Below are 236,621 nucleotides of genomic sequence, written 5' to 3' on the forward strand. Positions count from 1 at the left end.
CAATTGGCCATCCTTATTCTTTTTTTATTTATAAAAAATTAAGGATATGATTTTTTTTTTAGGCCAATGTCCCCCTATTGTATAAAACCTCCTACTCCCACCCTCAAATTATTTTTCCCTCAAACCTTGTTGACTCATAATTTAGAGAAATTATAGAATGATATCTTCTACCACGTCAAGCTGTTAGTCTTCCATTCAAAATATGCCATATGTCATTTTTTTTATAATTATAATTTTTTACAGCTGGATTTAATACTTTCTTTTTAACTTTAGAATAAGATTTTTTTATTTTACAAAAGAAAGAACCCAAAGAAGCCGCCGGAAATCACCTCCCACCACAACCCAATCCCCATTCTCACACTTCTTCCACCCAACCCAATAGTCCATGGGACTCAACAGGTTTCTGTAGTGTGCTGGTTATTTCTTTTTGGGTTTGTTGATAATCATTTATATAGAAACCACAAAGGAAATAATTAGTTTTTGTTATTTCCAGTGATTTCTTTATGTGGTTCTTGTTGTAGATTAACTAGGTGGCCAACCAAAATCCTTGGGCGATTGGGTTGGGTGGTTGGTAGTGCAAGGTAGGAAGATTTGGGTTGTCGTGGGAGTTGGTTTCCGGCGTCTTTGGTTTTTTTCGTTTTGTAAATATTATTCTAGAGGGCAAAAGTCCAGCTGTAAAATAAAACATTATAAATTTTTTAAAAATAACACATGACATATTTTGAATGGAAGTAGTATTAGCTGACGTGGTAGTACAGTCTCATTATATAATTTATCCATAATTTGAGTCTACAACTTTATTAAATTGTTTAAGAATTATTAACCCATAATTTTTTTTGAGTGCTGCTATTTCCACCCCCATATCCTATTTTCTCTTATCTTTACACACCATTTAAATTTTAAAAAATACAATCTTATCTTTCACCCACTATTATTCCTAAAATACCCTTGACACCTGGACATTCACTTAACACTTTTAACCCTAACTGAACACCGTTGAGTCCAAAAAATTAAAAAATAAATGGAAACAGAAAATTAGAAAATGAAAAGTTTTAGCAGCCACCTGCCACACAGTTCACCAAACCTAACAAGAACCACGTACCTTCAACTGCTAGCCAAGCCGCCGCCACCTCCTCCTCCCCCTCAGTTCTATATATTAAACAAAAGCTTTGAAACTGCTTCAAACCCTCCGTCAAACCTTTGTTATGACCGACTAAGTCCACCTAAATCCCAATCTAACCTTCTTCTCCTTTCTTTATTTCAATCAACCCACGAATAAATAAACAAGGATTTAAAAGGTTTGTATCTGGGGTTCTCTATGAGTTTTGTTTTAGTAGTTCAACATTTTGGCTAAGCCTCAATGACAAATCATCCTCCTAGTGTGATGGTTGCTTATGTACTGACTAGACACACAAGGCTGGAAGAACACAACATGCGTGCATCAAATGGTAAAAGAATGGACTGTCTTATTTGTTAGAAATATAGTCATCTAATACACAATTGGCCCTCAAGTTGCCCAGTTGGGAGAGAGATGTGGCTGGCGGTGAGGTGAGGAGGGGAGGTTGGTTGTCGTGGGGTCGAGTGGGTAGTCTTGTGGTTGTTTGCTGGGTTTTTTTTTTTCTTTCTAATTTTATTAAAACTTTTATTTTGAATTAATAGTGTTAACTTAGAGTAAATTAGTGTCCAAGTGTCAACAAATTAGCTAAGGAATTGAAGTCTAGAATAAGTGGGTTGTGTGACCTTAGAAGTCATTTTACACATGGGTAAATTTGTCTTTAAAATTTTAAAGATAAGGTGGATGGGAAAATAAGACAGGTGGGTGGAAATAACAACACTTTTTTTTTTTCGTTAATTTTTCTCGACATTATTTTTGTTTCAACATTCCTGATTTAATTTTGTGAACATTTTAACTTTAAAAAATTAAAATTCCAAAGCATAATAGAATTTCACTTAAAAATAAAAACAAGTACAACCCAGCTTTTGCAATAAAAAAAATCACCTAGCTTTTTTTCAACCGTTGGATTCCAACATCTTTCTCTCTTGAAGTTGCCATGTGTTGTGCAAAAGGGCTGCTAGCCAGACAGCTTTGTAGTCACGCAGGGCCTACCCACCTCTTTTTCCTCTTCATATGAGCTGCAAAACAGAGCTTTGGGCTATACACAAATTACCAATCCAAGCAAAACTTGGACTAAAATTCTACCATAAATTTCACATTTCTCAAATTTCCACCCCCCAAAATACATGGGTTGGAGAAGAATTTTGGGCTCAAAACTGAAAATTTGGGTTTGCACCCCAATGGTTGGAGATGGTCTTAGAACCCCTAACCCAACCCATAACTCATCCCACCTACATGCATAACCCAACCCTCATTCCCTTTTCGTCTCCCTCATCATCCTCTTCCCCTCCTTCCCCTTCCATCTCCCCCACATTGCCCTCTCTCTCTCTCTCTCTCTCTCTCTCTCTCTCTCTCTACTCTACCTGCAGACCTCCCCAAGCCAAATGCCACCATACAACCACCCCATCCCCACCCAAGATCCATCCCCCTAGCCCTTCCCCTTCCGATTACTTCTCCTTATTCCCTCCCTCCTTGGCGACAACAGACCCCTACTTGTCATGCCTAGGACCCGGGGGTCGATGAAAACCCCTCGCCCGGTGCGTGAGAAAATAAATCCAAAATCTTACAAGTTTACAATTAATAAATAAAGCTCTATCACTCTCATTTAATTCAGCCTCAACTAGTTTATTCCTTTTCTTGCCCACTAATTCATCTGAAAAATTAAACAGGGTGATGGGTGAGCAACTACAGCTCAGTAGGGACATGAGACCTTACCACAGTAGATTGATATAACTAAATTAAGTGACATGCAATCACACAGCCAAATATCATATGATTAATAATAATGCACGAATGCTCTTCATCTAATCCCTTTAATTCATATAACTGGACAAATAGACTTGCACGTCCTATACCATGCTTATACCACTTGGTCCCGAATGCCCATTTATATGAACTAACACCCATTTCAACCATCTCATAATTTCCCTTTTGTTAGTCATCTTGTCTAACTCCCCTTCGTCAGTCCCGAATCACCCAATAAAAACCAAGTGCACTGTGGGATTCCTGAGACCTGGTACCTGCCAAGAGTTAGACTCAACTACATAAAAGACTATTTCCATTACCCTATTTTCCATCATTATTTTCTGAAGCCAACAACTCCAACCAATTACCATGACATGATATAATTATGCCAACATTATTCAAATAGTTTACAATACATAAATATCTTATATCAAGAACATTATACAATATCACACATAATATAGAGCTCATGAAATTTAATTAGATCAATCTCCGTAAAGGCCCCCTAGAAACCCTACATCATTTCCAAAGCTAGTTCCAAATTAAGAAAATACACAAGTTGGGACCTCTACTCTAGAAACTATATCACCACTAGCTTTCTCTCTCTCTCTCTCTCTCTCTCTCTCTCTCTCTCTCCCAAGAACTCTTACTTTGCATGTGACGCATGCAGTGTGCAACCTTAATTAATACAAAAGGTTTGTGTGTTTTTCACAAGATGCAACGGATAGGCCTATTTATACTAGAAGAAGTCGGTTGCTACTAGCATCATATTGGTCACATAACTGAAGCAACTATTAAACAATTAAAAGAGATCCTGCATACTTATTCTCCAAGGAATAGAACCTACTTATTCTCCAAGGAAATACAAATATCTACTATTTTTAAAGACTAAGTATGTACATGTATGTGCATGTGTCAATAGGATGAATTTGGACTAGCCACCTCAAGTTAAAATGGGTTCCTACATGTTAACTGCTCTACCAAAATTCTATTACTAAGAATGCATGTAAAACCTCCACGTGCTAACTCCAAGTCATTGGTTGTTGATAAGGAAAAAGTAACTTGATAAAACACAAACTACACGTACCAAGATAATTATGTATATAAGTTATAAACTAAATATGTAACAAAATATTTAATTTTCTAAATACATATACATATACATATATATATATATATTAAAAATACAGGATTTCACACCACTCCCATCCCTCACTCGTAGAACCCATAACCGAGCCCTTAACCTACCCTACAAAGAGAGAGAGAGAGAGAGAGAGAGAGAGAGAGTTATTTCCATTTTTCAATATTTATTTATTTATAACATACAAAATGACCATTTTGCCCTAATATTTAATGGCAAATTGGATGAAATGTTGAGGATTTAGACGGAAGGGGGACATAAGCGAGAAAAAAAAATATTGTATCCATAATTTTCTATGGAAAAAAGGATGGAGGGTCAATTGAAAGTTAGGTACAAGTTCAAGGGGTATTTCACCAGTTTACCTTTTTTCAAAACCCAAGGAAACTAGCTATGTTGGGTAACAAGTTAAAATAAGGAAAAACAAACCGTTCAACTTGGCTCTAAACGCTCCCTCATCTCGATAGTGCAAGCCAGTGGTAGTGGACAAGTCGGACCGCTTGCCTTGTCTCGGAGTTGCGTCAGCCTTTCGAACATGCGATCGTCTTGTCATCACGGGAAGATGCATCAGTTAGAGTTGTTGGGTGGTGCTGCATCCATGACGGTGGTGGTGGCAACGACGCTGATATTGTTGGGAAACATCGTTGTTGCGGAAGCTTCAACTTCGCCTTCACCTTTTACTAATATGAATTAGAACTCAATTCATGCCTCTGTGTGTGTGAATTTAAGTGATGTTGGAATGAAGGATTTTGTGGATTCTTTTTGAGGATCTCTTGCTTGGTAAGAATTGTAGTGAGAGGGAAATGGGGAGTGGGTAGACAGAATCAACCTATCAACCTAGAAGCAGCTCCTCATCACTTTCATGTGGTACAACAAAATCTCAGGCCAAGGCAAGAGACAAAGACAATACCTCTTCAGCATCCAAATTCAACTTTAATTCACATTAACTGAAAAATCATAAGGGTACTAGGACAATCCAATCCTACAATTCAATGACTTTCCGTTTGGATGAAGGAATTGAAAATTGCATAGAATTCTTAAATAATGAAATTTAGATATCCATCATTTAAATTTCTGGCAATTAATAATTCCAGTGTTTAGGTTTAGATATGTCGAATTTTGTTAATGACAAAAATTACACTAAAAATGAATTCATAATCAATAGAAATTGTGAAATGACGCCTTGTTTTGGTGGAAAATAAACTCGGGAATCTTGATCCCAAATTTCCATGATTTTTCCCGCCGTCATTTAATAAGTTCCATGCTTAAGTTTCCAAACAATGTAAATATCAATTTACCTTATTTAATTCCCGAATTTTAGCTAATTCCCGAGTCATTTACCTCAATCCAAATGGAGGGAAATTTGACTGGGAGATTTTAGTTCCATGCATTTGGCTTCTCTTGGTTGCTATTTCTTTGTTTCTTATTTTTATTTTATTTATCTTATTTATTTAGAGCAACAAGTTTGGGTTCTGTGAATTTTTCTTCCTTCAAATTTTCCCTTGTTCTTTGTTTAAATAAAAATAAAAATTAGGGCTAACCACATAAAAGTACCCAAAAGTCAATGTTTTAAATGGGGGTCTGTTTCAAATTAGTGCCTCCGTTAGTGAAGTCGTTAAATGATGACATACGGCTATATTGCGGTTTTTAAAAAAAATAAATAGTATAGCCACGCGGCTATACTGCGGATATACTTTTTTAAATAATGTTTTAAAATTAGTATATAGCCAGATAGCTATAATATTTTTTAAAAATGGCTGCCCAAGCACGAGGCAGGTCCTTTATTGTTTTATTTTTTTTAAAAACAGTTTAACGACTTGGCTATACTGTTTAAATATAATTTAAAGCGTTTAGCCGCTCGGTTATACTAGGGGTCCTTTTTTTTGTATTTTTTAATAAGTTGTGGTCCTTTTTATTTTATTTTATTTTATTTTATTTATAATTAATTTTTTTTAAAATAAATCGGCCATACTCTTTAAATACATACTGGGGTCATTTTCTTAATTTTTTTTAAATTTTTTTTTTTTAACAGCAAGCATTATCACATAATCTCAGGCAACCTCAACATTGAAATCCTTATTGAGCTTCTTCTAAGGAGGTGAAGAGATTTCATGGCATCGAGCCAACCATTGGACTGAACTTTATTAAGCTTTCCTTGCTTTTTCTTGAGGATGTATCTGTACTTGCGAGAGGAGAATGATGCTCATTGCTGTAAGTATGGCAACAAACCAGAATGGAGGCCTGGTCTTGATTTAGTTCTCAGTGGAGGCGGCATGAGAGAAGTACATAGAGGTTGTTGAGTTTCTTTTTATATATAATGTTATATAATTTTGTTATTTGTGTTCATATTTTTTATTTATTTGTAAACTGAACTTTTTAAATTTTATTAATTTTTAAAGCTTTAATGAATTTTTTAAGTTAATTTAATGGAATTGACAACAATGGCTAACAGAATAGAATATAGGGACTCAATTGGCCAAATTAAAAACACAGGAATTAAATTGGCCAAATGAGTAAAACATAGGGACCATTTTAGCATTTAAGCCTTTAAACGTACTTATGGCTATACTTAATATTTAAAAATGGGGTTTTTAATTGTAAATGTCCCTCAACTTTACCTCTAGTTTCAATTGAGTCCCGCAATTTTTTTTTAGGCAATTACATCTGTGAACTCCACAAGTAGTTCAAATTGGGTCCTACCGTGATGGTATGTCAATTTGGCCTTCAAAATGAGGGCTAAAAACGTCATTTCGAGTTCCTCAACCCCTTTCCATCTTCTACCTCCTCAACTCCTCACAACCATAGCCATCACCACCATCACAAGGGCTTTTCTCAACCCCTCAACACCACAGCCACCCCTCACCACCACAAGGGCTTTTCAGAGAAACTCTCTAGTGAAGAATCTATTTGCCAAGGTTTTGAAGCTTTGCGTTCGTCAAAGCATTTGATGAGAAGTGTTAGCCATAAGTTGGGGAGGAAGAGTCAGATACCTAAAGGAGAAGATGAGGATGATGCGAAGGGAATATCTTTGAGTGTCTTACTCTATATGGTAGGGGTGGGGGTTGCAAAGTAGGTGCTGACACATGAGATGATTTTAGGAATCCGAGTGAAGGAGGTCAAGTGACAGCGATGAAGGCAAGGGATACTGACGGATACATAGTACCAAGGAATCTGGAATGGACTGCTTCTCATATGAGGTGAGGGAGAAAATCTGAAATAGCTGAATGTTTCTTCCATATAACATATACAAATTTATAAATAAACCCAATCCACATGTATTTATAAAAAAACCCAAGCACTATTTAAACATAGAAACACACCCAAAATCAACCCCAAAGTCAACTTTTTGGGTGTGATATAATTTCAACCTCCATTTTGGGTGTTTTAGTGGAACTGTGCTTGGCGTCTGAGGTTGGCTTTGGACGGTTGTGGGAGGAAGATTTTTTTTCAATTTTTTTCAATTTTTCATTTAATATTATTGTACTTTATTAATATTTTAGTTCATATGGATGATTTTGACCCTCAAATTGACAGCCATATTGATAGAAGGTAATAGAATGACTTAATTGGAATAGATGAGAGAGTCGGATGACCTATTTGCCTAAAAAAAAAAATTCGGGACTCAATTGAAACTCATGTTAAACTTTAGGACCTCTTGATAGATTCATATTTTGCATATATAATCTATCTCTATTTGCATTATTTTCGTGGGAAATTGGTTAGTTTAATGTGCTTAATGAGGATTTTGTAGGCAATTATTCATAGCATGGGTTTGGAGCTAAAATTATGATTTTGGAAGCTTAAGGGATCAAAATGGGTGGAATTATTAACTTAACGAAATCTCAAGAACTCACTGTATCATTTCATCGAACACCTGGAGTGCATTTATGCAAGTGTCAATTTATACCCATAACTGGTCTTAGTGACTAGCGCAAAAAATATAGAGTTAGAGAAATTTACAATTATTTTAGAGCCGAAATCGTGCGAAAACCCATTTTGCGCTTGTTGAGGAGTTGTCGCCAAATGAAGCGTTGACATTTGTTGAAGCATGGACTGGGCTTTATTAATCATGTTGAGATTCAATATTACCATGGCTAATCAGAATATATTTAATACAACATGACTTCTTGAACGCGCCTCACACACGCACCAAAATTTTCACAGATCCCCGTCTTCTCTGGTTTCATCGGCTGAGAGCTATCATAATTGATGGTTCCTCAACCATTTTGTCTGCTCTTTGTGCTCATCTGAGCCATGGCTGAAGGATAGCCTGGGATTTTTATGGAACTTCCTCGCTTTTCTAAGCGGATACAATCGTCGGAGGAACTCAGTTTAGTATGCGAAGTCGAGCCTGTTCCGATGGTTGATTCATCATCTGAAATTCTCCCGCTTGCACTTATACCCCTGTTTGTGATATCTAGAAGCTTTCATGATAAGCTCATGAATCAAGTAAATTTGGCCAAGAATGTGGGTATTGCTATTGACTCCTTGGATGCAGATTATAATGAGCTTATTGATAATGACGATGTGGTGACTTCACGTGGGGATTGAGGACCAAGCATCCAATTCTTTGATCGTGCGAGGAATAGGCTTTGCCGACCATGGAAGAACACTCTAATCATCAAACTTTTGGGTAGATCTCATACCTACAATTACCTTCGTGACTGATTGCAACAAAAATGAAGTCTTAAGGGTGATTGGAAATTAATTGATTTGGTGAATGACTATTTTGTGGGCAAATTTGATTTGGAAGATGATCTAAACTTTGTGCTTACTGAGGGCCCTTGGATTATTGCTGGATAGTACTTGACTCTTCAGAAATGGCAACCTGGTTTTGCAACAGCTTATATAACCCGAATGGCGATGTGGATTCGAGTTTCTGCCATCGAACTGGAGTGTTTTGATGTATGGGCTCTTAAAAGAATTGGAAATCTACTAGGTAAGCTTCTTAAGATTGATGCTCTCACTACTAGTCTAACTATGGGTAAATTTGCTAGGTTGTGTGTTGAGCTTGATTTTTTTCTAAGCCTTCGGATGCCTTTGTCCAGATTAATCAAACTTGGTATAATGTTGAATATGAAGGTTTGCCAGATATGAAGAAGCCTAAAAATGGCTCTAAAGATTTGAATGGGCAGAGTAATGGTCTTAAGCATCAAGTATCTCAGTTTAATGCTCTGAGAAAGGTTGGAGATGATTTTGGGCATGACGTTGTGGAAGGTGGTGGTGGTGTTTATTTGCCTCGACCTTAAGTTTGTGCTCATGCCAATTCTGAACTAAATGAGAAGGTATGGACTAAATCGAAGAATCCAAAAGTTGGGGCGAGACTTGTTTTACAAGATATCTCAAATATGAGGGTAGCATTGAGCCCTAAAGGGGCAGCTGTTAATCCAAGCATGATGGGTGATAAGGGTGATAATTTGGTTAGGATTTTGAATAAAGGTAAAGGGCATTTGGTGAAAAGAGGGACTCTCATGGGGGATCTATGAATGACCAACTGGATGATTGGGTAGGGGTCAAATTTTGCCCAAGGATAAATGTGTGTATATATTTGGTCATCAACTACCAAATATTGCAAATGAGAATGATAAGCAAGTAGAGGAGAAGGAGCCTGATATGGATAATCTCTCTCTGGCCTCTGCTATGACAGATGGGTGTTATCTTGTGGAAGGGATGAACCTTTCTGAAGGTTAAGTTCACACAGAGGGTGAGACAGATGCTAATCATACCTCCAAGTCAGTTGGAGTATGACCGTTGGCTCTTGATTTGTGGGATAAGCCCCGGGGTGATCTATTTCTTTTATCTTATTTTATGGATATTTTTTGTTGGAATGTTCGTGATGCAGCTTGCACAAAGTTTAAATTTAATATGATGGAGTTAATTCACCTGCATCATATCTTCTTTTTGTCTGTGAGCCTAGGATTGGTGGGAGCAAGGTTCTTAAAGTAATCAAATCCTTAGGGTTTTCTGGTTTTGAGGTGGTGGATCCTATTGGTTTTTCTGGTGGTATGTGGCTTCTCTAGAGCGAAAATAGAATTCGGGTGGAGGTTATTGGTACTTCTGATCAAATTATTTCTACTTGCGTTTCCTGGCATGGTCAACAACCTTGGTTGTTTTCTGATGTTTATGCTAGCCCTTGTTATGCTAAAAGAGAGAAGCTGAATATTTGGATTTTATGGCTAGCTGTTATAAGATGTCTTGGCTCCTGGCTGGTGATTTTAATGAAATGCTCAATGTAGATGATAAGGTTAGAAGATCTCATTTATGCAGAGTTTAAGAAGTGGTTTGATGACAATAGTATGGTTGATTTAGGCTATTCAGGGCCTAAATTTACTTGGAGTAATAAAAGAATCTTTGAAAGACTGGATATAGTTGTGTGTAATACTCAATGAAGGCAATCTTTTGCTGATGCCTTTGTTTAGCATCTTCCAAGAACCAAGTATGATCATTGCCTCATTAACATTTGTCTCAAATCTCGAATGGTTTCCTGTCATAACAGTAGACTTTTTAGATTTGAGGCCATGTGGTAGAAGCATAAGCAATTTCAAAATTTTGTGATTCCAAAGTGGGAACAAGGGGTTGGGTCGGCTTTGCATAAATCATGAGGGTTGGTGGAACCTTCTTAAGCAGTGGAATTTGACTGTTTTTGGTCATTTAAAGCAAAGAAAAGTGAAGCTTCTAGCTCGACTTAATGGTATTCAGAGGGTGTTGTATCACATGCCTATTAGATCTCTCAATTAGTTGGAGGAATCTCTTGTTGTGGAGTATAATGATGTTTTGGAGCAAAATGCCTTATTTTGGCAACATAAGTCAAGGGTAAAATGGCTTCAAGAAGGTGACCGTAATACTAAGTTCTTTCACCTAACCACCATTGTTAGAAGAAGAAGAAATAGAATTGAAAAGCTAAAAAATGATAATGATATGTGGGTAAGAGGAGGCTGAGGGTTTAAAAGAGCTTGCTGTGAATTATTTTCTTGGCCTCTTCTCTATGACTCCTAGGGATCACAGTGGCCTTTCCATGCCTAATCTGTTTCCCAGTATCAATGATGTTGATTTGAATGGTTTGGTGGCTCGTGTTGAATATCAGTGAAGTCAAGAAAAGTCTCTTCAATATAGGTGGTCTCTAAGCCTCTAGAGTGGATGAGTTTCCTGCCTGTTTCTACCAAAATCAGTGGAATATGTGTGGTAATGATATTTACGATCTAGTTGTCCAAGCTTTCAGGGAGCGTCACATTGTCAAAGGTTTGAATGCTACTTTGATCACTTTGGTTCCTAAATTAGCTAACCCAGTTTCTATGATGCATTTTCGCCCTATTAGCCTATGTTGCACTCTTTATAGAGTTATTTCTAAAGTGATTGTTGCTAGGTTGAGGCCCATTTTGCCTAAGCTAATTAGTCCTTATCATGTGTGTTTTGTTCCTGATAGGCATATTACAGATAATATTCTAATTGCTCAAGAGATTATGTTTAAATTTTGGAGTATTAAGGGGAAAAAAAGGTTTATGGCTTGGAAGATTGATTTATCTAAAGCTTATGATCGATTGAGTTGGAACTTTATCGAGGTTGTTTCTTCATGAAGTAGGTCTGCCTGCTAGCTTGATTCAGTTGATCATGGAAGTGTGTTTCTTCTATCACCTATCAAGTTTGTGTTAATGGGGAGCTCACCTCGACTTTTACTCCTAGCAATGGTATTAGACAGGGTGATCCACTCTAACCTTATCTTTTTGTACTATGCATTGAAAAGCTCTCTCAGCTCATTGTGGAGGATGTGGGGAAGCATATATGGAAACCTGTGAAAGCTTCTCAAGCTGGGCCTGCTGTTTCCCATTTATTTTTTGCCAATGATTTGATTCTTTTTGTTGAAGCTAGTTCTCACCAAGCAAGAATAATGAAGCAGTGCTTAGACCTTTTTTGTAAAGCATCTGGTCAGATTGTCAACTTTGAAAAGTATGCCATATATTAATATTAGCAAAGAGGTGGCTGCTAATATTAGTTGTATCTGTAGTTCACGTCTCACTACGAACCTAGGCAAATACTTAGGGATGCCTCTATTACACTCTAGGGTGACTAAGGTCACTTATAGCAGTCTTGTGGACAAAGTGCATGCTAGGCTGGCTTCTTGGAAAAGTAAGATTCTCTCTGCTGCTGGACAGGCAACTCTTATTCAAGCTGTCATTTTAGCTATAGTGTGTATGCTATGCAAACATCTAAACTTCCTATAAGCATTTGTGAGGATTTGGATAAAATGAATCACAATTTCTTTTGGGGAGGCAGTGAGAAGAAGCATAAGATTCACTTGTGTTAGTGGGATCCTGTGTGTAAAACTAAAAGTAAGGGAGTTTGGGTTTGAAGAAAACTCATGATATGAATCAAGCTGTCCTAGCTAAAGTTGGCTGGAGATTATTGAGGAAGGATGAGGGGTTGTGAGCCCAAATTTTTGAAAAGAAATATATTAAGAGCCATTCCTTTTGTGAGCCTAATATGGTCCCAAAACAAAATTGTTCTTCTACTTGGGAGGGGACTATATTTGGTACTCAGCTGCTTGACAAAGGGTTAATTTGGAGGCTCGGGAAAGGTGATAAGGTTAAGTTTTGGAGAGATAAATGGATCAGTGATGTGCCTCTGATGTAGATAATGGATCTTGCTCCTGATCTCAATTTGAACTCCCTTGTTTCTGATTTTTTTGTGAATGGTTGGTGGGATGTGGAGAAGTTGAGGAGTGTTCTTCCAGAGGAATGGGTCCAAAAAGTTACTGGTTGTTCAGCTGATTTTCAGGGCGTTTTTGGAGGATTGTCATATCTAGAAACCTACTTCTAATGGGTTATTCTCTATCAAGTCTGCTTACAGCTTGCTTTTTCAGGGGGCAAATTGGCTAAATCCTTGGTGGAGAGTTCTATGGAAGCTTCGAATCCCTCCTAAACTCCAAATTTTCTTTTGGTTGGTTTTTCAGGAGAAAATTCTCTCCAATGAGCAGTGAGTTCGAAGGCATCTTATTGGGAATTGTGCCTGCGATTACTGTAAGTGGCCTATTGGATCTACTTTGAATATCTTAAGAGATTGTTCTAGAGCTAGAAAGGTCTGGGATCTCTTTATGAATTCTACGCAAGCTTTGCCTTTTTTCCAAACCGATTTTCTTCTTTGGTTGTTAAGCAATTTGTGTTCTAAGGCTCACTTTGCTTAGATTCCATGGAGAATTATGTTTGTTTTTGTATGTTGTATATTTGGAAATGGAGAAATGACTTTATTTTTAAAGATGAAACTGATTTGCCTTTTAACCCCAGAGATTTGATTTTTACTACTGCAAAGGATTGGTTTCAGGCCATTGTTGGTATTAATAGTGGAACTAATAAGGTGCAAGTGTTGTTGGCTTGGGTCCCTCCTGAAATTGGTGTGGTCAAGTTAAATATAGATAGGTCTCGCAGGGTCAGTACTGGTGCCATTGGTGCTAAAGGGGTCCTAAGAGATCATTTAGGTCAATGGATTGGAGGCTTTGCTGTCAATTTAGGCGAGGGAGAAGTGCTTGAAGCTAAGTTGTGGGGTCTGTTTTTTTAGGTTGAATTTGGCTGTTGAGAAAAAAGTAGTTGATATTGTTATTGAGATGGATTCTGATCTGCTGTGCTTCTTATTGAGTAAGGTTTTGAATGCTTGTCACCTAATCGGGTTGGTATTGTAAAAGGCTTATGAATCTGTTTGAAGGATCAAGCTTCAACATATCTATAGAGAGAGGAATGATGTAGCTGATGGGTTGGCTACTTGGAGTCCCAATCTGGACCTGGACTGTTACTACTTGGTTGTTTATTGCTTAATGATTCTTTGGGAGCTTATTTGTTAAGGCTCGCCTATTTTGTAGATTAGATCATCTCTACAAAAAATCACTAGTATCATTTGTGTGTTATTGTAGTTGATTTTGTTTTGAAACGGGTTTCTAATTTTTATAAAGATGATCCCCATTTTTTCTTCAAATAAAATTATATATATATATATATATATATATATTACTATGGCTAGGCTTTCTTTGCCGCGTCACTTTTTCTCCTGGCCGATAAAAGAAGAGTCGCCTTAGACTTGTAAAAGAATTAAAAGAGTCTCAGCCGCTCATTTTCTCCTTTTCCAATTGGGACTTTCCCATTATTCCTATTATTTCCATTAATTTCCTATTGTCCCTCTATTTCCCAATTATTCTCTACAAATATATTTCCCTTATTTATGGAGGATTCCTTTGGCCTATAAATACAAAGCTTTAACCTAAGAGCCAAACCATCTTGATACCATATACTTTTTCACCATATTTCAAGACACCGACAAAAATATCAAAGAGAGTGCCAAGAGTTTGTTGATGCGGTGCTTTTGAAGCTTACGAAGGTGTTGCTGTGGAGAATCAAGAGATCAAATTCATCGGCCAAATCAGTTTTATGACAATAATTTCCTTGTTTATCTTTTCTTTTTTCATGAACTAATTTTCCTTGTTAGGTCTACGATGTAGCTTAACCATGAATACTTAATTTTTATAGTTATATTAATTTCTTATTACTATTCCATGTTGAGTATTTGTTATTGTTCTTAATGCTTTAAATATCTAGCTAATATTTAATTGATGATCCAAATGGAGACCGAGAGAAGATGTTTGATGTTTGCTTCTCATAACAAATATCATGTCTTGAACAAGTGCCCCGAGAGGGACTAACATGACACATGTAGTTTTCTTTTAGGTTCTCATAGAACTTAATGGGTTCTTAATTTTCTAAATTCGTTGCTCGAGAGAGAATGAATTGTTAATTGAGAATATTTTTTATTGAGCCTTGAGAGGGGATATTGAATGAATTAGGAGAAACCAACTGTCAACATGGGTAGTAATTAGGGTTATTTGGCTACAAGAATTAAGTGGAATTGGTTATGGTGAAATTAGGTGCTCTGGTGTCTTATCAACTTGATTTTTCACCGTTAAATTGCTATTTTTCATATTTGTTTTAATTTAGTTTAATAAATCAATCACTCTCATTAATCAATTGTTCAAATAAACTTATGATGGGATGTTGTTTTAAGGGTTTTGTGGTTGAGGTTTAGGTTGGTTTGTTTCATATAAGTTATTTGACTCTTTTGTTTAGTCAATAGCATGGGTGGTACTCTTTCCTACCCTGGAATTTTATTTCTCTATGACGGTTTTATTTCTCTATAAGTTGTTTAACATGCTAGTTCTTACCATGTAATGTTCCTTTCGGTTTAATGAAATACCATCTTTTCTATAAATAAAAAATAATAATAAACTTCTGAATTAATCATAATTGGTACTTAAAAGGAAATTACAATTTTCGTAAGAACGACACTTTACTTATCTCTATATTATTTGGTGGGTTGTACGTTTACAATAATTTCACGAGTAATGCTACACTTACCACATTTTATCCCACATTTCTATACCATATGATATGGTATATCCATACAATATGTCACATCAATTAAATGAATGAAGTGTATTTTAATAAATAAAATTAGAAAACAGAAACTAGTATTTTATATGATGTGGTATGTATACATCAACTGTCACATCATGTGGTATGAAATTATGGTACGAAAATATGATAAGATTAGTATTATTCTAATTTCACACCACCTCTATAGTAAAAACCTTAAAACTGAGTTAATGAGGGACAAAATGGTCTTTTGATAGAAACATCACTTCCATTTGATGCGCGGCTTCCGACCATCCGAGAGTCAAAAGTTAGCGAGCCGTTCGGCGACCGTAGCGCGGTCGTCACCAAAGCCCATGCATTTCAATTTACAAGATCCATTGTTTATTTTTGCATTATTTTATTTTGTATTTTAATTATTTATTTACAGTCTTTTTACAGCTTCAGCTTGCTTTTTCTTCACGCATTTTTATCACCATCCCGATACAATTATTATTTTATAAAATTAAAAAAAATTATTCATGACAGCACCTACCATGCACATATATAAATGCAAAAAACAGAAATTAAATATTAAAGAAAAGTGCAAGAATGGAGACATACGCACACACCCCTCCTTTGCTTTCACAAGCAAACATCCCTCACACTCTCTCACCCTACGTTTGTTTTCGTAAGCCACTTGTGCTGGATTTCATAATTCTGTATTTTTTTGGTTGGTTAATAAAAAAACAGGTTTTGCCCCCTTCCCTATAAATCAGATCAAAGAGAGAGCTCATGGCAAGTGCCGAGTGAAGTGGATAAACATAAATAGGGGGTGAGTTTCTAGCTCGTACTTACGAGTAGTTCAACGTATAATATGTATTGATTATTACTTAATTAATGGTACCTTGTGTAGAAAACCAAAACGGTGTGGCTGAACACGGAAAGCGTTATATGAAGTGTGACCGTGACATCTCAATGTGGGTGTTACTTTTTCACATAAATTATAATACGTAGTGAAAACTACATATTGAATTTATACCTTTATATGTAATAATATTAATGAATATACACACGTACGCGAAGGTCACTATATTAGCATGTCACACCCATTAACCACTTGTCGTTTTTATTCAATTTTAGACAATGCTAGATAACCGAAACTTTTATTTATTTTGATTATTGTTGAAATTAAGACTTTTATACTCAATCATGGATAATGATTAATTTTGAACTATAAAGTTTGGTTTCATAAGGACCAACAATAAAGATTATATATATATATATATTACCTAAAGGGAGCCCAATTTTCAACTTATGAATTTTATAGGACCTGCCTTGAAAGATAGATCTCGCCTAGCTAATTGCATAGCCAAGTCCACCTAAATTCTAATTTCTCCAACTATTTGATATTCAATAATATGGTTAGTAATAGTAAGTATATAGTACACATATATGTACATCAATTTTATTGATGAAGTATTCACCACGTGCCCTTAAATAGGATACTATTTCAATGTGACAATCACACCGTCATGTAGTGTTATTACTTCATTCACATGTTAACACATGTATTTCTTGTCATCCATCTATTTTTTAACATGTAAATTTACATTACACGATGGGATGACAGTAACACTCAAAAGTTTCTCCATTAAATAGCTTTGAGAAAACAATGGAAAGCACTCTCCAAGTTGAACCCGGTTCCAGACACCTAACAGAATTGATCACTCCCGACATTTGTGCTTCTCACTCCTCTCTCTCTCTCTCTCTCTCTCTCTCTCTCTTCCTAACTCCTCTATTTAACACCCCACACTCCAAGTTTTACACCATCCTCTTTTCAAAACCCACCAAACACCAAGCCCCTTCTCATCAGTTTCCTCAATGAATTCCTTTCTCTCCCTAACAAAATAAATCCCACCAAAAAGACAGAACCCTTTTCACTTCCAAAGCTAGCTAGCTCGCTCTCTCTCTCTCTCTCTCTCTCTCTCAAAAGTATCAAAGTATATTAGAGACACAAAACATAAAATCATTACAGTGTGAAGAGATAGCCTAAAACCATGAATGCTTTTGAACCGCAGAGACAAGACTCCCTGAAAAGGAGGTGGCAGGAGAGGAGGCAGCAACTTGGTGGTGGTGGTGGTGCAATTACTCCACCTTCTTCTCATTTGATCAGAAACCCTAACGGTGCTAGTCTCCACAGCTTCCCGGCACTTCTTGATGATGATCTGGTTTCCACGATGGTCCCTCCGGTTACCGTCGTCCTTGAAGGCCGTTCTATCTGCCAGCGCATTAGTCTCCAGAAGCATGCAAGTTACCAAAGTCTTGCGAAGGACCTACGCCAAATGTTCGTGGATGGTAGCGATGTGGGGGCTGTTAATGACAAGGACCTTGATCTTTCAAATGCTGTTCCTGGTCATGTGATTGCTTATGAAGACATGGAAAATGATCTCCTTCTTGCCGGTGACCTTAATTGGAAGTGAGTTCTAAATACTCTCTCTTTCTTTTGCCTTTAATTTGACAAATTCATAAATGATACAAAGTTTTAAGGTCATGATACGAGAGTAATTTTCTTCTATTTAACATATTATGTAGTTAGACTGTGAATTTAAATCACACATTTCGACAATAATTTACTTTAATCGATGATTCGATTATTAACATCCTATTTGTGTTGCTCTTAATTTGATTCTCTCTGATGATCTATTCATGTGCGCGTGTGGTTGTTATAGGGATTTTGTACGCGTTGCCAAGAGAATTCGGATACTACCATCCAAGGGAAATTCAAGGAGGGGAAGAAGCGGTGCATAGCTAGCGTATGCTGGAATTTGGCATTTTGCAGATGGTGTTGGCAAGAAAGTCAAGGAAGTTATATACAAGTCATAAACGAGAAACTTGTGTCTCTTGGAAACATGGATTTTAATGTCATATATAGCTAGCTGCTTCTTGGAATCATATGTACTTTTCCCAATGAAATGCAAAGCATGCTCACTTATTTCCTTATAATTTTATGAATAAAAAACCTTTTTCTCATATAGATTGTCTCACATCCTTGAATTTTCTACCTTGTTCCATCCGGCTATGTGTTTTGTGTTCACTTTAATTTCCCCAGCATGAAGCTAGGAACACACCGACATAGCTAGTTTGATAGAAAGCTAGCTTCAAGGAGAAGCTAGGTTCGATCTATTCTAGGTACATTACCAGCATGGCACAAAATTGGCTAACTAGTTAGAGATTCATAATACACAAGCATGTTCCTCAATGGGATTTTAATTAAGGCCCGTGCTCGTTTGATAATCATTTCAGTTTTTAATTTTTAATTTTCATTTTTAAGAAATTGAAAACAGAAAACTTGTTTGGTAACCAATTTTAGTTTTTTTCAAAAAATTGAAAACTAAAGTTTTTTGGTAACTCTTTTCAATTTTCAGTTTTGTGTGGAACTTATTAGACAGATTTTTTTTTTTTTTTTGGGGTCAAATTGTGAATTTGATATCATAGAATGAAAGTACATGTTTCAAAGTGTTTGTAGTTTTTTTTTTGTTTTTTTTATTTTTTATTTTTTATAAATGTGATTTGTTTGGAGTTAGGGTGATTTTTTGTGGTGAATTTTGGATCTACAGGTCCCGAGGCTTGGACTAGGTTCGCAGTCAAACTCAACAATCGGGCAGACAGGTCCAAGTTGGAAGGTCCCAAATACCGAGTTTCAATAACTGGAGTGCAGTGCATGTGTAGTGATGTAAAATTAGTGAATCATAAAGGATTGCAAAATAATGAAAATAAAAACTGAAAAGACTTTCAAGTTGTTTAAAAAAATTAAGAGTGATGTTGAAAACTAGATTTCACTTTTTTGAAAACTTCAAACAAAATCTGTTACCAAATATGTTCTTAGTTTTTCAGTTTTCAAAAAAAGTGAAAATGAAAATGAAATGGTTATCAAAGAACCCCTAGGGCCCGTTTGATAACCATTTCAATTATAGTTTTTAGTTTTCATTTTTTGTGCTAGAGTATAGAGAAAATGAGAGTGAGAATGGAAGTGAGGATGAGAGGGAGTAACAAAAGTGAAAACAAAATCTTGAAAGTGAAAATAATTTGAAATAGATTTCAGTTTTTAGTTTTTGTTTTCACTTTTGTTACTCCTCCTTCCCATAGTCTCCTCTCATCTCCCCTCTCAATCCCCTCTCCACTCTCATTCTCACTTGCATTCTCCCTCTTTTTCCTTTATATTCTAGTACAAAAAATGAAAAATGAAAACTAAAAACTAAAATTGAAATATGGTTATGAAACGGCCCTAAGTAATCTCTTTTGCAAAAACCCTTGCCACAAAGAAAAATGTTCTTTCTCTGAGCCCCAAAGGAAAAGACCAAGGAGGAAGAAGAAGCGCCTATGCTTTCCCTTCTCTACCGTCCGCTTCTTTACCTTGTTTTGAGTTGGTGAATAACAAGTCCCCTTATTAAATAGCAAGCCCTTGCGTGGTTATTTAGTGCCATCCATGCTCAGATCTCAATGGCATTGGAGGCATCTAGGGTTTTCAAAATGTAATAACGTAATTTGTTTGTGAGGTTAAATAAAACTTTCTTTGTGGTAGATATATAATTGAATATCAATTTCTTCAGAAACATATATACCTTCTGGATATGTACGTTCATAAGAAGCTAGCTGTATAAAACTTGCATAGCCTTATCCTTAATTTGTCTTAAAATCTAAATTAAACTATAATGAAATAAATTACATCGTTAATTAGTTTTTATTTGTTATTGATTCTGGGAAGACCGGAAAAACTTTAAGCTTACAGTATGATATTTATGCTTAATATAGTCATTGGAAAAAAAAAAAAAGGTAATATAGTTATAAGATATTTAACAAGCAATCTCTCAATGGGTGTCTAGTTTTTTGTCTGAAGATGTCTCAAATTTGAATTCCCTTAAACCCTCAATTCGATTAAAAAAAATTAAAATATGTAGTTAATTGGTGGATTATATTGATTGATATAATTGAAAAATTAAACAGACTTTGTTCTAAATTCCTATGCAAACCAAACATGTGAAATGAAATAAAATAGTATTTCATGGTTATTTTCCAAGCATTACCAAACATGAAAAAAAAATCTTTCATTTCTTATTCTTTAGGAAAGACATGAGAAATCTTTGTCGCGAACCAAACAGAACTTTAGGTGCAGGGTTTGATTATGCCTTAGATTGGACATTTCCTTTTGGGTGGACCCAACACACAGAAAAATTCATGTTGTAATTAGTATCTAGCTAGATTGAACCTCGCTAATTAAATAACGTAACATAAATTGTAGGCAAACAGTAAAGTAGTTAGAAGTAGCCTTTCCACATTGTACTCTATTTAAATTTGTCAGTTGTCTGGTCCTTAATAATACCAATATACAGTATAATTAGCTCTTTATTCTATAAATGATCTTAAATTCTCAATCAAATCCAACAAGTGGCATCATCGACATCAATGGTGTCTTTGGTGGGGAACAAAATTAAACAATTGAAAATGCGAAGGAAGAAAAGTTTGAATCAAATAGGGGCATTGTGTTGTAATAAGAAAAACAAACCAAAAGGGATGGTGGTTTCATATTCTCTATTTAAATTCATTCACAGCACTAACACTCAAAGTAGTGGTGGCAATTTTCGATATTGACCCGATACACGATTCAAAATCCACACATAAAATTAGCGATTTAATCTGCATGATTAAATTTGTAGGTTATTTTTGGGTCAACCAGCCATGACTCGTTTAATAAACGGCTGAATTTCAGGTCAACCCGCTAAAATACATATATAATCCGTTTATTAAACGGGTTGTGTCAACCTGTGAAATACACATAACTCATTTATTTAGTTCTTCTTCATTTTCTTCATTTTTTTTAATTTCTCTTCCTCAATCATCATACATAGAGAGGCAAAATATAATCCCTATTTTTTTATATATAAAAATTAAAAAAATTGCAAAGTGCAATTACTTGATTAAATTATCCAAATTCAAGTTATTGACTCTTTTTTTTTTTATGACCTTGTGAATTTGAGATGTGCGCCTGTTTGTTTGTTTGTTTTTATTCCTTCTTTTTATTTGTTTTTACTTATTCCCAATACTCAATTAACCAAGTGATTCTTGTAAGTCTTTTGGGCCATGCACACATGTGGGAGAATATAAACTAGATGTATGTCATCAATTCAAGTCAATTTATTACAAGGTTTAGAAAAAAATTATTATTTGATTATGATAAGAATTCTTTTTTTGTTAAATTATGATAAGAAATCAAATATAGCAATCCTAATAATTTGTTAAAGATGTTATTAACTAGCTAACATGTTTAAAAACCTGTTTAACATGATTCGAACTAGACACGACACGTTTATTAAATGGGTCGGGTTTGAGTTGAGCATTTTTGACACGACACGATTTATTGCCAACCCTAACTCAGAGCGTGACTTGGCTAACTAAACTAGACAGATTGGTTCACTTGTTTATTTGTTTTGTATTATTATTATTATTTTTATTTTGTAAATTAAAGGGAGGGTTCAAACTTGAGACATCTTTCAAAATTGAGAAGAAAAATACAACCATATTGAAGAAAATCAAATTTTATGACGATTCAATTGTTTGAGAGAATGAGATAGATTAAATTAATGATTAACTATTTAAAACCTCACCAAATTACTTTTCCAGCATTATCAAACATGGAAAAAAATATATTCTATTTTTCATTCTTTGGAAAAGACATGAGAAATTTTTTTACAAATTTATAAATAAACTCAATCATAGACATGTATTTATAAAAAAACACAAGCACTATTTAAACATAGAAACACACCCAAAATCAACCCCAAAGTCAACTTTTTGGGTGTGTTTATAAATAGGTTTTGAGTGTGTGTAATGATGGGTTTTTGGTGTGTTTATAAAGTGTTTTGGGTGTTGGGTTTTTTTATAATTTCAACCTCCATTTTGGGTGTTTTAGTGAAACTCCCAAATTTTTTCTCATCAAATCTTTTTCGCAAATGAAACGGAGCTTTAGGGTGTAGTTTTTTGGGTTTCGCAAAGAATGTGGTACCAACGATCGAACCCTGGACCACTAGGAGTTAGTGCAAGTGCACTTAACCACAAGGGCAGTTAGGGTGTAGGGTTTGCTTATGACTTAGATTGGACATTTCTTTTTTGGTGGCCCCAACACACAGAAAAAATCATGTTGTAATTAGTATATAGCTAGATTGAACCTCGCTAATTAAATAAAGTAACATCAATTGTAGGCAAACAGTAAAGTAGGTAGAAGTAGCCTTTCCATATTGTACTCTATTTAAATTTGTCGGTTGTCTGGTCCTTAATACCATTATACAGTATAATTAGCACTTCATTCTATAAATGATCTTAAATTCTCAATCAAATCCAACAAGTGGCGTCATCGACATCAATGGTGTCTTTGGTTGGGAACAAAATTAAACAATTGAAAACGCGAAGGATGAAACGTTTGTATCAAATAGGGGCATTGTGCTGTAATAAGAAAAACGAACCAAAAGGGCTGCTGGTTTCATATTATGTATTTAAAATCATTCACATGCATTAACACTCATAGTAGTGGTGGCAATTTCCAATATTGATCCGATACATGATTTGAAACTCATACAGAAAATTAGCAATTTAATCCGCATGATTAAAATTTTGGGTTATTTTTGAGTCAACTAGCCAATCTGTTTAATAAACGGCTGAATTTCAGGTCAATCCGCTAAAATACATGCCGTTTATTGAACGGGTCACGTCAACCTATGAAATACACATAACTCATTTATTTAGTTCTTCTTCATTTTCTTCATTTTTTTAATTTCTCTTCCTCAATCATCATACATACTGAGAGGCAAAATATAATCACTATTTTTTTATCTAAAAATTTAAAAAATTGCAAAGTGCAATTACTTGATTAAATTATCCAAATTCAAGTTTTTTTTACTTGTTTTTATTTTTATTTTTATGACCTTGTGAATTTGAGATGTGGGTCTTTGTGGCTCATTTGGTACACCGTATTAGACTATGGATAAAAGTAAATAGTTCATGTTAGGTCTTTTGTGTCAACTTGTATTATTTAATTACCTTACTATTTAAACGGGTTGGGCTTTTAATACTCTCCTTACCTAATTAATTAATACGACCCACACACCCTGGTTTAGATAACATACGCTTAATTATACAGCTAGGGAAAAAGAACACACACGCTCACGTAAAAAATCCTACGATGCTATTTTCATCTTCTTCTCCCTGGGGTTCTTCTCCGCTATTTTCTCCAAGGTTATTCTTTTCACTCTTCTCTAGGTATCCATCTCTCTCTCTCTCTTTTCATCTTCTCTTTCTTTATAGATTTCCTCTTTTATATAATTTTTGTGAAAATTAGGTTATGAGTTTTTCCTTTTTGACATTTTTTCTTGTTGTATTGGAACAATACGTGCTACTGTGTATCCAACTCAATAATTAAATAATCAAATTATCATCATGTAGCTGTGTATCCAACTCAATACATGTTGCTGAGTTTTTCTTGCCTTAAAATATATATATATATATATATATATGAGATACTACAATTATGATAATGGGCTATATGAAAAAAAAAAAAAAATCTTGGCAAAAACAATTGAAAAACAAATCTTGTCATATGAATCTTATCAAAAAAATTTCGCGTAATTTGAATTTCAATTTCCTCTTAAATTATCAAAGAATTTTTGTAAAAAAATAGTATGTTCCAATGTAATTCAGAATAGCACCAAACACAGTATAACTTAATTAGATTATTTATCCAGAACATCACCAAACGCCTTATAATATTATGGATAAATAGTCAGATACTTTCTGATTAATACTATCCGACATAAATTAATCAAGATACAGTTCGACGTACCAAACGAGCCCTTATTGTTTTTTTATTCCTTCTTTTTCTTTATTTATACTTGTTCTCAATACTCAATTATCCAAGTGATTCTTGTAAGTTGTATGGGCCATGATGATGCACACATCTGGGAGAATATAAACTAGATGCATGTCATCAATTCAAGTCAATTTATTGCAAGGCTTTAGAAAAAAAAAAATTATTATTTGATTATGATAAAAAAAAAATTGTTAAATTAAGATAAGAAATCAAATATAGCAATCCTAATAATTTGTTAAACATGTTACTAACCAGCTATCATGTTTAAAATCTTGTTTAACATGACTCGAACTAGACATGACACATTTATTAAATGGGTCGGGTTTGAGTTCAACATTCTTGACACGTTTATGATCCTGACACAACACGATCCATTGCTAGTCCTAACTCAGAGCGTGACTTGGTTGACTAAACTAGAGAGATTGATTCACTTGCTTATTTTGTTTTGTATTATTATTATTATTATTATTATTATTATTATATAAATTGAAGGGAGGATTCAAACTTGAGAAGAAAAATACTACCATATTGAAGAAATTCAAATTTTATGATGGTTCAATTGTTTGAGAGAATGAGATAGATGAAATTAAGGGTTAACTACTTAAAACCCCTCCAAATTTTAGGAGTCATTTCAAATTCATACTAATGGACGTTAGTTTGACTAACGGATGTACATTTGTTATTTTTATTTTTTGGCTCAAAGACTAGCGAATGTACTTGGGTGTAGAGTTTTCGTGAATTTGTGAGTTAGTGGAGTATCCAATTTAAAATGACCTCCAAAGTTTATGTAGTCAACCCTAAAATTAATCACTGGATATCATTTTTGCTAAATCCAAAGGCATTATGTTGTCTACAAATACGGTGCTCATCTAATTCAGCATCAAATCCATTCAAGGATTGTACACCAGTCAGTGACTCAGTGGTAGTAGCAACCACCATGCATGTAGGCATTTAAATGTGTGGCCCATCCTAGGTCCTAAAAGCCTTAATTTTAATCTTGTCAATTTAAATGCTCAACTACCAACTTAATCTAAAATCAGTGAAAAACCATATAAAAGAAATCATGAATCATGGTTGTCAATCTTTTCTGGATTAAAAAAAGAAAAAGAAAAAATGATGCTTGATGGGGGCTGACATGTAAAGCGAACTATTTCAACCAACTTCCACAATGGCAACACTAGCCTCTTCAATGGAGTCCATGTGCAGGGTTCTATTTTTTTAGTACAAACGATTCGGGGAGGGGAGTTTACACAAATATTCTTTCCATAGGGGTTCTATTTTTATCAAGCAAATTTAAGATGAACAAATATCCCACTTAATATACTCCCAAATTTAGCCTATCATTTTCAACAATCCTCTTGATCAATCCTGACCATCTATCATGTTCAATCACGCCTCAACTTAATGATCTTGTTGTTGCAACAACTTCCCCATACACATAATATGTCTAAAGCTAAACATTCACTTCTATGATATAAGAGAAAAGCCCACTTAATCCTCTACCGAAGTTACATTGTTAAGTGACAATTGCATTCACAACCTCTGAATTTCCTTTCAGCGAATTGGCCTTAATTTACAACTTACCTAAAGTAGTACAAAAGGTTTGCAGAATATCAACATTTTATTTCAGCAATTCAACTCCTAACCAAGATGCTGCGAAGCGTTCTACGAAATAATTTCTGACCAAATGCTGTTGATGCAGGTGTACTTATGTATCATCTGTCAAAAGCTCTAACATGTAAAGCTACTCATAAGAAACATCAAGGATTTTTAAACAGAAAATTCAATAATCACTGTTCGAAGTGGCTGACCAGTTTTAGAATAACGTAAGAATGATATTCTGGCAAAAACCATCAAGGTGTGCCTTCAATTCTAATCAATAAAAGTTGCTTGTTTCCCACGTATTGCAGCATAAATATGCCACAAAGCATAGTTTAGCTCCTGGATTTTCAAACGGAGGAAGACCCCAATCATTTGGATTTAAATCCAACAGGGATTTCAGAACTTGGTCTGCAATATCATAAAAAGAGCTGTCCAGCCTTGGATCTGGAACCATGACAACCGACCTGCACAGAGTGTGATTACAATATTAGCAACCCAACTCAAAATGTTCAATTGAATCAAAAAGTCGGTGTTTTGTAGATGTTATAAATATAATCTTGGCATGCAGATACCGTAGACAGTTCAATGTTGCAGCACAAAAGCAGAGAACAAATATTCAAAACAACATAAAGGTCAGACGACCTCTATTGGAGGTCATTAAGTTGGGATGCCACCAAGAACAAGCCATAAAAATCATTAGATTCTAATGAAGAGGTGACTCAAGGTAGGGCACTAGTAGAGAAGGCAAATTACCTATTTGGTGCAGGGGTCTTTCCGGTTCAATTGGGAACAAGCAACAAATGCATATTTTGAATTTTGTTTGCAAGCAGAACTTCTCTATATTAAAGCATTCATTTCAGTACTACAGATTCATTATGTTCTTCCATTTCTGAATGCATATTACCCATCTATTACGGATTCAAATGGTTAAGAATCAAAAACTCATTTCCGTGCCAAAGGAAAGAAGGCCTCATTCAAAGACGTTAGGAAACGTTTCTAGCCCTTCCATTAGTGGTTAAGCCTACAAGACTGCAATCCAATTCTGCCTATGGCTCAAGTTCTCTGGTTTCATGGCAATATGATCAGTGGCTGGGGCACAAGCATGTAGGCTGAACCGCCCTTTGGTTTGAAAGAGTGGCATAATCAGATCTTCAGGCTAAACTCTAGACATGTACTACTATATTTCACATTTAGTTTATAAACTTCATTGTCCTTCTTTAACGATTGTATTCAATCATTCTAATATTGAGGTCAAAATTAACATGACATATAATGTTTAGTTTTCTCCCAAGTAGGCGAGTCCACTTTGCAATACTTCAAAACAAATCCCCCACTGTCTCGCTAAAAAATTCTTTATATATTCAATGTTCTATTCTATAAAAGATAAACATGCATCACATCCTTTAATTTGTGAAATTATTAATGCCTAGATAATTACAGACAGATAAGCATGTCACCGACTGTTTACCAAGCATTTAGCCAATAGGTGTCCTTTTGATGTCTGGCAACCAACCACACCAGCAAATGTACACAGGTCTATAGCAAAAATATCATTGATTTAACAACTTGTTTTTAATTTTTGTACTGACATTATCAATCAACCTTCAACATCTGAATCAAATTTGGAGATTTTTCCAAAATTTGGCAAATATGAGTGAATTATTATGATAGGTAAACTGCCGTTTTGCCCTCTGATTTTACCCAAGTATCAAATTGGGGCATAAAACTTTTCTTTTTCAGCCAATTTGAATTACTAACTTTTTTAAATCACCAATTTGAGGTCAACCGTCAGATTTTGTAAGCTCCATCCAATTTGCTTCAAAAGAGATGTCATGTACTGGGCATGTGAGTCACTTTTTAATGGCAATTTAGTCAGTTTATGGTAAAATAATAATTCCAAATTTGAAAAGGAAAAAGAAAAAAAGAAAAACGGCCCAGCTCCTCCATCACCCATTTTCCCCGCAGCTCATGCTGCAACTCCTTCCTTTTGTACTACTACTCAATAGCCTGGCCAACAACATCTACAAGCCCTCTTCCAGATCCCATTGAATCCAGAAATTTCATAGAGGAATAGCATGAGCTGTGGAAGCCTTTCTTCCCCAAATATCAGCCTTCCCTGACCATAAATTACTCCATCCGATATCTCCTCTGAGTTCTCTCTCATCCCTCTTTGTATCCAAAGATCAAACACATTGCAAGAAACATCAACACTAGCAACAGAAAAAACAGCAGTGCAGCCATCATCTGATTCTCGTTTTGACCACCACCCCATGATCCTAAACACAGTACAATTTCCCTCTTTGATTTTGTTTGTAACTACAAAAGTACTGAATTTTGGGAGAATCCCACCTGAAAATTTCGTTATTTAATCCATATTTTTGTGATTTATACTTTTTGTTTCCCATTTCAGAAAGAACAAACTTAAGAAAGTTTGCCAAGTACCAGCTAAGAATCTGTCTTCAGTCTTCGGACATATGGGCATTGCAAAAAATTATTTTATGTTAGTCAGTGAATTTGGTTTATTGTTTTGTTTTTCCTATTATTTCTTTGTTTCGGGGAGGGAAGAGGGGAGGGGCGAGCTGCATGGTCATGGGAAGAGCGGTGAACTGTGAGGTTGGGGTGGTTTTTCCCCCTTTTATTTGTTTGTTTTCTAAAATTTAAAATTTAAAATATTGTTTTATCTCATAAAATGTCAAAATTGTCCGAAAAAAGTGCATCATGTGCATTTTTGGGGGGAAATTTGGATGGAATCCTAAAAGTCGATGGTAAACCCCACATTCACCTATTTAAAAAGTTTGTAACACAAATTGGCTGAAAAAATAAGAAGTTTAGACCCCGATTTGACACTTGGTAAAATTGACAGTTTACCCTATATGATATGATAACTGAAATTTTACACAAGAAAAAAAATTCAAATTATAGCACTTACATCCCAGCATTTTTAGCTGCAAGAACTCCAGCGGGTGCATCTTCAAACACCATAATTTTCTTTGGATCAATTGGGGCACCCTGTTTACACGAATCTTGTCATCAGTCACTTTTACATAATCACTCCTGATGTTGACTGAAAATACTAATGAGTAAAGGAGCAATAATAGCACAGCCCATGCTGAATAGATATTCCCATAACTATCATAACCTAATGTCATAACCATCTTGTTGCTGTGACAATCAAATCATGCTGAATATTTTGATATCCTAATTTTGTTTGTGTATGAGTTGTGTAAACAAGTGCACATTAATACATTGGTTGTGTGTTTATTCATAGGGGCTATACAATTGATTAACGAAAACCCCATTAGTGACTAGTCATTTTGGGACGCCATGCTATGTGTCGAGCATTTCAGGGGTCAGAAAACTAATATAACAAAGGAACACATCTGAGATGGTTATACCTCAAATCTTTTGGCTGCTGCAAGGAATATATCCGGCGAGGGCTTCCCTTGTTTAACTTCTGGATCATCACCAAGGACAACATGATGCATCAATGAAAAAAGTTCACCATGGCGTTGTGTTTTCAATTCAAAGTGCCGCTTATGAGAACTGCAAGATATATTTATAAACAAGTGATGCTTGTGCCAGTCTTTGTGATTTTCTCAGTATAAATTATGACGACTCAAAAAGGTTGAAAGGCTTGAAGTTAATGAACATGCAACAAACAAACTGCTCTAGATCTGCATTTGGTAAAACTGGTTATAAGTACAAAACGAAAACATAAATAAGGGAACTATACCCTGTTGCTAAGGCAAACGGTATTCCTTTCTCATGAAGATGCCTGATCAAGCGGCTAGCCCCTACAATTTAGCATAGAAAAAGATAAATTAAAACTAGCAGAACCGTGCTGTATACTAATGATATTCGGTATGTGCAAATAGAAAGCTAAACTGGGGACGATTAAGTTTAAAATGGGTATTTGATAGAACATAAGGAGTACAAATAGAAGTCGAATAGAAGCAGGCATGTGCATGCAAATATCTGCGCTTCACAGTACTCAAACAATGGTACCTGGCATAAGCTCGCTTGTCGGAAACATACTCTGCAGCTGTGCCTCTCTTTCAACTAGAAAGTCCTCAGCAGTAAGGGTGTCACTAATTCCAGTCTCTTCAACAAAGACCCGAGCAGCTTCTATTGCTTTCTTCCCCATCATTTTGGCTTTCAGAGACCAATCAAAAGTTTTATTATACCTAGCCAGTATAATTTCCTGGACTTCAGTATAGAACTTCTCTGTGTCTGAATCAGCAAAAATCATATCAGATCAGCAGTTTCATTCCTAGAATCTGGGCATAAACCATAATCCTCCAACTTAACAACCAAGCTATTTGATAACTCATTAATAAAAAAACAACATGAAAAAATGCTGTGTCATTAATTATTAGCAACCACAGAACAAAAATTCCTGAGCTAAAATAGTTGCAAATGTTCGAAGCTCCAGCAACATATTTGTTCAACTTCAACCAATACAGTTTCTATGGCCAAGCTCAGCAGAGTATGCAAGAGCAGAAAGAACAAAAAACTACAACAGTCCGTACTTAAAACAACAACAAAAAGAGATACAATACTAAAATTGGTCCACTGAATTATCAAAAACAAAAACCAAGTGAAAATCTGAAAACCATTAGCAATAACTTGTCATGTGGTAGTGTAACATGCGTGGCAAGAGCCCAACTACAGAGAAACGAAGACGATACACAAACAGACTGTAAAGAGAGACAATGCACGGAAAGTGTTTGACAAAATTACCGAGTAAGAGGCCGTCCATATCGAAGATGACATGAGTGATTGGTCCTCTGATCGAGACAGCTTGAGATGGATTTGCCATTGCAAAACGGAGTCTTGAAATTTCTGGGCTTGTGCGCAAAAATGGATAGTTTTTGGAGGAAGATGAAGAAGAATGCACAAAGGAACGTGGTGGAGGAGCAATAGGACTTGGGAAAGCTAGTCGTTGGCAAAGTCTTAACATACATAGAGTTGGGAAGCGGATCCAACTTCCAAAGCATCCATATGGGCCGGACCGGGTAGTCGTTTTATCCTCTGCCACAAATTCCCCTGGTAAAGGCAGTTAAAAAGTTGATAAGCAATTAGGTATCTCCAAGTTTCAAGCACGTGATATTAATCCACGTGTTATAATGTGAGTAAACAATGAGTTTATATAATCAGTTTGCATTTGAAAATACACGTGTTATACCATGAATGAATGAATATGATCTCACCAAAAAATTACTAGCAAAGTTTTATCAAAATTGTCATTTGCGCCAAATGGAGGTTTTACGTGTTATTCTATTTAGTAATAACACATCAAACACTAACTTGACTCACACATGGAGATGATGTTGACAACATAGTAGAGAACAGAAGAGAGATCTTCTCCTTGAAGACTAGCCTTATAAGAGTAATTCTAGATGGGGTGAATTTTTGTAAAGCTTGAGTGTCAGCTCTAGGAGGGAGCTCTCTATTTATAAGCATCTCTTTAGGAGTATTGCCCATCAAGAAACTCTTAGAGATAACTCTAATGCGATAGACTTAATCCAGTCTCAATCCTTATAGAACTAGAAACCTCTAAGCCTTTGTATTTAACTTAAACACTTAGGCCTCGTTTGTTACACATGACTGTCTTGGCATGAACTATGCTTAGGGATTGTCTTGGTTCGGTCTAAGTTGGATAACATTTATCCTACATTTGGTGTATGCTTGGACTAGGATTAGATTATTTTATTTTCCAATATATATATAAGGAGTTTCAGTTGAGGGATCCCTCAAATAAGCTTATTTGAGGGACATTCTTGTAGAGCCCACTATGTATTGTATTTCAGTAATTCAACACGTCTATTTTGTAGATATTCATTCAAAGATCATCTCCACAAAAAATCATTTGAATTCGATAGCATTTGATCACTCAATTGAAATATTGAAATTTTAGTACTTTCTTGAAGTACTGTGTTCATTGATTTTGTATGACACAATTGGATGTTGAAACGATTTCCTAATTTGTCTAATTTTTTGCAAAGGATGATCTATGAATGTAGACTTAAAAATAGACGGTTTGGATTGTTGAAAAAAAATTCTTATGTGCCGCACATATATATATATATAGAGCTTCCGTTGAGAGACACCCTTATAAGCCCCACTCAGCATTGTATTTCACTAATCCAAATTGTCTATTTTGTAGATATTCATTCAAAGATAATATCTACAAAATCATTTGAATCTAATATCATTTGACCATTCAATGTAATTATTGAAATTTAAGTACTTTCTTGAAGCACCAAGTTTATTGATTTTTTTGGTATCAATTAGAAGCCTTAATGATTTTCAATTTGTCTTATTTTTTGCAAGAATTATCTATGAATGAAGACTTGAAAACTAGACAATTTGGATCATTGAATTTATTTATTTATTTATTTATTTGTAGGTTACTCTAAATGGTGTCCCTTAAATAAAATTATATGAGGGATCCCTTAATGAAATGGGATTGTATACATATATACATTTATTTTGAGAACCTTTCCTATTGAGAGGGGCGAACCCAGGACCTTGCCCATCAAGAAACTCCAAGAGATAACTCTAATACGATAGACTTAATCCAATCTAAATCCTTATAGAACTAGGAACCTCTAAACCCTTGTATTTAATTTAAACACTTAGTAATAGGATGTTATCCGAGATTAGTCTTGAGTTCGTGATAAACAATGAGTCTTAGCAATCCCACATTGATTAGAAGGTCAATTTAGTAGGTTTAAGACAATAAACATCTTACATTGCGTAGTCTATATTTATGTTACCCCTCTAAACTTAGAGCATACTTGAGACAACTTCTAAAAGGGCTAAAAACGCTTTCTAACAGTAAAAAGCATTTATGATAGAATCCAGCAAACAAACTCATAAGTGCTTTTAGGTAACAAAAGCGCTTTTATGGAGAATATCACTTCTTTGATTTTTAATAGAAATTTCGGCATTATTCTAATCGAACCACTTCTTTAAAAAAAAGGTGCTTCATACAAAAGTAATCCCAATCGGGCTCTTAGTAAATTGGATTGTCTTCAATGTGGGCTTGACCTTCCAGCCAAGTATTTGGGCTTATAATGATCTCTATACATCTATAAAGCAAACCGCCAGTATGGATAAGTTTTCGAATAAGCTAAAATTGCCCTCTCATTGAAGAAATTTTTTAAAACACAATTAATTCATTTTAAGGGGACACATACATAAAACAATAGCCAATTAAAATATAAATACTTCAAAAAGATTATGAGAATAAGAAACTATGTCCAACAAAAATTCTCTGTATATAAGACAAAAAAAAAAAAAAAGATGCATTGTGGGTAGGTGCATCTGCTCACTCTTCTATGCAAGAAACTTTAATTTTGAAACACCAAAACTAAGGGTTATTTTATGTTGACTAGAGCCCGATGGATGGACATGGATCTATTTTATGTTGGCTTGGGCCTAATTCAAACCTCATGCATGCATACCTTTTTTCCTTTTTGAATGGTATAAGATACCCCATGATATCATTCAAGATGTTCTCTTAAATAATAATTGTAACCGAGTCATCTTTTATCTGACCATGGTTTTTTTTTCTTTCTAAAATTTAGTAAAGTTCTACTCGTACCATTAGGTTCTTCCAGAAGACTTGAGCGATTGTAGCTCTCATGATTCAATTATCCAACCAATAATAATTATCTAGGCACTGATTGATATTTTAACTTCTTAAAATCTCAATTGATGAGATAGTATTTCATTTGTTTATCTTTCACGCCCGCTGTGAATCTCACACAACAAATAAGAATTGTCATGTATATATGACACGTCAGCTGATATTAAGTTATAAATTTGTGTATTAAGAGGAGACTATTCAACTTTGAGTTAGCATGAATGTTAAACTAAGAATTTCTCCTTTGTTATTGGTTCATTATCATTTCTGTTGTTGACCTACATACAAAACCCTATCAGGGATATTGGATGGGTTATGACCCATTGACTTGATCAAGTAAATTTTTTATAGCAATCTTGATCAAGGAGTTGAAGCCGAAATCTTTATAACTGAATTAGCATTCATATATATAGGTTAATATATGAATAAGTCTCTTTCGAAATACCTGCCCCTTATATTACCATGAATTATTTTCTTCGTTTGGGTGTATAGATTATATTATCGTGCCGGAATTCCTCATTGAACGACATTTTCCACATTATCCACAATACCTCTTACGTCCCTTTTGCTTGAGCCATAATTAAAGAATAATCCAAGTCGTGGTTCCAAATGTTAGTATTTAAAATACCAATCCTTGTCCATCACACAAAAATTCTTTGTTGAGTATCCAGAAACAATGCTAATAAAGCTTATTTCTTTTTTCTTTTTGTTCGGTTGCAGACATGGGCTTAGCCAACTTGGTTAGAGCGGATGTCTTCCCACTCTACACTCGAGTTCGAATCCCTCTCTCCGTGGTTTAGATTAGTTTACAGTATTTTTATATTATAAATTATTTAAAAGATGCACATTCTTAAAGTCTATCACCACCTGCCCCCGACCTCATAAAATAATAAAAGTAGCAAGAAAAGGAGCATGCATGTATCCCCCAGACTTAGCAGCAATAAAGAAAGGATAATATGTATGATCATTTTGAATCTCATTTATTTCTAACAAATAAAAGTAAATAAGGAGTTGAAAATTTTCAAAATGGTAACATGGATTTGCATGTATGATCATGTATAACGCTTCCAATATTTGATTTGGAATGTTTAAATTTAGGTTATGATGGATTCATTCTATTTTGGACTTTGTCTCATATATGCATACAAAATTAGGTAGGTACAGACAGGTGCCTTAGCAAGCATCTCCTCAATCTTGTTTTTTTTGGTTCTGATGACATCTCCCTAACCCTAATTCCATATTCCATCTGTAAAGCTAAAAGACGAACGTTTGAGAGTTATTTTGAAACAAATGAAGGTACAATCTTGAATTAGATAGGGGAGGGGATAGTTACATTTCACCCTACAGGTCATGTTCAAGAGTTGTAGGTGGAGAATGCCCAATGCTTTTAGATATAGGCATATTGATGGCAGTGGCACGAGTGATGACTGAGTCACATTGTGTCCATATATTACCATTTCGTATCCATGTTGAATACTAAATAAACTCTAATTCAACGTAAATATTCAATTAATCATATGATCATATTATTCAACCCTAACCCGATTGTTTACTAATTGTGTCGTGTTAGAGTTAGCTCACAATGTCTTGCCTGCAAACTCGAAAAATTAAGATTAAACTATAGATTTTAACCATATACACTCTTTATAAATAAATAAATAAAAAGGGAAAAGAAAATCGATGTGGTCTTAATATACTAGAAAATAATAACACATGATTCTATAACTCAACGGGAACTCGTAAAATACCATATCAAAAAATGAGAAAAGTTAGTCTTCATTCAATACAAGTTAAATAAGTTTGTTGTGTCAAAATCGTGTTACTTTTATTCTACATTAGTTAACGCGATGTATTATTAATTGTTCATTGTTTTAATTAATTATGTTTGGTTATAAGTTTCAGTTAAGTATGATTAATCTTTATATGTTATACATTTACGTTGAGCCGAGTCCCGTTAGTAGATTGTGTGACAAAATTGTCATCGCAAGCTAATCGGTGATGTTGGTCGTGATGTCCTATAACCTTGTTTGGGGATTTTGTAGCTGCCCAAAAAATGTCATATACAAAAGTGACTTCAACCAATAACCACCACCTATATGACCTAACACAAGTGCGAGGTACCCCAAAACTTCCGCCAACTTTTTTAATGGACGGGAAAGTCAAGTATCTCATTTCCCTTTACTAAGTCTCTCACCATTTGAGGTCTCCCTTCTTTCTTCTGGACTCATCTCTTTTCAGTCACTCTCTCTCACTTTGTTTATTTTATTTATTATTTATAGAGAAATGCCCTTTTCTATCTTTTTTTTTAATCTTTTTATCTTCTCTTCTCTTCTAGAAGACTATAACACTCCAAATATCATGTCGCTTTATAAAAACTTCCAAACAAAAAAAAGTAAAATCTATAATTAATATTCCAAGAAATCATCGACATAACACTCTCTCTCTCTCTCTCTCTCTCTCTCTCTCTCTTAATTGTGCCCTTTTATGTATATATTCCCTTTGGTCTCTTCGAAATATATAGAAGCCATTCTTCAACACACAAACCCATTTTTCTCCAAACGCCTCATACCCTTTTCTTCATTTTCTTCATCAATTCATCAAAAATGGAAGACGACAATTACATTGACCATCCCCATTACCAAGACAAATCAGAAGAAGAAGATGCAGAAGAGGCACTCTCTCTATGCGACCTTCCACTAGACAATACCCATGACCAAGTCCACGAATTCCACGACAGGTCGTCTAACCACCTACAAGCTCGTCGTTCCTCCTCCGATCAGTTATTCGAGTTCTTCAGCGACATCAGCTCCGACAGCTTCATGTGTTCCGCCGAAGACATCATCGTCTGCGGGAAACTCATACCCTTCAAACAACACATGACCGAAGTCCCCAAGGCTCATCCAAACCCTAACGATTCTCACAAGAATAAGCAACCAACTTTTCGAAGGCGGTCTGAGTCGCTTTCCGAGTTACAAAGCTCGGTGACAAGATCGAGCAGCTCAAAAAACCAGATCATGATGAGGAACAGCCGATCATTGGACTATCGAAAGCTTCAACGGCAATCTTCGATGGTGTCGCCGACGCCTGGGGAGATGGAGAGGAATTCCTCGGTGAGGAGCGTTGGAAAATCCGATAAGGTCAAGAGTGGTTATAATAAGCCGAGGTGGTTTTTTCTTATGTTTGGGATTGTGAAGTTTCCGGCGGAGATGGACCTCAGTGACATCAAGAACCGGCAGATTCGGCGAAACCCGTCCACCACAATGTTTCCCCGAGAAGTCGTTGCCGGGAAGTTTCCTGATAATCGGAGCTCCGGCAAGGGCTCTTGGAGACTGCTCAAAGCATTGAGCTGCAAGGACCATGCAAGTGTTGCCGTAACGACGCCGTTTTGTACACAAGTGTGAGTGGCTACTTTTCGTCACGTGCCATGCATGTGCTGTGCTATCATAACTTTGTTCCCTTAACTCATGAATAGGATTATGCGATTGTGAGGTATTATTCTTTTTATCATACAGTGTAACATGTTATATTATCAAATTGTCAATTTAAATTACATCTTTAAACAAAATTTTATCTTATTAACTATTAAAGATTGACAGTTTGATAATATAATATGTTCTATCGGTTGTATGATAATAGAATATTTTCACTACAATCAACATGGGGTTTGGCTTGATCAAGGTTTCAATATGATAATGATTTTGATTTGCATGAGAGGGGCAAAATGGTCTCCGGAGGTTCTGGGTTTGCTTGGACGTGGGGATAAATCACTATAATAATGGTTTATGACGTTCCGTAGAAGCAAGGACTAAGTACAGGAGCAAAGCCACGGTTGACGATGGTGCCCTCTCACTCTAGTAGTAATTGAGGATGAAGAAGGTTTTGTTTGTTAGGTGGCCGGTGCGCCCACAGAAATGAAATGAATGAATGAAAATCACGAGAGCCCCGATTACGACATTAAATTCTCATGTTTATTTATTTATTTTTTTGGTTGTAATATTGTTTTATTTATTTTATTAATTTGGTGTGAATATTTTTATGTGAGGCTCATAAATATCAGTTTGGGAAATTATTTTTATCGATTTGATTGATATTATATTTGTGATTTGTGGAATTTGGTGGGGGGGTGATGTCATGATAAATATACTTTATCATATAAATCCATAGATAAATACAAGAATTTAATTGATTTTGTTTTACTTTGTAATCTCAACCTTATAATCATCATTAATGAATAAATTAAAACGTTTTAGTTAGTGAATCTTGTACCGCCGCCCCACCAACTGCATGAAGCTAAAAGCAAAGCTTTTTAATATATATATATATATATATATTCTAATTATTTGTTTGTTATCTAAATGGTCGGATTCTAGTGCTTAGTGGAATATGTTACCAATGATGTATTGATAAGGACTGGTAACTTAATAAAAAGGGAATTTAAATGTCAGCTAGACAGAATGTTATCCTTTTGGCTACTTCTTGTGAACATTGTTAGGCCGACACCCAACTTATTGTAACAACATCATGGTGTATATATAGAGGGAGCTTCTATTAAGGGATTCTTCAAATAAGTTTATTTGTGAGACATTCTTGTAGGACCTCACTCCACATTGTATTCCACTAATTCAGACCGTTTATTTTTTAGATAATCATTCAAAGATCATCTTTACAAAAAAATCGCTTGAATCCGATATCATTTGACCACTACTCAATTGAGTTTTGGAAATTTTAGTACTTTCTTGAAGCACCGTGTTCATTGGTTTTGTAGGATATAATTGGATGTCGAAACAGTTTTCGATTTGTCTAATTTTTTGCAAGGATGATCTATGAATATAGACTTAAAAAAATAGATTGTTTGGATCGTTGAAAAAAAAAATCATAGGGTATCCTAAAGAGTGTCCTTCAAATAAAATTATTTGAGAGATCCCTCAATAAAAGAGGATTATATATATATATATATATATATATATATTTATAAAACATTGTACCACATGTTTAAAAGGCAAGAGTTGGCAATTGGGTTATGAGAAAATACTGATATGAAGTGAGAAGCACAAGATTTTTATCATTTAGTATGTTTATAGCTTATAATATCAAGAAATATTCTCTCAACAAACATATTTGTAATAATATTATCATTAACATTCTGGAGGAGCATGTTGTTTAAATGGGTGAGATTCCTACGCTTAATCCCATTCATGAACTTCGCTTATATAACAAAACAAAAATTAAGTAGCGTAAATCATTTCCCTGATAACGACATGGTGTGTAACATGTTAAATTCCGTCTAGTAAGATGTTATATTGTAGATTCAAAATTGGAGGAATAATTCGTGTAATTGTGTTCGTTTTGATGCCATCTTTGGACTACGAATTTTAATGACCATCATCGACCAAGTGCCTATATCAAAGAATTGAAGAACATGTATTGTATATCTTCTTCTTTTTTTCAGGTCTAGCATCATTGACAAAATTATTACATGTTTGAATGAAAACAGGTGAAGGTATTGGCCTCCATAGCAAACTTGTTGTAATCCTTTACCCAATGTCAATAATGATGATGTGGATTATTATATTGTTTCGTCTGACTCATCCCTTTCTGCATTTGCAAGCAATGAATCTAAATGGTTATGTAGAATCATCAACAAGTGCTAATTAGTTGTACACGTAGTCTATTAACAATGGAGAATACTAAATCTAAACTATTGAAATATAATGTTGTCGTACCATTTTGGCAAAGTATGTTGAATAATGGGAAAATCCAAGTTATTATTGTTTTAAGCCTTGTTTCATTGCATCCACTTATTTTCAATGAATGCTAAATAATTATATTTTAGCATGCGAAGCAAATAAGCATTAGTAGTGCACTATGCTAAAAATCATTACAACAAATATTATATTGTCACCACTGCCAAACTTATAATTTTTTTTTATACGGGAAGTAATAAATTTTCATTAAATTGTCGATGATTACAGACCCGAACAAATAAACGTAGCTTTATTAAACCTAGCTGAGAAAAACTCAGTGAGATAAAACCTCAGATGGAGGAAAAGAATGCCAAACCTATATAATTACTATGTTAACGGAAATGAACCGAAAATTGAAACCCAATACACTATTTATATGGTCCATATGTTTTATGATCAATTTTGAATTAAAATCCCTGCATGCATATTCGATTAAGCTGATGCCATTTGTGAAGTGTTCCACCTAGAGGTTGGGAATCTTCCATGCAACACATTAATTGATGCATGACTTTACCAATTGATCTAACCCTTGGTTAGTAAGATAATTCAACCTTTATGTGCAGGGACTTACCTAATTCTTTTGGAGGGTATCCTATGTACAGTGGCGGACCCACAGAGATTCAAGGAGGTGCACTTCTTGCCGGAACTGTATAGGTTATGTACTCCTTTTTTATTTCAATAATATCATATCGTTTTTGTTGAAAAAAATATATATATATAAATTTCGAAAGATTGAAAGGATTCATAGTGAAGAACCGACAACATATTTCCAATTTATTGGGTGGGACTTGGAACTAAAGTTCAATTGCAGGCTTAGAATCAACCCTGATTTCTTCTTCGCATTTAAAGCCTGAAAATCTTGTCAACCGCTGTCGAGTTTTGAATTTGAAGCCGGCTGATGATTCTAGATCATATGCTGGATGTTTGACTTATTGCGTTGACTAGCTGTAGCTAGCCATCATTACGAAGACGTAACTTCGTCATGTCTGTTATCACATTGTACAACTACCTTTGTAACAAACTTATTACGGTGAGCATCAAATAATTTGTTCCTTTTATGTATTTAGTTTCAACCTATTTTAGTTTTGTTAAGTAGTATGTGTGAACTGGGTCAAGTCCAGTGGAAAGGGCATTGACTTGCAGATAAGTAGTTTAAGGTCTGAATCTCCATGACATCCGTACAGTTTGTGTGAGAAAACCCCCCCTCCAATATCGCTTATGTAAAATAAAAATATGTGTATGATCATGAACCGAAAAATGATACTAATGGTTGGATTGCTGAGTAAAATGATTGTATTAGCATTTGACAACGCTAGTCTTAAAACTATTATGTATTATTGCAATTTTATCCACACCAAAAAGTATAGATATTCTCAATAAAAGGCAAGATGGACTCCACTAAAACTGTTTATGATGTGTGTAATTTGGCCACACGTATGAGAATATAATTTTAATTGATAACATTTACAACATCATTAGCCAAAAAATAGGTTTACTCTAAGTTACGCAATTTCATCTTTATTATTGTAAAATGAGACAATACATGGAGTAGGTGAAATTTAGAGGAAAGTAACTAAACACTAGAAAAAGTTAATTGGTGTGATGTATGTTGATCCATAATGTTCACAAACATGTGTCTTATGTTTGAAGTTTTGTTGGAATTGGGACCACTCAGATGAGGTCTTGCCACTGATGGGGGGAAACTGGATGAATCAATGAGTTTCTGACACCTGTCCTCCAAGTGCAATATGCAAAGCAACCCCAAACACTTCATTAGTCACCAATTTACAAGTTAGCAACAGATCATTTGTCTCCATACATATAGGAAGCTATTGATCACAAGCTTATTAACTTTGATCAGCATTGAAGGCTACATGCATGTGACTGTCCCTAGAAGATGTAAAATCCACTGTAAGGGGTTTGTAGCTCAAATAATTAAGAGATCAATCCATGCACTCGAGGTCCTAGATTCGATTTTTCCCTATTCTCAATATCGCTAGTATAAAAATAAAAATAAAAATCTTGTGAGCAATGATCCATTTTCTCACCAAGAAAAGGCGGCAATCAAGAAAAAAAAGACTCCTCATGTACTACTCTGTCTGTTGCTAGCTCATACCCTCCCAGGTTGGTAAGTGCAACTGTTGAAGCACGTCGTGGTCCCAGAATTGATTTCAAATGGTTCCACCAAAACCTCAGAGACTTCACTTTACAAGCTTGGAAGATAAGAATCACAACATCATCGTCGAACAAGAAACAAGAAACAAGAAACATGGGAGAAAGGGAGGAATGCTATCACTTTCCACTCGGAATGCCCAAGATTCGCAGATTTGACAAATGCTATAAGTTTTAGAAATTGAAATGCCTACAGAGAGAGTTGCTGAGGGTTTTCTTTTTTAGAGGGAGTTTCTTAGATGGTCACATTGTTATTAAGCTTATTCAACCTCATAACTTGTTCAATATTGATTGATCTTTTATTTTTATTTTTGGAGTCGTGCTTCTACTGTATCTTTTTGTATTTTTCCAGGATCTAGATATTTATAGTACAATAATTTGAGCGACATGAGAGACTTCAAGGACAAACATGGACGAAATGTCCCATAGAGCAAGTACATTTGTAGTTTGACCATGCCCACCCCCTACTCTGAGTTACTAGTCATTCGTCGTCCAACCCACCAAACTCGACCATGCCCACCCCGATTTGAGTTACTAGCCATTAATCTTCTGTTTTTCAGTACAGAAGTTCCCACATGAATCCCAGAATATCATGTGGGTTCTTCCCATGCGGAAGTTGAATTACAAAGTACTTTCATAAGTTGATCACATTTTAAGTCGCTCATCAAAATGTGAGTGGAAATGAATCGCGTGAATCACACAACATTGCATTTGTATTATTTTTTGTGCTCATTCGTTGCACTAAAAGAGGACTTTACAAGCAAGGTGGGCAGAACATCTTCGGCATGGATTTTCGAGTCCATGTCCAGCACTGGCAATCATACCATAATGTCATAATCGAAGTTTCAAGCTTAGTGAGATTGTGGAATGTCTACACTTAAAAATGTTCTTCTTACGTTTTAGAAGCTACCTGAATGCATTTACAATTTAATGGAATCAGGAAATCTAAAAGGACTGCTACCCCCCAATTCCCGTCGTCTTTTCCGCTCCTAGTACTCAAGAGAGGCAGCTTGGCCTATTCCGTAGCCTTGACAACAACCAGGGAGATGTTAGTCGCAAGCATTCACTTTTCAGACTCGTCACCTTAGAAACAGCTTCAACACCTGCAGAAAAACAACATTGAGATGTTTTGTAAATGACTTGAGTTATATCATTCCAGCAAAGCAAAAGGCTCGAGCTATTGTTTTAACGTTTTCAGTTTAGTAACACCATCTGTGGAATTAGGGATGTGAATTACGAGACCTCTTTAGGGTTTAGAGAAGAAATGTGGCTACATTCGCTGGTCAGATCATTTTACATTGTTACTTAATTGCAAAGGCAAAACGGGGTGGAGGTTAAGCATCCACCACATGAATAAGGGTGTTGCTTGACTTGGAGCACACCACACACTGTTGCCTTCAAAGGCAGAAAAACTCTTCATAAATGCACTCAAACTCTCTGCTTTACTCAATTGAGGATGAGCCATACGTTCCCAGGACAAAGATTAGAAATTGTTGTTTGGAAGTTGATTCAGTTGAAAGCATTGTTCCACAAAGCAGAGGCCAAGGGAGGTTTGTTTAAATACTTCCTCCTCTTTGGAACTAATGATGATCAGATGAGAGTTCAACGTGACCATCACTGGATTCATCAGGATTTTAAATCTTAGAATTTGACAATGTGACTGAGAATACATTTCAACTGGGAAAAACACACTACCAAACTAATGAAGCAAATCTCCTACGAATAATACACTTCCACTATCAACTGCAATGGGGCTGTGAGAATAATCATGTGATGTGATTCATATTTCAACATATTGTCCGTCATTCACAATGAAAAAAATCCTCATAGAAGCTCTTAATAGTTAAAATAATAATAACAATAATAAATAAAATAATAATTATAAATAAAATAAACTCATCCCTAGGTCACAACCAATAAATTCATGCTTGTTAAGAGCGTGCCATCTAGAACAATTGTAGGCCATACAACAGGCATGTAGGATATATTACACATTTTGTATAAACTTTCCACCTTATTGTCAAAATTTGGCCAAGATAGGACTTTTGTTAAGAAATAAGGAATCTTTTTTTTAAAATTTTTGACATACAACTGAATTCTGAACCTCATTACACTGTAAGAATTTTCAAAATTTAAAAGATAAAATATGAGAGTGAAAGCAATTAAAAATACCTTTAGTTTTCATCCGGATCAGATGCAGTGTATTTACCACTTTATCTCAGCTTGAATAAAATACAAATGGTGCTGCAAAAAGAGATCCCTCATAAGAATAGTTTTATAGAACTAAAAGTACTAACACTTTTTTCATTTTTTTTAAAAAAAGTACTAACATTTTCAAATAATTACGTCTAAATACTTGTAAACCCGCATCCTCTATTATTCAATAATGTCACTGGAAACAACAGAGATAAGACAGTATACAAGCTGGAAGCAAGTGAAGCAACATGATGGACATGGACACTAGAAGTCATTAAATTTTATCATGTGTCTGCATAAACTAGACCAGAAACAATAATCTAGTGGCTGTTAAAAGGCTTTCCTACTGAATATTGCCAGCAGATACACAAATACCCAAACAGTTCTGCTGCAAGAGTCTTAGTTACAAAGGATGAGATCTGTTTGAAACGTAGGGCTGTATTCTTTTTGGGGAAAGAAATTGCACAAATTTGAAACATGAAATTATCACCTAAGTCTGATATGAAAACTTCTATTCTTGTTTCTATTTATATTACATACATATTAAGAAATACAATCTCTAAAACTGTTTCCTGACAGAGCCTATAGCTAATATCTTCTACAAACTCATTTTAATATGTCATGTTGCCTGAGATGGTTATAAATTAAAGCAATTGATTAAAACAGTTTGGAAAGTATTGACCATTTTCAGTTTAGTATACAGTATATTGACTTCTTGATGATTGAAATGCTTCAAGTTCAAGCAAATTAAGCTTACCAAGCAGGAAAACAGTGAGCATTAAACCAAGGGTAGCTTGAACAGAACAACAATTATGTAAGCGTAGTGGTGTTTGCCATTGTTTCTGTGGACTTTGTAATTGCTTCTGAGATGCACCAACCCGACCAAACAGCTGCATAAGACAATTTATAAGTTTTGCTTGGAATTAACAAAAGATAATAATCTATCAACTGAAAGAAAGCAGAGGGGAGAGAACAAATAGAGGTATAAGAATCCATGATTGTTCTCTTCTTTCTCCTTGCATGTGTAAGATGTATTACCTTCTAATCAAATGTTATAATCAATTCTTCCTTTCAAATATGTAACAAACTGACCTGGTTGAACAAATTAACAGCTGCTGTTGCCTGATGCAATTGTGCACACCTTTGCTTCCAGAAGACAAGTTTGGATCCTTTTTCTTTAGGTGTGTCCTCGCACCCTGGAATTAGTTTTCTTCTGTGTTCAACTTCATCAGCTATTATGATCCTCAAATCACCATAATTTGGTGAACCGCATGCCTTCCTTGTATTAGTTGTTCTATCTGCATCATAAATTATATCATCCCTCATTCCTGCAATTTCTTTCCCCTTTACTTCCATGACAAAATTTGGATCCTTAGATATGGTAATAACATCTTTAACACCCTTTATTTCATCAGAAATGTCTCTGCTGCAGGCAGCATTAGATTTGAGGTCCAGGTCTTTTCTTCTAAAGTCAGTTTCCTCGGAGCTTTTCACAGAAGGTCCAAGTTCTACATATTCATTTTTGGCACATAGCAAACTTTGGGGTGTCCCAGACAGAAATGCAGCAAAATCATCACATTCTTCTTCATCCAGGTGTACCCATCGAAGGGGTTGTTTTCCTTCCACACTAAATGATTCCCTTAATGCTGTTTCAACATGAGAAATTTGGTTTTCAATGGCAGCAATAAATTGTTTATGTCTAGCTGTTGTATGATCATCACCACGTTGTCCATAGCTCAACCTGACAGCTTTCTCGAACTCTTCCAACTAAACCAGCATTCACAATTCAACACAACAGAATTACAGTAAGTAAAATTGTAATATTGGCTAAACTGCTTGCAGACAAAACTTTCTCTGAATTCTAATTGGTGATAGTATCAATAATAAGGGAAACCAAATCAGGAAATTGAGTGCGAACGGATAGTGCCACTAAAGAAAGCATATATCTCCATCTTAGGAAACTTTGAAACAAAAGACTGAACAATGGTTAAAGCTGAGAAGAGTCTTTGACTTTCCAGAAATCAAACTGATGGAAACCTTATCTAGATCGGGTAGGCTCACAAATTCTCATTAATATTTTTATACAGTGAATAAACAGGAGGGAAAGAGTAGTCAGCTTATCAGAGACAGGAGACCTACCTGCCATTTGGCAGTACCTAAAGCGGTTTGCAGCTCCCTACAAAGTTCATCCAAATTGTCTGGTGCTAACCTTTCTCTCTTCTGTCGAACCCATGCCCTGTACGTGGATTCCATTCTGAAAAACCACAACAACAAAAAAATAATAATAAGGGCCGGCAAAAGGAAAAATTATTTCAAGTTCCGAATTAGTTGAACATTCTAGACAGAGATAAATACCAACGAATTATACTTTTCAAGTGAGTGGAAAATGTGAACTAAGCTCCCTTCAATCTTTGCAAAACCTTAAAGAATAGTAGTACAGTACGACCTAATCCCTATGATCATTGATTGCTGAACATAAGGAGCTGGCAACCTGTCCAGCAACAACTCAAATTTTTCTGAAGTGGAAGAAAGTGGCTTTTCATCTTCCATTCGCCTACTCCTGGGATATAGGGTGGTCTATCATCATCTTAACAGTGCAACTAGAGAAGCCTTACCATTACCGAATATGACTGGCTCACGAACGTCATCCAACACTATATGTTCATGTCCCTTCCATCTTTTGAGCCAAATGATTAGGATAAAAAATTTAATCTTTCCCCATTCCCAGACAGTGCGGAATTTTTTCTTATCATCCAGAACGAAGGATAAAATCATACTAACCCACTAAATTATACCACACATAAGCTATACTGAAAACCCACATAATTCTAAATATATGGTAGAAAAAGGCAAAACCTTGTATATTTATAAACAAATTATCTTTTACACAGCATCATGAGAGCATATTTATCATAAATGTATCCAGAAGTTGAAAATGAGCCCAATATAAGCATCACCCACATCATCAAAACTTTAAGAAGAAGGAAAAGGGGAAGAGAAAAAAAGATATAACCTAAAATACCAGAACCCAAAATCCCCCATTGAATTGAAACTCAAAACCAGCAGCACAACCACATAATTGAAAAATATCCAACAAATTACACATCTTAAAAGCACTATGAAAGATATAACCCAAGACAATCCATTCGCACTTCAGAAAATCTCATAAAATCCCATAAAAAACACAATTCAACACACCCATCTCCAAATTCCAAAAACAAAGTCCACATATGCGCAGAAACCAATTAAAGCAACTGAAACCCACATGATCAAAACCAACGAAAAGCAAAAGGAAACGTACATATCAGCTGATTCTTGCACCTCCTCAGCTGCAGGAAAGAAGACATCTTTTTTCCAAAGATCAAAACTGCTTGCCACCATCATCTTGACCAACACCGAAAACCCACAATCAATCAAAAGCAACCAAACCTAATTCCAGCCCAACCCTTAAAGCCAGCGGTAAAGCTCTAAAAATAATTTTCCGGTACAAAGCTTCAAAAAAATTTAAAATAAAACGTGTTTCTTGCTGGGGCAGGTGGGTTTCTGTTTCTCAGTTGTCTCCTCTCGTCTCTTCTCTTCTTTGCTTCTCCCAAGCAAAGAAGGAAGAGAAAGAAAGAAGAGAGAGGGCTAACTCAGACAGAGATAGAGAAGGAGACGTAAAAGCAAATCCTATGATCTCTCTATTTTCACACTACATTCTTTCCCTCTGTATCTGTGTGTGTTTCTTTCTTTCTTTTTTCCTTTTTTTTGACAATTAAAAATATTAAATAAGTTTTATGAGATAAAGCCGTGATCAGGTGCGGCACCCTAGAAAACATATGAAGTGCGGATCCACTGAGGTTTCGGCACGTTGACAGATTGGCATTAGGTCAACGACTAGGAAGTGTCAATTCGTCAACATAAAGAAGAAGTTGTTTTTATTGGACTCAGAGGAGAAAGGTTGAGAAGAGAGTAAAAGATGGCGTTGGCGGTTGGGGACAAAGGAGAAAAGAAGGGGTGGTGGGCTGCCCACTTGGCTACAGCCAATGTATGTTTTCTTATTGGGATGGGACCTTTTGCCAGCTTAGACATCAACAACAAAATGGGTAATGAGTCACATTGTGCCACATCATCCATATCAATTATGCATGTTTTGATTTTTTTTTTATAGCCATATACTCCTTTGAAAAACACTACTACTTTTTGAAAAACACTACAAGTTCAAGTGATTAAGCAGTTAATCATGCACTGCAGGTTCTATATTTGAATATCTGAAAATGCATTTAAGGAGTATGTTTAACACAATCCATGAAATTAATATCATTTACATGAATTGTTTTGTTCACTACTTATCTCTCCGTTGAAGTTCCTACAAGTGATCACCTCCACAATTGGATTGTAATTAGTGCTGAGTTGAACCATAACCTTTTCGCTATATCCAAAAGCCCAAGTTCGTCTCACTCCTATTATTTTTGTTTTGTTGACATTCTTTTTGTTAAAAATTCCAACAAGAGATTAAATCAAGTGCTGTTTTACCCTATACCAAAAAAAAAAGTTTAGAATTATATAATGAGGGCCTTCCTTTTTTTTCTTTTTCTTTTTATAACGAGGGCCTCCTTCTTAAAAGTCAAATAGAACAACTACAAAATAAGTATTTATAATATTCGCATTTGAAATATCTTTCAATTAAGTGAAGAAAAAATCAGTTGATTAATAGCTCGTTTGAGAGTAATTTTGGATAAGCCAATAATTAATTCTACGGAGAATCACTTCAAGTGGTTTTGGGTGACTTTAAGGAGAAGCACATGGAAGATGCTTCTCCCCCAGAATCACTTTAAGTGATTATATGGAGAAGCACGTGGGAGGTGCTTCTCCCCATAAGTGATTTTGGCATTCCTACAATCACTCTCAAACGAGCCCAAGGATGATGGCTAGAAAAATCATTTTTATGAGAAAAATCATAATGATGTAATGAATTGATCATTGGGAAGGAAACACGTAAAAATCATAATCATATCCTTCTTATTCAACTCACAAATCACAACCTCCTTAACCACCACTTTAACTACCATTTCCTTCAAACTTCTCTTTTCTTTCGTTTGGACAAAAAATCTGCCTTAATTATATTTATAATTAATATTACTTAGTAACAAAACTAACGTTAATGCGAAACGAGTTGCATGTGGAATATATAATCTTGAATGGCTTGAGTGGGCCCTTCTGTTGGCACAAGCGAATTAGTCATAATATGAAGGAATATTTGAACATGTCCCATTTATATTTAAAAGAAAAACAAAAAGCCTCAAGTTCGATTCCCTTTTCTCAATTAATCGAAATTAAGTCCCTCAAATTTGTGGAGGCTAATAAGAGCCATTAAAACTCATTGCATCGTATGCATAATTTGGTGGGTGACTATGAGCATATCAGAACTTGGGGGATTCTACAATAACAAAAAAAATTATATCCCTTTAGTCATAGGGGTCAGTACTACACGAGCTCGCTCGTAGTAAAATAGGGGATTCTTGGGAGCCTTTACGAAAATTAATTTAATTAAATTTCGTGTATATTATGAAAATATATAATTCTTTGGCTACAATCAATCAAAACCTTATAAAAAAAACAAAGTTGTAAATTAATGGAAGGCTCTGAGTCAAACGTTGGCATCCTTATCTCATTCCAAAAAGTATACTTTTGACCTCCTACAATAATCTAAAATTGACAAGAATACACTGACTACATTAAAAAGGCAATGTCCATGCCATTGTTTTCTTTCATTTTTGACCTTTCATGATTCTTCTTCTCAACCCACCTCTTCCCCACCAGAAAGAAAAATCACAAAATATAGATTTAGTTGAGGTAGGGATATTATACAAAAAACAGCACAATGACAAGCATAATTGCTTTACCAAAGTAATATTCTATGCTCAAGCAGCTCATGTCATACAATGAGGACAAACAAAATTCTGTCGATTTGTCAGCTCATATTGACAGATCATTGACCTTGTGGCCTAAATTTGATCACTAGTTTGGTTGGTATATTCTCTACTAAAACAGAATTGTGCCCTATCAAACTTGTACACTAAAAAGCTTTCTTATTTGTAAACTTATATCTGCTTTGAGCCAGGAGTGTCCTCAGCCAGGCATTTAGACAATTCATCTTTCACCAGTTTCAGGCCACAATAACATGAGGTTAAAACTGAAGAGACAATACTTCTTTGTATATCTTTGAACTTGATTGCCAGCTTTACATCCCAATTAGTGTTTTTTCTGCAACAACCAAAAAAAAAAAAAAAGAAGATGCACATTCTCATTTCAACAAAGGAAAGTTTCTGCTGCTTCAATCAATCACAGATTCACAGATTATGTGATGAAGTGTTAGGAGACTTTACCTGTCATCAAGGTCTGCATCACCAAGATTATCCATCATGTCATCACAGATGTGGCGAAGATCTTCAAGAATTTCAATTTCATTCTTCAAATTTTCCGGTAGCTGTGAAATAAAGAATTGGAAGTTCATATATGAGAATATTGAATCGACATAAAAACCGAATCAAGAAAGAAATTTCAAACTAAAGCTAAACAATATTGGAAAGAAAACGCAAATCTGACAAATATTTTCTTGTTCTTAACACACAAGAGTAATGTGAAAGTAATAATAGCATTTCATTAGAATAGATCATACAAAATAATAAATGCCATTTCCTAATGAAAAATATTCAAAAGAAAATGAAGATGATGTCAACCACTATAACATAAATAAGCATAGAAAATTACTAAGTCCTTAGTATGAGGCATGGGGCTCCGAGCTCTCCTTAGGCAGTCCAAGAATGGTGAAGGCAGGCCGTAATAGAAAATATTGCAGTTATGTGATAACCAAGTAGCCCGCACCATGTGAGTGGTCCAGTTCGATATGGAGCTCCCTTCAGTAAAATCATCTTGGGCAGCATCAATATCTGCATGGGAAATGTTACTAGTTAATATTATAGAGCACAAGTCCGCGACAATTTTTCAACAACAATACATTGGCATGTGAAGATATATCAGAACTATGTCACGTTTGGTACTGCTTGATCAATTGTAAAAAATATCCATGAGTGAGATAGAGCAATAAAACTCACCTAGAGGAATGACATCATATAGGTTGTCACCTTGAGGTACAAAGCCATAGAAGGTAATTAGATGAGAACTAGAGAAGTTCCCGTAACTAAGGCAGCATTCTTGCCCTGCATTGCATGGTCTTGATAGACGGAATTTCAAGGTATTTGTTGCAGAATCTACTCTGCCATAGTGCACTACATGGGGGTCTAGCTGTGATAAGGAATAAAGCAAAAACATGACCACGGGATATCACATTGATATGAACAACTCAAAGTTTTTTTTTTTTTCAATGACATGAACCATTACAAACACATCTTAATTAAACCCAAAACTGACTGTCCAGAAAGTAGATAACAAAGGTCATTCTTGTCCTTGTAACCTCTTAGTTTCTACAATATAAAGAAACCGTTTTGGAATCTGGCAACCAATTCACAAAAGTACACTTGGAAGATGGTTATGATAAGTTGTTGGAAGAAATTCTCAGTATATTTTAAATTTTTAGTTTATCTCAACAATCAGGGCATAAAATGTTGGGGCATAAAAAAAGGGTGACATACCGAATGGTTCAAGAAGCCAGCAATGGGAATCAAGCATGTCCTCAGCTTTCCATCAGGGAACTTGATTTTCATGCTATTTGAGTACCACAGTTCACATGCCCACAAGAACTGCTCCCATGTGTAAAGCTCTGGTGGAAAGATATCAGGATGATCTTCGCACAGTGCAGGGAAGAGATCATCATATTGAGCACGCAAATGCTGTGACAAGAAAAGGACTTAGATGCTTAATTTTTAATTACTAGTAACCTTTTCCTTTAAATAAAGTGTGTTATATATATATATATATAGGTATGAGAAAGTTCTACGATGAAATCCTATCAGAAAATTTAAAAAAAGGAAAGAAATGGGATGCAAATACAACATTCCATTCTTAGTTTATACGAAAGTGAGAGATCAAATATTTCAATGGCAATTAGAAAGTGATTGGCTGGAGGCTCCATAATTGATTTGGGCATCTCCATGTTCTTCCTGTATTTACTAACTCATTCAGGTTGGGTCAGACCCTGGTCTCATAGTAGATTTGTTATTGGGCAGCATTCTCTATTAAAGATAACTTGAAAAGGCAACATATAGAATAACTCAAGACCAGGTACAAATAATCAAATCCTACTTTTATAAATGGGAAAGACAGCAAACAAGCAACATTATCAGACAAGAATGTGAACTTCAATATTCCCCAAGATGCAAACAATCTTAGAGAAGAAGAGTAGAGTAGGAGTGTGATCACTGCAGAATGTAGGACCTTTGAGGGAACTCAGATAGATTGTGAAGGAGGACTACTAAAACTGTATACTAAATGAGGTGATTTTTGTTGGACAGAGCTGAATGGAGCACCCATAATTCCTCACCCTGAGCTTGCCTTGGTACTTTTGTTGTAATCTCTTCCCTATTTCTCCCTCAAGCCTACTTAGGAATGCCTAAACCCATTCTTATAGGGGCAGGATGACACAAACCAAATTGCCACCTCTGTATGGATGAATCATCTAACAATGTTGATATAATCTTTATAACTGAAAGAAAGAGAGCATAAATGCCAAACAAATTAATCTAATAACACTATTGGAAAGGCTAATAACCTCTTTGGCTGCCATAATCTCATCCAACAGCAAGGTTCCATCCAAAACCATCATCGCATCAATTCCAAAACTCAACCCTGCAACATATTGGGGAAGGAATATTAAGAAAGAAAGGAAGAGATAAATTAAAACAAATAAATCAGTGTAATCATATCAGACTTGACAAATCCAGTCCAAATACACATGCTTATTTTATATAATCTAACACGAAATAACTTCATCGACTTCTTGATTTCTACAAATAACTTCATCCCTCCCACCAAATTTTCCAATGTATACTTATCATGGTTGTTTTAAACCCATAGCAGGGAAAAGTCGGTTACACATGAGTTGCTTTGGACTTGACATTATTAACGTTCTAGGTACCATTATTTCCTACTTCCTAAGAGATGTTCAAACTTCCTAGAAACCAACACTGTTCCCTATACACCTTTATAGCAAGTCCATCTTAGTTCATAGCTTTTAAGATGCAAATGTGAGAATGAGAATTTTGGAGTTCTATGAAACACTATCCATAAACGTACAATCATTCTTTGTAGCGTCTTTTTTTTCATCATCTACAAAAAATGTTTAGTAATAACCCACGGCAAAAGGAATGATTGTCACCTTAGGTTAGTGTAACTAACTTGCAGACAGCAAAGGTTTTTCGTATATTTTACAATTGGCAGCAACAACTGGAGAAGAGGTACGTCTTCACATTTAAATTAGCAGAAAAAAACTGACATATAACAAAGCACAACCATAAACTTCCCTGGGGTCTAGAGTAAGTTTGATATCCCCAGATGTTTCTTGTACTTGATAAAATCATTTGCCTAATTCTTCCAGCATATCTAAATAGTTTTACTCCCCATGAAGAAAAACTATAACAAAAGTGCCCACAGAGAAAATCACAGTTATGTATTCAGAAAAAGTAAACCAATACCAATTATACAACTTGCATTTATTAAACATTAAAAATTAAAATCTTGCACAAAAATTAGATGTGTGTTACTATCTTGCCTCACACTTAAATTTCTGAAAGTATTAAATAAAAAAGGTAATGAATATAATATTTTCTCATTCCCGTAGGTAATTATTTTTTTGAGTTACATATAATTTTATCTGAATTTTGTTTTCATATCTTGATTTTATCATTACCTGATATACTAAACCTTGAGCAGCTTAAAAATAAACTTTACACAAATGTATAAATTCTATATTTGACTTACATCAAACTATTACTATCTACTCAAAGAAAGATTAAATCCTTAAAAAAGAAAACTAAAATCCAAAATGTAATTTCACATAAAATGAACTTTGCAGTTGCACAAAATTAAAATAGAAATTTCATAGGCAAAGCATGTACCAGTACGAAATTCTTCTGGCAGTGTATCAAAGTAGATCTTGAATTGTGAATCACCATTGTGCCTCTCCTTCATGCTCCACAACAACAACATCGTCTCAGAGGAAATGCCTTCAAACTTCTGTAATGCATGATACTGCAGTAAAGAAAAAAAAAAGTAATATATTGGCCCACTTTTCTTGTTCATAGACTATGCATTTTAATCCACGCAGTATTTATTTGAGCCAACAGACTATATGCATATGAAAGATACAGACCTAAAACCTACTTTAGCTGTTGCTTATACCACCTCAGAAGAACAAGAAAAAAAAGCACAGATGCATCACTAACAGAGAGATCCAATATGATTATTCATCAAGACATAGTGGAGAGAAGTTTATTTATGATTACATCATGTGGAACACACTAGAATAAAGTCTGGTTTTTGCTTGTGGTTCAATTGGTAACTCTATGTAGCTAGGTAAATTACCATTGACATTCGGTAGAATGACACCTCAAACTCCACATATAGCAGATAAACAGATGTTCATAAAAATTGATCATCATTCATCAATCGTTTCTAAATCCAACAAAATCTGGAGCCAACTTTGTGAACATGAAGAAAGACAAGTTCATGAAATTCTTTCACTTTCATCTTGGAGCAACTCAGCCCCTCGCTAGATGTGGAGTCTATGTAGGTTCACTTTGATTTTCTGTTTCTGCCCATATATTTTTAGAAACTTCTTGAATAAACACAGAGGTAATACTTATAGGAAAGTTAAAAGTATTGTTCACGTGATAAACATACCATATCAGCTTGCACAAGCTCCTCAACAATTATTAAAGATGTCGGGATCTCCAAAGCAGTATCTCCAACTTTCAGATCCTCTGTAGCTATGGCTCCTCTGCCAGCCCCTTCGACATCTATTATGATGAATGAAGCACAAAAGACATGATATAGTACACACTACACACTAGTTTCCTTCTATAGTACATGGTTAGGTTTTTTCTTTTCTTTTCTCAGGAAACCCCATCAAAAGAGGGAAAGAATAAACAAGTTACAACAGCAGTAATCATAGCAGTGAAGAGCTAAGACTTACAAGCTATCTCCAACCTTGTCTTAACACCATTGTTTTCACCCCATTGTAACAATTTCCTTTCTTTATCAGAGTTGTAGCCTTCTACAATTTTAGTCTCCAAAATGTTCTTGTTCCCAGACTGACTCATCATATCAACAATAGCATCGCGGAATTCTTGCAGGACATTCTTTTGCATTAGACAAGCACTAGAGAGTGAGCTTTCAACAAGCTGAAGGATTGAATTGAGAGCCTCTAGCTCATTTCTGGGGCCATACATATCCATTGGTTCATCTCCAGCAAAATAAAGCTCTGTCTGCACCGATTGAACCCATTATTTCATCATTAGTCTGCTAATTATACAGTGCAATCAAGGTACTATCAGGCAACTCTAAAGCCATTTGTCTCCCCTTTTGTGCCTAAACAGTCCAAGAAGTTCTCAGAATTATGAGTTTTGAAGTATCTAAAGAGGGATTTAGGTAGGAAAGGCCTCATTTTTCAGAATATTGTGAATTTGGCATTGTTCTAGTTCTACAATAAATCCTTAACATGAACTTACCTCATCTGAGTTTATGATTCTTTCGATCTGAAGCATTACTTTCAAGGAGGTACTGATCCAATTAGGATCTGAAGACCTTTTAACAAGTATTTCTTCCTTGGTACTAAATCCCATATCTTGTAGCAATTTCTGCCAGAAGATGAGAAGAAAAAATAAAATAAAAGAATGATGGTAGAAACAACTCAACTAATTCTTCTACAAGAAATAGAAAAACTAGCAGCATGTACAAATCTTGTACACATAGTAAATGGAAGTATTGACAGTTGTTCCCCAGGTAGTTTTCACCTTATTTTAGTTAAACTGCCTAATTAACAAGAATCTAACATAAAATTCATACAGTAATTAGTTTGGCCTTTCTTACTTTAGTTAACAGCACGCGTCCAACAGCTCACATATAAGTCATTGAATCTAAGAGTATCAGAAGCTCATTGACAAAAAAGGGTGATTGCTCAATTTCTCCACTGTACATACTGCATACAATTCCACTCTCACATTTCCTTTACTACTATCATTTAGACTTCATATGAAATCCTATAAACAATATATTTCATATATAAAACAAACAAAAAATCTCATATTTATTTCTTTTTCACCTTCTTTTTATCAAAAAGGAGGTCACTTCCAGATAGTTCAAGCACAATTGAGCAGTCCTTATCCAACTCCATGGCATCATGAGATGATAATTGCTGCGATTTACAAATAAAGCATAAAAAACAATTTATCCACAGATAATGAAGGAAAAAAAGCTCCACAACAAAGCGCACACAGGCACACTAATATTAGTTGAGTAACACGGGAGGGGATTCAAATACCACTTAATAATGTTTCTCTGTCCCACAAATAATTAGGTTCCATTTGTTTACACATTATGCATACAAGCAGTTCAATCATGAGACGGGATTTATAGGAATCTTGTAGAAATGACTAAAAAAAGAACTGATTAAAGAAATTTAAGAAACCAGAAGAGTCAGAGTTATTTTAATCCTAACTAGAAAGCAATGCACAAATTTCACGACTTTTACATATAATGTGGTCAAGCACATGCCAATAAAAAACAGTAAGGAGAAACCCACCAATAAAAGACAGTCAAGAACACAAAGATCATTTGTCTCTTGAGCATATATAGCGTTGTATATAGCTGTGTGTCTATATCAAAACTTACCCTACACAGATATGAGATATGAAGCTTATTGAGGAAAAGTGCTTCAAAGAAGATATATGAGGGGCAAATTAGGTTCAAAATCAAAGCTTGTAAATAATGGAGGCAATAAACCGTCTGCTTGGAAATCGTCAGAGATGAAATAAATTCAAGAATCTTGCAGAAAGGGAGTTGAAATTGAATACAAGATCGAAAGTTTTTACGTATTCTTACAATTTCTAAGCACGTAAAGAGAAGACAAAAGAAGCAACAAAGTTGGAATTCAGAATGCAATCTATGGAAATGAAATTTCAAGAACATAGAAGAGAGCAACAAAGTCGCAGGAAGTTAAATAAAGAAAGAGAAGTTGAATAGTAAGGGGGTTTACTCTATTGACAGCCATTGAAGCGCAGCTCAAAGAAGAACCGTAACGAGAGAGAGAGAGAGAGAGAGAGAGAGAGAGAGAGAGAGAGAGTGAGTGAGTTTGGGCGGCAAGAGTGAGTTGTTATAACTTGGAAAAGCCAGGGAGGAAACGTTTCTTCTGTTTAGTTTCTGTTTTGATGGAAACGCTTCCTTTTTTTTATTTTCCCTTTTTCTATTTGGTATTTTTCTTGGCCGCACAGCATACGTGTATTAATTGGTAAAATTTTTATAAAAAAATACTTTGAAAAATTTGCCATTATATAAAATTTTCATATTATTTTTTAAATTTTTTTAATTTTTTTAATTCAATAATATGTGAAAAATATGTGTATACTGTGTGTATTTTGGCTGTATTATTAAAAATTTTGTATAAAAAAATACGTGTATTAAATATGAAAACTACATGCATAAGTGTATATTACATGTATTATACGAAGAAAAAAAACTTGTACTTTGTCATGTCTTCGAGATGAGTATGGAAATTAGAAATATTTGTTTAAAAAAAAAATCGCAGTATAGCCGGCCGGCTATACTATTTGATTAAAAAATTAATAATAGAAAAGGACCCTCCTAGTTGCATTAGTTTGTACCTTATAGATATTAATTTGCAACATATCCAAAGTAGATATTAATCTTCCACTATATCATATTTTAATATAATTTTTTCTAACATATGTTACTCTTATTCAATAATATGTGAGAATTATTTGTATAATACATGAATTTTGTGTGTCTTAATAAAACTTTTGTAGAAAATACGTGTATAAAACATTAGAAATATGTATGTACATGTACAATACGACTATTGTATGTTTGTTTTGTAAAGAAAACGTGAGACGTGAATAGAATACGAATGTATTGTTGAAAAATACGTACCTATATATATATATATATGTAAAAGACTATAGCCGCTTGTCTATACTACTTATTAAGGACAATGAAAAAAAAAAAAAAACCCCTGGCCTGCAATACTATTATTTTACAAAAATTTGAAAAAAAAAAATAACATATAGCTGACCGGCGATACTATTTTCTAGGAGAAAAACAGATCAGCCAATAGTATAGCCGTTCGGCTATACTATTTCTAAAAAATTTAAAAATTGAGTAAAGCCGAACGGCTGTACTAGACTATCGGCCATTAGTCGCCACGTGTCACACGTGCCTTTTTAAAAAAATTAAAAATTGGTGTATAGCCGTTTGGCTGTACGGTTTTTAAAAAATAAAAATAAAAATAAAAATAAACAAGAAGCTCCGTCTTTTAAAGCCACGTGTCAAAAAATAGGTATAGCCACCCGGCTATACTATATATGATATTATAATATAATTTTTATAACATATATTATTCTTATTCAATAATATGTGAGAATTATTTGTATAATACATGAATTTTATGTGTCTTACTGAAAATTTTGTAGAAAATACGTGTATAAAAATAGAAATATGTACGTACATATACAATAGTATTGTTGAAAATGTGAGACGTGAATAGAATATGGATGTATTGTTGAAAAATACGTACCTATATATATATATATATATATCTATCTAAAAGACTATAGCTGCTTCTCTATACTACTTATTAAAGACAATAAAAAAACAAAAAAAACCTGGCCTGCAATACTATTATGTTACAAAAATTTGAAAAAAAATCACGTATAGCCGAACGGCTATAGTATTTTCTAGGAGAAAAACAGAACGGCCAATCGTATAGCCGTACGGCTATACTTTTCTGAAAAAATTTACCGCACGGCTATACTATTTTAATATAAAAAAGAGGACCCCCAACCATTAGTCGCCACGTGTCAACACGTGCATTTTAAAAAATTAAAAATTGGAGTATAGCCGTGCAGCTGTACTTTTCAAAAATAATAATAAAAATAAAATTAAACAAGAAGCTCTGTCTTTTAAAGCCACGTGTCAAAAAATAAGTATAGCCGCCAAGTATAGCCGCCCGGCTATACTATTTGATTAAAAAATTAATAATTAAAAAGGGCCGTCCTAGTTGCATTAGTTTGTACCTTATAGATATTAATTTGCAACATATCCAAAGTAGATATTAATCTTCTACTATATCATATTTTAATATAATTTTTATAACATATGTTATTCTTATTCAATAATATGTGGGAATTATTTGTATAATACATGAATTTTGTGTGTCTTACTGAAAATTTTGTAGAAAATATGTGTATAAAATATTAGAAATATGTACGTACATGTACAATACGACTATTGTATGTTTGCTTTTTAAAGAAAACGTGAGACGTGAATAGAACACGAATGTATTGTTGAAAAATACGTACCTATATATATTTTGGCCAAAAAACAAAAGTAAAGAAACTTATTTTATATCTTTAAAATGTAAAAATTAAAAAATGAAAACTCAAAAACAACCTCTCTCAACGAAATTTCCCTAGATCCCAAGAGCCCCAAGGCCCAAATCTTTGATTAATATAATCATTATGAATGAAAGCCAAATTCAAATCCGAGCCTATAGCCAAGCCCATGAGCCCAACTCTCCATTGTTAACCACACTCACGAAATTATCGTAGTGTTATGTTTATAAACACCTTTATAGGAGTGTGGATTTTCGATGTGAGATTTTCACAAAGGGCACCTCAAAAGATAACATATTATGGTCAAAGTTAAAACCTTAGAAGTTTCACATTATGCTGTCACTTTTAATATAGTAGCTGGGAAACTTGTATCTCTTTGATGGGTTTGGCCTCCAGAGTAATTGTAATATGGGATCCCTGACATCTTTACCTAAGGATTATCAACATACACCAACTGTGAATCGGCCAAGCAGAAATCCAGGGGAAGACGATGGCATAGGGGGACCAGATGCTAGGCTTGTCAGGATCCGCAACACATTTACACTCTGGAAAAACTATAGAGAGCTCAAAGATGCAAGCCTTGCTGACCTGCGAAAGTTGATTGAAATTTATCTTGGTGCAGACAATCAAGCGTTCATTTTTCTGATGCTTGGGGGATGTCATTTCTAAATTCTCTAGCTTGTTGATCTCGTCTTAAAAAATGGAAAACTTTATTAAGACAATCATGCTAACATGGTTGTTTTTATTCACAAAAAAGTTCTTATAAATCAAGAAATATAGTGCATCTTGCTAAGTATTTAGGAAAATAGAAGCGAGAGGAAATCTGTAATTGAGGAAGAGAGAGCTTTGAGAATTCTAGAATGGTGGGAATCAAATCTGTTTTTCTCATTACCACTGTACACGTACGTGCCTTCACATGTTTAACATAACTAATTACAGACACGTGGCACACTAATTCTAATCATTATTAGCTAAACACATCTCTGTGATTAAGAAACACCTGATTCAAACACGTGGCCCACTGAAGCTTCAGTACCAAAGGAGAAGGAAGCAACAATTCAGACCACTAAGCTTCCTCTATGCAACAATAAATCAAATGGCTACCTTGCTAGCTTGAGAACACTGAAGGGAATGCAAAGCCCAATCAGCTCCCTTTAAGTCCTCTCCCATTGAAATCATTGGAAAATAGACTACCACTAATTAAAGTAATTAAAAAAGATAAGATTTGACTTAATAACATAAATTAAGTTAAAGAAGGTTGTCAAAAAACAAAAGTAAAGAAACCTCAACCACCTCAGCCACTCACGACGCCGTTGCGAGCTCGGAAAGGTATGTGGATTTTGAGTTTTCCAATGCCATTTTCAGCAACTCCGGCTGTTGTTTCCTTCGATCGAGGTATGAAACTTCATCTGCTCTTCGTGCTCTAGTTGTTTATGTATGTGGTTAGGATCGATTTCGGAGTTTTGGAAATTAATCAATACACCCAAGTTTGACCCGCGACTTTGGTAGTGTTCCGAGTTGCTCCGACCACATTTTGACAAGGGTCTGAGACCAAAAATTACTCCCCTTGTTAGTCTGAACATGTTGGTATAGGTATTGTAGGAAGTTTTGAGATGTGAGAATGTGGTGGCTGACCATTTGAGTAGAATTGTGGTTGAAGAACAAGGAGAAGATGTGCTACCCTTGAATGAGACTTTCCCGGATGAACAACTATATGTTGCCCAAGTCAAAAAGCCATGGTATGCTAATTTTGTTAATTATCTTGCTTATGGTGTTCTTAGAAATGATCTAACTTCTCATGACTCAGGTCTTAAATATCGAGGGATTTAGAAATATAGATGGTTCAAAAACACGGAAATATAGGGAAAATATCGATATTGATAAAAATTGGATAAAAACCACAAAAATTGTGATAAATACATGGAAATTTTTAATGAAACTTTATAAAAAGTTTATTTAGTCAGTCATCTATTATTTTAAGACAAAAGATTGGAAGGAAATGCATTGCATAGTAGGTTTGAGTGATTTAAGTTGATTATATTGCAAGCTGACAAACTCTATGACTTAGAAAATTTGGAGTAATTAATGAAAAAAATTAAACACCCTCTAGTAATGTATTTATCATTTTTACTACAATATTTTACACTTTATAAATTTCATGGTAAGATACATGAATAACTTTATTTCACATTATTAATTGGACATCATGACATGGTACACGGTCTTATATTTATTATTTATCAAAAATTGAAAAATAATTAAAGATGTAAACCAACTTGATTTGTCATGAAAATTAAGCACTGCACCATGCTTAAAAAATAATAGTGAAGATTGAAAATTAACTAAGAACATAAATAAAGTTATCCAAGGAAGAATTAACTAGGAAATAAAGTAAAAGATTATAGAGATTTAAGTAATTAAGCAAAATTTAAAGGGGAATTTAGTAATGTAAGTACTTATAATGAATAATAAAATAATCAATAACATTAAATGGATTCAAGGAAATAAATAAATTATATTAAGTAATTAAATATTTGATCAACAATATAGAACAATAAGTAATTATTTTCTATTTTGAGAAACAGCTCGGAAGAGTTATAAATACGATATTCCATTGGTACTAATCACAAAGTGATGATTAGTGTGGTGGTTTAAGTGGCTCAGACCTTGGAAGTGGGGAGGGGTTCGAACCCCTGTGTGCGTGCGTTCAAGTGAATTATAATATCGCGATATATTGACCATTTGCAGCTCCCACTTGAAGCCATTGAACAACATACTCTTTGTGGAGCTCTTCGATGTGTGGGGTAATGTTTGGAATTCCAAGGGCCGTCATTAGACATGAGAATGCAAAACTTTATAAAGAATAAACCAAGAGTTACCATGACAAAAACATTCAACGGAGAGAGTTCACCAAAGGTATGACAGTTCTTTTGTTTAACTCACGTTTGCATATCTTTCTAGGAAAATTGAAGTTTGGGTGGCTTGGCCCATTCACCGTGGTCAATGTTTCTCTCTATGGAGCAGTGAAGATTCAAAACCCTAAAGATGGCTTGACTTTCAAAGTAAATGGACAATGTTCAAAGCCATTCTATGAGGGAGTTTCAGCTGGCATTCGAACTAGCCATGTGGTGGATCAACTTCCCTCCATACCATCAACTTAGCTGATTGCATAATGTCTTGCCAATACATTAACTAAGGCGCTTCTTGGGAGGCAACTCATGTGTTCAATAAGAAGGTACTTGGTAGCGGTCAACCTAATCGCATCAAGGAGGAGTTTTTCTAAACCTTTTCTTAACTTTTCCCTTTATCATTTACATGTTCTCAATCATCTTTACTGTGCTTTAACAATGAGGACACTGTTCAATTCAAGTATGGGGGAAGGTTTTCAATTTTCGTTCGTTTGTCACTAATTTTTTATATAATGTTATACAATCGATGCTATGGAGCTACCATTGAGGTTTTCATATCAAAATTTAGCACTTCACAAAGCTTTTGCTTTAGAATTCTAGTGGCTAAAGTACCATGTTCAAATTATTGAAGGAGAATAGTGGAGACTACCCTAGTGAGCTATATAAAGCCTAATTGCTTTCTTGAGAGGGTCTAAAGTGTTTCTATTTCTCATCCCTACTTATTTTCTTCAATTCACTCTAAATGATCTCATTGTTCCATTTTGATTTAATACTAAGGATGATTCTCTTCTTCAGATATCATGTGCTTGCTCTCACTTATGAATGAACTCATTGAAGTGATGCTAGGCTATGTGTGCATAACCATTCTATGTGCTTTCTTTTCATCCTACCCATATGTGTGTTCCATCAACCCTTTTGAAGCCAACACTTCAAGCCATTTTCTTCTATCATCATCATTTCCTCACCTTTGTATCTCAATATGAGATATTTAACCTATTGTAGCTATACCCTATAGCTTAGAAATATACCAAGGTGTGCCAAGATAAAGTTTGAAGCAAGGAAGTTGCTGCCATGTACCTAAATGAAAATTGGTGTGAATCTGTGCAATGAAGTTAAAGAAGATGCAGATCAAATCAACAAAGAAGAAAGATAAAAGAGAAAGTGTTTTGATATGATCTAAGTGCGAAAAATAAGGTATATTCCAGGTGATACCATGAAGTTTGCAGCCATAATCAATGATACCTTGCAGATCAATGAAGAATGCGACCTTGGTATAGCCGCACGGCTACTCTATTTTTTAAAAACTAAAAACAAAATCGAGTATAGTAAAACAAAAACCAGAGCAGCCACACAGCGCCTAGGTGCCCAAGTGTAAAATAGTATAGCTTAAAAAAAGAGAAAATCAAAACTCATAGCACAGTTGCATAACATTCTCAACTCAAACTGTTACCAAATCAGAAAGTAGGTATATAATTAGATGGGTGTCCAATACAAGAACGTGACAGAATACTGATAATCTAAAAATTGAGTGTGAAATATATTGAAAGCATATATGAAGAAGAAACAAAACTTTACGCCTGAAAATGATTTTAGAAACAAAACTTAAACATCCAAAAAAAAAAACTCAAATGGGCTTTTACAGTAAGCCCAAACGGTGGGAACTGGGAACCGAATCGGACTGTAACCAATCTGGTTGGGTTTGGTTCTAATATAAGTTTTGTATAAAACAAACCAAATTGGACCATATGAAAAGTACCAATTCCGATTCCTGTTTGGATATTAAAATGAATAAGATTATTTGTGTTGTTCAACATGGTCTTGGTCAAATTTGTTTTGTTTTGAGAAGTTGTCTTCCTTAAGTGACGTTGAAGTAAAGTAAGAAAATGACAGATTGGAATTCAAATATCATCATGTGTCAAAAGAAAACTGATATGTTGTGAGAACACATAAATGGTGGAAAGATTTAATTTCATTCATGCATCCACTGTCAGTTGAGATCAACATACATGAGGTACATGATCTGCCCTCTAAGAATACATACTCTTAAAATTTTCAAAGTCTTAGGCATCCGAAACTCTTCGGGTAGGGTAAATCACATCAATGTACGAAGAACTTAGATTTTTTTTATATAAAGTCGTCATTGCATTTAGCTCGTAGAAATGTGTTCCCACCTTAGTAAATAATGTTATTTTGCTCACATGGACCTTCCTAGGAAAGCATATTTGGTTTCCTCTTCTTTGATACTCTTGTTTAATTTTCCACTTCAATTTTGGATCTTTTTATCTTTTCATTTTCAAGTGATTGGACAGAAATCGATCCAAGATAAGTTCAGCATAAGAAACGCAAACATTTAGCTGGTCAATTCACCAAATTGCTTTTATTGGTATGAGAATCCATGCCCTTCTTTCAACAGTTTGAAAGAATTATGAGAAATCGTTCGTACTCCTGTTTGGTCTAAATTTGTAATGTACTATACAAACAATTGTCACCACTCCTTTTTCACCAAATCAGAATTTGATTCTCCCCATAGCTTTTCCTCTATTTTTCTTGCCCTGAAACTGTTGGGGTGTTGAAGAAAAGGCATTAGACTGTAGACATACCATTGGGGACCTAAAAAATTGAAATCAAACTAACCACAAAAGGGATAAATTGGATGACCTCAAATTTTTTGAAAAGTACTTATTGTCATGTAATCAAATTAGCTTATAATATCGTGACTTGTGAGCGTTGTAATTATAGTGGTAGAGTACTTCTTCTGACACTTCCGAGTTTCTCTCTTCTCCATATTATTTTTTTGTTGAGAAATTGTGGAATTGCATTCATAATTCAGCCAAAAAGCCACTAGCCACAAAGAGTCAATACAAACTAGTCACAAAGAGCCATTACAATAACGGAGCGATCTAACATTAAAATTAAGACACTCTGAGGCTCCTCCACTAACGATCACGCATAATCGAAGAAACTCTAACATAGGCATCCTAACTAAGAGTGCAAACTCAAAACAACAAAAAATAGATGAAGCTTGAAAAAACCAAGCCATAACAATACAAATAAGACTCTTACAAAGGATAGGTGGAAAGCTCTCACAAAGGAGAGATGAAAACTACACATAAAACTAAAAAAAGTCTCTGCGACTTATTCCAAACATGAAGAAACCGCAAAAAGAATAGTGGTAGAGATCCAACATAGAATTGCTTGTGAAGATTTGACGCTGAGACGCATCCGCATGTGATGAGTGGATGAAAATTATTATAAAACAAAGACAAATAGGGGAAGCCTTTTGTCTATGAAAATTGAGGAAAAGAGGAGAAGGGAGGAAGGGAGAAGGGGAGAGGGGCATAAGAGAGGAAGGGAGAGGGAAGGAAGAAGAGTGGCTTCCTCCCCTCAAAGTAAAAACGGTTATAGAGTGTTTTTTAAGAGAGAGGGAACTAGGGTTTTGAGAGAGGTAGACCTCCCGCTCTTCTCCTTATCTAAAATTAGGAAAGAAAAAAGAGTTAGCAAATTAATGTCATGTTCTAATGCTAGAATCCCAATCATTTTCATTTACATAAATTCACCATTGCCAACCAACAATATAAAACAAAGTACAGAGAACATACAAACCTCCTCACCCACCCGTCCACCTCCTCTACTAGGAAATGCCACTATTTCTCTCCACCAAGAATGAAAAATCAGCATAATATTTACAAATCTTTACTACAATACAAAAATGCCTATGTCTCCATCCACCATACCTATATTGGAAATCTATAATTCTATACTGTTCTTGGGTCAACTTACTTATAATTTTTTTTTATTTTAAAAAAAAAATATTTTGGAAATTTTATTGTAGGGCCTTCCCGAGACTTCATGGTTATATTCTTGGTGAAGAATTTGTTTACCAATGGCCACATTGACCAGCAGGGCCTGGATTTGCACATTTTTCCAGTGGTTCACAGATGCATGGAATGGAAGCGATGTAGATTCTTCTTTTGACAAATTGCTGGCTGCATTTGTGACAATTATATTTTATTTTATTCGGATTTTAATCCATATCCATGTAATCTTATTTTAGTCCAGTCAACAAATTGGTCTAAGATCCTCATACTGGAAAGTAGGTTTGTTTTTTTTTTTCCTTAACTTTTCAGTAAGCCGCACACCATTGAATTTATTCTCATTTTTGGATATGCCAATGGAAAATGTACTTCCTTTATTATTTATTTATTTATTTATTTGGTGGGACAAGTAACATGGCTCAATGGGGAACAAAAAGAATAAAAATCTTTCTATTGATTGATTTCCATGGGAGAGAAATACTGAAAAATAGGACTATGTTGTTTAAGAGTGGAGTTCCCTGCTGGCTGGGTCAAAACATGTTGCATGCTTCACCTCCGACGTCTCATACGCAGTGAGGGGTCATGCGCGCATGCTCATCTTTATTTTAGATGTAATGCTCTCGTGCTAAGTATCTGTATATTTATGATCAAATTTGAATCACACATTCAAACGACTTAATTTAAACCACACATTCAAACAACATACTGAATAACATGTAATGTTTCACATTGATAATTTGGGAAGCTACGTTTGACTGAAAATTATTGTGTGCTTGTAGGCCATTTTTTATGAGTTGGAGATTGCTTGCAAGAGTGGTTATTTGGTCATCATCATTGAACCATTCTAATTGTGTTGTGGACTTGGTGGCTGCACCCTTTTTTTCAGCTCGATTTCAAGCTGCAAGCTCTTGATGACCAATGGGTCTTGTCGGATTCATCATTCTTATAGGGAGCCTCATTTTGTTGCAATGAAGCTAGCATTTCGTGGGTTTTGCTGGGGGAAGGGAAGGCCGACACAAGACTTCTAGTGTAGGACAAGTACATGGTTAGGTGAAAGGAAATTACTTTTAGCTATTCGAGCTACAAGTTCTTTGAAGATAGATGGCTATTGCATTATGATCATGAGATGCTTACATTCTACTTGCACTAAATTCTTGTTGGAAAATTTGGTTGATGGACGTTACTTCTCCTGCAATACATCACATAAAATAAATGTTTGAAAAATTATAATTTACATTGACTTATCAAGTAAAATAAAATTACTGTCAAATACTTATCTTTTAGAATGTAGAAACTAGGTCTTCATATATATAAGCTTGATGGGACTAAGAGCTTTAGGTTGAGGTGTGTAATTATTGTCTTTAAGAATAGATTTTGCCCTTCGAAAACAATGTCTCGATGTAACAAATATCCTTTAGAATACAACAATCTATGACCCATCTATGACCCTTGTAAACGTATACTCACATTACTTGAGTCAGGTGAACTACTTTAATCTTTCCCATGAACCCAAACTTAGAAAAGTTTACAAATAAATAAGAAGAGTTTAGAGGAGAGAATAGGAGAAAGAGATGTTTTGCAATAAAAGATTCTATTGATAAGAGTATTATATTGTTGCATCTTTGGCAAAATAAAAGACTTAAAATTTCGCTAACAGGGCCTAGCCCAATAGGAAAGTGTGTGTCAACATTCCTCCCCCCTTCTGGCAAAAACATGAATATTCCTCCTCCTTATAGTTTAGATTGTTATTTATATTAAAAAAAAGTTTAAAATTCCAATAATGAAATTGATAAGAATTGAATAAATTAAAATATAACTATAGACATAAATGGACGCACTAAAGTTTCTTTAAATAAAAATTTCACCTTCGCAATAGTTTCAGTTAATTAGCCCAATTCAATTAGTAGTGCACAACTTCTACCAATAAAGTTAGAGCATCTTCAAGGTAAGAGGCAAAAGAGTATGTAAATAAATTTGTCTTGCCATATCAGCATTTTCATGCTTCAAAGAAAGAGGCAAATGGGTATGTAGAATATACATACTTTCCCCAACAAGGCAATATCGCCTACTTCAAAGTGAAGATGTATATTGGGCCCCACTTGCTTTTTATAATAAAATATCATCTCCACTTTCTCACACACTTGTTATAAAATATAATAGTAAATGTAAAATATAAAAATAAATAATATAATAATAATTTGTACACTTGCATTGCCTAGTCCCTTGGAGTGACCAACTTTTTTCATGAGGCAAATGGGTAAGCAATGTGCTACCTGGGTTGTTATAGTACAATTTTGTCTATTTTATTTTTATACTCCCTTGAGAATGTTAATGACAAAAAACTAAAAACAATCAGCTAACGTACAAAATATTCAAAATCAATATGAAACCAGTTTTGCAATTTAAAATATAATAGACATGTCAATAGGATCTAGCCAAGTAGAAAATGTCATTGACTTGCAAATTAGTGGTCTTAGGTTCAAACCCCAATGGCATCGTGGTACTTTATGTGAAAAACCCCCCTCCCCATATAATTTAGACTACCACTTGAACTAAATTATATATATAGATATATATATATATATATATAATAGACATAGAACAACCATTTATACTACATTTAAAATTTAGATAATAAATTTTTACATCTTATAAGTGGTGGATCCGGTGTTACGGGTGAAATATGGAAGTGCGAAGCATTTAGTTTGAAGAGAAAGATTTTAAATATTAATTAACAAAATGTTCATTCATAATGGAGCAAAAAATTGTACAATTCACAATTGCCTATGACGTATTTTCATTTTCTAACTTGACACAAAATAATACACTTCACAATTGCCTACGACACATTTTCATTTGAAAATGCTCCATGATAACAACTTCTTTACCTTGACATATAAGTTATATAGTGTTAGCCAAATCTTCTAGTCGTAGTTTTTGTTGCTGTTTGTTTAGCCAAATCTTCTCTGCAACCAGGGGCGGCCTTGGGGTGGTGCAACCGCACAAGGCCCCTAATTTTTGAGGGCCTCTAAAACAAAATTCTTTATATTATATATATATATATTAATATTATAGGAATGGTATATATACTTTAGCATGCTGCATATTATCATAAAAGTGTGTGTGGCGGAACTGACTTTGTAGCGCATATATGTTAATAGAAGGGGGTCGAAGTCATTCTATCCTTTTTTTTTTTTACATTATAACAACAAATTTGAAGTCATCCTCCCTATCGTTCTTCATAAAGAAAACAAAAAACGCTTTCTCCTCCAAAAAAAAAGTACTTTCTTCCACTGAAAAAAAAAAACTTCCTGGCTTCTTTATCTTAAACTCTAATTTTCTGGTAAGTAATTATCATCATTCATCAATCTCTCTTTGGTTCATTTTTTTCAATCATTTGACAATTTTTGTCACAAGAAAGATCAAACAGACTAGCTTTGATTTCAATTGGAAGTGAACTTCTAGAAAAACTTGATTATGAACATTTGATTGATGATCTCTCTTCTAAAAATTCAAGAAAATCAATTTTCAGACATTAAGTTTGTACTTGTGTTTTTTTTTCTTTTGGGAAAAAAACTCTTGTAATAGTTTTAATTCTTTAAATAAAGATAACAAATACAATGTGAATGATTTTTGAATAGTAATGCATGTTTTTGTTATTAGATGTTTATTGATGATGATTTTTAGTTATAAGTATTTTTATATTAATTATGTGAGGCTCCTATTTAAGTTCAACACAGAACCCTCAAAATCTTAAAATCTTAAGTACTGCAACTTGTTGTTTATTTGTATTAGGCGCCAGGGAGGGAGGATATTCCATGTTGGCCTCGGTTAAAGAATGAGGAAAAAAGTCAAAATTATTTGCATTTTATAATGCGTGCAAATAAAGCAGCAAAAGAAGGTGCGCCTCTCATTCATGGTGTGATGCCTACTCACAAGGCATGTTTTTCATGAAACAAAAAACTTCACATGTCGCCACGTAGGCCAAGATCTACTCTAGGCTTGACAACCCAGTGCCTTTCCAACTCAAAGATCGAAATCAACAACAACAACAACAAAATGTCAACTTTTTACTCATTAGAAACCAAAACTTTCTTGCTGCTTTTTGCAAACTCAATCCTCCTTTAACAAACACAAAATCTGGGCCTTGTTTACCTGTTTCACCTTTTCATGCCTCTTTTTCCCAAACTACCCCCTCCTCTCTTCCTATCCATTGACACAGTCTTTTTTTTTTTTTTTTTTTTTCAACAATATCATAATTATCATTACTACAAACTTAAGTACAAATCGACAACCCAAACTCAAAAATGTTCTAAGAAAAACTCAATTGGGCCACCAAACCCTTTTTCTTGTTTTCAAAAACAGCCTGTGATCAGCAATGAAATACTTTTTTTGCCCTTAATCAACGGCCCTCAATAATTTTTTGTCACGGGTTGAAATGACACCGGTTATATTTATAGTCAACTAACCTAGTAGAAAATGATCTTAACTTATAGACTTGAATCTCAAGTTTGAACAACATCTGTACGAGAAGTAATATTCTTTTCTTAAGCTATGCACCTCACATTTTCACCTAATTACTAACAAAAACCATGCAAAACTGAACCAAACCGAACCATGCCCCTTTTATCACAACAATGTCTTCGAGTTTCATCACTTGGTCACCGCTAAAGTAGTTCTTTTTTTAACTAATGCTAACCATGGGATTTTGATCCAAATATATATGACCAGAAATGTTCATGTTCAAATAGTGTGACTAGTTTAATTCCAACATCTCCATCGAGAAGCAAATCTGGCCATGTGGTCTCAGAAGCAGCAGCCGCTGAGCCAGCTAGCAAAGCGCAAGCAGCATATGCATAGAGGATAACAACTGATCAAAGATATGAACAGAAGCATTTGCACCAATTTTTTAACACATAAAGCAACGTAGACAAGAAATCATATCATATGGCCAACCAAACCACATGCAAATAAACAAGCCTTATCTATGGATCATATAATGCAATAATATTGATATGATTATTCCTTTGGCTGCAAGTGTGCAAGTAAATGGATTTTGATTTCATTATTGGAAACTACAAAGACAGATTTTTATAACATGTTAGAATTTGGATAATATTAGAACTAGAAAGCTTCTAACTTTTCTCATCCCAACAAAACAAAATTTGAAGATCCAATACCCCAAATGCAATAATCAATCAGCCTTTGGCCTTTCTCTTTTCCAAATCTCCAACCCCATCTTCTCTCTGCTCTGCACCCAAAAAAAGAAACACAAAAAGGAAAAAGAAAACCTAACCTTGGTGACCTTCATTTTTCTATGATCTCATTATCTTCTTTAGGATCCTTCTCATCACCTTTCTTGTTGTCCTCAACAAAGTCACACCCTTCTTCTTTAGGGCTCTCCAAGGCCCTCTTCTCCTGCTCTTCTTCCTCCTCCTCCTCCTCCAAATCATGGCCTCCATTAACCTTTTCCCTTGAACCACCCCCTGCATTGTTCTTCTCTGCCCTTGCCTTCAATGCCTCCAACAATTCCCTCACGGCGTTGCCCTTATCGCGCCGGTTCTTGATCAACACCTCACTCACATCAGCTGGTGTCATTCCAGCTTTTTCCAAAACCCCTTCAAACTCCTTCCCAATCTCCTCATCCAAATCACCCTCCTCATACCCCAAATAGTTCTTCAGCAGAATCTTCAACGCTGGATATGAACAGTGGCTCATGAATATATGCATATCCATTCTTCCACTTCTCAGCAATGCAGGGTCAAGCTTCTCAATGTGGTTGGTTGTGAACACAAAAATCCTCTCACTCCCACAACAAGACCACAACCCATCAGTGAAATTCAACAACCCAGAAAGTGTAATTGAATTTCCACCACCACCTTCTTCTCCAGGAACTGAAACACCACCTCCACCTCCTCTCATTTCCATTGAATCATAATAAGTCCTAGCAGAAGCTCCTCCACCACCACCACCATTGTTCTTCCTGTTAGTCAAATTAATTGAACAATCTATATCCTCAATCACAATAATAGACTTGGAACTTGTCTTCATCAGCAATTTCCTCAGCTCAGAGTTGGTGTGCACCTCGGTGAGCTCAAGATCATAAATATCATACCCAAGAAAATTAGCCATTGCAGCAATCATACTTGACTTCCCAGTGCCTGGAGGGCCATATAGAAGGTACCCTCTTTTCCAAGCGCGCCCTGTGTTCTGGTAAAAGGCTTGGCCATTGGCAAAGTCCCTGAGATCATCCATAATCTCCTTCTTCACCTTTGGGTCCATAGCCAATGTGTCAAACGTGCTTGGATGCTTGAAGGGCACAGATTCCCAAGGATGGCCTCGAGAATCCAACGACCCACCTCTCGAATTTGTGTACAGAAGCCGATCCTGGTTTTTCCTTCGAATTTCGTTGGCCTTGTCCATTATGAAATCCAAGTAACTGTTGAGAATGACGTACTTGTCTTTCTTCTTGATGCGCAGAGTGAAGCCTCTTTTCTCCTCCGGCAATGGCCGCCATGAGAACGTCTGGGATTGCCTCTGCGTGACCACGTGCTCCCAGAGGACGGTGACGCCATTGAAGGCGTCCACCATGCAGTCATTGTTAGAGAGCCCAAAAGTGATGGCGCTGGAGTTGAGGGCACGTGTCAGGCTGAGGCGGCTGCCGGAGATGGAGACGGTGGAGCTCAGGTAGAGCTGGACGGCGTTGTAGAGCTCGTTGGTGTTGACGCCGTCGATCTCCGTGATGTCGAAGTAGTAGTAGGAGGAGAACCAGTGGAAGATCTTGTTGAAGAGCTTCACGAAGGCGAAGCGAAGCTCTGGTGGGAAGACTGTTTGGAGGAGGCTCTGGCAGAAGGCTAAAACGCCTAGCAAAGAGGCCAAAGAAGTCCAATACTCTTTCATTTCTGGTGTGGTTTGAAAATCTATTTTGAAGAAGATTTATGGGTTTTGTGTAATTGGGTTTTGAGGAGAGGAGGTGAGAGAATTCTTGGGATTTTGAGCAATGGATTTTGCTCAATTTATAGAGGAGAGTGGTAGGATTTTAAGTGTTGCTTGGGTTTTTTTTTTTAAAAAAAATAAAAATATAATAAATATAATAAAATGGTTTTGGCTCAATTTGTAGAGGGAGTGATGGGATTTTAAGAAATGGGTTTTGCTCAATTTATAGAAAAGTGATGGGATTTTGGAACCTCTGAGTGTTTTGGCAAATGGGTTTTGCTCAATTTAGAGAGGGAGTGGTGGAGTTTGGAGCTCTTGGGTTTTGCTCAATTTATAGAGGGGAGTGGAGTGGAGTTCTGGAATTGTTTCTCTGAAATTAGTGGATGAGAGAGGGAGAGAATAAAGCAAGGGTGAAAAAAAAAATGCTTGAAAAGGGGAAAGGGACTAGCTTTTGAAATGGGGAAAATTGGCTGGCCATGGAGGGATATAAGTACAAAGGAGAACAGCAAGAGAAGGGGCTAAAAAACAAAAAGGGTTTCTGGAGTTTGGAGTTGGGAAGAATCAGAGATGGGGCCTATTGGGTTTTTAGGTTGAGAGGTTGAGTGATTTCCAGGGGGTTTTGATGGACTTTTTCCCTGTACAATATTATGGAGGATTTGAAAGAGTTGCTCACTTGCTCTGTCATGAAGGACCTAAGGATTGTGAAATGAGAGGAGATGATATTTCAAGATCTTGGAATGGGACAAAGAATGTGGTTAACCATTGGAGGGTTTTCCTGATAGCTGCAGCCCCTGCTTATAAATCAAGTTTTAAAAAAAATCAGAGGGGCAATACTTGATAGGGATATGTGCATGTGGGGTTTGCAGGCATGATATAATGCAATTCTTCACATTGTTATAATTTAACGAATTTACCAACTTAACAAAATTGTTTGAAATAAGAAAGGAAAACAGAAAGAATATTGGACCCACTAAGCTCTTTGGGGTCGCATGTCAAACATATTTATATGGTGTTTGTGTTTAGAGGATGCAACATGCACATCCTGTGGTTTGTTAGTTACTAATTGCATATATTCTGCCAAAGTGGCTTCATTTGGTGAAGGAAATCTTGAAAGACTCAGAAGATTTTAACTTTGAAATTAACCACATTGGGAACTGAGGCGCCTATTAATGCATGTGTAGGTTTGTTATGATGGGCTTTGTGCACAAAGGTACAGGTTCTTAGCCTGTCTTAGTCAAAAAAAAAAAAAAAAATTTATATCAGGAATATCACTGTTTTGTTATTTTGACTAATAATACAATGACATATATAAAAGTTAGTCCAGTATGTCATTGCATTGTTAGACGATGATAACAAAAAGTTTTATCCCCGTTGCACGAGAGTGTTTCTCTTGTCCTAGAGGTTTAAGAAAGACCCTTTATATTAATTGGATTTTCATAGCTTATGCTATTCCCCAATTAAATGTTTTTTTTCTTTTCAAAAAATGGTTGTTTTTTTTCATATATAAGTTGGTAGGTATCTATAATCTATGTGTGATGATGAATCAAAATTGTGTTTTCACCTAAAATTTATGAAACAAAACAAAAACCTAATCAAATAATTTCAAACCAACCTAATCTTCCAGCTTGGTAAACCCTAGCTTCATCCTCAACAAAAAAAACTCTCTGGCCGCAAAAACCTTGAGGGGGAGGTCACCGTTCCTTCTCCTCTCTTCTTTGACACACAAATCCCTCTCCACTCCCCTACTTTTCCCTCTCTTGTCCTCTCATCTCCTTCTCCCTCCCTTCTTACCCGCCCATCCCTTCACCTTCAATCTACTTTCTCTTCTTTAGCACATCTTGGGTTTGGGCTTTTGATTTGCTTGAGGACGATGTGGCTGCTTTATTGGTTTTGTTGGGTCGTTTTGCAGATCTCGGGTTCCAGCACTTGATTTACTTCATGTGTTTGAGTTTGTTGTGTGTTCGTAGTCTCTATTTGTGTTTTTTTACTCATGAGAGTTTAAAGATTGTAATTTGCAGTTATACTTATGTGCGTTGTGGTCTATACTTGACTTTTGCAAGCTTGTGACTTTTATGTCGGAAGTCTTCCGTATTTGAATTTACCCTTTGTGGTTATTGTGCTTCGTATTTGTAATAACCTTGCATAGTTATCTGTATTTGTACTGGCTCTTGTGGCTGACAGCCTTTGTGCGTGAATTATAAATGCAATTTATCGTTTATATATATATATATATACCATTATTACAAAAGACTAATTTCAAACCACACTTGATAAATGGGTATGGACCACTTTAGTTTTCCCAAGTATAGCTTGCTTTTGTTGTTTGTTTGCATTATTGTTGTATAATTGAAGTGCTTAGATTGTAGATTATGATGCATTGCTCTCAAGGGTGGGGACCTTATCTATCTATTATTAAGGGTCTGAGTGAGGATTGCCAAAAAGAAAAAACTTCGTAGGAAATCATAATTGTTGTGTGAAATTTTGGTTTGTGAGCTTTGGATGTAATGTCTCCTCCAACATGACAAACAGCTTGAGCCAGCTAGTTGACCCAAAAAAAAAAAGCTTGAGCCAGCTAGAAATAAATACATTTTGAGGTGTAAAAAAGATTAACCAAAGTTAAGGAAAAAAAAAAAAAGATACCAAAAAACCAGCTAAAAGATACGAGGGCATGATAATAATCCATCTCTATTTCCTCATCAGTTTTGTTTTGTTTTGTTTTATTTGGTTGTGAGAAGAGAAGTAATAGTGACCTCCATTTTCCTTTTTTTTCTTTCCTTCTTTTATTTAATTTTGCTGGGGAGGTGTGTAAAAACTGTTTGATGTGTGTCTCAGAGAGAGAGAGAGAGGAGGATCTTTATAAATTCTGAAAAGCCTTTTGCTTGCATGAGATGTTAAATCGAAAAATAAAGAGAATCCTTTTGGGCTTCGTTAATTCTGACTCAATTTCCCATCATTTCGTCACCTGCTCATAATCTAAATTAAAAAACAAAAACTCAACCCCACAAAGACAAAGAGAACAGAGGCTGCAGAGAGCACAGCAAGCAGCAGCAGCAGAGAGATAGGATCAACCACACTTGCACGTAAAGCTCGTCCACTACGCAAAGCAACCTGCCATTGATTTTGAGACCGTACAATTTCTTTCACTCACACGTAATCGAAAATAAATGATAGTTACAAAATACACAGAGACTGGCAAAATCAAAAACACAGTACTTACTCATGTCCTTCATTTGATGCTCCTCCATACATGACACGTCTACTGCATTCATTCATACACCATAGGACCATAGGTCCATAGGTCCATAGGTCTTGCTAATAGGAAAATGATCATTTTTCTTTGCTATTTTAACCGCAAAAGTCCTAGATTTATACCCGAGCTTTTTTTGGTCATCACACTCACTTTTGAGTAATTTCGGTAGTCCAACTCTAGCATTATGTGCAACAATTTTCATTTAGTCTACTGCATAGGTCCATAGGTGTTGCTAATAGGAGTATGATCATTTTTCTTTGCTATTTTAACCGCAACAGTCCTCAATTTATACGCGAGTTTCTTTTTATCATCACTCATTTTTGAGTAATTTCGGTAGTCAAACTCTAGCACATGTTATAATTTAGGCATTATGTGCAACATTTTCATTGGTTTTTAGATGATAATTGTATCCAGGTTGACAATTTTATCCCTTAAATTGATGGAATTTGACGACATGATTAAATTAGAACACGCGTGTAAGGACCAAAATGAATAAAAAAGAGTTGGATGACGAAAATAAAACTCGTGTACAAGTTCATGGACCATTTGAGTTAAAAACCCTTTGTTTTATAAAATTCATTATTGGAACCTTACTTCAAGTCACTCCTTACAAGAATAATAAAATGGGAGCAGATCTTCAACACCATATTTTTGACATAAATTTTCACCCATTTGATTAAAGTACCACGAATGAATTTTAGCTTGTCAAATATAAGATAGAGTGAATCATATTGTATGTCTATGTTGATTTTATATGGTATGAACTTTTTTATTTTTTATTTTTTGAGCTAATCGCATAAATCATCTAAGAAAAATGCTAGGGAGATCAACTTTAGATATCAACTTGTGTTACATCTCTCTAATAGAACATGAGACCCATTGTATTGGTGGGCTCCACTCTATTAGAGATATGATACACAAGTTGGTATCTAAAGTTAGTCTCTCTAGCATGACCCATCCTCTAAACTTTATGGGCTTCATCTTTCTTTAAACATCCTCTAAACTCGTACACAATCTCATTGAAAAAAGAAACCCTACACTTATTTTATAATGCATAGAAAGAAAGGAATGATGGAAAAGTTGATTAAGCCCAACTTTAATTAATTAATTTTTGTCGTTAATTTATAGAAGTCCAGTCCAGCCAAATATTTTGACAATGTTGTACTCATCTTTAGTTTGGAATGTGAAAAGAGAAGAGAATTCAGGCTTGAACACATCACATGCCTTTAAAAAAGGAAGTTGATTTTTCCACTCCTCTTTTATTTACTTACACTCTATTTGTTGGAAATTGTATGCTCTCACTACTCTTTTGCTTACACACCTTTTTTCTTATAATAAAAAGTATTTTAAAAAAAAAAAGGAGTGTAAGTAAACAAAAAGGAAATGAGAAAATCATCACCCTAAAAAAAAAAAATCTGAAATAGAAGGTGTGCCTAACGTCAGGATATTGAACTGGTTTTTCAAAGGAATCATGGTTTGCCTTTGATTTGTTTTAAAAGTAGAAGTATAGAGTGAGAGGGCGCCGACGTCCGAGCCTTAAGCTGTCAAGTCTTATCACAATCTAATTCCAAATTCTTAAGGAGGAAATGTGGCAAAAGCTCTTTCTGCCTTTTACTTCATCAGAATCCTAATGGAGGAAGTGTTTGTTTGCTCACCAAACGTTACAACATGTGAGTCAAATGCAAAAGGTGTTGCAATTGCTTTCCCCATTGAGCCTTCACTCAAAATCTTGCACTTCTGACTTGCTTAACATCAAATTCTGGTCAAATATGCATCACAATCTTTATCTACAAATGCGTTTTTCTTTTCTTGGAGGCTGTTTTGGTGGGTGATTCTGATGGGTCAATTTGGGTTAACCAATTAAAATCATTTTATGGTAGTGGTAAATTCCCTTCCAAAAATTAAAAGGGGTTTGCCTTGACTTGATTATTGTACTAGGAAGGATTTTATCACACTAGGGGTTTGCAGTGGTATGGAATCTCACTGACATGATGCTCTGTGGTTGCTGTACTGTTAGATTTTTGGCTTATGACTGCATACACGTTTTAAACCATTGTGGAGTGGGGGTAGATCAGTTGATTCAACTGTATACACATTTTAAACCAATGTGGAGTGGGGTAGATCAAGTGATTCAATAGAGTCAAGTTACGTTAGTGGTCGGGCTGTAAAAGAACTTGTAGCTCAAGTGGTTAAGAGTATTTTTTCACGTACTTCAACTCCTAGCGGGTTTTGTGAGTAGAAAATTCCTAGTGACAAAACAGAAGAACTTCACCGAATAGATTATAAGCATCAATGATTTCAGTTGAGTTCCATTTATGTAACGTTGCATATCTTCCCTTTCCATGTTTTCTAGTCATACTTTTCGCTAAGAATTAAGAATCGACAAACCTATTTTCATTCACCGGAATACAAATACCTAAATACCAACATGGGAGATTCCAAAATTCAATCTATTCATTGTTCAAATTCTCATAATTTTCTTCAACACGCATTGGTTATAAGATATTGGAAGCGGAGAAATTGTTACCACATGAATATGGGCTTTATATACAGTTTGAAAGGAAAATTCTGGAATATAAGTTTGTTACAAGAATTATAAAGATGCTGACAAGTGTTTGTTCTTGGTTACTCTGACTATTAATTGGAGCCCAAATGTTCATTTCCTTTTTCATTTGAGAAATAATGACGCAAAAGCCCAAAACTCATCAAATCCTTGTCCTCCCAGTACAGAGTTCCTTTAGGCCAATCTCATAAGTCGTTTTTTTTTTTTTTTAGTTACAAGGAGGGCCGAAGCCCAAGAGAAAACCAAAAAGAAAACTACACTGGTACAAGCCTAGCAATGGTCATCCTAATAGAGTCATTTGCCAAAAAGCTTACAATAGGAGGGGGAAGATCAACAACATTATAACCCAAATTGGAACTTTGACCCATATGAGCCATATGGTCAGCATCAATGTTTTGTTTGCTATAAATATGAGAGATGGAACACTCCCAGTCACACAAGAGCATGTCTTTGCAACTATGGATGAGGCTAGAGAGAGGGTGACTAGGCCTAGTCTCTCCATTAATTAAGGAGACAGCAGTAAAAGAGTCACACTCTATCGGATACCTTCATTCCACGTAAGGAGTAAACCTCTGAAAACACCCCATAATACAGCTTCAAGGATTTTACCACCCCCCAAATTTGTAACAAAACCCTTGATCGATCCACCCGTAGAGTCTCTTATGATGCCTCCAACACTAATAGATCCCATCTCACCCATACAACTGCCATCCACATTAATTTTAAAACAGCCAGCAAAAGGAGGAGACCAATGTAACTCAAGAATTTGTTTGGAAGTCTTAGAATTCCTGGAGCAGTTAGCCACCAGCCACTCCCTAGTAAATTGAATGATTGGAATGTGGGGCCAATAAGGAGGAGTAAAGTTGACATCAAACACTTTCTTACATCGCCATTTCCAACAAAACCACAGGGAGGCCAAGAACAAAGAGGACCAAGGGATACCTTGCATGCAGCTAAAACTAGCCTTAATATTGATGAAAAGCCAGTCCTTAAAATCCATAGAGAAAGAGTGAGCAATTTGATTAGGAATACCAATGGAATTCTACATTCTAGCAACATGACTACACCTGCGAAAAAGATAGTCCAAGGACTCCATGGAAACGTTGCAACAAGGGCAATTAGGATTGGAAGCTAAGTTCCTTCTTACATGTTGGACAGTGGTTAGGAGCTTAGCTTGAAACAGCAGCCAAACAAAGGTTTTTATCTTTGGAGGAACATGCAGCTTCCAAATAGTATCCCAATTCCAAGTATGATTAGTCTCCTTAGTAAACAAAGAGAGATAAGCCGTTTTCACTGAAAATTCACCATTGGGGGTAAGCTGCCATATACAAGAGTCCACCTCAGTATGATTAAATTAAACCCTGCATGAATACAATGAATTTTCTGCACCATATCCAAGGGGAGACAACTCAGAAGCCAATTGGTGTTCCAACCTTGCTCCGTGAGGAAGTCACTCATAGTCAACTCAAGCAAATCATCAGAAAGGGAAATAGTGGTGAAGTTCTTAAGAGCCCCACAACTTGCCCAATTATCTTTCCAAAACAAGATATTGTCACCATTACCAACTCTCCATTTAAGCCCTTTAGAGACAATTTGAGAACCAAATAGAATACCTCTCCAAGTACTAGAGCAATTAAGGAATTTGAGATTTGGGGTATCAAGCAAACTTTGATCTTTTTGATATTTACCATTAAGAACTTGAGACCCTACCCTGATCCTTTTGGACAATTTTCCAACCAGTCTTGGCAACTAAAGCCTGGTTCATACAATGGGTCTTTTTTTTATGCCTAAACCACCAAAGCTCTTAGGCTGACAAATAGTGTCCCAATTAACAAGGTGAATCTTAGTTTTATCACCAGTATAACCCCACACAAAAATCCCTGTTAAGCTTATCAAGCTGGTTGCAAGTAGACATGGGAAGATCAACAGTTTGCATAGTATAAATTGGAATAGCTGAGGTAACAGCATGCAAGTAAGTTAATCTACCTGCCATAGATAATGTGTGACTCTTCCAGGAAGCCAATCTATGCTGCACTTTGTCAACAATCCTAGAGTAAGTATCCTTAGTAATTCTAGACTGGATCAAGGGAACACCAAGATAATTTCCAAGAAAATCAGTAAGGGGAGACCCATAAATATTAGCAAGAGTAGAAGCAATCCCAGAATCAGTATTAGGAGAGCAACAAATTCTGGATTTATCAAAATTAACTTGTTGACCCGAGGCACCAACAAATAAATCCAAGCAATGCTTCATAAGCTTAGCTTGGAGGATAGAGGCTTCCCCAAATAAAATAAGGTCATCAACAAAGAAGAGGTGGGATATAGTAGGACCATTTCTAGCAACGTTAACAGACTTCCAAGTTCCAGAGAAAACATGATCATTGATAATATGAGAAAGTTTTTCCATGCACATAACAAAGATGTAGGGGGAGAGGGGGTCACCTTGTTTGATTCAGCAGTAGGAGAGAATCGTTCAAGTAAGCTCACCATTGAGGATGGCTTGGTATCTCACAGACTTAATGCACTGCATGATAAGAACAAGTAACTTACCTCTAATCCTAATTTCCCATAGCACATCATAGATGAAATCCCAATGAAGTTTGTCATAGGCTTTGGAGAGGTCAATTTTCCAAGCAATGAAACCCTTCTTTCCTTTTGAGTTTCTAAATTTATGAAAAACCTTTTGTGCAACAATAATGTTGTCAACAATCTGCCTGCCAAGGATGAAGCTAGCTTGAGCAAGGGACTGACAACCTCTGCATGAGAGGCTGAGGCTGAATAATAATCTTAAACAGCACCTTGTACTTTGTATTACATAGGCTAATACACCTTAACTGAGCAACAGAGCTAGGACTAGCCACTTTAGGAACAAGGTTAATCAATGTGTCATTTAAAGCATCGGGAACGCTAGCAGAGCTAAAACAACCAGCAATTAACTCAACAAAGGTACCTTGACAAAGATCCCAGAAATCATGGTAGAATTTAGCAGGGAAACCGTCCGGGCCTGGGGCTTTAAAACTACCAATACTGAACAAACAATCCTTAATGACTTGAGGATTAATATCACAATTGAGATTACCCAACTCAGAAGTCTCTAATCTGGGAAAAAGCTGGGAGAGATCAGCATTAGAGTACCTCATTGTTTGAACTGCAAAAAGAGTCTTGAAATAATCAACAATGATATTTTCCATTTCTTTTTTATCATTAGTTCACGTACCTTGAGCATTAGTAAGGCCTTCCAGTTTGTTCATTCTTCTATGAATAATGGTAGACAGGTGGAAAAACTTGGTATTACGGTCCCCTTCTTTAAGCCAAGTGTTCCTTGATTTCTGCAACCAAAAAAGTTCTTCTTGGTCAAGTAAAGCTTGGTAATCACTGGCAAGCTCTTTTTCTAAGTCAACAAGAAAAGAAGAGTGTCTTCTGCATAAAGCTTTTTGGATACCGCCAATTCTAGTTAACAATTTTTTCTTATTTTGAAACAAACACCCAAACACATCCTTATTCCAAACAGCAAGAGTTTTATAAAGGTCTTGAGTTTTTTTAAGGATATTTCCAGTATAGTTAGCCCATTTATCAACCTCAAAGCTCCGAAAAGTAGGGTGCATGAGCCACATGGCTTGAAATCTAAAAGGCTTGACATTAGCACAAGGGAGATGAGATGAGTGAAGGCTTATCAGCAAGAGACAATGATCAGACTTAACCTAGGTAGATGTCGACAAGGCCGCAGGAAAATTATGTCTCCAGTCAATGTTGGAAAGACCACGATCCAATTTTTCCCAAGTGAGGACGCCATTTTCATTTTTTCTACACCAAGTAAATTGAGCACCAATAAAGCCAAGATCAATCAATTGGTTTCTATCAATCCATTCCACAAGCCCACTCCGATGAGAAATAGGATTACCACCACATTTTTCAGAATTATTGACCAATTCATTGAAATCCCTAGCAATCATCCAAGGAAGGTTCGAAGCTGAAGCAATCCTATTCAAATAAATCCATAATTGGCTTTGAATGCCAGGGCAAGGGTGCACATACACCGCAATAAAAAGCCAATCAATGTGATTCATTTCAATTAGAGCTATAATAGATTGCCTAGAGTGGGCAACTATATCAATGCAGGATACATTCTCATTCCAAAGCATCCAAAGACCCCTTGAAAAACCATTAGCATCGACTACATGATACTTAGAAAACCCAAGTTCCTTAATAACATTGAGGGCAGTGTTGCCACTAATTCTAGGCTCTAAAATGACAAGAATCTCAATATTGTGAATTTTAACTAGATGTTTCATAATTCCAGGGAATTTTTTACTTCCTGCACCTCTTACATTCCAAACCATAATCATGATGATGGGAAAAAAAAAAAAGGTAATAAAAAAGCTTGAGGTAACAACCTCACTGACTGGAAGAGTTCAATACTTCTACCAAAGTAGAAGCAGCACCAACAACTCCATTTTTAACATCTAGCATTGCTTTTTTTAGTCTAGCAGCATCCAAATTAATGGTAATATGAGGGACAGAGTTATCTCCATGGTTATCATCCATCTCATCTCCTAGAATATCCTCCATTTTATCTTCATGGCAGGGCTTGGGTCAGGAGGCTCAACCCTAGGTAAAATAGGAGGAATAAACTTATCGGAGTTAGGAGAGAGCTTCGATTTCAAACTTGCCACAATGTCTCCCAACGTGGCTTCTTGAAAATCAATACTCCTGACTACACAAGTAGTTTTCAACTTGGGCAAATACAACTCAACATTTTAGTTTCCTTCAATATTTCAACTTAAATAATTTTCTTTTCTTTCCACATTCAGAACTTGAGCTTATAATTCATCATCTACAAGGAACTTCTTCCTCTGCATAGGTACGCGTTTGAGCGTTTAGAGACAGCAACATTTCTTAATAAATGGATGTGTTATCACGCCAAATATTCCTTTTTGCATTGCCATCTCGATTCGTGTTGCTCATGCAAACCTTCCCTCTTTGGTCTAGGTTTAGTGGTTTTTTGTTGTTGTTGTTGTTGCCAAAGTTGGCAAAGGGAGAGTTATCTCACACACATTGTCAAAGTATCATGGGGTTGAACATGAAACCAATAATTTGCAAGTCAATGCCCTTTTCAACTATGCTAGACCCAATTTGCCTACATTTAGAGTTTAATCATGCAAATCTTTCTCGTTTTATGGGTCGTTTGGTTCAAAATTTAGGACTTTGGGAATGAGTAGGAAATTGCATTCTCATGTTTGGTAAATGCATCCTTGGGAATGTAATACCTAACTCATGGGGAATTTCATACCATTGGCTTACCTTAGGAAACTCTCCCCCTTTTAAAAACTTGGGAAAACATTTAATGCAGTTTTTTTTGGGACTAATTTGCCCCTATTATAAATTTTAAATACCACTTTTGACCCTTACAAAACTCTTCATATTAATAACTTGTAATAATATAAAATCAGTCGACAATCTCTCTTAATGGGTAATCTGAAAAACCAAAAGGGTTAAGATCCCCTCTGCAAGTCCTTAAAGAGGCCTTGATATGCCCTGACCCTAGGATGGGATAGCCTCCCTTCCCCCTAAACTTTATTCCACCAAAAATAATAATAATACAAAATCAATGTTATTATTGAAAAACTAAACAACTTTTGATTTTTAATACTGCACAAACCAAATATGAGAATGAGAGAAAATGACATTTCATAGTCCTCATTTCCCAATATTCCCAAACATAGGAATGAACATCCTTCATTCCCATCTCATGGGATTAGACATGAGAATTTTGCTCCCATAGAAGTTCAATTTGTGAACCAAAGGAGACCAAAAATGAGAATAAACATCCTTCATTCTCATCTTATGGAATTAGACATGGGAATTTCATTTACAGATTATTGGTATTTTTTCTTATTTATAATTTGTCATATTTTTCTATTAGTTTTAAATTTTTCTGTTTTGTTTTAGTTACCTTTCTGGTTTACAGTGCTGGTGTTATTTCTTATTTATATTTTTAATATTTTTTTGTTTTTCTTTCATTTTTAATATTTTCTGTATCTTTAGCTAATTGTGTGGTTCTAGTTCTTCTGGAATACTGTAGTTAGATACTTTATTTGTGAAAAAAAAGAGTAGCAATCGTGTTTGAACTTTGACTAATTAACACACCAATCTCCCCTAACTCGAATGGTTTTTTAAAATCTGGATGATTTATTTTTGGGATTTTTTAAGAAATGTCACCTGAATTTATACATAAGTTTCAATTTGTTACCTTAAAGAAAAATTTAAGAGAAATGTCATCTTATTTTCAAAATCCATGATTTGTCATCCGACTTTAACACCATTCCATTTTAACTAGAGTATTTTAGACTTCCCATTTTCAAGAAAATAAATATAAAAAAAATAGACCTTTCTCTCCCCTTCTCCCCCACCCTAACCCCACCCGCCTCCAAAAACATATCGACTGTTGACTCTCTCTCTCTCTCTCTCTCTCTCTCTCTCTCTCTCTCTCAACATGGAAATGGGAGAAATGAGAACCAAATAGGAAACCTTTCCAAGACTAGAAAAAGGTGGACTCTATTTGGGTGGGCTGAGAGGACTTTGTGTATGTGTTTACCATGGTAGATAGATTGAGACCAAAAGGTCGTTGTGAGGAGAGAAGAGGGAATGAATTTCCAACCAGTCTTGGGCAAGTAAAGCCTGGTTCAGTACAATGGAGTAACTAATTTAATTATTGCCTAACCAAGATTAGGCTGAAAAAAGTGTCCCAATTAAGAATGAAAATTTCAGTTTTATTATAACCCCACACAAAAATACCCTATTAAAAACTGGTTTGCAAGTAGACTGGGAAATCAACACCCTAGTATAAATGGAATAGGAAAATTGGCATGGTGTTAATCTAGCGAGATGACAAATCATGTGTGACTCTTCCAAAGCCAATTAAGGTGCACATCTTCAACTCCTAGAGTAATTTGTTCTAGACTGGATAAGGTGATAAATTCCAAGAAAACTGATGTTTAAATATTCAAGAGTAGAACAATTTCAGTATTAGGAGACAACAAATTCCCTTTATTTATTTACTTGTCTAAACTTAAATATAAGTGGACAATTTTTTGCAAATATAGCTTGGAGGATTGGCTGCCAATGGTAAATTAGGTCATAACAAAAAAGAGGTCTGGTATTAGGCCTCCCTCTCCTTTGGATTTTAGCAACCTTGAATAGACTTCCAAGTTCCAAGACATACTTCACATAATATGGACTTTGGTATTTTTTTAATCTTTTTCCCCTCTTTTCAAGTCGATCTGCAAGGGGTTCGGAACATTAAGATGTAGGCAAGGGGATGGGGCACAAGTCTTGGATCCACATATAATTAGTGTGGGTTGAGAGCAAGGTCAGTAAAATTATCGATGGCTTGGTATTCGAGACTTAATACTTGGTAAGTCCACAAGTAACTTAGCTATAAAATCCCATAGCACATCATGATGAAAATATCAGGATATTATCGATATCAATAAAAATTGAATAAAAACCACGGAAATTGTAAGAAATACTTGAGAAAATTTCTTGAAACTTTGGAGGATGTTTGTTTAGTCAATTATTTATTACTTTATCACAAAAAATTGGAAGGAAATGCATTACATGATGAGTTTAACGGATTTAAGTTGATTATACAGTGAGCTGGCAAACACTGCGAGTATAGAAAATATGTAGTAATTAATGAAAGAAGATGAAATACACCATAATCATTTATTTATAATGATTTATTACAATATTTTACACTTTACACATTGCATGGTAAGATATATGAATGACTTAGTACCACATAGAGTTCCTATAAGGTTCAAATTTGAATTATTTACACTAACGCCTCCTGAGGTTTTTGGCTTTTAACAAAACTCCTTGAGGTTTTAGAAATTACAATAACAATAACAACCCTAAGGTTTTAAATTGTTTTCACAAAACTCCTTTTCATTGATTTTTCATCCTAAGATTAATGATTTTATACAAAAGTTCTCCAAATGACAAAGTTGGCCTTTGAGATTAGATTGCATATACTTCATTGAGGTTAATTTTGTCATTTGCATAAGTTTTTTTTCTCAATGAAATCATCAATTTTTGGACAAACAATCAATGAAAAGGGGTTTTGTGAAAACAAACTGAAACCTCAAGGGGTGCTCGTGTAATTTTTGAGACCTGAGGGGGTTTTCTGAAAACACAAGAAACCTTAAAGAGTGTTAGTATAAATAACTCTTCAAAATTTTCATTGTCTTCATCATCTCGATATTATCGATATTATAGCGATAGTTTGGCCAAATGTTGCTGAAGTGTGAGAGAAATTATTAACATCGATATTTTCCGATATTATCGATATTTATACGATATGTGTATGGATACGTTCCAAAATATCCTTGACCCAAAAAAAAGAAAGATAATATCCTAAATATTTCGTCGATATTATCGATATTTTAGACAATGGTTTGAAAGAGAGGGACGGCTGAGGTTTTAGGTTAGCCATTTGTACTAAGTGAAGATTCTCAATGATTTTTGATTTTCAATGATATTGCAGCGAGACCAAAAAAAGCAGGGACGGCTTTAAGATGTAGGTTTTTAGGTTAGCCAATTATCTGTTTATTTGAGCGAACTTTGTGCCAAAAAGATATTGGCCTAAATTCTATATGTAATCAATAATCATGATTAATTTTAAGTGGAAAAATTTAATGATTGTCGTTTATCTAAAAATGCTTAGATAATTTAAACACACTTACATAATTCAATGAAGAGTTCGAATTATTCGGAATCGTATAGGTACTTATTTTTATAAGCATGTTTGAAAATTAAATTACAGTGTTGCAAAAATAATGAGACCAAAATTTAAAATTCTTAAACAATTTAATAAAGTTTGCGGACTCAGCTACAAGGTTGGATGGAAAAAAAATTTTAGTCCAACTTTGTTCTTTCAGTTATAATGGAAGAGATCAAACCCTTAACCTACCATAATTCTAATCATAGCTCGATCCTCCGTCTCACTTGGCCTAACCAAAGAGCTTGCATCTTTTATATTGGTTTACTAGAGCGCAAAAGAGTAGCTAATGCTGAATCTAGTGTGTGAAATGAGTGGATTTATCAATAGAATGTCCCTCGGCTGAAGGTAACATGAGATTTCAGCAGAAAAGTCACAACATGCAATTGATTTCTTTTGGGAACTTGGAACTTGGAACTTGGTAGGGCTTAGGATCGATGTGGTAAAAGCAGTGATGATCAAACTTGGAAGTTAGCTTGAATGCTTATAGCATCTGGGGCAAAGCCACAGATTAGTTGATATAGCATATGGGACACCTTTAAGAGCAGCAAAGCCTTCAGCTAATGCTATACCAAATGAAAACTGAAGCCTCCGCTGTCCTCGTGTAAGAACGAGTGGTAGCATGCCCCTAATGCTTGCTCAGCATGAGAAAAATCAGATATACAACCGTTGAATCAACCTTGCATTTACATTCAGCCCTTTGCATGTTATCATGTGAGCAATTTTGTGTAACATGAGTTGTATACAACGGTTATATACAATAAATTTTCCACACAAGAATTGAAAGTTCTGGGTACAGCCCTTGTAGCAAAAATGGCTTTTAGACACTGGCGGTATACATCAGCAATTTTATTAATAAATTGAGAACTTACCGACTATGCAACTAAGTTCTATACCATGCATCACATGTAACAATGAACAAGGATGAACTCGTCTTATCACAGGAGTGGCAAAAAGTATGAGTCGTTATAGCATTAAAATCATGTAAGAAGTTTCATACAACAAATTTGATATAGGCAGACAAACGGAGCTCCAGAATCCCAAACAAGAAGTCAGAATATGGAGCACCCAACAAAAATCCTATTTAACAGCATGCTTAGTTTTGATGTGCTAATCGATGGCAATAATGAGAAAACCAACAGATACATACAGTAGGAAAACAGGGTAAAGTGCGAGGGCTTTTCTCCTGGGGTTGACTGCTGAGCTCATGAAAGGATATGCAGCCCAAGAACTCCAAGCCAATGTTACGCTGACCACAACCACCTTCAATATCACATTGTCCTTTACCATACAGATTAAAGCTCCAATGTCAAGAGGGAATAAGCAATAACCCAGAAGACTGAGGCTCTGGAAGAATATGATGTGTCCACCCTGAAAACGCAACTTTTCTTTGAGTTTCTTATTCTGCAAGAGAATAATCTATATCCAATATATCTAGCATGCTATCTTTCCAGAGTGTGAATCAAGATTGCATATTTGTACACGATTCTCCCTAATCAACCATCATGATTTACAATCTGACAGCATAACATGCTGCACATTAAGTGAGAAAATAACTATAATTTGTACGCAGATAACACATACAAGTATGAAGATATGTAACATGCTATACTTTCTTGCACCGCATGAAAGAAAAAATAACTATTATAGATGGAGCACTGCTACATTCACCAAATTGTTCACTAAAGTGTGTCAGTTTCTCATTACTCAAATCTGGGCTCACTCTACCTCATCCATTTCTAACAGGGTACTAATACATATAGAGAAAAAATAAGTTGGTGACAGCAGCATTATTGATATTAGACAGAGTACACATACAAAGTAAGAAGGGATCTTAGTTTAAACATACAAAGTAAGAACGGATCTTAGTTTAAGGGATCTCCAATTCAGATGCAAACTTGACATCCAAAAACCAACATAAACAAATCAACATTAAGTAGAGCCACACAGAGAGAGAGATATTTACCAGTAGGAGCACATTCAAGGTCAAAATTACAGCACCAGCAGCAAGCACAGCAAAAGCAACAGCAAAAACCTCAGACTGTTCAATAAACAATCCCATTCGTCATTCCATTACGCAAAACCCATAGTGATTAAATCAAATGAGAAAAACCCAGAAACCAAAAACTTGAAAAAGTTAAAGAAGAAGTCACCTTTTTGACAGATGCAGACCAGGAAAGAGTGAGACCCAAGAACACAATGAAGAAGAAAGGTCCCCAGAGATCCCAATCCCTCAGAGCCTTTCCCGGGTCCTCACGATACGGGTTGGGAACACCACAAGCTTCAAATTGCTCACAATTCTCGACAAGTCGCGCTTCACGGTGTCCCAAACGGGCTCCGTCAGCGTGTTGGGCGGGGACCCGAACCCGGAAGGCACGATACCCGGGCCGTTGTTGGCGGAGGGAATGGGCGGTGGGGCCGGGACAGATGGCGGCTTCTGTTTGGAGGAGGCAGAGGGAGCTGGCGGCGGGAGGTTTGATTGGATGAACGGCGAGGATGAGACGGGGATCGAGGCTCGGGTCGGACTTGGGGGTTTGGCGGGAAGCACGGTGGTGGGGCCCGATTGGACGCTGGCGTTGATTAGGTTTTCGATCTCGTCGATGTCCGATTGGGAGGAAGGGTGGAGCGGAACGGTGTCGCGTTCGGAGTGCGACATTTTTTTGAGTGTTTGGGTCGTCGGTGAGTTTGGGATCTACGAGAGGGGAGGAGGGTGAGATCTAGTGATGCAGGTGGAGTGGGGAAGGGAAGAGGAGGGCTGTTTGGGAAATGGGAACTTTTGAGTAAACGTCGTCGTTAAGGGATTGATTTGATGGTGAAACTATAAATCAACTAAACGTGAGTGGGGGGATTGGACCAAAAAAAAATACAAATTTATAAATAAACCCAATTCTAAACATGTATTTATAAAAAAACTCAAACACTATTTAAACATAGAAATACACCCAAAATCAACAATTTTATATTTTTTGGTTGTGTTTATAAATGGGTTTTGAGTGTGTGTAATGATGGGTTTTTGGTGTTGAATTTTTTTATAATTTCAGCCCCCATTTTGGGTATTTTAGTGAAACTCCAAAAAAAAAAAAAACTGAGTGGGGATAATGACCCCTTATTTAAAAAACAGTCTCATGCAACATGGAGCTATTTCCAACTAATAACACAATGATATGTGGGATAATTTTTTCAAATGTCATTGTGTTATTAGTTAGGGATAGCAAAACAATGTTATTCCTGTTACAAGTAAGTTTTTATACCTTTATTGGGCATTGAGTTGATGTTTCCATGTCATCTAGAAATTCCACGTGGACAAGGAGAAATTCTTGAGTGTGGTTCAGTGCACCACGATCAAAAGGGAGCATGAGTCCATGCATTTAGGTCCCCTCCTAATCTCACCACTTTGTGAGCTTGATGCATAATACGGCAGTGTTACATTCTGCGCTAGAGAACTTCTTGTGTATAATATAATGTTGTGCTTGGCCCAAATCGAACAATCTCACCAGCAGAGCCGATCCATTGATTTTGGAGGCTCTGCACAAATATGGATGTCTAGGCCTTATATATACAAGTAGGGAAAAAAAAATCTATATAGAAACAAAAATTTCTGACACGGGAAGAACACATTTGGAAATAGTTTTCTAGAAAAATTTCTTTAGTTACCCTTCCAAATCACAGAGCTTATAAATTAATTTTCCAATTTCAATGCTTGGTGAATTCTCATGTGAATAAGGGAGGGAGAAAAGAATTGTGATTTTGGGGAAAGGGCTAAAGCTTGGGTTTTTACAATCCAAAATTTGATGGAAGAGGGTGGTACACTGGTACTGAAGAGAAATGACTTTATTTTGATGGAGGAGAGTGAGAAAGACTTACTGAAAGAGAAAATAATATTAGAATGGTTTTGCAGCTTGAGAGTTGAGAAAAGGAAAACACAAGTTTCAAACCATAATAAATAAATAAAAAGAAGAGTTGTAGCGTGAGAGTTGAGAAGAGGAAAATGAATTAAATTAGGGCCTCTACTATCTAAGTCGTAGAATTTGTTGATAATTAATATTCAATTCAATTTTGGTTTTGGTGCCTTGCATGTAGTGTTGTGGGGTGATATTTAATATTTCATTTTTATTTTCATGTTTTATTTAATTTAATGGGTTGTCTTGGAAAAATTTGGAGGCCCTTAAATTTTAGGGGCTCTATGCGGTTGCACACCTCGCACACCCCATGGGCTGCCTTTGCTCACCCCATCTATTGGGGATCAGTGTTGAATCATCCTTATATAATGAGAGAGAGAGAGAGAGAGAGAGAGATCAGACCTCCAACCAGATCTAGAGATGGATAAGATGACCGACCGAGAGAGAGAAGTTGAGCAACGGCCAGATAAGAAAAGAGGAGAAGACAGATAAGAGAAGAGGAGAAGAAGAAGATTATAGGCGGGTTAAAAGGGTGAAAATGTGGTGTGATGGACTATGGTAAGTGCTAAACTAATAGGCTAAGAGTTTGGGATTGCTGTCACTTTGAAAAAAAATTATTTTTGCTGTGTTTTGAAAATAATTAACAGCAGCTCCATGTTTGGTAAACAATATTTTTAAAGTGTTTTCAGTACAAAAAGTAGTGTAACTGTTTGGTAAATTTTAATATAAAAGTATTATAACTGTGAATAATGACTAAAATAGACAGATGTTGAGTTATGTGATGAGGTGTAGTGGTGGTGGTGGAGTGGAGGTGGTGGTTGTGGTGATGGTAGTGGTGGTTATCAGTGCATATACATATATATTCTAGCTTATGACTTTGTTATATTTTTTAGCTAAACTTGTGATTTTAATCTCTTTTGTGTTTGTTTTAGTGTTTTAAAGCTTAAGGACTCATTTAATGCATTTTGGTATTAAGTTAGCTCAAAATTGTGTCTGTAGATCAGTCATCTTCGTGAATTGGACTGTACTTGCTCAGGAAGAACCAGCTAATGAGCCATATGCCATTGAAAAGATGGAAGTCTAGTTTATGGAGCTTCTAGAGGAAGTTATGCAAGTTTTGGCAGCTTAAGATGAAATTCAGCAGCATCTGGGTTACTGTGCCAAAAATGATATTTGAAAGCATTTCCGATTTTTCATTGAAATATAAGACAAAGAGCTTCAAGACTCATATTTTTCCAAAATTTTATCAATGGAGGAACAAGCCCAAAACGAGCCTACAAGCAGACTGCAATGCATTGTCATGCATGACCTATGCATGAACTAATTGTTTTTGTTGGAGAAGTTGGTGAAGTGGGTGTTGTAGGTAGAAGCAATACTCAATTCAGATTTTTACTTCCCTTAGCCTATAAATAGTGAGGTTCCCAAGCTTTCAAACACACCCCAAGGGGGGAAGCTCTCAAATACTTCTCTAAAGCTCATCTCCCTTCTCTTTCTCAAATTCTCTTATTTCTTAAACACACCCCAATGGGGAGCTCTCAGACATTTCTCTATAGCTCATATCCCTTATCTTTCTCAAATTCTCTTAGTTCTCAAACACACCCCAAGGGATGGAGCTTTCAAACACCTCTCTAGAGCTCATTTTCCTTATCTTTCTCAAATTCTCAAATTCTCAAATTCTCTAAATTCTCAAACACACCCCAAGGGGAGGAGCTCTCAAACATCTCTCTAGAACTCCTCTCCCTTCCCTCCCTCAAATTCTTTTATTTTTTGTTTTAAGTTCTCAATTGTTGTAACAAAACCCTTTGGCTAAATTTTCCTTTACATTGTTCTTAGTTGTACTTTCTTTTTCATTATCATGTAATTTCTTATTTTAAGTTCTCAAGTTTGACTAGTTTCCAAGTTTCAATTATGGTTCTTCTTATTTATTATGCTTATAAGTTAATATGTTTGTTTGAATGATTGGTCACCGTTAAAACTTGTATGTTAGCTATCTTGGTTAGAATTAAGAGTAGACACCATATGCTTTAATTCGAATTGAACTATGAATCAGAAGAGTATATATTAACATTCAACAACAGGGATTGGATACATGTTTGGTTGTTTAAAACATTCTTCTATGCTTAATGGATTTCTAATGCTTAATTTAGGTTCAACAACAATGATCTAATTAGGGAATTAGGAATACAAGATTAGAACCAGACACCATGGCTTAATCATACTTTAGCTAGAATCAATCTAAGAATTTGAATTGAACTTGTTAACTTAGTTGCTTGAGACTTAGAATTGGATTGTTTCCTAGTCGCAATCTTTAAACTTTGTTTCCATTTCCGTTTTGTGCAGGGAATCAAATTGAATCAATCTATCATCAATTCTCGTGGGATCGACCTCGTACTTACATATGCTATACTACCGAACGGCTCGTGCACTTGTGAGTATCACAAGTTGAGGATGCAATTGAATCGATTTTGGTGCAGCTGAATCCGACACAACAGTGGTGGTGATGGAAGAGGTGGTAGTGGTGGCAGAGGATGAGGATGTAGTGGTGGTGGTGGTGGATGTGGAAGTGGAGATGGGGTCCTTTTTAAAAATGAATGATGGTATTTTGGGAATTAAAAAAATTCATTAAAGGCTCATTTATGCTTCTTTTGAAAGCAGTTTTGAAAAGCAACTTAGAGCCTACTTTTAAAAGCTGCTATCAAAAGCCATTGCTCAAGATATTTTATTTTTACTGAACACCTTAAACTGCTACTTTAAAGTTAAGCAGGTTTTTGACGAAAAAAAACAGTTCCAAACTAGGCCTAAGTATCGGGTACTACTAATTAGTACCATAAAATCTCAACCCTTGTTTAAGGCTACTTCTATATTTGCTTCTAGTGAAGTTCTATCAAAATTTCTGCATATTAACGCTTAGTGAAGAATCACTAAAAATGTTTCCCAAAAACGTAAGGCCGTGATGGAAAGTGTTTATGTAAAATTGGTTTTAGTTGGTTGTGTTTTTGTTAAAAAGCACTTAAAGTTTACATTAAGAATAAAAGCTGTTTATGGAGCCACATACAGCTCTGTCTAGTACTCTACCTATAGCCCCTTTGGGACTCTGCCTATAGGAGTTTTCCCCATTTCCGTTACTCTGTTTCAACAACAGTAAGTCTCCTTTCTGACATGAAAGACAGTCTTTAAGAATGCAAACTACAAAATGGAGTCTCTGCAAGTTCAGCACCAGGTAATCAATTGAATCAAATAAAACGTCCACTGGACATGACAAAGCAAATAAGCACCTTGGGCATTAATTTCATTAATACAAAAAATCATAATTTATATGTGCCAGCGGCTGAAATTTCCGCAGCTTAGGCATTGTGAAAATTCCAAAACTGGGTCCATCTCCCAAACAATGCTTGTAAAACATTTTTATCGATACACCAAATCCGTAGTTATCCAATATAATTTGGCTAGCAGATGATACTCGTTGACTTCATGGGAAAGAATGTAACAAGCTCAAAGGTATTCCAATTTGCATGGAAAGATATCAAGGCTTGAGCGCGAGAGCAAGACCTATCTTTGGGGATGCATTAAGTGCCTTCGAGTCATACTCAGCTGAGACAGTTACTAGTGACTTTGGTCTCCATTCACGTTGCCATAGCACACCAGCTTTCCCATTATCAGAGAATCGTGTTTTTACCACAGTTAATGGATCGATTACATGAGAGCTTCCAAGGGTAAAGCTGTTCTCGAAGGTGGAAAATCTATGGGTCAGTTCGGCTGCAACTGCAGTTCCATTGCAGGAGTCAACAGCATGAATGTAAGATGCCTTCAATGTCTGTCCTTTGTCCGTCCTGCATCAACAAACATGAGTTCCAATTACAATGCCAAAGCATTAAGCAACACAGTAACATAAACCCACAGGAACACTACATATGTATTGAAGGCACTGCCAAGAAGTTAGTCCCAACACAGATATCCATGTAGGGGAAAGCATTGATAATTGCCTGAAAATTTGATTAAGAGAACTAAGCAATAGAATCTTCTAAATTACTTTGTAATTGTAGAACATAAAATTTAAGCATCCTAGTCCATGCATCCTTTCAAGACCAACCATGAAAAATGTAGGATTCAGCAAATGAAGTAAAAAAAAAATAATCCCTGCAATATTGTTGACATAATTATCACATCGTAGCCATGGACTTCTGATGAATATAATTTCCCTTTAAATTAGGCTATAAACATCACCTTCACCACCAACTAGGAGGTTGGTGGTCTCCCTTATTTTAAGTGGAGGTCAGGTTCAACCAATTATAAGTGGGAGTTTGTGAGGAAAGGGATTTTCAATCATTTGGCCAACAGTAAGTGCAAAGTCGCAATCTATGCCAAAACTTGAAACAAGAGTAGAGAACGAGGGGTCCGACTTGGGAAAAATAATTTGCCATGCCCATATCAGACGCATCAAAAACCCATGTTCATGATGTGAATTTACTAATATATTACAGATTCGAGAAATAAACACATGAAGATACAAAATCATAAGTAAGTTTTTAATATGAGGGGTGGGACAGGACTTCCAGGGACGTCATAGAAACATAAATTATTAGAACAGGAAGAAAGACAAGCATAATTACTTTTCCAAACAAGGAATATGATATGAGGTTTCGTAGACTTACAGCAAAAGCGCTGCAGAGAAATCTGGCTTGTTAAAGCTGATCCCAGCATTGTATTTGGTCAACAAAGAGGATGCTGTGTCAAATCCAATTTCACCACCCAAACTAAGATCCTTACTTCCAATTGTTGCCGACAGTTCTAAAAGAGGGGTTGGGTTCAGGCCTATGCTGGAATCAAAGGCTGCATGAGGATGAAGGTACTGCACGTCCAGCTGCAATTGTATGAAGAAAGAGTCAAGAATTTTACCAGCAAGCCTGAATTTGGCATTGATTTTCACATTATACCATTAGGAGCTTCAATTTAAGAATTGCACCTACAAACATGTCCCTCTAAGCTAAACTTGAGAGAAATTAGTTTATTCATAACCAGGATTGAGAATGAGCTAGATGTGCGAGCTAGGATACATAATCTGTGAAAATATACAACTTCAAAACCAAAGACGTCTCTTTAAAGCTAAGTGTACAAGAGAAATTAGTTTATTTATAGCCAGCATCAAGAAATGAGCTAAATGTGTGCGCTAGGTATACATGATCTGTAATTATACAGGACTTGATAAACAATTCTTGTTTTGTCTTTTGGGGAGGTGCTGCTGTCACAATTCTGTCTCACATCAGTGGCAATTACTTGAATCTGGGCCCCACCTTAAGAACTGTAATACAGGACCAACCTTCGGTTTTGCAGACAGATTGAAGGGGGGTGCTGTTTCCTCAAATGAAACAGTTTGTATCATAAACTAGTAATTTAGCAAACTACGATGTTAAAATTGCTGGATCAAAATCCAAGAATCAATTGAGACAATCAAAGCGAGTTTGGGCTACAGGGACCGTGATAAGATTAACAACTGTGGAACTCAAAACAAAATAAACATAATAATGGTAACGGAAACATAATGACTTTCTGAGGACTCAAAATGAATGTGTGCACAGAGAGGAAACCACATATCATACAGCTCCATATTGAATGACCATGATTTTTTTGTTCTACTTTATTCCTTTAAAAAAAAAAATTAAAAATTAAAAATTAAAAAAAAAAAAAATCCTGTACGCTGAGTTTCACTGACCTTGCCAGATTTGTGATCTGGTATTCTGAAGCTAAACACTGCTTTTGTGCTCGGCAAGATATCACTCACAGTCACTTTTGTAGACACCTGCAAAGAATTAAAAACGTAAAGTTAAAGATACAGTTGCAATCAGAAAAGAAAGACAATAGAAAACGTGAAAAGTGAAGATTTAGCCAAATATACTCACAATATGTGATAGTATCAATAAATATATGGAAAATGAGAGTTATTTCAAATAAAATCATTACATTAGAATAAGTATCAACTTTCACATCTACAGTAGTGTTTCCACTCTTGTACAGGGTATTTATGTCACCAACAAAAATTTGATCCCTCTTCAAACCATTAGCTGTAAGTCCCTGCAATATTGAATATTATAAGCCAGATTAGCCACATAACCGAGTGGGAAAAATAAATACTATTTTCTAAAAAGCAAACAAAAACATATAGCACAAATGTACTTATAGAATACAGAGAATCCAGCAATACTAGGCATTTCTTAAATGCCCAGATGCCCTTCTTTTACTACCTGAAGCCACTGATAAGGGTAATGCCAATTTATGTTATAATAAGTTACTAGAATGAAATAATAGTGGAAAACAACACTAGATACAGTGAATTTTAGAGCTCCTGCTTGCTGGTAAGCAGAAGTGGGTGAAAATAAAATGTGGGTAATAACATATCTAAAGCTTCACACCAATTTAAGACAATATTACAGTAATCGCAGCAAACAGATGCTGGGAACAACCAAAATTTTTTTGACCAAGAACCTACGTATTCAGGCATGCATCTGGCACTAATAAAATTTTCAGCTTTACGCATGCACTCAATCTTGTCTTAACATCAGATGTAATTGTATGTAAAAGCACCTTTTCCACTGCTACACAAATCAGCACAAATCTATCATCTTGTGGAGTTTTTTAGCAAAGGGCATAAACTGATTAACTATTTAGATCATGTCTAATATTCTGATTGATTTGTGAAAATAAATTTTGGGGGATAAGGAAGGGAATTTACTAAACAACCATGATTCTTCTTTTTACAGCAGCTAACAAGTATTGTACTTTATAGCTAAAGTTCAGAAAGTTCGTAGAAAAACAGCAAACTTCAAATGTTTAGCTTTCCAGTAAACAAATCATACTGGAAGAAATAACCTAAAATGTAGAAAGTGGAATTAGATAATACCAGCCCAGTGGAGCCAACCACTGACAGAGTAAACTTCTGGTCAAAGTTGTAATCTTTGGTCAAGAGATCTGCATAAAGGAAAGGAACGTTAAGAACAACTTGAACTATACTACGTGAGATAAAAATACTGCAGCTCAAAAAAAGCCAACACTTAATCATCAAACATGAAACAACAAAGAATAAATTTTATGAGAACAGCAAGCAGGTAAAGAGAACAACAAGCCATGTGAAAAGAATTTCTCTGCCATTATGTGGCTTCCAATTTTGGATATTACAACACTATCTTTCAAGCTTTTCTGTCCAAATTATCATTCAAGAATTCAAGCCACCAAATAAAATAAAATAAAATTACAAAATCCATCTAAACTTTCTTGTTGATCTTAACGCATGAAATCTGAAACTTGATACCTTTTGCTCTCTTTCCAATATCTGAAAATGGCGCTGGACTGCTGCCCATAGTTACAAAGAACTGTTTAAAAAGAAGTGTCAATACAGATAAATTGAGAATTAGGCAAGAATGGTCCTGCCACTGATGGAAAAATTAAAAATTAGAAAACAGAAAAAGCATAATTTGAGCAGTAATAAATGCAATGTATTACCCAACAGAAAGAATAATGCAATGCACAAGCAAATTACTTGTACAAATATTTATTTGTGTTCCAACTTATCTTTGAGCATGGCGTTTTTAAGGAAAAGTTAAGCAGGGCCTTTTGGTCATCACCAAAGAAAGAAAACATCTTTACAATATTAGAGTACTTAACAGAGACTCTAATGGAAACATGTCACATAGTGACTTTTTCAAGACAATGACATATTAACTTTTTGATGCCTCAACATAAAGACATCATTGAATTCCTAGTTGATGACTCATTTTCAGCAAAACTATAGATTCATATCTCATTAAACTGCATTTACAACACACAAACGCAAAGAATGTTTGAGTTCAAAGCGAAAGAGAATATAATGAAAACTCTCTTCCAGACTTTAATCTACATAATTTTGACCAAAATTCTGAGATCTCAACACCGAAGTGTTATTTCATATAAACACCAGCAACCTTTGGTTATTCCGGCGCCTTAAAGCTAACTTCAAACTCACCCCCATAGTTCATCTAAGCCTAAACTTCTTATAAATCCAGTAACCCAATAGATTTCAAGACCAAATCTGACTGATGCTACGGAAAAAACTAGCATAAGCTCCAAAGATGAAAAGGGTGATTGGGTCCACTTAAACTCACACTATTCCCCAAAAACGTAAAAGTAAATCATCATCTAACACTATTTCAATCAAACAAAAGGGAGAAGCCCTTCATGGGTCATTTAGTTTTTGCTCACAAACACAGATTACCCAACTCAAATTAATAAGAAAGGATCCAAAATCCGAAACACCCACATTGGTATTCTCTAACAAATCGAAGAGAACCCATATCAAATAAAGAAAGAAACTGTTCGATTTGATTCTTAAGACTTTGACATGAAGCTATACATGATAAACAGAGCTAAAACCAGATTCAGAGAGAAAGAGAACCAATCTTACAGAGAAGAAGATCGCCGACAAAAATCCTGAAGTGACCGCTTCAGGCGAGAGAGAGCGAAAGAGCGCTGAATAGTGAATATCTAGTGTTTATGGGTTTTGCGAGAGTGGTGCGCGAGAAGAGAGTGAGGCCCAGGGTCAACGTCTCAAAGAGCCATCGCGGGTTCTGATATAATTACCTGTGGGTAAAAGAAAGGTCGAGATTAAAATTTGATTCTAGGCTAGCACCGCGTGGCGGAATTTAATTGGCGAGTGAGGTGGGTGGGTCAATGGGCTGTGACAAAGGAGTTTTGACTACGGCGTGGACGGGATTTACCAGAAAGACGGGTGTAAACCAGTGAATGACGTTTATGCCCATGCATTTGGTGGGCTGCGATTCCATTGCTTTATTGCGTCACTTCGTTGGCATGGGCACTAGGGATGGCAACGAGCCGGTTCTTGCCCACATCCCCGATAATATATTTTTGGGGAATTTCCATCCCCATTTCCATTCCTGCCGGGCTTTCTCAAACTCGCCCTGAATTTCTATATTTTTTTCATTAAAAAAATATATTTACTTTACATTATAACACTTAAATTTCACTTCAAACTATGATTTAACTTAGTTATATTCAATTAAAATATAAAATTCAACTTAACTAATCAAAATCATCTCAATTTAAAAAAAAAACTTCATATTATCCACACCAAAGTATAAAATTCAATTCAACTATCATGTACCTTTTGCTTGTTATATTATATTAGCATCTCCACACGCGCCCTTACAAGAGGTTTATTTTAAAAAAAATTTAAATTTTATTTTAGAATTAAAAAAGATAATGGGTAGTTGTGTTCCATAAAAATAGGATATATTATCTTATTTTTCTTTTAATTTTTTTTTTAAATATGAAAAAGTGTGAATTTACTATATTATTCTAATCTAATTAATAATTTCAATTCTTAATATTTGCATTAACCAATGACATTTTTTGGTATTTTGAATATTTCACCATTCTCTGTATTTTGCTTTACATATATAGATTATATATAATTATTAATTAAAAATAAATATATCACTTATCGCCCCAGGTTCAGGGATAGGGATAACAATACAATTCCCTGGCCCATCCTCAAAGACTTAATAATATGTTCATAGTTGTTATTATAATTTATTTGGTGATAAATATCTACCATATTTTTCATATTAGATACAGTCTTATTTATTGAATTATCATTTTTGGTGTTTTTTCTATCATTTGATATTAGTGTTTTTCTTTTGGGGAGCAGATGCTCTATAAAATAGAAGAAACAAAAGATAGCAAGAAAATTATTTGAAACTCAAATGTGAAAAGCATGAATAATAGCATAATCTTTATAAAAAAAATTTGTGGCCTGAACCAAACACTAGGAAGCAAAAGAATGAAAAAAAAGAGAAATCTTCGACACCTCTTCAAATTGCTCACAAGGAATATCAACAATCACCACAAAAGAAAATAAGAAAAATAAAAAATATAAAGATATGCAAATCGAAAACTAAAGGAAAGAAGTAAAAAAACACAGAGAGTCGTGGGTTAAGCCAAAAGCAAGCCCTAAGTCCCCAAAAAATAAATGAAGGTCCATCATATGATATATCAGATTCATAAAACAGAAAAGGAGAACCGCAAATAACTCCCAACAAGTCTATCTTATCTGTTAAATTTGAAAAAAATGAAGCCCATTCACAAACTGCTCCAACTGCTTCCCTGAATCATGAAAACCAGAATGGCAGCAACCCGCAGATTCGCGTTGTGGCTGCCTTGGGAAACATGAGTCACCAAAAGGTTCCCGTGAGGGAGAGACCATTAGACGTGGCCAAGAAATTGAATGACTAATGAGAACTTCAAAACAAAAGTAGAATCAAAGAAAAACTAGAGAAGGTGAAAACCAGAGAAAGAGAAGAAAAACAGAGAGAGAGAGAGAGAGAGAGAGAGAGAGAAACAAGGAAAGAGAAGAAAAAACAGAGAGAGGAAAAACATGCATGCAAAGAACAATAATTTTGAATAAAGATATGCCCGTGATTTTTGTATCCCTACTTTATTGTTCTTGTTTTCTCTCTTTAAATATTTATTTTCCTTTTTTTTCTTTAATATTATCGCATGTTTATTAATCCGTAATCGAAATCAAAATAAAGAGCTATTACAAATAGGTACAAAGTTTCACTATGATGGTTGTGTTTGAACGATTGTTAGTGTACGTATAAATACGTATATATATTTGAAACAACCACATCTAAGGAATGGATTTGAAATCCATTTGTTGTTTTTTCTTTTTTTCTTGTCTAAATCTTGGTATACAGGAATTCAAGCTAATGTGATTCTTGTTTTTGTAGCAAACTGTCTTATTGCCGAATCCAAATTATTTCTTTCAAATCACTTTATCTGAATGGAGCCCTAGCCTTTACCAAATGCCATGTTTGTTTTCGGGTCAAACAGATATGCAAGTCCTAAAATTAGGACTACCATTAGTCACGATAGAAAAGACGTCGAACAAAGTTAAAATACATAAAAAAGACCCACAAAATGTTAACTATATAGTACGCAAGTGTTGACAGTTGATATTTGTACTTTAGAAGTAGTACAAATAGACAAGCGTAATGAACATTCAAGCCACATCACAAATAATAACACCCAAATACGATTTTGAACAGATGCAAGCTCTGAATGATATAGAAGCCAACAAAATCCTTCCACACGCACTAAACGTCCTCAACATCAAAATTTTAAATTGACTGCCTGCTCAATTCAGTTCTGCAGATAATTAAAGAAAAGGGGGCAAGGGCATTTAAAAGGTGTCACCGCATAAAATATTCCTAAGCATCAGTTATTGGATACTCAAACACAACATCTTTTCCTGAAAGCTTCCTGTAAACTGCAGAAAAGCTCTCCAGCTTGTATTCGGTGTTGTTTCGTTCCTTGGGGTCCAAGAACACCTGCCCAACATTACAATTAAACATAGATAAGTATGGTAGCAATCCAAAAATGAACTGCATAAAGGAAACATCTATATTATAAATCTGTTACAATCTATCCCACTAAACGCACTATCTTCTCAATTTGTGAATCCACGTGTCTGTCTATTGACATCTTCACATAAGGGAAGCATCTCTTGGGTACAAGGCACTTATTCTTCACATTTTAAAACATAGACCAACCAAAATTTTTTTTCCCTCTCCAAAGAGTGTATTGGTGACTAAAATATCTTTTTCCTTCAAAAGGTCATTGCAATGTACCTTCATTATCTTGGATCCGTCAAGTCGATATCTGGTGCGCTTCCCAACAATCTCAGCAGGCAAAACAACGTCCTCCAACATTGCCTCGTGCACAGCAGTTAGGGTACGAGTGCGGGGTCGTTGAACAGCAGAGCCTTTCTTCGGAGGCCTCACCATCCTCCGTGTGGCAATCAGGATCACATCCTACCAAATGACAAACCAAAAATCAACCATAAACACCAAAGACGAACAAAATTTGCAACATACATCATTTGGTCAAATAAGAGAAGAAATATAAAATGGGTTGATTGAAAGTTAGCTGGGAAGGTGAGAACTAGCAACTAAAAGATGAAATACATTATCTCTGATAGTAAGGCGCAAAATGTAATGCCAAGAAACAAGTACAGAAGAAAATAACAAAGAAAACCTAGACTCAGTTTATTCTACATTTCATAAATGATAAAGAACCAAAGAACTTAAATCACTAATCACCTTTCCACTGAATTTCTTCTCTAGCTCCCTCACGAGCCTAACATGGATCTTGCGATAAGCCTTCCTCAGTCTATATGGTATATGAATAACAACAGCCTTCCGGTTCCCAGCCACATCAACTTGACTGGAGCAGAAAGGGGTAATATGAATCATACAATAGGCAACAGTTTACAATACATATGCAATCAGTAAAAAATTCTTACACAGCAGAATTAATATAGAGATCCTTCAATTCACTTTTTAGATCTGTGCCTGCATTGTCCAAATCAAAGATTGCCTGCAGAGACAACAAACAACTCATGATTACATCAAAATGTTATAGCAACAATTCCATCAATACAACACACAATAAACAGCTGCATATCTTACTTGCGCAACCGACTCTTCAAACTCAGTGGGTTCAGCACCCTTGTCTTTCTGGATCCTGTTCCTTGACGTATACATCTTGACAAATCTGACTAAAGAATTAAGGCATGAAACATAATTACATTGTTTTTCAAGAGACCCGAAAAAGTCGATAAAACAATGCAGCTTTACTACTCTTAAAGGAAACAAACGAATCGTTTTTAAAACTCATACAACCGAATCAATTTTCAAATTCACTTCCAAACTCATCAGAATAATAAAAGGTGGAGACCGGGAAACAGAGGAGCTCTGGTTAGCTTATCGTATAAATCTCAGTATAAGCAATAGCAAAAGCCTTAACTTCTCCAAAACCACAATTACAAACAAAAATGCATAGACTAACTCCAAATGGTTCATCACATTTTCCCGGAAAGAAAAGCAAAAGCAATCAGCACCATTTACAGAGCCAACACCAAAACCCCAAACTAAAACTTCTTCTGAATCAAATTTCACAAAAAACCAACCAACATATAGTTTCCAATCATGGTTTCTAACAATATATCACCCCGTACGACTGCTAAAGGTTTCAACTTTAGTATTTCTTTCGGTACAGAGGAAGAAATAAAATAAAAACTTTCCTGCACTTTCTCTGGAAACAGAGAAGCGGTTTCAAGGTGATCAAATGTATTGACGAAACGGATTGGGTACTGGGTTTACCTCAAGGGGAATCAGGAGCGGGAGAGAGATCTGCTCAGAGTGGCTGTAAACCCTAAACTTGGTTTCGGCAGAGTTGAGAAACCCTAGCGATTAGAATAAAAAAGATTTCCAAAGTTTGGAAGGAGGACTGGATGGCCTATTTATACAAATGAACGGTTGCGATCAACTGAGTGTATTTATTTACTTTTTGGTCATGGTTCATTTTATAACTTTTATCATGAATGGTCCTTGAAGTTGTTAAAAATCATATTTTCAATCCTTCAACTCTCAAATCAATCAATCTAGTTCTTAAGCTTTCAGTTGAGGTATCACTTTAATCCTGCCATTACATTTTATCAAAACCTTGAAATTGGTCATTGTGACTAATTTCCTGAAGGTAATTTTCATCAAAATACGGACTATAGCTAATGGGTTCTAATATAGTGGAAAATAGCATTGATTTGCAAACTAATGATCTCACTAGTACAATGGCCCAAAACACCACAACTTTCATATCCAAATCCAACACCAAAAAAAAATCTCAAATAATTTTCAATGAGCTACAAGTAGGCTTGATTCCGAAGATAAGTAAAGTCATTCTAAGTACAGACACAAAACCAAACAAATTCACATTCCTGACTATGTACCTTTGTAATTTTGATCATACGATTTTTTCTTTGTGTCAATTATAACGAAAGTTTGTAATTAGAAGATACTTTATTTTGAATGGGTCAAGATTAAATAAATAAAAATATTTGTTCATCGTGAATATTAGTGAAAGAGTGATGCTATTTGTACCACATTTATTGACCACATTACTAATCATTTCTCTAATAAAGGTAGGTCCCACATACATTAGTTGGCCCAATTCTATAAGAGATGTGGTCAATAAATATGGTACAAGTATTATTGTTAAAGAATTGTGTTAGGGAGTAATTTGTTTTTCTTTATTGTGATAGTTAGCATACACCTTGAGTTAAAGTGACAACTAAAAATGCTCTCTGTAATAAATTCAGTATAAACGACTTTCAAATCTCGATTCCACCACTGAGCGCTCTACATCTAAAGGTTGGTGAATGACTACACATCCATTTATATTATAATTTTTAATTACACAAAAAATTATAAAAATAAATTGCATCCATTATTTGGATTTGGTGATCCAATATGTTTGTGTTAGAGTATTGCATCTAAATTGATCCAATTTTACAAATTTTATACGGATGTGTATTTGGATGGCTATGATTTGCACTTATCAGAATATGTAATGTCACTTTTATTATAGTGGAATCAGATGCTCAAGCTGTATTTGTCAGTTAGAAAAAGAAGAGGAGGGACCTTGTATCAGATGGCAATCTCATTCATGAAGTTAAGGGATGTTTCACTTTGTTTCAGAAGATTTCTATCTCTTATATTCCTAGATGCTGTAATTTTGTAGCTTACAGGCTTGCTGCAATGCTGCTCATGCTATTCAATGCCAGGATGTTGTAATGTGTGATGAAGACATACGTTCCTCCTTGGTTGGAATATTCTGTAGTGAATATATAATACGGTTGTACCCCTTAATTTCACTCAATGAAAATATTATCCTATTTTTCCAAAAAAATAAAATAATGTCACGTTTGCCTTGGAAACAAACCTCAACTAACCCGAATGTATTGTTTGCGTGAATACAATAGACTAAGAGCATGATCTTTTACAGTATTGTTTGTGTGAATGAATAGAGTAATCGCATGAAATAAGTGGTTAACTTGTAAAGAGAATATGTGAGATGGTAGGGGATTTGTAACAAGTGCTAGCAAATAATCACCTTTTGCATCAAGAAAAGAGTATTCACCATTGCATTCGTTCTCGCCTCCTGTCGCTGCCTGAAAAAAAAAATGGTAACATAATAAATACATACACATCCATATATACATATATATGGATGTTAACTTTAATCCAGATATTGGGGGAAATTAACAAGACTATAAGTTTTTATCTTTATTTTTTTCTTTAGTCATATTAAGGTAGTCTCAAATGGGCCCAATCGAACAAGTTAAAATGCAGGTTAGCGTCATCTTTATGATTGTCATGGAGCAGAGCTCTGATACCAGTAAAAAGGTGAAAATAAGAACAATAATTGAAATCACTGAGAATCTATCTTCCATTTTTAGATAGTTATTTTTAGCAAGTTCAATATGTATATATATGTGCATTCTCAATGAAATGAACCAAGCAGAACTTAAAGTATTTCCTCAGCTTATTCCTTTTGCTTATTTAATTGTCTTAAAATTCCTCTCGTTTCCTTATTCCTATAAATTAGGAATACATAGTTCTATCACTTAGAAGTTTTAGTGGTATCAGAGAACCATATTGGAGAGGGTGATGGACGGTGGTTTATGGTCTCAACTCGTAACCAACGCAGAACTTTTAGGTCCTTTGCTCGTACACCAAGTTTAAAGACTAGAAAACCTTTACATCCATCAACTTCATATGAGCTTGCTCAAAAGCTCAAGAAAAAGGTTGTTGAGGATAGTTAAGATGAAGACGACACACAAGCTGATTCGGAGAAAAAGGAAGCTGAATCAAGTGAAAATAAAAATTCTATTGATACCTTAAAAATTGATTTTAACGTTGATATTCCTATATATAAAGGAGATGTTGATCTTGAAAAGCTAGATAACTGGATAGACACATTAGAAACTTATTTCACAGTTTATAAGTATTTTAATGTGCAAAAGATAAAATTTGGGAGTTCGAAAATTTCAAGCCATGCCCTTATATGGTGGAAGTCCTATCGGAGACGGTATGATGTCTCATAATTGACTTAGAAGAACTTCAAGATGCTCTTGAGAAAACAATTTTATCTCTTTGGCTGTGAAGATGAAAGATGGTATAAATGATAAGACTTTAGACAAAGGTTTGGCCAGATTGTATAAGAGTATACAATATGAGTTTCACAACCAAGCAATGGTTCTGGACATTGACGTCGACGACTACAATGTTTTCATGAAGTATACCGGAGGTCTTGCCCACTACATATAGAAAGAACTGAAATTGTTCACCTTAGATACTATTGAAGAAGCTACTGTGAAGGCCATCCATTGCCATTGAAACCAAAAACAAAAGAACTGACAAGAAGGATAATAGATCAAACCTGTCAACAAAACTGACTGGAGAAAAAGGGGAAGCAAAGTAAGGAAGGCCAAACACAGAAGGTTTACTGTGATCACTGTCAAACTAGCAGACATGCCAAAGACAAGTGCTAGATACTTTATCCAAAGTTGAGGCCAAAGGGCAAGAAAAACAACGGGGGAGAAATGAAAGAAAAGCCACATTGACTGTGCAATAGGCAGAAAAGATTTTAGAGTTAAAGCAACCTGATGTTACACTTGTCCTTATGATAAGACGAGCAAATATTGAAGACAAGTACAACCGTGAATAGTTGTTTCATGTGAATATTCAGGTGAAACAAAGTGTTGTACAAGCTATCATTGACCCTGAAAGTCAGAATAACTTGATTTAAGAGGCTTTAGTAACAAAAAGTGGGTTTAGGCACCACACCACATTCGAAGCCATACTTGCTGAGATGCATAGGCAATCTATATTTATGGGACAAAGATGCTATTCACAATCGGAGGCTTCATAAGTATCGACTTGTGAAGGATGGAAAGGAGTTCCACATCAATGCATGCAAGCCTTAAGCTACAGATAATTTGCTAACAATTAACTAAGCCAAGAGGTTAGTCAATTCATGTGGGCGATTTGTTTTGTTAATGATTTGACCTCAAGATCAGAGTTTTAGAGTTGTGACATTGTTTAGATTGTCTTTATCTCTTATGCAATGCTCAGACATAGGGAAATTACAGGATAAGTTCAAGGACTTATTTCAAGATGTGCATGGTTTGCCACCGCGGAGAGCTGTGGAGCATGATATCTGGTTTGTATCTACCGAAATTGGGTTTGTATCGTACTTCTCTGACAAAATCTGACGAGATCAGTAAGCAAATTGAGGGACTTCTTGAACAAAGAGTCATCAAGCCTAGTTACTCACTATGTGGTTCACCAATGTTACTTATGCCTAAGAAAGACTAAAACTGGAGTATGTGTGTTGATTATAGGGCACTCAACAAAATAACCATCAAGAAACGGTATCCATTGCCAAGGATTGATGATTTGTTAAATCAATTACATCGTGTTCATTACTTTACGACACTAGATCTTAAATCCGGCTATCACCAGGTTTGCATCCATGAAGAAGACACTTGGAAGACTGCTATCAAGATGAAGCAGGGACTCTTTGAGTGGTTAGTCATGTCATTCGGGTTATGTAATGCTCCAGCTACCTTCATGCGATTGATGAATGAGGTACTCCGTCCTTTCATTGACAACTTCGTCACTGTATACTTAGATGACATTCTCATATTTAGTGTCACATGGGAGGACCATCTTCATCATATTGCTCAAGTTTTGGAGGTTATATGACCAAATTAGTTGCAGTTAAACAGTAAGAAATGTGAATTTGGGAAATAACACCTTGTATACTTAGGATTCATTATTGGTGCAGGAGAACTGAAAATGGACCTAGAGAAAGTACATGTGTTTTCTCAATAGCCCATGCCCTGTTCAGTGATTAAAGTTCGAAGATTTATAGGTGCATGCCAATATTTGTGAAAGTTTATTCGACACTTTTCACAAATTGTAGCACCCTTATATTTCCAGTTGTTGAAACAAAAGATTACGGAGGCCCAAACACTAGCATTACCGAATATGCAAAAACTATTTGAAGTAGAAGTAGATGCATGGAACTATGCCATGAGAGCCATATTATTTCAAGATGGGAAACCAGTTGCATACCATTAGGAGATGTTTAGTGGACCGGTAATGAACTATTCAACTTATGATAAGGAGCTGTATGCAATGCATCAAGCAGTGAAGCATTGGAGAGCTTAATTGTTGGGAAAAGAAGTCGTGGTTCACTTAGATCATAAATCTCTTCAGTTTTTAATATACAGTCTAAGTTGCAGCAAGCTCACTATATGAAATGGATGTCTTACTTACAACAATTCAATATTGTGATAAAGTACAAGAAGTGAGCTACTAAAAAGTTGGCAGATATGTTATCTACACCGCTTACACCAGTTAATTCTGCATTGCTGGTCGCTATGCAGATCTAACCTATTCTTCCTTCTGAGTATGCCAAAGGGTACAACACAGATGCTGATTTCACCTCAGTCTATGCCAAGCTATAATAAGTAAAGCCTAGTGAGTTCTAATTGAAGGATTGACTAATGTACAAGGGAACATAATTGTGCATTCCAAAATATGGCGATAGATTGCAGTGGATTCGTGAGGCTCATACTTCCAAAGTAGTAGGACATTTTGGGGTTGCGAAGACTTTATTGAATATTTCGTCACTATGTTTATTGGCTAAAAATGCATCTTTATGTTTCACGATACATTTGAGGTTGTGTTCTATGCAACACATTGAAGCATTCTAATAGAAAGTTAGGACTGTATCTTCCATTGCTAGTACCTAGCCGACCTGAGGAGAGTATCTCGATAGATTTCTTAGGTGGATTGCCTAAAACCAAGTCTGGAAACGACTACTTGTTTGTGGAGGTAGATTGTTTCAGTAAGATGGTGATTCTAATTCCATGCAAAAAAACTGTTACTGGAGAAGGCGCTGCTAAGTTATTTTTCTAACATGTTTCGAAGCATTTTGGCTTACCTACATCGATTATTTCTGATAAAGACAGTCGATTCTTAGGCCATTTCTGGAAGTCGTTATGAGGAATGATGGATACTAGATTGAAAAGATGCACTTCATTTCATCTACAGACCAATGGACAAACAGAGGTCATAAATCGAACTTTGGTACACTTGTTGAGGGGTTAAAATTCCGGGCATCCGAAGACTTGGGATGAAAGTCTCTCTTATTTACAATTTGCTTTTAACAAAGCAATTCATAGTTCCACACTCCAATCTCCCTTTGAGGTTTGTTTGGGTTACTTACCCTAGAGTCCTTTTGATATGGCATTCACTACGAGTGAAACGCCATTAAGTGGGAATGAAGAAAAGAACATGTTCAAGCACATAAATTTCTCAAACGAGTTAGAAATATTCATACTGAAGTGGAGGCATAATTGCACCGTTCTCAGTAGCAATATAAAGCTCGCCATGATAACCATCGTGTGCTATGTAACTTCAAAGAAGTTGACCTAGTATGGTTACACCTTGGAAATGAGCGGCTAACTAGCGAAGGCAAGAAATTGAAGCCTATTTGTTATGGACCGTTCAAGATCATCAAACAAATTGGTGATAATTCATTTCAACTTGAATTATCACCATACATGCATATGTACTCAGTCATCAATGCTGAGAATCTTAAGCTTTTTGAGTTATTTCTACTTGATGATGATCCCAACAAAGACACTCGCCTTCCATCAATTAGTGACTTGAAGAAAAGGTCAACTTCCTAGCAAATCAAAGTGAAATATTTGAGACAAGGTAGCCCAAGAATAGCCACATCTCACCATTTAACTTGAGTAGGAGCTCAAGATTTTTAAATAGGAGAGCCATGATCCAGAAGGATACCAATAAATTAATATTAAAATAATAATTAAAAGCTTTAAGATATTTAAAGTTTTGACATTGTCTGTTCAAAACCAAAACTAATGGTTTTATTTATTCTTTTGACCATTTTAAGCCATATAAATTGTATGGTTTAAACTATATCTTCCATTTTTAAGTAGTTATATATTTTTAGCAAGTTCAATATATATGTATATATACATGCCATCTCAATAAAATGAACTAAGCAGAACTCAAAACAGTTCCTTAGTTTTTTTCCTTTGTTTTTCTTATTTTGTCTTAAAATTGCTCTCATTTCTTTATTCCTATAAATGAAGAATACATATAGTTCTATCGCCTATAAATTTTGGATGAATCCGTGTAGAGTGTAACCACCAAAATCAAATTGTCTGGTCTCAATTTAACAATAATGAGAATTATTACAAAAATAAAATAAATAAAAATTTCAAGTATAAAGACCTATGGTATATGGTACAATTTGGAAGGCTTGAGATTATCAGTGACATTAAAATACTTCAATGTCCTAATCCACTTTTCTTGATTCTTCAACAAATGAACTGCAATTGTGTGTGGCCAAAGCTCATGTGTACATTTCGTGGGTGGCTCAGGAAAATTGTACATGGACCACTTAGCATTGAACCTGTTCTTAGCACGATGTCCATTTTTTATCCAGTCACCAAAAGTTTTATCTTCAGGCCCTTCTAAGTGGTTCCTGGGGATATCGGATTCTCTGATCCACTCCACTATGTCCCAAGAAATCAAGTACCCTATGCCAGACATGTAGTGACCAAACGGCTCCATGCTTGAACATGGAATAACATAACCATAGTACAAGTCTTCTCTAGGCAACGGCTTCAGAGAGTCCACCAAGTTCTGCAGCCTGAAGTAGGCATCATCGTCAGCTTTCATTACGTAATGGTAAGGTGGATAAACCCCATTCGTATTGTTGAACATCTCGGGCAAGCTCGAAAAGTAGGTGTAAGTCTTGCCCTTGTTCATGTTCTCTTCGCAATCGAGAATAATAATATCATCATAACGCATTATTTCCAATGCTACAAGCACTTCTTGGTCTTCCTTGGTGAGGTTGCACATCACAAACTTCACGTCCACTTTTGCGCCCACCGGAGTCTGTGTGCCATAGATCAAACGAAGGAAATGGCGGCGTTGGTATTGGCCAGGAAGTGTTAGAATTCCGAAAAGTACTCGGATTTCATCGTTTGAGGAAGAAATAAGGGCCAGTGAAGTGATATTTGGTGATGAATGCAAAGTGTTTGATGAATTATAAAACTGAGCAGAGGGCATGTTGATGTTAGCAAGAGCACAACGCCCAAATTCCAGAAGACCGTCGAATCGCAGTTCGGTTATAGAAGCCAAATCATAGAGGAAACAAATGAAGAACAAAGAAGAAGTTATAAAACGTAGCCCGTCTGGCCTTGGTATCTTCATGATGTTCTTGTATTCAAAAGAAAACCTAGAATTCCAAGCTTTGGTTTATGTATTCAAAGTTTCTTTCATTGTTTCTCCATATAGATGAAATCTGGTAGGTGATGGGAAAGAGACTAGAGTTAAAATAATTGTAAAGTTTTGTAAGTGAGCTATTGTCATTAGTATCCACCTCATTTGCAAGGGGTATAATACATGTCTTTGTTTGGTAAGCCAAAGAGCAATATTCTTCCTCTTAATATGAAATGTACCAAGCAATTATTGAGGTAAAAGAGACACACTGCCAACCTAATGGAGTTGTTGGAAGAAACGAAATAAACTGGCAAAGGTTTAATTTAATGAACAAAAATTCTCATTGGTCATTAGATTTGTTAGAAAAAAGCTTGGATGATTTAGATTGGACTTGGACCAGGAGTATTAACTTGAATTTTCCAACAACTTGAAGGATCTTGATCCTCTGCATCTTGAACCTAATCAGAATTTACAATTTCCCCAAGCTACTACATTTATTGGGCAATTGAGCCCCCTTCTAACCATTTGTTAGCTACACCTCGATCCCAAGGTGAAACAGCCTCTAGTACTACTTTGTTGCATCTTTAAGCTTTTTTCAGATTGCAAATATATTGTTCTCAACTTAAATACAATACAGAGTTGAGAGTAAGGCCGCATGGCGTGATTGCAGCTCTATCTCAAAAGACCTCGATACAATTTTAGGAGAGATTCCCACTTATTATACTTATTTATAAATAATTATTTCTCCACACGTGAGACGATTATAGTTGATCCAGGGCAGTCTGCTCTCAACTTTCATGATTATTGCCTTCTTTTTTTCCCTCTCTTGAGTTGCAAATCACCCAATTTTCATCTTAATATTGTTGCAACGAGAGGAGAGAGAGGGCATCACCCTCCCACTTTGGCTTATTTTTTGTTTGGATGATTTTCAGTTAGGGGTAAACTAGGAAATTAAAAATTACAAAAACTAAGATGGTCACAATGAGGGGAAAAAAAAGCTTCAAAGAATACAGTGAAGTCAACCATCCTTATTTTTGTAGATAACTAGCAAAAGGTGCCCGCGCGATGCATGCGGGTTTTAAAATTGCGTGAAATGTGTATAAAGCGATGAAAATAGGCAGGAACATCTCAACTACTCAGTTGCCAAAATACTCAGGGTCTACCAACATGTTCAAATATTGTAATCATCTAAACCTATCATTACAACAACAAATTAACACCAACCAATTGCCAATTGATGCCATTAGCTAATTCCTATGCTCTATTCATAAAACTTAAAAAAATTAATTGAAATTTCAGCCTAGAAACTCACCCCTTACTTAACAGAACTGAAAACGCCAACCAAACCGCTCTATCCAAAGCAACGAAAGAGCACCTGCAAAATATCAAAAGAAAACATGATTTTAAAAAAAAAAAGAAAAATGAAGAAAAAACAGAAAAATCGGAGAAGAAATTAGCTTGAGTATTTCATGCATGCACAATCTTTTCATTAAACCAAAAAATTAGCTTGACCAAAATCTGTAAGGAAAGAAACCACTCAAGACTACCCAAATTAGAAACCACTCAAGACTACCCAAATTAATGTGTTTTGGGTAAAGAAAAACATTGTAAAGGCACAGGAAAAGGGCTGTTTAAATGATTCTAGATGCATTTGAAACAAAGAGTATATGATCAAAAAGCTACTGGCCTAAACAATTAAAAGTTACCTATGCAAAAGTCACCCTAAACAATCAAAATCCCAAAACAACTATCCCTGCATTGTCGTTGTCATCAAAGATTTGAAAATTCTATCTCGTAACCCTACACCACCAAAAACACAGAATCAATACTAAACTCAAAGAATAAGAACTAAAATTAATAGAGAAAATTGAACTTGATTCGAAGCTTACCAATATGTCGTGATGTATAAATACCTCAGCTTTTATATAGCATTAGGGATTACCCAAGAACCTGAAATCAAATTAACGAAATAAATGAAGCGAAATTTGTAAAAAATAAATAAAAATAAAAATACCCAGAGCAAGACAGCAAGACAGAGAATGAGAGAGACACAAAGTCCAACACAAATCAGTGGCCAATGTGGAAACTAAAGCAAAATTTGGAAGCTGAAAGACTCCCCACAAACAGACTAAAAACTTGGATCCGAAGAGAGGTTCGGTAATGCTTGTAGTAAAAGCTTAGCCAGAACGAAAAAGCAAAAGAAATGGATAACAAAATCACCCAAAGAGAAAGAGAGAATATTTTCTGTAAAAATGGCGTTCTAGAATAAAATCAGAGTGTTACCTAAGAATATCCAAAAATTAAAGTGAAATCATATAAGGATGCCAAAAAAACAAACGCAATTCAGGTAAGTGAAAGCAGAGATGGAGAGAAGGAATTTGTTAACAATATCCAGAAGAGAGAGAGAGAGAGAGAGAGAGAGAGAGAGATTAATCCCCGAAAAATAATTAAAAAAAGCAGAAAATCAAAATGGATGAAAACCATTTGGTGAACCAAAAACAAAACCAAAATATGAGAGAGAGAGAGAGAGATTCATACCATTGACATCAAACCCATCAAATCTAAATGCTTTTTTCATTGGTGCTCTGGAGAAACAACATATATAATCAAAGAAATTCCATTAGGATTCAAAAATTAGAGATAGTAAACATATCAAACCTAAATGCTTTCAACATTGAACCAAAAAGAGGAAGCATGGTCTAATGTATGAGAAATCCGAATATCACAACAAAACACAGATTCAAAGAACAACAACATTGAGCAAGCATATTGATGAGTACTTCATCGACCCTTAAGCTACATATTTTTGGGAAAAATCACAGCTAATCAGTAACAACATTGAGATTCAGAGTGATTAACTGGCATTTAGAAACCCTAATCCACTGCTGAAATTAGCTAAACACAAAACAACAACAGACCACGAAATCAACAGAGGGGTAATAGTCCGTACGTTACCTAAATTCTTTCTTTATGAAACTGTTGAAATATGAAACTGTAAATTTCCTTCTACTCACTACATTGGGGTTGGCTTAACCAACAAAGTAGAAAAAGGAATGCTACCCAGTGATGAAAAATATGTTCAATTATTAGGGGAAAAAAATGGATAAAGGGAAAAGTTAAAACAAATGAAATAAATTCTCCAAAAAGGGAAATGCCAGGCCAACAAAAATTGAACTTAAAATGCATGTTCTAAGTAGTTAGCAGGAAGACCCAAAAACAACCAAACTAATGTGAACTTTCGACTTTAGCAAGTAAGATGGACAAAATTGAAGAATTAAGAGCTGCAACAACTGTACATCTCATATAAAAAAAATCAGAACAGATAAAAACCATTTGGTGAACCAAAAACAAAACCAAAATGAGACAGAGATTCATACCATTGACATCAGATTCCTGTATTAATTACTCCAGTTCTTTTTCTTTCAATCTTCCTCCCTGTAACAACAAACCAAAGTCAATTTCTGATTTACTTCTCAATTTTCAACATGACGAATGAATAAAGGATGCGAAGAGCAGATGAGATGAGATGAATTCGCAGGGGGAGAGATCTGAAAATAAGCTATGCAGGCTTACCTTGAAAGTACCCATGTCTGAGAATTAGAGAAGACGACTATGATCTCTGAGGACTCTCTCTCTCTCTCGCACCTCTTCAACATTAAATATAAATCTTTGCTTGTCAAAGAATAGCAACACTGAAGGAGATGTATCCTGCGTATCCATTCCAGTCCCTAGCAGCTGCAAAGAGTAGAAGCATGACCAAATTATTAGCCCAAGAAAAGGAAAAAAAACAATAGAACCAAACTCTGCATTCTGAAATTAGGATATACAAACTTTTTTAGTTTTCAATAAGTCTCCATTCAACGCAAAAATCAGCAAAAATCAACTTCGTAAATCAAACCCGTAAACAAAAAAATTATGAATTTTAACTCTTCTGAATTCTCTCGTCATCACTAATGTCCACAAACAGAATTCCAATTTAGAAGTTTTCAAATCCCACATATATTTCCTAAACCAGTCTTCTTCAAGTCAACTATGCTAAAACATTGCAATCAGTTCCTAGAATCACACTCCCAAATTTTCTTTCCCCTACCAAAACAAAAATTATCAAATTCAGATCCATAGTCCCATAAACCAGTATAAGAACGAATTTGAATTAAAACCCTGTAGTAAAAGAACGAACATATCTTTAAACAGAGCTACCAAATAGCAGCACATCCTGCTTACCAAAACAGAGCTATCCTAAACCCTATAACAAAAGAACCAGCATATCCAAATACCGATTTCAGGGTTTACCAACTAATTTTTAATAACCAAACAGAAAACCTTACCAAAAGCAATCATATAGTATTTTAATAACTAAATTGTTTAACCTGATTTCATGAAAATAATAACACAATCAAATCAATTTCAGTATTTGGATAAAATTTGCAAATCAATAACACAGACCCACTCCTATAAAGTCGAAGCCTCCAGATAATCGCTCGCAACGGAGGAGAGAAAGGAAGAGAGAAGAAAGAGAGAGAGGGCTGCAATGAAGGGGATGAGGTTTTCCTTCTCTCAGCGACTCCAACGACAATAATTGAATGATCTATTTTGATCACACAGCATAAAAACATAATTAACAATCCGAATCAAGCATGCGGGCGAAGAAATTATCTCATAGTTCCTTAAAAAAAAAAACAGCCATATACCACAACCTTACCAACTGAAAAAGACAATTGTCGCAGAGCCTCAATGAATGGCATGGATTCATTGTCACCTAACAATAAAGAAAATAGTTAGCACTTGCATATAAACACAAAAAAAGAACAATGAGTCATATAACATGTCTATGTTTTAACTATCGCTTACCCACAGTCCCACTCAATTCTATAATATAAAAATATGCAGAGCGCTCTTTTCCATCGACAGGAATGAGAGTAAATTTTGAAGAACATCTTTGTACACTATGTTTTTAGTGTACTTATTTGGCACTTCGTTATTATTATCTATTATGATTTTGAGGCCTTCTCTAGACGTAGCTCTAGATAACGCGACATAAAGCTGCCCATGAGTGAAAACAGGTTGGGGAAGATATAACCCAACTTGTTTTAAAGATTGACCTTGACTTTTGTTTATTGTCATAGCATAGCATGGTCTAATTGGGAATTGGCGCCTTTTAAAAATGAAAGGCCATTTGTTTTCTGTTGCTGAAAGAACGATCCTAGGTATAAACACTTTGTGGCCAATGTGGCTACCAGTGAGTATTTTTGCTTCAATAACTCTATCAACCATTTGGGTCACAACTAATCTTGTTCCATTACATAAACCTGAAGATTGATTTAGGTTTCTCAATAACATTATAGGCATGCCTATTTTTAAAGTCAAACTATGTTCAAGCAAACCATTGAATTCAAGTTGATTGAGAAATTCTGTGGGATAGATCATACAAAGGTTTTCAAAATTGGTTGATGATGAACATAAAGAATCTGAGCTCAAATAAATGCATTTTCTCCAGGCAATAAGTCTATTGCGTAATTATTTATCTCTCACAAGAGAATTCCTAGCTGTAACAATGGCTCGTTCCCTTAAATAAGCAAAATCGGCAAAAATTTTGTCGAAATCTGGGTAAGTTGCCAAAAAAATTGATTGAATAGGATCTATGTTTGATTGAATGAGTAAATCTTGAGGAATTTCAATCCAAGGTGCCTCTTCATCATTTGGATCGTCAATATCAATTATTTGGCCATTTCCAATTTGAAGAATCCAGGCAGCAAACTCACTTATTTTCTGTTTTTCTTCACTGTTCAACCCTTTTTTTGATAGCCTCATGTTTTCTTTTAAACATAATATTTTAAAATAAGGCCATAAGTAAGAGCTATTTAGAGAGGCGTCTATGATTTCTTCTCTTGTTCCTCCTGGAATAACTGGTAATATTTGTCTAAAATCACCACCTAGTAAAAAGGCCTGCCACCAAATGGAGCATTTTGATGTGATAAAATATCACGAAGTGATTTATCTAATGCTTCAAAACAATGTTTATGATTCATAGGAGCTTCATCCCAAACAATCAGTTCAGCCTTTTCAATCAATCTAGCAAGATGAGTTGTTTTTTTAATCTGACATGTTGAGGAATTGGTAACAATTAAGGGAATCTTAAATCTAGAGTGAGCTGTTCTACCACCTGGCAATAATAATGACGCTATTCCTGATGAAGCAACAGCTAAAACAATCTTACCTTCAGATCTAATTTTACTTATTATAGTATGCCACAAAAAAGTTTTCCAGTTCCTCCATGGCCATGAACAAAAAAAAGGCCTAGTTTTTTTTCATTCACAGCATTAATCACAGAATCATATACATCTCTTTGGCCTTTGTTTAGCTGTGTTATCAAAATTGAGTGTTCTTTTCTTAAATGATGAACATCATAATTTAACTCTTCTCTTAGCAATTTAATTCTAATTTCTGACATTTTATGTTCATCAGGCATTGGAAGATAATGATCTTTTAAAGAGCTAGATGATGTGTTAAAAAGTTGTTCTAATTCAAACAAAAGCGAATTTTTTAATTCAGATTCTGACAAAATAAGATTTGGCATTAGAAAAGCTTTCTGTAGTTTGTACAAAATGTCATCACACATATTTTGCCAATAAGTATAAAAAAGCAATTGAGGATTTCCTACATCACAAAACAAAAAGCATGAGTTAACTTATAATATTTTTATTACATCTATAGCCTAATCAAGCAAAATGGACACACACCAACAGTACTGCAGCTATAAAAATAAGATTTTTCAAACACAACATCTGAAAACAAATTAAACACAATTTCTGCAGCCTAACCAAGCAAACCAGATATACGCAAGAACATCATAACCACAGAAATAACAATTTTCAAATGAAACAATATCCAAAAACCAATTTTCTACAGTTGATATGCATGACTTCTTCAGAAGACGAATAGAAAACTGACCTGTTGCCTAACAACAATGGGAAGAGCTATCAAATAGTCGAAAACGCAGTTAAGACAACACCTATAACAAACGCAACCGAAAAAATGAAATCAAGGAATAATCAAAAGAGCAAAAAATAAAAACATACAGATTCTGTTTGTGATTATGGTTTGAAAGCACATGACTTATATATACATTCTGATTAATATATATATATATATACACACACACATACATGCTCTAAATAAAATGTAAGAAAGACCGAAGTAACAACACATTAAAAGCAGCAACTTCTAAGCTAATTACTTTTGAAAATTTCAAACTTTCATATATATATATATATATATATATATATATAGAGAGAGAGAGAGAGAGAGAGAGAGAGAGAGAGAAATTACCCATGCAAAAGCCAAGGTTCTCGCCAAGATCAGCAGCAAAAATTGTATCTGTCAATTACAACCAAGGTCAAAAAATCGTAGGCAAAGATATTGACACATGGTGTATCCTTAATTATATAACTGATCTGTTATATTTGAGTATCCTATTAACTCTAAAAAGTTAGTGATAAAGTTGGTGATTTAGTTTGTTAGATTATAGATTTCTTGATTAGTAAGAATGAGCAGCCTGAGACTATGAATTACATATAGTCTCAGCTAGCTTTCATAAAATCTTTAAGAGAGGTATCACTCAAAAGAAAAGTAGATACCTTTAATCAATAGTGAGCAATGAAATTATGCCTTTTTTTTTCTAAGCAAATTAGTTGAAAATAAAATATCAGAAGCAAGATTGGTCTCTAGGGATTTCAATTATCATCACATCTTATACTTCGGGTTCAAGCATGGCATCAACAGTAATTGAGAACAATAACAAAGATTTTATTGACACTTAACCAATGAGATATTCCTAGCATACATTAAACCTAACTATTTTGACACACCATCAATGATACATTCCTAGCATACATTAAACCTAACTATTTTGCACATCAATAGACTTGAAAATCAAATATGAAAAGCAACATTCGTCATGCTTTTATGCATCAACTTTTGGTACATTAGTTCATTAGCTTTAATATACCAACCTTTGGTCAAAACTAATTACTTTTTTTTTTTTTTTTTTTTTTTGACATCATTCGTTATAATTGATTAATGAATTAATACGTTTGTTTTTATGAATTTGCATATTATTCACATATAATTCATGGAATCTGATTAACCAATTTGTGCATTTTCTTAAATTGGATCGAAGTTTTATTATAATTGATGCAACAAAGGAAAGAAAAAGGAAAGAAAGGTTATCAACAATTACTCATTTATCAACAGAGATTCTAAGAAATTATCTTCTTGTTTATCAACCAATTCAATCAAAAGCAACAATCAAAGGCTGAGATAGCTAGAATACCTCAGTTGTAATGATTCAAAATGAAAAACATAGAGAATAAACTCAGCAAGCAACAAAATCCCAGAAACACGGTGCCTAAAAAATTATACTAATAGAATCAACAACAATTTTCCATTTTTTCCTGTAAAGTGAAAACAGAGAATTTCAAAAACTCATTACAGAATCCTCATTCATAATCTCACTTATCTCGTTAAGTATTAGTGTCATCCGCCAATGCACATTACAAAATTTTGGTTCACAAAAAAAAGAAAAAAAAAAGGAATAATAGATGCGAAGTTCATTAATTTGATTTAAAAAATACTAAACCTTGAACATGTCCGGTTCATAACCATAGTCAAATGTTTAATATAACATATACTCAATTCATCAATTCAATGAAAAATCAATCATACCACTTATCTAAATCATAATTTCAATGGAAAATGCCTTTATACAAACACAATTTAGAGTAATCCATCAACAGCTGATGAATTGATTGTTTTTGTTGGGGGACAAAAGCAAGTGTTTCTAAAAAGAGAATAAAAACATAAAAGTTTTTGAATCTTAGATTCCCTTTTTACTTTTTGTTCCTTTTCATCTGTTTTCCCACAAAGCACAGGAATATTATTTGGTATCCATTACTATCATTTATCATAGACTACAACTAAACAATGGCTATGAAATGCCAGCAAAAAATTAGATATAAAAGAAAACAGAAGCCAAATACACAAAAAATTTCACACACATTCAATCACAAAAGAACCGTAAAATACGTGGCACCAATAAACACTATGACTCAAACGAATCAAAATTCAGATAAAAATTAAAATGTCCAAGAGCTATAGAGAAAATCTCACCAAATCCAACACGTTAATAATTTCTTTTCCTTAAACACAGAAATAGAAAAGAAAAGAAAAGAAAAAAGGGGGAAAAACAGTTCCACCTTTCCTTCCATTTCCTATATTAACCATTTTCAGTTTTGAAAAAAGTTGGGAATCCCATTGCTCTGCTAGTGATTCAAAATAAGAAAATTAAAGAAAACATAGGAAAAGATTGAATGTCAAGATGAAGAGTGTGTTAAGAAGACAAATAAAAGTCCCAAGATTCGCAGGTATTGCATTTGGAATTTCCCTTTTCCACCACCAAATGTCCGTTTGTGTGTTGGCTCTCTACTCTATCATTCAATCTACCAAAGTTTCTCCTTTTTTTTTTACAATAAACAAAAGAAAACCATGCTCAAGAAAATTTAATAATAAACTTTTTAAAGCAAGACGAACAAAAAATAGAGCATGAAAGATGTGTCTATATGGTGGATGTACTAATATGATATGGAAGTCAAATAAGAAGGAAAAAAATACCCAGGAATCCAATAAAAGTAGCAGATCAATTGAAATATTATAAAGTGATTCTTTAGTTCTAACCTTTGTAAACAAAACAATAGCTAATGTATATGGATCCTCAATTGAAAACAAAACTAATGATAAAATTCAGAGTAAAAACAACAGCAAAAGCGTACATATCAAATTACAACCTTGTAATCCAGAGGCTTTCTTTACTTGTACAAAAACTCTATAAACTAAACAATGTGAAAATCAAAAACAAAAAAAGAAAGCCCAATTGTCAAAACACTCAAAGGATTCACCAACATGCTCAGATATTGTAAACATCTAAATCTATCACTACAACAACAATTAACACCAAACAATTAGATCGGCTTTTTCAATTAGTTGGGCAAGATGAGTTCCCTTTTTTATCTGATATGTTGAGCAATTGTTAATAGTTAAGGGGATCTTAAATTTAGGAAACATGGCTACCAGATAGGTTCTCTTTTTTAGGGCAGTTAAGGGGTTCTATAAAGTATCAGGCTACCGGATTTCTCCTGTTCAAAGAGGGATCTTAATAAAATTAGAACTCACAAACTAAGAGCGAATTGAGAATGGTTACATTCATATTTTCTGAGCATAGATATATTATACAGAAAGAAAAGCCTGGCCAAAGAGAACTATATAAAAAGATATTTATTTAATTAAAAAATGAGGGTATATATATACCTATCATCCAAAGCAGTGTGTAACTTAACAATGGTTTCTTCCTCCTCAGCAGTGATGTTCCCTCTCTTCAAGTCAGCCCTCAGATAATTTATGCACCTCAGTCTGTAACTCTTCCCACACCTCAGCAATCCTTCAAATCACACACAAAGACATTGATTTGTGTATATTTACAACCAAATGAAGACACATTGGGAATATATATAAGGGATCCTTTATTGCAAAAATCTTTCAACACTAAGGTTTAGAGTTCAAATTCAATCAGAATTTGTCAAAGCATATAAAATATAAAAACAATTTCAAACCCAGAAAAAGCCAAATCCAGCTAGTGACAACAGAGTAAACAACTAAAAAGACCATCGCTTGTAATGAGAACCCCCAAATCTGTAATGTTTCCCATCATTTATCATAGACTACAACTAAACAATGGCTCTGAAAGGCCGGCAAAAAATTAGATATAAAAGAAAACAGAAGCCAAACATACAAAAATTTCACACATTCAATCACAAAAAAAGTGTAAAATATGTAGCACTAATAAACACTATGACTCAAACTGATCAAAATTCAGATAAAAATAAAAATGTCCAAGAGCTATAGAGATAATCTCACCAAATCCAACACGTTAATAATTTCTTTTCCTTAAACACAGAATTAGAAAAAAAGGGAAAAAAACAGTTCCACCTTTTCTTCCAATTTCTATATCAAATATTTTCAGTTTTGAAAAAATTTGGGAATCCCATTGCTCTGTTAGTGGTTCAAAATAAGCAAATTAAAGAAAACAGAGGGAAAGATAGAATGTCAAGATGAGGAGTGTTAAAAGGAGAAGACAAATAAAAAGTCTCGAGACTCGCAGGTATTGCATTTGGAATTTCCCTTTTTTAACACGAAATGTCGGTTTGTGTGTTGGCTCTCTATGAGGTTGACAATTCTCTCATTCAATATACAAAAGTTTCTCTCCTTTTTTTTTCTTTTTTTTCTTTGTTCTGTTTTTTTTTTTTTACAACAAACAAAAGAAAACCATGTTCAAGAAAAATTAATAATTAACTTTTTAGAAGCAAGATAGACGAAAAATAGAGCAGGAAAGATGTGTCTGTGTGGTGGATGTACTAATATGATATGAAAGTTATTAAAAAAAATACTAAAAAATCCAATAAAAGTAGCAGGTCAATTGAAGTATTATAAAGTGATTCTTTAATTCTAACCTTTGTAAGTATATTATTGGATTAAAAGAACGTTTTCAACTTTTGTTGTCCTAGTAATTAAGAGATAAAGTGATTCTTCACTTCTAAATATTATTGTTACTCTACTGATCATAATAGCTTTTCAAGTTCTGCTTTCCTTGAGAGAGAGAGAGAGAGAGTATTGAATAAAAAATTTCACAAAAACAAAAGAAACAAACAAATTCAAAAACCAAAAAACAACAGAAAATTGGAGTTAGGACCACTTTGAAATGTTTTGAAAATTTTCCACTACTTTAAATACCAACCAATTGCAATTTGCAACAGAAAAATGGCAGCGTCTCATAAACGCTGCTTCAGAACACAGGGCCAGTGATTGATTCCCCACTGACCCACATACACACAAAGAGAAAGACACCATGTTTTTCCCTCCAATCAATTACGCATTCTCACTCTCTCCCCATGCTAGGAGTTCTCAAGTACCCAATTGCCAAAATACTCAAAAGGATTTACCAACATATTCAGATATTGTAATCATCTAAACCTATCATTACAACAACAAATTAACACTAACCAATTGTCAATTGATGCCATTAGCTAAGTTCTATGCTCTATTCACAAAACTTAAAACAATTAATTGGAATTTCAGCCTAGAAACTCACCCCTTGCTTAACAGAATTGAAAACACCAACCAAACTGCTCTATCCAAAGCAACAAAAGACCACCTGCAAAATATCAAAAGAAAACATGGTTTAAAAAAAGAAGAAGAAAAAGGAAGAAAAAACAGAAAAATCGGAGAAGAAATTAGCTTGAGCATTTTATATATGCACAATCTTTTCATTAAACCAAAAAAATTAGCTTGAGCAAAATCTGTACGGAAAAATGTCTCTCTGTTAAAGTAACCTTGTCGCCAAGGCAAGTTCTGGAAATCCACCTCAGGTTTAATAAACGTTCTTCATAGTGTTTTTTCTGGTAGTTACTTGGTGCACTAAGGCCTCTGTTATATTTTGTCTGCCTTTGCATCTCCGGGCCCTGTTTAATTTAACCAGGCTTGACCTCTAGGTCCTTCTTAACAAACTTTGGGAAGGGAATCCAATTTCTCTTTAAGGCGATAGACATGAAAGATAGTCTTTAGTTTGGTTGAAGCAGGAATCTTTAGTTTGTAAGCCAGTGCTCTAATTCTTTCTAAAATCTGAAAAGGGCTGTAACCTCAAGGTGAAAGCGTAAAAGCATTGGCTATGTGATTGTAGGCAGAAATAGACCTAATCTCCTACCAGAAAAACATGATCTCACCGCTTCTTATCTGCAAAATTTCATGTGCCTTTGAGCTTCATGTAATTGTGACACAACTACTTTAAAATGGAATCAATTCCTTAGTTCTTGCCAACCTGTGGTATAGAGCTTGACCCAGTAACACAGTAACTAAGCTTTGGTGGTTTGTGCCCATAAACTACTTCTAAAGGAGAGGCCAAGCGAAAGAAGAAACATAACATTCAACAAATAAGTACAAAGTCTTACTTGCAAAGACCTCTTCTTGACATTAAACACACATATGTATGACAAACTCGTAGTTGAACATCAAAACATATATATCAGAGTACTGTTGAACTGATCACATATGAAACAATTAATCGGAAAACAATCAAGATAAGTACAAACAGAAAAAATAAATAAATAAATAAATCAGCCACACAGAAAATCTATAACCACACGCAAACAGGAAATATATAACATCTATTAGAATTATAATTCTGATCTGGAGTCATAAAAGTAAAATTAAAAAAAAAAAGAAAATCGCCTATAACCACAAACAAACAGAATATCAACCACACAGACATCAATTACCAGATTGATGAGCAGACTGGGGGTTCTCATATTGATTACTCCATTTCTTTTTGCTTAGATCTTCCTCCCTGTAAGAACAAACCAAACTCAATTTCTGATTTACTTCTCAATTTTCAACATGACAAATGAATAAACCAACCTAGAAAACCAAAAAAATGTTAAAACCAACCTTTTTTTTACGAAACCTAGAAATCCTTTGAGCTAAACCCGTGCGATGAGAAGAAGGATGAAGCGCAGCTGGAACGGCAACACACGAACGCAACATCTGAGAGGAAAACCGATGAGATAAAGACCAAAAGGGCGGCTGGATTTGCAGCGCGCCTCCCCAAAGGAAAATCGACGGCCCCCCACGCATGCAAAACAGTGAACTCTGATCTTCCATGGCTGCCCCCAACCAGCCCAACCAACTGGTTCGAAACGGACTGGAAAGCTCTGAGCGAACGAAACCTTAGAATCGAAAGAGATGTGAATGAGAAGGGGCAAAAAGGGAACATAGGGAAAAATTCAGTAAAGGGCAAAATCGGCAATTCACTATTCCTAAGCTACAGTCTAGGAACAGTGAAATCGTGAACTCAGTTTTAGTATATATATAATTTTCCCTTTTCAATCACTCCTATAGAGTAGATGCGGGGAGAATTCATCAACACATCATGAACCAAATAACTTTGAAGGCAGTAGGCATTCATTTTCATGGGAGGGCCAATCACCCATTTGAACCTCGGATCAAATTACATAGTATAGAGCAAGAATGAATCATCAAAATCAGATTGTATCATCTAAATTCAGCAATAATTGAAAAGAATAAAAATAAAAGAAAAAGTAAACTGTTCAGGTATATAGTATCTAAGGTATATGGTACAATTTGGAAGGCTTGAGATTATCAGTGACATTGAAATACTTCAATGTTCTAATCCACTTCTCTTGATTCTTCAACAAATGAACTGCTACTGTGTCCGGCCAAAGCTCATGTGTACATCTTGTCGGAGGCTCAGGAAAGTTGTACATAGACCACTTAGCATTGAATCTGTTCTTAGCACGATGCCCATCTCGAATCCAATCCCCGAAAATTTTATCCTCCGGCCCTTCCAAATGGTTCTTAGGGATATCAGACTCTCTGATCCATTCCACTATGTCCCAAGAAATCAAATACCCCATGCCAGACATGTAATGCACAAAAGGGTCCATACTTGGGCATGGGATAACATAACCATAGTACAAGTCTTCTCTAGGCAACGGCTTCAAAGAGTCCACCAAGCTCTGCAGCCTAAAATAAGCGTCGTCATCGGTTTTCATCACATAATGGTAAGGCGGATTAGGCCCCTCTGTGTCGTTGAACATCTCGGGCAAGCTCGAAAAGTAGGTGTAAGTCTTACCCTTGTTCATATTCTCTTGGCAATCCAGAATGATAATATCATCGTAACGCATTATTTCTAATGCAACAAGTACTTTCTGGTCTTCCTTTGTGAGGTTGCAGAACACAAATTTCACGTCCACTTTCGCTCCCACCGGAGTCTGCGTGCCGTAGATTAAACGCAGGAAGTGGCGGCGCTGGTATTGGTCAGGAAGGGTTAGAATGCCGAAAAGTATACGAATTTCATCATCGGAGGAAGAGCTCTGCGCAAGCGAAGTGTTTGATGTTGAAGCATTGACCTTAGAGGGCATGTTGATGTTGGCAAGAGCACATCGGCCAAATTTCAGAAGACTATCATACCGTACTTCGTTTATAGAAGCCAAGGCACACAAGAAACAGATGAAGACGAAAGAAGAAATTATGAAACGACCCCGTTCTACCCTCTTCGCCTTCATCGTGATTTAGTTGTTGGAGCCTTGAGAACAGAGTCTGCAGAGCAGAGGAGGGCAGAGAGCTGGAGTTTGCTAAAGCCAGTGAGGGTTGCAATGTATGGAGAGTTTCTCAATGCACAAGGGATGGATACTAATAAATTCAAAGCTTTCTTAGATGAAACGCAAGAGTTGTCATTCTCGTGCAAATGAGACTAAAACTTTGACTTTTCTGGCTGCTAGGAACGTGATGGAGCAAAAGCCTAAAGTCAAGGACCTATTTTCCATTTTGGTCCTTGATATAGAAGCAACAAGGTGTGTTTCATCTTGAGGCTGGAGGAGTTTTTAGTCTTCTTGGTAGGCTTGTATTTCCCCAATACAGGGCTAGCTCCAGGAAATTTAGGGAAAAAAGGGTTGGGAGGCACTGAGGGGGATGGTGGAGTTTAGCCTAAAATTAGCTTCAGTCACTTTTTATGAATCATTTTGCTTGCTTGCACATGACCAAAGTGCTTTGGTCAACTCTTCGTAATTTGGTATGTTTGAATGTACACGGTATTGGTCGGCTTCAATATGCTCACCATGCTTGAATTTGAAGCAACACAATCAAAGAATCAATCAACCCCAAAAATATGATTTCAAATGCTCCATCCAAAAGTGCTTTGTAGTGATCCAAGTGTGAAATGACTATTATATGTGGTGCTAGATTTGAAGAAAAACGAGTGTCACATAAATCAGGAAATTTAGAATGCCCCTTAAATTTGACTGAACATGTAACAGATTATGACAGCATGACCAACATTGCTAACGAAAGTGGAGTTGAAGGACTACAAGAGCCATTTTTAAAGTTCAAAGACCAAAATGCAATTCGGGCACAAATTGAGGAACTATTACTCCTAAGAACCCAACTAAATAGTACAACCATACTTTTAAGGTTAAACTATTGTAATTTTAAACCTGAGAATATGGGATTCTGCATAACACCATGGTTGGTTTTGGCATAAAATGCAGAAATTGTGAACCTCTCTCTATTCATGATATGTTCTCACATTAGCCAGTTGACACAAAAGAAAAAAGGTAAAACAAGGAAAGCATTTCTAGCCATTTCCAGTAGGGCACATGAGGACACATTACTCAAAGAAACAAAACTGTTAGTCCTTCCTAAATTCACAGGTTGACAGGTAAAACATGCACCAGAGAAACAATATCAGCACAAAAGTCTTCTCAACAGCTCTTGTTTCATTCCCCCTGTATAAGATTCCAAAGTTTTCTCTCCTATAAAAAAAACAAACTAAAGAAGGGGAAAAAAAAAACCGCTGCACTCAACCAAAAGCCATCATCCCTATTGACTGATAACACATGACCTCTCCAACGTGGAGCTGAAATTTAGCAGCAATCCATTGAATCTACAATTTTGTACACTTCAGATAATTGGTTTATATATTACAACTGAAGTAAGCAATCATAAGCCACATCGACCGTGTAAAACACCTCCTTTCCCAGAATGAATAAAAAGTATCTTCTTACGGCTTAAATTTTGGCACAGGAGACAAAGCATAAATGAAGTCTTCATTTACATCTCAGGCTGACCAACTCAATATCAAACACAAGAGTCCCCAAAGTTGAGCCTTCTCCATTAGCAAGACGAGTTGGATTGAAAATGGTTGTAAACAGTCTCTGCCTGTCAAAAAACTGAGGAAAGACAATAAACCCTGAGAGCTGAGTAACAAGGGCAGGAAAATGAGGGGTATGCATACAAAGATACATGTATCATGTATGGCAGATATGATGCATGATGTACTGCTGTAGTTGATGATGCCAAATTAAGCTATATAGATTTGGATCATTCATAACTTCCTAACAACCATATCCCTGTTACATATTCTCAGCATCCTTAATGAAGTTACTCAGCAAGGTAACTTTAGCTGAAAATATTTGCACCAAAAAAGGGGCAAACATCTCTCTCTCTCTCTCTCTCTCTCTCTCTCTCAGTTGATGGTAGGATTGCTCTAAATTCACCTTTAAAAACGGATTAATGGCACAAGATAAAGAAATTTTGAGATTCTTATTACTTAAGACACAAGTGTGCCCATGCAGACCACAGAAGCAAACAAGCGAAATGCATTCTGACTAGAGTAAGTAGCTTCTCTTTCGTTTCAACTAAGATATATGCAAACAACTGTTTAAGAATAAATTTACCAAGGTAACAGACTAAGTGAAAGAATCTGGAAGAAACAGAGCAATTACATTAGGTGGTACAGGTTCCTGTGATGTGTTCTGATACCCTTGTGATGGCGGTATAACAACTCTACGAACACCACCCACTTTCATAGATTTCACAGCTGTTTCAATCCCTGAAATGACCTGCACATGCATTTGCAACATCAATATAAAGAGAGTCTCACAACTCGTGACAGTTCAAACAAAAGGATTAAAACATTTCTAAAGTTAAGAAAAGGTAAGTCTCCAAAAGGCTAAACAGACATAATGGTATTTACAGCACAAAATTATAGTTGTTAATATCTGGTTAAGCTTTTAAAGGAAATGAATATATTTCATTAGAAAAAGAGGATTTTGGAAAGTACTTAAAGACATGACATGACCAGTTATTACACTCAAATTGACGAGTAGTCATACATGCCCTTATTGACAAGTACTTAGACAACTTTTAGGCAGCCACAATCAGACAACTTTTAGGCTAAGGATCAGAACATTCTCTCTGACTGAGTGGACAATGCCCTGGACTATTTTAATTCATAATTGCTGTGAGGAGATTCGACAGTGTTTTAATAAAGTTGTAAATTTATTATTGAGGTTACATTTATCTGTGCAAGTCTACAGTAGACATTGAAGCACAGAACAATATTTAATAGATGGAGAGCTGTAACTAACATAGAATTTGTCACACAAAAAAAGAAAAAAAAAAACTTCGTCCAAGCTTGGAGTAAAAAAAAAAACTTCGTCCAAGCTTGGAGTCAGTTTCAGATCATGAAGATTATACCATTTCCTTCTAGTTTTCAATTAAGGAATGAAATTTACTAATTATCTTGGACGCTATGAAGTATGAAAACATTTAAGCAAGCTTCTAGAATCAATCTCAAATCCATTAGATGGCATGCTGCCAATGACAAGCAATATAACCGTAGATGAGAATTTTAGGCAAAATAAGCTGCACTTTAAAAGCAGGTTCTATTTTCACATTACTCCTCAACTTCTTTTTTTGGGGGGCCGAAGGGGGTGAGGGACATTTAATACATTTCTAAGTAATGCTACATTCTCAACTAGTTACAGAAGTACAAAGAAAATTTGGGTTTCCTGATTTATGACATTTTCCAAAATTTGAGAGACCAACTTATTTAATCTCATATCAAATGTGAAATAACATGAAGGAACATAAACTGCAGCTGTACGTAACCATTCCGTCGATATAATGGAGAAATGGAATCTGTATTGCATAACAACATTGTTTTGAATCAGCTAGCTAGGTTGTAGGTTAATGATATACAGCACAATATTTTCAAAGGTAGTACTAATAGTGAATATTGGTGTTAGTAAAACATAAATATGACATGACTCATATCTTTTAATGGTAAAGACTAGGAGATCATATTGACATGAGGACTTACTTTCCCAGACCCAATAACGAATACAAAAGGAATCGGTTCACCATTTTCATCTTTGTGATCATATGTCGAGTCAAAGCGCCATCCTTGTTTCGCTGCCAACCTTCCATAGTAATGAACAGCAACCTTCACAATCAGAGTACATATTTAGATGGCTATAGATGCATTTCAATCACTGCAAGAGGCCTTCAGATAGCTAGGCATCAAATTGTCCCCCAAATTTTAATTTTCAATCCAAAACAAGAAATATTTCAAGGCACAAAGTGTGCACATTGTACTCTTTTATGCTATTTGTTCTGTCTTCTGTAATATGGAAGTTTAAATGCTGCAAAAGCCAAAAATATAGAGTTCCTTTTGTTCTAAACAGAACAGCATCCAACAACTTGGCCATACCAAAAAAATAAAAATAAAAAATAAAAAATCAGCAAATTACAGCCTAACTGCTTGAAAACAGGTGAAATTACAGGCTAGCTCAAATGCAAAAGATTACATCAAACATTCTGTACAGCCACAACCATGTAAATTAACCAAGCTTGTTTTGATTATACGGAAATCAAAAGGCAACATAGCCACATATCCATCAACCCCTTACCTCAGTTTTTACCAACCACCCAGTTCATAAATCATGTATATCGGAGAGAAAGATAACCTGGTCGCCGTCGGCGGGTACTTCACCGTCACCGAGGCGAAGCTCCAAAGCCTTGACGCCGCCGGAGTTTGGGAGTTCAGAGAATTCGGCTATGGCGGACTTTGAAGGAGGTGTCAGCGTCAAGATCAGCGTGAATGTGGTGGAGATTAAAGCAGCGGATAAAGCTCCCCTTCTTGTTATGGTTGATGATGATGGCGTTGGAGAGATGATCTTGGGATGAACTAAACGGACGGTTGGATGGTGGGGAACAATGGAGCATTGTAGTGCCGCGAAGCACTGGAGAATCATTTTTTCTGTTCAGATTTGGCCAATTTGCGTACATTATCCCAGTGGTCATATCATAGGTAGGCGGCCGCATGTCCCAAGATGGTGTGATAAAAAAAAATTTGTTACTATGTGATATCACTTCAGGTGCAAGTGAATGAATGTCCCCTTATGCCCATTCAAATTAGGCTTAATCACTTCCTTTCAAAAAAATTAGCCGTAATCACTTTGTTGGCTCTCGAAATTATGATCAAGTCCCACTTTCCTCTCCGGAAATTTAAGTGACTGAGAATTCCCCTTGATCAAGGTTTATATTTGGTGAGTGAAACTGGACTTGAATTATTTTAATTAAAATGAACAAGAGTTCTGACCGTTGTTTAGTGCTCTCGGACTCTATTTATTAAAATGAATAACAATTCAACATATTATGTTTTACAAGTTCCATTTAGAAGAGTGAGACTCATAAGGACTGACTTAAACTCAACTCCAATTCAATTCTAGCCACGCAACCAAACGAATATGCCTTTTGTTAATGTTTGCAATATTTTTATAAAATAAGAATGTCATATGACATGTTTATAAGTGATTGAGAATTCCCCTTGATCAAGGTTTATATTTGGTGAGTGAAACTGGACTTGGATTATTTCAATTAAAATGGACAAGAGTCCTGACCGTTGTTTAGTGCTCTCGGACTCCATTTATTAAAATGGATAACAATTCAACATATTATGTTTTACAAGTTCCATTTAGAAGGGTGAGACTCATAAGGGCTGACTTAGACTCAATTCCAATTCAATTCTAGCCACGCAACCGAACGAATATGCCTTTTGTTAATGTTTGCAATATTTTTATAAGATAAGAATGTCATATGACATATGTTTACTATGAAAATGGGATATCTACACTAGTTCACTAATACTTCATTAAACAGACGCAAATAACTTCATAGTATATCACATCCCGATGATTTGAAATTGAAATAAGAAACAAATTGGGCAACTACCCCCAACCAAACAGAGCTTAATGCCCAGTAGAACAGCCAACCAGTTGAGAAACAAAACAGAGCAAATTTTTGAGTTTTTTTATTTAAACCTCACACGTCATTTTGTTCACTCTATACTCTAAGTTTATCATAACTTCTAATTTAAATTTTCACAATTTATAAGAAAACCCCACTATCTTTCCAAACTACCTATAAATACACACCCAACAGGAAAGAAAAAAAAATTACAAATTTATAAATAAACCCAATCCTAGACATATATTTATAAAAAAAAACCCAAACACTATTTAAACATAGAAACACACCCAAAATCACCCCCAAAGTCAACTTTTTGGGTGTGTTTATAAATGGGTTTTGAGTGTGTGTAATGATGGGTTTTGGGTGTGTTTATAAAGTGTTTTGGGTGTTGGATTTTTTTATAATTTCAACCTCCATTTTTGGTGTTTTAGTGAAACTCCCAAAAAAAATCTTATCAACTTCACACCCCACACCGGAATCCTAAGATCTTCAAATCCATCTTGCAGTTTCATACCAGCATTTTGCAGCCATTACTGCATCATTATTCTTTGGCACCCAATTTTCATTTTTGTAGAACAAGTTCAATTATTTTTCAATGTAACATAGTGTGATAAATATTTTACAAGTAATAGCTTACAAGTGTAGTCGTTCTTCATCAAGAATTTTGTTTTGCTCTGGAAAACGGATCCGGCACATGGTATTTTGATGTATATTTTCTTATTACATATATGTTGTACATGGATGCAGTAAACACTACATTTATATTATTGAGGGCATTATGTCAATTTAGGAGATAAATAAAAACAGCAAGCAGAAGTGTTGGGCTAAATAAAAACAGCAAGCAGAAGTGTTGGGCCATGGGCGTGGAGGAAATCTGTTAATAAAAGAAAGGGAAGGAGAGAGAGGTGAGGAAGGAAAGCAAAGCTAGGGGAATTCGTCATATCCACTCCCTCCCTTTCTAGACATGATTACTCTCACAATCCCAATTTAGGGTTTTGTAAAGAGAAGATGAGAGTGTAATAGTTAGGTTTTTTGGATTGAAAGATGAGTAATTTAGCAATAGGGTGCAGAGGAGTTTGTGTTTTTTTAAAACTTAATATAAAGAGTGGTGAGGTGTGTGTATAGATGTACTAGGGTTAAGTATTAAGTTGGATGACTTTTTTTTTGGTCTTTTTACACAATAATAAAACTTAAGAGCTTTATGATTTTAAGTATTGGGGTGAACAAAGAAAAGTGTGGAGTTTAAATAGAAAAACTCAAGTTTTTTGACCCAAAAAAAATGTTTAGTTTATTACTTGTAGTCCCGGGCGACAACACTTCAAAAATATTAAAAAGAAAAAAAAATACAACAAATTAGAACACTAGATAAACGTACTACTGATTAAAAGTTCCTTATAATTCAATGGTTAGCAATGTGATCAACAAATGTGGATTTAAGTCCAAGTAATACAGGCTTCCAAATACAATTAAATTTTGTTAGGGACTTATCATTAGAAATCTCACAAAAGTAAAACATGTAGCCCCATTTATGAGCTTATATGTGAAAAGCCCATAAAGAAGCATATAGGAAGTGCTTTTCTCCAAAAATAATTATAGTCACAGACGCACTGAAGCACTTGATTTTGAATGGCAATATGTTTCCGGTCAAACGGCAAATTCCACAGAAAATAGAAAACTTTTAGTACAAGAGGAAGCTGGAATAAGCGCATTACTCAAAGAACGTCTTAGTGCTTGTTAAACATTGGACAAGTGGTGTAGGTTCAAGTCCATTTGTGATTTATATATAATTCTCTAACCATTCTCGTTTTTTTAGGCTCCATTTTCAAGAAAAAGAAACTAGCACGACAAAATTAAGATTTTCACTTGGATTTTACTTCATTCTATAAAACTCAATGAAATAGTAATTATATATGCTATTTGTTATTGTTAGTGGGGGATGTTGATTCGATCGAGGAAATAATTTTCGGAGGAGTAAGTACCACTAAACTAAGAGTTAACTGTTAATTACATATACTCTTTAATTGTTAGATTCTACATATGCTCAATTATTTGCTACCAAGAATGTAAATTATACATTCTCATTATGCCCACTTAACATACGGTAAAGACTGAACCAAATATATATGTTAGTCAATATACATATTAGGTGGAGCATTGGATCTGGCAAATGAATTACTGCTCTAATACCAGGTTAAAAATTTAGATCATGAAACCTGAAATTAATTGTGAATGGGTGAGAATCGGCATCGCGCTGTTGCCTGAAAGGAGGAAAGAAGAAGTCACACATGAAGAAGCCTATGATATTATATTTGTCATTCAATGCTTAATTAGAATTCGCAATGAGATCCTATATTCAAAACAGTACGAAGTGGGAATGTGTCATGTTGTTGCCAAACAATCTAACACGATATCATGTTCTTAAAGAACGAAAAACTTGTTGAGTACGTTCATTATTACTGACTAGACTAGTGTATTGTGAGCTTGGTGGGATTGGGTGGGTGCATAGGCGTACAATCAATTGAACTTGAGACCTAATACTTTTGAGCAGAAACAGCATCGAAATTTCTCACTATCCCCACTGCGCTATAATGGGTGACGTTAGACAACCTGAAGGCTATCTCCAATTACCTTATAAAGCTAAGAGTATGCTTAATTCATGAATTAACTTAATTTTGAGAGAAGGCTTAATTTCAGTCATGGAAACTCCCAATATTTCTAGCTCCTCCTTCCTCTGGTATTTCATTCGTTTCCTTGTACTTGTCTGCCTAATTCTCTTCTCTTTGGAGACATGCTTTACCTTGGAAGAAAGTGATGTAAAAAGCCACCTTGGTCTTGAATATAGTCATACAGTTCAAGTCAAGTCTCTGCTACCAGCAACCACTTGCAACCCCTCCACCGAAGGTTGATCACATAACTCTTACATCCACACTACTAACAAAAAGTTCAATAGGCATAGATAGGTTTGTTCATAAATAGAGTTTGTATTGGAATTATTCATGAAGGAGCACCAACAGTGTGCGAATATAAATTTGAACACAAATACCTGGCCATTCGTGTAACTTTCTCTCTATGTGCATGTTGTTTCTTGAGTTGGTGTTGTATGTTTTTTTTCATTATACAGATTAGATTGTTAACCGTTCGTAAGAAGGTTTTTTTTCTTCTTATTAAAGTTTGGTACGTAACATATATTAATTCTGATTTTGGTATTTTGATTAGCTTAGACACAGTTTTTTGTATTAATATACATAGGTAGGTACAAAGTACATAGGTGTATTTGCATTTGTAGGTACACTAATATACCTATTTCAATTCAGGTCATGACAAGAAGGCATCAGTACTTAAAGTGGTACACAAGCATGGCCCTTGCTCCCACTTCTACCAATCACACAAAGAAAATGCTCCCACTCACACTGAAATCCTCGAGCAAGACCAAGCCCGAGTGAATTCAATCCACTCTCGGCGTAATCCCAAGAAAGCAATTGACCGCCGTGGCCAAAGACAGTGGGACGGCGTCACTGTCCCGGCCTTGTCCGGGAGTACAGTGGGTGGGGGCAACTACATTGTGACGGTGGGCCTAGGCACACCTAAGAAACAACTTTCACTCACATTTGACACAGGAAGCGACCTCACTTGGACTCAATGTCGGCCCTGCGTTAGGCCTTGCTACAAACAAGTGGACCCCATCTTTGACCCTTCAGTCTCCAGTTCATATGCTAATGTGTCTTGCAATTCTATGGAGTGCTCTAAACTCAAATCTGGTACGGGCTATGCACCCAGTTGTGCAACATCCACATGCGTATACGCCGCAGCATACGGAGACGGCTCCATCTCCGCCGGATTCTTCGCCAAAGAAACCATTACTTTATCTTCGACGGATGTGTTCAAGGGGTTCCTCTTTGGCTGCGGCGAAATCAACCAAGGCCTCTTTCGTGGCTCTGCGGGGTTGCTTGGCCTTGGTCGCGACAGTATTTCCTTTGTGGAACAAACTGCGGCCAAATACGGCCGCTTTTTCTCCTATTGTCTACCTCCACCTCAAGCTCCACCGGTTTCCTTAGCTTTGGCAAAGAGAAAAGCCGCCGAGCTTCCAAGGGAGTGAAGTACACGCCGCTCGCCACCCTCCCACAAAAGGAGTACTCATCGTTATATGGCATTAACCTGGTTGGTATCACTGTGGGCGGACGTAAGTTACCCATTTCAACTTCAGTTTTTAAAACTTCCGGGACAATAATCGACTCGGGTACGGTCATAACACGGCTGCCACCACAGGCGTACAGCGCTTTGCGGGATGTATTTCAGCAAGGGATGAAAAGCTACCCGAGAGCTCCGGCAATTTCAATATTGGATACATGCTATGACTTTAGTAGTTATGAGACAGTTAATATTCCGAAAATAGCATTTTCTTTCAAGGGTGGATTGACGTTGGATTTGGATGGTACTGGCATAATATATACGGTGACTGCTTCCCAAGCTTGTTTAGCTTTTAGTGCAAATAAGGAGGACAGTGACATTGCCGTATTTGGGAATGTTCAGCAGCTGAAATTGGAGGTGGTGTATGACGTTGCTAAAGGGAAGCTTGGATTTGCCTCTGGAGGTTGCCTCTGAGCATGCATAGGCTATAGATATAGTTGCACATCCATGTGCGATGATCAACTAATATATACATATGCACGTACTTTACTGAAAACAAAGCTGTTGTCTGTGTATAACATAGCTAAAGGCACAGGCTCTCTTTGAGAATATTAGGTCCCTTGGAAAAATAAAAAGACAGAGTAATTATTGTATAGACTGATGGCTATAACTATACAAAACTAACTAATTTTTGAAAATATTGCACGTAGATATTTGAACTAACGGAAAAATTACAAATTAGATTCTCCGTTAATCAGACCATCAGAGGAGGCGTTAAATGCTGATGGTTGGGGTGGGATAGGTCGTCTATGCATCCTCTCTCTCTCTCTCCCTCTCCCTCTGCGACACATATCTGATGAGGCCCAAGCTCCAAATCTGTCAAGGACACAACCGAACTGCAATACCAGATCCAACCCCCGAAGCCCACGGCCACGACACCGTCTTGGTCACCAAGCTGGTAATTATATTAGCTATTACATCACCCATTATTACAGCGAAAACTTCCATGCTTAATTTTCTGCTCAAAATAATCGTTTTCAAGTGCCCAGCACTAGCTAGGGACAACAAATTATAAGTCTGCTCTAACTTTGGTTTATTCTTAAAGATTGTTATACTATGTAAGAATCCAATTAACCATACATTCAAATCAATAAGAATCCAATTAACCAATCATCTACATGGAGAACATAACAAGTGGTTATATTGTTTCACAAGAAAATATTCCTCTATCCAAGTAATCATGCAAAATGACTAGCAACAATAACAATTGTGTCAACGGAATTTAGTCCAATGAAAAATGGCATAAGCGCTTCGGGAAGAAGCACTCCCAAGTCACAGACACACTGAAGCACTTGATTTTTGAATGGCAATATGTTTCCGGTCAAACGGCAAATTCCACAGAAAATAGAAAACTTTTAGTACAAGAGGAAGCTGGCATAAGCGCATTACTCAAAGAACGTCTTAGTGCTTGTTAAACATTGGACAAGTGGTGTAGGTTCAAGTCCATTTGTGATTTATATATAATTCTCTAACCATTCTCGTTTTTTTAGGCTCCATTTTCAAGAAAAAGAAACTAGCACGACAAAATTAAGATTTTCACTTGGATTTTACTTCATTCTATAAAACTCAATGAAATAGTAATTATATATGCTATTTGTTATTGTAAGTGGGGCATGTTGATTCGATCGTGGAATATTTTTCGATTTTAGGAAGAGTAAGTATCACTAAACTAAAAGTTAACTGTTAATTACACATAATCTTTAATTGTTAGATTCTACATATGCTCAATTATTTGCTACCAAGAATGTAAATTATACATTCTCATTATGCCCACTTAACATACGGTAATATTAGGTGGACCATTGGATCTGGCAAATGAATCTAATACCAGGTTAAAAATTTAGATCATGAAACCTAAAATTAATTGTGAATGGGTGAGAATCGGCGTCGCGCTATTGCCTGAAAGGAGGAAAAAAGAAGTCACACATAAAGAGGCCTATGATATTATATTTGTCGTTCAATGCTGAATTGGAATTCGCAATGAGATCCTATATTCAAAACAGTACGAAGTGGGAATGTATCATGTTGTTGCCAAACAATCTAACACGATATCATGTTCTTAAAGAACGAAAAACTTGTTGAGTACGTTCATTATTACTGACTAGACTAGTGTATTGTGAGCTTGGTGGGATTGGGTGGGTGCATAGGCGTACAATCAATTGAACTTGAGACCTAATACTTTTGAGCAGAAACAGCATCGAAATTTCTCACTATCCCCACTGCGCTATAATGGGTGACGTTAGACAACCTGAAGGCTATCTCCAATTACCTTATAAAGCTAAGAGTATGCTTAATTCATGAATTAACTTAATTTTGAGAGAAGGCTTAATTTCAGTCATGGAAACTCCCAATATTTCTAGCTCCTCCTTCCTCTGGTATTTCATTCGTTTCCTTGTACTTGTCTGCCTAATTCTCTTCTCTTTGGAGACATGCTTTACCTTGGAAGAAAGTGATGTAAAAAGCCACCTTGGTCTTGAATATAGTCATACAGTTCAAGTCAAGTCTCTGCTACCAGCAACCACTTGCAACCCCTCCACCGAAGGTTGATCACATAACTCTTACATCCACACTACTAACAAAAAGTTCAATAGGCATAGATAGGTTTGTTCATAAATAGAGTTTGTATTGGAATTATTCATGAAGGAGCACCAACAGTGTGCGAATATAAATTTGAACACAAATACCTGGCCATTCATGTGACTCTCTCTATGTGTATGTTGTCGTTTCTTGAGTTGGTGTTGTATGTTTTTTTCATTATACAGATTAGATTGTTAACCGTTCGTAAGAAGGTTTTTTTTCTTCTTATTAAAGTTTGGTACGTAACATATATTAATTCTGATTTTGGTATTTTGATTAGCTTAGACACAGTTTTTTGTATTAATATACATAGGTAGGTACAAAGTACATAGGTGTATTTGCATTTGTAGGTACACTAATATACCTATTTCAATTCAGGTCATGACAAGAAGGCATCAGTACTTAAAGTGGTACACAAGCATGGCCCTTGCTCCCACTTCTACCAATCACACAAAGAAAATGCTCCCACTCACACTGAAATCCTCGAGCAAGACCAAGCCCGAGTGAATTCAATCCACTCTCGGCGTAATCCCAAGAAAGCAATTGACCGCCGTGGCCAAAGACAGTGGGACGGCGTCACTGTCCCGGCCTTGTCCGGGAGTACAGTGGGTGGGGGCAACTACATTGTGACGGTGGGCCTAGGCACACCTAAGAAACAACTTTCACTCACATTTGACACAGGAAGCGACCTCACTTGGACTCAATGTCGGCCCTGCGTTAGGCCTTGCTACAAACAAGTGGACCCCATCTTTGACCCTTCAGTCTCCAGTTCATATGCTAATGTGTCTTGCAATTCTATGGAGTGCTCTAAACTCAAATCTGGTACGGGCTATGCACCCAGTTGTGCAACATCCACATGCGTATACGCCGCAGCATACGGAGACGGCTCCATCTCCGCCGGATTCTTCGCCAAAGAAACCATTACTTTATCTTCGACGGATGTGTTCAAGGGGTTCCTCTTTGGCTGCGGCGAAATCAACCAAGGCCTCTTTCGTGGCTCTGCGGGGTTGCTTGGCCTTGGTCGCGACAGTATTTCCTTTGTGGAACAAACTGCGGCCAAATACGGCCGCTTTTTCTCCTATTGTCTACCCTCCACCTCAAGCTCCACCGGTTTCCTTAGCTTTGGCAAAGAGAAAGGCCGCCGAGCTTCCAAGGGAGTGAAGTACACGCCGCTCGCCACCCTCCCACAAAAGGAGTACTCATCGTTATATGGCATTAACCTGGTTGGTATCACTGTGGGCGGACGTAAGTTACCCATTTCAACTTCAGTTTTTAAAACTTCCGGGACAATAATCGACTCGGGTACGGTCATAACACGGCTGCCACCACAGGCGTACAGCGCTTTGCGGGATGTATTTCAGCAAGGGATGAAAAGCTACCCGAGAGCTCCGGCAATTTCAATATTGGATACATGCTATGACTTTAGTAGTTATGAGACAGTTAATATTCCGAAAATAGCATTTTCTTTCGAGGGTGGATTGACGTTGGATTTGGATGGTACTGGCATAATATATACGGTGACTGCTTCCCAAGCTTGTTTGGCTTTTAGTGCAAATGAGAATGACAGTGACATTGCCGTATTTGGGAATGTTCAGCAGATGAAATTGGAGGTGGTGTATGACGTTGCTAAAGGGAAGCTTGGATTTGCCTCTGGAGGTTGCCTCTGAGCATGCATAGGCTATAGATATAGTTGCACATCCATGTGCGATGATCAACTAATATATACATATGCACGTACTTTACTGAAAACAAAGCTGTTGTCTGTGTATAACATAGCTAAAGGCACAGGCTCTCTTTGAGAATATTAGGTCCCTTGGAAAAATAAAAAGACAGAGTAATTATTGTATAGACTGATGGCTATAACTATACAAAACTAACTAATTTTTGAAAATATTGCACGTAGATATTTGAACTAACGGAAAAATTACAAATTAGATTCTCCGTTAATCAGACCATCAGGGGAGGCGTTAAATGCTGATGGCTGGGTGGGGTACGTAGGTCGTCTATACATCCTCTCTCTCTCTCTCTCTCTCTCTCTCTCTCTGTGACACATATCTGATGAGGCCCAAGCTCCAAATCTGTCAAGGACACAACCCAACTGCAATACCAGATCCAACCCCCGAAGCCCACGGCCACGGCACCGTCTTGGTCACCAAGCTGGTAATTATATTAGCTATTACATCACCCATTATTACAGCGAAAACTTCCATGCTTAATTTTCTGCTCAAAATAATCGTTTTCAAGTGCCCAGCACTAGCTAGGGACAACAAGTTATAAGTCTGCTCTAACTTTGGTTTATTCTTAAAGATTGTTATACTATGCAAGAATCCAATTAACCATACATTCAAATCAATAACAATCCAATTACCCAATCATCTACATAAAGAACATAACAAGTGGTTATATTGTTTCACCAGAAAATATTCCTCTATCCAAGCAATCATGCAAAATGACTAGCAACAATAACAATTGTGTCAACGGAATTTAGTCCAATGAAAAATGGCATTGACCTTATAAACTAGTGATCTCAGATTCAAACCCTAATAATACCCTTATTTGATAGTGTATGTATGAAAAATCTCCTCCCCTCATTTGGTGTCATCCCATGCAAGTAAATTCAGCGGTGTTATGTGAGTGGGCTGAATGGCCACCTTTTTGGCTGTTCTCATTAACAACAGATGTAAACAATATTTTTGATGATTAATGCAACTATTATCGTATGATTTTATTTTTCATTGAGAGCTACCTTGACTACTTCTTAGTAAGATATAGAGCCTACAAAGGAGGGAGACTACTTAGAAAACAATATATAGATCAGAAATGGATTTGAACCTGCACTACTTTTCCAAGGTGGGAAGAAAATTCCTATAAATTGACAAGTCCGACGTCATTTTGTACTAAAGTTTCTATTTTCTGTTGAATCTGTTTACATGGAAATTTTCATTCGAAAAGCTGGTGCGTGGGTGCCTATCTGAAATAAGCATCGTGATGGTGGTAGACTTGCGGTAGACTTCATTGTATTGGATCCGTTTTCTATGCCAAATGAATTTCAATTGGATGATCACTATTTATTTCCATGCGGTACATAAGAAAACATAGTGGTGGACTTCTTGTTGACTTAACTATGCATTATCGGTAGGGTATAGCTAAGTTGATTGAGCTCTTTCACCTCCACTCATATGGGCAGAGGTTCAAAACCCCCATGTTGCCAATGAATATTTGTGTAAACCCACTTCCCCAATCGCTTGTACTAAAAAGAAAAAGAACTTCTTAGATATAGGTCTATTTTCATCAATCGATGTAATCAATGTAGTCCACATGTTCTCTCTTTTCAATTGCAGTCAAGTCTAACCAAGTAAGCAATTAGTATGTCCATAATTTTTAAGGAATTTACAGTATATGCTATGCCATTATCATAATGGAAGTCTATGAAAGCACTTTCCCCAAAATTCACCGTTTCCTTATTTAATATTTGTGTTTCCTTATATAAAGCGTTTCTATGAGTCGCCGGCTCATTCTTCAATTTGTAAATCATAAATCATAAATTTGTACCTGACACATATCATAAATCATGTCTCCACGTACATTTGATAAATTTGTGCATTTTCCATTTGTAAATAAATAGATATGCAATTAAATTCAAATAAAATATGATAATTAATGTCAATAACTTACCAGTTTTATAAATTCATAATTTACCATATTCATGTTTTAGGGGCATAATTGAAACAACAAAATAATTTTAAAAAACCGTAAACATCAATAAATGAAAAGATGCAATAGTCAAAGAACTTAGATAAACAAAAACTTTGATTGCCTTTTTAGAACATCAACTTGAAACCCTAAACTCTCTCTGAAGGAGAAACTGTGAGCTTGTACTGCAGCCCCCCCCTTCTGGCGGCTGGTGGCTTCCCTATCTTCCATCTTTCTCTCCTTATCTCCCTTTCTCATTTCCTAGTTTTTTTCCCCTCTCCTCTTCTCTCCCCAGATTCATTTGGGCTTTGGGTCCTCTTGCCCAGATATATTTGGATCTTATCTTTTGTTTGTTTATTTGTTGTTGTTGGTCCTTGGTGACTTTTGTTATTCTTAGATGTGTCTTGTTGTCGCTGGGTTGGCAGCGGTGTGGTGTTGTTGACCTAGCTTTTTTCTTTGGTTTTCGTTGTGTTTTTGAAGCAAGTACTGCAATCCACTGTAGATGCCATGATTTTGTTGCAGCTTTTGGTCCACTTATATGGATTTTGCTCCAGTTCAATGTTTGGAGTTGGAAAAGTGATTGTTCCTGGATTGTGTGGGATCGGGTTTTGCCTGTGCAAAATAAGAGGTTTAGCCATGTTGGTGCTACGAGTCTTTTTGGTCTGCTGGAGAGGATGTGGTGCGGTGTCCTTGTTTCTGTGTGTATTTTAGTCTAATAATTCTCAGAAACTCAATAGGAGTTTGCTAATGTTTGTATTTAGTGTTCGACTTTTTGATGCAGATTTGTCGTGCATGGATCTGTATTGTAGGTCTGAGTACAAGTGCTTTAGTTTGCCGAATTGGATGTTTTAGATTTTTTTGGCATGTGTAATTCTCTCTAGATCAAACCAATTTATTTTTGTGTTTGGTCATTGGAGATATTGTACTCATATTTGGCATTGCGGCTACTCTGTACTTTTTTTTTTCTATGTTACGTTATCAATAAAATTACTATCACTTTTAATCAAAAAAGATAAACAACTTCTGTGTGGATTGCACCAATAATTGTACTTATGCCAAATTTTCTATAAAAAGAAACCATTAACTAGAACGGGGTATATTTTGTTTTGGTTTTCATTTAAAACCACGTCTGCAAGGGAGCGAACTCACTACTCTGGTCAACTGACTTAGCCCATGATCTACATGTCAATGGTATGGTAATTCTGATTCTTTGACATTTGGACGAGGTTGTCTTCATCCAAAATGTTGAGTTCTGTTCTTAAAGAGGCCACTTTATAACATTTTTATCTATTTGGAAAATGCAAATGCATCCATTTGAATGTACTCTCTGTCTCTCGTTGAAAGCTTAGGCATGAAAGGCAATAAGAAAGGCATTTGCACTTAATTTAGGCAATAGGTGCAACCGTGGATTCTATACTTGATTTAGGATTTGATCACTTGAAATTTGTTGGCTGGTTATTGGGTTTGATTGCACCATGACCTGAATACTCTGCATATTGGTGGCACTCAGAGCCGGTCCATTGATTTTGGAGGCCCTGTGCAAATATGGATGTCGAGAATTTCTGACACAGGAAGAACACATTCGGAAAGAGCTTCCCAGAAAAAAAAATATCTTTAGTCACTCTTCCAAATCATAGAGCTGATAAATTGATTTTCCAATTTCAATACTTGGTGAATTCTTATGTGAATAAGGGAGGGAGAAAAGAACTGTGATTTTGGGGAAAGGGCTAAAGCTTGGGTTTTTAAATCCAAAATTTGATGGAAGAGGGTGGTACATTGGTACTGAAGAGAAATGATTTTATTTTGACGGAGAAGAGTGAGAAAGACTTACTGAAAGAGAAAAGAATATTAGAATGGTTTTGCAGCTTGAGAGTTGGGAAGAGGAAAACACAGGTTTCAAACCATAATAAATAAATAAAAAGAAGAGTTGCAGCGTGAGAGTTGGGAAGAGGAAAATGAATTAAATTAGGGCATCTACTCTCTAAGTCGTAGAATTTGTTGATAATTAATATTCAATTCAATTTTGGTTTTGGTGCCTTGCATGTAGTGTTGTGGGGTGATATTTAATATTTCATTTTTATTTTCATGTTTTAGTTAATTTAATGTGTTGACTTGGAAAAATTTGGAGGCCTCTAAATTTTGGGGCCCTGTCGGTGCACACCTCGCACACCCTATGGGCCGCCTCTGGTGACACTAGTTGGTTTGGATTTTATAAAATGGTAGGTGTTGTTCAAGTTTGAATAGAAAACTAAGGTTTTCCTTAGTCCCACATTGGTTGAGCACAACAATGTTAAGTTGAAATGGGCTTGAGTTGGGTCGGGCATGGCTCATTATATAATTAATTAATTTAATCAAATGTAATCAAGATTTGGGCCTTGGGTGCAATCAGGCGAACTCATTACTCTGATCAACCGACTTAACCCACGTTTGTATTTACGAGGCTTTATTTTTAGAATTAAGAAAAGATAATATGGGTAATTATGTTTCATAAAAGTATGACCTATTATTTGATTTTTTTTATTTTAATTTTTTTAATATGAAAAAAGTGAATTTACCATATTATTCTCATTTAATTAATAATTTTAATTCTTAATGTTTGAATTAACCAAGAGTATTTTCTTGTATTTTGAATGTTTCACTATTCTCTACTTTTTGTTTTATATATACTAGCCTCTTGGCACACGCTCACGCATGTGCCAATTGGTTTTATTTTATTTTTTGAATTAAGAAAAAATAATATGGGTAGTTATGTTCCATAAAAGTAGGAGTTATTATCTGATTTTGTTTTTAACTTTAATTTTTTTAATATGAAAAAATGTGAATTTACCATATTATCCTCATTTAATTAATAATTTTAATTCTTAATGTTTGAATTAACCAAGGGCATTTTATGGTATTTTGAATGTTTCACCATTCTCTACCTTTTGCTTTATATATATAGATATATATAGATATATATATATATATAAGAATTTGTTGGGATAGGTAACTTGAAATGAGGAATTTTAACATTTGTCTTCTAAAAATGGTAGGTATTGTTGGTTAAATTCGAATTCCTTTTTTGAATTTCAAAAATCTTATTTGTATATCTTTTTACGGCAGTTGCAACTATTCATAAAGCTTATAGGGCAAAAGTCACTTTTGGTTCCTTTAGTTTGGTACTTCAACTACTTTTGACCGTGTAGTTTCAATTCTATCAATTTTGCCATTGTAGTTTCATATTTGTAGCAATTCAAGGACATGTTAGTATTCTTGTCAATTTCTTTAACAATGCAACGGACAATTTGGTCAATCCAAATTCAGCGTAAAAGCTTGTTTGAAATTCTCCCCATTTCATATTAGGGTTCGAAATTCAACCACTAATCCCACTTTTTGAAGAATCCTAAACCCAATGACCAATTTCAAGACCTAATATGAAATTAGGGGAGTTTCATATGAGCTTTTATACCCAATGATTTTGGATTGAAGAAATTGCCCCTTACACCATCGAAGAAATTGACAGGAATACTAACTTGTCTTTGAATTGCTACAAATACGAAACTATAGGGTCGAAATTGACAGAATTGAAACTATAGGGCCAAAAGTGGTTGAAGTACAAATTATAGGGACCAAAAGTGACTTTTAGCCAAGGTTATGTGAATGTCTTTAAATAATCAACTCGAATACATAAATAGGCATTGAATTAATCACCTACAAAATCAGTCACTGTATTGAGAGAGAAAAATAAACATATTTCGCCGGAGTTCAAAATCCAAATTTCTGGATATTTTATTATTGATAGTTGTATCATGGGGACAAATGCCTAATGAATTACAAGGTATGAGTGTAGGGGCGAAATTCTGTATGTGGACATTGCATCTGCAAGCCTCTATCAGTCAGTGCACTTCCCCTACTTATTTATATATTGTTTCATAGTAACGTTGAATTTCAGTTGGATTTATTTTACAATTCGATTGATATAGTTTAGTTGTAATTAAATTCTGTTATCATATACATTATTAGAGCTCTTATTTAGATTGTTCTCCAACAGGTGCCATGATTTCAAGTCAGTATATCATACGTTTTCCATCAAATGGTTCTACATATATTATGCATGTCTATGGTTCACATCATTTTCAAGTGGTACAATCAGTTAAGCTTGAGTATGGACTGCAACGACTCGTGTTTTAATTTGATTAAGGAAGTTCGAGTGTAATAGAGTAGCTGCTTCACTTCGATTCTACAATTAGATTGTTTATTAATGTATTAATAGATATATAGTTTTGTTGAATTTTTTTTAACTTCAATCCAAGGATTGCATTACGCAAAATCTCATAGCAGTTGTGTTGGTTGTATTCTGTTTCGAACACTCATGTAAACTTGTTTTATATGAGGAATACTTATTTAATTTCATTAATAAGAGAGGGATTATCTTTTGCATTATTTACATTAACACCCCCTAAGCGTGTCAGTATTTTCAATAAACCCCTTGAGGTTTCAAAACTACACGAACCCCATGAGGTTTCAAATTGTTTTCACAGAATCCGTTTTCGTTGATTGTTCTTCCAAAAATTGATGATTTCATAAAATAAAAAAACTTTTGCAAATGACAAAATTAACCTTAATGAATGTATGTGAAATATAATATCATAGGCTAGCTTTATCATTTGAATAAATTTGTTATATAAAATCATCAATCTTTGGACTTAAAATCAACGAAAAGAGGTTTTGTGAAAACAATTTAAAACCACAGGGATGTTTGTGTATTTTTTGAAATATCATGGGGTTTTATGAAAACACAGAAAGCCTCAGGGAGTGTTAGTATAAATAAATTTATTATTTTTTTAAAAAATTAAATATCTTTCCTAGTAAAACCTATTTTGTCGGCAAAATGCACACTTCAGGGCAAATGCATGTGTGTGCATAGATAAAAACATTCACGAGAAAACTCATTCGTCGGCATGAGAATCTTTACGTAACAAACATTTTGTTAGGTAAGGTCAAACATTTTGCAGGCTAAGGGTTCATCTTTCCAAGCGAAGTCACTGTTTTGTGAAGAGACCTTCTCGACGAGTCTTTTGTGACGAAGTTGATGATGAAAGTTTTCGTGGCGAAATTTGGCCTGGTTAGTGACCCTTCACAAGCTCGATCTGGTCACATATGGACTAGGGCTGTGGATTTGGGTTGGACTTAATGATTTTCATAAATAGACGGGCTTTGCTCTTGCCCGTTTATTAAAGAGTGCTGCTATTTCCACTCACCTATCATATTTTCCCACCCACCTTATCTTCCCGCCCACTATATAAATTTGAAAAAACACAATCCTATCTTTCCACCCACTATTATTCCTAAAACACCCTTTAATTATTAATTAAAGCAAGTTATAAGTTAAAGAGGTCTGTTATCACTATTGTACAATGAATTCGGATTATTTGTTCCTAGTTGTTTAAGTCTTTTCTTCCAAAAGCTATGAAAACCATATTATAAACTAAGAACAAATGGTCTGAATCTTTGTATGTTTATAAACCACCAAGATCTCACCCTTCATTGCACTTTAGTTTCACAAACAATTGAACTTCTCACTATTTACGGGTGATTTATATTTCGTTTTAAAAAATTTTGAGGATACAAAACAATACATCTCCAACAACGAAACTGGGGCTGGTACGAAAATGAGGAAAAATTGGGCAATTGAAGAAACTTTTATTCTTTAATCAAATGCCAATGGGATGAATTAATGCTAGGATATGATTCTTTCATTTTCACGAGTTATGAACATAACTTATGTTGAAAACCAATCAGATCTTGGAATAGAGGATGGTAGAGAAAGTGCAACAATATGAGATAGGAAATTTGAAGAATCGCTCATAGTTACAAGCTGTTGGCTGTTCTCAGTTTTCTAAAGGCTTTGAACAAAAATATATATACTGAAGGCTCATGTACTTGGGAAGCGAGAAATTTGACGTTTGATATTTGTGCTTTGGATTTTTTTAACCTTTATTTTATTTTATTTTTTAATCTTAAGGTTGAGGCAATTGTTTTGGTTTTTAATCATTTTCTCTAAGTCTTTAGAAGTCTTTTCACAAATGGGTAAATTTGTCTTTAAAATTTTAAAGATAAGGTGAGTGAGAAAATATGACAGGTTGGTGGAAATAACAGCACTCTTATTAAATTGCCTAAATGAGCCATGTTTGACACCTGTAACTATATGGGATCGCTTGTATTAAAAAAGAAAAAGGAACCCCAAATTCAAATGTCTTTTTTCCGCATTCAAATGTCCTCTACTCAATAAATTGACAGCCGCATGATGAATTTTTGTGTTCACGCGAGGAGAGTGCCCGAGACCTATAATCTTGAAATTTGGAAAATAAAATCCCATAGCGAACTGATGCTGCAGCGTAGCATAAAGTGGAAGAACAGGAGTCGCATGGAAAAACTAAAACCCCTTCAACTTCTCCACGTATTTTGTCAGACTTTTCTCATCCAACTTTTCCACTTCTTCACGTTCACCAAGGCTTAGCACTTCTAATTACTAGCTAATTAATAATTCCAATTAACAAAAACTTGAACAACAATTGAAGAAGCTGAAGGAAAAAGAAAAGAACCAAACAAAAGAAAACACAGTTTTTTCAAGGCCAAAAAAAAAAAAAAAAGCTGCATCAGATTATCGTTCTTGATTCATGTAAGACACATTTTCTCTGATTTTTCTTTTTGTTTTTATTTTCTGCTTACCCAGTACTCTTTCTGATCTTACATGCATGAGTTTAATCTTTACATGCATGTAATGAACCAGTTTTAAAAGAGGATCTACGAAAGAAAACAAAGTTTAAAAAAAGAGAGTAGAAGTTGCATCACATATATCGTTGTAATAGATATATAATATGTTTGATCGAAGTATATGCAGTGTGAGGACATGATGGAAGGTTCTGAGAGTGATAGCTTCACCGACATTTTGCTTTCTTGGTCTCTTGAAGATATCGTTAACGACAATCTTTACAAGCACAAGGTATTCAATTGCTATATAATCTCCCAAATTGTCATCTTTCTCTTTGTTTTGTTTCATCAGCAATTCATTAAGTAGGAGTTCATTAGTCTAATTGCTCATGTAGCCTACTATAATTCTTTAGTGGTTCTTGACTCTGAAAGAGAAATTATTGTGTGGTACTAGAACACTGCAACTACAACCTAATGCAAGAACATGATTAACTATGTATAAATCGGAACCAATTACTACTTAAATTTTGCAAGGAATTCTTTATGCATTTGTTCATTGATAAGGTTGATTTGAATATAAAGTATGCATGCTTCTGAAAACATCATGCTCTGAATTACACAAGATAATCTTCTTCTGTGTTTTAAATTTTATGAGCCTATGTACAAAATATTTCATTTGAGACATTATCATGTGGCTGCTAGCACTCTTGCTTCTACTTAAGGACTGACATTTATTATTTGATTTGTCACTGAATCATTTCATTCGGTTCAGAATTATTTTGGGTCTTTTTCATATCCGTTACTAGACGAAACTCGAGCTCAGTTACATTCTAGTATGGAAACTCTGGACAGAGCACCATTCCGTGACGTAACTGCTATAGAAGAATCGAAGCCATATGGAAAAAAGCTATATGATGTTGAGGTTGATTACTGGAGAAACATGTCCAGTGATTCCTGCAAGGAACCATATAAAACTCAGCCTGGACATGTTTTTTTACTGTCAGATGCTAAACCCGAAAGTATTTCAGATATACAGGAGGCAAAGAAATCATGGGCATTTCTGATAGTCACTGAAGTGTCCAATCGTTCTTTTAAAGTTAAAGCATCGAAAGAGCTTCAAGTCTGCAATGGCATTCAGCCATCTCTCCTTATGGTTTTCTTAATCAATATAACTCCTAACATCAAAATATGGAAAGCAATCGACAATAACAAAAGTGCCAGATGGAAGGTACAATTTTGTTTTCTCAGATTTATGTTTTTAATCCTCTTTCTTTTTTCTCCTCTTATTTTCCAAACATTTGCGATGACACTTATAAATATTCATCCTCTGAATTTTCCTAGGTCCTTTTCAGTGACAACTTTTTGAAATCATTCAAAAAACTGAAGTCATTCCGAGTGAAGATGTCATTGCTGTTTCTTCTGCTTAAGCTTTCGAGTGGATGGAGACCCAATAAAAGAAATGTAGAAAAGAATTGTAAAAGCTCTTCAATGATCTGGAAGAAATTTAAGGTCGAAGGTATATATATTGTTTGCACTACTGACATTGAAAAAGATAGGAGATACATGCAAGTGTTGAAGATCTGGGATATATTGCCTGATCTGTTGAACGTCCAGAAATTGGTTGATCAATTAGACTGTATATTTAAAACATACACAGATGGTTTTATCAGTCTCTGCAGAAAGAAATGTCTGGACGGGTATGTTGTTTGTCATCCTAGTATTTCTGAATTGATCTTGCCTGAAATTATACTGTGTTTCCTGTTTGGAATCATATAAAGATACAAATGTTTCATCTTCAAATTTTGCTTTTTAAGTAGACTATTGCTGGTTTGTCTTTCATGAGCAGTGATTTGGAAATTCCGGCCAGCTGGCCCCCCGCTCTGGATGTTGCCCGGTTTGAAGATTTAAGCATCAACCCAAAAAGCCCAAGTTATTTACTTGGTGACTCTTCAGCAGATAGAAGTTATGTTGAGAAATCAAATGTTAGTGAGAGTTTGTTACTGATGAAATTCTACTCCTTATCATCTGGAGTGGCAAACTTCTTGCTATCTGACAGTGAAGGTAGAGAACTGGATCTCCCCTTTCAACTTACAGATCAAGAAATGGAGATCGTCCGTTATAATAGAAGTACATTTATACTGGGACGCTCAGGCACCGGGAAGACAACAGTTCTTACAATGAAATTATGTCAGAAAGAACAGCAGCAACGTATTGCAGAGGAAGGATTCTATGGTGTTGAGAATGCACTCTCGCATGTTTTTCCGAATAATAACAAGGTTGAGCAGAGTCCTACTGGTGCTAATATGTGTGTCTTGCGCCAGCTTTTGGTGACAGTGAGTGCAAAACTCTGTTTTGCCGTCAAGCAACATGTTTTACACTTGAAAAGGTGCGAGGATTGTTCGACAAATAGATGTTAGCTGCTTCTTACATTAGCTGTTTAGAAAAAAATATTTTTCTGAATGACGTGCGCTGCTAGATGCAAAGATTGCTGCTTTCTGTTCCATCATAAATATATATTTTCCATTTATTTCCTAGTACCTACGTGTATAATAATATAGTATAGTACCTGTATATACAAGGAAAGTTCTATGTGTAATTAGTAAGTAAATGTTTGAGTTATATATAAGGAAAATCGTTTGAAAAAAACTAGTCATTATAATGATTTATTATATCATTAGTATTTTCTGTCTCTGAGGACAAATTATGGAAGCTTCAAACTAACTGTTAATGCATGTATGTGTACTATAATACCATGCTTCTTGGTCATCTAGGTTAAAGTTTGCATCTTCTTTCTTGTTCTTGATGTTGCTCTTTAATTGTCATACTTCTTATGTGCCACTTGAAGATGAATAATTGTGTATATTGATATTAACATAACTTGTATGTCCTCAGTTTTTCTTCTGGGGGAAACCATTCAGGTGAATGCAGTTCGACTGATAGCATTGATTTTGAGGATGAAGAAGCCCAGTTTAACAATATCCCAGATTCTTTTCTTGATATTCCGCCCAACTGTTATCCTCTTTTCGTAACATTCCATAAGTTCTTGATGATGCTTGATGGAACCCTAGGTAACTCATTCTTTGAAAGATTCCTTGACACCTCAGAACCTCGGCCAAGTTCAAGATCAGTTGCTCTGCAGACGGTTCTAAGACAAAAGGAGGTCAATCTTGCGAGGTTCAGCACTTCTTATTGGCCTCATTTTAATATACAGCTAACAAAGAAGCTTGATCCTTCTAAAGTATTTACAGAGATTATCTCTCATATCAAAGGCGGCCTGGGAGTCACAGAAGCAGGTGATGGAAAACTCAGTCGAGGAGATTATGTCCAACGTTCAGAGGGCCGGGCGTCAAATCTAAGCAAGGAGAAGAGGGAGATGATATATGATATATTTCTGGTTTATGAAAAAAAGAAAAAGAAAAATGTTGAATTTGATGTCACTGATTTTGTTAATGATATTCACCGTCGACTCAGACGTGAAAAGTACAAGGGTCATGAAATGGATTTTGTATATATTGATGAGGTTCACGATCTAACAGTCAATCAGATTAGACTCTTCAAACACGTTTGCAGTAATGTTGAAGAGGGTTTTGTTTTTTCTGGTGATACTGCACAGGCAATTGCAAGGGGTATTGATTTTAGATTCCAAGATATACGACACATGTTCTACAAGGAATTCGTACTGGAATCAAAAAGAGATAAACACGAAGAAAGAGAAGACAAAGGACAAATCTCAAAAATGTTTCATTTGTCTCAAAACTTCCGTACGCATGATGGTATACTGAAGTTATCACAGAGCATAATTGATCTACTTTACCATTTCTTCCCCCAATCTATTGATAAATTGAAACCTGAAACCAGTCCAATATGTGGGGAAGCTCCAGTTTTGCTTGAACCTGTAAAAAATGAGAATATAATCATGAAGATTTTTGAAAGTAGTGATACTTTTCATGGAAATATAGTTGGCTTTGGAGCGGAGCAGGTTATTTTGGTACGTGATAAGCATGCTCGGAAAGAAATTTCCAATCAAGTTGCAAAGCGAGCTCTTGTTCTTACTATATTGGAGAGCAAGGGCCTTGAATTTCAGGTCATTACAACATTTACTTATTTAGTTTGTTTAATTCTATAAAACATATTACCATTGAGGATTTTCATATATTTGTGTTGTGATCCACAATAATTCTCCTGCCACTACAAGACTATTCCAATTGTTTTTCTTTATCTTTCTGGAAATCTTTTTGGCTTTGTCTTCAAACGATTATTATTGCAAGGTTCACATCAGACATTGAAAAGAGATTTGTTGCAAATCCGTTAAATTATGCAGAACTATGTACAGCTGATGTTGTCGATGTGATTGAAATATATATTTGGTTTGTTCGTTCTTGTAGGATGTACTGCTTTACAACTTTTTTGGATCATCACCATTGCAAAATCAGTGGAGGGTGATATATGATTACATGAAGGAGCATCATTTGCTTGACTCCACTTTACCTGAGCACTTTCCAAGTTTTGATGAAGACAAACACAACATCTTATGTTCCGAACTTAAGCAACTATATGTTGCTGTCTCTCGTACTAAACAAAGGTTGTGGGTTTATGAGAATATGGAAGAGCTATCTAATCCCATGTTTAACTATTGGAAAAGGAAACGTCTTGTGCAATTTAGGCACTTTGATGATTCACTTGCAAGGGAAATGCAAGCTCAGAGCAATCCAGAGGAGTGGGGGTCACGTGGCATGAAGGTTTGTTTAGTTTACAATGGTGCTAGTAATTAAGTTAATAACACGATTTTTTTTAATTTTATATTAATTTTTTTGTATTTGGTGTTAAATTTATTTTAATTTTTGAAATTTCATCACAGTTGACTGATATGATCATTTTACGCATCATAATCATCATCATGGTCACCTTAAGCCTTAAAGCGTAGTGTATGTATGAACATTAATTTCAATTGTATTAATCTAATCCAGTTTATTTGTTTCATCCAGCTCTATCAAGAGGATAACTTTGAAATGGCCACAATGTGTTTTCAAAGAGCTGGTGATACTTATTGGGAAAGAAGGTCGAAAGCGGCTGGCCTGAAAGTTATGGCTGACCTTAAGCGCACTTCAAATCCTGAAAAGGCTAATGCTCTCCTCAAGGAAGCTGGAGAAATTTTTGAATCTTTAGGGAAGGCAGATTCTGCTGCCCAATGCTTTTTTGATTCTGGGGAGTACAAAAGAGCAGGTATGATATTAACTTCTGTTATCTTTATCCTGCCAGCATTCATGCCAAAATGACTATTTTGTTTTGATGATACCTCTCACGGTTACACATTGAACTTGAATCTTCATATTTGTTGCTTGTCGTAAGTGTTATATTGTATTGGTACAGCTAGGATTTATTTGGACAAATGTGGAAAACCTGGACTTGAAAGAGCTGCAGAATGCTATTCTCTAGTAGGATGCTACAAGCATGCAGCCGAAATATTTGAATCTATTGGCAAAGCAGATTCTGCTGCCAGATGCTTCTATTATTTGGGGGAGTATGAAAGGGCAGGTATGAAGTTGACATTTGTTCTGCTTATCCTTCCAGCAGTCATATGATAGTTTAAAGGCTACTGTGTTGTGATGAAACCTTTCAGAGTATCATTAGTTGCATTTGAATATTCAATTTTGTGGCATGTCTCAACTATAAAAGTTTGTTTATGCAGCTAATACTTATTTGGAAAAGTGCAGCGAACGTGGACTTGAAAGAGCTGGCCAATGCTTCTCTCTAGCAGGATTCTATGAGCATGCAGCCGATGCATATGCCAGGGGCAAATTTTTCTCCGAGTGTCTAACTATGTGTTTGAAGGGAAAACTATTTGACAGAGGTTTGGAATATATTAAATTTTGGAAGCAACAAGCAAGAGAAGAGTATGATCTGGCTTTAAGAGGAAAAGGTATGGATCAAATTGAACTGGATTTTCTTGAGAGCTGTGCATTTCATTATCATAAGGTTGAAGATAACAGATCCAAGATGAAACTTGTTAAAGGTGAAATGTTATCTGGGCGAAAATTTTTGAATACTCATCTTTCTTCAAGCTCATCAAAGTATGTGTGGGAAGAAAATATTATTTGTGATCTGAAAAAGTATTCTGAAATCAAGAAATCTAAAAAGCAGGTTTCTATTGATTCACTGGTGTACTTTTGGAAATTTTGGATGGATAAGATTGTTTATTTGATAGAATATTTTGGATCTCTTCAAACTCTAGACGTTAATAAAAGAAGTGATGGAGACTTCTTTTTAAATTACTTGGCGGTGTTGGGGGAGTTTCATGATGATTTGAATCCAATATATCTTTCACTCATCTCTGATGCTGATTGGGTTAGTGGTGTGGATAAACGTTATTTTCTAAGTAATGGTGAATTGGTCAATGTTGATTTTTGCCAAATTGTTTCATCTGCTAAGATTTATTGGAGTTCAGAACTACTCTCTTTTAGTACTAAGACTAGCAAAAGGTGCCCGAGCGATGCTGCGGGTTTTAAAATTGCGTGAAATGTGTATAAAGCGATGAAAATAGGCCGGGAACATCTCAACTACCCAGTTGCCAAAATACTCAGGGTCTACCAACATGTTCAAATATTGTAATCATCTAAACCTATCATTACAACAACAAATTACCACCAACTAATTGCCAATTGATGCCATTAGCTAATTCCTATGCTCTATTCATAAAACTTAAAACAATTAATTGAAATTTCAGCCTAGAAACTCACCCCTTACTTAACAGAACTGAAAACACCAACCAAACCGCTCTATCCAAAGCAACGAAAGACCACCTGCAACATATCAAAAGAAAACATGGTTTTAAAAAAAAGAAGAAGAAAAAGGAAGAAAAAACAGAAAAATCGGAGAAGAAATTAGCTTGAGTATTTCATGCATGCACAATCTTTTCATTAAACCAAAAAATTAGCTTGACCAAAATCTGTAAGGAAAGAAACCACTCAAGACTACCCAAATTAGAAACCACTCAAGACTACCCAAATTAATGTGTTTTGGGTAAAGAAAAACATTGTAAAGGCATAGGAAAAGGACTGTTTAAATGATTCTAGATGCATTTGAAACAAAGAGTATATGATCAAAAAGCTAGTGGCCTAAACAATCAAAAGTTACCTATGCAAAAGTCACCCTAAACAATCGAAATCCCAAAACAACTATCTCTGCATTGTCGTTGTCATCAAAGATTTGAAAATTCTATCTCGTAACCCTACACCACCAAAAACACAGAATCAATACTAAACTCAAAGAATAAGAACTAAAATTAATAGAGAAAATTGAACTTGATTTGAAGGTTACCAATATGTCGTGATGTATAAATACCTCAGCTTTTATATAGCATTAGGGATTACCCAAGAACCTGAAATCAAATTAAAGAAATAAATGAAGCGAAATTTGTAAAAAATAAATCAAAAATAAAAATACCCAGAGCAAGACAGCAAGACAGAGAATGAGAGAGACACAAAGTCCAACACAAATCAGTGGCCAGTGTGGAAACTAAAGCAAAATTTGGAAGCTGAAAGACTCCCCACAAACATAGACTAAAAACTTGGATCCGAAGAGAGGTTCGGTAATGCTTATAGTAAAAGCTTAGCCAGAACGAAAAAGCAAAAGAAATGGATAACAAAATCACCCAAAGAGAAAGAGAAATAATATTTTCTGTAAAAATGGTGTTCTAGAACAAAATTAGAGTGTTAGCTAAGAATATCCAGAAATTAAAGTGAAATCATATAAGGATGCCAAAAAAAACAAACGCAATTTAGGTAAGCGAAACCAGAGATGGAGAGAAGGAAATTTGCTAATTTGTTTTAATTTGCTAACAATATCCAAAAAGAGAGAGAGAGAGAGAGAGAGAGAGAGAGATTAATCCCTGAAAAATAATTAAAAAAAGCAGAAAATCAAAATGGATGAAAACCATTTGGTGAACCAAAAACAAAACCAAAATATGAGAGAGAGAGAGAGAGATTCATATCATTGACATCAAACCCATCAAATCTAAATGCTTTTTTTATTGGTGCTCTAGAGAAACAACATATATAATCAAAGAAATTCCATTAGGATCCAAAAATTAGAGATAGTAAACATATCAAACCTAAATGCTTTCAACATTGAACCAAAAAGAGGAAGCATGGTCTAATGTATGAGAAATCCGAATATCACAACAAAACACAGATTCAAAGAACAACAACATTGAGCAAGCATATTGATGAGTACTTCATCGACCCTTAAGCTACATATTTTTGGGAAAAATCACAGCTAATAAGTAACAACAACATTGAGATTCAGAGTGATTAACTGGCATTTAGAAACCCTAATCCACTACTGAAATTAGCTAAACACAAAACAACAACAGACCACGAAATCAACATAGGGGTAATAGTCCGTATGTTACCTAAATTCTTTCTTTATGAAACTGTTGAAACAAATAAGGAAATCAACAAAGTATTGGAACTGTTCCTTATTTGCCATAATTGGTTGATGATGAACATAAAGAATCTGAGCTCAAATAAATGCGTTTTTCTCCAGGCAATAAGTCTATTATGTAATTATTTATCTCATCACAGAGAATTCCTAGCTGTAACAATGGCTCGTTCCTTAAATAAGCAAAATCGGCAAAATTTTTGTCGAAATCTGGGTAAGTTGCCAAAAAAATTGATTGAATAGGATCTATGTTTGATTGAATGAGTAAATCTTGAGGAATTTCAATCCAAGGTGCCTCTTCATCATTTGGATCGTCAATATCAATTATTTGGCCATTTCCAATTTGAAGAATCCAGGCAGCAAACTCACTTATTTTCTGTTTTTCTTCACTGTTCAACCCTTTTTTTGATAGCCTCATGTTTTCTTTTAAACAGAATATTTTAAAATAAGGCCATAAGTAAGAGCTATTAAGAGAGGCGTCTATGATTTCTTCTCTTGTTCCTCCTGGAATAATTGGTAATATTTGTCTAAAATCACCACCTAGTAAAAAAGGCTTGCCACCAAATGGAGCATTTTGATGTGATAAAATATCACGAAGTGATTTATCTAATGCTTCAAAACAATGTTTATGATTCATAGGAGCTTCATCCCAAACAATTAGTTCAGCCTTTTGAATCAATCTAGCAAGATGAGTTGTTTTTTTAATCTGACATGTTGAGGAATTGGTAACAATTAAGGGAATCTTAAATCTTGAGTGAGCTGTTCTACCACCTGGCAATAATAATGACGCTATTCCTGATGAAGCAACAGCTAAAACAATCTTGGCTTCAGATCTAATTTTACTTATTATAGTATGCCACAAAAAAGGTTTTTCCAGTTCCTCCATGGCCATGAACAAAAAAAAGGTCTGGTTTTTTTTCATTCACAGCATTAATCACAGAATCATATACATCTCTTTGGCCTTTGTTTAGTTGTGTTATCAAAATTGAGTGTTCTTTTGCTAAATGATGAACATCATAATTTAACTCTTCTCTTAGCAATTTAATTCTAATTTCTGACATTTTATGTTCATCAGGCATTGGAAGATAATGATCTTTTAAAGAGCTAGATGATGTGTTAAAAATTTGTTCTAATTCAAACAAAAGCGAATTTTTTAATTCAGATTCTGACAAAATAAGATTTGGCATTAGAAAAGCTTTCTGTAGTTTGTACAAAATGTCATCACACATATTTTGCCAATAAGTATCAAAAAGCAATTGAGGATTTCCTACATCACAAAACAAAATGATTGTAACAAACAATTGTCTTAGTTGAGAACATGAGGTCTGTGTCCACAGCATTTGCTAAGGCCTCAATCCATTCTTTATCATCTCCTAACAAACCAAGGCATTTGCATGCAGCCTGATATGACGGATGTATGATTCCATCAATAGTTTTGATGTGATCAAAATTTAAGGCACCTTTTTGCAAATTCAAAAGCATTCTCAAGTAATACAATTCACCAGATGTAGGATGTACATAGGCAATTCTACCTATTCATCTCCTTTGTTTCCTAGGTTTCCAAATTTTGTTGCGAGAATCCCATACAAATTTTGTAGGGAATTCTGCATAAGTCAATGTTCGCGCTTCAGGAAACATTTGGTTTGCTTTAAACCAACTTGTTAGCATAGTATCTTCAATACCCTTTTGGCTAACAATTGATTCAAGTGATTGATCACCATTGAAAACAACATTTTGTTCTAAAGGCAAATGTATGGATAATCGTTCAACAGCAGGCTCTCTAGAATGAATAGGGTATTGAAACAATCTCCAAACGGCTTCATATGGAGATATGTATCTACAATTAAGATAAGCTAATATCTCATCCTCTGGCTTGTCTTGAAAAACTACTCTAGCTCTATCTGAACCTTTGTTTATGTATTTAAACAGATATTTTATAAGCATTGATTGGCAACATGATTCAACATTTATGTGAGCGTTGTATCTCAATAATAGTTCTGAATTGTAAGGCACCACAAAGCTATTGTCAACCTTTATTCCATTTTTTAACACAAATTTTGTTGGATCTTCACGGCGCCTATATGTGGGAAAACCATTTTTTTCAAAAACTGATTCACTCTTGTATTGTTTGGGAAAAGATTTAGAACACATACCTCGCCGCATGCATGGAGAATTACGATTGATTTCTCCGCACGGACCGTGGATCATGAATTGGTTTACAACGTCATAAAGCATAGGATCCACATCCTTGTCTGGTAATTCAGCACAAATGATAGAATCTATATCTACTGCTGAGAAGCATTTATAACCTTCTTTCAACCAAACCAACATATGACAATGAGGCAATCCCCTTTTTTGGAACTCGATCGTGCAAATTTCTGTTTGTGATGAGGGCAACAAATACACACAAAAACCTAATAAGTTTTATTATCATTAAAAAATATATGTATATATATATATATATCTTAGAAATTGAGGATAGCGGAAATTATGAGTTTGTAAAATTCACCTGCCTCAACTTCTCCAAAAACTTTTCCTGATTTGATATAATTGATCATATCATCAAGCTTCATTTTAAACACTCTAGAAATTAGATCAGGTCTATCCTCTCCTTCGTATCCAGGTTTGTTGTCAAGTTCTCTAACAATTTCAGGCCATTTGACATTGCATGTGAAAGTTATAAACAAATCAGGATTACCATAATGCCTACAAATTGCCATAGCATCTTGATAGTTATTAAGCATGTATCTAGTACTTCCATTATATGAGCTAGGCAATATCACTTTTTGTCCCACATTATTGGCATCACTATCACCCTTTGAAATTGCATCATAAATACCTTTATAAATCTCACTTCTCAAATTTGTTTGATTTTTTCTAATGTAATCCAATCGATCTTCTTCAAGTGTTGCATAAGAATCTACTAAAAACTGTTGGAACAATCTTCCACCTTTTAACAATGTATCCAATAAAGGTCCTCTTTCCTGAATCTGGTAAGCTATGAAAGCTCTCATAGGCACCCTTCCTCTTTTGGGGTCATGACCTTTGTAATCATTGCTCCATTTTAAATCAGGTCTATAACCATCTTCGCCATAAGGGAAAAGAATAGGATATTGCAAAGACATGAACTTTGGATTTAATTTTGTGATTCGTTTCAACTCTCCAGCTTTCAACTCTATAACAATATCTCTATTCGAATCAAAAAGGCCTATATCTCCCACAACCAAACCACCAATTTCATCACATGTCGGTTGTTCATATTGTTTACTATCATCTGCTTATCGGCCCAACAATCTCAGTTTTAAAGAAGTTAGACAACCCCTTTCGAATTTATCCCTGACTGTTCGAAAAAGTTTTACCAATTCATTTGATTCATCAAACATCTTAATCAAACCTTGAACAATGTCTTCATCAAGCTTTTCATTCCTTTCTTTACAATTAACAGCATTAAGGCGATTCATTGTTTCATTATGGGTGTCATATATGTAAAGCTGAGCAAATTTTGGACATTCACCTTCAAGGGGTAACAAAGAACCCATTAAATGATGAACTTGACCACTAATTTTAAAAATGTAAGGACCTGGTCCACTATTAATTGAGTGATCAACTTTGGCTCCCATTGAAGTAAATGCAAACATAGAATTATAGGCCCTGATATTCTCTTTAAACAGCAAACTTTTTGGGCCTTTACTCGGATCAAGTAAATTTTCTAAAAAAGGAGGTGTTGGCTTTGAAATCGGAAGTTTGATCTTTCCTTGTTGACAACAAAGAGTAAAAAGAGGCTCATTGGCTGCATTTGCTTTTTTAACAGATTCTTTGAACCAAAAAAGTGCACCACAATAAATGCACTTATAATTTTTATCTCCCAAATCCACATACTGTTCCATCATTCCTACAAAGAAAGGAAACATAGAACAGGGCAAAAAGAGAAAAAAATAAGACAAATGTATGCCATGAGTAATATAAAGATAGGGTTTAAAATAAATATTTAACAGAGGAAAAAACGCACTTTGCCTCTTCCTCTGATAAAATGCTTGACCCCTATTCATCTGATCAGAAATGTCAAATGAAATCTCTTCTCTGGTTGTTTGACTTGTGCTATCTTGCTGCACTATGAAAGCTCTATTGGAAACTCTGGTTCCAGAAATTTTTTTGGCTTGATGCTTATGCTTAGTATTAGTGCAACAAACATTTTCATGACAGAGTTGTGCACCACCGAAGTGGTAGAAATATGGGTTTCCTGTGTTCTTAGCCTTTTTCTGGTTTTTGCAATCCTTTTAGACATGATATCCAAAAATTACAAATTCCAACCAACAGATCGATAGCTGGGAAGGGAAAAAAAAAATGCATGAGTTAACTTATAATATTTTTATTACATCTATAGCCTAATCAAGCAAAATGGACACACACCAACAGTACTACAGCTATAAAAATAAGATTTTTCAAACAACACAACATCTGAAAACAAATTAAACACAATTTCTGCAGCCTAACCAAGCAAACCAGATATACGCAAGAACATCATAACCACAGAAATAACAATTTTCAAATGAAACAATATCCAAAAACCAATTTTCTACAGTTGATATGCATGACTTCTTCAGAAGACGAATAGAAAACTGACCTGTTGCCTAACAACAATGGGAAGAGCTATCAAACAGTCGAAAACGCAGTTAAGACAACACCTATAACAAAGCATAAGCGAAAAATGAAATCAAGGAATAATCAAAGAGCAAAAAATAAAAACATACAGATTCTGTTTGTGATTATGGTTTCAAAGCACATGACTTATATATACATTCTGATTAATATATATATATATATACACACATACATGCTCTAAATAAAATGTAAGAAAACCCGAAGTAACAACACATTAAAAGCAGCAACTTCTAAGCTAATTACTTTTGAAAATTTCAAACTTTCATATATATATATATATATATGTATAGAGAGAGAGAGAGAGAGAGAGAGAGAGAGAGAGAGAGAGAGAGAGAGAGAGAGAGAGAAATTACCCATGCAAAAGCCAAGGTTCTCGCCAAGATCAGCAACAAAAATTGTATCTGTCAATTACAACCAAGGTCAAAAAATCGTAGGCAAAGATATTGACACATGGTGTATCCTTAATTATATAACTGATCTGTTATATTTGAGTATCCTATTGACTCTAAAAGTTAGTGATAAAGTTGGTGATTTAGTTTGTTAGATTATAGATTTCTTGATTAGTAAGAATGAGCAGCCTGAGACTATGAATTACATATAGTCTCAGCTAGCTTTCATAAAATCTTTAAGAGAGGTATCACTCAGCCAAAAGAAAAGTAGATACCTTTAATCAATAGTGAGCAATGAAATTATGCCTTTTTTTTTCTAAGCAAATTAGTTGAAAATAAAATATCAGAAGCAAGATTGGTCTCTAGGGATTTCAATTATCATCACATCTTATACTTCGGGTTTAAGCATGGCATAAACAGTAATTGAGAACAAAAACAAAGATTTTATTGACACTTAACCAATGAGATATTCCTAGCATACATTAAACCTAACTATTTTGACACACCATCAATGATACATTCCTAGCATACATTAAACCTAACTATTTTGCACATCAATAGACTTGAAAATCAAATATGAAAAGCAACATTGGTCATGCTTTTATGCATCAACTTTTGGTTCATTAGTTCATTAGCTTTAATATACCAACCTTTGGTCAAAACTAATTACTCAGTTTTTTTTTTTTTTGACATCATTCATTATAATTGATTAATGAATTAATACGTTTGTTTTTATGAATTTGCATATTATTCACATATAATTCATGGAATCTAATTAACCAATTTGTGCATTTTCTTAAATTGGATCGAAGTTTTATTATAATTGATGCAACAAAGGAAAAAAAAGGAAAAAAGGTTATCAACAATTACTCATTTATCAACAGAGATTCTAAGAAATTATCTTCTTGTTTATCAACCAATTCAATCAAAAGCAACAATCAAAGGCTGAGATAGCTAGAATACCTCAGTTTTAATGATTCAAAATGAAAACATAGAGAATAAACTCAGCAAGCAACAAAATCCCAGAAACACGGTGCCTAAAAAAATTATACTAATAGAATCAACAACAATTTTCCATTTTTTCCTGTAAAGTGAAAAACAGAGAATTTCAAAAACTCATTACAGAATCCTCATTCATAATCTCACTTATCTTGTTAAGTATTAGTGTCATCCGCCAATGCACATTACAAAATTTTGGTTCACAAAAAAAAGAAAAAAAAAAGGAATAATAGATGCGAAGTTCATTAATTTGATTTAAAAAATACTAAACTTTGAACATGTCCGGTTCATAACCATAGTCAAATGTTTAATATAACATATACTCAATTCATCAATTCAATGAAAAATCAATCATACCACTTATCTAAATCATAATTTCAATGGAAAATGCCTTTATACAAACACAATTTAGAGTAATCCATCAACAGCTAATGAATTGATTGTTTTTGTTGGGGGACAAAAGCAAGTGTTTCTAAAACAGAGAATAAAAACATAAAAGTTTTTGAATCTTAGATTCCCTTTTTTACTTTTTGTTCCTTTTCATCTGTTTTCCCATAAAGCACAGGAATATTATTTGGTATCCATTACTATCATTTATCATAGACTACAACTAAACAATGGCTATGAAATGCTAGCAAAAAATTAGATATAAAAGAAAACAGAAGCCAAATACACAAAAAATTTCACACACATTCAATCACAAAAGAACCGTAAAATACGTGGCACCAATAAACACTATGACTCAAACGAATCAAAATTAAGATAAAAATTAAAATGTCCAAGAGCTATAGAGAAAATCTCACCAAATCCAACATGTTAATAATTTCTTTTCCTTAAACACAGAAATAGAAAAGAAAAGAAAAAAGGGGGAAAAACAGTTCCACCTTTCCTTCCATTTCCTATATTAACCATTTTCAGTTTTGAAAAAAGTTGGGAATCCCATTGCTCTGCTAGTGATTCAAAATAAGAAAATTAAAGAAAACATAGGAAAAGATTGAATGTCAAGACGAAGAGTGTGTTAAGAAGACATACAAAATTCCCAAGATTCACAGGTATTGCATTTGGAATTTCCCTTTTCCACCACCAAATGTCCGTTTGTGTGTTGGCTCTCTACTCTATCATTCAATCTACCAAAGTTTCTCCTTTTTTCTTCTTCTTTTTTTTTTTTACAATAAACAAAAGAAAACCATGCTCAAGAAAATTTAATAATAAACTTTTTAAAGCAAGACGAACAAAAAATAGAGCATGAAAGATGTGTCTATATGGTGGATGTACTAATATGATATGGAAGTCAAATAAGAAGGAAAAAAATACCCATGAATCCAATAACAGTAGCAGATCAATTGAAATATTATAAAGTGATTCTTTGGTTCTAACTTTTGTAAACAAAACAATAGCTAATGTATATGGATCCTCAATTGAAAACAAAACTAAAGATAAAATTCAGAGTAAAAACAACAGCAAAAGCGTACATATCAAATTACAACCTTGTAATCCAGAGGCTTTCTTTACTTGTACAAAAACTCTATAAACTAAACAATGTGGAAATCAAAAAACAAAAAAAGAAAGCCCAATTGTCAAAACACTCAAAGGATTCACCAACATGCTCAGATATTGTAAACATCTAAATCTATCACTACAACAACAAATTAACACCAACCAATTGTCAATTGATGACTTAAAACAATTAATTGCATTTTCAGCCTAGAAACTCACCTCTTGCTTAACAGAACTGAAAACACCAATCAAACTGCTCTATCCAAAGCAACAAAAGAACTCCTGCAAAATATCAAAGAAAACACGGTTTAAAAAAATAAAAAAATCAAAACAGAAAAATTGGAAAAGAAAACGCATGTATATATATGAATCAATCAAAATGAAAACAACATGAATTAACAAAAGAGAAATTACCTGAACAACAAAAACCATAAATCAAACACAACCTAAAACAATTATAAATAAATAAATAACAAAAACCAGAAATTAAACACAACCCAAAACACAACAAAAACCAGAAATTACCTGAACAACAAAAAGGAAGAACGATGGAATGAAAGAGGAAGAAACGATGAGAGAGATGAAGAGATTTCGGAGCAGCGGAGGACAGAAAGGAAGAGAGAAGAGAGAGCGATGAAGGAGAAGAGGTTCTCCTCCTCTCACTCAGCGACTCCAACGAAGAAAAGAGAGGATGAGATAAAACGGAGAACGATGGAATGAAAGAGGAAGAAACGATCAGAAAGATGAAGAAATTTCGGAGCAGCGGAGGACAGAAAGGAAGATAGGAGAGAGCGATGAAGGAGAAGAGGTTTTCCTCCTCTCACTCAGCGACTCAAACGAAGAAAAGAGAAGGGCTAGAGGACAAAAAGGCCAATTCACTGTCCATAAGTCAGCTCAAGGAAGCTGACCATCTCTTAAGCGGGGGCAAAACCGCCATTGTTACTATTGCTAAGCTACAGTCTATTGGAACAGTCAGAAATCCTGAACTCAGTTTTAGTATATATATAATTTTGAACAAGCTTCAAGTGCTTTACGAATTCATGACCGAAAAATCTGATTCAATTTTCTGCCAAAGCTGGTGTCTTACCCAGATTTATGTGGTTGCAAACTGTCTTCTGGAGTCCAAATGCCTGAAGCTAGCGTATACAGATTTAAATACACTACAGAATTTTGTTAATCTGTCAACTGAAAACATTGTTGCTTGCATATTTCCTTTAGATTGGAGGAAATCTTTGAGAGAGAATATGATTTCTCTGAGACAAAACGATGCTTGTGAAAGTTTACTCAAGAAAGTTGTAGTTGATTATATGAGCTCAAAGAAAAAGCTGTCTTATGGGCAAGTAGGAAGGATTGCAATGATTATTCTTGGCACTAGCAATTTTAATAATGAACTGTATGCGAAGCTTGTGAATAATTTGCATTGTAGTTCACCATGGAAGGTGTTCATTAAGAACATATGTCAAGAACCGAAAGAGGAGTCTCTTCCGTGGTGGTTCCACAAAGCTTTGGATGACACTTATTATGCAAACTGGGAGGGAGAACGTGACTATCTGTCACCTGATTGCTTGTTGTATCTTGTAGAACGCCTTCTGATGTGGGTGTCCTGCTTACAAGGGTATGTTATCACTACAAAATCTTGTTTTACTGAATGGCTGATACACCAGCGGGAAGATACAAAATTTACTTCCAGTATAAGGCCTGATGTGCCAATATGTTTTGAAGTCATCCTTCAGTTTTTGATTGATGTGGTTTGGGATTTGCTTTATGATAAGAACACCGTGGTTGAATGGATTCAAAAGTCTATCAAGGATTGGGAGAAGTATTATTCACTGCTCATCCTGAGATTGGTTGTCATCTTATGCTTGCTTTATTTTAATTTTGGGGTGTGTTTTAGCATACTCTTAGAACTGATTTGGAGGGACTACATCACTGAGCAACTACCAAAGGAGTTTTGTGAGGTCCTCAGGAGACTTATATTTGGACAAAATTCTCCTAGTATAAATGTGAATCTGATTGAGGAAGCCTTTAAGAAAATTGGTAATCCTTTGGTAGTTGCAAGTTTCGGGATCGATTGTTCTAGGTTCATTTGTTCAGATGCCATTTTTTTTGACATGAAGGGCAACCTGTGCATTGACGAAATGTTGAGAACATTGTTCTCAAAACCGCACATTCATGTTCAATCTTCACGAGGTCAATCTGAAGCCATGGTGGTAGAAGCTAAAAGTTACTGCTCTGCTGCGCCTTCAGCTTATGATTCAAATGAGGCCAACTGCTCTAAGCTTGTTCCACACACCCCCGGCTTGGTAACAGATAAGGTCCAAAACACAGGAAATAGCAAGCAAAGTAGCCTTCCAATGGATTTTGATCTCTTTTGGGAAATAATTGAAGGTTTACAATTGTTGGAGAAGGAAGGAGATCAGAGGAGTTTATCTTCAGAGGCCTCCACAATCAAGGTAATTATTTCGGGTTTATTTCTTTTACGGTTTAGATTGCACAATGAGCAACAACTGTATTGAGTTTTCCTTGTTACGTGACATTATTTTAAGTTGGATCTGGAGAAAGCTATTGGCACCTGGACTGCTGCATGGTCTACATACTATTCAAACTGTGATGACAGAGGAGCCTTATCTGCAGAAGTACTTCACATGCTTGATGAAACGGTGCAACTCTATGCTGTATTAGATGGGAGGTCAGTTTTTTAAATTCAATTTAATGTTCTTGATTATTTGATGGACCGACCATTTTCTCTTGCTTTATTTATCTCTCATTCTAGTTAATTTTCCCCTGATGCATCATTCTTTGGTTCATTTGTCTCTATTTTCGGTTCTCAGTGAGCAGGAACTTCGCAACAAAATTTCAATAGTCGCAGAACTTTCAAGGCGGTTGCAGTCGAGGAGGCACACGGTGGAGCCAATCTTGACTCGCCTAGTTTTGGAGCACAATTCAAAGCTTGCTAGGATGCAAATCATGAATCAGCTATTTTTGGAGCACCAGACAAGGCTTGCTTGGAAGGCAAAGTTGAATCAGCTAGTTTTCGAGCACCATAGAAACCTTGCTAAGAATGCAATGTTGAATCAGCTGGTTTTGGAGCACCATACAAAACTTGCTAGGAATCTAGCTACTGGAGACTGTTGAATCTGATAAAGCTGAGGAAAACAGCATATCCAGTGGCACACAAGCTGATGTTTCTATTGAAACACCAACTGCCGGTTAGGGAACCTTGGAAAGAAGGAAATTGCAACTCCATTGATATATTCTTATTTTTGGCATTGTATATATGTGTTTGAGTCACCACCTGCATATATGTTGCATAATATTATGCAATAAATGCTTAATGAATCAGAGCCAAGTTGCATCGTAGAACAAGATTAAATTAGGCTTGGCTACCGGTCAGACTCCGTAAACTACCCTACCGTTAGCCAAACCGAACTTTTGATAGGCCAAACTGCTCTTCTGTTCACCAAAATTTAGAGCCTTAACCTTAAGTTGCTTAGGTTGGTATACTGATTTTTCGGTTTGGTTCGCTTCGGTAGGGCAATTCTACACAATTCCAAACAGTTATCTGAAAGATGGAGGGAGAAAAAACACTAATTCATCACCAATCGAACATGGCAAACAGTTGCACCTACGAAGGCTCAAAGTCTTAAATAAGTCAATGATACAATGGTGTAATCTAATGGACCAATATAATTTGGACCTTTGACTGTGGACCTATTGAAGAATATAAGTCTCACATGGAGACTTGACTAAATAAAATACAATATATAATGAATGGTTCCACTACTAATATAATCGAGACCTTTTGTGATAAAATTTCACACATACTTGGCTTTGTAGGTGGTTAAGTTTGGGACAATATCGGTATTGCTAGTAGTGGTCCACTGACCCGTCGCTCTGAAATTTAACAAGATCTTGGATCAGTAAACACGTAGCATGTCAACTTCTATTAATATTAGCCAACATTTCAAATAAGCTCCTCACTGAAAAGTCTGCATGGTGCATTTGGAAAGCCCTCAAAATACCTATACTTCTGAAACAGGTCCAACTTCTCCAAATATGACAATTCATAATGGGATAATTTAACAGAAGAAGAAGCTCACACCATAGAGAATATGATATAGATATAAGAGAATATGAATCTCTTAACAACAAAAAATCTCCTTTTCAATTCATAATGGGATAATTTAATAGAAGAAGAAGCTCACACCATAGAGAATATGATATAGATATAAGAGAACAGGAATCTCTTAACAACAAAGAATCTCTTTTTCAAAAAAACATGAAGGACCAGATCTTTTCATTTGTCTATACCACATCTTTTCATTGAGGCAAAAAAACTTATATAAACAGGAGTAGCACTGTTTTGCTATTCCCATCAATCACTGCATGCCATGCGTGATAAATTGAGCTTGAGTATAATGGTCCAATCACTAAAAAGTACGTCTTTATTTTAAAAATCGGTCTTTATTTAATAATAGAGGCCTTATAGGATAAATGAATAATACCTTTTTTTAAAGGGTATAAATATTTCAGAAACTTATAACTGCAGCTCCCAAGACTTTCACCCGTCAATTAGAGTTCAATTATTCACAAAACTCACTGTCCTTGTCTCACACTCCCATTCCAACCAAAGTTATGGGCAGTTAAGTGTGTATTCATTGTAATAAAACTGTTGTTTGAAACCAGTTTTTTTGCAACCCTTAGTGGGCCCTGTTTTGGGATAAATTAGAGGGCCTTATTTTAAAGTCAAATACGGGGCTAGCCGTTTAAATTAAATTAGTTTTTGTAAAGTTCACTTCTTGAAGATGGCTCATTTACGAAAGAATAGGCCCCAGACCGTGGCAAGCCAGAACTTCAGTTGGGCATTTGGGCCCAAACCGAGAACCAAGTGATGACACGACTAAGGCATTGGTTGGCCTTGGCAATAGGAATTTTTGGACTAGTGATTGAGGGGGAAGCCACCAGGTCATGTCAGACATGCAATGCATTTTGGGCGGTGAGATGTCTAGAGACAAGCTTACTTGGGCGGCATCTTCCCTCTATAAGAGCAACTCCACCTATTTGTACTTAGTCATGGAAAGGGCGGAGTTAGGACAACTACTATTCACTTGAATAGTAGTTGCCCTTACAAATAGTATTTTCCGTTTCTACCCGTTGACATGGCAAATGGCAATTACTATTCATTTTTTTATTTTGTTCACAACTGTTTTTTTTACCACAATAATTAATTTGGATAATATTTTCAGGTTCCTACGTGTCAATACTATTCATATCTCATAATCGGATAAAATTTCAATTTCAAATTTCAGATAAATTTTAAAAAAAATGCTGGTATTTATAGAAAAAAAATTCATTAATTTTGGAAATTTTTAAAAAAATTTCCGAATTTTTTTCGATTTTATTGCAAAAAATTGGATGTCGTTGGATTGGAGGAAAAAATCGGATCGGAGGCCAGACGGACGCCACGTGGCAACAGAAAAAAATCAAATCGGGGGTACTATAGCGGTCTTTATGTGTCAGTAGCGCCGACGCGCCACTCGTTTTGGACCCTCACCGGTGAAGCGCTTGAGCCAACCCGAGTTAGTGGGTCCCACACCTCCCCCTGCTGGGCTCTCCATGGAACCCATTTTTGGTGAAAAAAATCCCCCAGCCCGAGGCAAAAGGGCCTTGTTGGAGTTGCTCTAAATAGGAGTAGTTTCAAAATCAAAGACACAACTCAAAAAACAAGTCGAAACGCTGCTCAAATGCACTCTCAACTTTACTTTTATTTTCTTATAATTTTCATGTAATCATATCAACAAGTTATTTGTTTATCAAATTTTTTGAGCACCATCCATTTTAACTGTTCATCGAGTATATCAAAAAAGTTTTTCTTTGATCTAATTCATAGTTTAATTTTGAGCACCATTTAATCTATACTTTCACAAATATTCTCAATTATTCAAGTTTATTTGTGAGATTGTCGTCTAGTTGTCGAGCTCGAGGACACTAAGCTAAACGATATATAAAAGCCTTGTTGCCAAGCTAAAAGAACCAACGACCGAGAGGTCTTCTTTTCTCGACCATGATCGCTCGGTCTTAAAAGTTAAGGTCAAGCGCAATTACAAACTATACATCAAACTCATTCACACACATGGCTACCGTGGTCAAACGTGTTGGCAAGCCCAAAAAAATCACACATCCCAAGAGAGATCTAGTTGGCACCTAATCCCTTGGCTTGTCGCATCAAGACTTGTTTTCTTTTGTTTTTTTTTTTAATCGTTTTTAAATTGGTAAAATGAGTCGAACAAAATTTTAAACCAACAATTATAAGCAGTAATCCAATTAATAAGAGTTGCTCACCCAGAGACGTGGAGTAAAAAACCTTTCCATGCCTAAGGCTTTGGGCCGCTAAGGTTTTAGCTCTCTCTTCCCTCCGCTCTCAACGTCTACTACGGTTCTCCGATCGTCTTTGGCTCTTGGTTCCTCGTTAGCATAGGTTGTTGGTGTCTTCAGATCTTACTTTGGTGACTGGGTGTGTGTGGTGATATCTCTCTCTTCGTGCGCCATTCTTTGCGGTAGGGCTTTGGAGCCACTCGGGTTTTGTTTTCTTTTTCTTTTCCAACGTCATCTTAGGTCATTTTCTCTAAGTGTTTTGTTTCCTGTTAGTTTGGTTTTGTCTTCGGTTTGTGGTTGTGAGGTTGTTTGGATCTTATTGGCACTGGTGAGTGAGCTTGGGTTATTGAGCTTTGCAACCACTTGGGGTTGGCCTCTTTCACTTGTTTTGTTTCGCTTGTGGTGACCCTCTATGACTTCCTATTTTACTGTCATGTCCCTTCCAGATCATGATCAGGATGATTTTGTTGATTAAATTGAGTGCTTCTTTCGGAGTTGGTTGGTCCTTAACCTGCTTGAATAGGCTAGTGGTGTTATTGGCTATTCAGATATCTCTGATAGTTTTATTGGCCTTATCTATAGCCATGTGGCCACGGTCCTTGTGGATTATTTTGTCAACAGTGATGGTCCAATAGATTCTGGATGCACTTTGTAAATGGTCGGGATCAGAAAATGGTCATTGAAATGGAGCCATGGGTGTATCAACGGTCCTCGGTCTTGTTGGCTGAACTCCCACATGATGGTAATGTGCATTCTATGTCTTGGACGCATAGCACCTTTTGGGTCAAATTACATGGTGTTCGAGGGTTCTGTATGACGATTGTAGTTGCTCAGGCCATTGGTGTTCTGTTGGGGGATGTTATTGGAGTGGATAATCGCGATGGGTCCGATTGTGTAGGTCACTTTGTTCGCATCTTTCTGCGTTTTGGTGTCACCATACCTCTTCTTCATCAAACGTTGGTCACTTTTCCGGAGGTAAGGGAGAAGATGGTGGAATTCAAATATGAGTATATTCTTGATTACTGCTTTGCCTCTAGGCGATTGGGCCATTCCACCCACATGTGCTTCAAGAAATATAAAACTACACATGGGCCTTTCACTCCGATTTTGTGTGATCAGTTGACCTCTGTATTTGTTGATTTGGAAGGTACTACTAATTTATGGGATAAACCTATTGGCTCTTTGGGTCATCGATCCTCAACTTTTCCCCTTCTTTCAGAAGCTATGGCACTTTTTCACAGGATGGTTCGGGTGCTCAAGGTAGTCCTATTGATCGTTCTTGCGCTCTCGCTCTCGTGATAGGGGTGAGTTTGCAAACTTTAGCTCGCCCAAGGTCTAAAATATCGGGAGTTTCGGAAATATCGGTGGTCCAAAAACACGGATATATTGATATCGATAAAAATTGAATAAAAATCATAGAAAATATGAGAAAAACTTGGAAATTTTTATTGAAACTTTAGAGGATGTTTACTTAGTTAATTGTCTATTATTTTATCACAAAAAATTGGAAGGAAATGCATGGCATGATGGGTTTGAGTGATTTAAGTTGATTATGTAGTGACCTGACAAACACTGTGACTTTAGAAAATATGTAGTAAATTAGTGAAAGAAAATTAAACGCACCATAATTTTTTAGTTATAATAATTTACTTGAATATATTACACTTGATACATATGATAAAATATATGAGCTTAACCATAAAAACAAAGATAAAATGCATGAGTAACTTAGTACCACATAGAAAGAATTCCTATTAAAATTCAAACTTAGTATCACATATAATGAACAATATTAAAACTCCATAATATATAACAACAACAAATTACTAGTCCATTCTAAAATAATAAATACATTAAATATATGCTTAAATTTATTCTTAGGGAATTTTTTTAATATGGAAAATTTAACTTAGATAATATTAGCTTGCGAACATTTTTAAAGACCTTATAAATATTACAAGCTGAAGATAAAAACACAAACTCAGCCGAATGTTTGCTTGGATAAAGCCGCAGATTGCCTTGGATAAGGCGTTGTGGCTGATAAGAAAGGAGGGGTTCGAATCCCTCTGTGCACAATATGGAGACTTTTCAACATTTTTCTATTATCGTCCACGAAATTATCGCGATAATATCGATATTTAATACTGTGATATCGTCTCATACTTTATCACATTGTCATCGGGGATGATGTTTCTCCTTTGGTACCACCTACACCAACTCTGCCTGTGTCGGATTTAGGACCTCTTACAAGGGATATTCCTTTTAGGAAGGTACCTTCTCACGCACCTCCTACCATGTTGGGGGTGTGTCTCTTTTACAGGTTGTAGGTACATTATCTAGCTCTATTGCCTCTCGTGGCTCGAGGGTCACCTCTTAGGATTGTGTGAGTCCATGGTATGTGTGGCATTCTTTCCTACCTGGGATTTGTCCCATGTGGTTTTTCTAAGAATGTTTTAATAAAGCTACTGTATTCGTACCAGTCTTTGTATGTCTTTTTTAAATTATGAATGAAATCTTTTCTTTATAAATTATAAAAAAATATATATTATTAAAAAAAAAAAAAAAAAAGTTGCTCACCCCAAGTGCACGTGATAGTAGGAGTGGCCCAATTAATGCAAAAAATAAAAACGCTAAAACTAAAGCCATCAGGACGCAGCACCATCAGTGTGTGTGTGTGTGTAGTATCTGATAGCCCAAGGGATTAACGTTCATTTTAAGAGAAGGAAAAGTAAATACCAGAAATCATTTATAAAGTTTAACAGAAAAATAAGGTGTGAACCAAAAAAAATTTGTTCTTAGATTTGATCGTGCAAAATGGGAAAGACAATTTATATATAGAAGTTATATATGGACCGAATACGATGCACTATAAGACATGTTGGGCAAATGAAAGAAAGAAGGAAAGAAAATAAATAATTTATAGTGGTGAATTCACAGAAAAAGTAAAATTCCAACCAAAAAACAATTTGTTCCTCTTATCTCGAGTGTGTATATTGGGAAAATGACAACTTATATAGAGCTAATATGACCTAATACCATTTAATTGCCAAGGATTTTCTCTCTATGTAAACAACAGCAACCAAGGCAAAATAAAAAAACCAAACAAGTAGACCTAGGAGGCTAATCTCTCCTTTGTTTGTCCATTAAGAGAAAACATTGGCCAGCTATCAGCTATGGAAGGCAAGAGAACCAGAGGCAGGCAAAAGATCGATATCAAGAAGATAGAAAATGAAGATGATCGACTTATTACTTTTTCAAAACGGAGATCCGGAATATACAAGAAGGCTAGTGAGTTAGCGGCTCTATGCGGTGCAGAAGTTGGCGTTGTAGTGTTTTCCCCAAAAGGAAAACCTTATTCGTATGGTAGCCCTGCTATTGAGTATGTGGCGAACCGATTTCTAAATGCTGTTGCGATCAAAATCGCGATGAGAGGATCTCTCATGGCATTCTGGAGGTGTACCGGCAGGCAAGAGTCTATGAGCGACGAGAACCATAATGAGTGGTAGGGCAGCTTGAGGCTGTGAAAGAGCGGAGCAAGGTGCTGCAACAGTTGGTAGGAGAAAAGGGAAGTGGGGAACAACAGTGCTTGGTGGGAGACTGCTCTTCATAATCGGGACTCGCAAGGTGTCAAGAAAATTCATGAGTCCTTTAAAGGATTGGTAAATCATGTGTGCACCCATCTCAGGCTCAGATATGGGAGTGGTAGCAACAACTTTGATAATGGCATTGCTTCTTCTTCTGCAGCACTACCCTTCCATGCAACAGTAGGATCCAATCCTAATTCCCAATCCCATTAAACTGCTCATTGTTCTTTTTATTTGTTATTCTCATGAGAGAATTTTTCGCTTCTAGTTATTTAAGATTATAACCCGTGGTGTTACAAAGTACATGTTCTATCGATTAATAAAGTATATGTTTATCCGTTGATTTGGACTTATTCAGACATACCTTCCAAAGATAATACTATTGGTTGATGGTCTTGAACCAAGAAGCAATGACTTGCGTTGGGAGAGATTTGGTCTGGCCTTAGACAGGCGTTGGGAGAGATTTGGGACCTAAATCCCATTGTAGAGAGGCTCGCCTAATCCTTTAGGACAACTAGACCGATTTTTGTACTTGGTTTTACTCCTCTTCATCCATAAAATATTATCATCCTTAAATGTCATTTTTGAACAGATACATTGAGCATTGAGTGTTAAAATTTCATGATTGAACATCTAATATATAATTAGAGCCTCTAAACAAGTTCATAGTAACGAAAATGAATTGTTCTTAATTATAATTCCAAATAGGGGTAGCAATGGGCCATGTAGAGCTATTAAACAGGTTCGAAATCTCCAACCTGAATAAGACTTGTTTTTTATTTAATCTTTTCTATACAAGCAATATTCTATATATTCTAATCTAATTTGAATTACGAAGAGGGGATTCGAATTTGGGTGCAGAGTGGGGAGTGTTGAGGCCCAAAAAATTCAAGGCTTGGCCAAAATATATTTCTAGTCGGTACGACACCTAACTTGGGAAGAAACCCAACTTGGGTACGCAAGAGTTCATCATATGCGTTTGCACACGTACCACGCCAAGCAAATAAACAACACGTCATGCTACAAACTTAAGTGGGCCTAAGCCACGCAAATGCCTGGGGCTTGCTGAGCGGTTGTATGGATGGTTACGAGTTTTCATAAGGCCCGTCGATGAGCCGAGAAATGGAAGTTTTAGGCTGCTTGGGACGCCCAAAACTCAAGCCCATTTCTTGAGCCCAAATATGTGCGTAAGCATAAAACAAAGAAAATAGCCCAATACTTCAGGAATATTAGCCCAATACTCTAGGAAAATTAGCCCATTCCCTTAATGGGTTAACCCATCACCTTAGAATGGCCCAAATGACCTATAAAATATATGAAAGTCTCCAGCATATGGATGGAGACAAAACAACAACAAAAGCCAAAGGTTACCTATGTATGCAGGCTGAGGGGAATCTCCAGCACATGGCCAAAGACAAATCCCAACATAAGACATCCAAAAAACCAAAAGATACTTGAGCAAAACATCTCTAGACCAGTGCCATTACCCACTCATTTCTCCTACCGGCTCTTGTGCCATGAAATAAATGAGGAAAGAATGAGATATGGTAGCCAAATATAGGAGATTGCCAAGGGACAACTGCGGAAAACTCTAGAGCTCCCAAAAATCTTGTCTTTATGTATTTGGATTGAGGGAGATTTCATAAAAAGAGGTTGAATCAAAGGAAGAGAAATGAAATGACGGAGAAGACTTGGCAAAATTGGAGAGAACCAACTAGGGTTTTCTTAGGAAGAAAGAGCTTCCAGCGCCTATAAAAAGGAGGTACCTTCTACCCAGCAAAACAACTCAAAAAAAGGCAAGCAACCCATATCCAGAGAGCAAGCTTCATCTCTCATCCCTTAAACCTCTGCAATTTCGAGCCCTATTCCTTTATCTTCTCTCATTTTCTCTTATGGCAAGCCATTCTAGAGTTTAACCAAGCTTTTGTCAGGTTGCCAGAAAATTGCTCAAAACACCCACTTCTCATCTCTCTCTCTCTCTCTCTCTCTCCCCTCAACGAATCCCATTAAAATCCCTTCCCCCTGCCTTCAAACCCTTGTTTCTCATAGGAAACCCAAGTATTCTATCCCTCATGCTAAACTCATGAATGCTAAGCTCTCATGCCACAAGTTTCTCATGCCAAGCCATAATATTTATCTCTAAGCAACTGTTGGTTTCATTGGTGAAGAAGACCAAGGTGCTTCCTAAGACTCGCTAGCCTTTCAAAACACTCTTGGGGTTTGATTCTTGAACTCATATTCAAGGGGCAATTTCACCCATTTGCTCCTTACGACAACCCAGGCCCATCGTAGCTGCTGGAACGAAAAAGCTCCACAAGGAGCACATCCGCTTTAGCCAACTTAGCTAAGCCCACGTCTACTCGACCTGTTTATCAAAGGAGTCACGAATTGACAACTTAAACACGACACGTTTATTAGAGAGTAATTAATAGCACACATAATATGGGACTGAAAACGAACGAACTGATGTGGATGTAATTGCCAAAAAAAAAAAAATTGGTTGTCCTTACATTTAACTGTATAAAATCGAAATGACAAGTTATAGAGATACTATATGGCATGATACAATTCAATTTACAAGGCTTTCTTTCTTCTACATGAATATCTGCAACAAGTAAACCCAGAAAGCTAATCTCTCACTAGCTCAGCCTAGAAAATCCCTAGTTTCTTGTCCACAACCTTTCTTTTGGTTGCCTTGAGTTTTTCCATTTATTGAAAACCTTGGCCAGCTATGGAAGACAAGAGGACTAGAGGCAGACAAAAGATCAAGATCAAAAGGCTCCTCTTCAGGATCTTGACTTGCAAGGACTCAAACAGATGCATGCTTCATTTAAGAACATCCAGAAGGACCTTTTTTCGGGTCGAAGTTTCCAGTAGGACCTTTTGTTTGGTCGAAGCCTCTACAAGGACTTGTACACCCATCTTAGTCTCACATAAAGAACTAGCAGCACCTTTGATTTTGATAATGATGCTTCCTCTCGTCTTTCGCAGCACCTCCCTTTCACCCATCAACAATCCACCTAACTAGTTTTATATCTCTTAATATTTCAATTGAAGATTACTAGGCGTAAGTTTTTTGCAATTGATTCGTAGGTTATCTTAGATTGTTGCCTTAAAGTTTGGTGTTTTGTGGCACAATAATGTTGTGAAAAATAATAGTTTCCCTCTTTCCGTAAAGCCAAATACAAAATATTTATATTATAAATAACATATAAACAAATAGAAAAGCTTTGAAGGTATAATAAAATTGAAGAAAACAAAATAATGGGAAATAAAAGGAAAATAAATAATAGGTAAGAAGGTGAGTTTGGTATGGTGAAGCACGTCAAAGACGCTGTCCTAAAGCCTTTGTAGCCTCCCTACGTGCAGGTACTGATGGTCTACAAGACTCCAAGATACGACCCCTTGTACACAAACTTAAGATCCGCTATGAGCACGTTCATAAACATATATAGGTATCCAAGTCACATAACCATTGCCCAAAATAATAATAATATAAAGTAAAGAATATATGTAAAAGTAGAAAAGGAAAGAATTAGTTTGTGGTGGTGATTGTGGTATGTGATATTCTGATAGTGTATTGTGTTTCTTGTATGTCTATCAAATGTGAAGGAGGAGTGGCCTTTTATAGGCATCCAAAACATGTAACATTCACCAACTATAAAAGTTCACCAACCAAAAAATTAAGCCTGAATATTAAATGTTTATAACCCCCACAATAAATAAAATAAAAAAAAGCCAAAATAATTAAATAAATAAAACGGTTAAATTTTTAAAACCTTTTAAAATTCCAACATTAGCTAAGGTGTCTAAAGCCTTTGTATGTTAAAGTTGTTTTCTTCCCGTATTGCTAGCTTTAATATCTTTTAACTCTTTGACTGAAGCTTTTGCATTCGTATTGGATTTTCAAAATGAAAATTACGATTTATTTTGGGTAGATTCAGTTTGAAGCTTTCATGTTGTCTATACAATTTCAACTGCTTTAAATATTGTTGGTACTTTTATATGTTTATAATTTGTTGCTAACGTTTGGGAAATTCAGAGCCACATTGTTAAAGATGTCTGAGGGCCAGACGGGAACCATTTTGGAAGCACGGAAGTTATAAGAACTACTATGCATAATGCATAGTTTGAAGTAGAAAAATTCAATGGAACAAACATTTCTAGGGTGTGGCGATGTGAGGTTAATTAAAGATGTATTGGCTCAACAATATCTACTTGTACGTAGTATTTGTGAGATAAACCTGAAGTTGTTAAAGTCAAATTTGGAAAAAAGTAAATTTGTGGGCATTCTTTACCATTCGATTATGTCTCTTTAAATCCTAGAAGTACTTTGTGATGTGAGAGACATTAGCTAAGGTGTTGCAGCAAAAATTAAAACACAAATACATGATGAAAAGTGCAGAGAATCAGTTACACTTGAATAAGAAGCTCTACAGCTTCCAATTAATGTGCAAGAGAAATGGTCTCTTATAGTTCAGTTTGTTCATTCCACTTCTCAACTAGTTAATATTCTTACAAAGGCGTTTTAGGAGGAATAGTCCCTCAACTTGTACCCAGTTTGCATTTTAGTTATTTAATTCACAAAAGGGCTAGATTTAGTCTCTCAACTCCACTACTGTTAGCACCATTGGTTATGGCCAGTGGCGGCCCCAGAACTTTTTTAGTGGAGGTGCAATTTTGAAAGATTAAAAGCTTTATAATAATTTTTTTTACTACCACATATTTGAAAGGCCAAATATTATTACAAGAAAAATGAAATTGACGGGACGGTTACTGAAGAAGAAAAAAAGACATCAGCATTTTGATGAACTTACTTTGAAAGCTTGATCGATATAATATTTTCTTTCTCGGCACAAAACTTGATTGATGAATCTGTTTTTATAGAAGACTGGAGTTCTCTCAAAAAAAAAAAAAAGGAAGAAAGAAAACAAGAAAAAAAAAAAAAAAAGACTTGGTGGTGGAGACGTAAATAAAATTTATGAATTTGATGATCTTTTTATAAGGACTTGGATTGGATTGGTGGGTGGGGACGTAATCGAAAAGGAAATTTTTTTTTTTAAAATAAAAAAGCAACATCTCCTTAAGATGGTTCATTTAAAAATAAATAATAAAAATCTCCTTAAGGAGATTCCCTCCTTTTCAATCTATAGCACACAAAGTTTTCTTCTTCTTCTTTTTATTGGTCCAAAATGACGTTGTTTTGGCAAGGAATTAATATATATATATATATATACACACACAAGCGCGCAATGCAACTGCACAACAAAGGGCGCAAGGAAAGTAGACCTTTTGTCGAACAGGTAGAGTGCACAACAGACTTAGGGAAGGGGGAACTTTCCATCACCTCAAGGTTTAGCTGCACCTCCTTGGGTCTCTGTAGGTATGTCATTGGTTATGGTGTTACATTTTCTATAAAATTTAAAGGCAAAGCAATATTTTCACCTTCTTTGATGTAGAACAGATGGCGGAAGCAATTAAAGAGGAGCTGGAGCGACGCGCATACAAAGGCAAATTGGGTAAACTGCAGATTTGGGCTCCCAGCTCAGAATCGGGCCCATGACCCATCGATTTGAAGAGAATGATGTCACCAATAAAACACATTGTTATACCATGATGTATGAGTTTTTTTTGGCATCCGTGATCATTTAATAGCCCGAAATTCAATTTTAAAGTTTTTACAGTTTTTGAAAACGTTGTTATTTTTCTATTTTAATTCCTTTGTTATTTCTAAAGTTTCTAGGAGTATTTAAACATACTTTACTCGTGGTTAGGGTTACGTTTTGTTATTCCAATTTTATCAATAAACCTTGAGGTTTCCTCGTATCTTCCTGGTGGATTCCAAAGTTACATGTTTTAGACTAAGATTTAGCCAATCAATTATCATGCTTCGTCATTCTTTCTAATGAGCAAAAAAACAATTCCACCCTCCTCCAACAGCCCCGGCCCCTATCCACCATCCACAGCCGTTGAGCACCTCAAACCCACCCAACATTGTCTGTTCGATTGCAAGGCCTTCGTTTCGCTTCACTTCATAGCCTATTGCATTATTGACTCACACCTTTACACAAAAATTTTAATAGATTTGATGACAAGACCAACAACTCTAACGGAAGTGGCGTTATGGTACATCATCCATTTTGTGAATTAATAAAGGACTAAAGTGTGAATTAAGTACAAACCCAGCTCTAATATTATGTTCCATTCTGCTTAGAGTGCTATCTCTGTTGCATGAGAGTTGCACTCCAACTTAAGGAGCTGAAGAGAATAGTAATCACTAAGATCATCAAGCTAAATCTCAACCGTTGGATAGTAGATCTGATACTTTAATAAATGGCGTTGGTTAAGCTGTTCAACTATAATCTGTTTTGGTTAGACTGGCTGTTTATTTGTTAACACTTTTTTTATTGATTTGGTTTGACCTCTTTTATTTACAGGTCAGCCTTAATATATCTAATTAATCATCACTTTCCGAAAAAGGATGGAGGCATAAGGGAGATGAAGAAATAATGACAATTAGTTTCAGATATTGAGGCAAAATTTAGCAATGTCCTCCAAGCCAAAATGCTCCTCAACTTCAAATTTGTGCCAAAATGCCTCATATAGGATTAAAATATCGGCCGTACAGATAATATCGGGCTTCCAATTTATGGATATTTCGGGGGATATATCGTTATCGTTTTAGGTATCGGGGAAAAAATCAACAAAAATGACAGATATAGGCATTGAAACACATAATTTTGGTGTAAAACTTTCATAGATATTATGTACATTATCAAAGAATGTATTGAACAAATAAAACTCAAAATTTACTAATAATAAGATATACATATGATGAAATATAATGCGCGTTAATGAAAAGTTTGAAATAAAATGTTAATTAGAATGAATAAATCATGCACAAATCCATAGTTTGTTTAAACATTGGATTACAATTTAGATAAGTGTCCATCTACATAAATGAAGAGCTCCTATGAGGTTCAAATAATGAGGAACAACCACCTAGATTCATACAATAGTCATACCAAGTCATGTAACCAGAGTAGTTTATAAGCCATGTTTGAACATGGGTCTCTCTTGAGATCCCTATTGTCCTCTCATATATGGGATAGTTAGGATTAACCAACTAGTAGGTCCATAATATGTTTTATCATCTTGAGCTCCATAACTAATTCCACTATAATCAGACATGACATAACCATAGCCATCATAAGATTCATTTGAGTTAGTACTAGGTTTAGTTCCTATGCTCATAGATCCAAAACTGATCGCCATGTCCTCTTTAGATGGATTGAAGGTATGTGGGCAGTGGACTGTGCATAGATTCTTCATATTAATAAATTATAGGGTTCTGAGCAAGGATTAGTTATTTTTGGGTTTCAATTTGCTTCAATTGTCTTCAAAACTTCTGAATTTTTTTTTGGTTCTGTTATGGGTATCGGGAATATCGGCAAAATATCGGGTATCGCACTTATCGGGGATATATCATCGATACTGGGAATATATATAGCTTTACCTCAGATCGTGTGTGTGATAGTTGAAAATACATATATATATCGGTATATCGGCCAATATTTTCCTTGCATATAACTTTCTCCTTTATTATTTTGTAACAATCTTTTACAAGTTAATTAATATTTGGCACAACAAATCCAGCCAAAAGAAAATGACATTTACCAAAACAATCCCACAGCGTTTTTCCCAAAAGAATAACTTGGAAAATTTCTCCAAAGTCCAAAGAATAACATTTACATAAAGGAAAATTAAGCATGCCCAAGTATTAAAAAAATGTTGGCAATTTGTCATATCGGCAATCAAACAAAGCCTGACAAAACCAAAAGAAAAAGGTTCGACCAACCCAAAAAAAAAAACCCAAAAGAAAAAGGGAAAGTAAGAAGAAGAAGAAAACAAAACAAAACCCTCCGAGGATCTTCAGATTTCCAATGGAGATTGACCATTAGAAAAAAAATATCACAGGCTAGCTCCATCATCACCAATCAAAACTGATCAAGGAGACTTCAAGTCGAAACTATTTCCTCTGCAATAACGAAGCTCTAACGAAATCTGTCTTTCCATCTGAAGTTGGCGGCGGAAATTAGCTATGAACATCTCAGCTCTTTGATCAATATCATCTTGATCCGAGGGATAGCTTATAGTCCTCTGAAGATGTCCCCTAGAAGACCCCGAATCCTCGGAGCTGGTCTCATCATCAGCACACGCCGCCGGCAGCCCCGGGCGGTCGTTGAAGCTCTTCAACCGGTGGTTGCCCGAAGCAGTACGGCCGATCATCGAAGCGATTCGCCAGCGGTTGACGTTGAGATGTAGTAGGAAGCTCACCTTCTTCACGGCGTTCCTTAGGCGGCTTAGTAAAGACCACTTGTCCATGCCCATGTTATTTGGTGAGAATGTTTAATGAATGTGAATGATGTGTTAAGAAGTTGAAATTGGCAAATGGTATATATATGTCTGTATGTCGGCGCAGTAGGAAGTTTCTTGGTATTGGTAAATGATGCGTAGAGAAATGGAAGAACGTGTTAATTAGATGGCAGTTGGAAATAATTTGTCAGAGGATCAAGAGCTTGGTCAAGAAAAGTTTATTCCTTTGTACGCTTTAGTTTTGTCCGCTACCTTTGTTGGTTTGTATCACAGTACTTTCCATTGAATTGATTATATGTTTTTTTCTGCGAAAGAGTCTAAGTTATGCCCAAAATCAAACCGAAATCATCAGAAAGCGAGAAATTATTAGCATTTTCAGAATTTTATGCGTAGTAAATGTTGAGAAACTTTTATTTTGTCAAACAATCTAGCATGTTATTCTTTCATATTATAAATTTTCTTTATTTATCTTGGGAACTTTTTGTCAAATAAATTATCCAAATTGATAACATGTTAATTATTAAAACGAAATTCGGCAAAAACTTTAACATATACCCTTTAAATATAGACAGGGACATCATCAAAGTAACTAAGTCAAGAACTTGTTGTTGAAGGTCTGTTAATTACCCTACATGATTGAGTGGTTGCCTTCATTATATATAGTAATTATATGCTTTTGTGATAAAACGTAAGTGATTACATAATTGTCGTGCTAAGTCATCTAGCTAGCAAGAATTAAGGTCAATAATTAATGGGAGTTTCACTAAAACATCCAAAATGGGGGCTGAAATTATAAAAAAACACAACACCCAAAACACTTTATAAACACACCCAAAACCCATCATTACACACACTCAAAACCTATTTATAAACACACCCAAAAAAATATACAATTGTTGATTTTGGGTGTGTTTCTATGTTTAAATAGTGTTTGGGTTTTTTTATAAATACATATTTAGGATTGGGTTTATTTATAAATTTGTAATAATTAATTTATAAAAAATACTTTGTGAGCAAGAAAAGGAATGTGCATGATTATTATATCACGAAGTTGCCTTTCCGCCCTCCAAACTTTTGTTCATTGAAAAAAAAAAAAATGGGTTCAAGTTGGCTGGCCAGGTTTTGCTTAAAATAGTTATATAATAGCAAGTTGCATGTTAGTTAGTAGTAATTGATGTATCTCATCACTTTCATGGCCATGCCTTTGCATGTTAGTTAGTAGTAATTGAGTATTCAAACATATCTTAATTATGCATGAAGTTCTAACCAAGGTCTAAAATATCAATGATATCGGAAGTATCGGTAATCCAAAAAAATGGAAATTTTGATGGAAATATCGGGATATTATCTATATCGATAAAAATTGAATAAAAACCACAGAAATTGTAAGAAAAACTTGGAAATTTTTATTGAAACTTTGGAGAATGTTTATTTAGTTAATTATCTATTAGTTTATCAAAAAAAAAAAAAAGAAGAAGAAAATGCATTACATGATGGATTTAACTTATTTAAGTTGATTATACAACGAGCTGACAAATATTGTGAGTGTAGAAAATATGTAGTAATTAATGAAAAAAAGATTAAACACACCATAATCATTTATATATAATAATTTATTACAATATTTTACACTTTATACATTGCATGGTAAGATACATGAGTGACTTAGTACCACGTAGAGTTCCTATGAGGTTCAAATTTTTCACTATCTTCATTATCTCTATGTGTGGAGTAAGTGTATTGTGAAGAGTATTCATCAAATGATAAATCCCCAAAATAATTTTGCATGTAATTGTTAACATGTCACCCATATAAATATAAATATTTTAGCATATTATCACTAAAACATAAGTGATATATGGTGGTTAAGTTATTGGATGAGTGAAATGGGAGGGGTTCAAATCCCTTTTGTGTTTTTTTTTCCTACCTTTTTTCCTTCTTTTTCCTTTTTTTTTTTCCTTTACATAGATATTTTCGATATTTTAGCGATATTACACCGATATTTTGACAAAATACTGCTGAAGTATGAGCGAAATTATCGACATCGATATTTTTCCATATTACCATCGATATTGTTGATATTTATACGATATGAACATGGATATGTTCCGAAATATCCGTTATTCGAAAAAACTGAAATATCCTAGATATTTCATACTATGGTTCTATCCTAGTACCAAATCCATTAAACTAGTTAGTTGAGATTTGACCTGGTAAACAATCCAAGGTTTTGGCTTAATAAGTTTGTGATACATGAATAAAATTTGGGAGAATCCAATCCAAGGCAAGGCTCTGGGAAACAGCCCTCAAGCGCTAATATGGCACAAACCCACTTATTTTAAATCTTATATGTTTCGAACTTTTTACTTTTTAGGTCATTATTGAAAAAACATCATCGCAAGAGCTCCTTCAAATCAAAGAACGTTTAGTTATTTAACTTTGACCATACAAATAGACAAACACAATGTTTTTGATAAATAAGTGAATATTCACAACGAAATTTAGTAGGAATGACCTTGGAATGATGACATAAATATTGACAGTTCGGATTATGAAATTATATTATGGAGTAAACTCAAACAAATTGCTTTGTATTGTTTTGTTTTACTAACAAGACACTCTCTATAGCCTTTGGTAAATGGATTGGTTGAGACCCTGAGGTACTTTTTAAGGTTGACAAATTAATAATTAATTAAGGGTTTACTGCTTGACCAAATAGCAATGCCAGCATCAAGAGCCCTTTTCATGAAAATGAAAGTCCATAAGCAAAAGTAAGCCTCGCGGTCAATTTATGAGTTAGCTAGATAATGATGGAAACTTGGTTGCTAAGTTTGAGCACATGTCAATGTTAAGAGGAGTCAAAGAATGGCAGATGAAAGCGCACCTTAATTTCTTGTACCACTTTGGGTTTCTAGAAATATCATTCGTGGCAACTTTACAATATAACTCGCGGGTAAGAAAGCTTTGCAAGAAACAGTGTTCAACGTATTCAGTCCAAAAAAAGAAAGAAGCCACTCTTTTGACGCAGACAAAATTCAGGCGTATAGGCATGGAAATATTCATACCAATCTTTTAATTTTTAGAAAAGTTGATAGATTCAAATTCCTACATCTGAAACAAAAAATCCGAGACTAAACTCAATGATAATTAATCATTTTGAACTTAGATCTAAGAAGCCCTTTAATTTTTAGAGATAAGAAAACAGGAAAAATTACTAGGAGAATGCCTCTAGAAAAATTTATCTATACTGTGGATACTATTGTAATGTTATCTAGAACCAATCACCTAGTACCATGTGCTTTAACTTTCCAACATAACAATACTATTTTCCGACATGACAATGCATGATAACTTAGGATACCACACCAATAGCATTCTCGTTACATATAATTCTTCTCCACACCTCATAAGGACTCTGAAGGTCCATATAATTATGATATCCTTCAATCAAGTATATTGGACTCTATCTAGACTGAGTCATTGTTAGGTCCGTGACACATATGATAAGCAAAGCCCAACTTAGTTTTTCCAACATTCTCCCACTTGGGCTGAAGCTTGTTATACATCACAATCTCAAACACAACAAGTCTAAACACAACACTCTCCCACTGAAGGTCCAAATAATGAAACCTGCTGCATCTCAGTTGAAATATATGTGAATGTCCTCAACATTGAGGCTCTAACAAACATCTTGATCAATTTATTTGATTTTAGTGTCATATTAAAAACTTACCTCATTGGTCACAGTTCACAACTATATGAATAAGGAGGGAATAGCCCAAGCCAACTTGGACAAAGCAGACCCAGTTTTGATAGCATGTCTCACACTTTACGGCCGAGCGTGATCTCCTTTTTGTCCCCACGCGCGAATTTCCCTGAACTCATTATGTAAAGCTATGATATTGGAATAACTATGCGGAAGCCTTACCTATTTCATCACAACCAGACTACGGTTAAATGCAAAAGCGCAGCAGTTGAAAGCAAGACATATATAGAACTGCTCAAGTATATGATGCACCTACAACAACAAATTATCAAGAAACAATTCCCCTAAAAACGTGGATGAATAAAATTATCAAACAACCATCAATCAATCGTTGAGGAAACACTACAAATTCAATTGAACAAACCATAGCAAAGAATTGATCATTAAAATTACATAGAATGTAATAACCCGATTCTAAATTATTATTTAATTATCAAAATATTCAAGTAAAAGATAATTTTATCCTGAGAATATTTTAATGGATTCATAGTTTACTTTTTGTTCGGGAAAGAATTTGGGAATTTGAGTAGCACCGTTGCGTAGAGCATATCGATATGAGTATGTAGACACGTAGTGGGCTTGAATCGGAGTTGTAATGAAAAAATTACAATCAAAAGAAGCATAGTGGCAAAACCGTAAATATTGAGAAAATGGATTTGTAAAAACTTGAAATTCTCTCTCCCCTCTCTCTCCCTCTTCCTTCGCAAGAAACAGCCCCCCTGTTACTATTCATCCATCCCCTTTTTGGGCTATCACTGCCACGTTCGGCCACCAAATCCTGCTGGACCGGTACCAAATCATCAAACTCGACTTCCTCTTCCTGTCCCACCCCTCAACCACCGCAGCAGCTGCCGCCATTCGCCGGAAATTACGAAAGATTGACCAATGTTTACCCAAAACTTCCGACGTTCGTTCCGGCCATTTCGGCCACCAATTTCTTCGATCTAGATATGCTTTTTCATCATCTCAATGTGTTCTAGTTGATGGTTGGGTTGTTTAGGATTGATTTCTACGTTTTAAAACTGATTTTATTGCTTAAAGTTTGGCCGATTTTCGGCTTGTGATTTAGGCAAGTTATGGTCACTTTTAGCCATGGTCCAAGAACAAAAGTTGGTACACCCATTGTCCTCATCATGTAGGAAGATAAAGTTTGATTTCTTATTCGGTTAAACAAAAATATGATTGCCAAGTCTACAAATCTTCTCGTAATAGTATTTTAAAGTGAATGTGTATAAAAATGGAATAGTTGTCAATGAGGTCTAGATTAATGGAAAAAGATATTTGATTTACAGATTAGTGGTCTCAATAAGTTCGGATTTCATAAACTCTGTCTTTAAACAAATTAATATTTAACTAATGACAGGAAAGTTAAGTCATTCACTCATAATAAAGTCTATCTTTTAAAAGCAAATATCATCGTGATCATAGAGGAGATGATTGACAATTTCTTTCTTGAGAGGAGATTGACAAGTTTATAACTGCACAAAGTTGGAGAAAAGGGTCATAACCGAGAGAGTAATATGTTTTCTTCACCAACCTTGTATTTGTAGGAAACATCAAATTCCAAGTGTCAAATAAATAATAAGAAAGAAAATGTCTTCACGAAAATGCAAGAGGTGGTAGGTGAGATTGCAACCCGAGTTAGTTGCATGGTTTTTTGGTCCTACACTTCTGGGATGCTGATAAGGATGTGCTTTATGTCAGACCATGTTTTGTTTATTTTTAATTTATTTTTAATTTTGCTTGGCTAATTAAGCTGATTGGTGCCTAAGCTAGCTTTAGAGGATTGGTTAATTTCGATAATTAATATTGAAGAGGTATTCAGAGAAGCTTCTAACAAATAAAATAAAAAATGTCAGACGCGAGATGCATGTGTTGGTTTGTTTAACACTTTTTTTTTTGTAAGGTGGTTTGTTTAACACTGAGGTAGGGATTTATGCAGGCTTTTAATCCTTAATTATTTTAGATTAATACCTCCAAATTAACAAACTAGAGCATCGTACTCTCGTATTAAACTTATATTGCAAATCAACTGTTGAGGGATGTGGATCAGTGAATAATTAATTAAAGGGAAGTTCTAACTTTTATTGGAGGTTTTTAAGTTGAAGTCCAAGTTTTTGGGACCCTCTGTACATGTATATTGTAGGTTCTACACTCCATGTATTATGTATAGTAGATTTTTACATATATATATTATATAAAAGAGCGATAATATTTTATTGATAAGATAAATAAAAAAAGATATACTTGTTATTTTACATGTTGAGGACTATAAAGTTTTCAGTGCTGTTTTTACACCCTTATTCTATTTTCCTAATCACCTTATCTTTCACCCTCTTTGTAAATTTGAAAAAACACAATCTTATCTTTCCACCCACACTATTATTCTTAAAATACCCTTTAATTATTAATTTAAACAAATTATCTTTGTTAATCATTTAATAGTTGAGATATGAAGATGATCAAGTTGTGTTTGACAGATAGGATAAATTTTTTAGCAACTGAGGGGTTGTATGTTTTTTTTTTTGGGTCAAACAATAGAATAGATTGGTTACGTGAGTTGAGGTTTTTTTCCTAAATCCTTAGAAGTCATTTTATAAAAGGATAAATTTATCTTTAAAATTTTAAAAATAAGATGAGTGAGAAAATAGAATCGGGGAGTGAAATTTTGAGAAATCAATCCATGCATAACGACAATGAAAACATTATTTCATACATAGACATTTCATGTTTTGTGCGGAAAAAGGCATTAGAATTCACAAAAGCCAAAAAAAAATATATATATATTTGTAATGATTTTTTGCCATAACTAGCCAAAATGCTCATGTAAGCTTACTTGTGTGGAGACGTGTTTTCAGAAAAGAAGCATAAATGGTTGGTTGCTCCCCTCTTTATATTTCGACTTTGAAATTGTCAAGCCTAATGTTTGGTAACCAAATATAAAAGGCATGGCCAATTAAAAGGCCTTCCAAATCCTCCGCCAACTCCCAATTGTATTATTCTTTGAATGCGGAGACAAATTGATAAAAAGGAAATACACAAAAATGGAAAAGAAAAAAAAAGAAAAAGAAAAGGAAAATGTGGAATTTGAGCCAGCGAGCCGTATATGAGCCGGCAAGTGAGCGAGTGACCTATGACGACGTCATTTTACGCGCCTTTCATCCGTGGATATGATAAGCGGTTGTAGTAGGTGAATGGTGTCGTTTACTAAATTGACCTACCAAGGGACGAGTAAAGGACTCGGCGTTAGGTGAACCCTCCGACGTGGCAGCCGATTGGTGGCTTAAGCTCTAACGTGTGGCCCACATAAACCAATCCATTTTGTTTTAATCCACTTTCCTTTCCAAACATCCCTCACCAACCCCAATTGTCATTACAATGCCCATCCCCCACAACCAAAACCACAATAACCTTCCTTGAGAGCGAATGCCTCTCCTCCACGTGTAAATACATGCGCTAAAGAGACGAGAAGTGTGTACGTGGGTTATGCTGATTGGTGCTGTGAAATACTTTGGTGACAACCAGTTAATTGAAAGAGTTAATTTGTTAATGCATTGAGACGTTATTGGACAAGTTCTGTCCCTGAGAAATTTAATAATACCAAACAAGTCCAGTTCAATTTTTCCCCCATCACCTACTTGTATATTACTTCAACCAAAACCCAAACCAAAAAAAACCAGGGAGAAGGTCTCGTGCAAGAAATCCAGCTAAACCCAACCCACTCCCCACCTCCTATTTTCTCTCTCATTTTCCCTCACTTTCCCTCCACCCAAACACACCCCAATGGATCACCCAAATGATCACCAGTTCATTTTCCGGTCCAAACTCCCCGATATTTACATCCCCAACCACCTCCCTCTCCACACCTACTGCTTCGAAAACATCTCCCAGTTCAAAGACCGCCCCTGCCTCATTAACGGCAACACCGGCGAGACCTACACCTACGCCGACGTCGAGCTCACTTCACGCAAAGTCGCGGCGGGGCTCGACAAGCTCGGCATTCACCAGCACGACGTCGTCATGCTCCTCCTCCAGAACTGCCCCGAATTCGCCTTGGCATTCCTCGGGGCTTCGCGCATCGGGGCGGCGGTAACCACCGCGAACCCGTTCTACACGCCCGCCGAGGTAGTCAAGCAGGCAAAGGCCTCGACCACGAAGCTCATCATAACGCAATCAGCTTACGTCGACAAAGTCAAAGACTTCGCCATAAAAAATGACGTCAAGATCATGGTTGTTGATGAGTCACCAGCCGACGACGTGTCGGTTCATCATTTCTCGGAGCTGACCACAGCGGACGAGAATGAAATCCCGGCGGTGAAAATAAACCCGGACGACGTCGTTGCGCTGCCGTATTCTTCCGGGACCACGGGGCTCCCGAAAGGAGTTTTGTTGACGCACAAGGTGCTGGTGACCAGCGTGGCGCAACAAGTGGATGGGGAGAACCCAAATTTGTATTTTCATGAGGAGGACGTGATCCTCTGTGTGCTTCCTCTGTTCCATATCTACTCCCTCAACTCGGTGTTCCTTTGCGGACTCAGAGTTGGGGCGGCGATTTTGATCATGCAGAAGTTTGAGATTGGCAAGCTGTTGGAGCTTGTGGAGAGATGTAAGGTGACCATTGCGCCTTTTGTGCCTCCGATCGTTTTGACTATTGCCAAGAGCCCGGACTTGCATCGGTATGACTTGTCCTCGATACGGATGGTGATGTCCGGGGCGGCGCCGATGGGGAAGGAACTTGAGGATGCTGTGAGGACTAAGCTGCCTAATGCCAAACTTGGACAGGTAATATCAATTTTTTTCTTGCTGATTTGTCATAGCTCCCTATGTGGTTGGAGATCCCATATGATATCCTCAATCATGTTTTGCAAACTTTTAGTTGGTGACACCATTGTCCATTTGGGTGGGGCCTATTTTTTATAGTGAGAGTAAGACATGGGTGTTGGTCGGCCGATGATGAAACTTACTTACAATGCATCAACAATTGACAATCATTTATGAACGCAAACGACTGTTTCTTGTGTTATAACTCTTTGAAAGCAATGCTAGAGAAATAACATATTGTTTTAATTTACTGAATAACGCTAGAGGCAAAACGGTTTTAGACCATATTAATTATGTGACAATCTGGTTATTACACTTGTTACATCAATTTTGTGATAAGTTGGTAATTAATTATATTACGTGTCATATAATATGGTTCATTTAACAAAGACGGTTTGAGTAGAACTAATGGTATTGTTGAGTTGGATTTAGTCAAGCACGTTGAGTGTTAATTTGGATTAAAATGTGTACTTTGAATGTTCCCTGTTGATTACGTATGACCCTTGAGGGCCCAGTCTTATAAAACGTTTTCTCTTATCAAAAAGTGATTTTGGCATTGTTAAAAATACTCCCAAATAGATGTTTTTAGTTGTCAACTCCAAACAATGTCTTAGCAAAAGTACAATTGAATTTAGACAACGATCCTACAAAATATGAAATAACGTTTTGTAATGTCCAAATTTATATTAGGGGTATGGAATGACAGAGGCGGGACCCGTGCTGTCAATGTGCTTAGCATTTGCAAAGGAACCATTTGAGATAAAATCAGGTGCATGCGGGACCGTCGTAAGAAATGCTGAGATGAAGATCGTGGACCCTGACACTGGTGCTTCGCTTCCCCGAAATCAATCTGGGGAGATTTGCATCAGAGGCAGCCAAATCATGAAAGGTAAACCGTAGACAATTACATGTAATTAAAAATTAATTTTCTTAAATTTTTAGGACAAGAGCTAAGCACGGATTATAGATCTGATATTAGTTAATTTTCTTCTTAAATTTTGCTGCCTTTCATGCATCTATCTGTCTCTTCATGCACGCGGTTGTGCTTTGCGAGGTTAACGTGTATATAAAATATTTGTTTCACAAATAAAATAAGAAACCAGCTGTCAGTTAATTAATCAATTTAAATCTAGAATGTATGACTGAGTAATCTGATATTTGATTTAAAAGTCAACTTGCAAAATTGGAGAAAAAGAAGTGTACAAATGCACATAAACAAGTTGCTAAGAATTTCTTTTCTGGGTAGACCAAATTACTGGTGAAAGGGAATATATTGGTTGTGTTTGGGTGGACGAAACCACTGGTGAATGGGCCTTGCAAAGACTTGACCGAGTCTGTGGTCCTTGCCAACACTTGATTATTTACTAAACGACCCACATTTTCGACATGACCCAATGCATTTTTATTTATCATTTACAAAAAGAATTAGGTGGTAAATTGTATGTCAAACATTTTTCTAATATGTTTATTTATTTGAGTATATTGTTTTTGCTTTTATTAATGCATCAATATTAAAATGATTTCGATTTCTGACTTCTCATACATTTACAAAAATATACGAAATAAAAAAGTAAGCGAATTTCATATTAGAATTCATAGTTCAATTTATGAAAAATTAGAAATTAGATTAATTAGGTAGGTAGTTGATCCCGTAATCGTTCATTCTCTCTCATATTTCTTACTTTCTCAATTCATTACTTCCTAAATTCTAAGTAAAATAAACATGAATGCCTAACAATATAGTACACATCAATTCATTTGAGTAGGAGATGTAGTTGAGCGGTCTCTTAATCTTAAAGTAACCAATAATTTTCCAATCACATGGCTACTGAGCTTCTGGGTCTTCAAATCACATGTATTATAACTACAGCACTTGCTTGAGGACCACAGAAAGTGTATGATGATGAGTACTTATCCAAAATGATTTGACTTTTTTTTTTTTTTGTGGTTAAATTTTGTTCACCCAAAAGTTAATTTTCAAATAAACTTAGCATAGCTTGGGGCTTATTTGTGATGCAGGTTACCTTAATGACCCTGAGGCCACAGAGAGAACCATAGATAAAGAGGGCTGGTTGCACACAGGTGATATAGGCTACATCGATGATGATGATGAGCTCTTCATCGTTGATCGGTTAAAGGAACTCATCAAATACAAAGGTTTCCAAGTGGCCCCCGCTGAGCTTGAAGCCATGTTGATTGCCCACCCCAACATCTCAGATGCTGCTGTTGTACCGTAAGTTACCCTACCTACACGCTACCACATTCTATATGTTAGATAAAACTTCATGCTTTTTGTTAGTGGACCATGTCTGTACTTTTATTAGCCGGCAGCTCCCAAAGCAGATTTGGACCCTAATTGCAACCTGACCAATAATGTTATATCATGTGGAAGTATTATCATGCGTGTAGTGTTATTGGCCAAGAATAGCAAAATAGTACTATCACCGTATTATTGTCATTGTAAAGAGATAAGACTTGTTTGTATCATGGGGGCTCAAGATTTTTAGTTGGAGTAGGGCACGCATTTAATAAAGGGTGGGGAATTGAAACTTCGGAGATGGGTAGACGGAGAATTCGAACTTGTGAGCTACAAAATTTACTTGGGAATTTTTGTGGTTTTTCCCATAGGCGTATATATAATTTCAGATTTGTGATGCAAATAGTTTTTGGGTCATTAGGTAGACCAATCGTGAACAATGTAAAATTTTAATGACTTGTTTAATATGTGTTGGTTTCAGTATGAAAGATGAAGCTGCAGGAGAAATTCCTGTTGCATTTGTTGTAAGATCAAACGGTTCCAAGATCTCCGAAGAGGACATCAAGCAATACATCTCAAAACAGGTACCCTTTTTTATTCAATCACATTAGACATTGCAAACGAATACCACATAATACATGTTGCTTGAACTAATAACCTATTTTGCTTAATTTTCATTGGCTAGCTAATTGGAGAAGGTAGGGCAATTTAGATATTATTAGGTATGCCCCAAGAACACACGTGGCATAATGTTGGCATTGTCAACTGTCCAGCTGGTTTGAGACCCAAAAAAAAATGTCATTAGTCGATTCTTCTAATAGTGAAAATTATTATGGAAATTGACTTTTAGATAAATGCATGCCTATCCGTTTTTAGGTTTCTCTATCACCGAAATATTAGATAGATAACCTTGCCTTTTAATTTGTATTGGTTAGGGCTTCTGGTTTTTCGGGGCTTGTCCCCCCCATTTTATCAATTAAAAAAAATTAGATAGATAACCTTGAATATTTTCTTCAATTTATTTATTTATTTATTATTAGATTTTATGAACGATCAATCTTTATCTTAATCAACGAAGGAGGAGGAGAGATTCAAACTCGATTTCTTTTAACATTATGAAGGAGATTCGAACTTTAGTTCTCTTTTACGATGAGACAGAATTCAAGCTGAAAATTCTAGGCGATCCTATGTGTGCACATATACTTTCTTACAAGTTATGAATTTTTTAAGTAATTTTTTTGTGATTGTTACGTGTTATATGTGCAGGTGGTGTTCTATAAGAGAATTGGTCGGGTTTTCTTCACAGACAAAATACCCATAGCACCTTCTGGCAAAATCTTGAGAAAAGACTTGAGAGCAAGGCTGGCTGCAGGCCTACCCAATTAGGGTTTCAAGGTGACAAGTTTATAGGAAAATATCAAGACTACCTCATATGTGTGAAGATGAAACAAATATCAATGCTTTATGGTGTTGGAAATTATATATTATTAAATATTATTTAATTTCTATAGTGAATGAAAAATAAGTTTCCAAAAGAGGTGTGTCTTACTATTTGGTTTGCATTTGGTCATCCTTTGAAGTGCAGTAATTAATTAAAGGATTTTTTCAGCCGTTTTTCTCCTTGAACTATGACCCTAATCAAACTAAACCTCCTAAATTAACTGACTCGAATTAATTAAAACAGTCAATTTAGCCCTTATCGTCAAAATTTTCTAATTTCATTAATTTTTCCATCCAAAAAGTCATGTGAAGGACACATGACTTACTATTTGAATTTTTTATATTATTATATTGAAAAATATTGTGAAAACAAAACAAATTAAAAAATAAACGTAAAAAATGAAAAAACCCAAACCCATCTTCTCCATCACGCTCCATTAAAAAATCTTCTCTATCATCAACTTCCATTGTTGAGAACACAAAAGTCATCAAACTAGAAGAACTAAACACTTTTTTTAAAAGAAAGTGTTGGATTAATTGGATGTTTGTTGTTCCAAAAAAAAAATGATTTTTTTTTTTTTATATAATTTTAATTCTTAAATATGGGCCCTTGTATTGTTAAAGATTTAAAGTGGTTATTATTTGGTCCCTTGTATTTTTAAACTCTCAAAAAATCCATTTAATATTGGCTTGAACAATTATATATATAATTTGAGGCCCTTGATCCGAGGCCTTAAGCCGTCTCCGTCGGGCCCCAGGCTCAAGGCCGGCCTTTGACCCTCCTCTCATCACCCTCCTTCCATCGTCTCCACTCCTTGGGCAGACCCTCCTCTCTCGGACAACCAATCCTACTTTTATTCAAGTTTTTTCTTTTCTCTAATAATATTATGATTTACTTTTAATGAATTTATAATAGTTTTAGATTCATTAAGTTTTTTATTATTAATTTTAAAAAGGTTTATAGGTTTTCAAAAGAAAAAAAATGTTTTATCATGTTTCTTTAATAACAAATTTAGCAGCATGAGCAAACATTGGCTAACGGTTATAAACACAAGGATTGAATTGGCCAAATTAAAAATATAAGGACTAAACAGGTCAATATAGTAAAACACAGCGACCATTTTTGCATTTAAGCATTTTCTTAATAACAAGAGAAGAGACTTTTAGAAACCCTCTTATGATTTGTTCGAGACCAAGCACCCCACAATAGTTAAACCTTTTCAATTGATCGATCCAGAGATGAAACAAAAATAAAGTGCAGAAAGTGGGGAGCCAATTGAAAGTGGATTGAAGCAGGATCCTACTTTCTCTAACTCATGGCAGCCAAGCAGCACTAAAATACAAAGTTGGGTTTCAACATCAAAGGCTTTGAAAGAGATGAGGTTTATATCCTTTTGGAGCTCACACGAGTTTGATTTCAACCACATATCATGACTCTACACAAAGCTGAAATCCACATCCACAAGAATATATGTATACCAGACCAGAGAGAGAGAGAGAGAGAGAGAGAGAGAGATGGATATGGAACATAGTAAAATGGATGACGTACGACATTCGATGATGAGCAATGCACAGTGAGAGTCATTATCTACGTGTATGCAGAAAATAAAAGCAAATGAGTCATCGGACTCATGGACGTTCGATTGATGAGCGAAGCACAGTAAGAGTCATTATCCACGTGTATTGCAGAAAATAAAAGCAAATGAGTCATCGGACTCAGGCCGTCCATGAACCCACCTTAATCTATAAAAAGCCGACAAAACACAAACATGTCCACTACCATCCTCATCTTACTTTGATCTTCATAAGATATTGCCGTATCCAAACGCAGAACTGGAGGCTCCTCACCTCAATTGCTCTTGTCTATATACATGCCGCTTTTCCATGTGACTCTCTAATTTATTTAATTTCATTTTTCAAGTTTTCTCTAACGACATATTTGGTGTATGAGATTGGATTGATTCATAAGGTAGAATTGAATTAGGATGGATAATACTAATTCAATGATGTCTGGTAGCACACATAATTAAGGGGTTGGATTAACAAAATATTTACATGGCCTGACAGAATTAGACATAATGCAATCCAACTTAATCCCAACCTTTCGGTGTGATTTATAATGCTACTCTATTTGGGTCTAGTAGGATTAGACATAATCCAATCCATGTTGTTTTTAGACCGCCAAACATTTGACTAGGATTATAAATCCTGCTCATCAAAAAACATGATTGATAAAAAAAAAAATTGAAAAGAAACTAAACAAAACTTGATTTGTACCAACTAGGGTTTTTTCTTTCTAAAATTATATATATTACTGATGAAATTGTAATCCAGGCTCGTTTAGTTGCTCGACTTGAATTTGATTAAAGTTGAGTTCAAGCTATTTTTTATGAATCCCACCCACTAGGCCCACCCCGAAATGTGTTTGTTAAACCAATTATCAACATTTATAAGTGTCCAAGCAGCCAATGAAAGAGAAGAAGAAAGGAAAATCCACCGTTCGTAAATGCATTTATGTGTAGAATATAACTTGATAATTGAGTCTCATACAGTCCCATGTGTTTTGGGATTGTTAAAGTACTTGAAGAGGGACAGATAACGGTAGGTGGTTCAAGAGGGAGGAATTAATGTTCCTTGGAAAGATCTCTTATGGTGATTTTGGATTAGCAAGACACAGAAAGAGTACGCAGTTTCTTGGTTTCTGTTGTGTCTGGGATTCAAAGACAAAGTTCACCGCAATCATTGCCGACCTGCAAGATTATGATCCCACAATCATGGTGTAATCCAATTTCTTATTATGTTTGTTTATGATTAACAAGATTATACCTTGACCTGAGCTATATTTTACCACCTCTTTGGGAGCACACAGTGGAATTAATTTGTCTGCCAGTGCTATTATATCCCTTAACCCATGTGCTCGGCTCGCTTATTGTCCTCTGGATATTATATATAGTAATTCTGAAAAAAACAAAACAAAACATCATTAGTTAGACTAAAACTTACTTAGCATAACAAAAACTAAAAACAGGTTGAACTTGCTGCATGCCGAAAAAATGTAGGCCCACCCTCTGGTAATGGCAAAACTATTAGTATAGTGCATATTTACTTGATTGCCGAGACTATACTCTTTAGAGAGGTGAGATCCGCGTAGGATTCATCTATTTTATTTTTTAATTAATGACGGAGAAGGGATCGAATTCGAAACTTTTTCATCTTTTGAAATAGAAACACCACTAAACTAAGTACTAAGTTTAGAGAGTTGATAGTATAATTTATTTTATAAGTAAAATTTCATCTTTGTTATAATGTGATAAGTAAATATGTCACATATACATAATGTTAATCTAATAATCACATATATGATATATATATATATATAATTTAATTGAGTGGTGAAATTATATCGGATTCAAATATATATATATTTTTTTTATAGATATGATCTTTGAATGAATATCTACAAAATAAATGGTTTGAATTAGTGAAATACAATGCGAAGTATGCCTTACAAGAGTGTCCCTCAAATACACTTATTTGAGAAATCCCTCAATGAAAACTCTATATATATATATATATATATATACACTATTCTTAGCACTTCCTTGGAGCAATTTTATAATCTTCCTACAACCATGTCATGTGCAAAAAACCGCAAAAGGTTAATTCTAAAGACAAACAAAATCCCAAATTTGTAATTTGCTTACCAGCAGACAGAAAGCATGCTTATACAATTATCTTATGAATTCAGGAAGTGGATATTATATGGCATTAGATTGACGTACGTAATTGAACTTTGAACTTTGGAAGTGAATCATCAGAAGGAAAGAGCCATGAAATTGCTCATAATAAAATTCCAAACATAAAGAAATTAGAAATTCAACATGTCTTTTGACAACTCTGACCATTAACCTAAGACTTGTACATGTAGATGGTAGAAATTCCAAACATCATGACGGTGGTATTTGATCAATTAATTATACAAGGTGATTATATATCAATTATTGTTCCTTGTTTAGACTAGTTAAGATGGTTTATCTTGTTTGCCATTAAGTACTTATAATAGAAATTTGATAAGATATTGCATCATCTCTAGACTCTTAGAGATAAGGGAGGTAGGGAATTGTCAAAAAAGATTGGTCCCATGATTAGATGGGTAAATAAATCAAATCTTTTGCAGGAGATAGTACATGATATTTATTAAATAAAGCTCTTTACATTATAAAGTACAAATAAGTTTACCATTCTCTTGCTATATTGTTAGATGTTTATATTTTCAAAGAATTTGAATAAAAAATTAAGTTTTGATACAAGCGATATTAAAGAAGAGGGGAGTCGAACTTAAGACCTTAGGTTCAGTAGAGTAAATGCTCTTAATCACTTGAGCTACAAGTTCTTTGCTACGAATTAAGTTTAGTTCTCAAGTTTTTTGCGAATTACGAATTAAGTTTAGTTCTTGTCTTGAGGTTAAAAGTTGTAAAATATAAGTATTTGTTTAACAACGCGATTTATTATCCTCTAATTTGGTAAGTTTATTATCCTCTAATTAGTTATAAAAGGAACGCTGTAGAATTAATTATTTCGCATGGACCGACAGGAGATTGTAATGCTGCCATTAATGGAGGCGACAACACTTCGATTCCCCACTGATCTTTGCAGCAAACTGTCTCTGTCTCTCTCTCTCTCTCTCTGAGACACACACACACACAGACACTATTATAAGGCCACCTCCATTTCACTGCATTTACTATTTGTGGTTACAGGAATGGTGATGCTTTAAGCCTCATGATATAATCCCAGAAAAACCCTCCCTCTACTTCACATTAATCTCCTCTCTTCAATCTTCCCTAGCCTAGTTACCTTGCTTGCTCCTAGCTACAGCTATTTTCCCTCAACCTCTCTCTCTCTCTCTCTCTCTCTCTCTCTCGCATGGATTTTCGGCCCAATACTTCTCTTCATCTAAGCCTACCCAACGACCAAGTCAATTTAGATCTTGTCCTGGAGCCATCATACACGTCTTCCTCATCATCTCTCAGTCCTTCAGAACAACCGCGTGTGTTTTCTTGCAACTATTGCCAGAGAAAGTTTTACAGCTCACAAGCACTTGGAGGCCACCAAAATGCTCACAAGCTCGAGCGGACTTTAGCCAAGAAAAGCAGAGAGCAGCTAAGCTCCGCTGCCCGAGCTCATGGAGGCTCGAACCAGAGGCCTGCAGGGTCTAATAGCTTCAGCGATTCAAGTCATCCAAGGCAAATTCACGAGGCACATAATCTTGGTGGGTTGAAAGAACATCAAGGACATGCTGGTAGGTTTGCTGGCCATATGAACTGTGGATATAGGCCTGAGAATAATGTTGAGGAGGAGATTGGCCACCTTGACTTGTCTTTGAGGCTTTAAGTTAGATTTGCACACATTAAATTTTCAAATTACTTTATGATGTGATGGAGTTTCATATGTTAAATTTTCAAATTAGATTCTGGAAATTTATCATATTATTATATATTTTTATGAAGAAAATAGATGAGAGTGAGGACCAAAGACACAAACGAACAAAACTAATGAGATAGTGCAGTGTACGGTTTCCTCTTGTTTCGAACATTGTAAGTTCCAACATGTTTTGTTCATACAAGACATATATTCATGATTCAACTCAATTAATGGGTATATTTTTGTTTAAGCATAATTCCTTGGAATGCTTCGATGAAATAAGTTGTCTTATAAATCCTATTATTGTCTGTTATCATAACATGTCAGATTATTTTGTACAGTTGTTTTTATTTATATATAATCATGCGTAGAACATTGTGCTAAGTATATATGATCGCTCGTATAAACAAATGTCAATTGTTGATGTATAATCAACTATAAAAACATGACTTATATTGAACCGAGGTGGATGGAATGAAAACCTATAAGCTGAGAACTTACTATTCCCAACGTTGTCTCATGATCTGCATCGATATCTTCTATTTTTGTAGAAAAAATCAAGAATCCACCTTACAAGAATTAGTGAAAATGGGAAAACAGTTTTAATCATCCAGGTATATATGTATGATCATCATGATAGTTTACTGTACATGTCTACAATTTTGTGCCAAACAAATTAATTGGATCCTTGAAAAACTGTACTGGATAATCCCCAGTTTATGATCACATGACTAAAACATTCAAAATCATAATCATCACCGAAGTTCTTGTACTCCATCTGTTTGTTACAGTGTCAATATATATATATATATATATATATATATATATATATGAAAGCGAAAAAGTGATGGCACTGTTGAGTATGCCATTGTGGCTTTATATATATGTGTGCGCGCACACACTGTCAAAATCTCTTAGGCATAAGAAACCGATGTGGGTAGATAGGCAAGATGAACTTCATATGTTGAGTAACTTGATTTCAGTGCAGCTGCATGAGTATTAATTAGTCAATTGCCAACCACCAATTGCTGGGTTTCAATGATGGGAGCATTTTTGCTCACCACTTTAACCCAAAGTATATACTCACCACCCTTCTCAACACTTGACATGTGTCCCTAAGCATAACCATGGTTACATAAATCAAAGTAAAAAGTTAACTATGGTTATGCTTATGAACACGTGTTAAATATTAAGAAAGGTAGTGAACATACACCTTAGGTTATAGTGGTGAGTAAAAATATTTCCTCCAATGATAATGGTCATTCATTAGATCCTTGCAAGTCATAAATGAGTTTTTCCATTGTGTTTTTCGGTGAGAAATAAATATGATGTTGTCAAAATATGCTCTCTTCCGAGGAGGATTCATATTATTGTCCGTCATGTTTGTCAGAATTGGATAATTCTAATTGTTTTTCTTGGCAGCAACGGATCCACATGCAGGCTTGTGGCGGTCATGGCCCCCGTTTGATAAACTTTTCATTTTCACTTTTTCTGAAAATTGAAAACTGAAACATGTTTGGTAACAATTTTTATTTTCTGTATTCAAAGGAGTGAAATCTAGTTTGCAAAATCATCTTTATGTATTCTGCACTTTAGTTACCAAAGCTCGGTATTTGGGACCTCTCGACTTGGACACGGCTGCGAACCCAGTTTGAGCTTCGGGACCTCCAAATCCAAAATTCACAAAAAATCATTATAACTACAAAAATTTCACAAAAAAATACTATCAACTCTTTATAACATGCACTTTCGTTCCCAAGTTTATAATCCATCCAAAACTCACAATTTGACCCCAATTTTTTTTTTAAAGTTGCACATAAAATTGAAATAAGTGATCAAACAGCTTTTGAATAGTTTTCAATTTTTTTAGTTTTTTAAAACTAAAATTGGTTACCGAACAAGTTTCTTATTTTCAATTTTTAAAAAAATAAAAAATAAAATGGTTATCAAATGAACCTTTATGTGAGCGAGCTATCTATAGTCACAAGAAAAATAGGAGGTTGTTTATTGTAATAAAACCGAAACACTAGTGATGTCGATTGAGGAAATGTGGTTTTGTGGAGGATCCATTCATGTAAGGTACAACTCTAACACACGGAGTAATTTTTAGGTGCAAAGGACTCACTTGTAGTGGTTTCCAGTAAATACTCTCCTCAGGAAAGGTCCCGAGTTCAAGTCCTAGCATCCTATAGTGTGTGTAAGTTTGGTGTGTTATCGCTCCTCTTAATAAAAAAAATCAATGAGCCTTGTATTAGCAATTGTTTGTTTGCAGTACAAATATGACTCAATATGAACAATGAAAATAGCCATTCATACGGCGTACAAAGTGGTGCTACACCACCTAATGTGCCAAATGTATCACTTACTGGGTCAAATAAATATGGGTTATGATGAACCAATGAGTGTGGTATTTGCATTGAGTACTAGTTTGGACTGTAATAAAACCCTCCACACTAGTGCTAGATAATTGTATTTGTCCTCCATTTGGATATGGAGGACAATTGTTGGAATAAGCAATGGTCTTTTTCCTCATTGTGAATGTGACAATTGTTTAATTATAAAGCAATTTTTTTAATATAATTTGAATAAGCATTTGAAAGAGAATTAATTTATGGCCTTCGATCCACATAATAACAAAAGAAATTAGCGGTACTTTTGCAAGGTTCCTGTATTGTGGTAGAACAAAATAGTGAATTGGAATATGAATTGTATTACAACGCATCCAATTATACGCCACGGATTTTTAAAAAGATATATTAATATTTTAATGGGTGGGAGGAAGACTTTTGCAAGGATGAGAAGACATGATGGGATCTACCACTTATAGGTCATGAACATTCTCTGTTGTGGTAGAAAATTAATGTCAATATCCACTTCGACTACAGTTACGTGATCTGTGTTTAATCCGTAACTAATACCTTTTAATCATGGGTAGTTTGTAGCTAACATCATTATAGACCACGACTGTATCAATGACTTATAATGAAGTTTTCTAGTAGTGACAACCAAAGAGATAAAGGGAAAATTTTGTAGTTGTACATTAAATGATCAACTATTAACGTTTGATGTGCTTCAGTAATGTAATGTAATTTGAATATAAGCGATCATCTAAACTATAAGAGGGATGCCGTTTCTCTCTCTCACACACACACACTACCAAGGTGTCATGGAGTTTGGCGGAACAGTAGGAAATATGAATTTAAAGATAATAATAATTCTCAACAGACTTGTTATAATCAAATACAATAACAAATTACATGAAATTAATGTAAATCAACAAACACAAATAGAAATAATGACAACTTTAGCGATTGAGGTTTGCAAAAATTGCAATATCCTAAAGACAGACTTCGCCCATGTCCTTGTGCTCGCAGTTCTATAGGTGTATGTATCCCATGATTCAACAATCGATAATTCTAAATTGAAGCACTTCAATTTAAGACTCTGGCGACCCAATTATATATTTATACTCTCAAGGCACTTAGGAAGGAAACATGAAGATTGATACTCTAACATAGCATGAGTGGAGAAAACTCCTTTTCAACACCACTTTGGAATGTCATATATCTTAGGTTTATATAGAACCCAAGTGACTTTTTTGGAATAGCAATGGTGGTTGTTCACTAATTGACGCCACCCATGCAAAAGGAAAGATGCAACTCCCTTAATTGAATTGCATCAGGTTTGTATGTTATGAGACTTTTCATATTTTAAACATAATAACTGTTTTTATTACACATTAAAATTTAAATATTATAATATATAATTTCCAACATCTTAGATTACTGGTCTGCAAATCAAGACCTTTCTTCACTAGATTAGACCCATCAACATAATGTAATGCTATATGTGTAACAAATCTAATTCGCCAACATCAGGTTTGTATGCTATGGGACTTTTCATATTTTAAACATAATAACTGTTTTCATTCACACATTAAAATTTAAATATTATAATATTTCATCAATATTATAATATATAATTTCCAACACCTTAGACCACTAGTCTACAAATCAAGACAATTTTTCACTAGATTAACCCGTCAACATAATGTAATGCTATTTGTGTAACAAATCTGATGCGCTCCTGGCGAATTGGGAATTTTGCGAATGAAATTGCATCTTTGATTATTTCACATATTGATTGTTATGATCGATCTACATGAAACGGATTTTTTACAAAGCTATTTTACTCAATGATCAACCTAATTGTTTAAAACATCATCTAACAACTAACTCTCTTTAAAGAGCACAATGTCACATATCGGGCAGTGCAACTCATTTCACTTTATTATAAAACGAAAAAGTCATTTTGAGTTGTAGCCATCAAAATTGGACCACTAATTTTTTTCATTATAGATAATAACGCATTAGGAGACAAGACTAGCATCGCTTTGACAGAGAGAGAAAGGAAAAAATTCGAAGAGAAAATATGTGGATTCAATGTCACGTTTTTAGTCTTTAGATGAGTTTTAAATGATGTAGCATGCTTAGAAAAATCTAAAGAAAACCAAACAAATGATCCAGCATGCATTAGTCTTAAAGTGTGGCAACATTTAACTCATGCTTTTATATTTTCATGCTCTACTTTTTGGACAACAAAAATCAGTTTCAACGACTCTATGAAATAGTGAATTAAGCGAAATTAGTGGAAAGAAACATGTTTAGATTGCACGACTCTACTCATGCATGTGTAGGTCAATGAATTTGACGCATCGTGATAATAGAATGGCTAAAACTTTAGCGCACAACATGTAACTCTGGAATTCACCAAGAATATATGAGGAAACCTCAAGGTTTATTGATAAATTAGAATAACAAAACATAACCTTAGTCACGGGTAAAATCTGTTTAAATACTTCTAGAAATCCTAGGAATAAACAAGGAATTAAAATAAAAAAATAACCAAGTTTTCAAAAACTGTAAAAACATTAAAACTAAATTTTGGGCTACTAAACGATCTTGGATGTCCGAAAAAGCTCATACCTCATGGCAAAGCGACGAGTTTTACTTGTGAGGCCATTCTTTTCGAATCGACGAGTCATGGGCCTAATTTTGAGCTCGGAGCTCAAATCTACAGTTTGCCTTATTTACCTTTGCACGCGCGTCTCGGCAACTCCTCTTCAATTGTTCTGTCATATGTTCAACATCAAAATTAATTTGTTGTCAATTTAAGCAAGTCATTGTGATAACTTCTTTGAGATAATGTTTCACTTCTGCAACAAAAACAACACCACTACGTACTCTCAGCTTTAATCACCATAGTTTTATTCAGATTTGATGTGTTTGAAATTAATGGTGGACAAGTCTTAGTTGGTTTCATGACAGTTAGAATTTCACACGTAATGGAAGCTTGGGGGACCCCACCTCCTTTCAACACAAGTTGATGGCTGAAACCCAATAATGTTTCAACACCCATACATTGGTGTCATGATCTCAAAGAGGGCTTTAAAGCGTTGTCATTATCTTAGTGGAATTCAATCTAAGGAACTGGTACTGATCTCCACCTGAAAGTGATGTTATAAAAGTTTGAATTAAATCATCAATCCGATTTTCACGGTTGTCTGGTTTCTAATGAAAATGAGATTTGTTAAACGACATGTGCACGTTGATGATGCCAAAATGTGTTAGCTTCAGTCAGATAGTTCCGATCCTGCTTGTAGTGGTAAATCAGGCACCCTCAAAACCATGCAATGCACAAAAAAAAAAAAAAAAACAATTATGAAATTAGATTTGGCATGTTTATTTACAAGGTATATAGGGCAAAGTCATGAATCCGGGAACTTAAGAATTTGGGAATAAGGAATTAGAATTGGATCAACTACTCCCTTTAGTTGATTTGATTAGTTTTGAGGGTATTTCATTACAGATTTTAGCATGAAACTCCCATAATTTTTTTATCCCGTATATGTAAGTAAATGTAGGGAAAATAAGGAATTTATCATTCTAATACCCATTATGTTAGTTTACACAAAAGAATGATTCCGATACCCATTACTGATAAGATGCGTGTTCAATTGAATATGAATTTTAGTATTTGGCGTAAATATATTATTTATATATATATATATATATATGTATCAACTTTTATGTGCGTTCATAGATTTTAGGTTTTCTTAAGTAGCAGGACATGTGCCAATAATATGGGTATATAGGAGAGAGGACACAAGGAAAATAGGTGTGAATGTCACACTACTATTCCACGCTTGTTATAATATGGGTGGATGATAGTTGATGTTTTTCCAATCTAGGGTACGTTAATGAATAAATACATGTATCATTGCATCAGTTGACTGTAACACCATGTGACTGTGTGACGGTCACATCGAAAATTTACTCGAGGATATACTATGGATTTGAGTATCAAAGAAAGTGCTTAAGCAATACATGAAGCACTCCGAAAGGGAGCAAGTCTAGCAACATTGATCTTAGAACAAAGAATACATGGAGTCTAGCCTTAGAATAAGAAAAAAGATGTGACAGAAGAGTGACGAAGTGGTATTGAAACTGAACCTACAACAACGCAATGAATCATGGTTGAAGCCTTAAGTGAGTAAAAAAAGATGCGAATTGAGCCGGTGCGCTACGTCTATAGATAGACGACGTGTATTAGAAATTGATACACCAGATAGTAAGAAGAGAAAAGTGAGTGAAAATCTTCTGAATGTTAGAAGACTATCACAGAAAATATTGTCAGTTGTCGTATAATAAAAGTAGAGAACGTAAGGAAATACAATTCCCCTCACATTCAGTAATATTTATAGCACTTGTGAAATTTCAGTGGAGAGATGCCCAATTATTTATGGATTGGTTGACCCATCAGACTCGTGGCCTAAATGGGCTTATAAACCATATTATCTTGATCTGGGCTGCAGGTCCGGAAAGCTTCCCTCTGCAGTTCTTACCCCAAATTTAGTTTGAGGTGTGACCACAATTTTGAAGCTGTTTCAAATGTCCCCCCTAAAATCTCACCCCATAAATAACTTAATAATTTGCAGTTATTCTGTTTGGTATAGAGGTGGGTATTCAAGGCCAACGAGGTCTATCTCAATGGAAAATGACATTGACTTGTAGATTAGTGGTCTTAAGTTCAAACCCTCAAGACACATTTGGTAGTCTTTGTGCGACTCCCATTTCACTTATAGTTTAGACTATTTCTTGTATTAAAAATTAGAGATGAATATTAAAGTGATCAATAAAACTGTCACTCCCATTCTATTTGCTTCTCTTCCTGAATGTGTGCCTTCTTCTCACAAGTCTGTGCTTTACAAGTATATATTGCTTTTGGTGTCAAAGCTTTATTTGATTTCATTCAATTTATTTCCAGATAAACTTACATAATTTATACAATATTTGCTTAGAAACCTGTCACGCTCTGGTCTTTAACAGAAGGAATTTTTTTGGTGAGTAAAGCCTAAAGAGATTGAAAGCGCTGATGAGGGATATCCAAGCCATTAGGATACAGGCCACATACCCACATGCCAAAGCCCCACCAATTTGAAAGCAGAATCTTGTATATTTGTTGCACAACTTGATCCATTGAAAATCTTGCGCGCCTTTTATTGCTAGCACAGAAGCCTCAAGCGCAGCTGAGTTTGCTCCAAATGTCACGTACACAGCTACCTGTTTAGCAAATTATATGCAGCAAGATGCAACAAGACGAATAGATGGTTAGTTTCATTTATTTACATGTTACAAATACAATATTACACAGTGTGGGATTTTTTATTTTTTATTTATAATTTTTTTGTTAACTCTATAATTGTTTCCCTCTCGAGAGTGGGATGCCACTACGGGTTAGGGTTGAGGGCTAACTTAATACGACTTCATACAATTAATCACTTTAATATCTTCTTTAATTACAAGCTCACAATAATAGACAATGACTTGTTTAAGTAAGTAGAGGTCCAAATCTAAGATTTACACCCTCACCTCACCCATCTTAACCAGTTGCCTTAGTTGGTTTCCGAAGGGAAGGCTGGTAATATTTAAAGTACAAAGAAGAGATTGGATTTCCATATACTCTAAATGCACATGTGGTTTGTGTGGGATTGCAAGATGAGGAATGTTAGTAAACTTCTCTCTAACCTTCTCTTTTGGACTTTCTCCATTTTTTGCTTGACATGTGTCATTCTCCTTACACTTAAAACGATGTCATTAATATATTATACAAGCTAACTTTTCCTTTCCAAGTTTACCCTTATTAAATGTATTCAATTTATCCAAAAAAAAAAAGTCACAACTTTCTTACCATCTTATTAATTTTTTTTCTAACGTCAATTATTTTTTTTAAAGAAAATATATGCTTTTAAGAGGAAATGTCCCTTTTTCTTTTTTAAACACAAAGGGTTTAGATAGAAAAAAAAAAGTCATTTGTGTTATAAAAAAAAGAAAAGAAAAGGACATTTCCTCTTTTTTTAGAAAAGCATATATTTTCTTTAAAAAAAATAATGGTCTTTTAAAAGTAAATTAATAAGATGGTAAGAAAGTTGTGAATTTTTTTTGGATAAATTGAATACATTTAATAAGGGTAAACTTGGAAAGCAAAAGTTAACTTGTATAATATATTAATGACATTGTTTTAAGTGTAAGGAGAATGACACATGTCAAGCAAAAAAGAGATAAGATCCAAAGAAGAAGGTTAAAGAGAAGGTTGCTAGTATTCCCCTTGCAAAATAAGTTACTCTAATAAATGTCTTCACAAACAGATATACAAAAGGAGGAGCTCCTCAAAAGTCAAAATAAATTGGTTGTCAAAACCCAATATTGGTTGTCAAAACCCAATATGAAAAAAAGTTAAAGAAATTCCAATATTTAAAAAATAAAACTAAATAGTTTTGACAAGTGTCAAAATTACATTTATTTTGAGGAGCATGTACAAAAAATATGATTTAATATTCTCTTAATATCATGCATCCATACTTATATTCATATAGCATTCTACGGTAGTATAGCCACGTGGTACATCTTATACACTTATTATAATATAAGTAGATATTTATTGATACAATTCTCTAAAATGGAAGAAAATAAACTTTATCGTCCACTCATATTATAATACGTGTACAAAATATACCATGTGATCATAATATTCTATAATTTCTCCTAAAAAAACATGAACTGTATAAAACAAATCCTAGACATGTATTTATAAAAAAACTCAAGCACTATTTAAACATAGAAACACACCCAAAATCAACCCCAAAATCAACAATTGTATATTTTTTGGGTGTGTTTATAAATGGGTTTTGAGTGTGTGTAATGATGGGTTTTGAGTGTGTTTATAAAGTGTTTTGGGTATTGAATTTTTTTATAATTTCAGCCCCTATTTTGGGTGTTTTAGTGAAACTCCCTTATTAATATCATGCATAAGTATACGCGCATGCAGTTGTCAGCAATCAAAAATACCTTGTATACTCAATAATTAATCGAACGGCTTAAAAGAAAAATAATCATTGTCAAATCAAATCCATATCGTTGTCTCTTTCTCACCCTCGGACACTTCAAAATAAAAAACAAACCCCACATCCCAAAATATCACTAGTATACCTTTCATGGGATGGGGGCTTATATTTATCGGACTAGTAATGTCACGAGAAAATACATTTAGTGCTGAATTTTTTTTGTTAAGTGTTCTTTATAGTTGGTAGTTGGTGGTTGGGAGAGGAGGGAGATGGGGTAGGCGCCAGAGAGAGACTAGGGAAGGACCATTGGGAAAACTTTCTCATCAAAGAGAGACGAATTAAATTAGACATCCTAAGTGTTGTTGGTCCTGGGACTGAAGAAATTTTTTTATGGTCCCGCTTGGTGTATCCGAAACAGATACAAAAATTACTCATGGAATTGGGAGATTTATTGTGTACAAAAACAACAAAAAAGGAAAGAAAAAAAAAAAAGATTGTGCAAGTGCATAAAATATAAGCCAGCAAAAAATTTAATCCTAATTAAGTTATCTTCAAATTTCTTTTAAAAGTACCTATAATCTTGGTTTTATCTATATGAAAAACTCATAAAAGACATGTAAATATGGGCTTAGCCAAGTTGGCTAAAGTAGATGTGCACTCTACTCTGCATGCACTCGAGTTCGAATCGTCATCCCCATAATTTAGATTAGATTAAAATAGAATATCGCTTGTATAAAAAATAAAAATAAAAACTCATAAAAGACATCCAAAGAGAGAGAAACTCTATACATGGGAAAAGGTAAATACCTGATCCAGCAAGAAGCAAAGCCAAGCTACGTATATGTTAGACCCTTTCAAGTTTTCTTTGTACCAAGCTGACTTTGAACACTTTCCAAGTTGAAGCAGATTGTAACCGGCAGCCACAGAAACAACATAAACCAAAACCCTTTCCAAAAAAAACCCAAGTTTTGAACGTTAACATACTTATAAGAAAGCAGGCAAGAAAATCAAAAGGCCAAATGTCAAAGAGAAAGAGCAAAGAGAGAGAAAAGGGAACTTACAAGAGGGCCTTCAAATCTCTGAAGGTAGCTTTTCTATAAATGAAAATCACATATTTGGTTTGAGAATCGAAACCTACTAAACATGCAGTAAGGACTAGGACTAAGACTGCACAAAGCCTTAGAAGAGCCTCTGTTTTCGCCGTCCCATGCTTCATTTTTCTTCTGGCTGCTCAATCTGTTGACAATATCCAATCTTCTCAATGCTCCCATGACTATATTTATTGGAGAGGCTGGATGGCATAATTGGGTTGGGGGCAACAAAAGTTGTGGACTAACGGTAGGAAAATGTCCACGTTGTGCAAAAAAGTGATGTACCCCACAGACTGAAAATAGTAAGTGAACTATTGATGCCTATGGTTGAGCTTTTCAGATGAAGTCGGGTTACAAATACCGGTATTTACGTATTAAACACTTAGGGTTATTTTATCCAACATTCAATTAGACGTTAAGTAGGACATTCAATTAAAAAAAGTGGGATGTTGGTATAAGGTGACCATCATCAGGTCACTTCCCCTCCTAAGTCTACGCTTTTTGCTTGCATTACGGTTCAAAGTTTGAAATTAAGTGATCTTATGCATGGTCGGGAATTGTAAAGCATCCACCATTATCATGATTAGGGTGGTTGGGTACCCAACTTTCCCTCTTGCTAGGCGTAGGGTAATTATCAGTTCACTAATACAAAGTTGTTTGTGTTTTAGAATTCGATACAACAAGGTTTTTTTTCATCTTAATCACATCCATAACGTTTAATTCCATATAATTTTTATACATCTGTTTAGTTTGACATTATGTTCTCCATTATATAGTGACGTGACAATCAATGGTGTCACGTGGAGTCACTTATATTTTGTCACATGGACTAAGTAATGAAAATATATTTAAGCAATTTAAAATTTAGAAAATATTTATTAAAAAACTGATAAAAACAACTTATTTTTTGTTTTAAAAAAACACTCGCTCCCTTCAACTCCAATGGCATCAACACCTTGCACCTCCCATCTCTGCACCCCAAACCCAACCCACACCCATGACCCATCCACAGCCACCACCACTCCACCATCCCTACCCATGAACCCATCCACCATATCCGTACCCACAAACCCCAAATCCACTTCACCGGCTCCTCCTTTCGTACCCCCAAGAAACCATCAACAGCAAAGCCATCCCCGCTGTAGCTTGCAGAAATTAAAAGAAATTTGATTCCTTCTACCCCTATTTTCACAAAACTGAGTAAGAAATTAACGCAAATTCATGGAAGAATTAGTAACTGTATCGGTCTTTGGAGGCGAAATCTAGAATTGAACACAATGATCTTCGCGTTCTCTCCATCCTAGTAGGCCTACTAGCGGCGTGACTCGCCTTCTTCTCGAAAACAAGTCCCTTCACTATCTCAATATTGTCGACGAATATTCTTCACGATCTTGATATCCCTCAAGTCTGCCACTTTTGGCTTCACGGGTCCACCATTGAGAGCACAACGTCGACAATGAGCAGAGTCTAGTATTGGCTCAATCACTACCTTGTTGTTGAGCCATGTGCTTGCTGACTTGACCAGCGAATAGCAGGCTGTGAGCTCGATGAGGACGGCCATGGTAATTTCCTCCTCCAGTTATGAGTTTTGGGTTGCTGGCTTGGTTAGCAGGTTTGTGGGTATGGATGGTGGGGTGGTGGATAGAAATGGTGGAGTGGGGGCAAAGTGGATGGGTGTGGATTGGTTTGGTGGTGCAGAGGTGGGAGATGCAGGGCGTTGATGCCATGGGAGGTGAGGGGGGAGCAAGTGTTTATTTTATTTTTAAAGTAATTATTATTATTATTATTATTTTTAAAAGATTAAATTTCTTTCACTACTAAGTCCACGTGGTAAAATATGGGTGAGTCCATGTGGCACTATTGATTGCCACGTCATTACTTAACGGAGAACATGACGCTCAACTAACGAATATATGAAATTGATACGGAATTATACGTTATGAATGTGACTAAGAAGAAAAAAACTTGTTTTATTGAACTCTAAAATACGAATAAATTCGTAGTAGTGAACTGATAATAACCCTATTTTATATTTACAAGTTGCAACCATTCGAATCTCAAGTTGCCTTGCAACTGTCCCATCTTTTATCAAGTCATTTATTGTTGTCTTTAAATGATATACGTACAGTTAATAGTTCATACCCAGAAAGGAAACAAAACGGCGTTTATCTACACAACCTACCGGTGTACATTCAACACCGTACGTCTTTACACTCTAGGAAACTTTTCGAAACTCATTTAGAAAGTATTTTGTATGTACATTATTTTTTATAAGGAAAACAAATCATTGACTTCATAAAACTTCTCTGACAAAGAAGAGCTGAGTTGAAACTGCTGGAAACCGATAATGATGAAAATATGTATGACTGTGAAGGGCAAAGCAGCTTCAATGGTAGGATTGAAATGATTCAAGATTTTGATTGTTCATACCCCACGTTGTAAGATATGCGTAGCTATCTACAACAAGTCTGTCATTTTCATGCATCAATACGACTTGAAACATGACAATGTTGCCCTGCCTCGTGCTCAACAGTCTTAATTAATTGATGGCTTTGTTTTTCGTTGGCTATAAACACAATTAAGAGTTGATTGTTGTGCTCTCTAAATGTCAGCCATTCAAGGGCTGAAGAACTCTGCTTATAATTACCCGAGTGGAGCATTGGCAATTGATAGTTGCTGTGTTCTAGTTGTCTCCACTGTGATGTTATCTTGTAGGGCCGGCCATTGGGCTCTAATTTGTCTTAGTTGTTTTTAGAGTTTTTGACCTTCTTGTATCTGTTTGGCTAATAATATTGGTTGTCAAAACCCAATATTAAAAAAGTTAAAGAAATTCCAATATTTTTAATTTAAAAGAAAAACTAAATAATTTTAACAAGTGCCAAAATTCCATTTATTTTGAGCAGCCAAACTTTGTCCTGTACAAAATATATGATTTTTAATATCTTTTTCAATATCATGCATTCATACTTGCAGGTTAAATCGAAAATCCTCCTTAGTTTTAGGGAGTCAAGTTTTGTCCTGTGCAAAATATATGATTTAATATTCTCTTAATATCATGCGTACTTACATTCATATAGTATATTATGGTAGTATGATCACGTGGTATATTTTGTACACTGTTATAATATAAGTGGATATTTATTGATACTATTCTCTAAAATGGGGGAAAATAAACTTTATCTTCCACTCATATTATAACATGTATACAAAATATACCATGTGACCATAATACCGTAGTATTCTATAATTTTTCCTGAGAAAACAAGAACCGTATAAAAAAAAATTTTTTTTAATATCATGCATAAGTAAATGGGCATGCAGTTGTCGGCAATCAGAAATACCATGTACACTCAATAATTAATCAAACGGCTTAAAAGAAAAATAAATGTCAAATCAATATCATTGCCAAATAAAAAACGAATCCCCCAAAATATCACTCGTATACCTTTCATGGGATGGGAGCTCATATTTATCGGACTAGTGAGAGACTAGGGAAGGACCATTGGGAAAACCTTCCCATCAAAGAGAGACGAATTAAATAAGACATCCTAAGTGTTGCTGGTCCAGGGACAAAAGAAATTTTTTATGTTCCCGGTTGGTATATCTGAAACATATACAAAAATTATTTTTGGAATTGGGAGTATTACTGTGTACAAAAAGAAACAAAAGAGGAAAAAAAAAAAAAAAGATTGTGCAAGTGCATAAAATATAAGCCAGCTAAAAATTTAATCCTAATTATCTTTCAAATTCCGGAAAAAAAAAATTTATCTTTAAATTTCTTTTAACAATACCCATAATTTTGGTTTTATTTGTATGAAGAACTCATGAAAGACATACTGACATGGGCTTGGCCAAATTGACTAAAGTAGATGTGCTCTCCACTCTGCATTTGAGTTTGAATCGCCCTCTCCGTAGTTTCAATTAGATTAAAGTAGAATGTTGATACTCTGTTTGGGAGGTCAACTTAGAGAGAAGTGGATAGTCTTCAGCAGGGGAGAAGGTGGAGACCTTCGGCAAGGGAAGAGTCTGCAGAAGATAAAGTAGGAGAAGCATCGTCAAGCTTCGGATACCGGTGTGGTGTGCTTAAGTCAGCTATGAGTGGTAAATTTGGCAAAGTAACAGTAAATGTCAGAAAATAGTTATCCTTTTTACTTGGGTACTGTTCCCTATTTATAGGGAAGTGAAAATGGGAACTTTGCACAAAGTTTCGATGTGGGACTTTGTGTAATTTGCTGTGGTGGTGACACGTGTCTTTGGAAATTAGGTTCGGCAGTTGGGAGCTTCGGCAGCCGGGAGCTTAGGCAGGTGTCTAGCACCTCAAAAGGGTGTCTTCCTTCGGTAGGGGAGTAGGCGTATCTGCCCTGGTGTTAGTCGTTTTAAGGCTGGATATACTCGGTTGATTATGGTGTAAACATAGAATATTGCTTGCATAAAAAATAAAAATACAAACTCATAAAAGACATCCAAAGAGAGACAAACTCCATACATGGGAAAAGGTAAATACCTCATCCAGCAAGAAGCAAAGTCAAGCTACGCATGTGTTAGACCCTTTCAAGTTTTCTTTGTACCAAGCTGACTTTGAACACTTTCTAAGTTGAAGCAGATTGTAACCGACAGCCACATAAAAAACATAAACCAAAACCCTTTCCAAAGAAACCCCAATTTTTAAACGTTAACATACTTATAAGCAAGGAAGAAATTCGAAAGGTCAAATGTTAGAGAAAGCTATAAATGAAAATCACATATTTTGTTTGAGAATCGAAATCTGTTGGCGTGACTTATGGACCATTGACTTTCTTTCCTTACACACCAAGGATTCTCATTATAATTATATTTGATTTACTTTAATTCATGATTTCCTACTGCAAATAGAAATATGAATTTATTATTTACTTGCCCATTAAAGTTCCGTTGTATTATAAATATGGCATCCTACAAGGAGAAAAATATACATAAAATTTCCCAAAATAAATATTCTCTCATAATTCTCATATTTTAACATGGTATCAGAGTGGTGATCTTGGAATTGCTGACTCTAATTTCTAACCCCCACCACCGCTATAGGGGTTGATCCTTTTTTCAACCCTCATGAAGGTAGCACCATTGACTCGTTCTCTCTTTCTCAACCAACCATAGCCGAGTTGAGTGCCCAGGTGGCTCAGCTCCTACAAATGCAAACTTCGACCCCGAACCCAATCCTGAATCAGGATCCTATTTTGACAACCCCGACCCGACTACAATGACGATGACCCGACCTTGATGACAACCTCGACCCTGAATCTGTCTATGATTCATACCAGATCCGACTTTGACTCGACCCGACTCAGCCTTAGATCCCAATCCGGATTCCTACGAAACTGGTATCATATGCATCTTCCGCTGCACAAATTATGACTTCCCAACTAACGACCCCGGCATATGGATGAGATTGCGCATACTGTGATGATTCAAGACACACTCGTGAGACTTGTTTTAAATTGCATGGCTACTTTGAATGGTGGGCTACTCTCAAAGATCGAAAACAACCTGTATTGATGCTGGTTATGGATTCCATACTTCGAATAAGAGTGATTCCATAAGTTGGATAATTGATTTCGGTGCAATTGATCATATGTCGTTTGATCCTGATAATTTTCTGAATACTAACCAATCCCAATGAATTTGTATTGCTAACGTCAATCGAGTTACTTAACCTGTGACATGGGCTGACATTGTTGCACTCTTATCCTCTCTCTCATTGTCTAATACTTTACTTGTTTCATCTTTATCCAATGAATTGATGAAAGTTAGTTAGCTTACTGAATAGTTGAATTATTGTGTACTCATTTACCCGAGTTTTTGTTTGTTTCAAGATATTCATACTAAGGAGATTCTTGGTCATGGTACTAAGAGAGGGGGGCTATATTATGTAGATAACTTCAGTCTAGACATGGCTAACAGTGTGACACATCCCTTTGATAGCAAACAAAAACAAATCTGGTTGTGGCACCATCGATTGAGACATCCGTCTTTTAGTTATATGAAGCATCTTATACCAGATTTATTCTTAGATTTCAAGGACTCCGACTTCACATGTGATACTTGTATTTTGGCCAAGAGTCACTGTGTGCCCTATTTGTTAAGCACAAACAAATGTACTACTCCGTTTAAGTTAATTCACTCTGATGTCTGGGCACCTTCACCTATCACTGCTCCTTCTGGCATCCAATGGTTTATTACATTCATAGATAATTATACACGGATGACATGGCTTTATTTGTTGAAGAATAAAAATAAAGTGTTTTTTTCGTTTTCAGTTCTTCCACAAACAGATGAAAACTCAGTTCAATGCTCAAATACAGATTCTTCATCTAGACAATAGTGGAGAATTTGTTAATCATAACTTTCAGGCTTACTTCAAACAACATGGAATTATCCATGAGACGACTTGTCCCAAGACCCCACACCAAATGGTGTTGTTTAACAAAAGAATCGACACCTTTTTGAAACCACCCGAGCACTTTAATTGGCGCTCATATTCCTTGCCATCACTAGGATGATGTTATTGCCACCGTAGTTCACCTAATCCACCACATGCCTTATGGTGTATTAACCTTTAAAACTCACTTACAAGTGCTTGCGCAACACAGACCTTTACCCTTTGTTTTGGTACTCACATATCCAATCTTTGGATGTGTGGCTTTTGTTCATCTCCACAAAAATCAATGTAGCAAACTTGATCCTTGTGCCTTTGTTGTGTTTTTGTGGGTTATGCCACTCATCAGAAAGGTTACCGCTGTTATCACCCTTATACCCGATGTACCTTATGTCACTTTGGATGTGACTCTTTTGGAATCTGAGATGTTCTTCCATGACCCATCATCCAATTCTACGCTTTAGCGGGAGATACGAAGTGAAAAGAAGAATTGGAGCAACTTGGAAAATGAAGAAATTCTCTTATGTACAAAATGATCGATCATCCTGAGTCTGGAGTACGAGATTACTCTCGGCCAAAAAGCAATCAATCGTCCATTCATAGCAATCATTCGCCTCATGATCCCTATGAAGATGTTTCTGATCCGAGTCTCACACTTACAAACAATATAGAAAAACAAGATGAAGACCCCATATCTAACTCAACAGTACCAACGAACCAATCTCCTGAGAATATCCTTGAGGTAACTACTCTTACTACACTTGTAAATTTAGAGGATAAATCTATTATATATCAATTACCTTTGAGGCATAACCATGGAAAGGGCCACGACCCGATTTGAAAATAAGGAATATTCACAAATCATGGTGTGAGTCATACCATAGTTATAAGAATAAAATCCTACAACCATGATATGATGAGAAATAGAGCCACAAATAATAAAAATTTACTTAACAACACAAAATCAGAGTCGCAGTAGGTCGTAGTTAAATACACACTAAGATCTTTATCAAACGGTTGACTACTTACAAACATTAATTACACAAATTAACAACAAAAGCCTAGCAGCTTAGTTGAAACCCACTTCCTCAAACTTCTTCTTGAATCCTGCACGATCTATTAGGGTATGAGCATTATAATGCCTAGTATAGTAACGTTAAATCTCTCAAGGTCATCTATCACAGTTAATCAAAGTGTCATACAACCGACAGCACAAGATATATAAATTATGTAATCAGACCAGATAAATAAATTTTGCATATGCGGTGATGCCATGAACTAACTCCCTTCTAATCCCACTAATTCATTACCCGAATACCCTAAAATATGAACTAGCGCCCATCCATCCCTTAACCCATTTTTATTTTGTTTACTAATTTCTCAACTTTCACTTTTTATTAGAGGCTCTGCTCCCATCATCTCAATATATTCAAGTCCTGCTCCCATCACCTAAATATATTCCACTTTTTTTTTTTTTTACTCAGATATATCTATTGCCTTCTCCCATCCCTTAGATATATCTCAAATGACATACATACACACAGACCCAACACACGGCCATAATTATGATGCATATGTAATGCAACTCAAACATTATCAATCTGTGCAAAATAGTAATATAGATAATAAAAAAATATTTCAAGTTTAATCCCATGAATAATAATATTCATCTAACGTCAAATATTATCCATAGAGCAATATCAATAATACTATTCACCCAACATCATATAATATTCATTAAACAATAACAATCGTATTCACCTAACATCAAATAATATTCACTAAGCAAAACAACAATACTATATATAAAGACCAAGATTAAAAGTGATATAGTCTAATCATTGAGGAATCAGGAAACCCTACCTCGTGTTCCAAAAAACTAAAATGACGAAAATATCCTTTGGAGGTTGTCGGGTTCATTCCCGTTCCAACATTTGAAAAATATAACATAAATGAGATCGAGAAATTGAGTTGGATGGACTAAAAATATGGCATCGGAGGCTACTGGAACAGCCGCCACTCGTTGGAGCCGCGAGTGGGCTTGTTTTCTAGTTACTGTTCATCATATCCAGAAATTCTGCAAATTTCCCCTGTTTTTCTAGACATAAACCTAAATTTTGTGAGACATTTTGACCAACCAAACGTTAACGAAATTGGGCAAACTTGCAGCAGTTTTGAAGCGTATTCCGTCTAGTTTCTAACCCAACAAACAAACTCAAAATGGAGCTAAAAAGAAGGAGAAAACTAGCTCCAAAGTTGGACTCGTGGCTAGTTTTCTGCAGAAAACAGATTTGTTTTCCAAACTTTGCATAAGTGTTTGATGTATCAAAGCTCAACCAAATTCAACGAAACTAATTTGTTTTTGTTCCTTGCCAAGTCTAGTTTAAAACCCAATAAATGGAGTCCTCAAATACCCAAAGGATTGGGATAAAAAGAGAGCCAAAATGAGGTTCATAGACTGTAAATTTCCAGAAAATGAACTTTTCCATATTTGGTTCTAAGTCGTTTTCAACCATTCTATCACCTTCAGGTTGTTCCTAAGGCTTCTAAAACTCTTCTAAACTTCATACCAATCATTGGAACTCATCAAAAACTCAAAATGGAACCAAAATCATAAACACCAACACTTGAAAAATTGCTCTATCCACCCAACCCGAAAATGAAAATTCAAACTCTTCCAATTCAATTTCCCTATCATTCAAGTGACTCAAAACACTATTCAAGAGACTGGAATCACACAGACACATAGTAAAAAAACCAAAAATCTGAAATTTGACTCACCCTTGGAGAGTTCTCCTTTCTTCCTCCTATTCTTCCTTCTCTTCCTCACCCAACTTCCATCTCCTTCATCCTACAATCTTATCTTAGTTTAAGCAAATATTACTCTTAGCCTAGACTAGGTGATTAATCTCTAATAGGTGAACAACTTGCCCTTAATTGAGATCAAGATTAGATTTTGAAGGAAATGTATAAGGGAAGGGGGAGGGGGGAAGAAAGAATGAAGGGAACACTATGGTTTTGCTTACACGTTGCAAATTTTATTGTATTTTATTTTATTTTTTGCCTACAAGTGTATTTTAGTAATTTTGGTCCAAAATTCAGAAATAATTTCCTACGTGTTCGTTGAGTTGACTACTATCGTACTGCCTAAGAATCATAATGGTCTCACCCCAATATCTTAAATGTCCTTTGAAAAATTCACAAAATGTTACATAAGGGCATTTTTGTCTAACATAAAATTAAACACACTTAATCCAATAGTCTTAGTCCAAAATCACTTGTTAAAATACCCATAATTTTTCTTCACCATAATATTGTTTTTCACTGGAATATGAAAATCCACTTTGAATTTTTTGAGGTATTACAAAAAGCCACCAAATCGTTATTCACCTAATATTGGCAAGACATCAAAGTATCATATTGCGAATCATGTATCCACTGAGAAGCTGTCTGAACCACTAGGGCATTAGTGTATCAGTTGTCTGTTATTCATATTCAACCAAGGTTGCTGAAGCATTTAAATATCCTAAGTGGATTCAAGCTATAAAGGAAGAGATGAAAGCTCTTGAGAAAAATCAGATTTGGACACTGGAGACTTTATCACAAGGAAAAAAAACTGTCGGATGTAGATGAGTGTTTACCATAAAACACAACGCTGATGTATCTATTGAGCGATACAAGAGAAGACTTGTGGTAAAAGGGTACACACAGACTTATGATGTAGATTATGAAGAAACATTTGCATCAATTGTAAAATTAAACACGATCAGAGTGTTATTGTCCCTCGTAGCTAATTTGGACTAGACACTACAACAGTTTGATGTAAAGAATGCCTTCCTACATGGAGAACTCACGGAGGAGATATATATGAACATTCCTCTTGGATATAATACTACTCAGACTGGAACAATATGCAAATTATGAAAGACGTAGTATGGACTGAAACAGTCACCACATGCATGGTTTGGACGGTTCACCATAATAATGAAGAAAAATTGTTTCAGACATAGTAACTTAGATCATATTTGGTTCTTGAAACATTAGAATAGAAAGATAACAGGTTTAATAATCTATGTTGACGACATGATTATTACTGGGAATGATAAACATGAAATATCTAAGCTACAAGACTATTTGGCTATAGAATTTGAAATGAAGAATCTAGGTGGACTCAAATATTTCTTGGAAATTGAGGTGGCCCGATCACAACAAGGCATATTTCTCTCTTAAAGGAAATATGTCTTGGACTTGTTGACAGACACAGGAATGCTAGATTGCAGACCTGTAGACATTCCTATTATTCATAATCATCATGTTGGAGAATACCCGGATCAAGTTTCAACTAACAAAGAAAGATACCTAAAGGTTAGTAGGAAGATTGATCCACTTGTCTCATACTCGGCCATACATTGCTTATGCAGTGAGCATCGTCAATCAATTTATTCATTCTCCGAGTGAAGACCACATGAATGAAATTATTCGGATACTTAGATATTTGAAGTTTGTACCTTGGAAATGGACTTATGCTCTCAAAACATGGTCATCTGAATATTGATGGTTAGACAGATGCAGATTGAGCAGGAAGTATAACATATAGAAAATCCACATCCGGTTACTTCACATTTGTGGGAGGTAATTTGGTTACATGGAGAAGAAAGAAACATAAGGTGGTTGCCTTATGCAGTGCAGAAGCTAAGTTTAGAGGTATGACCAAAGGAATTTGCAAACTCATTTGGTTAAAGAGATTGCTTATAGAACTTGGGTATAGACCTACATATGTAATGAATCTCTTTTGTGACAACAAGGCTTGCAATAGCTATTGCACAGAATTTAGTTCAACATGATCGCACCAAACATGTTGAGGTAGATCAACACTATATCAAACAGAAGCTCAAAGCTAAAGTGATTCAGTTTCCTTTCGTAAAGTCCGAGGATCAATTGGCGGATATTTTGACAAAGACAATTTCCAGTAAAGTGTTCCACGATTCATTGGACCAGTTGAGCATTAGCGACATCTATGCACCAATGCGAGGGGGAGTGTTGGCGTGACTTATAGACCATTGACTTTCTTTCTTTACAAATCAAGGATTCCCATTATAATTATATTTGATTTACTTTAATTCCTAATTTCATATTGTAAATAGAAATATGAATTTATTATTTACTTGCTCATTAAAGTTCTGTTGTATTATAAATATGATTTAACTAGGAAAAGAATACACAGAAAATTCTCATAAACAAATATTCTCTCATAGTTATCATATTTTAGCACGATAATCTCGTGCTCCAAACTAGGACTAAGGACTACGACTAAGACTGCACAAAGCCTTAGAAAAGCCTCCGTTTTCGCCGTCCCATGCTTCATTTTTCTTCTGGCTGATCAATCTGTTCACAATATCCATTCTTCTCAATGCTCCCATGACTATATTTATTGGAGAGGTTGCATGGCATAATTGGGTTTGGGTCTACAAAAGTTGTGGACTAATGGTACGAAAATGTCCACGTTGTCCACAAAAGTGATATACCCCACAGACTGAAAATAGTAAGTGAACTGTTAATGCCTATAGTTGAGCTTTTCAGATGAAGTCGGGTTACAAATACCTATATTTACGTATTAGACACTTAAGGTTATTTTATCCAGCATTCAATTAGACGTTAAGTAGGATATTTCCATAAGAACTCATTGTTGATCTAATGATATGTCTCTTCTCAATTATTCGAAGATTGAGACGATTTTAAATTTAAATCTCTCCTACTCTGTTAATTAAAAAAACGTGGGATATTTGTATAAGTCAGCACGGATCTAAAGCCTGTCTAACTAGGGCTATAGCCCGACCAAAAATATAGAAGATATATATACCGTGTAAGGTGACCATCATCAGGTCACTTCACCTCCTATGTTTTTGGCTTGCATTACGGCTCAAAGTTTGAAATTAAGGTGCATGGTCAGGAATTGTAAAGCATCCACCATTATCATGATTAGATATGGATCAACTAGCTAGAGCTGCTTAGGGTGGTTGGGTACCCAACTTTCCCCCTCTCTAGGAAGACGCCTAATATTTTATATTTACAAGTTGCAACCATTCGAATCTCAAGTTGCCTTGCAAGTTGCAACTGTCCCATCTTTTATCAAGTCATTTATTGTTGTCTTTAAATGATATACGTACAGTTAATAGGTCATACCCAGAAACGGAAACAAAACGGTGTTTATCTACACAGAACCTACCGGTGTACATTTACCACCGTACGTCTTTACACTTTAGGAAACTTTTCCAAACTCATTTAGAAAGTATTTTGTGTGTATATTTTTTTTATAAGGAAAACAAATCATTGACTTCATAAAACTTCTCTGACAAAGAAGAGCTGAGTCGAAACTGATGGAAACCGATAATGATGAAAATATGTATGATTGTGAAGGGCAAAGCAGCTTCAATGGTAGGATTGAAATGATTCAAGATTTTGACTGTTCATACCCCACATTGTAAGTTATGCCTAGCTTCTGTCATTTTCATGCATCAATACGATTTGAAACATGACAATAATGTTGCCCTGCCTTGGGCTCAACCGTCTTAATTAATTGATGGCCTTGTTTTTCGTTGGCTATAAACACAATTAAGAGTTGATTATTTTGCTCTCTAAATGTCAGTCATTCAAGTGCTGAAGAACTCTGCTTATAATTACCCGAGTGGAGCAATGGCAATTGGTAGTTGCTGTGTGTTCTTGTTGCCTCCACTGTGATGTTATCTTGTAGGGCCATTGGGCTCTAATTTGTCTCAGTTGTTTTTAGGGTTTTTGACCTTCTTGTATCTGTTTGGCTAATAATCTATATATATAAAACAATAAAAGACGGAGAATGGTAAAACATTCAAAATACTAGAAAATACCTTTGGTTAATGCAAACATTAAAAATTGAAATTATTAATTAAATGAGGATAATATGGTAAATTCACACTTGCTCATATTAAAAAAAATTAGAGAAAAATAAGATAATGAATCATATTTTTATGGAACACAGCTGCCCATTATTTTTTTGAATTCTAAAATAAATTTTAATTTTTTTTGAAAAAGGCCTCTCACATGTGCGAAAGCGCGTGCAGAGATGCTAGTATTTAATAAATTAAATTAATGTCTACAAAAGTTTTATTTAACAAACACAGTATTCTTGCCAGTTTTCCTTGCAACAGTTTTTTTTTTTTTTTTTTGGGTCAAAAGAATAAGCATGTCATTACCCAACAGATATTACAAAAATCCCAATACAAAGTCAGAAAAAGAAAAACAAAGGCTCAACAGAAAAGAAAACAAAGGCCCAATTCCAAGTACAAAATATAGGGCAAAACAACCCAAAAAATACAAAAACTTGACAAACAAGTCGTGGTCGCCGTCGCCACCATTAGAAGAAAGCATGGATTTGGGAGAGGAGAATGAGGTAAGAGAATGGTGATGGCTTAAGTGAAAATGGAGAGGAGATGCATATGGAATTAAGAAGGACATATGGGCCAAAATCAAGAAAAGCAAGGAGAAAGGGCAAATCAAAACAAACAAAGAGGAAAAGGAAAAGATAACGCCATACCAAAGGTGGCAAAGGAGCCGCCTCGAGGGGTGACAGGAAAACCACCAGTTGCTACTCAAAAGAGAAGGCGATGGAGGAGGAGATAAGTTATAGAGAGAAGCAGGAACCTTTCTCTCTCTAAAGCTCTCTCAAGAATGAGATCCCTTACAAAAGGTTATACCCTACATGCAAACACACCCAAACAACTCAAGGCACCGCAGCACCAACTGTGTGTTGAATGTCCCACATTGAAGGATGAAAGCTTTGTAATAGTATTTAAAAGATCTTGAGACTCTTCACCCATTACTAGTTGAGTTTTTGTTGGATACTCACAAATGATTTTTGGTGGGTAATGTTTTTCTTTGTTTTAAATGTCAATTTGTAAAAGGCAAAACTTATCATTAGACTTTTTACCTATAGGTGATATGAGTGGGAAAATAAGACAAGGGTGGGAATAGAAGTATCCTACTTTTTTCACATGGTCATCACATGTATATATATAAGATATTAATATTTCGCAAGGTGTTTGTAGCACATAAGATTGGGTGCCCATTTGGGTGTAGTGATTTCAAATTTAGGTATTTAGATGACATTCATATTATAAGTTTAAATTGTTTGTATAGACTACTGCAATCCATGTATGCAAAGACTTTAATGAGGAAATGAAGAAAACAAATTAATTCCAAAGGACTTCTATCTCAGATAATTTCAAATTCATTCTAATATGCTACATCTAGTTATTTCAATAGCTGAAAATTGATTTCGCAAATGAAAACAACAATTTAGTTATTTCTAAGGAAAATAGCTTAAAATGCCACCCATTTCATAATTTTAACTAAAAATACCACCTTTTCCCAATTTTTTTACAACTCTCACCTATAAATATAAAATTATTGTCCACTTATTGTTGATTTTTTACAAGTTCAGAAATTTTGTTCTCTCTTAGCTCACTCAGCTCTCTCTCTCTCTCTCTCTGCACAGCTCTCTTTATCTTTGGTATTTGTCTATCGCAGCTCTCTGTGTCTCTCTTGGCTCTCTCTGTCTTGGCTTTCTCTCCTCTCTAGCGCAACTCTCTGTCTCTCTCTTTGCTCTCTTTCTCATAGTGCAACTGTTTCTCTCTCTAGCTTCGTTATGTCTCTCTCTCCCCCTATTCGGTCTCTTGCTCTCTGTTTGGAATCGCAAACCCCTCCCTTTAGGTATGTCTTTTGAATAGCTACAAGCAACCTTGAAGCTCTAGCGGATTGCTGACCTCAAAAAGGTAGTGTTGATGGTTATTTTCTTAATATCAGTGGGATTATGTAAAATGGGTTATATTTTGATTGTTTGAGTTTGTGTTAAATTCATTTTGGCTTTAATTGATTTGGGTTAGGTTTTGTTGAATATTCATGCTCATTCATCTGGGTTTGTACCAATTGCATTTAGATTGGTCTGGATATGTGAATTTTGAAACTTGGGATTTTCCACTTGATGTAGTAGATCTGTATAGTGTGATTCTGATGTGTTACTGGTGTACTGCTGTTGTGTTCCTCTTATTTTACTGTCGTATTGCTGTTATGTTGCTGTTATATTGCCATTATATTGCTGTTTATATTGCCATTGTATTGTATGGTTATTATGGTTATATTGTGTTAATGAAATGTTGTTTTGTTATGGTCAGAAATGGAGACAATTGTTATTCTCGTGTGCTACAATGAAAAATGGGTCACCTCGAAGAAAATGTGCAAATACGAAGGAGGTGACTCAAAAGGCTTAATAGTTCCACGGACCATCAAATTTGCTGAACTATTGGGCCGTGTGCATCAGATTGGTAATACAAACAGCAGGGAAGACAAGGTTTGCTTAAAATTCTCAGTTTTGGTGGCCTCGAATGAGTGGAAACACATAAAGATTGAGGACGATGATGATGTCAATTTTTTTATGAAGTACAATTTTGAAGTAACACCTTCAAAACAAGCTCCCTCACTCGTGAGTACAGAAGATAAAGGACTGAGAAATTTTCCAAGTGTCCTTTTATCCTATTTCCTAGTTTCCTCTTTCCAACTTTCCTTTTTTCCTATTTCCAATTTTCCAATTTTCCAAGTTGCCATTTTTTCGTATTTCCGATTTTCTGATTTTCCAATTTTTCTTTTGTTCTATTTCCAATTTTCCAAATTTCCAAGTTTCCTTATTTCCCATTTTCCAAGTTTGCACTTTTGCTATTTTCCTATTTTCCAATTTCGCTCTTTTCCAATTTTCTTTTCTGAAATTCGCAATAAATGCTTAGTTACATAGTCCAATTTTGGGTTGAAATCCATAATTTCCAATTTCCCATTAAGGTTTGCTTCTTTCTTTCTTTTTTTCGTTTGTAAGCCAATTTTATTGTTGTTAATGTAATGCTCTACTGCTGTAAATTACAGCCAAGGAGTTAATGGTGTAGTTTGCAATCCCATCAATTGAATGCACCAACTAAATACCCAATGTACTTCATATAAGTTCCTACATATAACTGAACTTTCCTATATATAACTGCAACATAGGCACCTTCTTAATAGGAAACGTAATTAGTCTTACTCAAAGGCAAACATTCTCCACTAAAGCTAACCATATTGTCGTTTACAACTGGAGACTGAATGTACCTTTATTTGTTTTGTTGCAGTCGGCAGCTGTGAATGGTCCCCATCAATACTTAAAGATGTCGGATGTACGCCCTCCAAACGAGCATGTCAGTTACCCAGGGGACCAGTCATGGCATGTGTCATTCCCATCTCCACTTCTGACTCCCAATCGTGATCCCACTTCATCTGGAAGTGAGGTTGAGAGCAATGATCTGCCTGACAAAATCTCTGCAGTCAAGCATGACCTCCAAAATTTGTCTAAGGCAATGGATTGGTGGGAGAGTAAATGTGATATTCATGGCCAAGTTATGGGAAACTTGGCCAACAAGTTGAACAAAACATATGCTGGAGAAGTGAAGCAAACTCTAAAAGCAAAAAGTTGGAGCAAAGAGTTAGAGTCCTTGAAGTTGAAATTGGAAGAGAGAAAGAAATATGCCGTCGAAAAATTCACAATATCTGAAGAATATAACCATGAAATGGTTGAATGTTTCAACAACGGCTTCGAAATGTTCCGAGATTATGCTTTGGTCATCTCACTAGACTACAATTGGAGTGAAATTGATGTAGCTGGTGTCTGGGAGGTGCTGAATATGGGTGCTGAGGGAATGGCTCATCATAGCCTCGTGCATGCAGCGAGGAGAAAGGACAAAGACATGGATCTTTTGATGGACTTGTAGTAAGGGTGAGTGCTGCTTCAGTTCATCTCACCCGAGTACATGGATCTTTTGTTGCCTTCATTTTCCCTTCACGGGATAGTATTGTTAAAGTTCGGTGGAGATTTATTTTGCATGTGTAAAATGTAGTCTGTAATGGATGTGTGTGTATTGTATGTAGATTCACTTAATATTGTTGTTCTATTGTATGTATATTGCCTTAATATTGCCGTTGTATTGTACAGATAGTGTATGCATATTGTCACCCAATTGGATGTATATTGTAATACTATTGCTATCGTATTGCCTCTATAATGCATGTATATTGGCCTAATATTGCTATTATATCGTATGTCAATGGCATTTGGTCTAATAACAATCTCCACTTCGTTGAAAGTAATCCTGAATTCAAATATCACGGACACGAAAATTGTTATCAATCCTTATATTACCATGAATTGATGTTGACCTTTCAAATGATAGTTGGAGTTGCACATCGATTCATATTCAGAAGGAAAGTAATTCTCTCCCTCAATGAATCGTCGTTCAAAAGAAGGCAGCTATCAAATATTGGGTACAAAAATGCAAGATCCACTGTAAATTAGTTGGGCACAAACCACATATTACAAAACCAGGATGATTTTTGCATGCTTGAAAAGAGTAGGGCCAAATACAACAGAAAAGAAAATCCATTCAAGCTTGTACAATAGAATGCACAATAACCCTTTTACATGTCCTTCCAACACCAGTGTTTTGCCTGCTTTAGAGTCTCAAGAGGAGAGCATATTGCCATTGTGCAATTCGAGGGGGCAGTCAATTTGGAATGGTGCCATAAACATGTTTTCTTCCCCTGACTTTAACTAAATTAACTTTAGTTTAATTACTTGTAAGCTCCAGCTAGGTCCTTCTGTTTTCTCTTCTTCTTCTGATGATGACTCTTAAGAGGCAGTTTGATGTAAATAAATCCTAAGATTTCCATGTGATGCAGAGGCAATTGGAATAAATAAAAAATAAAAAATAAAGGGATCAGTTCATTAGTGGTTACATTTAATCTTATGTATGACAAATGTAAGACCAGCCAGTTGGGTTGGGGTAAATATACGACTTCAAATCTCTTTTTCATTTTCCTTTTTCTTGGTGAGAATGGCAGAAGAGCTTGTGCCCTAGAAAACAAATATAATCGCATACCCTTTCATAAAGAGAGAGATTTGATTCTACGGGTTCTAGTTTACTCCACGGATCACCTCTATGGGACAGAGCTTCCTTCTTCCCTTGTCGTCTGTAGGTTTCAACTTCACACTTTTTATATACATGTATGAGAACTTGTGGCTATTTATGGCCTTCTAACACTTGTTCTGCCATTCCAAAGTGGGTTGGAGATTTTTTGAGTTGAATGACTGGAAAGACTTCAGATGACAGAAACTAGAGATTTTGAAGAAAAAGGGTTACCAAGAATATAAGTCATGTCCTAATTCTTCGAAGGAAAAGAAAGTCATTATTAAAGACAGACAAACCTTAATACACAACATGGCCCAACCCACCCCCATATAAATGTAAGAAACTTTGTAGGGCATGGGAAAGAAATCACAGGCATATGATTCTCAGTAGACTTAAGCCTCCTGCTTGCATCTTGGAAAGAAAAAATTAATTGGGAATAGCTCTAAAGGAATCCCTATTTGACGTCTTTCCCTTCTCCCAATCTCATGGTGTAAAATTAACTGGAAACAAAGGGAATGCAAACCTAAAGCATAACGCTCCATCAAGGCTTTACTAATTTTAGCATCTAATCGCAGTGTAATCTATAGGTTATTTTCTTTCTTTGTTGTGAAAAACAATGGAGCACAGATGCTTTACATGAGTCCATAATAATTAATAAATGCGAAGACCTCTGTTCAATATTTCCAACTAGGATAAAGTCAGCAACCAGAAGAAAAAAGATTCTTAGAAACAAACCATCAGACTCTGAGTTTCTGAATATGTCACTAAACGACCACGTGGATTCCCAGTAAGTTTAAGTTTCGTCTGCAAGTAGAAAAATTAATTAGAGCAGTGATCATATATACAAAAAAGACTACATAAGAGACTATACTGAGGGCCTCAGTAAAAGGTAAAGAACAGAGTGAGATTAAATGATGGCAGGGGCTTATCTTTCACTACGACATGATCTTATTACTTACAGGTAACTTTGATACAATGAACATAATCTTTTCATTTTTCACAATATAAAAATATTATGAAAGTTGAAGAGTCAATAACACATTTAAATCCATACACTGACAGGTACAAACCTGCTGAGGCATTTCAACTTGTTTTCCCTGAACAAAGTTGAAGAGGTAGAAAAGACCAAGATTTGAAACATCCTGCATGAGGCATTTCCATCAGTACAACCTTAAGCAGATAAATAAAGTGATGTGTGTATCGACATAAATGCAACAGCCACTGCAAGTACTCCAAAGGAAAGACATATCTTACTTACAAAAGTGTTAGAGACTGGTGAAAGAGCAGAGTTATATGCACATTAATTATGGCTTCTAATAAATACTACACTTTCTCATCAATTAATTATGGCTTCTCTATTCGAACAAAAATAAAGCTGTTTTACCTGCTTTTCTGAAATGGAACCTAGCTTGTAATCCTGCAAAAGGGAAAAGTAAGATAAGTTGCTACAAATTCAAAGAAAAATTTGTCTCAGAGAGAGTGATGTAAAGGAAAATTAGTACATAAGGGGAAAGTAAAAAATTGAGAGAGCGCATGTAATGTAAAACTCTAGGAATTCCCAAAAATACCAAATTTGGCCGTACACCAATACATGTTGAAGCTGAACTCACCAAACCAGTAAGCGCCCTTTGCAACTCAGTCACGGTAACGTAAAGTTCCTCAATACTTCCTTTCGTATCACCAACCTGTTTCACAAGTTGAACCCAAATTTAGAGATGATGCCGAAAATATATTTCGTATGCTACAAGACTCCATTTACATTAAATTGGAATGCAGGATTTTAAAATACTAAATTGCATACATTTAACGCATGGCACATCACATATGGATAGTGGATACCTAACCAGCTGTGACATTCATCCTATTAGTTTCATATTGATAATGTCAGAAGTTTTTGCTTAAGCCTCATCAAACTATAAGTTTTTTAATTTGAATTTATGAATTAAGAACTAAAAGCTCATAATATGCAGAAAATGACATACATTCTCCATAATCGACTTTGAGATCTCTTTCTGCTCCAGCAATTTATCGTCCAAATTCTGGACTCTCTGTGTCAGGTGCTTCTTTGTGTTCTGTCCAGCATAAGAATGTTTAATACAGTCATTTAAATTGTTTATACAAATTCTATAAGTAATATTGATGAGTGCTGTAAATCTATTTGATGTTGGGAACAAACACGGTCCCATAAACAGAAACTCAAACAAAACATGATTTTTTTTTTTTTTTTGGCATAGACAGCCGAAAAGAAACTTACAGCAATAGCCACTGTCAAATGACCATATCAAATGACCCAAAACAAAAAGACATCACCCAATCCTTAGCTAAAATCACAATCACAATAAAGAACAAAAAATTAGGGTAATCTGAAGCCTAGACCAGATATCTCATCAATTCCGAAATTATAAATGAATGAATAAATAAATAAACTTTAACGAATAATTCAAAACGAAAAATTAGAGCAAAAACTATGTATAAGACTTCAAATAAATTTTCATAAGAAAACTTAATCAACTGACCAGATGATCAAATTCTGAAAAGAGCTTGAGAGAATAATTTGTCTTATGAAGAAACAAGCTAATGAGCGATGGAGAGTGATGGCAATGGTGACTGAGGCGTTCTCGGTCTCAAATGTGGACTGTGGACCATTGACAATCTATAAAATTTGATTATAAGCATGTAGATTCCAGAAGTCGTTTTTGACAACTACCCATCCATAAACAACGTCTCTTCCCTTGCTTTGATTTGAACAAGTAAAATCAAAATATTGTGGAATTAATTCTTGTAGAAATCATAGAGCCCAGAGCTTAAAATCTCATCAAACAATATAGATAGTTGGGACTTACCCAAGCAAAGGTGAACGAAGCCCAAACGTTATGTGACAAAATGAAGAGTTTGATTTCTGTGAACAGTGCCTGCGAGCGAGTGAGAGTGGGTGTGAGTTATTACCCAATTCATAGAAACCCATAAACCCAAACCCAATTTCTGAACAACCCTAAACACTAAAACCCTAAAACAATTTCTTACAAATCCATACACCATAAACCAAATTCACACCAAATTTCAAAGAAAAGCTATATGAACAGTACCTCGTGGATGTCAACGGTGGAGTTAAGCTTGGATGAACAGCCACCGTTGAGGGAGAAAGTCGATTACGTCAGAGCGAGAGAGGTACACGAGGGAGAGAGGCGGGCCGAAGAGATAGAGCCAAGAGAGTTCAGAGAGAAGCCAATTTCTGAAAAACTGATATGGGTACAATCAGTCCACAATAAAGATGTATTTTATATCTAGTAGTTGTAAAAAAATTGAAAATAAGTGGTATTTTTAGTTAAAATTATAAAAATGGTGGCATTTTAAGCTATTTTCCTATTTCTAATCATACTGCCAAAACAATAAATTTCATAGTAATAGAATAGTTTGGTGAGATTGTGAGATTCATAATTGACCCTGAAAAGACCCAATATGTCAATATCGACCCATTGTTTAACCTGGCTGGCATGGGCTGCATGGCTAAGTCAAGTTTCAGTGACTTGATCCAGCATCAAGGCCCAACCCGCTTAATCCAGTTTCAGCCTCTGTTTTTTTTTTTATGGGCAATATATTTTGCAATTACATTTGTAGTAGAAAAGTAAAGTAATTGTTAAACTTACTTATTTACTTGCAAACATACAAAAAGAATAATAAAATTATAAAATGGAAGAAGAACAACAAAACACACGTCTAATTAAGATTGGTAGGGCTGGTTCCACGAGTTTGACTGATTGGTCTTTTCTCTGGGCTCAACTACTTGATTTGTACTTTTTTTGTTTGTCGAGATTAGTGATGTGCAGGCCAATGCCCTTGTCAGTGAGCTATGAACTGTTGGCACTGCTTGTCTTGATTGTTCTTAAATCTCTCCTTTTTTATTTTTTATTTATTTTTTAAACTCTGCTCAAAATCTACTAGATTGAGCTAAACCTCAAACTTGTACTCTATGTTGCACGGACACAGATATGCAATATGAGGACACGGGGAAGCGACACATCTCCAAAAAAAATAACACCGGGACACAACAATTAATTTCTTATTATTATAATAGTACTTATATATTTAAACAAAAATAAAATATTGATGTTCATAGTTCAAATTCACAATACCATATATAGTGAAATTCAAGATTTTCAAATCTTTCAAATTTAGTTTATTATTTTATATGAATTATAATTGAATTAACATATTAGTTGACCCTTGACCCAAAAAAAAAGCACATTAGTTAACTATGAGTATGAGTTGATTCGTGTTCATAAAGTGTCTTGACTATGGATACAACGTTGACCGTTGGACACGAGTGTTCGAGGAGTGTCCGAGTGACCAACACTCCGTCACTCTAACTTAGTGGAGTGTCTGTGCAACCTAGCTTGCTCATACATATTTGCCTGGTTTTGAAATAATTCGTTGCCAATTAATAATTGCTATGCTGTGGGGTTTTTTTTTAAAAACATTTGTAATTATATCTGGCAACAAGTAGTCAAAATATTATATTTTGGGTAGATGACCAAATATCTATATAATTTTTTTTCTTCGCTAAGCATGTAAATAAGGGGGCGTTTGGTATCCTATTCAAATAGGGAACTCAAAAACTTTGATTTTTCTTAAAAAAAGAAGTTCTGAAATCTATTTTTAAGATTCAAAAACTTATTTGGTATGCAACTTGAAAACTATTTTCAAATCTTAAAAATTTGAGAACTTGTGGGTTGTTAGAAAAAAAATGAAAAAACATATATTTTTTGTTTTTAATAATTAGGGTGTTTTTTTGTTGTTCTTGAGTTTGACTTTTTAAAAATAGGGCTAGTAAACATGTTTTCTTTGTTTTGGACTCAAATTCTGTTTTTGAGTTTAAAAAGTTGGATTCAAGTTGAATACCAAACATGCCCTAAGATATCTTTAAAATTTGGACATACAATTAATTTGACCCTCCAGGAGATTGTCTCTCAGGCATTTCCCATGCCTCTTTAAACCTCAATAAGCTCTGATTCTAAATTCCGTTCACACATTCAATTTCAAGTGTGAACTTGAAGGAGTTATAGGATCTGTTGCTTTACTTCATTATATTTCCATTCATGGAAGGACGCGTGTGGAAGGAATCTCCTTTTGGCATCTTAGATCCTAGGACTTTGTATAAACCAATAATATTTTGGATTTGATGGCACATGCACTCTCATAAATTT

At 35.4% G+C, this 236,621-nt stretch overlaps 24 protein-coding genes and 3 pseudogenes across 35 annotated transcripts; 9 read left to right on the forward strand and 18 right to left on the reverse strand.

Annotated features, from left to right (window-relative positions):
* The first annotated feature begins 17,179 nt into the window (after nucleotides 1-17,179).
* Nucleotides 17,180-18,415, forward strand: IAA33 (indole-3-acetic acid inducible 33). Its single transcript, XM_008225475.2, has 2 exons — nucleotides 17,180-17,861; nucleotides 18,115-18,415. The coding sequence occupies exons 1-2, from the start codon at nucleotides 17,443-17,445 to the stop codon at nucleotides 18,191-18,193; spliced, it is 498 nt and encodes a 165-aa protein (XP_008223697.2). The 5' UTR covers nucleotides 17,180-17,442; the 3' UTR covers nucleotides 18,194-18,415.
* A 7,362-nt stretch (nucleotides 18,416-25,777) lies between these two features.
* Nucleotides 25,778-30,900, reverse strand: GS1 (Haloacid dehalogenase-like hydrolase (HAD) superfamily protein). Its single transcript, XM_008225476.2, has 6 exons — nucleotides 30,645-30,900; nucleotides 29,910-30,134; nucleotides 29,638-29,698; nucleotides 29,300-29,447; nucleotides 28,834-28,913; nucleotides 25,778-26,368 (listed from the first exon to the last, which is right to left on the reverse strand). The coding sequence occupies exons 1-6, from the start codon at nucleotides 30,862-30,864 to the stop codon at nucleotides 26,179-26,181; spliced, it is 924 nt and encodes a 307-aa protein (XP_008223698.2). The 5' UTR covers nucleotides 30,865-30,900; the 3' UTR covers nucleotides 25,778-26,178.
* Nucleotides 30,901-36,014: 5,114 nt separating this feature from the next.
* Nucleotides 36,015-37,630, forward strand: LOC103323479 (uncharacterized). Its single transcript, XM_008225477.3, has one exon. The coding sequence runs from the start codon at nucleotides 36,159-36,161 to the stop codon at nucleotides 36,954-36,956; it is 798 nt and encodes a 265-aa protein (XP_008223699.2). The 5' UTR covers nucleotides 36,015-36,158; the 3' UTR covers nucleotides 36,957-37,630.
* A 4,536-nt stretch (nucleotides 37,631-42,166) lies between these two features.
* LOC103323480 (uncharacterized) lies at nucleotides 42,167-47,400 on the reverse strand. 2 transcript variants are annotated; one of them, XM_008225478.2, is made up of 6 exons: nucleotides 46,969-47,400; nucleotides 45,807-45,921; nucleotides 44,760-45,434; nucleotides 44,425-44,557; nucleotides 43,644-43,715; nucleotides 42,167-42,574 (listed from the first exon to the last, which is right to left on the reverse strand). In XM_008225478.2, the coding sequence occupies exons 1-5, from the start codon at nucleotides 47,049-47,051 to the stop codon at nucleotides 43,690-43,692; spliced, it is 1,032 nt and encodes a 343-aa protein (XP_008223700.2). In that variant the 5' UTR covers nucleotides 47,052-47,400; the 3' UTR covers nucleotides 42,167-42,574; nucleotides 43,644-43,689. The 2 variants fall into 2 exon arrangements, with proteins under 2 accessions (XP_008223700.2, XP_088901818.1); XM_089045692.1 differs by lacking the exon at nucleotides 43,644-43,715 and having other exon boundaries at nucleotides 42,301-42,574; nucleotides 46,969-47,392.
* Nucleotides 47,401-49,531: 2,131 nt separating this feature from the next.
* LOC103323512 (SET domain-containing protein) lies at nucleotides 49,532-56,998 on the reverse strand. 6 transcript variants are annotated; one of them, XM_008225506.3, is made up of 12 exons: nucleotides 56,860-56,998; nucleotides 55,927-56,019; nucleotides 55,334-55,462; nucleotides 54,799-55,090; nucleotides 54,507-54,622; nucleotides 53,723-53,855; nucleotides 52,378-52,454; nucleotides 51,302-51,499; nucleotides 50,765-50,954; nucleotides 50,421-50,599; nucleotides 50,036-50,136; nucleotides 49,532-49,913 (listed from the first exon to the last, which is right to left on the reverse strand). In XM_008225506.3, exons 1-12 carry the CDS (start codon nucleotides 56,872-56,874, stop codon nucleotides 49,751-49,753), a joined length of 1,686 nt encoding a protein of 561 aa, XP_008223728.3. In that variant the 5' UTR covers nucleotides 56,875-56,998; the 3' UTR covers nucleotides 49,532-49,750. The 6 variants fall into 6 exon arrangements, with proteins under 6 accessions (XP_008223728.3, XP_088903283.1, XP_088903285.1 ...); XM_089047157.1 differs by having other exon boundaries at nucleotides 56,496-56,948; XM_089047159.1 differs by lacking the exon at nucleotides 56,860-56,998 and adding an exon at nucleotides 56,407-56,456.
* A 13,996-nt stretch (nucleotides 56,999-70,994) lies between these two features.
* On the reverse strand, nucleotides 70,995-73,657 carry LOC103323481 (AAA-ATPase At5g57480). Its single transcript, XM_008225479.3, has one exon. It carries the CDS (start codon nucleotides 72,852-72,854, stop codon nucleotides 71,262-71,264), a length of 1,593 nt encoding a protein of 530 aa, XP_008223701.2. The 5' UTR covers nucleotides 72,855-73,657; the 3' UTR covers nucleotides 70,995-71,261.
* Nucleotides 73,658-82,404: 8,747 nt separating this feature from the next.
* LOC148920057 (uncharacterized) lies at nucleotides 82,405-83,272 on the reverse strand. Its single transcript, XM_089044533.1, has 2 exons — nucleotides 83,107-83,272; nucleotides 82,405-82,946 (listed from the first exon to the last, which is right to left on the reverse strand). The coding sequence occupies exons 1-2, from the start codon at nucleotides 83,270-83,272 to the stop codon at nucleotides 82,405-82,407; spliced, it is 708 nt and encodes a 235-aa protein (XP_088900659.1).
* A 5,157-nt stretch (nucleotides 83,273-88,429) lies between these two features.
* Nucleotides 88,430-90,275, reverse strand: LOC103323482 (protein YIP4b). The gene is given in 4 exon segments (XM_089047234.1): nucleotides 88,430-88,853; nucleotides 89,449-89,523; nucleotides 89,636-89,754; nucleotides 89,757-90,275. Coding segments are annotated over 4 exon segments (837 nt in total). The 5' UTR covers nucleotides 90,139-90,275; the 3' UTR covers nucleotides 88,430-88,592.
* Nucleotides 90,276-94,637: 4,362 nt separating this feature from the next.
* Nucleotides 94,638-99,970, reverse strand: VDAC4 (voltage dependent anion channel 4). Its single transcript, XM_008225481.2, has 7 exons — nucleotides 99,813-99,970; nucleotides 98,685-98,745; nucleotides 98,277-98,344; nucleotides 97,340-97,450; nucleotides 97,092-97,178; nucleotides 96,034-96,242; nucleotides 94,638-95,211 (listed from the first exon to the last, which is right to left on the reverse strand). Exons 2-7 carry the CDS (start codon nucleotides 98,731-98,733, stop codon nucleotides 94,905-94,907), a joined length of 831 nt encoding a protein of 276 aa, XP_008223703.1. The 5' UTR covers nucleotides 98,734-98,745; nucleotides 99,813-99,970; the 3' UTR covers nucleotides 94,638-94,904.
* Nucleotides 99,971-102,421: 2,451 nt separating this feature from the next.
* On the reverse strand, nucleotides 102,422-104,724 carry LOC103323485 (small ribosomal subunit protein eS7-like). 2 transcript variants are annotated; one of them, XM_008225482.3, is made up of 6 exons: nucleotides 104,590-104,724; nucleotides 103,897-103,985; nucleotides 103,731-103,804; nucleotides 103,528-103,651; nucleotides 103,057-103,239; nucleotides 102,422-102,756 (listed from the first exon to the last, which is right to left on the reverse strand). In XM_008225482.3, the coding sequence occupies exons 2-6, from the start codon at nucleotides 103,969-103,971 to the stop codon at nucleotides 102,637-102,639; spliced, it is 576 nt and encodes a 191-aa protein (XP_008223704.1). In that variant the 5' UTR covers nucleotides 103,972-103,985; nucleotides 104,590-104,724; the 3' UTR covers nucleotides 102,422-102,636. The 2 variants fall into 2 exon arrangements, with proteins under 2 accessions (XP_008223704.1, XP_016647251.1); XM_016791765.2 differs by having other exon boundaries at nucleotides 103,897-103,981; nucleotides 104,590-104,653.
* A 6,822-nt stretch (nucleotides 104,725-111,546) lies between these two features.
* Nucleotides 111,547-112,746, reverse strand: LOC103323513 (beta-1,3-galactosyltransferase pvg3-like). Its single transcript, XM_008225507.2, has one exon. The coding sequence runs from the start codon at nucleotides 112,588-112,590 to the stop codon at nucleotides 111,604-111,606; it is 987 nt and encodes a 328-aa protein (XP_008223729.2). The 5' UTR covers nucleotides 112,591-112,746; the 3' UTR covers nucleotides 111,547-111,603.
* A 953-nt stretch (nucleotides 112,747-113,699) lies between these two features.
* On the reverse strand, nucleotides 113,700-126,459 carry LOC103331379 (uncharacterized). 3 transcript variants are annotated; one of them, XM_089046694.1, is made up of 13 exons: nucleotides 126,151-126,459; nucleotides 125,982-126,049; nucleotides 124,799-124,861; nucleotides 122,962-123,091; nucleotides 119,929-119,976; nucleotides 117,297-117,358; nucleotides 117,046-117,187; nucleotides 116,173-116,334; nucleotides 115,977-116,034; nucleotides 115,138-115,184; nucleotides 114,489-114,549; nucleotides 114,306-114,399; nucleotides 113,700-113,974 (listed from the first exon to the last, which is right to left on the reverse strand). In XM_089046694.1, exons 4-8 carry the CDS (start codon nucleotides 122,966-122,968, stop codon nucleotides 116,276-116,278), a joined length of 318 nt encoding a protein of 105 aa, XP_088902820.1. In that variant the 5' UTR covers nucleotides 122,969-123,091; nucleotides 124,799-124,861; nucleotides 125,982-126,049; nucleotides 126,151-126,459; the 3' UTR covers nucleotides 113,700-113,974; nucleotides 114,306-114,399; nucleotides 114,489-114,549; nucleotides 115,138-115,184; nucleotides 115,977-116,034; nucleotides 116,173-116,275. The 3 variants fall into 3 exon arrangements, with proteins under 3 accessions (XP_088902820.1, XP_088902821.1, XP_088902822.1); XM_089046695.1 differs by having other exon boundaries at nucleotides 117,302-117,358; nucleotides 126,151-126,458; XM_089046696.1 differs by lacking the exon at nucleotides 117,046-117,187.
* LOC148920058 (uncharacterized) lies at nucleotides 117,365-118,108 on the reverse strand. The gene has a single exon (XM_089046697.1). It carries the CDS (start codon nucleotides 118,024-118,026, stop codon nucleotides 117,469-117,471), a length of 558 nt encoding a protein of 185 aa, XP_088902823.1. The 5' UTR covers nucleotides 118,027-118,108; the 3' UTR covers nucleotides 117,365-117,468.
* A 175-nt stretch (nucleotides 126,460-126,634) lies between the features above and the next one.
* Nucleotides 126,635-128,107, reverse strand: LOC103323486 (beta-1,3-galactosyltransferase pvg3-like). The gene has a single exon (XM_008225483.3). The coding sequence runs from the start codon at nucleotides 127,785-127,787 to the stop codon at nucleotides 126,825-126,827; it is 963 nt and encodes a 320-aa protein (XP_008223705.2). The 5' UTR covers nucleotides 127,788-128,107; the 3' UTR covers nucleotides 126,635-126,824.
* Nucleotides 128,108-128,964: 857 nt separating this feature from the next.
* On the reverse strand, nucleotides 128,965-132,398 carry LOC103323487 (FKBP-like peptidyl-prolyl cis-trans isomerase family protein). The gene is made up of 4 exons (XM_008225484.2): nucleotides 132,030-132,398; nucleotides 131,384-131,506; nucleotides 130,005-130,121; nucleotides 128,965-129,449 (listed from the first exon to the last, which is right to left on the reverse strand). The coding sequence occupies exons 1-4, from the start codon at nucleotides 132,315-132,317 to the stop codon at nucleotides 129,327-129,329; spliced, it is 651 nt and encodes a 216-aa protein (XP_008223706.2). The 5' UTR covers nucleotides 132,318-132,398; the 3' UTR covers nucleotides 128,965-129,326.
* A 3,568-nt stretch (nucleotides 132,399-135,966) lies between these two features.
* LOC148920059 (aspartyl protease family protein At5g10770-like) lies at nucleotides 135,967-138,095 on the forward strand (annotated as a pseudogene). Its single transcript, XR_016123662.1, has 2 exons — nucleotides 135,967-136,215; nucleotides 136,629-138,095. The product of XR_016123662.1 is annotated as an aspartyl protease family protein At5g10770-like (transcript).
* Nucleotides 138,096-139,795: 1,700 nt separating this feature from the next.
* On the forward strand, nucleotides 139,796-141,925 carry LOC103323515 (aspartyl protease family protein At5g10770-like). The gene is made up of 2 exons (XM_008225508.3): nucleotides 139,796-140,044; nucleotides 140,458-141,925. The coding sequence occupies exons 1-2, from the start codon at nucleotides 139,840-139,842 to the stop codon at nucleotides 141,744-141,746; spliced, it is 1,494 nt and encodes a 497-aa protein (XP_008223730.2). The 5' UTR covers nucleotides 139,796-139,839; the 3' UTR covers nucleotides 141,747-141,925.
* An 8,770-nt stretch (nucleotides 141,926-150,695) lies between these two features.
* Nucleotides 150,696-156,981, forward strand: LOC103323517 (uncharacterized). The gene is made up of 8 exons (XM_089044534.1): nucleotides 150,696-151,693; nucleotides 151,807-152,162; nucleotides 152,312-152,851; nucleotides 153,358-154,549; nucleotides 154,851-155,204; nucleotides 155,451-155,688; nucleotides 155,836-156,000; nucleotides 156,155-156,981. Exons 1-8 carry the CDS (start codon nucleotides 151,301-151,303, stop codon nucleotides 156,979-156,981), a joined length of 4,065 nt encoding a protein of 1,354 aa, XP_088900660.1. The 5' UTR covers nucleotides 150,696-151,300.
* Nucleotides 156,982-156,989: 8 nt separating this feature from the next.
* LOC103344046 (uncharacterized) lies at nucleotides 156,990-167,273 on the reverse strand (annotated as a pseudogene). The gene is made up of 10 exons (XR_016124325.1): nucleotides 166,977-167,273; nucleotides 166,671-166,733; nucleotides 163,920-163,967; nucleotides 163,529-163,589; nucleotides 162,914-163,229; nucleotides 161,414-162,796; nucleotides 161,058-161,282; nucleotides 157,783-157,843; nucleotides 157,600-157,693; nucleotides 156,990-157,265 (listed from the first exon to the last, which is right to left on the reverse strand). The product of XR_016124325.1 is annotated as an uncharacterized LOC103344046 (transcript).
* On the reverse strand, nucleotides 158,942-161,050 carry LOC148920060 (uncharacterized; annotated as a pseudogene).
* Nucleotides 167,274-167,464: 191 nt separating the features above from the next.
* LOC103323488 (uncharacterized) lies at nucleotides 167,465-169,795 on the forward strand. The gene is made up of 3 exons (XM_008225486.2): nucleotides 167,465-168,904; nucleotides 168,998-169,140; nucleotides 169,283-169,795. Exons 1-3 carry the CDS (start codon nucleotides 167,492-167,494, stop codon nucleotides 169,584-169,586), a joined length of 1,860 nt encoding a protein of 619 aa, XP_008223708.2. The 5' UTR covers nucleotides 167,465-167,491; the 3' UTR covers nucleotides 169,587-169,795.
* A 14,177-nt stretch (nucleotides 169,796-183,972) lies between these two features.
* Nucleotides 183,973-184,964, reverse strand: LOC103323489 (cotton fiber protein). The gene has a single exon (XM_008225487.2). It carries the CDS (start codon nucleotides 184,799-184,801, stop codon nucleotides 184,418-184,420), a length of 384 nt encoding a protein of 127 aa, XP_008223709.1. The 5' UTR covers nucleotides 184,802-184,964; the 3' UTR covers nucleotides 183,973-184,417.
* Nucleotides 184,965-192,214: 7,250 nt separating this feature from the next.
* LOC103323519 (4-coumarate--CoA ligase CCL1-like) lies at nucleotides 192,215-197,165 on the forward strand. The gene is made up of 5 exons (XM_089045930.1): nucleotides 192,215-193,334; nucleotides 194,064-194,262; nucleotides 195,393-195,606; nucleotides 196,112-196,214; nucleotides 196,897-197,165. The coding sequence occupies exons 1-5, from the start codon at nucleotides 192,336-192,338 to the stop codon at nucleotides 197,014-197,016; spliced, it is 1,635 nt and encodes a 544-aa protein (XP_088902056.1). The 5' UTR covers nucleotides 192,215-192,335; the 3' UTR covers nucleotides 197,017-197,165.
* Nucleotides 197,166-201,709: 4,544 nt separating this feature from the next.
* On the forward strand, nucleotides 201,710-202,750 carry ZFP2 (zinc finger protein 2). Its single transcript, XM_008225488.2, has one exon. The coding sequence runs from the start codon at nucleotides 201,997-201,999 to the stop codon at nucleotides 202,462-202,464; it is 468 nt and encodes a 155-aa protein (XP_008223710.2). The 5' UTR covers nucleotides 201,710-201,996; the 3' UTR covers nucleotides 202,465-202,750.
* A 7,025-nt stretch (nucleotides 202,751-209,775) lies between these two features.
* Nucleotides 209,776-213,143, reverse strand: LOC103323491 (CASP-like protein 2C1). The gene is made up of 3 exons (XM_008225489.2): nucleotides 212,959-213,143; nucleotides 212,705-212,843; nucleotides 209,776-210,116 (listed from the first exon to the last, which is right to left on the reverse strand). The coding sequence occupies exons 1-3, from the start codon at nucleotides 213,111-213,113 to the stop codon at nucleotides 209,862-209,864; spliced, it is 549 nt and encodes a 182-aa protein (XP_008223711.1). The 5' UTR covers nucleotides 213,114-213,143; the 3' UTR covers nucleotides 209,776-209,861.
* Nucleotides 213,144-229,623: 16,480 nt separating this feature from the next.
* Nucleotides 229,624-230,325, forward strand: LOC148920061 (uncharacterized). The gene has a single exon (XM_089047055.1). It carries the CDS (start codon nucleotides 229,624-229,626, stop codon nucleotides 230,221-230,223), a length of 600 nt encoding a protein of 199 aa, XP_088903181.1. The 3' UTR covers nucleotides 230,224-230,325.
* Nucleotides 230,326-232,044: 1,719 nt separating this feature from the next.
* Nucleotides 232,045-233,629, reverse strand: LOC103323492 (uncharacterized). The gene is made up of 5 exons (XM_089047101.1): nucleotides 233,400-233,629; nucleotides 233,028-233,102; nucleotides 232,802-232,834; nucleotides 232,488-232,559; nucleotides 232,045-232,221 (listed from the first exon to the last, which is right to left on the reverse strand). The coding sequence occupies exons 1-5, from the start codon at nucleotides 233,601-233,603 to the stop codon at nucleotides 232,141-232,143; spliced, it is 465 nt and encodes a 154-aa protein (XP_088903227.1). The 5' UTR covers nucleotides 233,604-233,629; the 3' UTR covers nucleotides 232,045-232,140.
* Nucleotides 233,630-236,621: the final 2,992 nt, after the last annotated feature.

Source organism: Prunus mume, linkage group LG2, assembly GCF_029339155.1.
Source record: "Prunus mume cultivar Tortuosa linkage group LG2, ASM2933915v1, whole genome shotgun sequence".
Classification (NCBI taxonomy): domain Eukaryota; kingdom Viridiplantae; phylum Streptophyta; class Magnoliopsida; order Rosales; family Rosaceae; genus Prunus; species Prunus mume.

Coding starts and splice junctions, on each gene's coding strand:
- IAA33 (XM_008225475.2), top strand. CDS start 17,443: ATGAATGCTTTTGAACCGCAGAGACAAGACTCCCTGAAAAGGAGGTGG. Junction 17,862..18,114: donor GCCGGTGACCTTAATTGGAA/GTGAGTTCTAAA, acceptor TGGTTGTTATAG/GGATTTTGTACGCGTTGCCA.
- GS1 (XM_008225476.2), bottom strand. CDS start 30,864: ATGTTAAGACTTTGCCAACGACTAGCTTTCCCAAGTCCTATTGCTCCT. Junction 30,135..30,644: donor TATGGACGGCCTCTTACTCG/GTAATTTTGTCA, acceptor TTGCTGATTCAG/ACACAGAGAAGTTCTATACT. Junction 29,448..29,637: donor CCGTTTGCCTTAGCAACAGG/GTATAGTTCCCT, acceptor TATATCTTGCAG/TTCTCATAAGCGGCACTTTG.
- LOC103323479 (XM_008225477.3), top strand. CDS start 36,159: ATGGAAGACGACAATTACATTGACCATCCCCATTACCAAGACAAATCA.
- LOC103323480 (XM_089045692.1), bottom strand. CDS start 47,051: ATGATGGTGGCAAGCAGTTTTGATCTTTGGAAAAAAGATGTCTTCTTT. Junction 45,922..46,968: donor GTGCAAGAATCAGCTGATAT/GTACGTTTCCTT, acceptor GTGGTTTTTCAG/AATGGAATCCACGTACAGGG. Junction 44,558..44,759: donor CTGTTAATTTGTTCAACCAG/GTCAGTTTGTTA, acceptor TGTCTTATGCAG/CTGTTTGGTCGGGTTGGTGC.
- LOC103323512 (XM_089047157.1), bottom strand. CDS start 56,792: ATGTTCTTGAAATTTCATTTCCATAGATTGCATTCTGAATTCCAACTT. Junction 55,463..55,926: donor TCCTTTTTGATAAAAAGAAG/GTGAAAAAGAAA, acceptor ATCTTCTGGCAG/AAATTGCTACAAGATATGGG. Junction 50,955..51,301: donor CTGGCTTCTTGAACCATTCG/GTATGTCACCCT, acceptor TCCTTATCACAG/CTAGACCCCCATGTAGTGCA.
- LOC103323481 (XM_008225479.3), bottom strand. CDS start 72,854: ATGAAAGAGTATTGGACTTCTTTGGCCTCTTTGCTAGGCGTTTTAGCC.
- LOC148920057 (XM_089044533.1), bottom strand. CDS start 83,272: ATGGAGGATATTCTAGGAGATGAGATGGATGATAACCATGGAGATAAC. Junction 82,947..83,106: donor AGAAGTATTGAACTCTTCCA/GTCAGTGAGGTT, acceptor TTGTCATTTTAG/AGCCTAGAATTAGTGGCAAC.
- VDAC4 (XM_008225481.2), bottom strand. CDS start 98,733: ATGGGCAGCAGTCCAGCGCCATTTTCAGATATTGGAAAGAGAGCAAAA. Junction 96,243..97,091: donor CAGATCACAAATCTGGCAAG/GTCAGTGAAACT, acceptor ATACAATTGCAG/CTGGACGTGCAGTACCTTCA. Junction 95,212..96,033: donor TTCTCTGCAGCGCTTTTGCT/GTAAGTCTACGA, acceptor TTGTTGATGCAG/GACGGACAAAGGACAGACAT.
- LOC103323485 (XM_008225482.3), bottom strand. CDS start 103,971: ATGTATACGTCAAGGAACAGGATCCAGAAAGACAAGGGTGCTGAACCC. Junction 103,652..103,730: donor CTCTATATTAATTCTGCTGT/GTAAGAATTTTT, acceptor TTTCTGCTCCAG/TCAAGTTGATGTGGCTGGGA. Junction 102,757..103,056: donor ACGGATCCAAGATAATGAAG/GTACATTGCAAT, acceptor AATGTTGGGCAG/GTGTTCTTGGACCCCAAGGA.
- LOC103323513 (XM_008225507.2), bottom strand. CDS start 112,590: ATGAAGATACCAAGGCCAGACGGGCTACGTTTTATAACTTCTTCTTTG.
- LOC148920058 (XM_089046697.1), bottom strand. CDS start 118,026: ATGATCTATCCCACAGAATTTCTCAATCAACTTGAATTCAATGGTTTG.
- LOC103331379 (XM_089046694.1), bottom strand. Junction 117,188..117,296: donor TGTCTTTTTCAGTTGGTAAG/GTTGTGGTATAT, acceptor TGATCAAAATAG/ATCATTCAATTATTGTCGTT. Junction 116,335..117,045: donor CTTCGACTTTATAGGAGTGG/GTCTGTGTTATT, acceptor TACTCTTTGCAG/CTGCTAGGGACTGGAATGGA.
- LOC103323486 (XM_008225483.3), bottom strand. CDS start 127,787: ATGAAGGCGAAGAGGGTAGAACGGGGTCGTTTCATAATTTCTTCTTTC.
- LOC103323487 (XM_008225484.2), bottom strand. CDS start 132,317: ATGATTCTCCAGTGCTTCGCGGCACTACAATGCTCCATTGTTCCCCAC. Junction 131,507..132,029: donor TACCCGCCGACGGCGACCAG/GTTATCTTTCTC, acceptor CTGATTGTGAAG/GTTGCTGTTCATTACTATGG. Junction 130,122..131,383: donor TCGTTATTGGGTCTGGGAAA/GTAAGTCCTCAT, acceptor ATGCATGTGCAG/GTCATTTCAGGGATTGAAAC.
- LOC103323515 (XM_008225508.3), top strand. CDS start 139,840: ATGGAAACTCCCAATATTTCTAGCTCCTCCTTCCTCTGGTATTTCATT. Junction 140,045..140,457: donor TTGCAACCCCTCCACCGAAG/GTTGATCACATA, acceptor ATTTCAATTCAG/GTCATGACAAGAAGGCATCA.
- LOC103323517 (XM_089044534.1), top strand. CDS start 151,301: ATGGAAACTCTGGACAGAGCACCATTCCGTGACGTAACTGCTATAGAA. Junction 154,550..154,850: donor GCAAGGGCCTTGAATTTCAG/GTCATTACAACA, acceptor TCGTTCTTGTAG/GATGTACTGCTTTACAACTT. Junction 155,689..155,835: donor TGGGGAGTACAAAAGAGCAG/GTATGATATTAA, acceptor GTATTGGTACAG/CTAGGATTTATTTGGACAAA.
- LOC103323488 (XM_008225486.2), top strand. CDS start 167,492: ATGACCGAAAAATCTGATTCAATTTTCTGCCAAAGCTGGTGTCTTACC. Junction 168,905..168,997: donor CAGAGGCCTCCACAATCAAG/GTAATTATTTCG, acceptor CATTATTTTAAG/TTGGATCTGGAGAAAGCTAT. Junction 169,141..169,282: donor TATGCTGTATTAGATGGGAG/GTCAGTTTTTTA, acceptor TTCGGTTCTCAG/TGAGCAGGAACTTCGCAACA.
- LOC103323489 (XM_008225487.2), bottom strand. CDS start 184,801: ATGGGCATGGACAAGTGGTCTTTACTAAGCCGCCTAAGGAACGCCGTG.
- LOC103323519 (XM_089045930.1), top strand. CDS start 192,336: ATGGATCACCCAAATGATCACCAGTTCATTTTCCGGTCCAAACTCCCC. Junction 193,335..194,063: donor CTAATGCCAAACTTGGACAG/GTAATATCAATT, acceptor AATTTATATTAG/GGGTATGGAATGACAGAGGC. Junction 196,215..196,896: donor AGCAATACATCTCAAAACAG/GTACCCTTTTTT, acceptor TTATATGTGCAG/GTGGTGTTCTATAAGAGAAT.
- ZFP2 (XM_008225488.2), top strand. CDS start 201,997: ATGGATTTTCGGCCCAATACTTCTCTTCATCTAAGCCTACCCAACGAC.
- LOC103323491 (XM_008225489.2), bottom strand. CDS start 213,113: ATGAAGCATGGGACGGCGAAAACAGAGGCTCTTCTAAGGCTTTGTGCA. Junction 212,844..212,958: donor AGAGATTTGAAGGCCCTCTT/GTAAGTTCCCTT, acceptor TTTTTTGGAAAG/GGTTTTGGTTTATGTTGTTT. Junction 210,117..212,704: donor TTTGCTTCTTGCTGGATCAG/GTATTTACCTTT, acceptor TTTGCTAAACAG/GTAGCTGTGTACGTGACATT.
- LOC148920061 (XM_089047055.1), top strand. CDS start 229,624: ATGTCGGATGTACGCCCTCCAAACGAGCATGTCAGTTACCCAGGGGAC.
- LOC103323492 (XM_089047101.1), bottom strand. CDS start 233,603: ATGGGACCGTGTTTGTTCCCAACATCAAATAGATTTACAGCACTCATC. Junction 233,103..233,399: donor CAAAGTCGATTATGGAGAAT/GTATGTCATTTT, acceptor CTTGTGAAACAG/GTTGGTGATACGAAAGGAAG. Junction 232,560..232,801: donor GTTCCATTTCAGAAAAGCAG/GTAAAACAGCTT, acceptor TGCCTCATGCAG/GATGTTTCAAATCTTGGTCT.